The sequence below is a fragment of the Cavia porcellus genome, unplaced genomic scaffold, assembly GCF_034190915.1.
Source record: "Cavia porcellus strain 051 isolate PalLab524CR breed Dunkin Hartley unplaced genomic scaffold, mCavPor4.1 scaffold_20, whole genome shotgun sequence".
Taxonomy (NCBI): domain Eukaryota; kingdom Metazoa; phylum Chordata; class Mammalia; order Rodentia; family Caviidae; genus Cavia; species Cavia porcellus.
In genome coordinates, this window is record NW_026947503.1 from 66,523,328 (window position 1) to 66,811,685 (window position 288,358).

Below are 288,358 nucleotides of genomic sequence, written 5' to 3' on the forward strand. Positions count from 1 at the left end.
CTCTGCACCACACTGATTCAGTTCAGCTTGTATTACAAGTTGAGCACTAATTATCAATCCACTACATACCTGTATCACATTTTACTATATCTGTTTATCAGTCTTTGGAAATTTGGATTATTCCTACTTTTTTTTGGTATTATGAATAATAAACATTCATATACTGTTGGAGACCATTGAGGCTGAGTGCATGTGCAGGGCTGCGGTGTGGTCCAAGCATGGCTGAACTGAAAATGAGGAGGCACCTCAGGGGGCAAGACAGGCCACAGCTGAGGCCACCTGGGGACTTTCTGGATAGCTCTCCTTAATTAGCATTGTCTGTTGCTCTGAGAGGTCCTTGAACCCCTCCCAAAATCCTGTTCAGGTTTCCTCCACTGTCCACTCAACTCCTTGCCTGTACTGATTAAATATGGGCTGCCTAACATTGGTTGGTTGGCCGACCAGCAGAGTTTTGAGCTCTGCTGAGGATTCTAGTCCTCCTGTAGCCCTAAAGATCATGCTGCTTGTCTCATTCCTTTGAGCCTCCATGGTGCACTCATTTGGGGGATTGGGGATCTAGGCACAGACCGCAATACACAAGTGTTGGTGTGGACATACTCTTTCAGTTCTCTAGTGGATATACCTAGGAGTGATTTTCATACTGGTTTCTGCAGTAGTATACCATTTATAGTCCCATCAGCAATGTATGAGAGTCCTGGTTTCTCCACATTTTGCTCCATAAGATGTGTGTTTTCCAAATTCTAACATGTCATATTGCAATTGACATAACTATATATGTGAAAAATACAGAACCTAAAAATAAAGTATTGAAGCTAAGAAATATGTTTAGCAAATTTACTGGACCTGAGGTCTATACTGTACCTATAATATAAATAGCTAATAATTACAAACAGAATTTTAAAATGTGAACTTATAATAGCACTGCAAATCTGTGTAGAGTTTAATGAAAGATACACAGGTTATAACATAAAGCTACAAGAGATGATCAGGAGAAATTAACTTATCTAATTCTTAAATAAAATGTAAGTCTTCATCAAGGATGGAGACTAGAAAATTCAATTGTATAAGTATGGCAATTGTCCTCTAAACTGATTTATAGGTTAGATTCATTTCACTCCTGGTCAAAATCTGAGCAAATTTTCATTCTTTTTAACACTGACCATTTCAGCTACCAAGCACCTCCCCCCCCCTGCTCCCAATCTACAGGTCTCTAAGTTTATTACAATGGCTTCCTTTCTGGTGAAATTCAAAATTTTTATAATCACTCAGTGGTGCTATTTGTCCTGATTCCCAATGTAGAACTGGCTAAAACCCCCAAAAGTACTCACACCACAGCCCAAACATTAGACTGGCTTAAAATTTCCTTTGCTAGGTTAACTAGTGCTCTTCCCTTAATTTCAGTCTCCCACAAAGTGTCAGGACAAGAGCAAAATGTAAATAAACTTTCTGCCAGAGCATAACACACATGACCTGGAATCCAACTGCCAGTGGAGTTCTTGTTTCCAATTGAAACTTCCTTTCTTTTCTGTGTGATTTTTAATCAGCATTTTGGTCTGAGCTCAGACCAGAATCTCCCACCAAGCTAGGGCTACTTCTCCAGCCAGCATCTCCAACCCTTTCCAAACTTCTCCTGAAAGCCAGTCCCAAAGGCTTCTAAACTACATTGTCACCTACAGTCCCAGACAAATGCCACTTACTTATCCAGCACTGAAAGTCCATCTTTGTTGCATGTCATCCCTAGAATACAATACCCAGTGCGCACAACTTAAGGGAAAAGTGGTATGTTTTGACTCATGCCTTTAGCTTCCTCCCTCGACTCTTGAAACCACAACAATGAAAATGTTTCTTGAGTTAAGCACGGAATGAATATCTTCCATGTCCAGCTGACTCCATCTTCAGAAGTAAAACTGCAATTTATTTAAAAAATACGTATCTTTGTAGAGTGTCAGGGAGAAATATGTAAAAGCCAAATCCTGAAAGTTTAGAAATCTTATCATTTTAGCACATTCTTTTGTAAATGCTGATCAACCTAACTGACTGGAGAATAGTTACAGTGAAGCCAGAACAAGATTTGGTCCTTTTACGAGGTCCGCACCATGTGTGGCTACAGATTCCTATTTTCCCCAGTCAGCTGACAGTCTCTAAAGGTGATGGTGATGCAGGCCTACTGAGACTGTTTGGGGAAAGGATCAAAGTTTCTCCTGGCAGCAGACTATAATACTACTTTATTCTCCTAAGGTGGGCCTTACTACTTTATTATATAAATTCATTGAGACTTAGTAATTTTAAAATAGCCAATGTAGTGCATCATTATAGATATTGCAGTAAGAAGCCCTCTGATTTGATTCTGTGTAAGCACTAGGTAGAACCTGCTGTAGCATGCCCAAAGTCTGTCTCATAACATATTTCCTGGTTTCCTCACTTTTCAAACCAAAGGAATCCCTGACAAAGCTAAATGAGAAATTATTACTGGTAAGAGTTCTTGAGAAATCACAGTGGTATAGTAAAGAGAAAACATGTTTAACTTGAATATAATCAAGTTGTAAAATCTAATTTCCAGCTTACTAAAAATGCAAGGGACAGAAGGAGCAAGCAAGTTAAAGGATTTGGGGAAAATACAATTCTAGAAACTAATATTAACGCCAATACTGTAAGTAGGGGAGAAGAATATCGTTCTAGATTAAAAAAGAAAGTTTAGTAACTTTCAAATTGCCCAAGTGTAAGGCACAGTGTTTGGTACAGTGTAGATGGTATGTGTGTTGAAGTGGGGGACCCTTAAGAGGCAGAGCTTAGTGCTAGGAAGGAAGAAAGGAAGGAAGGAAGGAAGAAAGGGAGGGAGGGAGGGGAGGAAGTCAGATCTGGGGGGGAATGGCTGGGAGGGGATATTGAAGCTCCACCCCTTCCTTTCTCTTTCCCTTCCTGTCGACTGTAAGAAGAGCTGCTTGGCAGGACCATAGATGCCACCATATTGTTCTGCCTCAAAACCAGTGGAGCCGGCTGGCCTGGTGACACATGCCTGTGATCCCAGCACTCTGGGAGGCTGAGACAGGAGGACTGTTCTGAGTCTGAGGCCAGCCTGGGCTACATAGTTGAAGGCCAGCCTGAATGACATAATGAGACCCTACCTCTAAAAACAGAACAAAACCAAAACCAGTGGAGGCAACCGACTGTGGGCAAAAACCTCGGAGCCATGAACTCAAATCAACCTTTCCTCTTTTAAATTGATTATCTCAAGCATTTGTTGCAGTTATGGAAAGCTGGCTAGCATGAGCCTTCATTAGGTTTTTGGTTTCAATAAGCAGCTGTCAAAGATGATTTGGGCACAACTGGGGCAGTGTTCGTGTCAGGTGAGAATTGGTGGAGAAGGGAATCGCTGCTAGTTAGGTTTGGTGTAGCTGTGTATGGCAACATCCATATTTTTCCAAGATACATTCTGAGTAAGGGAAACGACATGCTTATAACAGAAGACATTTCAGAAAACAAGAAAACTGTGAAGCAAATATGATGAATATTAACTGTTAAACGCAAGGAACCAGAAGGTTGCTTTATATTTTCTCTACTTACCAGATGTTTCAAGTTTTTCAATAGAAAAGTTTAGAAACAAGATATAAGTTTCTGTTTAAGCAATCTCCTAGCTTTCTAGGTTGTGCACTTTATGAATTGGAACTTCAGTTGTCTAATCTGAGACTCTGATTCTTTGTAAATTGGCAACACTAAGCTCAAAGCTGTCAGAAGATTGAATACTACATCTGTAGAAGGGCTCACCAATGAGCAGAGTTCATCTTTGCCTCCATTGTGTTTATGTACAATACTCTTTAAAATCTTTTATTGATACATACTTCAATATGACCAACCTTAAAAACATCACACTGAGCCCAGGAAGCCAGAGGATAAAGACTATAAATCATTTGATCCTATTTATAGAAATAGTCCCCAAGTAGTAAATCTCCAGAAACAGAAAGCAGAGTAGTGTTTGCCTGGGACAAGAATACAGGTTGAGTGCCCCTGACATGAGGGCTGGTTAAAAATCCCGAAATAAACTACTGAACTCAGAGAAGGGCTGGGAGCTTAGCTCAGTGGTAAAGTGTTCCTGTAGTGTGCACCAAGGCCTGGATTTGATCCCCAGAACAGCAGTGGGAGAGAGGGGAGAAGCTCTAGAGTGCAAAGGGGTATGTTATCTCTCAAAGCAGTGTGGGTGCATGTATTAGGCTTCTCTGAGAGAAACAGAGTGTGAGGGTGATGGGGGATGGGTGGATGGGCAGAGAGATTTACTTTAAGGAGTTGGCTCACACAGTTGTGGACACTGGTTACTCCAAAAATCTAGCAGGATGTGTTGGCATGTGCCTGTAATCCCATTCCTCAGGAGGCTGAGGCAGGAGGATGACTGTGAGTTTGAGGCCAGCCTAGGCCACGTTGTGAGTTCAGGGCCAGCCTGGACTACATAGTGAAACTTTGGCTGAAAGAGAGAGAAAGAGAGAGAGAGAGAGAGAGAGAGAGAGAGAGAGAGAGAGAGAGAGAGAGAGAGAGATGGGGGATATATGCAAGTAGCCCAGGAGGCTGAAAACCAGGGGAAAAATGTGTTGTTCAAATCCAAAGAGTCTGGGGCTGGGGAGGGAGTCTTTTTCCATTAAGGTTTCCTACTGATTGGATGAGCCCCACTCACTCTATAGAGGATGATTTGCTTTACTCAAGGTTTAACAAGTCAGTCCCATCTACAGATACCTTCACATAAACATCTAACATAATGGTTACTCAACTGTCTGAGTGCACTGCCTGGAGACACTAGCATAGAATTAACCATCACGGCGCTTGAGAGCCTTGATTAATGGAGCAGCTCGTGTCTGAGAGCTTAGGGGTCTGTGCAGTTTCACACAGATGGCTGCTGTCGATTCTGGTCAGAATCATCTGATATCATAGCTTTCAACTCATGAGTGCTATTTAGGGGTTTAAAAAATTCACTTTAAAACCAGAAGGTTTTAAGAGATGCGGGAAGGAAGTTGGGAGAAGGGGAAAGCAAAAGAAAGTGGAGGGGTAATGAGGTAAAAATAATTAAAATATTTGTGTGCGTGTACCAAATATTTTAATGTATAAACTGAATGTCATTATTCTCTATTACTGTTATTCTCCAAAACAAACAAACAAACAAATAAATATAAATAAGCTATACAAAACTATAAACTCTTATTAGAGATAGCGGGAGGCATTATGGTAACCATTGTTGATCACCTTGTATTATGTTTTTATATTATCTATTATGTCCACCCTTTTGACTTGACCGATTCTGTTCTGTTATGTCACATTTGGTTTTACTCTCTTCCAAAAAAGCAATAAGAACCGTGGGAGCAATGAAACCCAAAATATGTAATAGTCATTGTACAAAAGAGAGGAAAAGAAAGTGCTCTAAACTATATAACTGCATGTATATTTAAGTGTATAAGATAGAAAATGATATCACAGAGTTTTATTGGATCATTGAACAGAACTGTTTACAGTATCATTGTTGGAATGTCCACTTTACAAGCTTTAATTTTGTGACTTGAACAATTATTTCTAAGATGGCAATATGTAATCCACTAACTAGTGATTTCCTACTGTTCATTTTTTTCTTCTGTAAATCTGTATAACTTGTACCCTTTCACTGTTTTTTTTTTCTTTTCTCCTTAAATAAAATTAAAAAAAAAAAACAAAAACAAAAACTATAAACTCAGTGTCAAAGTCTAGTTTTACATGGCAAGCATGTGTTTATTCCTGGCCCCTAGTCTCAGCCTAACTTGTAGTTAGGATATGGTGAAGTGTGTACAAAGCTGTACTTACATTAGATGTGTGTATGTGGACTTGCTTAACAAATGTAACTCTCTGTCCAAGAAAATTATTGTCATCTGAGTAATGTTTATGTAGTATTAGTATTTCCATTTCTGTGTAATGTTAAGTACGCTAAATAAAATTTCAGCGTGTGTTTGAAAAAAAAGAGATGTTTATACTCTTAGGCCAAAACTAAAGAGAGAATTTGTGCCCACATTTGTAAGCTACAGTTGATCTCCACTTACATGAAGGTAGGTTTATAATCTTTAACTTTCTTCGACTTTGTATTCTATTTCACCAGTTAATATCTATTTCCACTATAATTTTTAGATTTTTAAAATATTAAGAAACATGAGTTGGATAGATTATAATTTTTCTTTCCAAGACTCTTGAAGGCTAAAATATAATAAAACCAGTGCTTTAGATTAATTGGGCCTACTCTTAAATGTGAAACACTAATGTTTGAACTATATTGAATAACTGTTACATACCAAGTTTATTCTGGGTGCTTGAAATGTTATTCCACTAAAAAACTTTAAAAAAACCCAAAACTCCACCTCACTGGGGTGTGGTGGTACATGTCTATAGTCCCAGCTGTTTAGGAGGCTGAGGCAGGAGGAGTACAAGTTGGATCTCTGTCCTGTGGTTTAGTGAGATTCTGCCTCGAAAATGAAAACCCAGAAGAAGGGTTGGGGATGTAGCTTGGTATGAAGGTCTTGTGTTCAGTCCCCGGTACCCTCCTCCAAATCCATGTTAATTTTATTGGTGTCTTGCCTATAACTTCCTATGTAAAATTTACCCTCCAGCAGAATCGGCACGCTCCTTATTTTCCAGGATGATACAATGAATGTAAGAACCATGAGAACAAGGACTTTTTTGTTCTCTACTGCTGTAGCCAAGGTAACCAGCGCAGTGCCTGGCAGAAGCTGGGAACCAAGGAGATATTCATGAATGAACGAATTCACGGGATGGAACTGAAAAGATACAGAGTCTGCAGTTAGATGCATGTGATCAGGATACCACACGTAGATTTCCGCGATAAATCTGGCAGTGGTCCACATGCACAGAGGAGATTCCAAGTCAGTGTGATCACAAACTCCACTTCTTGTCTGGACACTTAGGTATCAGATTTATTGAAGTAAAAATCATCCAAGCATATTCCGTGTGGACTTTTCATATGAATAGAAAGATGCACATACCAAATGTTGTAGTAACTTAAGTTTCTAGAGGAGGGAATTCTCAGTGGAACCAGCCTACATCTTATTAGCGGCAACTATTTACCTTCAGTATGGGACTGCCTTCCCTCAAATACTTCCATGACTGTCAGGGGACCAGAGGCCTCAAATACCTCCCCTTGGCCTTTCTAGCCTTCTTAATCAAAATGCAAATACCTCACAAAGGATATGGTTTCACTAGCATTTCAGTGTTTGGGCAGGATCGACCCAGCCTTCCCATTGTCCAGTAGCTACGTAGTGTCCTGTTTGTCTCCACCTCCACTGACCATGTTTCTAGTTTGAGTCACCCAGCAATCATCCATGGCAGCTCTGCCCTTATGACTGTAGCAGACTCCCATCTGGTGAAAGCCATGGGGTCTTGGTGGAGAGTTTTACTTCTTTCCTTTCCTTCTATGGTGAGTTAGACTTGAGTACCTCACTGTTCTGCCTCTGTGAAACCACAGAGCATCGCCAGAGGCCCGACGGAGAGGAGTCAGGGCTGAGGAATGCTTCCAGCCACTTGCTCTCTGAGGTTGCTGGGAGACTCTCGCCATATGTTTACACAGGGGCAGAAGATGGGGGATGAGCTGGGGCACCCCAGGGATTTGGCGATCGTTTGCACAGACCTCTTACATTTTCCTTCATCAGCTTTTCCAAAGTCACAGCCAGACATTTAACAGAAAACACGACCAAGAAACACAAAAATAGCTGCACAGCTGGGTTTTGATAGAATGTTATCATGAGAGCAAACATTTCGCTGGGAAATGTAATTTTAAAAACAACACAAAAATCAATAGGAATGCTTTAATGTTCTCCGTTTGTATATCAAATTTTATTATGACTATGCCAACCTTAGAAGATTCAATGTTCAGATGATAATTTAGGTGATATACAAAAACTTGCATTTTTGACTAGCAAAACTATCTATCTGTTTCCTCAGACAAAACATGAATACACGTATTTCTAGCAGCACAACTCATAATAGCTAAACCTTGGAAGTAGCCGTATGTTCATCCACAGAAGAATGGATAAAGGAAATGTGGTATTGAAACACAGTGGAGTGCTACTCTGCCATAAAGAAGAATAAACTTGTCTTTTGCAGGCAAATAAATCAGACACATAAGCTTAAATATTGTATGGTTTCTCTCATGTGAGCAATTCAAAGTGAAAATAAAGAGCAAAATAAAAGATAGAGAATAGGGAACAAGAGGATCTTCAGCAAATGGGAAGAGGATCAAGAGATGGAAGGAGGGATGAGAGAAGGAGGGGAAAGGGAAGGTAAAAATAATTAAGAAGTGTTCTGTATGTGTGCCAACTCCCAACAATTTCTGGTAACATGTACCTATGTAAATACGTGCACTGCATACACGGACCAATAAAAATAAACAATTTTAAAAGTCTATAACAGCATACTAGATTTAAAAATCACTCAAGATGGAAATGCTTTAACAGTGATAGAGTTATGTTCCCTGCCAAAGGGCTTCTATCCTGGAAATGTATATATTTTTAAACAGAGACATCAGAAATTGGGAGTTGTCGATGTCGCTCCCGGCTGGCAGGAAGGACACACGACAAAGTCTGGCAGTGGACAACCTTTTCTTTTATTTTCTCTCCGTACAGCCTGCCCTGGGATCGCTCCCAGCCGAAGCCTCCTCTGGTCCGCTCCCCGCGGCTCCTTCCGTGCTTCGCTCCGAAGCCTCTACCGGTCCGCTCTCCGCGGCTCCTTCCGGGCTTCTACTTCCCCCCAGGGGTGGCACCAGTATATATACGGATACAGTGTCCAATCATGTTAAAGTAAGCAAGGCAAGCTGATTGGCTAACATATTATTGAGCGGGTTGTTTACGCGGTAAGCAGGAAACTAACGTGCTCGATGGGAGGGGTAATCTAACTCAGGCTTTACTCTTTACCACAGGCCGCATGATCGCTATATGCGGCGGCTCGGCAATGTGGTGGCTCCCAACATCTCCCCCTTTTTTATTTTAAATAAGTCTACGCATCGCAGCCCGTCCTGAATTGAGTGTAGAGGCCTATGCCCTGATAGGAGGCCCACCAAGGGCTCTCGGCGTCGGCCCGGGTCGGCCGTCCCCGAGTCTGCCGAGGCCCCGAGGCCCTCGTCCTTTTTCCAGGGCCAGGAAGGAACCGGACGGAACCTGGATGCACACAGGCATACACTCATGTCGCTCCGCATGATCCCCCCGGGGCGACATTTGGTTTGGGCGAAACCTAGTAATTCAGCGGCTTTCGTGCGGTATGGGGTAGGGCCTGTCTTAGGTTGAGTCATGCTGGGGAGGCATGCTCTTACCCGTCATTGACTCATCTACCCTGCTATATCATAATTTTTTAGAGGAGGAGTGTGGGAAGCTCACCGTCCCTAGACTCGGTCGTAGGCTGCTATATCATAATTTTTTAGAGGAGGAGTGTGGGAAGCTCACCGTCCCTAGACTCGGTCGTAGGCTAGGCGAGCGAGCCATGCATATGCCTGAGGATCTTCTTGTCCATTTCGGGCTACCGCTATTTCTATTCATCTTGTTGGTTGGTCTGTGATGGATCTCCGGTAGGGCAGGTCTGATCTTCAGTCGAGGGCTTTGTCGCCCGTGTCAGTCTCTCCGGTACCCACAGTGGTTCTCGTCCCGGTTCCTGTGGGAAGACACAAACCGCACCTCGGTTCCAGCTGACCACTGGATCCGGGCCCATCCATTGTCCTGTCAGGACATCTTTCCACTTCACCCACCCTTTATGGTTGGGGGAAGGGTTGCAGTGCTCCACAGCTGGGGAGCAATTATCATTATTTAAATTTAAAAAATTGTGTGTGAATAGTGCCATGGATAATCGTGCCTTTGGGGCCAGGCCTTGGCCTACTCCCCCTTTTTGTTTAGCTAGAATTGCTTTGAGACTTCTATGGGCTCTTTCGATGATTCCTTGACCTTGGGGATTGTATGGGATACCATGTTTTAATTGAACCTCCATCATTTTGCAGAACTCATTGAAGGCTTTGCCTATATAGGCTGGTCCATTATCAGTCTTTAATATTTTTGGTTTGCCCCATGCGGCCCAAGCCGCCAGGCAATGATTGATCACATTAGACACTTTTTCACCTGTTTCTGCTGTTGCAAATATGACGTGAGAACAGGTGTCTGTGGAAACATGAACATATTTAAGAGTCCCAAACTCCTGTATATGTGTGATGTCCATCTGCCAAACATCACCAGGGATCAAACCTCGAGGGTTTACTCCCATCGGTATGGCAGGTTTGTATGTGGCACAGGAGCCACATAGTCGCACGATATCTTGTGCATCTGCTCTGGAAACATGGAAATGGTTTGCTAGTGTCCTGGCATTGACATGAAACTTATCATGGAAGGCACGGGCTCGCTCGATTGGTGTTAGTAAGGTAAAAATCCATAACGGGCGAGTGGCAGTGTCAGCAGCCGCATTCCCCTGTGCCATAGGCCCTGGCAGGGATGTATGTGCTCTTATGTGGGTGGTGAAGACCTTATGGTGTCTGTTCTGGAGCAATGTCTGGATAGACAGGAACAGCCCAGCCACTGTGGAAGTGGATCTAATTAAACCGGCAGTCTCAAGCACTTGCATAGCATTGACCACATACCTAGAATCAGAGACAATGTTAATGGCTCCTGAGAACCGTTCAAGAATCATTTTAACGATCTGCAGTTCCACCACCTGAGGCTGATCTGGTTCAAATTGTATGGTAACCGGGGGCTTGCCTAGGATCACATAGGCGCCTATCCCCGTCTTGGAGCCATCTGTATATATTGTAGTTGCTGGGACTAATGGCTCAGAGGCAGTAACCTTTGGAAAAATTACAGAGTGCTGAGTAACAAATGACAAGATAGGGTCTTTAGGGTATTGATTGTTTATATCCCCATGGAAAACACATCTCAAAATGGCCCAAGTATCTATGCAGGCAGCCAGGGTCTTGATCTGGCTGGCGGTATAGGGTACTCGGATGGCTTGTGGTCCTGAGCCAAAATGTTGGACAGCTCTATCATGCGCTTTAAGGGCCAATGAAGCGACTGCCTCCGGGTAATGCTCTATGACTTTTGCAGGTGAGACCTTAGGGTGTATCCACAGTAGTGGTCCTTTCTGCCAAATCACCGCTGTGGGCTGTAGACTAGTCTGTAGCAAACAGACATCAAAGGGTCGCCCTGGTTCAATTCTGTGTAAGGTAGCCCCACCTAAGGCTTTTTCCACTCTCTGTAAGGCAGCTCTTGCCTCAGGAGTGAGCCTCCTGTGGGAGGCTATATCTGGGTCTCCCTTCAGAAGGTCGAACAGGGGTTTGAGATCTGAATTTGGTATATGTAAATATGGCCTAATCCAATTAATGTCTCCCAATAGCTTTTGCATGTCATTTAGGGTCCTAACGCCATCCGTCCTAATGGTGACCTTTTGCGGAGAGACTAGCATAGGGGAGATTCTCGCGCCTAAGTAGGTCACCATTTCTCCTCCCTGAATCTTGTCGGGGGCAACATGCAGATTGGCTTGTCTCAGGGCCTCGACCAACTGGCCGAGCATATTATTTAGCATGTCTGGGTCCCTGCCGCTGAGCAAAAGGTCGTCCATGTAATGCACACATCTTATCTTGGGAAAGGATTTCCGTAGGGGGGCCAGTAGGGAATCAAGGTAAATCTGACACATAGTGGGACTGTTGGCCATACCTTGGGGCAGCGTTATCCACTCGTATCTGAGATCAGGGCTTTCTTGGTTAATGGTGGGTAAAGTAAAGGCGAACCTATGGGTGTCCTCTGCATGCAGGGGGATTGAGAATAAACAGTCTCTAAGATCTATAACATAAATCGGCCAAGACTGAGGGATGGCTGAGAGAGCTGGCAGCCCCCTCTGGACCGCCCCCAGGGACTGCATCTGCGCGTTGACCGCCCTTAGATCATGGAGCAGCCTCCACTTGCCAGACTTTTTCTTAATTATAAAAATGGGGGTGTTCCATGGGGAGGTCGACGGCTTAATGTGTCCTAATCTAAGTTGTGCACTGACTATTTCTGACAAGGCTAATAGCTTCTCCTTAGGCAGGGGCCACTGAGGTACCCAAACCGGATCATTTGATTTCCAGGTGATTTTGATCGAAGTGGGTAGGAGAGCTTCTTCAGCGGCCCCTAAGAAAAACCCAGCCCTTGCCTACCTTTTTTGTTCTCTACTGGTATTGGGGATGTCCGACCCTGTAGGGCATTGCCCAAGCCTTTGCCGGGGGTATATCCCTGGTTCCTGAGTATATCCTTAGCCTGGGGGGAGCAGTTTGACGTAAGCGTGACATCCATCTGAGTGAGGATGTCCCTTCCCCATAGAGACACTGGTAACTGCAACACAAATGGTTGGAAATGGCCCTGATGACCCTCCTCATCGCACCAGAGCAGGGTTGAAGCACTAACCTGAGGAGCTGACACCATCCCCAGGCCCTGCAGCGTGTTATCTGCAGTGTTGGTGGGCCAATTGGAAGGCCAATCCTTTTTGGAGATAATGGAACGGTCAGCTCCTGTATCTAGGAGCCCTGTTATATTCTTGCCATTGACCTTAAGTGAGAGCATGGGCCTTTTATCAAGTGTCATATGGAGTCCCTCGAAGACTTCCCCTGAGGAACCGAAACCTTGACTTTCTCTAATTTTCTGCTTTGAGGGAAATCTCTTGTGGAGACTGGGGAGCAGCAAGAGCTGCGCTATCTTGTCTCCTTTATTGATTACCATAGTACCCACAAGAGATTGAACCATAATTTTAATATGTCCTGTGTAGTCTGAGTCTATGACCCCCGGGACTACTGTGAGACCCCGAAGGGCCGTGGAGGATCTCCCGATCACCAGACCCACGGAATTTTCGGGTAACGGTCCCTTAAAGGTGGTTTCAACCACTTGAACACCCATGTCAGGCACTAATATAAGTCTGGAGGCGACACTGAGGTCCACACCTGCTGACCCAGGGGTGGCCCTTGTTGAAGGCTGCCATCCTGAGCTGTCCTGTCTCTGGGGCGGGGGCCCGCCTGTGAGGAGGGCCCCCTCTGGCCGTTTTTTGGCTCTCTAGCATCTCGTCCACAAATACGGTTGCCCTGAGCATCAAAGACCGACCTACACTCCTCAGCTTTGTGTGATCCCTTCTTGCATCGCCCACAAACATATGGTTCTTCATTCCTAGGACGGGGCCTAGCATCTGCATTGTTTGGGCAGTGACGTTTAATGTGTCCTGGCTCCCCGCAGGCAAAACACCCTCTGGCCTTACATTCCCCTCCTGACCCGCGAGGTCCCCTCTGCTGTACAGCCGCGGCCAGGAGAGCAGCCACTCCCGAGTTGGAGAGCGGCCCCCCTATCTCTCTGCATATCCTAATCCAGGTGTTGAGGTCCTTGTTCTTATGAGGGGCTATCGCTGCCTTGCACTCCTTTGTACATTGCTCGAAAATCAGCTGCCTTACCAGCGGTCGAGCCACTCCCGGATCAGAAAATATTTTATCGGCAGCATCTTGCATTCGGGCCACAAAGTCAACAAATGGCTCTGTGGTACCCTGAATTATTTTTGAAAGACACAAGGAGGCTGTTCCGGCACCACTTACCTGCTTCCAGGCGCGGAGCCCTATGGCATTGATTTGTTCATAGACAGCGCCGGGGAACTGAGTCTGATCATCAGCGTGCCGACCTTCTCCCATAAGCATTTCCTTGTTCCACCCCCGGTTTCCCCGACTGGCGTTTCTCTCAGCCTGCTCTGCAGAGAACTCTGCGTACCAGGCTCGCCAATCCAGGTAACTACCCGAGGGCAGACACGCCTTTGCCAGCTGAATCCAGTCCGCGGGGGTGAGGGGCCCAGAAGACAGGTTCTCCAGCATGGCAATGGTGTAAGGCGCAGTCGGCCCAAAGGTTGTAACTGCATTTTTAAGTTCTCTAATCTGCTTTATCTCAAAAGGCTCCCATGCATTACGTCCCTGGCCCATAGCTACTTGTACAGGAAATATCCCGTAGGGGCCACTATCTATCCCAGGTGGTGGATGTACCTCATGAGACAAACGTCCCCCCTGCCAAAGCCGCCTGTAAAAATACCGACCCGCCGGCGGCGGAGCATAAGACGGCGGCTGTGATTGGGCGGAAAATGGGGGCCCGTGCATCACTTCCTGTTCTGGCGAAAGGGGAGGGAGCTCCCACGCGGCCGCCTCGTGGTGAGGGATCGCTTCCGGGAACAGCCCCCAAGGTGGGGCGGAAGGCTTCGCCTCCCTCTCGCACCAGGGGGCGCTCAGGAGCTCTCTACTCCTCCGCAGACCAAGTTGAGCGGAGCGCAATTCGCGGCGCAACGCTGGGAAAGAACCCTGCGACTCCTTATCGAGCGGCCTATCCTCTTGGCATCTAGGCTCCTTGGTCTCATCGTTGTCTAAGCCTTCCTCGTTCTCGGAGTCAGACGACTCCGAGGCCTGAGCCCCGTCTTCCTCCTTTATATCTTTGTCTCCTTTGACGGACCCCTCCCGGGAGCTCCCTGACTGGGCCTGTTCGAATGCCCTACGCACTTTAATGAGCTCTTGAAAACCTTCCCTGCAACCACCCTCGCTCTTCAAGCATGCATATATCATTTCCCACAGTGGCCGAGCGAAGACCGAAGCCCCGCCCTCCCTTTCCGCTAGAGAAAGATCCCTGCCCAACTTCTCCCACGAGGGCAGGTTTAAGTGCCCTGTGGGCAAGAACCAGGGAGCGAAACTATCAATCTCCTCAAAAAAGCTCTCCAGCGTTTTGCGTCCCACCTTGAGGTCTCTGGACTTTAAGAGCTTCCGGAGGACCTGTACCAAGGGCTGGGTGTCGTTACTCGGTACGTTACCCATATTTAATATGTTACTCACCGCGTGAGGCCCAAAAATCCGCCACTTACGCGTGAGCCTGAGGGGAGTCTAAAAACCCTGTAGGTGCGCGCCACCCAGGGCCCAGGTTTATCCCCTACTCACCTGTCTCGCAGTGCTGTATCAAGGAACGTTGTCCACTACCACGTCTCGGGGGTGATCAGTTGTTCCCCGTACGGGCCACCAAATGTCGATGTCGCTCCCGGCCGGCAGGAAGGACACACGACAAAGTCTGGCAGTGGACAACCTTTTCTTTTATTTTCTCTCCGTACAGCCTGCCCTGGGATCGCTCCCAGCCGAAGCCTCCTCTGGTCCGCTCCCCGCGGCTCCTTCCGTGCTTCGCTCCGAAGCCTCTACCGGTCCGCTCTCCGCGGCTCCTTCCGGGCTTTGCTCCGAAGCCTCTACCGGTCCGCTCTCCGCGGCTCCTTCCGGGCTTCTACTTCCCCCCAGGGGTGGCACCAGTATATATACGGATACAGTGTCCAATCATGTTAAAGTAAGCAAGGCAAGCTGATTGGCTAACATATTATTGAGCGGGTTGTTTACGCGGTAAGCAGGAAACTAACGTGCTCGATGGGAGGGGTAATCTAACTCAGGCTTTACTCTTTACCACAGGCCGCATGATCGCTATATGCGGCGGCTCGGCAATGTGGTGGCTCCCAACAGGGAGTAGTTTCTTTTCTTTGCTACATTAGAAGAGATCCAGTGTCACCCTCTGGGGCGCTGCCTGCCACACCTCCCAGAACAATAGCAAGGATTCACTGGAACAAAGCACTCCAGTTCCTGACACAGTGTAGCCTCTCTTCCAACACTGCTTTCCCTTGCTTATCCTAAGGGACTTAAAATTGCACATGGGAAACCTGAGAAGTAAATTTCACCCAGAAAATTGAACAGTCACATAGATGGAAAATTTCATGAATCAGGCCAAATTCTACTCTTACCAGTTAAATAGCTTTCCCACGTTTATATTTAAATCAAGTCAAATCTATTTGAAAAGTTCTCTATAAAAAGACTTTTTCCTTCCTCTTTTAACAAGGTTCAACTGTGTTGAACTCAGCATGCAGTGCAGAGGTCGTATATATCTTCCTGCCCTTTTGATAAGATTAAAAAACCCATTCTATGCTCTACATTCAAGGTGCATCTATAGAGCAAACATACTTACTAGTTACTATGGTGAACACTATTTGCTAGGCAGAAATACAGCTATTTCCTCCTCTACAAAGACATTTGGTTGTTTTTGAAAAATTAGGCAGTTTAGAAATCTAGTAAATCACTTCTGGAATTCTGTCTAGAGCCAACACGTCTTTGAAAGTCTTGAACAACTGCAGAGAAGAATCACGAACTTCCTTGTCATCTTTCTACTCTGCCAAGGCCACAGGTGTGTGCAGTCCCGTCCCTCTCACTTCCTGTTCTGCTAGATTTTCCCTGGGGCTCTGTCCTGGTGGATGTGTCCTTCACAACTCGTCTGTGTTTCCTAACAATTCATTTCCCTAAACAATGGTCTGAAACCATGTTGGTCAGCAGGCTTTCCCCTCCTGTTCTAGAGAGGCCCAGCTATCAGCAGCCTCTCTTTCACAAGTGACCATTGTTTCCCAGGGACCAGCCCCTAACCTGTGCTTCCAGAATTCTACAACTGGACCTGCCAGCAGTTATCTAGGTAATTTCAAGATTCCCATCTTTTGGAATACTTAAAAATGGAAGTTTCTGAGGAAAGATTTTCTCCAATAACAGATGAAGAAGTTAGGCAAGCTACTGTGGTCTCTATTTCTGCAAAATAAAACGCAGGTACTTTGGAAGATAATAGACTGGCACCAACACACGTAACTTGAGACAATACAGACAAATAATTTATATCCTGAGTAGAAAGTGTTGACTCTTGTCTCCTGAATCTGTATGGTACTGTTTGACCTTCATGATGATTTCTCTGGATTTTCCCCTTTGTGTTAAAATTTGTTTCTTTGACCAACTGCATTTACAGATACAGCTTGGTCTTTTTAAAACTCTGATTGATAATGGTTCTGTGCACAGCTGTGTGAGTCTGGCTGCTCCAGTAACTGAAGTCTGTCTGTGGAGGTGTTACTTGTGCCAGATGGGAGAGCATGCCACACTCAGCGAGTGTGTGCTGGGACACTCCTGAGCATTAGGAGCAGTGCTGCAGGTCATCATGAGTCACAGTCCCGGGCAGTCACAAAGTCCAGAGCAAATGGGCATAAGCAACACTGTTGCTTCCCCAAGTCTTAACAGAAAAGTAGAGATTGCAATGGCTCAGAATTGTTAGCAAGCAGTAGCTGGGCTGGAAAAGCTGTGGAGCCCTGAAACTAAAGGGACGGCCATGGCACCATGTCCAGCCTCTTCTCGGCTCCCACGAGTGGCAACCTGTACCAACGTGCAGAAGTGGTCCTGGGCTGGTCATTGTAGGCCAATGCCCCAAACCAAAGGTCCTCCCAGGCTGAAGACTCAGAACCTCCCACCCCAAACCTGGACACTGTGTACCAATGTGGAATTGGGATGCAGAGGGAGAGGATAATCACCTGCTAATACCTATTGGTCTCCTCCTCCAAGCCTCTATGGGCTAGCAACACTCCTGGACAGCAGCACCTCCTCTGTGGGAAGAAGGCGAGGGGAATGGCAGGCTGAGAGGTCTGCTCCCAGAGTCAGCAAGAGTTAGAATCGACTTCCCACCCAAAGCCGCCCCGTCTTGGAGCCCTCCCTGGCTCAGCCACCAAGAGCTTAATGGGGACCTGGAAAGTGGAAACCCACATCAGTCAGACCTTAAGGAGAGCTCCAGCTGCCACCCAGCCATTCTTCCTTTGTCCCCATTGCCTTGGTCCCCGCCCCACACCTGACTCCTCCCGCACCTGCTCAGGAGACTCAGGTGACAGCGAGGCGGCACTGCCCACTCATGAGCTTGTGGGCGACAGCTGAGTGCTCCTAACTCCCAGGACATTGTGTGAGCCTGAGGGTTATCTACCTAGCTCTTATCTCATTATTTAAAATATTCGGAATTTCTTTTTAATCAATGTTACTATGTTTCAGACCAGTCTGCAGGGCATGGAGCCAGAGGGCCCTTCCCCTGGCCTGAGCCTGGCCCCGCACTGCTCTTGTCCTTGCTGAGATCCCAACGATGACCCCGGGCCTACATTTGCAAGGACAGAACTCCCTGCGCCAGCACCCAAGATTGTTAAGGAGGCACAAAACAGAAAGGAGCTTGGAATTCTCGGAGCGTCTGGCCTCTCTGAGCTGGTACCAAGTGGCGGGTAGGGTGTCACCTTGACTGGACTGGGGGACACCTAAGAGACCACCCAGTGTGGGCAACACCGCCCATGGGTAGGGTGAATGGCACAGGAGGATGTTCAAGGGGGATCTCTCTCCCGGTCTCTCTGCAGCAGGGAGTGTCCTCTCCCGTCCCTGCTCTCATGAGCAGAGGAAGAAAATGAGAATTTCAAAATTGTAGTTGAAAGGAAAAATGCAGCCCCAGGACCAAAAGTTACCCAAGCCTCTTTCCTTTCCAAGGAACTCACTCAAGAAAAAATTCCTAAGAGTCTCAGAGATGCAGTGGCCTGTGACATGGTCTCTGGCCTGTGCCTCCCAATGTCACCAGCCTCTGCTAGAAGACACCACAGTCATAGTCAGGAAGCCGCGGCATTAGCAAGTGGTAGGTGTCAGCCTCAAACTGGATCACCGTCTGAATCAGATGCAGCCCCAGGAGAGCAGACAAGAGGAAACACCCTAGCCTGGTACACACACGGGGCTCCGGACTCAAGGTCGCACACCCTGCCTTTGAGTGTCTACCGTGCTTTGCAATTCCACCTAATAAATCCCTTTGTGCCTCTTGTCAACACATCCTAAAAATTATTTTTCTAGGATGGGGGTTAGTGAGCCTGCGGCTGAATCCCACAGGTCTAGTGGGTTTCAGAATCGCCCCCGTCCCAGTGCAGTGATCTGCAGACCCAGGCTCTTCAGCCTCTGGATTCTGGGATTTCTGCCTGCTGCCCTGGGGACTTCACGCTTCAGCCTCATGCCCTCCCTGGGTCTGAGGCTTCAGCTGAAGGGGCTGAGTCCCACCCACCCCATCCTACCCCACATGGCTGGGGTGCAGATACCTGTTAGAATCATGCAGCGCCGTGACTGCCTGAGCCATCTAATAAACTCCATTCTTGTGTGGAGATCGTCTGCTCCCGGGAGTCCGGACTAACATGCCGCTGGAGACTCCCAGTCTAAGACACTCTGCTGGAGACCAACATAAATGTTGCACTTTTCTGATCTTTGATGTTAGATTCTATTTGCTGTTTTCACTTTTGATTTCATTTTGGTAATTAAAGGGGTTAGTGTTTTTGTCTGCAGAGCTGGGGATTAAACCCAGGGCCTCACACAGGCTCACGAAGTGTCCCCTCTCCCCCCAGCCCCGGGGCCACCCTTCTCCTTCCTAGCACTTTGAGGCCTTTCAGAGTGGGCATGGTCTGGTCCGCAGTGCTGACCCTGGAAGGAAAGTGGGAAGATCACAGTGACACTGCCTGCACTCTGTCTCTGGAGCTCCTGTGCAGAGCGGTTCTGATATCTACCCAATGGACACTGTAGAGACCACAGTGCCCTATAAAGAAGCCAAACTTTCTGGGGAGAAATGGAGAGCAAAACAGGTGCTATGGTGGAGACTGTGTAATGTAATTTACTGCTGGAGGGAGAGGTGTGCCAGGGGCTTTCATGATTGAGAGGGCCCTTCCTGGACTTCATTCAATCCCAGGCAGTACTTATGGGCCCCTGTACTAAGTGTGAGGGAGACTTCAGGCAGAGAGAGAAAGGGGACTTCACCTTGAGCTCAAAAATGGAGAAGAGCCAAGTTACCTACACAGATAACTCACTCAGGACAGAAGGCAGGAAATGTCCTAAAGAAAGTGTATGCTGGGGCTTCAGGACCCAGAAGCACAACTCAAGCTGGCTGTTGCACTCCTGTGACACTCTGGGAGGCTGGAACAGGGATCACTAACTCAAGCTCAGCCCTGGCAATTTAGTGAGACCCTGCCTCAAAATAGAAGAGTTCAATCCACAATACTGGGGTGGGGGGAGGGAGAAAGAAAAAGGAAAAAAATACCCTCAACTCGAAGCCAATCCAGGAAGCCTTCAGAAGGCAGACCACCAGCCTGACCTTCAGGACTAGGCTGGCTCTGTGCATGTGACCTTGATTAGCCCATGCCCATCAATGGGGCCTGGAAAATCTCGTAGCTGACCCTTGGTGTTTGGAAAATATTTGACATGGAAACTCTGTTTTACCTGGCCCTCACTCTTGCTGTCTGCCCATGCCAGCTCATTTTACCCACATAGCATCCATGAATCCATTCACTAAGCTACCTGAAAACCTACAGGGCTGCAGGTGTATGCTGACCTTGGGCAGCTCCCAGCCTTCTCCCTTGGCTGCAGCCCCAGGGCTCAGCCAGCACTGAGGGCAGAGGAGGCTGCAGCGAGGGGCGAGATTTGCAAGGTGCTTGAGTGGCACAGCTCCGGGGGCTCCATATAAGAAAGAAGATATGCACCTATTATAAAAGTATAACTCCTGTGTAAACATGTGGGCAGGGCCCTGCAGCAGGGCTGGGCAAGGGTCCCAGAAAGCTAGAGTCCCTGAGGTTTGAGCTTCATTAACTTTCTGGAAAACTCACTCTGAGATTTAAAATGCTGGGAGTCCCGGGATGATCTCTTAATTCCCTGTTCCTCTCTAAGACATGTGACTCCTGTTGGGCCTTGATTCTGGGAGGAGCAGGGTTCATGCTCCAGCTCTTTCCTCTCCCTGGGTAGGAGGCAGGAGAGCAGCAAGATGGGGCAGGTATGAGCTCTGGGCATCAGTGACAGTGCAGGAGCAGGAGCCAGACAGGCCAGGGCTGCATCCCAGAATTTCCTGCTTTCTGAAGCCGGAGGGTTCTCACTTTACGTGGATCACAATGCCAGCCTCAGAGGGCAGTTTCAACAAAATGTTGTTTCTAAAACACAGAACACAGATTTTTCCAGCTTAACTAGTTACACTGTTTCTGAAAACAGGTAAATCAAACTGCTGGAGAGAAAGGCTGGGGGCCTGGAGCAGCTGAGCATGGGTATTTTATTAAACACTGGTAGGGTAAAGCCAGGGGTGGTGGACCATACCTAGATTCCTAGCTACAGTACTCCGGGGGGCTGAGGCAAAAGGATCACAAGTTTAAGACTAGCCTGGAAAATTTAGCAAGACCCTAATTCAAAACAAAATAAAAATTTTGAAGGCCTGGGAAATGGCCCATTGGTAGATCTCTTGCCTGGTATGTACAAGGCCCTGGGCTTCATCCCCACTACTACCCCCATCCCAAATCCTAACTTTTGGAAACAAGTACTGAAATATTTATAGATATGGTGATGTGGGCAGGATTGGTTTCCCTTTGGGGCAGTTGTTGAGGGTACAAGTAAACTGGGCCTTCTGTCTTCTGGGTGTTCAGGAGCTTCGCCTTGTCTGTGGTTTTGTCTTGTGCAGTTTCAGTTTCTCATAGTCAACCTTGACCTGAAATATTAGATGGAAAGTTCCAGAAATGAATACTTCCTAGGCTTTAAAGAGTGCACTGTTTGAGTAACAGGATGAAAGCTTTCTGCTGTCTTGAGTTTCACCAGGGACGAGTCATCCCCTGTTCAGTGGATCCAGGTGTTATATGTCACCATCCCAATAGTCATTCGGTTATCAATCAACTGTGGCAACATGGCAGTACTTGTGTTGAAATGACCCTTATTTCACTTAATAACAGCCCCCAAAATCCAAGAGTAGTGATGATGGCAATTCTAGTAGGCCAAGGAAAAGCCATTAAATGCTTCTGTTAAGTGAGAAGTTAAAAATTCTCTAATTAATAAGAAAAAAATCATATGCTAAGCTCGCTAAGATGTGTACTAAGAACAAATCCTTTACCCATGAAGAAGAGATTCATACTACTTTCTGTTGTTGCACTTCAGGCTCAGAACACCATGGCCACGGTGTCCACTGTGCTTCCATGAGCCAGGAAAGGCAGATGAGTGATCAGGTCAGTGCCATCTGTGGCCTCAGGCACCTGGGGGCTTGGAACTGACGATCCAGTAGAATAGGGTTGTTCGTAGTACCATGCTTTCACAGGCCCGGGTCCGTCCAGCCACCCACAGGGATCCACAGAGCTCAGGGAAGCCCTGTGATTACGTGGCAAACAGTAAGTTTGGTCTTTTCCATTAAACAGGAGCGACTCCATCTTAGACTCTTGCCCATCCTGACAGCCTTCCCTGAATGCACAGTTACAGAAAATGCCCACTTGGTTACTGATAGAATTTTTGGTGTGGAAGGGAACCATCTGATAGGATTTTGGCACAGCTGGAAAGATAAGAAATATGAAATAAAAGCGACCTTTATTTTAAGAATGTGGGGAGAGACTCCCTGACCCTCCAGGGTCTGGCATTCTCTCCGCCAGACACATGGTGTGGGGGCATACATGTAGTTTAGGTTTGGGGTGGTGCCTAAAGGGCATTAGTGATGCACAGGTAACCCATTGGTATTCATTTTGCGCCACAGGTAAATTGCCTAGGGGCGGGAAGATGACCTCAAGACAGAGCCCCTTGGTTCCACCTCCAAGGCTTTACTGGCTACAGTGTCCCATCTGGGGCAAAAACCTTTCAATTCCAATCCTGGAAGCACAGCTACAAACCAAAGAGAGTTTATCGCGAGCCAGGGGTTTTCTGTTCTCCACATCCACCCTCCTCTCCCCATCCCTCAGCAGTGCCTCAGATTCCCCTCGAACCTTCTGAGTTAGCTAATCGGGATAGATTGTGAAAGAGGTCAGCTGCTCCTCCTGCGTTAGGGATACAAGGGGCCACCCTCCTTTGTCCTATATGCCCACTGCCTCAGGCTTGTGCCCTTTTGCAAATGTAGAAAGCCTTGTTGAGATTTCTCGGTGTTAGTATGCTTCACTATCTGCAGCAACACATTGAGTCTGGGGGCTCATTGCCAACAATTAGAAGGCTTAAGTCCAAAGATGTCTCCTGGAGCAGATCCAGGAACAGGGAGGACCCTTGGGCAAACATCCTGGCAGGGCTGGATCTAGTAAAGACTTAAAGTTGTTGCTGTTAGTTCAGATTTTTAAAAATTTTCTTAAAGATGATTGCTCAGGCTTTCAATTTCTGGGCCAAAGAGGCCCTCTTGCCTCAGCTTCTGGAGTGACTGAGACCACAGGTGCCCTATGGTGCCCAGGGAAGGTCAGTTTTTGTTGTTGTTGTTGTTGTTGTTTTTTGTCTTTTTGAGACAGGTTCTTACTATGCAGTTTAGGCTGGCCATGAGCTCGCTTTTAGCCCAGGCTGTTCTCAAACTTGCAGTGATTCTCCTACCTCCCAAGTGCTGAGATTACAAGCATGCACCACCAAGCTCAGACAGGGTTAGAGTTTTTAAAGTAAAGTACAATTTTGTCTGGCAGTTCATAACCCTCAAAAACTGTAACTCAGATTGCTGGTCCATAGGTTCTACCAGCCTCTGTCCAGCGATTGAGCTGGTGGCCCCCAGTGAGAAGGTGTGGGACGACTCATTGTTTAACAATGGCATTTGGAGATTAACTTGAATCTTAGCCAAAGGGGAAGGCTTGGCACATTTTGTGACAATTGCATTTTGTCTCAGGCTCCTGACTTCAGACACCTGAGTGAGCCAAGTATTTTGTGGAGGAAGACATTTCCTGGGTAGAGAAAGGCTGTCCCGATGACTTGCCCGTAATTCAGAAGGGTGATGCCTCCTTGAGCAGTGGTTCATTTCCTATATTAAATGTTACTGAAATGAATTCTGACAAGCAGATGTCAGATGCAGAAATTATGCAGGCTGCTTCATTCAGCTTCACTTCTTTGGACCTTGATATTCTAATTCACTGCCATCTAAAATGAGCTTTCACAAGAGGTACTGAGTTATTCCTGTGACTTTTCCTCCTATTTCCTTTGTTTCCTCCCCTCCGTTATAGTATTCCTGAAATAGTACTGGAACACTATTTTAAAAACACAGCCATCTGATCAACAGCAAGAAAATTCAGGATTTTAAATAAAGTGAACTTGAGGGCCCTTATAAACCTTACCATAGAGACCAGAGAGTGATAGTTACCATGGAGATGATTATAAATCTACTGTGCCTGGAGTTATCACTATGTATTCTGATTTTAGCATGAATCCTGTACTGCACATCAAGCCTCTTAGCTTCCCCACTGAAGGGGAGGGATTGGGTGAAACTAATACGAATTACACTTCAGGGCACAGGGTCTCCAAATCCTTGGAGGAAGGAGAAATCCACAGATCTCAGGTGGCCTCTGCAGTATTGGGTTGGGCCTGGGGCGGAGACAAGTATCTATTCATTAAACAAGCTCTGGGGGCTCTGAGACCCTGCCCAGGTGAGACTCTCTGCCCCGGTACTGGAAGCAGGTTCTAGGAGGGGGTCCAGAGGAGTGATAGCCTTTCTGTTTCTGTGAAGTCACATTCTTTGTTATTCTTTCAGGGATTTCCTTCGACTTTAAAAATTAATATGCAATTAATTGAGATTCATGGAATCTAGTACTTTTTAAACATCTCAATTCATTTGTATTGCTTTAGGAATTCGAAAGTGTTGTCGCAATATACTTGGTTTCTTTTTAAGTACCCTAAATTTAATCTCCCTCAAGTTCTTAAATACTTAATAATACTTGCAAATTAAAAGTATTTATTTTTGGTATTTATTTTACTTATTCCTTTTTTGTGTTTTTGAGACAGGATCTCACTATGCAGTTCAGGCTGGCTTTGGGCTCCGTTTGTAGCCAAGGCAGGTCTCGAATTTGCAACAATCCTCCTGCCTTGGCCTCCCAAGTGCTGGGATTACTGCACCACCTGCACCACCACACCCAGGTTTATTTTTGGTATTACAACAATATAAAAACTCAGTGAAATCTTCATGAAACGATCTCAAATCAAAACAAGCCACATATTTTAAATACAAAGTACTGTACTAATTTCTCTGATTCTAATAACACAAATATCGAAAACTTTGCACGTATATAAAATTCAAATCCACATTCCATGACACAGAAATAGACTTAGTAAGCTCTACAAGTTTGACTTTTTAAAACATTTCTGTTCTTAGTTCTGAATCTTCCCAGGAAGCAAACCTCCTTCTTGCTTAGAAGCTTTGAGAGCTGCCCCAGGGAACAGGGCATGCTGAGCACTGTGCTTCATGCCACTGAAGGCGGCCTCATAGCGATGCAGAACCCAGATCTGAATCCACCGTCTTACTGTGGCCCAACCTCTGAGCCAGAGGATGTGATGTGGAGCAGCAGACATCAAGAATCGCATGAGTTTTATCTTTTATTTTGAAATACACAAGTGATGCTGGTGCCCCTTAATGTGGTTTTCTCCCTGAGCCATGCTTGGGGCCATCTCCCTGGCAGCCCTGTGCCAGGTGCTGTGGCTATGGCCCCCTCAGGACTCCCCCAGCCCACCCTAGGGTTTCATGTCTCGGAAGGCACAGGATGGATTCAGAGGCTTCAGGTTCCGGGCAGAAAACACAACCATGCCATGTCTTGGTCTGTGTGTGATTTCTGTGGCACAGTGCCAAGGGCTGGGGAGGTCACGGAGCTGGGCTTGTGGTTCTGCAGCTCAGGAGGCTGGGGAGCGTAGCGCCAGCACACACAATACATAGCCTGAAATTGTAATTGATGCTTGGTGAAACTGTACACGTGTGTCCACTTGCTTGATGGCATTGAAGTTTCCTTGCGGCCTTCACTGCTCCTGTGGACAAGTAACCTTATTGGCCTTCTGAGTCAGTGTTCTCTGTTCTCGCCCCAGGTACCGAGTGGACCCCTTTGTGCTGGCTCCCTTCCCACTACAGTTCAGTGAGAGGTGTCTGGTTTTGCATATGCTGATCTGTTTTCTAGGAGGGATTGTTTTCTGTTCTAGACTAAATGAAGCTACCAGGGACATTGCTGTTTGTCTTCAGTAGACATCAGCCCTCGATTCTTAGGGAGACAAGGCTGCGGATGGGGTGCATGGAGGGTTGGCCTTGCAGATGACTAGCAGCCCCCAGTTGCTGTGCGTCTTTCCCCGATTCCGGGTTTGCAGCTTCTCTCTTGTGGGCATCATGTAGGGTGTTTTATTTTATGCATTTACAAATGTGTTTCTGAGCAGGAATCTGAGGAGTTCACGCCTCAGAGGGTGTTAAGGTGCCTGCGTGGGGTTGGAGTCCTTGTGGCCAGGCCAAAGTTTGCTTTTCCAACTCCAGAGAAGGACAAAGAGCAGAAGTCCGGACAGGCAGTTTCCTGTTAAGCAAGGGGAGGCAAGTTGCTCACTGCTTAGTCACTTAGCAGCTGAGTCACTCGGCCACACCTGTCCTTGAGGGGGTCCAGGAAACGTGGTCTCTGTCAGGCAAGCTCTGCGCTCAGGTTAAACTCTGTGCTCAGGGAAGAAGAGCTGTCCCTATGTTGGTGACAGAGAGCCTGCCAGGAGGAAGGCTGAGCCAGCCTGTCCTGTCCTGTCCTGCCTTTAGGTCTCTGGCCTGGGGTGGCTCGGGGAAAATCAGGTGCTGGGTTCTGGGCAGGTGTTGAGCCATCCCTTACTCAAACTCGCTAGGTGATGAATCCTGAGGCTTCCACCCACGATGTGCAGGGCAGATGCCTGGCCTGAGGGCCAGTGTGTCATTTTATTTGGGTCCTTCGGAAGTACACTGAGGTGTTGGTGCAGGGTCACACCTCTGCCAGGTTCTGGGGGGCACTTCATGCTTTAACTTGACTGCCACAGATGTGCTGACCCTTCTCTAGGAAGCCACCAATTCTGCTCCACACTCAGATGGCTGTGACAGAAGGGTGCAAAGAATGAGCGGAAGAGGGGATGACTGCCAACCAGGAATAACAAAGTTGGCATCACAGATGTGTGTGAGGGTCACTCAGGAATCAGGCAGCGGCAGTGTGGCCTGGCTCCTGCCAACGCTGGGCTGAAAGGGGCCCAATCATACAAGCTGGTGTGAGCGCAACTGACATCCCCTATGGCAGTGAAGTTGTATTTAAGTTGGAGTGCAGTGTGGGGCTCCCAGGCAGACTAAAGAGGGCAATAATAAAGAGATGAACGTCTAACTTAAAGAATATATACCGGGTGTCAGCGTCAATTTTCTGTTGCTAACAACACATTACTGCAGACTGGATGGTTGTAAGAAAAGGGGGTTGGCGTTGGCTGAGAGTTCTGGGCCGAGGTCGAGGGCTAGCATCTGCCAAAGGCCTTCTTCCTGGCAGTCTCGAGGTGGAGCAGAGCGTCACAAGGTGAAAGACTGGGAGTGTTTGAGAGACACAGGCTACCTGACTGGCAGCACACCTGTGCTTGAGCATCTGTGACTCTGTGGATCAAATGAGTGGATTAATTTATGGGAGAGGGCAGAGCTCCCACTGCCTCTTAAAGTTTCTACCTGCTCCTCCAATAGCTCCTAATGGAGCCAGACACAGTGGCACACACCTGTAATTCCAGTACTCTTGGGGAGGCTGAGGCAGGAGGATCGGGCAAATTTTTTTTTTTTTTTTGTCTTTTTCTTTTTTATCGGTACCGGGAATCGAACTCATAACTGCCTGCTTGCAAGGCAGGCGCTTATGCCACTGAGCTAAATCCCCAGCCCAGATCGGGCAAGTTTGAGCTTAGTCTGGGTGATTCAGAAATTTAATGAGACCCTGTCACAAAATAAAATATAAAAAGGGCCAGGGATGTAGCTCAGTGTGAAGATCCTGAGTTCAATTGCCTATATTTAAAAAAAAAATCTTCTAGTAGGATGAGATTTCACTGTGAGTACAACTATATTCAAACCATGGTACATGGAGTGACCAGCGGTGGCAGGAGACCGAAGTGCCCCTGGGGAGTGGGGAGACCGTCAGATCCTTCCTCCCCGGTAGTCTTGGACAGTGATGCCGTGACAGAGACAGGCAGGGCTGGGGGCTTTTGACGACCCCTCAGGGAGGCAGCTGGGAAAGCACCAAGGGCATCAGAGAAGGTTTGGGGCCTGATGACTGAGCAAATGTGAAGCGTCAAGATTTGAGGGAGAAAAGAAACTTTCCTGGAACTTTTCTTCCTGGAAAACGCGGACAAATGGCATTGGACAAGAAAGAGGTGGGACTCCTGGAAAGGAAGGGAGCTTTCTGAGGACCTGTGACTGCTTCCCATCCCTGCCAGCCTACCACATGGGTGTCAGCAACTGGACATGGGGAGTGGGAGAGAGGTGTTGGGGTGCACTGGGATATCACTGCTGCCATACACTGGGGAGAGACCCCCAGAGGGACCAGGCCCAAAAGTGTCCCCTCAGTGGAGAAGCCATGAAGATGTGGCCCTCACCCTGCCCCACAGAGCCCACCTGGGAGCCCTGCGGTGGCTCCTGGAGGCTCAGGCTTCCTGCAAACCTGGCTCTGCACCCGCCCATACACACACAAAAGGGGTGCTCTTGACATGAGAAAACCCTGACTTTAGTACTTTCCTCCTCTCCTTTACAATGCAGTATTTGTTTGAACATAGAGCTGTCATCGTAGGTGTTTTCTGGGCCACCTTTGTGGAAGTCTCCATTGACTATAAAGCTCTACCTGGAATTCAGGGCACAGGTACCAGCTCACTAAAGGTGTGGATGATTTTTTAGGGAGGTAGTGAGGTTCAGCTCTGGGGACCAGCTCCTGTTCTGAGCATGGTAACATGCTGGGCACCAGGAGGGGGCCAGTGAGGTTTTCGGACCTCTGCCTTGGCTGGGCAAGGACTCTAGAAAAGCCTAGATGTGGGACAATTGTTGATGGCATCGGAAATCACTGCTCACAGCAGCAGCATCGGGTGAGAACGTAACCTCCATTAAAACCCAACGAAAGGGATGCTTCAACTGAAAGGTGGGAGCAAGGCATAGGACACTAATAGCATTTCCCGTTCGCTTCAGTACCCTCACTAAAATTATCGTGAGACTTACAAGTTAAATCAACAAATGAAGAGACAAGAAAATGTGGTATTTATATACAGTGGCAGACAAAGAAGGGTGTCATAAAGAAGAATAAAGTGTCCCCTTTAGGAGAATGGAGGCACCCAGACCATAAGGTTAACTGAAATAAATCAGACACACAAGCTTAAATATTGCATGGGTTCTCTTCTATGAAAAACCCAAAATATAAACAAAATGAAGAGTAAAGTGAAAGCTAATAGGAAACAGAAATAGATCTTTCACAAATGGGAAGGGAATCAATAGATGGAGGCAGAAGGTAGAGAGGAGAAGAAAAGGGAATGAAAAAAGAATTAACACGTGTTATGTACGTATACCAAATCCACATGATGAATGCGATTATATACTGCAAACATAATAATAAAAATAAAGATTTAAAAATAAGGGTTAAGAATAAAATGGCAACCTTAGAAAAACTAAAAGAAAATGTAACTGAATATTAATCAGACCTTTGGTGTGTTTGTGTAGGAATGGGCCTTTAAGTTTAGACGAACTTATAAAGAAAAAAATGTGTTTTTATATTTTGAATGTCAACATTTGCAACAAAAAAAATAATAAAAAGGAAAAAATACTGTGAAACAGTATCACAGATCAATGAGAAACGAGTGAGTGATGCTGGTCTTGGGTCAGGTTCCATGGGGATAGGCTCAGGCGAGGGTTTGCCTGCAGGAAGGTTACAGGGAAGATTCTAGAAGCAGCAGTGGGGAGTCCTGAGGGCCCAGGACCTGAGGGGGAGCTGAATCACTTCAGACTCAGGCACTTGGCCTGGTCTCCTCTGGAGACATTCAGGGGCCTTCAGGGAGCCTGGCTCTGGGCAGGACTGCTTCCTTCAGACTGTAAGAGCAGACGGCCTGCCAAATGTCCACCTTAGCTTGGGCTGTGAGTGCCTGCTTCTTCAAGAGGCTCTGGAGGCTCCTGTCACACCCACTGTAGTTACCTAAAGGGGACACAAAGTCAGTGGAAGAAACTACTGTGAAGGAGGAAAGGTTGATTTTGCTGCAGGATTTTAGAGGCTTCTGTAGTGTCAGTTTGCTCCATTGACCTGGGCCTGTGCTGAGGTAAAACAACATGGCGGGGAGTGTGTGGTGGAGTCAAGCTGCTTGCCTCATGGTGGACAGGAAGTGAAAGGAGAGACAGGAAGTGGCTGGGATCTCACATTCCCTGCGGCCCTTGGAGCGTTAGACTGATTTTGTCATCAAGGGGCATTAACATGGGTCTGAGGAAGTTTATTCTTTAGAATACTTCAATTGATGAATTTTTAATTTTAATTTTATGAGTTTTATGATATCAAACAATAAGTACTTACTAGGAAAATATCACAAAAATAAAATATTGAGCTTTTGATATTTATTGAGTATACAAAGAAACACCAAAATTTTCAACATTGACAGTTTTTTAGTGTACAGTCTAAAAAAGAACATTCATAAATTCCCCATTTGAATTACAATGAAAATGTCAATAACGCTCTACAAAAAGAAACCTTTACTTCAATGAGCACACTGAAAGCAGTCTGCATGCATGACACCAGCACATCCCACACACACGCTCACTTACACTGACAGCACACGTGTCCTGCTTTTCTGGCCTTTCTGTACGACATACCTGACACCTCTGTGGTCTTGCTGTTTTGTAGGAAGTTCTTACTATGTTACACAGTGTGCAGTTAACGAACATAAAATATCAATAAAACCAGGTATTAAATTATTAATATGTCAGGGGCTGGGGATTTAGCTCAGTGGCATAAGTATCTGCCTTGCAAGCACATGGTCATGAGTTCGATCCCCAGTACCAAAAAAAAATTATTAATATGTCTTGTGCATTTAGAAAAGACATCAACATTTTCATATCAGCTGTTTACTTGCTTACAAAACCTAAAGGATAACACCAGAAATAAATTTCTATGTAAACTTCAATAAAAATACCAGTAGAGGGGCTGGGGAATTTAGCTTAGTGGCATAAGTGCCTGCTTTGCAAGCAGGCAGTCGTGAGTTCGATCCCTGGTACCGATAAAAATGAAAAAGACAAAAAAAAAAAAAAAAAAATACCAGTAGAACTCTACCACAAAAATGAGGTTGGCTTCAACTCTCACACCCAAGGAAGTCTTGACACATGACAACTGCGTGTTCCATATACAAGTATCACGCTGACAGCATGTAAGTCTTGTTCTCCTGGCCTTTCCTGTAGGACACAGTTGGCATCTTTTTTGTTCTCCTGTTGTCATAGCAGGTCTTTGCAGTGATTGGTTAACACTTGGTGTTTCAACATGACTCATCAATATCTCAACATTTGGTTTTGTTGTAGAAAGTTTGCATCTCATGCTTCTGTTTTTTTGTTTTTTTGTTTTTTTTATCAAGGTTTCCCTGTCAGTATTTCCATTGTGATGAAAATGTTGACATCAGAAGTCCCAGTTTGCTTTTCTTTGCCATATATGAGGCCGATGTTACATCTGTCTTAAATTCAAACATTGAAATATGTAATTCTCTGTTCTGAAATTGCAGCATTTCATTTGCAATTTCTGCTTTGTTCCTGCATACAGTTCCTGTGCCAGTCAACTTGTGCTCTGCTGGCAAACGTAACAGCCACTGGAACCCAGTAAACCAACCGTCGAATGTCGCATTCCAGTTTGGAGAGTGGAACAGCAAGTCTGTTCACAGCACGACTCAGTTTATTTCTGTACAAATAAGGACCTGAGGGCTGAGTTCCAGGACAAATGTCTAAACTGAAAGAATAGTAAGTCTCTGTGTGTACAAGGGCATGAATTTTTATGCCGTATTTTGATTCATCACTTTCCTGTAAGTCTTTTGCATTCCTGTGATCACCAGGAGAAATTCCTGCTAAGTACAGCAGACTCTGAATGCTTTCAGTTCAGCTAGTGAGTTCCTTTCTGAATATGGCTCTTGGTGCATACAAAACATTTTCTGTGCATTTTAGCCTTCATGTATCTCACCTCTTGCATTTTGTCTGTTACACTTTCCAATACTGAATGGCAGTGCTGGCACTCTGTCCAATGCCTTTCCCCCCTGCCAAGACCTTCATTATACTTTTGGACCTACATATAACATTGGATTGTTCCACTGGGCTGCATGGCTGTTTTGCAACATTTCGACTAGTCAAGTATGCTGGTTTCTGTTGTTTTCTTCATCACCTGAATCCAGAAGGTCTGCATTCCATGTGTCTGTATCAGTTAATTCATACTGCATTTCACTATCACAGAAATGTTGGCTGACGTGGCCAGTGTCAAAGTTATTGTCGTCGTCATCATCATCATCATCATCATCATCATCATCATCCCCCCACTCCTCTGTCATGAAAGCTTGTATTTTATTGTAATGGATCACCTTCATCATCCATGCATGAGAAATCCGATGATCACTTTTGACCTCCTCTGAAACTTGAAAATCTAGTTTTTCATGTGCCATTGCACTGAGTTGGACTATTCCAACCAGAAAAATGAAAACTTTTTTAAAAAAACAAAGCTTGGAAGGATGTGGGTCTATTGGACCCCTGTGATGCTGGAGTAAACGTACACAAAAGGTGTTCCAAAGAGCATAAGCCTTGGTCCAAATCCTGTTTTGTCCCTTTTGCACATAGGCACAGTCCTTGCTGTTTGTCATGCCAATGTATAAACACATAGATTGCTTCCTGTATCCCTCAGGGAAGGGTATTAAGATGCACAGGTGGCCACTATAACACTAAAGTAGAAATTTACAGTAAACAATAAAGGACCAGGCCTCTGAACCCAGGCTTATGCCTTGAGGGTTAAGGCCACACTTGTATGAGCACAAAACCTCTGGTAGGCCCCACCTCTTTAAAAATTTTTTATTTATTTATTGAGGTACTAGAAATTGAACCTGGAGCCTTTACACAGAAATATATCCCCAATTCTTTCTTTTATTTTTTAATTTTGAGACAAGGTCTCAATAACTTGCTAAGTGGCCTGAGCTGGGCTAGAACTTGTAATCCTCTTGCCTTAGCCTCCCAGGGTACTAGGATTACAGGTATGCACTACCATGCCCAGCTAGGGACCCTCTTTAAAGATCCCACCACCTTCCAGTAACACTGGTGTCCAACCCCTTCGCACAGGACCCTCTGGGGTACATTTAAGATTCAAGCCACACCTGTACTATAGCATTTGTCCTCCAGGGCCTGACTGGTTTTCCTAGTGCAATATCCTAGTGTAAGTGCATCCCGGGAGAGCACATACTGGGTGTCCTACTTCCTGAACCTGGGCCACACCCAGTGCCTCTGGACTATGCTGCTCATCCATTCATCCAGCGCTGGACACTGCACTCCTACATCTTTTGGCTGCTGTGAAAAAAATTAAAAAGTGCTTTTGTGTATAAAGTTATTGTCAGCATGAACCAATGACAGCCCTTTTCTCTTTAATGAGATGTCATCCTAATCTGTCCTCTTTTCCTTGCTGGTGACTATCCAGTCTCCAGGGTTCAGGATGTAACACAGGCTTGCAGAGGGTAGAGAGGGTGCTCCATGCCAGCCTCTGGTCCTGGCCCTGGAGAGAAAGGGGGTGCCACCATGGACCTTCCCACATGGCTGCTGCACTTAAGGAGGTTGTATCCTCTTGGAGCAGGGTGCACAGGAGTTTAGTTCAGCTTTCCAGATGGGAAAGCAGTACAAACATAAAATATGCAAGACCCTTTCTCAAGGCCAGTCCCTGGGCCAGAGATGTTAGCCGGTGTAGTGGTACACGCCCATAATCCCAGCACTCACTCAGTTGGAGGCCAGCCTGACCCAAACAGTGAGTTCCAGGCCAGCTGGAACAGGGAGATATTGTCTCAATAAACAAATGAACAAAAATAAGCTACAAATTTTACTTAAACTGGGGAATTAGTTTTTGTTTCATTTATAACTTTCCTGTGTGTCTGTGTGTGTCCCTGCCCCGGGAATTTAACCCAGAGCCTTGCACATCCTAAGCATACACTCTACCATGGAACTGTACCCCCAGCCCTTTTGTAATTTTATTAGTCCATATTTGCAGTCCCTAGTGATTACATTCATCCAAGGGAGTGGTTGTATGTGTATATCACATCTTAATCCTCTGCATCTGCTCCTCACCTGCCCCGTCTCTTGGTCCCCTTCCTTTTTGCAAAAGTTTTGTCTCCCTATACTTGAAATGGCAAGACCGGCGCACAGTGAAAATGAACCTCACCCCAGAGAGGTCTGGCCTTGGCCCTACCTGGCAGGGAGGTGGTCTCTGGAACTAAGGAACAACGTGTGAGATGTCTTTGTTTGCCTGGAGGCAAGTAGTGTCCCATGGTGGTGACTTGGGCTTGGGGAGCCTGGAGTCTGTTCTGCTTCTGGAAGTGGCTGAGCTAAAGACCAGCCCTGTGGGCCACATGTGACTCTCAACGAGGACATGAGTGCCACGGGCCTGGCGAGCCCCTCGTGCCAACAGTGAGGCCGTCTTGGGACGGTGCTGTCTCTAACTGCCCGGTGGCTAAACTCTTGTCCAGATCTGGAAGTCGCACTGCTGAGTCAGGAAGTGAGGTTATCTGAGGAGAAGGTACACGATCAACTGCCCCTGCCTGACCTCCCGCTTTCTGGGCCATCTCCAGCTTTGATTGTCCAGCTATTCACATCTTTCCAGCACAGGATATATTTTCTTAATGCCCCCAATTGAAGTCTGCTGTTTGCATAAAAGGAGAACTGGAGGGAAAGATGGTGGGCTATTGATTCTCCTGGAGAAGTTTGTGGTGCTGGTTTTCCTGATATGAACTCAACTGTTCTCACTGTCAGAGGACTTCAGGTCCTTGCTGTGGCAGAGGATGGCTGCAGTTCTTTTTCAGGAAGCTCTGGTCCTTACCTTGAGCACTGCTTCCTGGCTCCAGTATAGATCTCTCAGCCTGCTGGGACAGATCCTTCACTGACCTTTGGGCCTTCCTAGTGCAGATCCTAGATACAGACTTGCATGAGACATTGCTGTGGGCTCCAGGAGTGTGGCTCTAGGAGGATGTGCAAGGCTCTGGGTTAAATTCCCGGGGCAGGGACACACACAGACACACACTCCTGGAGCCCACAGCAATGTCTCATGCAAGTCTGGGCTCACAGAAGACTTTGCTGCGGGATCCAGGCCCCCTCCACTGGATTCTTTGGGTCTCTAGTAAGTGGACAGATCTCCGGGATCATTCTGCACTTAACTTTTTGGATAAATACTATAAAATAATCTTATACATTACGTATCCTGTACTAAATCTATTCCCTTGCAAACCCTGATTGCAGCAATGAGAAATATCTGTTTTCTATGTAAAGACTTTTTTTCATTCATTCACTGAATAATTTTTAACATTTCCTTTGTTCTGAGATAGTTACTAGCCAAAAGAAAAAGTAAGATTTCTTTTTTCTAGGAAAATGAGACATCCTTCCTGCACATAACTACCTTCAGAGCCTGCAGATTGCTTTGCTGGAATATGGCAGAGCTGAGTGGGCAGCTGTGGGTTCTCCTGGCTGAGGGGCTGAGTCGTCCTGTGTTCTGATCTCCCTGCCCTGCTGGAACCCAGGTGTCTCTGAGCTGCAGTTAATAATTTATAGCACTGTCATTGCACTCTCAGAAGGCTCTAAATCCATGCCTTGTGAAGGAGAAGACCTACAGGTCAATCCAGGGCTCTCAACCTACCAGGGAGAGGTATTTAAATATCAAATAGAAACACCCCAGCCAGCCAGCACTTTCTCACCTCTATGGGAGCAGTGTGAGCTTTGAGGGCTTCCTCAAGCAATTTAACTATTTCTCTTCTGTGCTGTAAACAGATGTGGACCAGAAATAACACTTGCTACACCAGCAGTTTAGGATGCTCCTTTCAGCTCTGAGTTTCTGTCACACAGATGCTGCCTTTCCATGCCTCAACATCCGCCTCACGAACCCTCTAGGGTTCTAGCTCAGAGTCACTGTTGTGTCATGTGAGTGGGGGCAAGACATCAGGGGCTGAGCTAGTCCCTTGCCCAAGAAACACGGCAAAAGGGAAAACCATGTTCCCCTTCTGGAATGTCTCATCTATAAATTCTGGGCAATCTTGGTTTGGCAGGTACTGTTCTGGGGAGGATAACGGGAATTTGTAATGTGCTCAGTAAATAACATTCAGAAGTATAAGTTCAAATTTTTTAACTTTTAACCTGAGAACCACAATAGTCATATGTCCCTGGGTTCCTAGAATTAGATGGCAGAGGCTAGAATGGTCTGGGACCACAGAATTTTAGGGACTTTTAAGTTATCTCAGGAAGCTCATGGGCTGAGAGCTGTTCGGAGGGAGCCCTGGCTGCAATCAGAGCTGTATTTCATATGAAACCCTTGGCTTTTCTTTAGATACCTGGTTCACTAACAGAACATTGAAGGTAACAGATTTCACTCAATTACACAACAGGGAATGAAAGGTTAGTTTTCTGTGCCAAACAGTATCATCTTGGGGGTGAAGAGAAGTGTGAGCAAGATGCTAGGGCAGTCAGAATCACCCTTCCCTGGGTGATTCTCTCCTCCATCACTGAGCCACATCAGTGATTTCTCCAACATTCAGTGCTGCAAACTTACTTTAAATACAGCATTAGGGGCTGAGGATTTAGCTTAGCGGCATAAACACCTGTCTTGCAAGCAGGTGGTCGTGAGTTCGATCCCTGGTACCAATTTAAAAAAAAAAAACAAAATAAATACAGCTTTAAACAGGTGAGACCTGGTTTGTTTACAGCCTATTCCTTGTTTCCTGCCCTACATTCAAACATCTTCAGTCTCTAGTTAATAAAGTGTTTATCCCAGGGTCTCTGCCAGGCGATCTTTCAACCTTGTTTGACCTTGAGCATGGAAAGTCCTCATTTGGACCAAGCATTGGTAGATTTTTGGACCCCAGGAGTTTTCTTCCTGAAAAATAGTAGATGAGACCAAGATCTACCACAATTATATGGGGAAAAAAGGAAGGTCACCTAACAGTAATAAGTGATAAAAGTGCGCACAAGACCCACTGAAACACAATAACAAGTGGGGTTCTGACCCAGGGGAACTTGTAATAGCTTTCAACTACATTGCCTGGTCTTTACACGGGTGCCCAGCATAGCCCAGTCTGATGCCATTCAGATTTCCTCTTTTTTCACATGGATGAGATCTCAGTAGAATTTTCAACTGGTGGATGGTATGAAAAGACAATGCATGTGCACCTCTCCCCCCAGGTTATGTTGGGTGGAAATCCAATCTTGGCTGCTTGTCTTTGGGGTGGGGTGGGGAGCAGGCTGTGGATTTGGCAAACACACCGCACTGCTGATCCATTCACCTGCTGATGGACATTTGGGTTGGTCCAGTTTGGGGCAATCGCAAATTGAGTGCTAGGAGCATGTTTTCATTGCTTCTGGTGAATACTTAAGAGAGGAATGTCCATGTTTGGTTTGGCTTGTGTGTTGGTTACATTTTCTCATTGCTAGGATAGATACCTGACACCCAAATTTAAAGGGGGAGAGGTGTATTTAGCTCATAGTTTGTGGAGGTGTCAGTCCATGCTTGGCTGGCTCCAAGGCAGAGTGGCACATGGCAGAGGGATAACAGTTCAAGGCATCAGAAAATAGCAAAAGCAACAAGAGCAAAAATGGAGGAGCAAGAAAAGGCTCTTTCTGCCCCTTATATTGTATGTAAGCTACCCACCCTAGGGCAGGTTAGCACTCACACCCATAATCCCAGCATTGGACCATGAATCAATCACAGACTCTAGATTCAGCTGCCTCCAAAAAAATGCCTGCCACCATGACTGCATGAGACTTTGGGGGGACATCCAGACACAAACCATAGCAGCTTGAGTTTTGGAGCTGGCAATTGAACCTACAGCCTCACATCCGGAGTATACGCTATACACCCTAAATTCTTTTTTTTTTTTTATTTTAAAGAAGAAAAAATAAAGGAAAAAAACCACAAAGCAGTAAAAGGGTACAAATAATACACAATTTCAAGAAAAAAATACAGTAAGATATAACTAGTTAATAGGTTACATATTGTCATCTTAGAAACAGTTGTCCAAATTATAAAATTAAAGCATATAAAGTGTACATTCATACAATGAGATTGCAGACAGTGCCATTCAATGGTCCAACAAAAGTTCAGTAATATGGATTTCCATCCTACACACTCAAACATACATGCAGTTATATCCCTTAGACCACCTTCCTTTCCTCTCTTTTTAATAACAATTACACTTTTGGGGTTTTTTTGTTACTCCCACAGTTCTTATTACTTTTTTGAAGAGAATAAAACCTAACGTGACTAAACAAAACAGAGTCGGTTAGAACAGAAGGATGGGGATAGTACATGGTGCAAAAATAGAATATCAGGTGATCAAAAATGGGTACATCACCCTAAATTCTTAAAGAAGCTGGAAAACTCTTTTCCAGAGGCGTTGTTATGTTTCACATTCCCACCAATCCTAGTTGAGAGTTCTATACCCTGTATGTCACCACTAGTACTTTGACAGATCAGTATTAATTTAAACCACTTTAATGGGTAGCTAATAGTATCTTAGTGGAGTTTTAACTTGCATTTCTTGTAGTGATGCTGAATGTCCTCTCACGTGTTTACTTGCAAGTCGTATCTGTTAATGAATATTTGCTCAGATCTTCATCCCTATTTCAAAATTCTTTTCTCATTGACTTTTGAGAAGTCTTTGTTGTTTCTCAGACATGATTTGCAAATATTTCCCCTCTAGTTTGTAGCTTATTTTTTCATTCCATTAACAGTATTTTTGCACAATAAGAGCTTTGAATTAAATCTTAGTTACCGGTTTTTTCTTTAATAGGTCATGATTTTGGTGTATTTAGAAAACCTTTGATTAACTCAAGGAAGCATAGATTGTCCTATTTATTCTAGAAGTTAGTAATTTTAGGTATTGCATGTGGGTCTCAAATCCATTTTGAGTAAACTTTTATATATGAGCTGTGAGACAGTTTTTATTTTGTATGGAAATGTAGTTGTTTCAATATTATTTGTTGAAAAGACTATTTCTCCTTGGAATTGCCTGGGTATCTTTGAAATCGTCTGTTGTTGTATATGTGTCGATCTACTTCAGGACTCCATTTTGAGTACTTTGTCCAGGATTAGGCTAGAATCATGCACTTTGATTGGTGGAGCTATACAGATTAGGTAATAGTAGTCTTGATAGTTTTCCTTTTCAAAGTACTTTTGGCTACATAGATTTTGGCATTCCTGTGGGTCTTTTAGAAACTTATTGTCAATTTACACACACAAGAACCTTTCTGGATTTTTGGTTAGGGTTTTGTTGAACCTACAAATCAATTTTGGGAAGATAATATCTTAATAATATTGAGCCTTTGAGCTATCTATAATACATATCTCTCCATTCATTTACGTCTCAATTAATTTCTTTCAGTAATGTTTTGAATTTTTAGTATACAGGCCATATGCTTCATTTGTCAAATTCATCTTTCTTTAAAATTTTATTTAAAGACAAAACAAAACAAAACAAAAAAATGGTTAGAAATACTACATACTTTCAAAGGAAAAAAGAAATAGTAATAAATCACTAGTTGATTTTTACATATTGTCCTTTTACAAATAATTGTTCAAGATACAAAAGTGGAACATATAAATGAGAATTCAAACAAGGAGACTAAGGGCTGGGGATTTAACTCGGTAGTTTAAGAGCTTACCTGGTAAATGCAAAGTCCTGAGTTCAATCCCCAGTACAAAACAAAACAAAAAAACAACAAAACAAAACAAACAGGGAGATTGTAAATAGTTCTGTTCAACTATCTAATAAAAACTTAGTAACATGGTTATCAATCCTAAACATACACGCATTTATCCATATCTTCATTTATGTTGAGATTAAACAAACCAAGGCAGACTAAAATCACTCTGAACAAAGAATAATAATATTGCTGGATTTGACATCATGACACTCCGGAATCAGCATCGGATACTATAGTGTCTTTTTTTCCTTCAAAGTATTTGTTCATTTCATCACGTGTCATAAGATCAGTTCTCGTAAACTGTTTATAGGTTTTATGCAAGCATGAGTGGTAACATGTATTTCTATCCTTTCTATATTAGAGGGAGAAACAGAACAAAGCAGGACAGAATAAAACATATTCCTATAGACACATAAAACTAAAAAGATATATAAAACTGCTGTACAAGGAGTTCTACCATACTTACTGTGTTGTCTCTTGTTATCATCAACAGAATTGGCTATATCATCAGATAAAGTATAATTTAATATATCAGCACATAATAGTATTAATAGAAATGCAACTTTGTAGGTAGTGTAGACCTACAAAAATAGGTAGTATCAAACCAGAATGGGTATTGTAGTGAATCACTGTCATTTTCAGTATAATTGTCTATACTCTCTGACTTGATACTATCAACCTTAACAGTTTTGAATAAAATCTGTCGATAACAAATAGCAATCAAATAAATCAGATTTAATTAAGATCAGTCATGATATAACAGTATAAAGTTATACAGGGATCCAGATTAAGTTAATAGGGATCCAGATTAAGTTAATAAGGATCCAGATTAAGTTAATAGGAAGTTAAAGATGATTACTGTGCTATATCCTGATATTTTTGGGATAGCTGTCTGTATCCTCAGATCTAGTGCTTGTGTACAAACTGGCACGGAATAAGTTCTATCTAAGCAGAGTGGTGTGAGTAATATGGGTTTTAATACAGAACTCCAGCCACCTACAACCAAAACAGAACTACACCTAATAATAATCAACATCCCAGAAATCCAATATAAGAACAGAATATTAAGAGCTGTCAGAAATAAGAAACAGATCACTTACAAGGGAAAGCTCATCAGAATTACGGCAGACCTATTACATCTTCTGTCTTTTTTAAGACACTCCCCCAGGGTGTACTGTGCATTTTTGGGTGTCCCCAACACCCTTGGTTTTATATTGGGGGGGCAACCTGGTATTTACCTGTTTCCGAACTTTCTCACTCCCGGGCTTGATTTCTAGTTGTATTTCTTTACCTATTAAAGCCTGTCTTTCCAACATATCCATAAATACTGGTCCAGTTGCCCCTATTATTCTCTGGTTCACATAGAGTTCTGTTTTCTCATATTTGATTTTCGGTCCATATACCCTTTTTCAGGTTAATTATATTTCCTATAAAGAGCATCTCGGTGGACCCTACCTCTTGATCCACTCTGCCTGCGAGCGATCCTCTCTTTTTTTCCCTTAATTTAGTGTATCAAGGACATCTATATTAGAAATTATATCCAACCTTCTCTGCCTCATTTCTGTTGTGCTCTTTTTCCATCATTAGTTGTCTGTCTTCTTCATTTTGCTTTTTGCTCCATTCATTAGGGCCTCTCTGCCACTGTTCCTGAAATCCTGGTACTTTTCTCTCTCTTTAGAATTTACTGTAGTATTCTCTGTAGAGTTGGATTGGTGGTTGCGAATTCCCCCAGTTCCTCTTTATCTTGGAAGCATCTTGTTTCTCCATTAATTTCTAGGGACAATTTTTCAGGGTACATTAATCTGGACTGGAGGTTATTTTCTTTCGGGGCTTGGAATACTTTGCTCCATGCTCTTCTCAATTTGATGGTTTGTGCCAAGAGGTCTGCGGTAATTCTGATGAGCTTTCCCTTGTAAGTGATCTGTTTCTTATTTCTGACAGCTCTTAATATTCTGTTCTTATATTGGATTTCTGGGATGTTGATTATTATTAGGTGTAGTTCTGTTTTGGTTGTAGGTGGCTGGAGTTCTGTAAGCCTCATACATCTGAATATCTTTTCCTTTTCCTATGTTTGGGAAATTTTCCTTAATTATTTCTGTGAATAGTGTTTGTAGTTCCTTTGTTTGTGCTCCTGCTTCTTCATTCACATTCTTTATTCTTAAGTTATAGATCCTCTTGTCATCTTCTAGCCTTTGTATTGTTACTGCTTGTTTCCTTGTTATTTTAAAGAAATTTTCCTTTCATGATCCCACATTGCAAACCTGTCCTCCAGTTCAGATAATCTATCTTAGTTTCTTTCAAGCAGTTTTGCCAGCTTTCAATGGAGTTTTTAATTTCTTGGTAATCTCTTTGAACCTGCTTCATGTATTCTATGTTTTCTCTATTTTCTTCATCAAACAATTCTCCCTTTTTTTGTGCTCCTCCATTCTTCCGTTTTTTCTTAAGAGGTACTTGCCATTTCTTTCATTATTCTATTTATATCTTGCTTTACTTGGTTAAATATTTCACTTTTGAACTCGTCTATGAGGTCCCGAAGATATCTCCTTATGTGCACTGGTGCTGTGTCTGATATTGCATGTTTGCCATCCTCAATCTCCTTTGCATTTACCTTTCCTGGATCAATGTTCTCAGGGTTGGGGGTTGGGGGCCTTTCTTGTTGCTTCCTCTTCTTATATTTTTTGTTCCTTCCATACAGGTGTATATAGGAGGCCCCAGTTTCTTCTTTGTTGGTTACAGTTAGTCTGAAGCACATTGTCTAGGTGCTCCCGCCACTGCAATGGACTACAGAGGTGTGACTGGGGCAGCCTATGCTGGTCCCTCCCCTCCAGGTCAGTAAACCTGCTGAGGGCTTCACTGCATTAGGGTGCACTGCCAGGCGTAGTGACTTGGTTTGGGCTAGCCTATTGGGTCTCAGTCCAGGGCATGACCCAGGTCAAGCGTTCCCCACCAATCCCGCTTGAGAAGGGAACAGCTGACTGAAGTCACCCCAGCTCCTTGTTCTCGTCAGTCTGCATGATCCCAGAATGTCATCTGTTGGAGCCCCTTTTTCTACGGAAGGGTTTTATTCCTATCACTCACTGCAGGTTGATGCTGGTTCCCCACCAGCTCAGCTCTCTGTTTGGTTCCCTGACTCGGTTCTTAGTGCAAGTGCATCTTCCATGAGTTGAAGTGGCAGCGGGCTTTTGAGTAGCTCAGTAAGTCTTGGCTGCATGAGTTCAAGTGAGATTTTGGAGGTTTCAGTCCATACTCAGTTGGTTCCCAGGCAAGATGGCATGGTCGGGCCACAGTTCATGGTGGGTACAAACAGCAAGGTAACGTCAAATTCATCTTTAGAAATTTAACAACTTTTAATATATATGGTATTTAAAAATTTCAGTTTCTGATTGCTTGCTGCTGATATGCAGAACAATGACTGATTTTTAAATACTGAGCTTAAGGAAAGTAAAAGGATTGAGATGTAATGTATCTATGTACCAATGCTCCAAGATGAATGTATTCATTGGAAACATGTACTAATACAAAAATTTAAAAAATAAATACTGATCCCACATTTTGCAACTTCATGAATCCTACTCAACTCCAGTAGATCCCTTCTGATTTTCTACATAGATAATCAAATTGTCAGACAAGAGGTTTTTTTGTTTCTTTCCCATTTGGATGTCTTTTTGTTTATGTGTGCTTTTGTTTTATATTTTTCCATTTTGCTATCTAAATCTCAGTACTGCTGCTGAATAGAAGTGATAAAAGTGTAAACTCATGCATTGTTCACAATTGTAATGGGGAAGAATTTAGTTCACCATAAAGTCTGACAGTGACTGTGGGTTTTTGTGAGTACCTTGTTTTAGGTGAGGACACTTGCTCCTGTTCCTGGTTTGCTAAGTTTTTATTGTTATTGATTGAAGGTAGGATGCAATGAGTGAAATAGGTCAAGTCCATTGATTGTGTTTCCTGGTCTTTCCTTTCTGATTTTCTATTTATTTGTCCTGCCAGTGATGGAGAGAGGAGTGCTGCAAGCTCTCATTGCAATTATGACATGTCTGTTCATGTATTTGGGGCCTTTGTTATTTTGCATCTGCACATTTAGTATTATTCTGTCCCTTTTACAAATTGACTCCTTTATCATTACAAAATGACCGTCTCTGTTCCTCATAATATTATTTTCTTTAAAGCTGTTTGCTACTAATATAGCCACGCTTTCTTTGACTATGATGGAGCCTTTCCTTATTAGTCTAATTTTAGTTTTTGTGGTTTCATATTTAAATTGTGTTCTTCTTCTTTCCTCCCTCCTTTTTAACTTCCTCCCTGCTTCTCCTCCTTCCTTTCTGTGGACTAGGGGTTAAACCAAGGGCCTTTGCATTGAGCTGCCTCCCCAGCCTTTTATTTTTATTTTTTATTTTGAGACAAGGTCTCACTGAGTCATTAAGTTCCCAAGGCTGGGCTTGAACACACTGTGATCCTCCTGTCTCAGTCTCCCAAAGTTGGGGCGCGTCAATGTACCTGGCTTAAAGTGTATTTCATATAGGCAGCGTATAAATCCAATATGAAAACCTTTGCCTTTGAATTAAGGTAGTTAGTGCGTTTAATGTGGTATGATTATTGAAATGTTTTTGTTGACTCTATCATCTTAATATTTGTTCTCTATTTGACTCATTTTTGTGTTTCAGTTTTTTGTTCCCTGCCTTCCTTGGGATTATTTTCCAGGATTCATTCTCTCTCTTTCTTTGGATTATAAGCTGTAAGTCCTCTCTGTGCTGGTTAAGTGGCTGGTTAGGGCCTACCGCACTGTCAAGTGTCACTTCCTGCCTTTAGTGACATGCCACCTGACGTGCACCTTTGTAGTCCTCACCTTTGTCCCTTCCTTCCAGCCTTTGTGCAGTGTTGTCACACATTTTAAACATGTTATGGTCCCTGCAGTGTGTTATGTTTTTTTATATAAATGATCAATTATACTTAAAACACACTTAAAACGTAAGAAAAACATTATATACCTAACTCATGAAATAAGTTATTGTTGATGTTATTCATTCCATTTTGTAGATCTGAATTCCTACCTGATAACAGTCATTTTTTAATCTTAAAAAACTATTTATTATGGAAAACTTCAGAATATGCTAAAGTAGGGAGAGTGGTAGAGTGAATTCCTGTGTATCCATTACTCAGCTTCAGTGACTAGAAATAATCACATTTTATAGATTAAAATAAATAGGTTAAACCATGAAAATAAGAAACATGTGCCCAATATATACTGCAAACCTGTAGAAAAAAGATCTTGGACCCAGGGCTCAGGAATCTGTATTTTAGAAAATTCCTTTTCCAACACCTGGAAGTGTTGCTTTTAGCATTTTTGTGTAGTGTGTTAGAGATACTCTCTCACCAACTTATGTGTAGCTGAAAACTTTGTTTTGCCTTCATTTAAGAAAGATGCTCCCCCTGGTTATGCAAGCCTGTAGCTTATCTTTTTTCTTCCTCACGTTAAGCGTGGACCAGGCTATGACCTCGGTGCTGGTCCCTGCTGTTTTGGGTGAGATGTAAGAGGTTTCCTGGAATGTTTTTTTGCTGTTTGCCCTTTTACAGGCACTTCTCCTGTCATTTTGTCACTTTCACAGTCACAGTGTGTCACCAGGGATTGTGTCCACTCAGCATTTCTGGCCACCATTATAGGTCAGCCCTCTGGGATCATGGTTTCATTCTTTTGTTCTTTTGGGTTTCATGTTTTTCTTCAAGCTCAGTAACTTTTTCTCATCTGTCCGGTGAATTTTCCACATCACACAAAGCAATTTTGTCTGGAGAAGCTTCATTTTTGAAAAAATACATACGTCATAAAGTTGAAACAAACTCTTTAATGTCTTTGTCTTCCCATTCTAACTTCTATATCACTTTTAATTAATTTTCCTCTTCAGAAGTGCTCGTAACTTCCTGTTTTTTTGCATAACTGGCAATTTTTGATTGGATGTCAGACTTTACAGGTTTTGGGTGTTGGCATTTTTTATTTCTTATAAATGTTCTTGAGCTTTGTTTTGGAAACATAGTTAAGTTTCTTGAAGCACTGGGTCCCTTTGGATCTTGCTTTTTTGGATGAACTCAGCAGGGCACTGAGCATTTGATGTAGCTCTCCTCCTTGCTGTGTACCTAGTCAATTCCAATCTACCAGCTCCAGTGCAACCCATGGCAAGGGTAAAGACACCAAGACATTCCAAGTTACGAATGTGTGGACATAGGCCCTGACCCAAGGCCTCCCCCAGAATTTATTATCTCATAAAGAAGGGAGTGGTTCAAAGATGAGTGACAGAGAGGATGACAGGAGCTATGTGAGTAACTTGAGCTGGTCAGGTGGGGAGAAAAGCATCTTTGCAATATGCATGAAGGAGGATACTAGAAGGCCTGGTCTGCATAACTCAATTAGGATAGCATGTGACTGAATTTAGGAGGCTGTTGCTTCAGTTTTTGATATGTAAACTTTTGTGCCCTGAAGTCATAGCCTCTTTTTATGATACTTGTACTCAGTTGACATTCCTGTAGCCCATTGGCTCTGCTGTCTTGCTGCGCTCAATCTTTTACAGAAAGCATGATGGGAGGAAACAGGAAACTGTCAGGTTGGCCTCAAGGATTACATATTAGTACCTTGATAGCTTTATTTGCATTGCTTATAGCCAATCAAAGGGAGAAGAAAATATCATAGCCAGCTCTGTACATATCAATGCATGGAGACAAGACTCAATTTAATTAATGCTGAAACGATTGTTCTGCATTCAAGGGGAGCCGCCCTTGTCTCTTACTTGTGGGTTGTGAAAATGTTCTGTAGCTTTCAGGATAAGTTAAACCTCTACCTAATCGTGGAGTTCCTGCCTGGAGGGTACATGATGACCTTGTTAATGAAAAAAGACATTCTGATGGAAGAAGAGTGTCAGTTTTGAATAGCAGAGATGGGGTTAGGCATAGACTCTCTTCACCAGCTCAGATTCATCCACAGAGACATCAAACCTTCTGCTGGGCAGCAGGGGCCATGTGAAACTTTCTGATTTTAGTTTTTGCATAGCATTGAAGAAAGCACACACAGCTTCCCCAGTGATTTCACTTTCCAGAACATGAATTCCAAAAGGAAAGCAGAAACCTGGAAAAGAAACAGCTAGCCCTCTGCACAGGAGGCGCTGCTGACTACACAGCTCCTGAGGTGTTCACACAGATCGGGTACAGCAAGACCTGTAACTGGGGCTCGCTTGGGGTGATCATACATGAGATGCTCATCAGATATCTCCCCGAGCGTTCTGAGCCCCCTTAAGAGATGTGTAAGAAGGTGATGAACTGGAAAGAAACTTTGATTTTCCTCCAGAAGTTTCCAACTCCAAGGAAGCTGAAGATCTCATTCTGAGATTCTGCTGTGAATGGGAACATGGAATTGGAGGCCCTGGAGTTGAAGAAGTCAACAATAATTCTTTTTTGAAGGCGTTGACTGGGAATGTACCAAAGAGGCAGACCTGCTATAATAATTATTGAAATAAAAAGCATTGATGACACTTCAAACTTCAATGAGTTCCCAGAATGTGATATTCTTAAGCCAACAGTGGCCACAAATTACTACCCTGAGACCGACCATAATAGCGAAGACTGGGTCTTCATCCATCACATGTACAAGTACTTTGAGGACCTGATTGCAAGGCGGGGGGCAATACCTTCCTACATGAAAGCAGCAAATAGGATCCTTGACAAGGATTCCTAATGGAGTGAGGTCTTTGTATTATATGATTTTCCTCTATACTCTTTCCAAAGAGCCTCCGGGAAATTCCTGGAAGCCATGGCAGCTGCCTGAGGTGTGGTAGCAAGTGAATTTTCTTCCATCATGCACCTGAAAATTGCTAGAACAGTGACAACCATTTCGACCACATTGGCTATAATCAGTTGTCTTGCACCATGAGCCAAATGAGCCAATTTGATAGGTATTTTAAAAAGAATTTGAGTTTTCCTAAATTCATCTGCATGAAGGGGAGAAGCGGCCATCCTACAAACTTACTGAGCTTGCAGGGGGTACTTGCCAAGTGTCAACCAGTCCTGCGACGTAGTCATGTGCTGTCTGCCAAGCCCACTGAGTCTTTCTTTCTTCTGTATAGCTGAAGATTCCACCATACTAAGGAAATAGAGCAATTATGAGCATCTCAGCAATCAGCATCCTGGCTGACGGAGTTCTCAGCCAGCCCCCAGGGTGAGGATGTAGTTCTCTCCATACCTCAGCTCAAGTGGTGGCTTTTCACAGCCTCCATTCACGGTGCACTTTATTTATGGTACTGAGATATGGACCCTCGGTCCACTGCTTAGCTCATCCTTGCCACGCTGCTGTTGTGAGTGTTGTCAGGGGACACCAGTTCTTACAGGTCTGGAAAGCCACTGGGCATTGCCAAGGAGTCTGGATTGCATTCGAACCTCACTTTCTCTCAGAAGGTTCCTGAGTCTGCTGTCATGGATCTGCAATACCTGCCAGTGCTGCCCGCAGAACTCAGCTGATTCCTGGGAACGCAGCAAGGGGAGCCCAGCCAGGAGCAGGGGGCCTGGCCACCTCTTGGCTAAGGTGCTGCCTCTCCAGGACCCCTGGGCCCTCCTGAGAATGGTGAGGGAAGAGGGGTAGCGGAGCACACATAGTTGTTGTACCCTAAGAAAATAGCTTTGTTATATGTGTATTATAGCAAACCTGTATAGGGGCTTACTAAATGTGTTTGTTTTATCCTTTTTCCCTAACTGATATGTTAAGGGACCTAATTGATCTGTTGAGCAACACTCTCCTCTGTAAAGAATTGCAAGAATCTCACCTAATTGATATGTTAACCATTGTTGCTCTCTACAAACTACAGAAGCTGTGCTAAAACAAGCTAACAAGGGTTGTTAATCACTGCTAAGAGCCTCTATTCTCTGCTAAAGAGCTAAGGAAAACTAGAATGGCAATTAACTTACATTTGTTTAAAGTAACCTGCTTGTGTGCAGAGAGATTTGCGTGTGAGTTTAACCCTTTACCCTGACCTTGACACATTACCGCCGTTTTCTGTTCTGTATGGCGCCTTATTGCCTCCCTCTCCCCTCACCTATCTATCTAGGCCATAAAGAATTTGGGTTTCTGGTGACCTCCCCCTGACCCGGTGATGATCTGTTGTAAAATGAGCCTGCCCCAATTTTAAGAACTGCTTAGCTTAAACAAATTACCGGGTAATACTATGGCCCAAACCCCAATCGGTGCTTTCCTTTTGTTCTGTATGTATCAAATGAGTTAGATATCAGGTCTTCATAAAACTTAAGTTCCAGCGTCTCATAACTTGTGACCCCTTCGCACTCACTAGCGAAGACAAGCTGTCCTGAGATAATTAACTGTCCACTTTCTTCTCCAAATATTGCTGCAGACGTGCCACTCTGAGATAATGTCAGTCTGCAGGATGGAAATAATTTTTAAAAAACACCAGAAACTCCCTAGATTGTCAGAGCTAAGTGGACAGCAATACAGTTTCCAGACTCGGGTCAACAAGTTTGATGGCTCTACAGGTTTCTTTGTTTCTCTCCCCCCGCCCTTTCCTCCAGCCCCTTTTTAAAGTCCTCCCTTCAGCTCCTAGGGGACAGTCTCCAAATTGGCTCCCGGAGACTGGTCGCCAGGCCTGGAAATAAAGCCTTTGCCACTAAATTTTCGGTCTCTTGCCTCCTTGGATTTTATACCGGGGCTCAAGTTATAACAATAGTCAGCGGACAGGTCCCTAAAAAGTCACTCCTGGATCCCTGGTCAGCCATGTTTTTATCTCCCCTCTTGGTATTTGTCCTCTCCCAACTCTGAGTAGCCATTTTGCCTTGGAGTCATGATTATGAATTTTTCCTTTGCAGACGCCTTCCTGGGGCCTAAAACATTGCCTGCAGCTTGTGCTAACCAGGCCTTTCCACCATCTAAATGGTAGCACAAGTGTGCTCTCTGTCACAGCCGCCACCACATTTAGGGGACTTTCGCTGTGTCAGAAAAATGGAGAGGTTCCATATTAATGCAGTATCAGTTCTTGGCTTTAAGCTTTGAAAGCTCCGAAGGCATCGTTTGCACCAGTGTGGGGACTGTGGCAGAGTATCATGCTCAGGCCACACTGGGAGGCCACTTCCTGCTAGTCTTGAGGTTGTGAGGTCAGCTTTGAAGGGAAAGTGAGCCCCAGCTTAGCCATTCAGAAAAATAGCTATCAGTGACAGTACTAAGTGAAACTGCTTAGGGGTTTAGGGTCTTAGACAAAAAAAAAAAAAAAAAAAAAGAATATTAGGCGAGTCTCAACTGGATAAATGCAATGTTTTTGCCCCTTAATCTTTCATTCATAGCTGATTAGTGAAAAGAAAATAAATGATATTTTTGTGTAAAAAAAAAAAAGGAAGAAAGTCTATTAGATCTACAGGTTAGGATAGGTAGTGAAATGTTTTTGTATATAAATAAAAGAACAGCACCTGGTATTTCAAGACACCAAAAACAAAATCACCACCAAATGTGAGTCACTACTCTGTGTAAATCCCAAACTCTCCCAGTAGGCTGCACTCTCTGAAAAGATCTCCATCAAAGAGAGTAGAGAGAAAGCTTCACTGCTGAGAACCACCGACCACAAGAACTGCGTAACACCCTCAGACTTCCTCTTGTAGCATCCTCTCTTTCTGTCTCTCTGTCTCTCTCTCTCAATCTCCATCTCTCATTTTCTCTCGAAGCTGCAATAACTGGAACTAGCTTTAGAGAGTAACAGAGTTAAAGTGTTTATGCTAGTAGTAGAGAACTCAATTTTAATTCAGGTTTAATTCACCGTTTAAGTCAAATACTAACATGAAAGGGTAACATACTTGAAAAATTTCAAAATGTCTCTGTTTCAAAACCCAAGCACAGTCCCTGAGCACTTGCCATCCCAGTTCTGCTTTCGCCAGGGTCTGGAAGACACTGAAATCAGGCCTTGCCCCGTGCAGATGGGATTGGCACGTGTCCATCAGGGAGGAGGAAGCTCGGAGCCACACCGCGAGGTCTGGGCCCTCTGCCCGCTGGTCCTTGGTCTCTCCTCAGGAGCTGTGGGTGACAGATTAACTTTGCTCACCACAGGGACTTTGTGTTCTTCCAGGCCATACGGCTGTTCTGGAGTAAGTCTCACAAATGCACTGTGCTTGGGGAAATCAAATGCAGGACCCAGTGGAATGCTTGGTCCCAGTGGAATGCTGCTGAGGCTTTGCTGAGATGTGTCCAAAAGGTCAAAGGTAGCCAGAGATGCTCCCTGGGATAAACAGTTTAGTTCTCACTTATCTGTGCTTTATCCCTCCCATTTCCCACTTAACACATTTTGTAAAGGAAAGACTCTAATAAAAAGCCAGAGAAAATGGTAACAGAGGCTTCAGCCCTAGAGACTGTAGCCTCCCCGCTCCCCGATTCCATAACTTTGTCTCTTTCTTGTTTTCTTTCATCCACTGCACCTCATTTTTGAGACCTGTGTCCTTACAGAAACCAACAGGCTGCAGCAAGGCCAGTGCACATGCCGGCCCCTTCCTGCCCGGCTCTGCCTGTGCTCCCAGCTCTTCGCTGGTCTCTATTGGGTTTTCTTTAGCTCCTACATCTGCCCAGAAAGAGGAGTCTGTCAGCTCTTCTCGGGGTCTCAGCTGTGGTGGGCCTGGCCAGCACCAGCTCTGCTGTGGGGCGAAATGTTTTCCCATCTCTCTTCAAGGACCCCTGTCCCTTGTGTGAAGTTCTTGGTGATTTTAGCTCAAGGAGCCACCTCTAGAAGACACTCAGTGCAGACCATGTGCAGAGCCAGAAGGCCTGGCCTCTCTGCTCTGTGGGCCCAGAGCTGCAAAGGGCAGGTTTCTGGGCTGGCCAGGCCCTGCCCTGCCACTGGAGGGCCGGCAGGGGCCAGAGAGGGCCAGAGAGGGCCACTGCAGACAGACAGGAGAAGAGAAGCTGACAGAAAGGCCAGAGCCCTCCCTGCTCTGAGGGTGACCGTGCCCTACATCCAGATGTGCTGAGTGCTGGGCAGCTGCTCAGTGAACCCCTCCCCTCCCTGCTGCTGTCTCCCACAGCACAGAAGTGACTCCCAGGCCCGCCTCGGTTCCGTGTGCAAATGGACTGGGACTTGGGCTCCATGCGAGTGGCTCGCAGAATGTTACTGATGTTGGAATGTCATTTGAAATGCTCTAAGAGCTGTATTTGAAAAAGTGACAAGGAACTGCTGGAACTCGCTTTAATCATGTATTTTTAAACACCAGCTATCCAAGATCTTGTCTTTTCAATGTGGCTTTGGCCATAGTTTAGGTCTTTAGGATCCCCAGAGTCTCATGTGTGAATTCTAGTCCCCAGAATGGCACATGCTGTCAGGAGAGGGTGAAACCTCCATGGGTAGCTGGGAGTGGGGAGCCTTTGGGTCATTCAGTGTGTACCCTGGGGAATCTGACCTGTCCCTTCCTGCTCATGCTTTCTGGCCCTGAGGTGTGCAGTTCACTTCAATGTGGACTGTCCCTGCCCCAAGCCTGAATTAGAGGCTGAAAGTGATGGGTTAGCTAACCATTGACTGGACCTCCAGAACTGTGAGTTAATAAACCTTTTCTCTCATAAAGTCATTGCCTCAGGTATTTCATTATAGTATCCAGACATGGACTATATGGAGTCAATTTAAAAATTGAAGAAATATTTTGCCGGCCTTTTATTTCCAGTGCTGGAGACCATAGCAGAGCCTCACCTAAGCTAGGCAAGTGCCCTACCACCAAGCCGTACCCTAAGCACCCACAGTTTTTTTCATTTTAAGTCTTGAATCTCTTGGGTATGTTTACTTCCAACTTGGATTGGCCACACACTGCAAGTGCTTCACAGTCCCCTGTGGCCGCTGGCTGCAGACCACAAGGCTCAGTGGTGGGTCTGACTAACATAAAGGGAAATGGCCACACCCAACTAGATATACTGCTTTAGGGTACATGAGGCTCCACGTGATTGTCATGGTTGATACCACAAGGAGGGCACCACCAACCCCCTCCACAGTGGGCCCTTGCACAGGAAGGAGCACAGCCCAAACTAGGGGCTAACCGGGGTTGACACCACTACCCTACAGGTCCCAACAATGTCGACTGTGTCTGCAGACCACCAGGACTGTGCTGCAGCTGGCACACAGAGCCAGGGACACTGTCCACATCCATGGATGCTGCTGCCTCTTGAGAGCAAGGAGCGTCGATGGTCATCAGGTCACAGAGCTGAGTCCAGAGGAAAGGAGCCCAGGCGGGGTGAGCTGATTCTGAACCTGGATCTAGGCATTTGGGAGAAGCTTCCCTGCAGAGGCCATCTGAGCTGAGATCTGAGACGTACAAGTGCTTAAGGACAAAATGGAGAAGAGGAGCACAGGTGGCAGAAAACTGGGCATCGCGAGGATGCAGTGGCTTCCAATGCTCCTAGCAGGGCAAGAGGGAGACAAGAGGGGAGAAGGGACGAAAGGAGGGAGGAAGGCAGAGGGTGTCTGATCATGTTGCCGGTTTCACCTTTGTCCCCTCTCTCTTCGGGAAACCAGGCAGAAGGCCACAGGAGTTGTGTCCACCAGAGGCTTTGGTGGCCCACGTCACCATGGTACCTATAGAGGTGGAGAGACAGGTAACCTGGAGAACTCAGGAAGGTAGAAGACAGAACTTCATCATGGGGCAGCATGAGGTGGTTTCACTCCTCACACTGAAACACACATGAAGGCCTGACCGAGGATGGGGGGCCCAGATGGGGCAATATCAGGGAGGGTGTCAGTCAGTTTTTGTAACTAAAACAGAATACCTGAGGTTGGGTACTTGATAGAGAAAAGAGGTTTCTTTAGCTCTGATTTGAGGGCTGACAGCTCACACAGCACCCTGGGTCTGGCTAGGCCCCTATGACTGTGCCACATCATGGCAAACAGCATTATGGGAGAACTGTGAGTGACGGGAGCTTCCACGGGGATGAAGGGAATCCATGTGGGAAGGCCAGGCTCCATCTCTTATTACAGCCACCTCAGTTCCTCCGAGGGCAGCACTCCAGCTGACCTGATGACCTCCCTCGGGCCTCTCCTCCTAAACTTCCCACCAGCTCCCATGTCACCACGCTGGGGACCAAACATCCAACACACGAACCATGTCTGCACCCCAGGAAGTGGGTACATAGAGGGTGGAGCTCCCCTCTGGACACCGATCCTCTGGCCCCCCAGGGACCTGGCCATGCTCTTGCTTGCTGCCCTGTCTCTTTCTGCTCTCAACAATAGCTGCTGACCTCTCTTGTAGAACTGTCACCTTCAAAAGGGGCGCCTTTCCTGATCCCTGGGACAGTAACAGCACTCACGACACCATGACCTCAGCTGTCTGCCTGACGGAGCAGTGACCAGTAGAGGTTTCCCATTTATTTGATTCCTATTGGATTAACGATTGACTCTGTAACTAGACTAGAAGAGTAGGACCAGCTCTTTTTTCCCCTTTCTTTTCTTTTTTCCCGAACAGACTTTTTAAAGAAATTTTAAATTAGCAGAAAAATTGAGCAGAAAGTGCAGGACATCCCATATTATTCCCCCTGTTACATCCCCACCACACTGGTCCACTTGTTTTGTTTTGTTTTCGAGGCAAACTTTCACTATGCAATTCAGGCTGGCCTTGAACTCATGGCAATCCTCCTGCCTCAGCCTCCTGAGAGCTGGGATTATAGGCAGGTGCTACCCCACCTGGTGACTAGCATACTTAGTAGAACTGCCCACAAACACAGACACTGATATGTCACTGTCTCCCAAAGCCCACACCTTCCACTGGGGTCTACTTGGCATTGGGCATGCTGTGGATTCAGACACATATGGTGCTGCATATCTCCTGTCACAGCACCACACAGAGCAGTGGCACTGCCCTAAATGTCCCCACGCTCTTCCTGCCCACCCTTCTCTCCCCTGACACTGGCAACCGCTGTGCTCCCAAATGTTTCCAGTTTCCTTTTCCCAGAATGTCATGTAGTGTGAATCTTACATTTGTTTTGTTTTGTTGAGACCACATCTCTGTATAACTCAGGCTGACCCCAAACTCACGGTGATTCTCTTGCCTCATCCCCACATGTGAATCATATATTTCATAGCTTTTCCCCATTGGTAAGGTACCCATAAATCTCCCCAGGCTTGAAATAGGTCTTTGCCCATCTTTAAACTGTATCTTTCACTTTCTCACTGCTGAGGAGGGCAGGTCCTTTGTGGATTCCATTCTATTCACCCCAAGTATCCAGTCTCAGAGTAGACTTAGTAGGAGCTTAGCTGTTGCTTACTAAGGAGCTTAGCAGGTGCTTACTAAGTGAATGACCAAGAAGGAGAAAGTGGCAGCTCTGGGTGGAGGCCAGTGCTCTAAACAGAAAGCACAGGCGTGACCAAGATACTAAGGATTCCACTCACTTTGAAAGAAGCTATCCAAATGGCCACTGAGCATAAGATCCTAAGTCTAAGTCACCAGAAAAATGCAGATGAGAGCCACAGCGAGACTCGACTGCCCATCCCCAGGACAGTGAAGGACTGAAGAGGACACTCCAAGAGCTGCCCAGAAGGTGGGGTGACTGGAATGCCGCACCCGCCGAGGGGTGTGGAAATCTATGCCGATGATTTGGAAAATAGTTTCTTGGCATCAACTAAGACCAAGACCATTCATATCTCATGAGGTAACAATCCTGTCTGCACATATAGAGCTCTGTGATTCTATTTATACCAAAACTCACACTGATCTGTTGCTCAGAAAGCTGCCCTTGGCGTGGGGCCAGGCTTTGGAGACTGGTATTTCCTGCTCTGGGCGCTGGTTTCATGGCAGACTTCAATTTGTGAGGACTCATCGGGCCATTCATTTTACAGTCTGAGTGTGTCTGTGTGCTTATATCTTGCCCACAAACTTATTTGGAAGAAGAAAAGGTAAGTATGTTTGGAGTTTCCCAAAATGAAACAGACAGACAAGCTGTCTTTCTCCCCTCTGGCGTCCAAGAGCGCAAGCCTCCCATCAGTGTAAGAGCAAACAACGAGGAGCCAGACAGTTTTGTTCCCAAATGTAAATATTGGAGAGGCCTCTTTATAAAGTCTTGTTGCATATTTTAAGACCTGCTGCTTTGACTGGGAACCTAGCACTGTCACAAACAAGAAACTTAAGGGGCTGAGGATATAGCTTAGTGATAGAGGACTCACCTGGGTCCAACTCCAGGCACTGCAAAAAACAAAAAACAAAATAAAACAAAAAAACCCAAAAAAGAAACTTAATCGATGGGCACAGAATGATTTGAATCATTTGGGGAAGGATTTAAGATCTCTGAGAAATCAGGACAGAAAATGCTTGAGCAAGCCGGCTGTGGTGGCACACAGCTATAATCTCAGAACTCTGAGAGGCCAAAGCAGGAAAATCACAAATTTGAGATCCACTCGTGCAACTTAGCAAGACTTTGCCTCAAAATAAAAATAAAATAGACCAGGATCTAAGTGCAAGGGTAAAAGCAGGGGGTGGGGAATCCTGACATTCCAAGTGCACTACCAACAGTATGCAGGACACCTAATTATGTGACACAAACAGCGTGGTGATTTGCCTGGCTGTGTACACTGGTTTTGCAAACCTGTTGGTGCGTATGGACCACTGTCACCTGAGCGTTAGGGGACAGCTCAGAGTCCTGTGAGGCCACTGCCGTGGAGCTGGGCTGAGAGGCTGCGAGGTCTACAGAAGCAGCTGGTTTCTCATAAGCTCCCTTTCCTCTCCTTGCATGGGGGCCACTGAGTGATCCCGGAATGATGGATGACGGGACAGGTCAAATAGACCAACGTCACACTGAGACAAGGGAATGTAGCAGACCGAGAGATGTCAGAACTCCAGTCCAGAGAGAAGGCTGCTGCTGTACCTGCTCTTCAGTGTGGCCCTGGGGGGTCACGGAGGATGCCCTCTGAGCCTGGGACCCTGCTGTGGGGCGAGGGGTGAGCCTTTGCCAAGCCGGCAGGAGGGAGACACAGGCCAGGACGGACCTGGGTGCTCCTTTCATCTTCCCGGAGAAGTGAGGGCAAAGTACACTGAAATCTGAACCGGAACAGAGCTCCTCAGGCAGGTTCTGAGGGGATTCCTGTCACTGAGGCTCACCGTATACTTTGATCACACTGCCTGGACACATTGGAGAACAGCCAGTCAGGCCACAAAGGTGCGCTCGCCCCTTTGGACAAAAAATAACCTTTTCTGCCGGGAGTTATTGGCTATCGGCTCAGTGATCCTGAGCACGGCATGCACTATAACCTCTGTCATCACACCGCATGGCTGCTCTTTGGCCACCTCATCCATGCCTCATGGTGAGTACCGCTGGTGAGGTCACCACTCCTGGTGCCCACTGCTTCCCCACAGGGACTGGCAGGACCAGGGCTCCTGATGGGTGGTGTCCAGCCTCAGTTACAAGCACCCTGGGGACAAAGACGGTGGAGGCCGCTCAGGGTCTTCCCCCATGGACTGTCCCCAGGGCTGTCTCTGTACACTGTCGCCCTACCCTTGCATTCCAACTTTGTTCCTTGCCCCGGCACTTCAGAACCTCAATGTCCTCTTAATTGATACAAGGTGACAGCAGCCCTTTCAACATGTGATTGTGCCCCCAGCGGATCCCTGTGTGGGCATGGCACTGTCTGAGCGCCTCTGGCCGTAGGCCCAGGGCTGCACTGATTCTGCATCCTGCTGCTAATCACTGGGTACCACAGATGGGCACACAGGGAAGCAGTGGCAGCTGTTCTGGTTCTGTTCCAGTCCCAGGTGGAGAGGGAGGGCTTTGCTGGTGGCCGCTTTGAGGGCAGAAGTCTGAGCAGGCGCAAGGCATCACTGGGTGTGGGACGGGGAGCATGCGTGGTTCTGTGCCCTTCCTCCACTGATTCTTCTTTTCTCTGTGTTTGGTAGCGGGGATGGAACCTAGGGTCTTTACACTCAGTTGTAACCCCAGCTCATTTTTAATTTTTATTTGTTTGGTGGGGAGGGAATAGAGGAAATCAAACTCAGGCCTCACCATTGCCAGGAGGGCGCTGCCCTGCTTGAGCTATGTCCCTGGCCCCTTGATTTTTATTTTGAGACAGGGTCTTGCTGAGTTTTTTCCCATGCTGGACTCACACTTGCAATTCTCCTGCTTCATCCTCTCCGAGTGCTAGGAATATAGGTATGTGTCACCACCCTCCCCTGGTTAGGTCTTTCCTTTCTAAGCATCAGGGCTTGTCCTGTTTTAAGCTCATCTCCTCCCCAACACACCTGGATTAACCTTTTGGGGTGAGGGTACAGAACCCAGACCTCCCGCATGCCGGGTGACAGCTGTGCCCCGAAGGGCTATTCCCAGCTGTTTCCTCCTCTGAATGCTCCCTGTGGGGAGAAAATGTCCACACATGGAAACGCAGTCACAGACCTCAACAGACCAGAGCACCTGCTAGGCCACAGGCAGCAGGATGACCTCCAGGGTCCCCAGGAGGGTGTGCTCATTCCTGGTGGCCACAGGGGCAGAGTGAGAGTGACTGCTATGTCCTCAGATGCAGCAGTGTCCCTGAGTATGGCTCAGACTCTGCCTCAATTCCAGCCCTGGAGATGCTGTGGTGGCCCTTAGGACATCACACAGGTCTGGCCATGGCCAGATCGGAAAAGGCTGGGCGTCAGTGTGGGGATCACACTCAAAGCTGCCTCTCTTTGGTGACTGAGTGTCTCCAAGACCAGGGTCTTTCTGGGTGCAGGCATGGCAGGGAGGAAGAGGGACAGCAGGCTCCGCCCACTCATCCTGTCCTGGCTTCCTGCTTGTCCCTGGTGGCCTCCTGGGATCGGGGAGTGCTGGGGATGGGGACTGGCTCCGAGCACCAGGGCTCAGTCTCCCCAGGGCTCCAGGCCGCCCCGTGGCTCTGCTTCACTGTGGCAGTGACATCACAGCCCCACTTTCCCTGAGTCCTTGCAGCTCAGAAGGAGGTTTCTGCTGGGCTCTCGTCCCTCTTTCTCAGCCCACTGTCTGGTTTCCTGGGGCTTTGGCTCCAATACCTGGAGAAAGAGGGCTCAGAAGCTGGGTCCCCTGGCCGTCCTAGAGTTGACCCCAGATGCCTCTGGAGCAGCAGGAAGAAAGAAAGAGAAAAAAAGAAAGAGAGAGGAAGAAAGGAAAAAGAAAGAGAATTATTCAGACTTCCCTATTCATAGGAGACAGAATATCCAGCTCCACTCAAATAGGAAGGACACAGACTCAGAATAACATAACTGGGTACAGTTGGCCCCAAGGAAAACTTGTTCCAGTAGTTTGTTGTTGTTACAGCACTGGGTTTGGGCCCAGTCTCCTTGGAGCTATATCCCTAGCCCTTTTAAAAATTTATTTTCCACTCTGAAATGGTCCCGCTGAGTTGCTTAGTCTCCTAGGCTGGGCCTGGCACCACTCCCTTTGCTACCCCTCACTTTGCTGTGGTAGTAGGCAGCGTGGCATGGGCACCCAGAAGCCCTGAAGGTGGGAGGAAGGCTGGAGCCACCACGGGGGCACCCCGCTAGCCTCGTCCTCAGGATTATGGGACATAAGTGACACAGCTAGGGGCTGACCTTGGACCAGGACAGCCATTCGTGGGGAGGAGTCCTCTCCCCTAGCCCTGCTAACTTCTGGGGGAAAGTCAAAGGAGAGGTGGAAGCGTGTTCAAGGAAGCGACCTATAAGGCAGGCTGGCTGGTGAATGCACTGTGGGAGGCTGAGCCAGAGGATGCAGGTTGGAGCCCAGTTTGGGCAACTTAGGGGCTCAGGAAGACCTCATCTCAAAAAAAAAAAAGAAAGGAAATTGAAAAAGGCTGTGGATGTAGCTCTGTGTGAATGCCCAAGCTCAATTCCCAGTAATAATAAATTTTTAAAAAATAAATAAAAGGAAGAAGGAAAGTAACACTCAAAGTAGACTCTGGGGTGTGCTGCGACCCAAACCAGCAGGCATCACGTTCTGGTGTAAGCAGACCCATGCGCTCCTCCTCACATCCCCTGTGGCTGCTTCAGTAGTGAGGGAGCAGCTTGCAGAACTGAGCCCTGAGAAGTTTCTCAGAGGACACTGAGTCTAGCCTGGGCTTGTGCTTCAAGAGCCACTGATTCTGACATCTGGTGACTTGGGCTTCAGCAAGGTGCAGAGCTGAGAAGGCAGCGCAGGTTGTGTGAGACAGAGGAGTGGGCAAACTGGGCAGGCGGGTAAGGCTGTGAGTGCCCATCAGCTTTGCATTCCTGGGACAAAATGCCTGCCAGCCAGAGTTTAGAGGAGGAGATGTTCTTTTGGATCACGGTTTCTAAGGTGTCAGTCCACTGGGAGCTGCTTCGAGGCTGGGACGCACAGCAAAAGGGCACAGCAGAGAAGCCAGGAGGAGGAGGGAAAGAGGCTGGGGACAAGAACACACCCCTGCAGGTCACTTCCTCTGACCACGCTCCACCTCCAACAGCACAAATGAGCCTCACCCCCCACCTGCTGTGACCCTTCCAAAGGCCCCATCTCAACATGAGAGCCTGTGGCGGGTGGTTTTGGGGCCAGCCACACGGAAGAGTTTGGACTTCACCTGGACGGTCCATGGAGAACAGTGAAATTTAAAGCTGTAACAATTGGAAAATAGTAAAGCACTGATAGATATGCTACCCCAGGAGGGACCCTGAAATCATTACCCTGAGAGAATGAAGCCAGACACAAAGGACACATGTTATGTGATTCCAGTTTTGTGAAACAGCTCGCTGTAAAAATCCCAGGGAGACAGAAAACAGACTTGTGGCTGCCAGGGGGTGGGGGACGGGAACAGGGATGGGGTCAACTCCAGAGGGACGTAAAGTTTCTTTTTGGAGTGGTGAGCATATTCTAGAACTAGACTGCAGTGATAATTGTACAACTCTAAGTCTACTAGATGTCATTAATGGTTTGTGTATTTTACTATAATAAAAGGTATAGTTTGTGTGTGTGTGTGTGTGTGTGTGTGTGTGTGTGTTTCTTTGAGAGGATCTTACTATGCAGGTCAGGCTGGCCTTAAATGCATAGCAGTCCTCCTGCCTCAGTCTCCTGAGTGCTGGGATTATAGGTGTGCACTACCACGCCTGGCAATAAAAAATATATTCATGACAAAGTTTGGTTATACCACAAGACATACTCAAGATGCAATATTGAGAGATAAAGATACAAAACTGTATATGGAGAATGGCTATGGTCATGTTAAGATTCGACTTAATGTACAGACAGAAGACTAGCCAGGGGGTGCTTGACTTACTGATGTGCACCATCACACCTACCTCAGCTCTGCTATTTTATTTTCCATTCTGCTCAACATTTTCACTTTCACATTCCTGCCACCACCTCAAACTAAAACCTAAAATTAAGCACTGGCTGGGAGGAGAACCAGTGGACAGCCACACCCCAACTCCCAGCCTGCCTACGTGGGCTGGGAGAGAAGAACAACCTCCTTCCCCGAAGCAATTGGCCGATTTGGAGGAACACAGACAGAGATGATGGCGACTGAAGTAAAGAAACAACCCAAAGCTTGTACTGTTTGATGGACTTTGCAGTCCTATAGCTGGTGATCTGAGCAACTAGTCAAGGATAACACTGTGCAATAGAGTAATTATGGCAGACTCCCCAGTGTCTTCCTTTTGAAATCCCATATTGGAATCTCACTATTTTGTTTTGTTTTATTTCCTTTAAAATTAAAAAATAAAACAAAAGCTGAAGTTAACGACATGGGGTGGTAACTCATGATGCTTCTGGAAATGTCTGGGCTCGAGCCCTAGCTGTGGCTGGGCAGACTTTTGCAAGGGCTCTGCCTCAGTTTTAAGAACAATGGCACCTTCTCCGATGCAGGAGGATGCTGACATCATTGATATGTTAGTGAGGGGCACTTGATTTGACAGCAATTAAGGCCCAGTAAGTGTTGGCTCTTATTGTCATTTGTGTCATTGTCCCATCCAGACCTTCATATTTAAAAGACAGTGAATCCCCAAGCACCCCAACTTGAACCTCCCAGGTCCAGTTCCCTTTCCTTAGGTATCGAAGAGCAGGGAGCTTTCAGATTTTTTTGGTACCAGGGATCGAACTCATGACCTCATATTTGCCAGGCAGGCGCTTGTGCCACTGAGCTAAACCCCCAGTCCAGCTTTCAGATTCTTTACCCCTCATGCCTGACAGATCATAGAATTAAGCTAACATGAGAGTTCAAATTTGCTCGTAAAGGATAGAAAACCAAAATAAATGCATCAGAGGAAGAAAATGTCAAGATGCCTTCGTGACAAATGATATCAATATACAGAAAGAAATAATGACCACCAAAGCTGGCACCAGTCCACATCTGACCAGCCTGACCAAACTTCCCACTCACTTACAACCAGGAGCTTTAGGTTTTACTGTGTTAGTTGGATGAACAGAAAATTATTTCTTGATGTTTTATTTAAATATTTTCTCCATTTTCATTTTTATCAGTACACGTTTGCAGTACACAACTGTTATCTTCATTATGGGAAGTTGGTACATGGACATGGCACATCCTGATTCATTTTCTGTGTCCTTCACTTTCACTTTAGATACTGCATATCTTCTTCACACGCATGTCTGTAGGGAGCCCCTTCTGGTCCTTGTCTCAGTCCAGGCAACTTATATTTGTAGTTCCATGGAAAAGTTATTGGAATTCCAATAAGTTGATTCCAATTTACCACTTCTAGTGTAACCCATGGTGAGAATAAAGACACTAAGACATATTTGTAATTATGGGGAACCAAGGAGTCCTACATCTGGCTAGGATGAAGGTTCATTGGATCAAATACCCGAGCCAGGGCCCAACTCAGATTTTATTAATTCGTAAAGAAGAGAGTGGTTTGAGGATGGTGGCTGAGAGAATGGTGGGAAATACATGAGCACTGTGAGCTGGGTTAGTTAGGAGGCCTGAAAGCAGCTCTGTAATAAACAGAGGAAAGGGTATACAGAAAGACTGCTGCGTAATACAATTGAGTAGCATCTAATGTTTTGTGGCTGGTGTTTCAGCTCTGATGTGAAAATTTTTCTGCCCTAGGCACCTATAGCTTCTTTTCTTGAGGCTCAACCTCAGTTGACAGTTCTTCATCCTGCCCAGCTCAACCAGGTTTTTTTGGGAGCCATGGAGTGGGGAAATAGCGACTATGGCTCAGCTTCAAAGATTACACATCAGCACCTCCACCATCCCTAACTACATTGCTTAAAGCCAATTGAAGGAATAAAGAAATGGCCCATCCAGCTCTGTACATATTACTACATGGAGATAGACTAGGTTTACCCAAAGTGGAGATAACTGCTCCTTACTCAAGGAGAGTCATCAGTGGCTCTCCACATGCGTCCTGTCTGTTTTCCCTAGTGGATTGTAATACTTTTATACAAATAAATTACATTAGTTCTTATATATATAAAGTTATATAAAGATCATTAACTTACATTTATGCCAAATATTCTCCCAGACTGCAGTTTTAAACATCGTTTTTGATATTTCCTCCATAAAGTAGGCATTAACTTGTGTGCTGTCAACTCTAGCTTTTCTTTTAGTGATTTCCAGATGAAACCCCACAGTTTCCTCCCTCTGTTTAGGACAAATACATCCCCAGGATATCCACAGCAACCCTTGGGTAGCTTGGCATTCTACTTTTGAGCACCTGCTGGCAATCAAGCCAAGGTAATTCTGTAACTTTGGCCTGAAGCTGTTTCCATACATACTTTAAATTTGGCCTAACGGTATCTCCATACACAGTAAACTGCAACCTAATTTGATGTGTAAACCAACCATAATTACTGCTGTGACTTGACTAGTATATCAGTTTTATCCAATGATAAGTGGCCAACTATTCAAGCCAGTAAGACAGACAGGAGCTCCGACCAATCAGACTGTCTGTTCCTCACTTCCTTTTCTGTGGGGAACTTCCTTTTCTCTGGCTACAAATGCAGTCTTGCATATTGTGGTCAAGGGGAGCATTCTGAACCCTGTTTGACCCAGCTTACTCTGCAGATTCTAGAATTGTGCAGAAAGCCATTTAAGACCAAAGACTTTTTGTAATTTCCTTTTTAAAAACTATTCCATAGCTTGAAATTCAGATTGCTGCAAATTCACGTATGGGTAAAATGCATAGTTGTTTGAAAGAAGGTCAGCTTTCCAGAAATGTTTCCCCAAGGGAGGATTTTGCTTTAAAGTCTCTGAAAGCCCCTGTACCAGAGCTGCTGGTGGTTGGTTCTGAGAAAAGTTTGGTAGAAGAATGTGACCCCAGAGACCCAGGCGAAGGGTGCTGTTGTACTCTAAGAAAATAGCTTCGTTATATGTGTATTATAACAAAACCTGTAACATGGGCTTACTGTATGTGTTTTCCTTCTTATGTCTTTGGATGACCTAATTGATGTGTTAATCAATGCTCTTCTCTGTAAAGAATTGTAAAACCTTACCTAATTGATATGTTAACCATTGTTGCCCTCTACAAACAACAAAAGTAGTGCTAAAACAAGCTAACAAGGGTTGTTAATCACTGTTAGGTGCCTCTATTCTCCGCTAAAGAGCTAAAGAAAACTAGGATGGCCCTCTAATTTACACTTGTTTGAAGTAACTTTGCTTGTGTGCAGGGAGATTTGCTTATTAGCATAACCCTTTACCTGATCTTGATCCCCCTCCCCAGAAAGAAAGAAAAACATAACCACCGTTTTCTGTTCTGTATCGCGCCTTATTGCCTTCCCTCTCCCCTTACCTATCTATCTAGGTTAGGCCATAAAGATTTTGGGTTTCTGGTGACCTCTTCCCGACCTGGTGGTGGTCTGTCATAAAATGTGCCTTAGCTTCAAAGAAATTACAGGAAAATGTTGTGGTTTAACCCTAATGCACCAAAAGGGTTAAGTTCCAAATCCTTGTGAAGCCTTAAGTTTCAGCTTCTTGTAACTTTCGATCCCTTCCCACCTGTTAGTGTTAACGAGCTGTCCTGAGATAATTAGCTTTCTACTTTCTTCTCCAAATGTTATTGCAGATAATTCTTATCTGCAGGATGGGAGTAACTCAAAAGGTGCCAAAGGCTCCTGAAATTGTCAGAACTAAGTGGACTGCTATACAGTTTCCAGATTCGGGTCAACAAGTTTGATGGCTCTGCAGGTTTGTCTCCCCCCCCCTTTCCTCCAGCCTCTTTTTAAAGTCCTCCCTTCAGTCTCTGGCATGCAGTCTCCAAATTGGCTCCTGGAGACTCGTCACCAGGCGTGGTCTAATAAAGCCTTTGCTACCTAAATTTAGGTCTCTTGCTTCCTTGGATTTTATACCAGGGTCCAAGTTATTACAGGTGCAAAGAGGAAGACAAGATTGGCAGTGCCCAGGCATCTCATGAGCAGGAAAAGTAAGCCATCTTGTTTTGGCTTCTATTTTCCTTCATTAATTTTTAAAGACCTGGTATGTCTTTCAGCAAGACAGTTGTTATTTAGCTCAAGTCTGAATCTATGTCGTCAGCCTTCCATGCAAACTGGGTGTCAGATAACAACCATGGGAGCTTGAGTGCTGAGAGCTATGAAGAAATACTGACACTCGTTTCTCAATTTAGTATTTTTTTCTACATTCAGAGCTGGATGTGAGGGAGTTTGGAACTTAACACTTTCTTTTTAAAGGGCAGTTAACAACTCCCAAGTTAGGGAAAGTGTGACAACCTCTCGGGTTGAGGGGTTTTCAGTGCTAAAACTTGAACAGTTTCTGCAGACTGGGATGGCTGGTCATCTTGATTTGCTTGTGACCTCACACACACACATCTCGTGTAACCCCTCCCCTCCAAATAATGCACTTGTTTATGTCCTCTTCTTATAGAGGAATAAACTATAGGTTGAAGAGATTCAGAAACTTATTTAAATTACACACAGGCAGGAAAGGAGCCTCGAATTGATTCTGTCTGATCTCACAGTGCCCTTTCTGCCCTACCACATTGGAGGTTTATTAGTCCTGTTCATTCACTGACTCTTTGAACCACTCACTCACCAAATGTTTTAGAGTGCATGATGTATGCTGTGTGAGGACTGGATTTCAAATCTACTGGGGACCTGGCCAAGATGCCTGTATGAGGAGTATGGCAAAGGATAAAATAAACAGAGCCAGATTTAGTAATGCATGATGGGGGGCTGGGAGGTCAATGCCTGAGGACAGGAAAAGATCCAGATACTCCAAACTAGCTACTCTTTATTGGGGGTGTACAGTGCAATGGATGTATACAACGACAGGTGGGATAGCAGAAGATTTCATGTCGGTAGAAGATTCTGAGGTCGATGACAACAGATAATCCTGGGATGACTCAAGAGGGTGGAGATGATTTTATGCTAAGAAGGATCTTCTCTGGAGTGTTCTTTTAATCTTAGTAGTTTTGTTTAGTCTTGGTGGGAGATGGTGGCCCCTCCCAAGAGTTAATGGGAAGTCCCCAAAGGGTGACACCATAATCCCAAACTTCCATTCATCCTTTAAGGAAGGATGCAAAATTAGCCATTGTGAATTTGTGGTCCCCAGTACAAATTATTTCTCAGATACTCTGCCACACTGGCAAATGCACAGTCAGGGAACAGCAGTGGGAATAGCACTTTCACAATACCACTGCAACAGACTTGTGGGGGCCATGGTTTGGGATTGGATTCTTGCACCAGGCCAATAGACCAGACCAGACCAGAACAGAATGACTCGTGTCTGAGGCCAGTAATCAAGGTGAACTTTAAAATGATCAAATGTTCCAAAAAATAAGAGATTCACAAGAGCCAGCTGGATGAGGCTGTTTATCTGACCTGCTAGGCAAGCTTTTAACCCTGCATGGGAGTGAATTTAAATGACTTAAATTGTACTTTTTTCTGTTCCTGCCTCTTCAGCTCTTTCCTGCCTCTCAAGCTCCACTTCCACTCAACCCATCAGAGCACCTCTGCTGAGCCTTGCCCCAGGATGGGGCATCATTCCCCTGTGCGTGCAGAAGGAGTCACAGCTTTACATTTGTGGGAGTTTTGGTTTTTTCACAACAGAAACTAAATTTTTAAGCTCTGTAAGGTAATTGGAGTCTGAAGGCAACACAATCAAACTTTAAATATGATAAGATTATATCCAAAAGATGAGAAGTATAAAACAAAAGAGGCCTTTATTCTGAGAACACGGAGAGAGAAAACAAAAACTCCCAACCGCTGGAGTCTGGCTTTCTCTCTGGCATATGCGTGGCATGAGGGGGTATATAAGTAGCCTCGGTTTGGGGTGGAACCTAAGGGGGCATTAGGGATACACAGGTAGCCCATTGGTCTTTGTTTGGCGCCAGAGGTAAATTCCTAGGGGTGGGGAAGATGGAGTTACAGGTAAATTCCTAGGGGTGGGAGAGATAGGAGCTCCTCGGGTCTGCCTCTAAGGCTTCACCTACTACAGTGTCCTGTCTGGGCCAAAACTCTTTCAAAATACTTAGTACTTGCTATGGATTAAAAACTGGTAGTCAACTTAATGCCAGAAGAATTAAATCAGCATGGTGCTGAGCGTAGATGTTCCACCTGAGGAAAGTTGCCAGCATAAATAGAGATGTGGAGAAGGAGAGAGGAGGTGTTGTGGGTTCTCCTATGTGTTGCTGTTTGAGCCACTGGTTCTTCTGGAGGAGCTCATCATGACTAGCTTCCCCAGTGTGAGTTTGACCATTGTCATCAGAGGAGCTCGGGACCTTGTTTGTGAGAGTGGCTGTGGTTCAGCTCTGGTCCTTACATCGAGCATTGCTTCCTGGCTCCAGAGGGGAAGACGTGGGCCGTTAATCTCCAGGAGAAACTCATCATGCTGGATTTCAGGTATGTATGGCAACTGTGCTTATTGTTGGAGGAGCTAGGGACCTTCGCGTCACTGAGGATGGCTGTGGTACTTCTCAGGGCAGCCCTGGTTCTTTATCATGAGCATGACTTCTCGGCTCCAGCATAGGACCCTCAACCTACCAGCACAGCTCCTTCACCCTGCTAGCACAGACTTTCTGGCTTCCACCGCTGGCCTTCGGGCCTTCCCAAGGGGATCCGTAAAACAGGTCTGAGTCCTTCTTGTTGGCTCTAGACCTCCAGTTGGATACATGGAAGGCACTGTCACAGGCTCTAGTTTTTCATCTGGATTCATGCAGGACATTGCTGTGGGATCCGGGCCCTTGGCTGAATACTCCGGGTCTTTAATGTTGTGGACAGTTTTCCTGCACTTTCTTGTGTTATACTCTGGGTGACCATCATAAAAAATATTATAAATTCTGTGTCCTGATTCTGATTGTTCTCTGCACAACACTGACTATAACAGTACTTCAGTACTCCATGGCACAGTACAGTACTTTTTTGTTTTTTTTTTTTTGTTATGTTTTTTTGAGCCAGGGTCTCACCATGTAGTCCGAGTTAGTTTTGAACTCACTACACAGTCTCACATACACTTTCACACATACAGCTTTTATACACATAGGCACATACTCATAGAGCTCTCACACACTTATGCACACTCACGCCTTCACTTTTACACAAGCCCACACTAGCACACATTCTTACATATAAATTATTTCATTTCATAATGCACATTTAACAGACATCCAGGCCTCACAATTCAGATGTGCAACTCTTATTCACACACATGCACACATACGTGCTGTCACACTCACGGTCTTTCACTGCCCCAACGCACTCTCACTGTCTTGGTTATTGGGATCCCCTTGCTCTTGGGGTGGCTGGCTTTTGGATTGAAGTGAAGGTTTTATGCTCATTTTCATGGTGATATAAGCCTCAGATGTTCCACTGCGTTTCATGGTTATCCTTCCTCACCAGCCCCACCAGCCAGTGGCACTCGATGTCCCAATCACACATAGTGGGTGTCTGCTACTTGCTGGACCAGGGAGAGACAATGACAAACAGAGATTCTCAAAGATACAAGAAGCATTGGCTGTGAAAAAGTGATATCAGGTTTTTTGTTTGATACCAAAGAATGCACTGGTCCCAGGGACCGAGTCTTGGCTCGGGGAGGAGGAGCAAATCCCCATGGCTCACTCCAGACTTCCCCAGTGCTCTGCACAGAGGGCATCTTTCACTTAGTACCTACAAAACAGATGGCACTGTGTACCATTAAATACGCTTTTGTCATTGGTAGGGTCCAAAAAAAGAATTTCTTGAATCAAAAAAACCAGGATCAGTTTTTGTTTTTTCTTTTGTACCTGGGATCGAACTCGTGAACTTGTGCTTGCCAAGAAGGTGCTTATGCTGCTGTGCTAAACCCCCGACCCCAGGATCAGTTTTATGACTGTTATCTTTGTCACTTTTTAGAAAACAGGATCATTGGCTGGTCCGAAGGTAGTGAGGTATCTCAATTGATTGTTCACAGTCAGTACAGATTGAACTCCTTGTTCTACTCTTTCCCCCTTCTCACTACTGCACTTGACTAGTCAAAAAACAAAAAAAGAACAGGATCATTTTCCCAGTAGGTTTCACGACATACTTGTTTGTGACTTGCTCTTTTCTCTTGGAAGAAATCCCCACACTAAACCTCGAGAACCGGTCTCTCCAAGGTCAGGAAGTGCTCCAGACTGCACAGCACCATGATGTGGCTGTCCCGGGTGCCAAGCGACACTGTTATCCACTGTGAAGATCATCTGCGGTCCTGTACCTGAGCTCTACAACACTAGCAATAGAAGGTGGTGGAGGATCCTGCTTGGAAAATGTCCAAGGAGGCTGCATGCAGACAAGAAGATTCATCTCTAGTCACTAAAAGCACCTTATCTAGTCATATGCCTTGATAGTTTGATAGTTCAGAGAGGGTTCTTGGCTAACTTTCACAGAGACAGACGGCTGCACTGTCTGTTCAGCCTCTGACTTGCTGTGAAGGGGGTTCAATTGCTTATTTATGTGGAGATCCGATGAAATGAGCCATAAGTGTGGTGCACAGCAGCACAGGCACAGACTCCCCGAGAGAGGAGGGAGTTGAGTGTGGCCTTCTAGGACCCAGGGCATCTCCAGAGGGGCGGTGCAGAGGTCGAGCCGGGGAGGGTGTGGCAGGGGTGCCTAGGAGTTGGGGTGCATCTTGTCCCTGATATGAGCCCTGGGAGATGTTGACACAACAGAAAAGGGGAAATCTGAATAAGTGCCACAGCCTTTCATCTTGCAAAGTCCTCAACACGACTTGCACATTTTTTGACATCTTGTTAAGTTACGTACCATTGAATTTGTGACCTAGATTAGGTTACATCAGCACTTCTTCCTAATCGCAGAACATTCCATAGGAGCCAGATATGTTTCCAGTGTGTCCCCAAAGCCTGCTCTTTTAGGCCACTTGACCCTTAGTTGGTGATTAGGAACTCTAAGAGATGTGGCTTCATGGGAGGTCCTCAAGTTGGAAGAGAGCTGACTTCCAAGGGACTAAGTTAGTGCTGGGACCATGAGCTCTCTTGGGAGCAGAAGTGGGTGGTTACGGGCGGAAGCCCTCCCCTGCCCCACTTCCTGTACCCCACCCCACTTCCTTTATCCCTGCACCACTTCCTGTACCCCCACCCCACTTCCTGTGTAGCAATCTCGTCCTCCCATGTTCACCATGAGGTCCTCCCCAGAGCTGATGATAGCATATGACATGAAGTTGGGACTTTCATCAGCCTCTTACACTCTGCCATCACACCTGACTAATACCATGGCTCTGAGCACAGCAGGGACAGTGTCACAGGAGGTCTTTTAGAGTTGAGAGCCCCACCCCCACCCCTAGGCCTTGTCACTGTTGAAGTAGGTCACGTAACCTTCACCTTCTCATCTGGGATAGAGCTTTATGTGAGGCCTTGGGTTGGTGGAGAGGACTTGGTTTTCATGAGGCCACCCTGAAGTCTCACGGGTAGCCTGGATGAGGAGAGGGCATGGGACCACCAGCATGGCTTGATCGTAATGAGACACGAATGAGGTGACTTAATGGGGCTGGGAGTGGGGGGAGGGGCAGTTAGGCTGGTGTGATTGGCAGGGAGGAGTGACAGGCGTCAGTACAGAGACTGAAGTCATACTGTTTGGCAGAGTAACTCCCAGGTGCTGGCAAGGCCTGGAAGGCGGGGGCTGAGGTGTCTGCAACTGTGTAGCAGTGTGCTTTGCTCCTGGGATCTGTGCGCAGCTGGCACACAGAGTCCTCTGTGCCCGAGTCCAGGACGGGCACTGATAAGCTGGGCCTGTAACGTGTCTGTGGCTACTTTTTGAACAACTTAGTGCAGATGGCAACCCTTCACAAGACTGCACCTGGCCCCAGGAGGGCTGCTGCTGCTCCAGAACTGCATCTGCCATCTGCCTGTCTCCAGTGTGGGGGTATGCACGCCCCACTCCTCCTGGCTGGAGGTGGACCCAGGACTTTTGCCCACTAGGCCAGGGCTCTAGAGAGCCTGAGCTACACCTCAACTCCTGGAGCTTGTTTGTTTCCACTCCAAGGCTGAGGTCCTCTCTGGAGGATCGTGATGTGTGCTCCTTTATTTCCCAGGAGCCAAGCCAGTAGTTGGGGCAGCTGGTCCAGGAGAGGGGAGAGACCACCTGGGTGGGGAGTCAAGAGAGAAACTGGGTTTGGGATGGGGAATGGAGTTGGTTAAAACTGTTTAAAACAGTTTGAGAAAAAACAAAACAAAACTAAACAAAATTATTTGAGGCTGGGGATATAGCTCGGTGGCATAAGTGCCTTCTTTGCAAGTGTGCGGTCGGCCGTGAGTTCGATCCCTGGTACTGATAAAAACGAAAAAGACAAAAAGAAAAAAAAACCCTAACCAAACAACAACAAAATTGAACCTGAAATGCCAATGAATTATTCAGATTTTGTGCAAAGGCTGACATTTCTGTAGCAGTGACCACTACCGTGACCTGGGGGAGGAGATGCTCCAGGCATACATGGAGAAGACAAAAGGGCAGGCTTCTGCCTTGGATGCCACAGGACCACAGTTCCCAAGGCCGCGTACTGTTGGGTTGGTGAAGCTCTCCTTCCACCCAGAGGTATAAGGGCCTCCTGTGGATCCGCAGGGCTGCAGAATTCTCGGGACTTTTCTGCCCTCAGCACTGGGACTTCCTCTCCAGGAGATGTTCCCCTGTGTAGACCCAAGGGGGAACTCTGGAGGGGGAAGTAGACCTCTGCTGTGAAACCAGCTGAGAGGGGAGGCCCAGGACAGGGAGAGACCCAGGCCTTGGAGCTCTCTGGATTTTGTGCCCATGGATGGGGCACAGAGGACCCTTGCCAGCCAGGTAGCGGGATCCAGGTCCTTACTCCGTGTGGGACATCCCCAGCTCCAGATCCTTGCATTACAGATAGTTAAGTTAGGTAGAAATGTCCCCTGCAGTCAGACAGGTCTAGACCCTCGAGGGACCGTGCAGAGGATGAGAATACAGCACAAGGGACATAGCACAACATCTGTCAAAGGCCAAGCCTCCAGATAGAGATGGGAGGACCAGGCCAGGCTAATGGCCTCCCGGAGGGCTAAGCAGTAACTCGAATTCTGTTATAATTGGTATCATCTGGTCTAGTGAAGTCCAGATAGACATCAGTCACCCAGGTGGGTGACCAGAAGCTTGGACCCATTTCTTCCCCAGAATGCCTCTCCATCACCCTTGCCAAGTGACCTGTTTCCTTACTGGATCAATATTAGCTAAGCACCATACTTGTAATCTTACTGGTTGGTTATACTTTGACCCAGGCTGTACTCAGCTTGTGATTTTGCTCTATAAAATATTCTTAGAGAAGTGGCCTCAGTGGCAACCCACTTGGGTCCCCTCCCGTCTCTCAGTGAATTTTTCCTGCGCTTACCCTCCTTTGCTCCTTGGAATTCATTCTTCAGGTTTGGGGGACACAGCTTCGTGTAGCTGGCACCCAGCGGGTTGGGAGTTATATCTTCCCCTATTTATCACTTCCAGCCTAGTCCGCTACCCCTGGGCGCTCAAGTCCCAGGCCGCGGCCCACAAGGCGCCGGGTGGAGCCCACGCCACGTGACCGCGCGGGCCCAGAAATAGCTCGGTTCCGCCCGCGGCGACTGCGGCCAGACAAGGAGGGCGCCGGGGTGCTGCGGAGCCCCGGGCCAGCGCAGGATGGCGATACGCGAGCTCAAAGTGTGCCTGCTCGGGGTGAGTGGCCCCGCGCGCTCTTGTCCGCACCCCGGTCCCGGCGGCCCCCAAGCCCAGGCGTCGCCCTAGCCGTGTGCACCCCCAGGCCCTGCGGCCCCCGGTTCGTGCGCCCCAGAGTCCTGTGCACCGGGTCCGCGCGCCCCCTGGCCCTCCGCGCCCGGCGCCCTCGGGCGGTCCGAGCTCGCCGGACCGTCTCCCCTGGGACCCCGCGGGGAGGGGCAACAGGTCCGGGCCGCGCCAGCTCCGGCCCCTGGGCTTTCTCCTCCGCCGCTGATGATTTCCTTCCGGCGGAATGTGCCGGCTGCTCGGCCGGCGCCAGCTTGCTTTCGTCCTCCGGTTCTCCGGACAATTGGTTTTATTCACTTAAGGAAAATAACGCGAGCGGGGCGGGGAGGCTGCAGTGCGCGGCGGGCAGGACGAGCGCGAAGCTGCGCTGGGGACCCCACCTCACCCAGCCTGCCAGCAGGGTCATCCCAGCGACTCTCCGTGCGCGGCCAGACCTGGCCCTCACCCGGGCCCTGGGACTTCTGGAACTTTGGTCTCTTTGATTGGGAAGGAGGGTCAGATTCCAGAACCACGGCTTCCAGGAGAGCGGGCCGGCGCGGAGGCCTGGCGAGCTGCCCTGTAGCTGGCGATATGACTCTTCAAAAGCCCGTTTCCTAAACAAAGCAGCAGCAGAGCGTCCACGAAAAGGGCCTGTCCAGGGCAGCATGTGGAGAAGATGCCTAGAGGCCAGGACTGGCTCCCAACAGGCAAAACGTGTCCACTTCGCCTCCCACTCTGCCGGTTCCTTCTGCAGAAAGGTGTTCTTGCAGCTGTCCCCTGCTAGGTCCCAGGCCAAAGCGTTTGCCTGCCCTAACTTCATGTCCCGAGTGGCCCAGGGCTCTGGGGCTCTGGCAGAGGCGTCCTTCTGCCTCCCTGTGGGCACCTCCCCTGCAGCTAGCCCAGGCCAGGGGTTTGTCCTGCTGTTGTGGGAGTGAATTTTACGTTGGCCAGGCTCTGTTGTGCTGTCCAGACCCCAACTCCAGGACTCCCCATGCTGATGGAGGAGCCATGTCGCCCTCGGAAAGGCCTTCAGAGACTCTAACGCAATGTCTTGGCCAAGGCCTTGAGGGGCAGCTTTGACACTGGCTCACCGTGGGCCTTGGGAGAGAGGATGTTGGAAATATTTTTCTTTGTTTCTGACACTTTCTCACTATGATCTGCCTACGTGGCAGAGAAACCTGCCCCAACACACAACTCTTAAAGGTTCTGCTTCAGTATTTCTGGGGACATCTTTATATCCTTCTGCAAGGACAATGGTGAGGTGGCAAGAGCACCTATGTGCGGCACACAGGTGCCCAGGCTCTCTTTCCCAAGAACAAGACGTGCAGCTTTGGGTGAGGAGCACAGTCGTCTCATCTGTAAAATGGACATAATAACCCCTTCCATGGGATGCCACAGAACTATGCCAGATGATCTCTTAAGATATGTGACAGCATTTCCTGTTCACCTATGATACTAGGGTGAGAATTAGCAAACCTGACTGATGCAGAAGCTGGAGGGAAGCTCTTTACTTCTTTTTCTCTTCCTTTCCAACCATGAGATGCGCTCTCACAGGGACTTCCTGGAGCTGGGGCCTCATCTGGGGCTCTTCCTTCTTTGTGCCACTTCAGTTGGTAGGAATTTCAGGTGCAGAGGGGGAAGGACCTGCGCCAAGGAGAGCAAGAAGAGATTTCAGGGCTTCGAGTCTTTGGAACACAGACCACACGGCACTGGTGGCCTCCCACAGGTGTACCTGGAGGCAGCTGTGCACTTTGGTTCTGCTGAGCTCAGAGGGCCTCTCATTTGCCAGGAGAGATGACCTTAGCTCTCCCATAAGGCACTGCTGTGACGTCCCCAGCTGTGTGTGACAGGCAGGGTTCTGGCTGCTCATCTGAATAGGAGGGTACCTGGGTGAGGTGACATTTGTTGGTGGCCAGTGCACTTTTAGCTGCCCTGATTGAGAGACCCGTGGGTCGGTTGAGTCCAAGTCCCAAAGTTCATTAGGAGGTGTGTGCGTGCGTGAGTGCGTGCATGCGAGTGTGTGTGTGTGTGTGTGTGTGTGTGTGTGTGTGTGTGTGTGTGTGTCTTTGGGTGCCTGTTGCTCAGAGTCCGTGTTTTGGCCATGCTGCACCTCCCGTGGTGTCAGCAGGATCCAGGCCCTGGCAGGCATGCCCCAAAATGCCCAGAAGATGGCAGAGAATGGGGACCTCATGAATGAGGTCTGGCTGTCCACTGGCAAGCCGGGAGCCAGTGTTTTTGTGCCTGGTCACTTGCTCAGTGGTTGCTTGGAGCATAGGGCTGGCTACATCTTGTGGGGATGCAGGTACAGCTGCCTTAGGCATGGACAGTGAGCTTTCATCCAGGCCCCTCCTAGGAAGAGGCTGTGCCCCCTGATTGACATCCTTGCAGGGACAGTGGTAGGCTCAGGTCTTTCCTACTGCACTGTGCCTTGCAGGGTCCTGTGACTCCTCTGTCCTCTTGGCCTGTCTAGCCTCCCTTCTTCCTGCATTGACAGTGGCCCTGGAAAGTTCTCTTCCAACCTCCAAAGCTCTGGGAAAACCAAGGACTCAAGGGCATCAAGCTTTCTTCTGTTACCTGCTGTAAGTTCTTGGCTTGTGTTTTTTCATGTGTGGACTTTCTCATGTGACGAAGTCTACTGGAGACTGTCCCATGGGTTTTCTTGAGTGCCCTGTTCTAGCATAAACTGGGCTGATTGTAACTTACCTTCCTGGGGTGGGCATGTTTGCCCAGGGAAGAAATCTGGGTGGGGGTTGGTAGGCATCCAAGGCTCGATGGGTCTCCTTACCAGTAAAGTGCCAGTCATCCAGCTCTGGAATTTGAACTCATATTATGAAACATGTAACTTAAAAACAATGTTCATAAAAACAGCAAAATCTGTTTAAAATAAAACAAGAAAAACAATATTGACACAGCAGCTGTTTCAACCCCAAGGGTGGAAAGCTTCCCAGTATGTATTTTTAACACACATTGCCACATGGCCAAAGCATGAACGGGAAAAGAAAGAAGGAGAAGAGGGGAGGAGAGGAGGGGGGTATCTTTATGATTTCCTCAGGGTGTGTGAGGACATGCTCTTAAAAGCTCCTTCCGATGGAATCCCAAAGATTTATCTTTGTGCTTTGGTTGTCTTGACAACAATTTAGAGATCCCTCCCATTTCCTCCTTGGCTGAGTGAGTGGTGAAGGGCAGCGAGGACTTCCCTGCTTCTGCTTGGAAGCCCGCAGAACATTCATGGCCTTTGTTAGAATCTACACAGTGGCTCCTAACAAAATAATCATGCACTCTGGATTGCTGAGACATTGAGGCCTTGGTGCTTTCAGATTTGCACAGGGCCTGAGTGTCGAAGGGCTCTGTGACCCAAGGGACTGGAACCCAAGGGTGGAACAGCTTTCTACTCACCAGAAAGCTAAGCAGCAAGAGCTGTGCCACCCCACTGCCCAGAGAGGTAGAGAGTGCTCTGTGTGTGAGAGCACCCGGTTAGAACTTGTGCATTTGTTGGAGCTGTTGCAGTGCCAAAAACATAATAGAGTGGCTTGGGCCTTGTGAGCTTATTAGGCTGTTTTCTGGTGCTGTAACAAAATAGCTGAGGCTGGATACCTTAGGAGGTAAAGATGTTGTTTGGGTCAAGATCATGGGGGCTGGAGGGTCCAGAGAACAGGCCTCCAGTGCCTACTTGGCATCCCAACCTGAAAGGGAACTGTCCTCAGGCCACGAGGCAAGCGCAGAGGAGACCTCTGTGAGCGACAGCCTGCTCTTGTAGACAAACTTCCTCCAAACCTCCACTCTGAGAGCTAAGTTTCCAGCATTTGGACCCTTCGGGGCAAACTGCACCCAGCTCACTGCATCATATGTGCTATCTGAGCCAAGAGCCTGGTGAGGGGTCCAGTGGCTGCCTTCCTGGCCATGCCTTGTTCCCGTCCTGATTTGAACTTTGTGGAGAGCATCTCCCGACTGCAGTGCGTTGGGCAGCTTCAGTGTTGTAGGAGAAGAGTGGACGTGATGAGGGTCATCCTTGCTAGTCTCTTTTCCTCTTTGACTTGCATTGGCCATGGCTGGCCCCTCCTCAGCCGTAGAGCTTGGCTGTCTCTGTGTCTAACAGAATTGTTGTGCATCATTTTTAAGCTGCTTGTGGTCTCTGCCCTCATCCTGAGTCTCAGTTTGACTGCTGCAGCAGGAATTCCAGCACAGATGTTGGCTTCGTACGGTTCTGGAGGTCAGGGAGTCCAAGACCCAGGTATTGACATATCTGGTGCAGTGAGGGTGCCCACTGGCTTGAACCAGGAGTGCAGAGCCACAGCCCTGTCTTTCTAATTTTTTCTTTTGCATCTGGGTCTTGCTAAGTTGCCCAAGCTGGCTTTCAACTTGTGGCCCTCCTGCCTTAGCCTGCCAGGTAGATAGGATTATAATCATGTCCTACTGTGCCTGGCTCTTTCTCTTCTTATAAGGCCACTATTTCCATTCATTAGGACTCAACCTTTGTGACCTAATCATATCCCAAAGGCGCCATCCTCTAGTATTTCTTACGCTGGATTAGGCTTCAATACATGAACTGGAGGGACCCAAATATTCACTCATATCACCTCGGCTTCAGCTCTCAGGCATGGGCCCTCACCTTTGCCCCGCCCCAATTTTGCCCTTCAGGAAGGGTGTTGTGTACCTTAGGTCTGGTCCAAGACCACAGTCATTGGAAGAGTAAATTTTACCTTCTAAGGTGCTAGGAGGTACAAAGACTGAGCTCCCTTATTGGAAAATGACTTCAGAATGGAAGGGTCCCACAGGTTAGATGAATTTGGTGCTTGCATGCTTTGTGCACATGACGCTCCATTGTTTCGGCTTCAGGGTATATGTCTGTTTGAAAATGGACTAGGAACACATTTCTCTGGCATTCACTGCCGATTCAGTGCCTCTGTTATGTTCAGAGCCATGGGTGACCCCAGGTGACAGGATGCTGTGGTTCTACCTGGGCAGGCACAGGGATGGCTAGGGGTGAGCTGTGTGGGCATGGCTCCTGTTCTTCCTCAGTGCTGTTCATGGTGTGGGTTGCACAGCAGTGATAGTTGTACTGGTTGCTGTCTGTTGCTGGGACAGAAAGCCTGGTGTTGCAGCTTCGAGGTGGAGATAGATATGTATGTGTGTGTCTCTTTTGTTCTGAGCCATTTATATGAAAGTAGGCTGCAGACACACTTCGCCCCTGGATACCCCAGAATGTGTCTTTCTGCTCCTCCATGACCACAGGTCCATGCTCTTAGCCCAGTGTGAACACAGCGCTGGTGGCTGTGAGATATAGCCTGTATCCTGATGCTTCCAGCTGTCTGCGAATGACTTGTACAACTGTTTAAAAACATCCAGGACCAGGGCAGAGACCATGTCCTGCATTTGGTTGTCAGGCCTCTGGCCACGTGTCACCTAAAACCCTTCCTGTCCTTCAGGCCACAGGGCACTTGAGTTCCTGAGCAGCACAGGCTATGTGTAGGACCCAACGTTCACATCTGCCCCTGGCATCCTGTGGTGCCTTTCTGGTTAAGCACTAGGGTGAAAATACAATGCAGCTGGGGCTGAAAGACTTGATGGTTTTATACGATCCTGTGTGATATCAAAAATGTCTCACTCACCTCTGTGGCATTTGTTTAGAAAATCTTATTTCTTAGCTTCAGTATGGACTAAGCAGTGGCCGTCTGAACAAAGCAGAAAGGGCCATGCTCTCGGGAGCCTGTGCTTTAGCAGAAGTGTGGACAGTGGAAGTTATGGATTGGACATCCCTGACTTGACAGGCTTGGGGCCAGCAGTCTTTCCAATGTCATGGTTTTTCAAATTTTGGAGTACTTGAATCATTGTTTCTGATGGAGCATTAATTGAAAAATCTAAATCCTAAGTACTCAAAAGTCTGAAACTTTTTGAGTGTCACGATAATGCTCAGTAAACTGTGGATCTTGGATGCCCAAACTCTGCAAGAGGGGTTCTCCGTGTGTGCAGCCGGCTCAGAGCCCCGGGAAAGGCAGCAGGGTGAGCTGTCTGGTGCCTGTAAGAGAACGGGGTGGAGCAGAAGCGGCCGCCTCTCCCCCAGGGCTGACTTTGCTTCTGAAGCTCTGGCCTTGAGGCTGCTGCCAAGACACCAAGAGGAACAAGTATGGGGACTAGGGAGGGCCTTCCCGTTGCCCGACTCTTGTTAGCTGGAACATGGAGAAGAGACAAACGGTTCATTGTGAGTGGCCGGGAAGTCCCCGAGTCTGCCTTCCTCTCTGGAGGGGCGAATGTGACAGCTCTTTGCTCTGCCCTAACTCAGCAGAAGGCCTCTGCTGTCTCAGTCCCCCGAGGTGCCATTGAGAGTTGAGTTGTCAAAGACCAGAAAGCGCCTGCAGCCTGGCAGACAAGGGAGCCATCTCCCTGCTGTTTTCTCTTTTTTAAACAAGATCCCACAGAGCGCTGGAGCTTTGCATCAACACATTTGTTTTTCTGGGAGAAAAAGATGCTGAATCTTGGTATCTCTTGCCTCCAATCTCCAGGAATCCCCGGCCTTTGATGGGAGAAGGACTTGACCCTGGAAACAGAAGGAGAGGCAGGGGTAGGAAGAACAGGGGGCAAGAGAAGGGAAAGGGGACAGGGGGAAAGAGAAAGGGACTCACACACATGCCCTCAGGCTCGTGTGCAAGTGTGTACAGAGCATTGCGTAAGCCTCGCTCTCCTCCAGAAAGGGGAAGGAACCAAGGTTTCTGGTTTCTTGTGTGAACAGATTGCTGGCCCAGGCATTTATACAATGGCAAGGTGAGCTGGAAACTTTCCAAAGGAACATCTCAAAAAGACTTGGGCGGTACAAACTTACTAAACCTGTCTTCTGTTTTAGGAGCTACAATATTTTCTGAACTTTTTTATAATAAACTTCTGAAGAGATCATTTTTTCATTGTAAAATATCTTCATGCATGTTTGCTGGTAGAACAAAATGACCTTTTGTACACCATGAGCACCTGGCTCTCATGGACAGAGGTGGGAAGCCTGCGATCCGTCAGGGTCCAGGGAGAGCCCCTGTGGGCTGTGCACCTGTCTGTACCCTCATGAGGCGGGGAGATGGGGAGCTCTCTGGGCCTCTTTGATAAGGGTAAAGACCCCACTGCAGCCTCCACTGTCCCAACTCAGTCCCCCCAATCTAGCCTCCTAACACCTTCACCTTGAGGTAAGCATTTCAATGTAAGAATTTGGAGGGGACCTGTAGATCCTAACAGAATGGAGGCAACCCTTGTTCACTTAATGAAATTTTGCGTTTCATTATGAGTTAGGGGAATGACTGACGAGTGAGTGCTGACTTGGGTTACTGCAGAGGAGAGGGATACGGAATGATGTCTTTGCTTCATTTATGGGTGGTTGTACATTTGCCATAACTCCAGCACCCACTTCATTTTCCTGTTTACTTATTTGTTTATATAGTCATTTATTTAGTAGCAGTGCAAATTGTACCCAGGTCCTTCGCACTGAGCTACAACCCCAGTCTTTTAAAAGTTTTAAATTTTGAGACAGGGTCTCTCTAACTCCGAAGGTTTCCTAGGCTGGCCTTGAATTTATGATCCTTCTGCCTCAGTCTTCCAGGGTCCTTTAACTTGTTTTCTTACTCTGTCCATGTCTCATGACGGGTCACCAGGGCATCTTCTTTGGAAGAGGTGTCGGGAGCCCAGCCCTTGTAGGAAGAATGTCCAGGCCTGCTTTTCATGGCTTACCTGTTCAGTGCCAACCCAGGGTGCTCAGCAGGACCTGGCCAGGCTCAGCTTTGCAGAGGATGTAGCCGTTCCCTGGGCCGAGGGCCTGGTTCTGGCCAGAGGGATCTGCCTCAAGTTCTGGGCTTGCACTGTGCTCCCAATACCACAGTGGTGCCAGGTGAACAGGCTCCCCTCAGCAAGCCAGCAGGGGCACCACAGGCCTCTGCCACTGTGGATTCTGACCCCAAATGCCAGTGTCAGACCCCACACAGTGAGGCTGAGTCCCACCCTGACTCCTAAGTGGCAGGTTGTTTGCCTGTGCTTCTGCCTAATCAGCTATGAATCAGTGTTCCTGTGTCACCTTCCTTGGCTTCAATGACTTCGGAGTGGCTCTGAGAACTCAGGGATGCAAATCTGCTGGTTTAGTCTAAAGGCTATTTTTCAGGCATCATGGCCCATACCTGTTACCCCAGCACTTCAGAGGCCAGCCTGGCCATACACTGACTTAAAGGCCAGCCTGAACTGTACAATAGGACCCTGTCTCAGAAAAAGAGCAAAGCTGCCAGGGAGGCAGCGGAAGCAGAGACCCTTAAGGCCTGATTGTCATGCCTTCAGCTCCATTTTACGTTCTGGAAGTCTAATCCCGCCTTGGATTTTCAGGTGCAGCCCCTCCAGCTGCTTCTAGGAAGGCCAGCTTCCTGCTAGTGCATAAGCGTCCCAAAAGACACTGCCCCTGGGAGGATCCTCTGGGTTTTGGGAGTTGAATGCAGAGCCCATCTGTATTTCACAAGGTTGCAGAAGCCATCCAGGGTTTGTTAGTGCTGGGTGGTGCAGTGCTGTGACTCTGACCAGAGATCTTTGTTTATCTGGATATATTTGGGGTCTGCCCAGAGGGAAGGGACTGGCCACGAGGGCTCTGGTCCAGGATGCAGTGCTCTGCAGGCCAGGCAAGCACTGGAGGTTAGTAGACTGCACTGCTCAGCCAGGTGCCCGGGTGCTGCAGGGTGGGCACTGGTAGAGTGGGTGGCTGGGGAGGCCGTGGACCTGTGGCAGCCAAGGTGAGAAGAGGTGTAGACTGGGTGCGCGCAGGGAGACAGCACCTGGGGTGCACCGGCATCTCTGCGTGCTGGAGGCTCAAGTGAGACCAGGCCCCCAAGGCTGTCTGTGTGCAGTGGGTGCCATTCCAGCTGCCAATAATGCATCCTTCCTTTTTGGTGTCTCCTGCCACAGGGCCCAAGAAGCCTGGCAGCTGGGGACTGGAATAACAGGTGATACCCTTGGAAAGCAGGTGCAGGTCAGGTGGTCAGAGGTCACTGACATTTGTGTTTCTGCTATCTTGGGGGGTATGATAGCCCCTTACCAACAGCATTTGGACTCCAGTGAGGTGGAGCAGGGACCTGGGTAGTACATGTAAACACAGTGAGGAGGGAATAGAAGGAGGTGGTGGTGGCAGGTTTGCAGCCTGCTGTGGTGTCCTGAGGCTGCACAGGGCTTGGGGATTTCCCTGGAGCTCAGGGGGTGCTGCTGGAGTTTCTGTGCATAGCAGGACATGGTCTGACCCACTGTCCACAGGACCATCCAGGTAGCCACGGGATCGGTGGCTGGGAAGCACAAAGGTGGTGGTGGTGAGGGGTGAGCACCATCTCTCACTGTGCCCTGAAGGCAGCGCTGGTGCCAGCTGAGTGGCAGTGGGGGCCTTAAAGCACCTCATGGCTCAGGGAGCCCAGGGGGGCTGGACGTTGGCCAGTGTCACTCGTTTTGGGAAACCAGTGTTCATTTGCATGCTTTCAGCTTTGAAGCTTCATCCGTATTTCATCAGTGCACTCTTCTGTGTTCTGTGGCTTAGAGCGGCATTTAAGAGCACTCTTGGCATTTGTGCACACTTGCACGATAAAATAGTTAATGTTACTCTGGGGTCCCTGTGACTATTTCCCCCTTAGGTCAAGTCTGCAAAGGGCTGGAAAAGCCCCACTCTGATACTGGAGGTAATGAAAGAACATGTCTTTCCCGAGCGAAGTGTCCATGCCTGGGCAGGACCAGGGACAGGCCATCTGTGCTCTGGGGCAAGTGGGAAACAGTGGAGGTTATAGCAATTAGGCTTTCTTCTGAATTCATGGATCCTGCCATTTAAGATATTCCTGAAGAACTCATTTTGTAAGGAACCGTTAATAAACATGGCAAATCAGTATTTTAAAAGAAGACCTGTATGCCAGATGACGAGTTGTGTTATTGCTGTATCGTATCTCACAGGCTGTTATTACTAGCAAGGTCATTTTTTGTGTGTGTGCTTGGTACTGAAAATCGAACCCAGGAGTGCTCTATCACTAAGCTATCTCCCCAGTCTGTCTTATTATTTATTTTGAGACAAGGTCTTGTTTTGTTGCCCAGGCTGGACTCAAACTTGCTATCCTCCTGCCCCAGCCTCCCAGTTAGCTGGAATTATAGGCAGGTGCCACCACATCCAACTTAGTAGACAGTTCTTTAACAGGTGTTGCAGTCACTTTCCTCATCTCTAGGACAAATACTTGATATGGGCAACTTACAGGAGCAGAGCTTTACTTTTGGCTCATGGTTTGGAAGTTTCAGTCCATGGCTGGCTGGCTGGAATGTAGAAGCCACGTAGTGGAGGACAGCTGCTCACTTTATGGGAGAAAGGAATTGAAATAGCTTCTTGGTATCTTTTCTGTGATGTACTTTGCAGTGAGGTCTGCTGAGCAGTGGGCTGAGCAGTGACTTTTGATTTCCTCTTGAATTTGCAGGGCTTTACTTTTCTCATTCATTTGACCAAGTTTATAACAAACGCTGAACATTTCCAGTCTGAAGTATACATATATACAGCGAAGTGCACATGTCACACTTCATGTACAGTGGACCTGAAGGAGAGGAACAGACCTCTGCAAACACTGGGATCAAGAAGTAGGGTATCACTGGCACTATAAGCCGCCTGTGCCCCATTCAGATGTTGCCTGAGAATGAAAGAGTAACCTATACCAGGCCATGGATCTGTGCTTGTGTTGAGTTGTCTCTTGTACTATAGAAAAATGACATTGTTTACTGGTTCCTGGGACAGAGACTTCTCATCTACAGGCGGGAAATGATGTGGATATCACCTTGCACTGCTGTTCTATATCCTCTGGCGGTGTCATTCTCTGTGTTTGCTGGGGTGTGATGCCCAGGGCTTTGCTCATGCTAGGTAGCTGCTTTATCCTATCCGCTGAGCTGCACTCCCAACCCCTGTAAAATTTTTTAGAATCTGAAAATGATTTTATAAATTCATGTAAACTGCACAGAATAGTGGATTACATTTTGGTGTACTGTAACTTGCATATAATATACATTGATTTTTTTTTTTTTTTGGAGGTGCTGGCTTGGCTTCCCAGAGTCCTAAGTTCTAACATGGCGTGGATCTCAGGAGACACTGCTAATTCTCCCCCTGGAAGGGCTGCAGTCTGCCACCCTGCCTCCGCTTACAGGGAGGTGAGGTGCTGGCTTGGCTTCCCAGAGTCCTAAGTTCCAGCATGGCGTGGATCTCAGGAGACACTGCTAATTCTCCCCCTGGAAGAGCTGCAGTGGGCCACACTACTGACGCTTACCAGGGAGGCGGGGGGGGGGGTGCTGGCTTGGCTTCCCAGAGTCCTAAGCTCCAACATGGTGTGGATCTCAGGAGACACTGCTAGTTCTCCCCCACTGTAAAATTTTTGAGACGGGGGTCTTTGCTAAGTTGCCCAGGCTGGCCTTGAACAAAGGGTCTTCCTTCCTCAGCCTCTTGAATAGCTGAGATTACAGGCATGCACCACTATGCCTGACTAGCAAGCCTTTAAAAATCAATTAAGCATATTTTTAAAGTTTTCAGGGGTATTTGAAAACTGTTCTCTTAAATACTAAAAAATATTTTTGTTCCCAAATTTAACAAAGAAAATCTATGCTAAGATTATTCTCCCTCCTAGCTTTATTAAGGTCTCATTAACAAATAAAAAGTACATATGTACGAGGTACAACATGATGTCTTGAGATATGTATGCACATATATATGTATGTATATGTATTATTACTATCTTCAAGCTGATTAAAATACAGTGACTCACACAAGTAGCTTATTTTTGGAGAGAAAAATCAAAATGTATGCTCTTAGCAAATAGATCAGTCTTTCTTTTTATTAGTATTTTTTTTTTTTTGTCTTTTTCGTTTTTTTTTTATCGGTACCAGGGACCGAACTCACGACCGCTTGCTTGCAAGGCAGGTGCTTATGCCACTGAGCTAAATCCCCAGCTAGATCAGTCTTTCTTAAAGTTGTTTTTAATGACAAGAATTAATGTATACCTGTAATGAATGAAAAAGGTACAGAAAGATACAAAACAAAAAGTAAAAAAGTCTGTCTTCCCCATTAGACACCTGTTTCTTCTCCAGTTTTCTAGCCATGGTCTGTGCTATTGCAGGATTGTTTTCCAGTCTTTCTCCACTAAAGGTAAATACTGTCATTCCCTTGCCCATGGCATAGATCTAGCTCATTTATTGTCACAGACGTAGTGTTTTATTTCAGGAACACATCGTGAGTTAAGTACTTCATGCTGTAATGGAAAATATTTAGATAATTTTCATTCTCTGACTATTACAAAGCGTTTTACAGTGCAAACCCTCATGCCTGAACTTAAAGGCACGTATGTGAAGACTGTGGGGGCGATATCATAGTCTAACACTGTAAAAATGTGTATTCTATTTTGCTATGGTACTTTCACATTTTTTTTCTGCCTCATTTACATTTTAAAAATTATTTGACTGTATAAATCTTGGGGTAAAGAACCTCACACAGGAATTCCATCTTTTCCCTGTAGCTAAACACCTCGTCAGTTGCTTTAATCCTACTCTTGATTAATTCATTGTCATCTGCCAATCTAATGTGCTCGCCTCACCATATGTAAATCCCTATGTGTATGTGGGATACTTTTGGGCTCGGTATCTATCCATTGAAAATCATTTATCTTTGAATTCTAAAAAGGTGCAGAGTCAGGGAGCCTGGGTGACATGTCCCGCAGGAGTTCTCCGGCACGGAAGGAAGAATGCAGCTTTGGTGGCAAAGCTCAAGAAGGACGCCTGTCCACACCGTTGGCATGTGGCAGGTTCCTCGTGGCTCGTCCTCGGCTTTGGGAGGAAAGCCCCCCTTGGTAGACACACCCTCTGCATCATCCACACAGGCTGCTGAGGCTCAGCTTGGTCTGCATCCGCTTGGGTGTAGCCAGTGTGAGAGATTCCAGGCTTAGAATACAGCTTCTGCTGTTGTTTGGAAATATGCTTTGCTTCCCTCCAGCCAGCACAAGACTTAATTACCATATGCATTTAATACTTTGGTAGTTTTGAAATGCGGCCTTTCATGGCATGCTTCAAGCTTCACCCTACTTGTGATGACAAGGTCACAGCATTACTTGTAAGCCGAAAAGCTGGAGTTCCTACTGCACCCTGATTTCCTGATGGCCTGCGCTGTCATTGCGTGGAGTGGTTGACACCAAAGAGTGTGGAGCTGGGCCACAGGTGTCAGCGTTGCCCGGTGGGTGAGGTATGCTGTGTTCAGGCGGAGAGGAAGGAGGAGGAGGCTTGGCTTGGGAGAGTTTCCACCCGAACCTCCCAGATGTGAGGTCGGAGTTTGGGGACAGTGGATCCTCAGTCTCCTCTTTGCCCGGCTCTGTCTTCTCAGCCCGGGAAGGTTGCACAGGTTGAAAAGCTGCCTTCGGAGTCCCAGCTCTTTGCCCCTTGGCTTTGCCAGGTCTTCCCTGATGCCTTCTTTCCCTATCTTTGGGAGGATTTCGGGGGACATGAAATAATTTATCACCCCCACCCAGTTACTTTAGAACTCAGCTCCTGCAGGGTAATATGCAGCTCTCTCTGCTTTATCCATACCCAGTGTTTGCCAGTAACCAGGGTGACTGCTGGGCCAGCCTGTTGGGACCCTGCCCACAGAGGCTCTCTAGAGGCTGTTCTGACGTGGCGATATAGAGGGAGACCTTACCAGGAGTTTGTTTCTAATCAGTCACCGTAAGCTCCGCCCTCAAACATGAGTTGAAATCAAAGATGTTTGCCATGTGCCATGTGTAAAGGGAGGCTCACCACTTTAATCTCTTCCCCTCTTCTCTGCAGACGTTCTTGTCTTACAATGGGCACCTCCTCATAAACCCATCGGGGGCTGAAAATATCCTTAAATTTCAATGCGTTAAACACACCTAGCCTGCACACCTGGCTCGGCAGCGTGGCCCACAGTGATGGTGGCTGGCATCGGCGGCTGCTCTGCCTGCCCCTAGGGCTGGAACCAGGTGGCATATTGCCAGACAGGGAAAGACCCAGAGTCAAAACTCGGTTTCTACTGCACACATCGCTTTCCTGCATCATCAAGTGGAAGAATGGGGAGCAGAAGTGCCGGAGATCAGGTCAGGGGACATATATGTACAGTGCAAGGGGCAGACAAGGCCAGGGTGTGTGGTGGGTAGCGATGCCCATCCCGTCTTCCTCAACCTATTGGAGTTGCCTCCAGCTCTCCGAGTGCAGCCCCTGTCCTGGAGATGGGGAGCGCGTACCTGGAGGTTGGCCTCCTGGCAGTGTCCATGCGGCTGCTTGGTCACCAGAGAACCCTCCCAGATGTCAGTGGCAGAAGGTCAGTTTTGTAGTGGGGCTGCACCTGGTGCACAGCCGGTGGGAAGGACAGCGACAATGAGTCACCAGGCCCTCTTGGTCGCCATCGATGACACCCCATGGGCAGGGCCAGGGCCCGCGGGGTAGGGAAATGCTGACACCAAGGCTCAGGGCCTCACCTTCACCGCTCTGCACCCTCTGCTATGTGCAGACCACAGACACTTTCTTGTCCTTCTGCACTCAGCTGTCATGTTGCAGAGCATCAGGCAAACTTGAATGTCCCAGCAAAGGAGTAGCATGGGTAATGGCCCCAAGGCTGCAGCTGCTCTGGACTGTCCAGTTCTGCTCAGAGATCAGCTCTACTGTTGTGCGTTGGCATGGCCCGTGGGACACTGCAGGGTGGCTGACGGAGGATGCTGCACAAGCCTGTAATGCCAGCACTCTGGGAGGCGGGGGCAGGAGGACTGCCAGTTACAGCCCAACCTGGGCAACTGAGAAATGTAGCAAGACCCTCTCTTAAAATAAAATATAAAAACAGCTGGAGATGTGTAGCTCAGTGCAAGGGCCCTGGATTCCATACCAGATAGCAGAGTCGGTACCACCCCAGCTGTGGGGTGGGTGTGTTTGGGTGAGGGATGGAGAAGCCAGCAGCCAGAGGGCTGAGGGATAGTTTCCACTGACCCTAGCACCTGGGCATTTTCCATGCTGTAAACCTTAGTTTCTTCCACTTCAGTGTGAGCAAGATCACTTCCGTTAGCTATTGTTAGCCAGGAAGTTGCCAAGTCAGTGGGAAGTGTGAGTCTGCAAGTCTGGGTTAGACAGAGTTTCCCGTGAAGCCGGCCTCTGTGTAAGATGGTCTGAGACCCTGAGTCCCTCTTCTTCCCAAACAGTGAGCAGTGCCAGACTCTCTCTTGTTTATTTATTTTGCAGTCTGGCAGCAGTGGAATCACCCTAGATGTCGTGTGTGTCATATATGAATTTCGGGAACACACTCAGATGTGTGAAAGGGGCCCAGCTTGCTTACCACTGGCAGATCAGGGTCACTGTTTTCAGGATGGGGGCACTTTATGTCCCCAGAGGAGACCTTTCCTCAATAGGCCAACTCCCCCTCCTTCATTCTGATGAGTGGAATTCTGATTCTCTGCCTCGAGTTCCAACCCAAGCCTGAGTCCCAGCCCATTTTCCTGGAGCTGTGGGTGGACGTGGCCAGGACCTGTGGGACAGGCAGCTCTCACTCTGTGGCTTAGAGCTCTGTCACCTCCCTATCCTGTTGTCGTCTTCATACTGGCTTCCTGTGTACACAGGGGGGCCCATTTCACATCTTTGGGCCCCCGGGGCCCCTGATGTTTGAGGCAGTAACTGTTGGAAAGGTAAGACTAGAAAGTATTAGAGGCCTGCTTTTTCTGAAAGAGGGCAAGTTGGTAAGTTGAAGTTACTATTTTTTAAGACTATAAACCAGAAAGTAAAATTCTATTTCTTCTCTGTCTGTTGACAAAGCAAGATGACTTTTCCTGGCTTGGGCCCAGCTCCACCTCACTAAGGGGAGAGTGGTACTCGTGGAGAGAGGGTGTCCCTGGGGGTGGGAGAGCTTGTCATTTCCAGGGAGTCAGGGAGTGGAGGCCAAGCCAGCCTGGGCTCTGGGCCTCGAGCCAGGTGTAGGTGGCGAAGCATTCGGGGCACCTGTGACCTGTGCCCAGCATTGTCCCGCCACATGCACTGAGGCACCCCACATCATCATCCTTCCCAGCAGAAACGGGAGCCTGGAGATGTGAGACGCACCCAGAGTCCTCGAGGGCCAGCATCAGGACCGGCTCCTGTGCGCTCCACGGCATGGTTTGATTTGAGTTGCGGTTCCACCTCGAGGCCGCTGCTTCCTGAGCAGGGCAGTGAGCTCTGCATAACCAGGACATCATGGTTGGAACCTGGGGCAGCTGTGTAACTCGGCACGAGCCAGGGATGAGGATGGCCAGGATGCTGTCAGTATCTGGGCCTCGTGTTGTACCCAGAGTCACCTGGGTGGTGGGGCCGCGGTGGCGTCTGAGTGTTGGGTGGCTATGGCAGTGATGTCTGGTGTCTCCCGGCCTGACCCATAGGTGGCCCCATCTGCTGTGGCTGGAGAAGCTGTGCTGTATCCTTCCCACTCAAGCCTCTGAGGAAGGAGCTCATGCTGAGGGAAGGAAGAAGGTCTTTCTTGGAACGTTTGGAATTTCATGACTTGTTAGAGTGTATCAGTAGAGTAGCCCCAAACAGCCACATGTTGAAGTCTGTGTTTGAAATCGGACAGCTGGGTCAGGAAGGCCACGCCACCAGGGAGGGCCTGGGGTGACTTTCCCTTCCACTCGGGTTGCCCAGTGTACACTGAAGTGGTCATTTAGGGTCATGGTTCTGCATATGGAAATGGCATGGGAATCGATTGGGAAATATTTGCACATGCAGGTGGAGTACGACCTTTTCCCCTTTGGTCTTGCCGTACATTCCTGTGTGTGGACAGTGCAGTCACATGCACCACGCTAGCTCCTTGCTCTTTGGATGGAGAGAGTCCGCTGCAGCTGAAACATCAGTGCTGCTGCCACCTGAAGTCTTCACAAGTCACACAGTGCCAGGCTTCAGGACTAGTTCCTGCCCAGGTCCAGTGCCGAGAAGGCTATTGGGGTGCGAGGTGTCTGAGGGAAAGACCCTTGCTTGTCTGGAGCGACTGGGTTGGGTTCGATACCAGATCAGAACTTCGCAAGCCAGCAGGGGTCATGGCACATGCTGGTAACCCTAGGGCTTGAGAGGCCGAGGTAGGAGTATCACTGTGAGTTCAAGGCCCGCCTTGTCTTAAAAAAAACAGCAAAACAAAACAGAACAAAAACACGAATTGTGCAAACCAATATTGACATTACTGTGTGTTGGATGTTTATTTCTAATTTTGGGAAACTCCATGTAATATTCATTTCAAAGGGAGGAGACTTGACTAGAAGCTAAAAGGCCAAGCCCCTCTTTTGGGCACTTGACCCGTCAGAAGACCTGGATGTGCCGCAGTGCAGAGTCTGGGGATGGCGAAGGGGGATGTGTTTGCGTGGCACAGGCAGTGATGTGGCGTGCAGGCCGTGGATTACTGCCCAGCAGCTTTGCTTGGCGGCCTGGTCGAGTGCTGTGATTTCAGCTGTGGTCACAGCTGTGGTCACCATGAGCCTCCTGACCAACCCACCTCCCCCGTTTGCTGCAGACTCTGTGCAGGTGAGTACCACTGCACCCACTCACGCGTGCATTACCAGTGCACGGGGCCAGACGCCTGTCTGCTCTCGGTCCTCAGCCCCTCACATCCTCTCGTGTCTGCTGTGTTCAGGTAGTTTTGTTCTCTCCACATCTTTTCTCTAAAAAGGACAACCTTATCTTTTCTTATTTCTTTCCGTGTGTGTGTGTGTGTGTGTGTGTGTGTGTGTGTGTGTCTATTCTGGTTATTGAACCCAGGGCCTTCATATCGGGTTACATCCTCAGCCCTTTTCTGTTTTTTATTTGGAGACAAGAGTCTTGCTAAGCCGTGAAGTTGTGCCAGAGTGCTGGATTACAGGCTGCACATCACATCTGGATTCCCATCTTAAGGTATGGAGATTCCCATCTCCATAATGACCTCTCTGCCCATGCTTGGCTTTGTCTTGATTCCTCTTGCTTTCTGCCTGGCTTTCACGGTGCTGGACTCCAAGGCCTGGAACCTTCCCTGATGGCTGGAGGGGCTGTCCCCTGGTCTGTCCCTTTGGTTCTTCTATTGAACTAAATTTCCCAATGTCGGTGAATTTGTTTGAGTTCTTTTATGCACCCTGTGATGACTCAGCATGTTAAAACAGTGACATTCATCCTTGGGATTTTTGCTAAACTTTTGCTGGTTGTGCTCACATATCATACATCAGAGCAGCTCACTGAATGTTTATTAATAATAAGGCTGGATTGCTATTAGAGCAAGAGAAGTCTGATGAAAGCCTTGTTTCCTGTCTCTAAAAAGCCTGCAGGCACGGGTGGTAACAGGTGTGCTTGGGTTGTATTAGAATGCATGGCTTTCCTTTAAAAGTTCAGCACTGTTTTATGGTAAATTTTTAAGTCTTTCCCTTAACCCTTGATGTCTGTGCTTTGAGATATTATTGGGTACCAACGGAAGGGGCTCTGAATCAGCGTTCTCTATTTTAGCTATTTTAAAAACAGCTATTGGCATTTGTTACATATTTGTACCTATAAATGTTTTACATACCAGTTCTACAACTGGATCTGTGATTTATGTGCCCAGCAGAGAATTGTTTGATTAATTTTTTTTTTTTGAGATAGGGTCTTACCATGTGGTCTAGGCTGGCCTTGAACTTGTGACCATCTTCCTGCCTCAGCCTCCCAATGTTCTGGGAGTGTAGGTGTGCACTACCATGCCCAGGTTGGTTAATTAGTCTTGAATAGTGTGCACAGGTGACTCTCTGCTTGGTGGCTTCCATAGATGAAAGGTTCTGCTGTTGTGACAGGGTTGAGTCTGTGACGATGCCAATCGAATGCCACACAGAGGGCAGTTCCAGTGTCAGTTCTGTTCAGTGGCTCTCTTTGTCAGCGTAGCTGATGGTCCCGACAGTTTTGGTGCATGGCCAGCTCCAGCACAACTTGATATCAATCTGTGAGCATGTTCACTTGGGTTGTAGTAGAGGCTGCGTGACGTGACGGCAGAGCAGTTCATCTGTAACTCAACATAGACGGTGTGAAACTATTTTCTCTTTGGAAACAATTTTTTTTGCATTAACTGCTGGGTTCTGGGTGCATAAATAGAGTTGATGCCTATATGTCATTGCTAATGAGCAGATGACCGTGGTGCTTCTGCAGAGATGTCATGGCAAAGTGCAAGTTGCTTGTGCTTATTATTCCGGTCATGGCTTAACACTGGGTGTTACAGTAAATCAGTCTTGGATTAGTACTAGGTTGCTAGGAAGGTGGAAGATTGCAGGTGAGAACAAATTGTCCCCTACCTTTTATGCAAGCTCCAGTGATGGTGGTTGGCTGTGTGTGGAGGGGCCGAACCATCCCACCACAGGTAGAAGTCAAGTAGAGCCTCTAAATAGGTCATGGGGTTCTGACAGACACCCTACTCCTTCTGCTTCCTTTAAAAGCTCTTGCCACTGAATGTCATGAAAAGTGTTCTGTCCGCCCAGCAAAGCAAGATTACCAACAGCGTGGTCCTGGCTGCTGGCCATCCTCCCAGTGTTGTGAGGATGCTTGTTGCCACAGCAACCCCAGGGCCTTTCTTGGTGAACTAGGTGCAGCTGCTCATGAAGTGTGAGTACCTCCCGGGAAGACAGAGGGCACAGCTCAAGTCCCAGGAGTCCAGTGGAGACCCGGGGTGGCACACGACCTGTGTGGGAGGGTGGAGTGATGCTGGAAAGTGGTTTTTGTTCTTCGTCTATTTCCTGACCTGGCATCTCCAGAAGGACAAGTGTGTAGTCTGTGTTAATGAGGTAGTCTCTAGATAGGTCTGGGATGGGGGTTGGTCACAGGAAGTACCAAGACAAGGTTGAGGGTGGGAACTCTGCGGCCTCATCCCCTCCCAGTGCCGAAAGGTGGAGCTGATCACCAATGGTAATTGATCCTGTCCCAATAATGGAGATTCCATAAGAACCTGAAGAGCTGAGTTTCAGACCCTACAGAACATGGGCTCCTAGAAAGGGTTAGGGGTGCTCCGCCTTTCCACGGCCCCCATCTCTCCATCTGTATTGTTCATGATGCCCTGTGTCACAGTGGGCATCTTCCTGCCACTGTGACCTACCCCAGCAAGCGCACCACACCTTTGGGAGGCCTCACGGATTCACACCAGTGGTCAGGCAAGTACTTGGCAGCCTGCCACTTCCATGGCGTCTGAGTGGGGAGACTGGCTATACCTCTGAGTAGACTGAGGCAGAGGGAACCTTTCATCTATGGAAGCCACCAAGCAGAGAGTCACCTGTGCACACTATTCAAGACTAATTAACCAACCTGGGCATGGTAGTGCACACCTACACTCCCAGCACATTGGGAGGCTGAGTGAGGCGACAGGACCCCAGGCTGGCATCTGCCCATATTGCTGAGTGCTTCGGGAGGACCCTCTGCACCATCGGCCACAGAGCGCTCAGAGTTAGGAGAGTGCTGAGGAGGATGAGGAAAAAGACCCCTGCCTTCCCTCTGGAGGTGGCATTTTTCCAAATACAGACATGGGGAAGGATGTCAGTGTGAGGAAATGGTTTGTCTGTCCAGGACAGTGACAGGTTTTGCTGCTTTGGGAATTTGTGAGATCTGAAGCCCAGGGCCCAGGATGAGTTTTCTCCTCCTGAAGAAGTATGTACTAAGCAAATAACAGGCTACACAGGCTGTAAGATTCCTCTTAACCTGAGGAGAGGAAAACACAGGTTTTTAAGTTTGTCAGATGTACTATTTTTAAAAATGTTTTTAAAGATGAGGTATTGCTCTGTGGGCTGAGACTTGTGATCCTCTTGCCTCAGCTTCCAGGTGACTGGGACCATAGGCAGGTGCTGTGCTCCAGTTACACTGTGTTGATTACAATACAGGCAAAGCTGCTGACCTGAGAGAGCCCGAATGCTTTCCGCAGCATGGCGATTGTGTCTCCTTCATCAGCCCCGGCTGTGGATGGGCTGGCTTGGTGGTGGTAGGGCAGCCTGTGGCCATGATCCCTTATGTAGGCTCCCAGCGGGGCACCCAGCCACCACATGGAAGATGGGCGATGCATGTCAGCCCGTGACCCTGGGACTTCCAAGACTCAGAACTCCTGGCCTGGTGGCTGAGGACCCCGCTTGGTTTCTCTCCTGCTTCGCGTGGTAAGAGGGCCACTGCCAGGCGGGCAGTGTATTTCCTGGGCTCACACAGGCTCTAAGTGAATTCTTACCTTAGACCTTGGACTCTAAGGGAGGGAGCTGGGGCAGCAGGAGGTTGCTGTGATTCCATCCAGACCCCCGTGTTTTTGGCCCTGTGGACCCCTGAGATTTTGTCACTCTCCCCAAGCTGTGGGACAGTCACAGAGCACGGGCAATGTGGGAGTGTGCGGGGGACCTGTGTGTGCAGTGAGTTCTCGTCTCCTCAGATGCCGGGGTCATCTGCTTCCTGGGACTCCTGGGATGGAGCTGTCCTGCACTTGTGTTGTTATCCAGGATGACATCACTTGACAGCTAAAGATAGTTTCGCTTCTCCAAATGCAAATGTAAAGATCCTGTTTGTGGGGTAATGTGGAGCCCAGGAGAGACTCAAACACCACCACCCTGTGTCTTTGGGCTGCATTTTACTGTGGCTGGATTAAAGGGTAAATGAGACTGCAGTGTCCTTGGGAAATGACACTGTAGCCGCTGCACAGTGTGTGGCCAGGGGCTCTGGTGCTGGGTCCTCCTTGCCCTTAGTAGGTGCCCCAGGCTCTGAAGTCGGCAGTTTCCTGGCCGGGCGTGTGGGCTTGGTAGCTCTGGGTAGCCCTGGGTGCGGCAGACTCGACTCAGGCACAGCACTGTGGGACTGAGGCAGGACCCTGCAGGGACCAGGGGACGACTGAGGGGAAGAGTGGACTTGTTAAAGGGACAGAAGGGGTGCTGGGAGGAGGTGTCTACCTTGGCTTCCCAAGTTGACAAGACAGGGACATTCAGCGTGTTTCCTTGATAGATTTTTCTTCTATATGAAATATATTTTTATTCATAAGCCCTCAGTAAAAAGCAATGCAGACAACCTGTGGGCCTGAACAGTCAGCTCTTAGGCTTTAGTTCTTCTCTTTTCTTTCTTCTTTTTTTGTAGTTCTGAGGATGGAACCCAAGGCATTTGCACTGAGCTACACCTCCAGATCCATTTTTAATTTTAATTTTAATTTTTATCCTGAGACAAGGCCTCACTAAGTTGCCGATGATGGCCTTCAGCTTACCAGCCTCCTGCCGCAGTCTTTGGAGTGGCTGGGATTATATGCATGGGCCACCGTGCCTGGCTTACCTAGACCTATTTCTGCTTGAAATGATTTTGCTTGAAATAATTTATCTTCCTGGAATTTGTGATTTTTATTTCTTCCATTCTGTGTGGTGACTTTCTTTATAGCAGGCATTAGCAGCACAGTTAACAGATGTACAAAGAACTACAGGGTACTTGGAAGCTATAAAACAGTGCTTGTTACATATAGCATCATAATTATATCTGTTTTGATCACTTGGATATAAAATATTGCCTTACACACAATAGTAATACCTGAATGTTTATATAGTGCCTGTCTGAAGAGCGTTTTATTATTACTATTTTATTAGTCTAGTGTTTGCAGTTCGTAATGATTGCGTTCTTGGTGGGAGTTGGTGCCTGCATTCAACACATCTCAGTTCTCTCTTTATCCCTTTCCCTCTTCACTCCTCCTCCTTCATCTCTTGCTCTCCTTCCCTTTTGCTAAAGATCCAGCTCCCTGTTGCCTAATACCTGCCTCTTATTTTGCTCTTTACACTGTTTAGGATTCGGATTGGGACCTTAATGGGAGGTGAGATAAGCTCAGATGTCTGTTGCACGACTTCTTTCCTGTCCTTCTCTCCTATCTGACAGTGTTCCAAGCATCTTCTGCTCTCTCTGCTTCTTAGGAGGCGGGCACAGGAGGGCTGATCTGTGAGGATGGGACTGCAGGATCTTCTCCCAGTTCAGGAGGCTGCAGAGAGGCGAGAGCTGTTGCCAGGATTTGCCAGTCACCCCGGTGAAATGCCAGTCACCCCGAAAAATGACCCTGTGTCTTTGGGGAGGAAAACACAGTGGTGACACTAGGCCAAGGCGTCTGGCTCCAGCTTGGATCCATTTCCCATCTTGCAATCAGAAAGTTCGAGAAAACTAGCACCCACACAACATTGTTATCACAGATAGACAGCAAATTGGGTTGAAAATGGTTAAAATGACCTCCTTCCAACGCTGGGAAAAGCCAATTTCATGGATGTAAATTCACTCTTATACTTGCTTCCTAAACTCCATATAAATTTATGCTTCTTAGTTCTTTTAACAGGGAAAGCCTTGCTGATATCCTCACTAATAACAAGGCCAGTAAAGTCTTCAGGATGTGTTCATGTTACATCTGTTAAGTCAAGTTTATGTCTGAGAACCATTTTTTATTGTTACACTTTATGATCCCTGGAGGAATGATACAGATTTTGCGGCCTAGTTGGCCAGCTGCAGGAGTGGATGCCGCAGTACTAAGTGGAAGTTAATGCAAAACGTGGAAGAATTAGTTAATCCTGAACTTTTTCCTCTTAATGCAAAAATGGTGCAGATTCATAAACAACCAGGAGTCACAGGCGGGATTCCGGAGGGAATGAGAAGAACCTGAGGATGCAGCAGAAGCAGGGCAGGAGGAAGGCGGAGGGCTGTAAGTCACTACACTATCCAAGAAGAGAGGCTTCTAGTCAGTCACCTAGTGTTACACCATAAGGAATCAGGAAAAGGAAGAATGAAGTAAACCCGCAGCTCCCAGAAGCTCGGAAGTAATGGAGTGGAGATAAATAAAATAGAGACCAGATCAGTAGTGGGAATCGGGGAAATAAAATTGGTTCTTTGAATATTAGTAAAGATAAACTTTTAGCTAGATTACTAAGGAAAAAGGAGAATGGATGCATATCATTAAAATAAAATAAATGAAAATGAGGGCATCACTGCTGACCTTAGAGAAATGAGACGGTTGCTCAGTGAGCTCAGTAAGAAATGATGTCCATGGATTAGATGACCTGGGGAAACAGAGGCCTGAAAGTCACCAACCACCAGTCTGTCTCAGCAAGAAGTACAAAATCTGAACGGCTTATAACAAGGCAAAAGATTAAATCAGTAATACAAAATCTCAGAATGTATGTGATCAGAATATGTTACATGTGTGGAGAACCCCTCTAAAAAAGGGAAGTTGGGGTGGAGCAGGGCAGGAAGGATGATGGGAGTAACAGTGGTTGAAGTGTGTTATGTGCACATGCAAAGCAGCTGACATGAACACATAGCTAGGTCTATAACCAGTGTGCACTTAAAAAAAAAAGACATGGAACAAAAGAAACTCCCAAAAGAGACTCTCAGGACCACAGGCTTTACTAGTAAATTTAAAGAAGAATAAAATAAAATTTTCTCAAGCTTTTCAAAACATAGAAGAGACGGAAACACACACTGTCATTTATGAGGTTGGGTGTTACCCTCATACTGAAACCAGAGACAAGGATATTACAAGGAAAGAAAATTACAGACTAGAATCCATTATGCTAAGAATGTAGAAATCTTTAGCAAAATAACAGCAAGCTGAACCAGACAGCATATTAAAAGGAACACACACTATGACTAAGGGAGATTTTTCTTAGGAATGCAAGATGGTTAAACAAAAGAAAATCTACCCATGTAAAACACTCCATGAATTGAGTGGGAACCCAAACCACCAACCCCACGATCACTTTAAGAGATGCAGAAAAGGGAGCTGACGCATCCTGACGCCCTTTCATGATAAAAACACTCGGGAAACTAGATAGAGAAGAGAACTGCTTCCAATGAGAAAGGGTGTTTATAAAAAGTTCACTGCCAACCTCATCCTCGATAGTGGAAGCCTGAAAGATTTCCTGTGAGATGAAGAAAACGATAGCCACTCCACATCATCCACAAAGGCCTGGCTGGGGAAATCAGGCATCAAAAAGAAGTGAAAAGCACTGAATTAGAGAGGAACTACATCTGTGGGTGGATGATATGATCTTAGGTGTAGGAAGCCTGTACAATCTGAAAAGCTGCAGGCACTAATCTGCTGAATTCATCACAGTCTCAGCGTGAAGGAACACGCTCGGCCGGTTGTTTCTTAACACTAGCACTGAGCAATCTGAAATCACCAAAAGGATTGTGTTAGAGTGGCATCCGAATGAATGGTGCACCTAAGAATGAGTTTAACCAAAGAAGTGTGGGATGTGGACACAGAGACAGGAGAAACATTCCAGAGAGAATACAGAGCACACCCAAGAAAATGGGAAACATCCCTGCTTGTAGAGTGAAAGTCATATTATTAATTTAATAAGCCAAGGTGGCAATATTAATGTGATCAACAGTTTCAGTACAAGTACTATCCAAATTCCAAAGGCTCTTTTTACAGAGATAGAATACGTAGAATTTCAAGAGGTCCTGAATAATCAAAATAATCTTGAAAAAGAAGAACTAAGTTGGAGGACTCATGTTTCCCGATTCATACTTAACCACAAAGCTGTAAGAATCAAAAGAGTACTATGCTGACATAAAGATAAAACATATGGAGCAGAGCACTGTAAGAGTTCATAAATAATCCCATACGTACATGCATACATACATGAGGCTGGCTGATATTTTTATAAAAGTGCTGTCATCATTCAACTGGGGAAAAATAGTGTTGTAAGGGAATGATGCTAGCACAAATGGATGTCCACATATTTAGGTTGAATTCCTTAGATTTCTATGTGCTAAATCTATAAAACTTGTAAAGGAAACACACAGAGTGAAATTGTCATGACTTTGAATTTGGCCAGTTTTTTTAGCTATAACAGCCAAAGCATGAAAAATGAGAAAAGCACCTAAACTGTACATCATCAAAATTAAAGTCTATGCCTCAAAGAACAGTATTAAGGAAGTGAAAAAATAACTTTAAGAACAGGAGGTAGTGTTTTCAAATCAAGTGTCTGATAAAGGGGTTGATTGGATGTGTAAAATACACTTACAATTCAACACAAAAAGACAAGCTACTCAAAGAGGAGCAAAAAATTTGAACAGAGCTTTCTCCACATACAGCGAAGGTCAGGAATCACATGAAAAGATAAGTCAAGCTCATTAATCCTTAGGGAATTAAAACCACAGTGAATATAGCGGGGCATGGTAGCGCACTCCTGTAATCCCAGCACTTGGGAGGCTGAGGATCTTTGCAGATTCAAGACCAGCCTGAGCTACAAGTGAGCCCAAATCCAGCCTGAATCGCGTAGCGAGACTCTGTCTCAAAAAGGCAAAAACCAAAAACCAAAAAACCCAAACAAAACACAGTGAAATTTCATTTCCCGTGTATTGGGATGGATGTAATTTCTAAAAAAGAAAATAGAGACAGGGGATTTAGCTCAGTGGTGTGAGCACCTGCCTGGCAAGCGCAAGGTTGTGAGTTCCATCCTGGGTACCAACCTCCCCCCAAAACAAAATACAAACAAAAACCACACACACACACACACACACACGTAAGAAGGAAAATAATAAATGGTGAGGATATGGAGAAACCAGCTGCCTGTGGAGGTGTGCAGTGGGGCATCCTTTGTGGAAAAGAGTGGTTTCATGGTTCCTCAAAAAGTTAAACATAGAATTGCATGATCCAGCAATACTATGTCTGGGTGTACACATATTGGGGTCTGTACCTAACCCCCAACCTCCTGAATGGATGCCTCATGAAGGCTCAAGGAATAAGACAAGTGGCATGGTTTTCAGGGCTGCAGGAGGAGTGAGAGCCTCAGCAGGGCTCCTAACTCTGCTAGCTGGCTGGCTGGCTGACACTAGGCAGCCCGTATTTAATCAGAACAAGCAACTGACTGGACAGTGGAGGAAACCTGAGCAGGATCTTGGGAAGGGTTCAAGGACCCTCAGAGCAACAGACGATGTTCGCATCCAGAAAGTCCCCAGGTGGCCTCAGCTGTGGCCTGTCTTGCCCCCTGAGGGGTCTCCTCATTCTCAGTTCAGTCATGCCCGGGCCACACCAAGGCCCTGCGTGTGTATTCAGCTTCAGCGCTCTCCAACATACACACCAATGACCGAAAACAGGAAAGCAAGCCAAGACCTAATGTGTGAGTAGCAGCCCTGGCATAAGAGCCGGAAGGGTGGAGGTAACCCCAAAGCCCATGCACAGCGGCGGGGGGACAAGTTGTGGCACACACATGCAATGAAATGCCACTCAGGCATGAAAGGAAAGAAATTCCAACACGATGTGGGTGAAGGCTTGAGAACATTGAGCAGGGTGAAAAACTGGACACTAAAGGTTACATTCTGTGTGGTTCCATGTGTAAAGTCTTTAAAATGGGTAAACCCATGGGGCAGAAATCTGACCTAGGTGCTGGGGATGGGTGGGTGCTTACTAAGCAGAGACTTTTGGAGTGAGGCAGGTGTCTGGGACTGAGATAGAGGTGCTGGCTGCACAACACAGAAATGTACGAAATGCACCAAGGTGCTGACTTCACAACGGTGAGTTCCGTGAGTTGTACCTCTCTGCAGAAATACTTGATATAGTGTACCTGTGACTAATTAGTGCTTAGGGGACCCTGGGAGGGCTCAGGTCATCAGTATGAGCTGTTTCCTACTGAGAGCATGCACGGGTAACCCCAGAGTCAGTGGTGTCTGCACAGGAGACACCCAGGTAAGGTCCGGGATGGTGACATCCCCGGTGAGCTTCCTGTACTGCCCCTCTTGAGTGTCACTAGGAATCTGTGACCTAGGTGATGGTCAAAGCAAGGGGAGAAACCGTTAGGATCCAAAGGCCTCAAGGAGAGCACAAGCTTGTAACCTAGTGCCTCCGACTGGCTCAGAGGTGTTGCATTTGCTAACTATCTGAGGAACACACAGCACAGGAGTGCAGCGTTCAAATGACATAGAGGTGTGGGTGAAGTGTGAGGCTGACCTTGGTGAACGGCCTTCTTTTTCTTTTTCTTTAAGAAACTGTTTCCTGCCTGTGCTTGAGAGTACACGAATAGTTGTTTTTGAAATGAAGATGTCACTGCAGATTTGCTTGTGGCCTACTGTGCTGGCTGAGTCTCGGGGTGCTGTCCATTCCCTGGGCACGCAGGGTGCTCCTCACTCCTCTGTGGCCGCTCGGTTGCCGTGATGCTGAGTAGCAGCTGCCGAGTTTTCTCATGTGCTGGCGCTGTGCTGTAGGCACAGCTTACTTAATTTTCACAGTGATTCTCTGCGACTTGGGATGTGACTTCTGCCTCCTTTTTGCAGAGCTACCGGAGCAGAGATTTGTGTTCTGCGCCTTCGACCCCACTGCCAGGCTGTGACTCCAGACTTCTGCTGCCTGGGAAGGGATGCTTGGGAGAGCTGGGCGGCTCGCTCCCCATTCCCATCCCTCCTCTCTTTCAGGCTCCGCGCTGTTCCGACTGTCAGTGTGTTCTATGATGTGTCTTGATGGTCTCCTGGAGTTTCTGCCCTGAAATTGAAAGAGAGCAGGGATAACTAAGGAGGGTAAAGCAGCCAGGAGTAAGGTTTGCAAAAGCCTTTCCCAAGAACGGCTGCAAATCTGTGTCTCCACCCCGGAGCACACTGCCTTCTGTCCTTGGAGCACACACAGAGCAAGGCTCTTACTCTGATCTGTGCTGTTCCCCCGGGTGCCCTGCTGTACAGCCAGGCAAGAGGCCATGGAGGGCTGGGGACCCTGGCTGGGGCCCTTTTCCTTCACCCTGCTTACTGCGTTGTCTCATTGTCTGAGCTCTAAAGGACAGAGTGACCATCATTGCTGACAGGTTTTGCGGGACCAGGTGAGGGACCTGTGGGATTTTGTTGAGGTGTGAGCCTTGCAGCATGGGCCCCTGAAGCTATAAGCAGGGAGAGAGGCCGAGGGTGCAGACAGCCTCCCATGCAACTGAGCAGCACAGACACGGCTTGCAGGCCTGGGTCTGGAACCAAGAGGAAGCTGAGGTTCCAGAGCCCTTTTCTGAGTTTCAGCAGAATGACAGAGGGCTGCTGTCTGTGTCCTGGTGACTCTAGCATGAATGACTGGGCCCACGTCTTGCCACTGAGATCCTAGCAAGAGTGTGCTTTGGGTAAAAATTGTGGCGTGGCCCACTAGATGTGCATTCTCAGAGTGCCAACCCGTGTTGAGATTCCTGTGCAGCTTTGGGGGCATTTTGGGTGAAACACCAGATTCATGGCAGGAAAGCTAAGCTCCAGGTTGGCTGCTCCCTAGCTCCTAGGGTCACATGAGGGCAGAACAGAGATTTGCAGAAGTTTCCTGGTTTCTGCCATCATCCAAACCACTAAGTGGAGAAACATTTCTTTCGGTTCATCTGACTGCATTATCATCTGTGGGTTCTGGCCAGGTCGCCTCGGTCTAACTTTGGTCTTCCTGCCCGTGTGGAAGAGAATCATGAGGGAGGGGACCGCAAGTTGTTGCCGCCCGCGTCAGAACAGGACGAAGGGTCCACCGGAAACAGCAGCAATGATGGTTCCCTCCTGGAAGGGGCCATCATCTCTACCAGCACGTTTACTTTTCTCGTTCTTGTTTTTGTCAGTGGTATTTTTGTGAAGTAGGACTTGGAAAGGCACCCTGCCTGGCAGCTGAGACAGTGTGCAGCTTTCCAAGCTCTGTAAACTGAATTGTGTGCATGTGAGGGGCGAGCCTGAGCTGTGGCCTGTCAGAGGGGCTCGGTGTCAGGGAGCCCCTGCCATCAGCCCATCGCCACCTTTCCTGGGTGTTGCAAGGTCCTCCCTACTTCTCCGCCAGAGGTGTCATTTTGCAGGTCTGCGACGGCAGAGCAGCTCACTGTTGTGACGGCGTGGACATAAATAACACTCGAGCTGTTCATGCAAGAAGTGGAGTTTGACGGTGCGATGACAAAAGGGAGGAGCCCAGTGCGGGGGGGGGGGGCGGGGGCGGGCGCGAGGAACACTTCCTCAGGGGTGGGGGCGGAGTCAGGCATTGGAGAGGGCGCTGGACTGCAGGTCCAGGGAGCCTGCGGCGGGGTGCAGCCAGGGCCCAGCGAGAGGGGCAGCACAGGCTCCTGGTCTTCACTGCTTGGCCACATTCCCTGACCCCTCTCTCCTCCCAGCTCACAGGAACTCACTCTGCACCCGCTGTCTGGCTGCGGGGGTGAGGATGAGCGCTTTACATGCACATCTTGGGGGACACTGCCCATGCTCAGGGGTGAGGGAGCTCACCCCTGTTGCTGTGCCTGTTCCTTGCTTGCTCTTCTGTGGCTCCTTCAGGGGCTCCTCTGACACAGAGCTCTGAGACCTGGCTGTGTGAATGGCAGTTAGGGTGTGCAGCTGTGTATTAGTCAGCTGCACCTTGCTGTGGTGAGATACTTGGAGTGGGATGCTAACCAAGAAAAGAGGTTTTGGTTTTGATTTTTACTGTTCTGGAGATTGAAGCCTGGGCCTTTGCACTGAGCCACATCCCCACCCCTTTTACTTATTGTCTTATTTTGAGAGTCGTGCTAAATTGTCCAGGCTTGAATATGAGGTCCTCCTGCGTCAGCCTCCCAGAGTGCTGGGGTTACAAGTGTGTGCTACCACACCTGGCTGAAAGTTTTAAGTTTTAGAGATTCAAGCCCAAGATTAGACAATTTGTGAGACGGGACCAAGGATCAGGGAGTCCACGTGGGGTGAGCAGTCATCGAGCCAGGACACAGTGGAGGATGGCCTAGCACTCCACAGCCCCTTCTAGGAGAGGAGAGGCCTCTGGTGACCTGCTGTCAGGGTCAGGCCTCACCTGAGGTCCAGACCCCTCTTGGCTCTTCCTTGGGCCTACGCCTTTACATGGCACCTTTGGGGGACACTACCCATGCTCAGCCTTGTCACCCCCTTTCTGCTATCGGGGTCACCATGGGGAGAAGACCCTGACTGTCAGTGTTTCCCGCATCTCTGCTCCTCTGCGTGCTGTGATGCTGTAATACCGGAGCAGGGCAGCACACATCCCTCATTTAAACTCGAGCATTCCCACCTGCAAGGATGCACAGAGGCCGGTACAGCTGGGCGTGCTGGGCTGGCAGTTTGCAGCCAATTCCTTGGTGGCAGCATGTCGAACCCCACTAGGGACTCCCCAGAGCACCCCGGCATGCGCAGTGATTCACGGGATGGTTAGAGCCTAATAAGCACATTTTGCGTGTTCCCCCTCCTCACCTCCAAACGCACTTCTTTTTTGTCTTTTTTAAGACGAGGTCTCGCTGTGCAGTTCAGGCTGGCCTTGAGCTCACTGTGTAGCCCAGGCCAGTCTTTTTTTTTTTTTTTTTTTTTGTCTTTTTCGTTTTTATCGGTACCAGGGATTCAACTCACGACTGCCTGCTTGCAAGGCAGGCGCTTATGCCGCTGAGCTAAATCCCCAGCCAGGCCAGTCTTGAACTCACAACGATCCTCCCATCTCAGCCTCCCGAGTGCTGGGATTACAGGCGTGAGCCACCATTTCCGGCTCAAACACACTTCTTAAAGGAGATGTGTGTTTGCCAATCTCGGTGTCCACTGTGGCAGTTCAGGTATTTGCTGATGCTGTGAAAAAGATTTGGTCGCGCTGAGGGATGGCGTCAGCTTGTTTGTTCTCATTTGCAGAAAATTGAGTGTCAGAATGAATCACAGTTGCTTGTTTGTGAGGAGTTGTTCTTTGCTTTGGAGGCTTTGGCCTGCCTTTGCTTGCCGAGCTCCTAGAGCCTTTGCTGATCTCTGCAGGAAGCTGTGGGTTGAAAGTTTTCCAGCCCCAGGAGCCCAGCTTCCCTTCCTGTCGGACTCCCTGCCTTTCTTCTAAGCCCCTGTCTGCTGTGTGGTCCTCTCTGGTGCATCAGACCTTGACATGTTCCCTCCATAAGTATAGGGTGAGTCCCAGAATGTGACGGGTGAGAAACCATCATTGCCTGGCCAGAGCAGTGGGGGTGTAGGGAGGGCAGAGCACGCGCACTCTGACTCCCGCTACTGTGGTCCCCGGACATTAACGGCTGCACTGTTCTCTGCACCGCCCTCCTGGGGCTGAATCTCACTGGATGCAACCACTCTCGCAGCAGCTACTGCTCTAAGGGAGCACAACAAGGAATGGACTCTCCAGGCTGTGCAGGTCCTGTGGTCACAGATCTGCCATCACTGACCGGGTGTTCACTGAGCAGGGTCGATGACCTCCATTTTGTCTGCTCTGTGTAACCAAATACGGAGTGTAAACCAAACCTTGTCACCAAGCTGTGACCCTGTGGCAGACGCTGGTGCTTTCATCCAGGGAGCAGCATTTGTTATAGTGCTGGGTGCCTGGTAGTGCTTAATATATTATCTCAGCAGCAAAGCACCTGCTTGGCAAGCATGAGGTCCTGAGTTTGATTCCCGGTATCCCTGCCCCCCAAAAAAGCACAGCAGATGTGTGATCAGCCCCACGTGGTCTTTGTCTCCGAGACAAAGTTTCTATCTAATCCTTTTAGGGTGCTGCCACTGGGTGGGGTTCATGGATGGGTTCCTTGGCCCTCGGGGTGGTCTAAACTCCCCAGCAGGGTGATGGGGAGCAGCCGTGGCCTTGGTGGCCTCTGTTCTTCTGATCACTGGGGAGGATCCTGCATGGCTCCTGCCTGGTTCTGCTCTCTGGGTGTTCCTTCTGCTCTCTCTCCCCTTTTGTTTCCGGGTCATCTCTCCTTAGTGGGTGGATGCTTCCCAGGCAGGGAAGCAGAGCTACCATGAGCATCAAGGGAACAGACACTGATTGCAGAGTGTGTGAGGGAAGAGAAGGTGGGCAGAGGTCACTTAAGGTGGGAGAAACAGATGCAACCAGAGAAGCATGGTGGCCAGCTGTCCTCAGCAGAGGGGCTGCCGTGAACACTGTAGTGGAATCTGTGGGTGGCCACTGCTAGAACCTATTGTCTCATGTGCCAGAGGCCTTCAGGGCACATAGCAGCGTTGCCTCTGAGGGTTCTCTATTAGGCACCCTGAGCCCAGCCAGAGCCCATGGAGAAGGGGCTTCTCAGAGGTGGGGGATAACCTCAGACCAGGACTGGGCTTACCATGTCAGAGTAGCAGGGTTTGTGTGGGCTGGTGCTGGGCTCTGTAATGAGAGCTTGGTTTACACTCTGCATTCAGTTACGTAGCGCAGACAACAGAAGAGGTCACTGCTGCCCTCAGCATTTCTGCAGGCCTCATGCTATAGATAAGCACGCAGCATGACTCAGCCGCAAGCTGACTGCCTGTGTTTACAGATGGTTACAAGTGTATGTGTATGTGAATGTGTGCAAGTGAATATGGGTACATGAGTGTATGTGTATATGCATGTGTGCTTCAGGTCCCTTGGTGAGTGTGCAGGAACCCCAAAAATGGGAGGTGGCCCCCAGGTGAGGGTGCATGGCAGGAGGCCTCTGTCAGGTCGGTAGTTCCCGGGGAGCAGGTCAGCAGGGGGTGGAGGAGCAGGCGGATGCTCTGGAGTGGCAGCAGCAGCCCGGGCTTCATGTGTCCTGGTGCCACTGGACCACGGCCCTCCCCCCAGGTCCTGCCCATTCCCCGAGCTCTTCCTGCCCTGTCTGGCTGACGCATCCTTGTGATGTCAAATGACTGCCCGGCTCTGAAACCTTGGCTGTAGTCAGATGTCTCTGTGTGTTCCTGTCTCTGCACTTGTTAAAGGGACACTTTCCAGTGTCCATGGCGCAGGAGTGCTGGAGGCTGAAGGCAGAACACTTTCAGGACTGCCCAGCCATGGCCCACAGTGATGCGTGCTCACTCACATGAGGCTCTAAGCTGTGCCTGTGCGGTCCTTCGTCCACTGTGCTGCCAGAGCCTGGGGGTGAGAGTGCAGTGTGTTGGCGCCAAGGGCTGTGTGACCTAGGGGCTCCACTGTGGGGCCAGTGGGGCAGGGCACAGACAGAATGGAGAATCTTGGCATCCGGCAGTGTGGAGTGACGTCAGGCTAAGGTGAAAAGACCACAGTGGGCAAACCTCCCAGCACTTTGTAGGGCTGTGCTGTCCGTCCCTCAAAGCAATGCAGAAACGTCCCCGACGAGATCTGAAAAGCTGCTCTGAGAGCTCCCGTCCTGTGTTTACTGATCTTGACAGCGGGGCTACCTTCCCTAGGTACTGAACCACTGCTGGGGGGTTACTCCACAGTGACTCTTTATTCACGCCAACTTCATTTGTAACTTTGGGTTTCCTTGAGGGCTTCAGGTATCCTAAATAGATTTCGTCAGGCCGAGCAATGCAGTGGCTTTCCTTTCTCACAGCCCGGTGTCAGCGCAGAGCCTCGTAAGTCCTGCCCACACTGTTCTCGTCGTCTGCTGTGGGCCATGCGCCCACACCACTCCCTGCCCTGAACCTGGGAGCGCTCCCCTGAGAGGTGGGGCTGGCCCTGCTGCCTCAATACATCACAGGGACTCAGGGTGCAGCACACCTGCGCCAAGTCAGTGCTGAATAAGTGCCACTCGTCACATCTGTGTTGGCTGTCCCCTGCTGGGTCACGTGTTTCCTCCAAACCCTGCGTTTTAAACGACACGCGTGTACTGCCTCCAGGTTCTTGTGGGTGGAGAGTCAGGCCCTGGCCAGCCATTCCTCCTGCTCTGGGTCTCCTCCAAGCTTGCAGTCAGGTGTCAGGTGGGAAGACAGTCACTTCACAGTGTACACAGGATCTGCTTTCACACGGAGCAGTCTGCTTTCTGGCCACCAGTGGTAAGATGCGCTTCCTGGGAGCTTGTCATGGTCATGCACCCCAATTGGGTGCCCCAGCTTCTCATCTTCGTGCCCTCAGCAGTATGCCCATTACATTAGGGCATTACATGTTTTTAGGACCAACCACCAGGTCCTCGCTCCACAGGGGGCTCAATTTCCTGAGGCCAGGATCACTGGGAGCTGTTTTAAAAGTTGCCTACTGCAGTTACGATCAGTATTTATTCCGGTTTTTTGTTTTGTTTTGGTTTTTGTTCGTTTGCTAGCTCTGCGCTTCAGAACAGTAAATATTATTTTGTACAATGTTGTAGTATATACAACAGTGAAAATCCAGAATTTGAAGTGTGAGGCCTTCATTCCCTGCAGCCAGGGCCCTGTGTCTTCCCAGGGTGCTGTCTTACTCAATTGAATGCTTGTGATGAAGGAAAGGCTCACAAAGGAACAGTTGGTTCCTTCTGCAGGAAGTGTGATTAAAGTGAAATTGATGTTAATCTTTTTTTTTTAACAGTTAAGGTCACACTTTCAAGACTTCTTAGATAAACTGAAATCTTTTGGTAGCCACAGAGTTTGCACATTGAGACAGACTGCTCTCTGGGGAGGCCAAGAGGCAATAAGGACTGCTGGAAGAAACGCAGGAGAGGCAGCTCTAGACCTTGCTCATTCCCTGTGTAAAACCGATGTTCTTCTTTCCCTTTAACTCATCTGAGAAGGAGGGAGGAGAGATGTGAAGGGAGTCTGTCCCCAGAGCTGGGGGAGGAGACAGATGTGCTTCCGGGGCTTGCATCTTCTGCCTCCTCTGGTTTCTTCAGCTCAGTAGAAGATTCTCAACCATTGGTAGGGTGTAGACACTGTCCCGCTGTTGCAGTCTGAGCATGTAGGGACTCAAGGATTTGCCAACTCCAGAATGAAGAGAGGCAAAGAGACAGAGTGGCAGGAAGGGACGGCACTTTTGAAAGCTGACAATATCCTCTTCCTGGGAGCAGGTTCTTTAGGATGGGTGATGCATTCTTTTCAAACACTCATCCAAGAGCCTGAGAAGTCTGAGATGAGGTACTCTCTTTGACACATGTCCTTGGACAAGTGGCTCCATTTCTTAGTCAGGCGTGATCAGAGGCATGCAGGAGGAGAAAAGCAGTTTCATGGAGCACCTTTCCACACACGGCAGATATAGAGCCACGCACTGGCTCGCAAGGATCACTGGGCACAGGATTCACAGCATGCATATGCAGTGTGTTCAGGGGAACAGAGTATGATGTAACGATTTGACAAGGGATTTAGAACTACCATGTGAAAAGATACACCTGAAAAAATACCATAATTGATATTAGGAAATTAATACATAGTTTTATCATCCTATTAGACACATCTGTAGGAAGAACTAGAAGATAGGTGTAAAGAAAACTTCTGAACATAAATTCAGAAAGATGAAAAAAGATGAGTACAATATAAGATATATGTAATAAAGTGAAAAACTTTAATATAGGCATCATGGTGTCTTCGTTTTTTGTTGTTGGAACAAAATTCCTGACTTCTGAAGTTAAAAGAAGAAAGGTTTATTTTAGATCACAGTTTGTAGAAATTTCAGTCTGGCTGACCCCAAGGCGGCAGGGCACGGAAGAGGAGAAATAGTCTGTGGAAGGTAAACAGCAAGCAGCAAGCAGCAGTGGCAGTAAGCCTTCCTTTCCCTTTTATTCTGTCCCGGTTACAAGCATTGTGGGTGGTGCCCCTGACACCTAGGTTGCGCCTTCCCATTACTCACATCCAGAATGATGCTAAACCAATCAGTGGACTAATTTAATTACCACACCCTTTATCCCTGTTCACGAACCCTTAATCCCAGCATCCCATACCCTGGATCGGCTGGGGATTTAGCTCAGCGGCATAAGCGCCTGCCTTGCAAGCAGGCAGCCGTGAGTTCGATCCCCGGTACTGAAAAAAAGGAAAAAGACCCCCCCCCAAAAAAAACCAAAAAAACAAAAAAAAAAACACCCATACCCTGGATCCAGCCATCTCAGGAAAACCCCACCTATGAGTGCTTGAGGCTTTGGGGGGACCTCCAGGTAGAAGTCATAATGTGCGGAGTCTCAGCAGAGATTTAGTGGAGCAAAAACAATACTTGGGGGCTGAGGCTGCAACTCACTGCAGTTGTCCTGACCTGGCCTCCTGAGTGCACCACCATACCCACACCCACTTCATAAATGAATTAAGACGTTTGGTGCCGTATACCTTTGACACATTTCAAAATAATCATAAATGGAAGAGTGGGAGTGTTGTTTGAAGGGAGTGTGCTGAAGCTCTTTACTCACATGGGTTTTTCCTGAGATAGTTTTGTGATCTCATTTCTGAAACCCAGTAGAATGCTTGCAGCAGAGAGGTGGCCTGGCACCTCTACACCAGAACAGAGTGCTGGTGTGGGGAAGGTGGGGTCTGATCTCCACTCCTCTCTATGGTGCCAGGCAGGGGCGCCCATGCAGACTTAGCATGGTGAGCAGGGCCACCTGGCCCTCCTTCCTGAGGGGCTGCCGTGAGGACCATATGAGAGGATGAGTGTGAGCTTTATGCAGAGGTCCCGTGACCCGTCTGAGCTGCTCTTGCCCCTTCTTGTGCCCTGCTGCTGCTTATTTCTTATCTTCCCAAGTGGATTCTTCTGTTTTGCTTGTCAGTTTCTGCTCCTCCAACATGGAAACTTATTTCCTGCATGTGGGCTTCAGATCTTTCCGAGTGGGGAACTGTGGACATTTCCAAGCCAGGCTTATCCCTCTCCAGGGGCATTTCTGTAAATACTTACACTCGTTTATGCGACTTGTATGTTTAAAACTAGATGTGTAAGCAGTACTTCCCTGAACCGCCACCCAGTGGGCAGGGAAAGCAGTCTCCTGAATCTGACTCAAGGGCAGGACCCACCTTTTTGAACAGGAGAAAATTAGATTCCATTTGTACTATATTTTAGCTCCCCTTTGTGAATGGATTCTTTTTTCTTGGACAGAGTAAAGTCACACTATGTAGTTCAAGCTGGCCTTGAACTCACTGTATAGCTCAGGCTGGCCAAGTTATGGTGATCCTCCTGTCTCAGCCATCTGAGTGTCTAGATTACAGCCATGCACCACAATTCCCAGCATGTAAATAGAATTGTAAAACTTTTGCTATAACATATATGTTTGACACATGTCAAAAACACCCCTGAATGGAAGAGTGGGGGTATTGTTTCTGGGAATGTGTAGAAGCTCCTTCCTTATATCATGTTTTCCTCAGATAATTTTGTGGTCTGGTTTCTGAAATGGGGTAAAGTGCCTGTAGTTGAATTTTCTTGTTCAAGTCCTTTTTCTCAGAACCAAGTATGGAGGACGAGGTTTCCTGCTGTTGTTGAGGCCACCAAAGGAGGGCGTGCAGTGTGTGCAGTGATGAAACAGGCCTGTCGCAGACTGGTGCACGGTCATGCTTTCTGCTTTCGTGGCACAGTGATTACTATGGTTTATAAGGATTGAACCCTTAGTAAGAAGTACTTCTTCCCTGGTAAGAAGTGCTGGGGATGCGTTGGAGCCGGTCCACACCTCCATGATGCTGTTGGGATGGAGGTGGAGATGCAGGAGCAGTTGCTGAATTGGAGCTCTCCACAGGGCCAGTGGTGGTGTGGGGTGAGGGTCAGGGCGTGAGCCTGGGTGCGCTTAGAGAGCACAGTATGTCCACACTGGGCCTGTGGCTCTTGGAGGTACGCTTGGCTTTTGCTGCCTGCTGGGTCACAAACCCAGAGCAGAGGCGAGGGCCGTATCCTCTCCCCGCCTAGCCATGGGTGTGTGGAAAGTGTGCAGTGCTCAGGGCTTGCTCTGCGTCTGGCAGAGCATGGTGGGAGCCTGTGGTCCCCTGTTCTAGTGGGAAGGGCAGTGGGGCTGTCTGGAGCTGCGGCCTGGATTCTGGGGACCCAGCAGCAGCTGAGCTACAGGGACTCACCAGATGGCTCTCGCTCTGTTGTCCCCCATATGGGACTGAGCGGGTTTCTGGGGTGCTCTTGGCTTCTTCCCCCACCTTTGGGGCTGGAAAAGCCCAAACCCGTGACTGTCCTTGTTCTCTCTGTTTCTGTGCTCACCAAGTCCAGCTGCTCTGTACCTCCTTCTACCGTAACTTACCACTAACTTGCCTTCCGTCAGTGTTTAGGACGCAAAGACTTTATGCAGGTAAGCTTTCAATTAGATGCTTAGTAACTAAGTGGTGATGGAATAGAACAGATAATACAACAATCTGTGCGGAGAGGGGTGCTGGAATTAAATGGTAGGCAGAAGGTCTCCAGTTTAGGATGGCTTGATTTTGGATTTTACCATGATATATAAGGTGTAACCACACAACTAAACTGTTTTCAATTTCAGTGTAATACTCATGGAATTACATGAGATATTCAATACTTTATTATAGGATAGGCTTTGTGTGAGGTGATTTTTGTTCAGTTGTAATTCGGTGGAATTGACCTTGACATTTAAGGTAAGGTAAAGTAAGCTAGGCTACACTATCAGGTAAGTTAGGTATTAAACCAATACTATTCATTAACGAGTCAGGTGTTCATGCATGTTTTTCCTTATGATATTTTCAACTTAGCATGGATCTATCAGGACACAACTCCATTGTTAGTAAAGAAGCATCTGTTATGGACGTACCATATTCTACCTCTTTAACACCAAGTGGTATGGATAAAATCAAGGTCTAAAAGATCATTATATGTGTAATCATTTAATTTATAGTTCTTTTACTTAGATCATTCTCGTTTTTAGAAATCATACTGCAGTGAATATTTTCTGCTCAGTTTTTCTTCTTTACTTTCACGATGTGGAGCGCTGACCCCAGGGCTGTGGTACTCCTGTCGTTTGTAATGTACTTCTTTCTGTCTGAGGCACACTGATGTGTGAAGACACCCGCAGGAGACATCCTTGTTAGTCCCCAGAGCTTGGCACTCCCTGCAGAGCTTCCTGCAGGGCCAGAGGACCAGCAGAGTTTGGAGGGGAGATGGTGGTGGAGCTGTGAGACCAGAGTGACCGGGGAGGTGCTACCTTGATCTCCACGGGGATTCTCTGCAGAGCTGACTAGAGATCTCCAGGCCTTTCTCCGGTCCAGGGAGGTGTTGTGTGTGGAGTTCACTAGCGGCATCCACCATCCACTGTCCACTGTGGGGGTAGGACTAGGAAGCAGCAACACCTTTGCCTGTGAGTTGTGGTTCTTTACCTTAGGATAGCAGACTAAAAGGGCGTTGCCACCGTTCTGGGACAGAGGGTGGACTTGGGCTTGGCTTTCACCAGCAGGTGGTGACTTGGATTTTATAAGATTGCAGCCCAAAGTTTGTGGTCTTGATTTCACAGTTGCAGGTTTACATGTGGTTAACTAGTAGGTTAATTGGGACAGCAGAGATCGTCGTAATAGTCTGTGGCTGCTTCCCAAGAACTATATGAGGGGCAGGAGAGCAGCTCAGTGGGACTCAGTAAGTAGGTGGTTTGCTTGGCCCTGATACCTGTCTGATGCCAACTGCACAAAAGAGAAGATTGGTGACCCCTTGGGAGAGTTCCACGGAGATCAATCCTGGGCCATGGACTCAGAACTGGTCCTGTTTTCTGCTCCTCAGAGACAGCAGGGTCCCCCCCCCCCCGCCCATTCACTGCTGTCCATGTCACCGAAGCTCTGTCTTCCAAACACGAGGCTGTGAGGGATTGGAGCTGCACGAGGTGAAACTAGAAAGCACTCACAAAAGGTCTGTGAGCTCTGGGAATTGGCAACTTTTTAGAGAAATTAGTGCTTGATTGATCCGACTTGCTAGGAGCCCTGAGAGAACTGGACGGGGATTCAGAATGTTTGGTCTTGACTCTGCAGCCAGCTGTGTGACCTTCAGGAAGTCTTCCTGTTGCAAAACCAGAGGACTGAACAAGAGGGGTTGTGACAGTCTTGGGATCTTGGAAATGGAAGACATGCCCAGGATCGTACCTCAGTCGGAGGAGGGCCACTGAAAATAAAGTGGCTCCAAGCTGTGGGCTGCAGGGCTCCCCAGCCACTTCCCGGTCCCCGGGCTCTGCCTTCACCCTCGGCCCTGCTGTGTTTTCTGCTCCCCTCTGTGTTTTCACGTGTGGCCCTCGTGACTCACTGGGCCTCTCCTTTGGGGTGTGTGTGTGTCTCCACTGTCTCCTTGGGTCCCAGTCCCAACAGGCTGAGGCAGAAAAGGAAATCACAGTGCCCAGGGCACAGCTCTGCCAGCTACTGTGGGCAGGTCCTCCCCTTGCGGCCAGCTGAGGAACAGCAGTGCAGAGCCCGCTGGCTGGTCACAGGCAGGGTTTCCTTTGGGGTGGGGGTGTCAGGGATTGAACTCAGGACCTTGCACTTGCCAGGAAAGCGCTTGTGCCACTGAGCTATATCCCTGGCCCCAAGAATGTTTCCTTTTTTGAGACAAACCCAAAATTCGACTATCTGTTAAGCATATGAAAGAGAAGTGCTGAGAATAAACTTGTTCAAAAGAAAAAAAGAGGAGAGACAGAGGGACAGAGAGACAGAGAAACAGTGCTGACCATCCAGTGTCTCAGCTCAGCTCTAAGCCAGCTGGCTGCACTGACTCCTGGGAAAGCAGAGCCCTTTGAAGGTGAGGGGTGGAGTTTCAGGTTCCAGGTCGGTCTTGCCTTTAGCCTGGCTCCACTGCCTGCTTTGGGGGCTTGGGTACAAGAGCCCAGCCCTTGCTTGGGTGGAGTAAATGGATTGACACCAAAACAGCAGCCCGGATGGGCAGGTGAGGTGGCCTGGGGCCTAGGGGTGATTCAGGAGCAAAGAATGAATAAGTAAGGACCCCGAGCTTGGGGAGAGGCCCCTGACACATGGCAGTGCGTGAAGCGGCTCGCCTTCAGGAGGCTGGAAGAGACGTCTGGCTCATCTTGGGGTGCGGGGCTGCCTTCTTTTCCCATTTCTGGAAGTGTGAGCTCTCTCCTGCATGTTACCTGTGGCTGAGCGGAAGGTGCTGGGCCTCTTCAGGGCCAATGTGGGGACCCGGCTTGGGCCACAGGAAGGAGCTGTGGGCACTGGGACCCTTCTGCTGCCCACTGTAGAGGAGCTGCCTGGGCCTTGGCCTTGGGGAGCAGGACCCAAGGAGTGTCACCAGTTGAGGCCCCATGCCCTGGATGCGTGGGAACTGTCCCCAAGCATAGGATCTAGAAGGAACCTGAATACTTTAGACTGTATGGGATTTCTAATTTTATTTCATGTATTTTCACCATTTTCTCCTTGGTCTTTTAGCGGGTTTGTAATTCAGGAGAACCACAGCACCTCTTCCCTTTCCTTGTTGACTATGTCTTGCGTTTGTTGCTGATCCATCTCAAAATGTCTCTGAGATTTCTCGAGACACAACTCTACCGGCAATATGCGCGTCTGTGCTGAGAAACCAGGACCCTTGCCTCTCTCCTGCTGCCTCTCCAAAGAGCAGTGCTTACCTACAGGGGGCAGTGGCTTTGCTGGACTTTGTGCTGCTCTCTGGGCAATTTTCTAATTTCTCTTTTGCCCAATTTTAATTTCTACCATTGCTATTTTGATTTCTAAATGATTGCTCTTATTTTCTGATATCTTTTAAGAGAGGCCTCTGTTCTTCTTCTGTCGGGGCTCAAGGTCTGATTTTCATAGCTGAGTATTTGAAAGGTTAAAATGCAAATTGAAAGTTCCCTTTGCACTGAGGCTTGTGGGTGGGCACATATGTGGTCTTTAGTGGGGAACCCTAATATTAGACTTGGGGGATTTTTTTTTCTCTTACCCAAGCTTATCTGGGCCTGTAAGGCTCAGGGGTCAGCACCTGGCCTTCCCCTAGCATGTGAGATGTTTCTAAGCCCGGCTTTCCTGGATGGTGGTCTTTCCATTTCTTTCTGGGGCTCCAGGATAAGTCTGTATGCAGCCTGCAGCCGTCCTCATTGGCTGGAATTCGCAGGCACCGTTAACCTGCTGTCCACCTGTCCCCCCTTGCCAGCCCTTGGGATCACCACTCTTTCTCAGGTCCTGCATCCTCCTGGATGTGTAGATGCCTCCTCCTGAGGGCAGTTTCTTCTGTCTCTTTGACCTTGTGAGTTGATGTCTTTTGCTTCCTCAGCCACTTTGCAAGTGTGTAGGAAGGGAAGGGAAGTAAACACAGGTATTCTGTTACCAGCATGCAACTGGACCACTGTCCCAAACAGCTTTAGAAAATTGTTGAACTGAAAAAGATTTGAGACAAGACCTTTAGAAGGATTAAGCACAACTGGAGTTTATTATCCAACCACCAAATTCCAAAGAGAAAACGTTAGAAATATAGAGATAAAAATTCTCTATGTCTCACAGGGTGCTTGCTACCTACAGAAACAGATTGTGTTTTTCTGGTTTTTTTTTTTTTTTTTTTTTTTTGAGGGCTAATAAGATTTTAAGTAAAACCAACTGTATTTTTAGTGAAGCTATGTGTTGTCATATGTAGTCTCTGAACCTGCCTCTGCCCATTTCCAGATTTCTGGATATGCGTGTGCCGTGAGCGCGCTCACTCTGGGTTATTTATCATAGGTGAGTGGGACATGTTTGTGAAACTTGTCTTTGCAATGCCTCTTCATGTCCTATAACAGCAATATGAGTACAGTGTAGAAAAGACCAGTGAGAGCTCTCGCTGCGCCCTCCTCCACCCCAGGCCCATCTGCTGGAAGCGGCCAGTCCTGTCCTCCAGCTATGCGGTCACGTTGGGTCAGAGTTGTCCCTGATAGTCATGGCCACGTCCTCTTTCTCTCCTAGGACACCGGGGTTGGAAAGTCGAGCATTGTGTGTCGCTTTGTCCAGGACCATTTTGACCACAACATCAGCCCGACCATTGGGTAAGTTGCTGTGTGTTCTTTCTTTCTGGGGCCCTTCGGGCGATCACTGCCTCTGGCCGAGCCTTTCGCAGGCCACTGCTGCCCTCCTCATCTGCGAAGCAGTCCTGACTGAATAGCAGGCCAGAAATTCAGCAGTCTCTGAGCCATAGGTCCAGAGAGTGTCTGTGGAGAGGAACCCTGTGCCTGGGTGCCTTTAAAACAGCAGGAGAGGAGCCCCTGTGGGAGCTCTGTCCCTCTCTTCCTGGGCCACCTGCTGCAAATAGATGCTCAGAATGGCCCTGGAAAGAGCCCTGACTCTGCTTGCAAGACATGCACCTGGGAGGCACCCCAGGGCAACTGTCCCTGGATGTGACCACTCGAGGATTAGGGACAGTGCTTACGGGGCAGTTCCTCACGCTACCCTGGATGTTCTTTTCATTTTCTTTAACTATTTGTTTTGTATTTTTTGATGATAAAAGTAAAGCCACTAACACATTGTGAAACATGGTTCTGGATGATGGGGGGACAGACTTTTGTCTTCTACTTTCTAAACTTATTTTAAAACATTTAAGGTGACAAATATGTACACTTTTGTAATGCTTTTTCTTTCAAATAAAAAGGCAGTGCATGGTGAGACCACAGACTGTGCTGGGTTACCCAAGTGTCCACCATGGGGCCATCTTGGTCACAGTGTGTCAGTCAAAGTGGGCCACAGGTCAGGCCAGGGTCAAGGACAGAGAAATAAACTCTGCTCTTGAAGGAAGGAGCAGCACATGAACAAGGACTCTGGAGTCAGTGTTGGTGGCCATTGTGGACAGCACAACAGGTGACCATGCTTTGTCTAATAAATGCATTTGGGTGATTTGAGGTTTATAAAAAGTTATTGCTGACATGGTGTGCATGGCTGTAATGCCAGTGTATCTCGAGAAGGTGAGGCAGGGAGGTTCTTAAATTTAAGCACAGACCTGATAATTTAGTGATATAGTGGGACCTTGTCTCAAAAACATTTAAGTATTTGCATCTCTCAAGTGATCAGTGATGTTGAACATTTTTTCATATATTTATTTGTTGTTTGTATTTGAGAAATGTGTATTCATCTCAGATGCCTACTTTTGGATTGTGTCTTTAAATTTGCGAGGTATGATTTTTAAAAAAATTTTTATATGTTCTAGATATTAGTCCTTTTTTTAAAAAAAAAAAGAGGGAAGGGGCTGGGGATTTAGCTCAGTGGCATAAGCACCTGCCTTGCAAGCAGGCGGTCGTGAGTTCGATCCCCGGTACCAGAAAAAAGAAAGAAAAAAAAAAAAAGTTCAAAAAAAAAAAAAAAAGAGGGAAAACAATAAAAATCAATCAAAACAAACCAGTGTAAAATATACAGGACTTCAAAACATTATGAAATCAACAATAGTTACCATAATGCCTTTTGATGTCTTCAAAATAGCTGCAGATAACTTCAGACACAGTAAAAGTCAAACAGAACAGAATAGAATAGAAACAATAAAAATAAAAAATGAATGCAATAAAGGACTTCAAAACAATAGTAAATCCAAAATGGCTTCCATAATATATCGTGCTGTCTTTGAAACAGCTGCTCATGCCATCGGATTTGACAAAATCAAACAAAACAAAAGAGAATAAAACCCAACCCAACAAAATAATGGAAAAGATATAGGACTTCCAAAACAGGACCATAGGGAATCAACAATGGCTGCAGCCCTCAGAAGGAGATGCCCCCTAGATACCCCACTACGTATCCCTATCCTCTGAACCCATGATCAGACCACTGGCCCTGGACTTGCAATGTTAGTGAAACACCAGAGCACCACGGCATCCGATTGCATTTCACCCCATAGCTATCACCACAGCCTGTGTTTCTCCGGATAAGCTGGTCACTAAGCCGGTCACTTACAGCGGGGGTGGGGGCGGGGGAATGGTGCTTCTTGTATTGCCAGCCGGCACAGTGGAAGGGGCTGAGGTCTGGCTTTTTCCAGTCCGGTGGCAGCCCACACATGGCGCTGATTCCTAGACTGGGCTTGCTTGCTGGTCTGCCTTTGTTCTCTTTTCCCCCAGTCTGTGAATGGCACTGAGAGAGAGGCTTGGATCTGGCTGTTCCTGGTCTGGTGGTGGCCTGCACATGGTGCTGGATCCCACACTGGGCTGCTTGCTGGTGTTGATATAAGTCTTTTTAAAGTCTGAGGGACAACTAACTAAACTTTTTCCCACTCTGTGGGTTGTCATTTCACTCTGTTGGTGATTTTTTTTGACATGCAAAAGCTTTTTAGTAGGATGAGATTCCAGTTATTGGTTTCTTATAGTATTTCTCATTCAGGCATGGTTTTGTTCCTGAAAACTTTGCCTACACCTATGTCTTCAAGAGTTCTGTGGATTCCAGCATATTTAGTGTTCTTGTTACAATATTTAGATCTTTGATCCATTTCTATTTCAGTTTACTACATGGTGAAAGATATGGGTCCAATTTTAATCTTTGATTGTGTGGAGATCCAGTTTTTCCAGCACCATTTATTAAAGAAGTTATTTTATTTTAGTGAATGTGTTTGGCACCTTTGTCAAAGATATGGTAGCTGAGTGTGTATGGAGTTGTTTCTGCATCTTCTATTTCTTGTTTTTTTTTTATCCTCAAAGGTCTGTGTTTTTGTTTTTGCTAGTACCATGCTATTTTTATCACAGTCACTTTGTAATATAATTTCAAGTTAGGGATTGTGATACCCCCCTCCCTTGCCTTGATTACTGAGAACTGTTTTTGCTACTCTAGGTCTCTATTTTAGGTATGTTTTCTCTAGTTCTGTTAGGCATGCTAATGGTACTTTGGTTGAGATTGCATTAAACCTGCATAACGATTTTGGGAGTATGGCCATTTTTGCTGTGCTGGCTTTTCCTATCCATAAGCAAGTGATAGTGTTCCATTTTCTGATATCCTCTTTTGTTTTTCAGTGTATTGTAATTTTAGTGTATAGAAATTTCACATCCTTTGTCAGATTGATTCCTATCTCACTTTTTGGATGCTATTGTGAAAGATGAGTTTATCCTAATTTGTCTGTCAGTGAGTTTGTGTTTGTTTACAGGAATGATGTTGATACTCCAGAAAGTGGCTGTCATCAAGAAATCAACCAATAACAAATGCTGGAGAGGCTGTGGGTAAAAAGTAACCTTTCTCCAGTGTTGGTGGCAGTGTAGATGATGCACCCACAGTGGAAAACAGTGGAGATTCCTCAAAAAACCAGGATTGGCCAGGTGTGGTGATGCATGCCTGTAATGCCAGCACTTAGGCTGAGGCAGGAGGATCACTGTGAGTTCGAGGCCTGCGTGGGTTACATAGTGAGTTCATGGCCAACCTAAACTACATAGTTAAAACTTGTCGCAAAAAGACAATAATAAATAAATAAACTAGAATTAGAGTCCTATTTGACCAGCTCTTCCCTTTTGGGTATTTCTCAGAAGAATTAAAAATGTCATACTACAGTGATAGATGCACACCCATGTTTATAGCAGCACAGTTTGTAACAGCTAAATCTTAGAAACAACCCAGATGCCCATCAGTTGAAGAATGGACTCATTTTGCTCAGTTTTTCTGTAAAGCTAAAACTTAGCTAACAAAGCATCAATTAAAAATTATACTGTTAGCTGTAGTGTTAGTTTTTAATGTAATACTCACTATAAAAACCTTTTAAACATATGGAAATACAGAAAATAAAGTTAAGAGTAAAGCCACAGGACCTTGCTGGCTTCCCTTGCCATATCCTTCAGTTGACAGAACTAATAGATGAGCCCAAGAGGCGGCTTCATGCAGTCAGTGTTCTCTGTGTAGCTAGGTCTTCTGATAATGATTTCCGGAGATGAAGGTTTTTAGCACCGTTACCCACACACGGCAGCCCGGTGCCTGCCCAGTGGGTGCTCCCCACTCTCTTTCCTGGCTTGATTTCCTTGACAGAGCCAAGAGTAAAGGCTCAGTGCTCTGACTGCAAAGCCCACTCTGGGCTGGGGCTCAGAGGCAGAGCCCATACTGTACCAGCAAGGGCCAGGGGGTCATGTCACTCTGAAACCTTAAGCATCCAGACTTTCTAGAAATAAGAATATGTATATTAATCTTGTCATGTACTTTATACATTTGGACAGTTTCTGATGTTACGTAATCTTCAAAACCATGATAAAAATCATACATTTTTCTGACTGTGAAGTATTATATACATATGATAAACACTTGGAAATGAAGAAAATCGTGAGTAAAGATATAAAAATTATTGATAATCTGCCTTCCAGAGGTAATCACGTAAAACATTTGTTATACTTTCTTCCATCTTTTTCCATTGTATGTTTTATAAAATGTATTATATAGTTTATATTTTTAAATTTTTTTATTTTAAAGAAATCAAACCAAACCAAACAGAATAAAGCTGATCAGAACAAAACAATGACATCAGTACAGGACTTCAAAGCAAGATAGTAGGAAATCAACAATGGCTACCATAATACATCCTATTATCTTCAAAATATCTGCCCATTCCATCAGACACAGTTAAAACAAACAGAACAGGCTGGGGATTTAGCTCAGCGGCATAAGCGCCTGCCTTGCAAGCAGGCAGTCGTGAGTTTGATCCCCAGTACCGATAAAAAGGAAAAAGACAAAAAAAAAAAAAAAAAAAGGCAAACAGAACAAGACAGAATAAAGCCAAACCTAACAAAACAATGAAAGTAATACAGGAATTCAAAACAAGATAATAGAAAATTAACAGTGGTTACTACCTTCTCTTTTTAGATGTTTCTTCCTCTATCACTTTCGTAATATCTATTGTACATTTTTGATCCCACTAACTTTTTCAGTTTTTTATGCTAGGAGATAATCCAGTGTTCACTCATGTGAGTCTGAACCATTTCACCCATGAGCACGATCTTGAGTTGCATCCTTTTACCTACAAGAGCTTTGAGATTATCCTTCTTTCTAGCTGAGTAGCTTTCCATTATATGAGAATGCTGTATCTTTATTATCCATTCTGTGATAGATGAGCAAGCTACTCCTGCTTTTTTTGGTTTCCTGTCACATTGTTTTCTTTTCTTTGACTTTCAGTCTATGAATTTCTTTTGAATTAAATGTGTTACTTGTATATAGCATACTAATGGATCTTGTTTCTTGATCCAGTCTCCTTTTATTGGTGAATTGAGGCATCTGCATTAATGGTTACAGCTGGCGTACATTGGTCCATCTTGCCACGCTCTCCTCCTGCTGCTGGCCCTCCACTTTTCCCCTTCACTCAGTTACCTGTCCTGTTTGGTGATCCTCCTCTGCTGTTCCTGGGACCACGGTCATCTTTATCTTTCTCTAGAATTTCCTTCAGCACTCTTCGTACAGTTGGTTTGGTGGTAATGAATTCTTCAGTTATTCCGTATCATGGAAGTATCTTATTTTTCTATCAATTTTGAAAGAGTTTTACAGGGTACATCAATTTGGGTTGGAAGTTGTTTCCTTTCAGGATTTGAAACACTTTGTGCCAAACTCTTCTTGACTTGATTTGTGTTGAGAAGTCTGCCTTGATTCTGATGGGTTTTCCTTTGTAGGTGATCTGTTTCTTTTCTCTAAAAGCCCTTAATATTCTGTTCTTGTGCTGAATTTCTGGGATCTTGATTATTATATGTCTGGGTATAGATTTATTTTGTTTATGGCTCGTTGCAGTTCTATTTGCCTTGTATATCTGTATGTCAGGTCCTTTTCCCATGTTTGGGAAGTTTTCTGCTGTTACTTCTGTAATTTTTTCTGTCGTTTGTGTTGGTGCCCACTTTTTCACTGACATCTACTACTCTTAAATTACTTTTCTTTGTGTTGTCCTGTAGCTGTTGAATTGTTATTTCCTGGTTCCTTGTTATTTTTTAAGAGCTCTCTTCTTTCATGATCACTAGCTGTAATCCTGTCTTCAAGATCTAAAAGTTTATCTTCATTTCTTTCAAGTGGTTCTGCCAGCTTTTGATGGAATTTTTAATTTCCTGGATATCCCTTTGGATCTATTTCATGCATTGTAATTCCTTTCTATGTTATTCATTCAAGATTTCCATCATTTTCCTATGCTCCTTTATTTTTATCTATGTCTTCTTTAGATATACTCAGCAATTCTTTTGTTGTTACGATTTCTTCTTTCACCTGAGTTATCATTTCTTTTTTTTAAATTTTATTTAAGGAGAAAAAGAAAAAAAAAGCACAAAAAGGGTACAAGTTATACAGAATTTCAGAAAAAAATAAACAGTGGGAAATCACTAGTTAATGGATTACATATTATCATCTTAGAAATATTTTTTCAAGTTACAAAATTAAAGCATATAAAGTGGACATTCAAACAGTGAGACTGCAAACAGTTCTTTTTTTTTTTTTAAGATTCTTTTTTTTTTTTTTTTTTTTTTTTTTGTCTTTTTTCCGGTACCAGGGATCAAACTCACGACCGCCTGTTTGCAAGGCAGGTGCTCATGCCACTGAGCTAAATCCCCAGCCCCTAAACAGTTCTGTTCAATGATCCAACAAAACTCAGTAATATTGTTGTCTATCTTATATGCTTAAATATACATGCAGTTATATCGTTTAGAGCACTTTCTTTTCCTCTCTTTTGTACAATGACTATTACACATTTTGGGTTTTATTACTCCCACAATTCTTATTACTTTTTTGGAAGAGAGTAAAACCAAATGTGACATAACAGAACAGAGTCAGTCAAATCAAAAAGGTGGACATAATAGATAAGGTAGAAACATAATACAAGGTGATCAACAATGGTTACCATAATGCCTCCCGCTATCTCAAAAAGAATTGCCTATATCATCAGTTATAATAAAATTGAACAAAACAGTAAAGAACGAAACCAACAAAACCAAAACATTGGAGACATTACAGGTCTTCAAAAGTAGATAATAGTCAACCAGAGTGGGCGTCATAATGAATCCCACTATCTTCACAGCTGTTGCCTAAACTTTCGAACCTTTTACTATCAAGCAAAACAGAATAAAGGAACATCAGTCAAAACAAGATGGTGAGAGCAATACAGGGCTTCAAATCAAGTTAATAGAAAATCAAAGTGGGTTACTATAATATACCCTATTTTTTATTTATTTTTCCCTTAATTAAAAGGATAAAAATAAAAAAGTAAATAATAAAATGGAGATTGAGATAAAAGAGGGCATAACAACAAAACAGCACAGATCAAAACATAACCATTTAAGCAAAATAGTGTTTCACCACAAGATAATCCTGACATAAAAGTAGTTACCATATTGTCTCTTTCCTTGAAATCTTTGAGTATAACTTCGTATACTGTAGCATCAAATATATTAAAACAATGTAAAACCATTCAAGAGAATGAGAGTGTTACAGGGTATTTAGAATCAACTAACAGAAAATGAACAATCGTTTCTGTATAATCTCTTTGTCTATAAAAGTTTTTGTTTATACTATCACATATAATAAAATCCAGTAAGATACAACATGTTAAGACCTATGGAGACAGAAGAACAAAAGCTTGATGGGACTTCAAAACAAGATGATATTAAATCAGCATTACCTATTATGACGTCGTTTTCTCCAAAATAGCTGTTCCTATCATCCAATCTTCTCTGCCTCATTTCTGTTGAGATCTCTTTCTGTCATTAGTTGTCAGTTTGTCTTCTTCATTTTGTTTTCTGCTCCATTCATTGTGGCCTCTCTGCCACTATTTCTGGATTCTTGGTATTTTTCTTTTTTAGAATATTGTGTAGTATTCTCTGTAGAGTTGAATTACTGGTTACAAATTCCCCTAGTTCCTCTTTATCCTGGAAGCACCTTGTTTTTCCATCAATTTCCAGGGATAGTTGTGCAGGATATATCAGTCTTGGCTGGAGGTTATTATCTTTCAAAGCTTCAATTATTTCCCCCCTCGCTCTTTGTGATTTGATGGTTTGTGCTGAGAAGTCTGCTGTAATTCTGATGGGTGTTCCCTTGTAAGTGATCTGTTTCTTGTCTCTGATGGCTTTTAGTATTCTGTTCTTATATTGGATTTCTGGAATTTTGATTATTATATGCTTGGGTGTAGCTCTGTTTGGGTTGTAGGTGGCTGGGGTCCTGTATGCTTCATACATCTGAGTATCTTTACCTTTTGCTAAATTAGGAAAATTCTCCTGGATTATTTCTGCAAGTAGCTTTTGTAGTTCATTTGTTTGTGTCCCTACCTCTTCTTTTATGTTCTTAATTCTTAAGTTATAGATCCTCTTATCATCTTCTAGCCTTTGTATTATTGCTTTTTGCTTCTTTGTTATTTTTAAGAGGTTTTTCATTTCATGCTCCCATATTACAAATCTGCCCTCCAGTTCAGCTAATCTATCCTTAGTTTCTTTCAAGCTGTTTTTCCAGTTTTCCAGAGTTTTTAGTTTCCTGGTAATCTCTTTGAACCTGCTTCACATATTCTATGTTTTCTCTATTTTCTCCATCAAACAATTCTCCCCTTTTTTTCTGTTCTTCCATTCCACCATCTGTTTTTTCTTGGGTGGCGCTTAGCATTTCTTTAACTATTCTGCTTATGTCTTGCTTCAGGTCATTAATACCTTCATTCCTGAACTTTTCTATGAGGCTCTGGAGATAGCGCTTTATGTCTATTGGCGCCGTGTCTGCTATTGCATGTTTCTCAGGTTTGGGGGCCGAGGAGCCTTTCTTATTGTTCCCTCTTTCCATATTCTTTGTTCCTTATATACAAGTGTATATAGGAGACCCAGCTTCCTTCCCTGTTGGCCACAGTCTGTTTGAATTGTGCCGGCTACGTATTCCTGCCCACTGTAGTGCACCAGTGAGATATGGACCGGGCAGCCTATGCGGGGCCCGCCCCTCCAGGTCAACCTACTGAAGGCTTCACTGCTAGGGTGCACCTCCAGGCACCCTAGGGTGCACCTCCAGGCACTGGGATCTGGGTTGTGCTAGCCTACTGGGTCTCAGCCAGCAGCGTCACGTAGGCTAGGCACTGCTCACCGATCCCGCTTGAGAGGGGGATATGTCACTGAAGTCACTACAGCGCCCTTTTCCGGCAAGTCTGCCCAGTCCCAGAATGTCCTCTGTTGGAGCCTCGTAGACCGTGGAAGAGTCCCCATTTCCCTCACTCACCGCAGGTTGATGCACAGCTCCCCACCTGTCCCGCTCTCAACTCTGTTCACCGATTCCCATTCTCAGAGCTTTCACACGCCTCTCTCCCTGCCGAGCCGATTCAGACGCAGCAGCAGCAGCAGGAAACCCAAATCACGGCCTCCAATGGCATGGGCTCCAGCTTCCACGCTGAGGCTTTATCTGTTCCTGTTATAGCACCAGGATTGCATTCCCAATTGGTTTCTCTCAGCCCAGTTGTTTTCTGGGTCAGCAGGGTATATCTCCTCTTGCTTAGGATTCCTCACTCTGCACCATTCCTGGATTCTAGGCTGGGTCTCTCAGAGAGCCTCCGTAGCTGCTGCTATCTGTCCGCCATGTTCTCCCGGAAGCCGAGTTATCATTTCTGATCTAATTACCTTTACAGTCTCATACAGTTGTTTCTTTACGTCAGTTGTTATCCTCTCAGAGATTTCAGGAGTGTGACTTCCATTTTCTTTTTCTTTTTTTTTTTTTTTTGTTAGGTGGAATCTTTTATTGACATTTAATTATTTGTCTTCTGGTTTGTTGAAGCAGTAAGTCAGGCAGCATTTGCCACAATAATGTCTATCAAAGTGGCTCACCATAAAAACTCCAGCACCACATTCATCTGAGGGGCACTCTTGACGAAGACAACCAATTTTGCCATTTTCATCCACCATATAGTATTTTAGAACTGCCAACTTGAAGCTTCTTTCTCTTATGCTTACTCTTTTTGGGAGTGGTGTAAGACTTCTTTCTTTTCTTAGCACCACCATGGAATCTCAGCACAAGATGAAGAGTGGTCTCCTTTTGAATGTTGTAATCAGACAAAGTGCATCCATCTTCCAGTTACCAGCAAAGATCAGCCTTTGTTGATCAGGAGGAATTCCTTCCTTATCCTGGATCTTGGCCTTTACATTTTCTACAGTGTCTGAAGGTTCAGCCTTGAGGGTGATGGTCTTTCCTGTAAGGGTTTTATGAAAATCTGCATCCTGGCAGCAGTTCCACCAGTGATGGCAGATCCAAAAAAGCATGACTTCCATTTTCTTCCATGACTGTAGCTCTCAGACTTGTTCCTTGTGGGCTGGAGATCTGAGATTGCCTTTTACTGCTTCGTCTTGGCATTTTCCTGAGTTGACAAGCTGGTTGTGGGGTCCCAGGTGCTTCCCACATTGGCTGGCCCTCCACAGTGTAGGTTTCTCTGAACCCAGATTCCCAGGGAGGTAGTAGGACATGGGATGGGCTTCTCCAGACCCATGTGGATACATTGAGGTTTCCCAGTGGCCATGGGTGCATGGTGGCAGGGCTGCTTTTTCTCTTGGCCTACATGGCTACACTGGGAATCCCTTGATGGTGGCAGGCACATGGGACCATCTTTATCTATTTCTCCAAGCCTGTGCTGGCTGCCTGCAGAAAGCAAGCATCTTGGATGATGGCCTGCGGGCCACAGGGCATATCTAGCTCTTTCTCCCAGCCTGTGCTGATTGCCTGAGGGAAGCAGGTGTCCTGTTGTGGTGGGCATGCAGGAATGGGTCTGGCTGTTTCCTCCTGCCCATGCTTGTGATTTTTTTTAAACTCAGCATTATATTGTGAATTTTATGCCATTAAGTGGTCACTAAACCAATGATATTTAATGAATGTAATTGCCACTTTAGGCATTTAACTTGTTATTAGTGTTATTTTACCTCTCTGAATACTTGCACAGATTCAAGTTTATTTCCTGTGTGTCCTCTGTGTGTGTGTGTGTGTGTGTGTGTGTGTGTGTGTGTGTGGTACACATTACTCCTGATACCTGTTCCTTCACAGCTCCCTGTGATAAAGGGGGAATTTCACTGGCATCTGTTCCTTGTTTGGCTCTATAATAAACCCTTTATATGACAGAGTAGGAATTGGCCTCCTGTCACAGATGAGGAGGTTTTACTCCAAATTCCTGACTGTGCTGTCAGAATATGACTGGGATCAAGTCTGTGGTTTTTACAAGTTTTCTTCCCTTATCTGCATGGTGAATATTTTGTGTTTTCTACCCTGAGCTCTAAAAATCTATGTTTCTAATGTTTTAAAAGCCTAGCTTTACTTTCTAAGCCTGAGGAGAACTTTGGAAGGCCAATATTAGTGAGATGTCTCTCCCAGTAGCTGGAGTATATTGAAGAGTGAATAAAAATCTGGCTGACATCAAAGCAAAAACAAGCACAGAAGGTGATATAATTATCTACACAAAATTTTCCAGTGGTTTTATGGGGAAAAAGCCTATAAGCAAAGCCAGAGGGCAAATGTTTAACTGGAAAATATTATTTAAAATATATTATTACTGAAGGTTACTGTAAATTTTTTGAAAAATTAGTAAGAAAGATGTGAATATCTAAATTGAAAAGTGGACAAAGGCCATGAGCAGGAGATTTACAGAAGGAAAATATAGGTTAACAAGAGAACTAAAAGTGATGTCCAGACTTCTGGTGAGCACTGTCAAAGACAGGAATGAAATGTGTAATCTATTAATTGGTGATTTCTTACTGTTTTTTTTTTTTTTTGTAGTTCTGTATTACTTGTACCCTTACACCGCTTTGTTTTGTTTTGTTTTTTTCTCTTTTTCCTTTTAAATAAAAATTTTTAAAAAAGACAGAATGAAATGTCATTTTCTCCCGCTCACAGTGGGAAAGTCCTGAAGGTAAAGGTCTGAAGGATCTGAAGGATCTTATGCATGGTCATGGGAGGGCACACTGGTCTGACCTCTGGCATCTACACTGAAAATGGAGAGCCTGTTCACGTTGAAGAATCAGGAGTAGGCACATAGCTGTGCCAGGACATGGATGTGAGTGTAAACATACTGCCATATGCACACAGACGCATTGCCTGGGCGCGAAAACTTGGTAACCAAAGTGTCTGTCAGTGGCCTGTTGACTAAATAAATCCTCAACGTGATGTATAATAGTCCATTATTTTAGATAATGACATTCATCTGTACTCTTGAAGACATGAAAAGATGTTCAAGTGGAGGAAAACCATGATTTATGTAGACTATGATCCCTCTTCAGGGTAGAAGTTGTGTAAAAATAATAAGAAAGATTTATAACAGCTTATAGCAGTGACAATGAATGATGAAGGGATGGTGGATTTTTATTTCTGTTTTCATTTTTTACATTTATTTTTTGTGACATCTATATTCACGTTCTACTGGGAACATGTAAAGATCCATTTTGGAATATCTTTGCCCTTTCCAGTAGCCTGGAAGGTCTACCTTAAGCACCTTTAAAAAGCAGAAGAAAGAGATATGAGTTTCACCCTACCGGATGTGATCCCCGGTATACATAGAAAAGCACCAGGACCAGGCACTGAGGGCAGGTGCGGGTTGATGGCCAGAGTGCTGCGTGGCAGCGCGCAGTGTGTGTGTGAGTGCTGACTCAAGTTGCAGGGAGGGAGCTTTCATTCCGGGACTCAGTAGCCAGCCCCGTGCTCTTAGAGAGTGAGCAAGTTCTGCTGTGATGAGGCTCCGATGCTGGGGTGGAGGGAGTGAGAGTGGGGCCTCAGAGCCCGGCTCCAGATACATGGAGGATGCGTATCGTGATGGAAGGTGAATCTGATTCGCTGATGGCCCCTCACATGTGGGCCACATTTAACATTCTCCAGCCGTCCTTTTTTAAAATTTTCTGTAGTGCTGGGGTCAAACCCAGGGCCTGGTGCATGCTGCTTGTCAAGCCCTCCATGCGGGGCCACACTCCCAGCCCCTCCCCAGTGGTCCTTAAAATAAATAGCTTTAAAGCTGCCTCCCCAAGTCCAGGCTACAGTCACAGCTCACGTGTTGCATTTGGTTGTTTTATCTCTTTCCTTCCAAATTCTAGAGCAACCTCCTTGACCTTTGTTTTGTCTGCTATTCATGATGTTAGCTGATCTGAAATGTTCAGGCCCACTTTCTTGAAGAATGTTCATCTTCTACAGTAGCCTGGTTGCTTCCTCATGGTCAAATTCCAATCAAACATTTTTGGTTGGAATGCCCCATAAGTTGTTTTTTAAAAATTTTTTATCACTATAGGGGGCGTCTCATGGCCTGTTGCCCCACTACTAGGCAGACTAGCTATTTTTTGATGAGGAAATTTTAACTCATAGAAGAAAAGTCAAGGCTACTGACCATTTCTCATATTGGATTTTTACCCCTTTCATGAGTTCAAAGAAAATGCTTCCTATGCCAAAAAGGAAACAGCAAGTACTTCACGATTTACTGAAACTTTAAAATCTATCCTTTTTTTAAATAGAGAAAACATCACTTTTTGTTTATGATTCTTTGTCCCTACTTTTAGGCAGGCAGGTTGGTCATTAGACATGGTTGTCTATTAGTTGCTGCTCAGGTGGGCTCATATTGACAGAGTCCAGTGTGTAAGGCGACTTTCTTTTCATGCCATTACAAGCAAGGCACAGACATGATCTGCCGCAGCACCAGCTGCCTGGTTTGTAGTAGCTAAGGTTGTATTTCTCCTGCAGATCAGGAAATGTGGTCTTAAGACAGTTGGTGCTGTTTCTGGAATGTCTTTTCAGTGTATTCTTTTTGATTTTTTGGTTTTGTTTTATTTTCAAGCCTCCTACCAGGAAATAAAAAAATCTACAATTTTCCCTCTCCTCGAGAGCCGTCCCTGCTGCTGGTGGCTTTGGGCTGGGGACAGCCCTCCCGGAGTTCCCTTGCTCTGCTGTGGCCAAGAGTGAACTCATGCTCTCTTGAAAACACCAGTAACCTGGAGGTGTGAACTGTCTTTGCAGGGCCTCTTTCATGACCAAAACCGTGCCTTGTGGAAATGAGCTTCACAAGTTCCTCATCTGGGACACGGCTGGGCAGGAGCGGGTGAGTACTGCGTGCTGGCTTCGGCTGCTGCAGGCTCCTTGGTGCTGGGCAAGACCTTGGTGGCAGAGAGGACTGAAACCTAGTCTAAAGTGGTCTAAGCAGCATGTCTAAGAAGCATGTCTGCTTCTGCTCTGTGGAGATCTAAGGGAGGCCTATGGCGAGACAGGGCTGAGCTCCAGGCCCCACCCACCCTGCAGCAGTGCCCATCCGCCTTGGCTTCCTAGCCATTGAGTTAGGGTTGGTGGCAGCTTCATTGGCTTTGCCTCCCTCCCTCCTTTTCCGAGCACAGCAAGGTTGGCCCCATAAACCTTGCAGACCTCATCCTACCACCTTAGCATCCCTCAGAGGAGAGGAGAGCATAACACCTGTCTGCAGCCTGAGTTCTGACCCACTGGGTTTGGGTCCCTCACTTACCCTGTCTTCAACGCAGTGCAGCCTTCCAGGACCTAGTGCCCCAAATGGCAGAGCTGGTGACTCACTTGCCATCGGGGAGGCTAACACCAGCTCCACCTGAACCCTGCTGGCCAGAAGCCAAGCCAGCTTCGTTCCCTAAGGGAAACTTGGCTTCTCTTACCGGAAAGTGGGGGGTTGGATGCTGGGTCACCAGAAACAGCAGATGAGTTTCCTCTTATACTAGTTCTGTTTATTTATTGAAAATACTGATAGAGAAGACTGTGTATTGAGCAGCTCATGCCTTCAGATTTCCAAAAGGGAATCAATCCTGAGAGAGGAGGACATTTTCGTGCTAAGCCCAGTGCACACTGTCAAGAGCCTAGAGGGCTGGTGGGTAAAGGAGGGAAGTCACCCAGCACCATGTCTGCACCAGAGCTTTCAGCCCAAGGGCTCTCAGCAGAGCTGATGGTTGTGGAGAACAGGTGGCACTTTCTCCTGTTGGAGTCCACGTGCCTCCCTCTCTGCCTGCCCTAGGCACAGTGGCTCCTCTCACCTCCCACCTCCTCACTGCCGCTCGCTCGGCATGTGCAGTACCCACTCCTCACTGAGTCATCCTGTCTATTGTCCAAAAGGAAGAATCTGGGGTTCAGGATCATCTAGAATATTCACTGCCTACTCTTTATAGAACAAAAGTTAATTTATACGGCTTTCATTTTTTACAATATCCATTGGTAAAAGTAAAGTTCCGGGATTTGTGGGTCAAGGCATTTAGAAGAATTTTTTTAAATGGGCTGAATCTTGTGGCCTGCAAATACTCGCCTCCTAGAGGCCCCCTCCCCCGGCTGCTAAACCAGAGCGCAGGCTGCACGCGGGGCAGCTGCCTGGCCTGTCACTGCTGGCAGCTCGGGGTCCTCTCTTCTCAAGCCCGAGTACCCCTTGTGTTTGGTCTGTTACTCTTATGTTTTGAGTTTGTTAAGTAAAGTTAAGTAGAGTTTATCTTGATCCTCCTTTTATCTTTGGCAGTGAAATAGCTGCTTTTGCAGCTGTTTTTTCTCATGCAGGACAATCAGTTTTGCAGACAGTGGCCCAGCATTGAGGCATTGATGGCATTGCTACTCCTGCTGGTGCCTGACGCTCCTGGCACTTGCTGGGTCCTGGGCACGGCTCTGGGTGCCTTACTGTACTCAGGCATTCGGCCCCCTCAGAACAGCTGGGGGAGCAGGTGTTTACCCCACTTACAGGCGAGGCTACCTATTCTCACAGATCACAAATTGCATAGCTTACACAGCATAAGGCTGAAGTTGGAATCCAGCTGTCCAAGACCTGAGCTTTAGAGTTTTGTTTTGATAGAAAACTCATACAACAGCCATATGGTTGACAGTAAAAATTAAGCAAACCCTCACCATCCAGATATTTCTATGATTGACATTAGATCATTTCTCAGCTGTCTTTTTGTATTGGTAATTTTTATCAGTGGGATTAGGGTTCCTTATAACATGTTGTTTTTGTTTGATAGTATAATGTCTCTGGGGATGTTTGTATAATCAAAGCAGAGAATTAGACATTTACTTACCTTTTCTAACATAATATTCAAACACTTCGCTGCTTTGGGTGACATTTGGTACTCCCACAAACTCATTACTGTAATTTGACACATTTACCATCTCAATGTAAAACAGCAGTGGGAAACATCAGTTGACCATACTGCTAATTATAATTGCTTTCCTACAATTTGAGGATTGGAGGTTGCAGATATTTGTGACGGCATTAAGATACTGTAACTTTTTTTGTGCGGTACTGGGAGTAGAATCCAGGGCTGTGCACCTCCTCGGTGAGCACTCTGCTATTGGGCTCCTCCCGTAGGCCCTAGTTTGCTCAGTTTTGAAAAGATCCGTGTTTCATGTACAAGGCGTGGTGGCCCTATGGTAGTGGTGCTCTTCCTTTATCCTTCTGGGAAGGGGGATTTAATGTTGCATAATAATCTCAGGTGCATGTTCTAGAGTCTGGATTTGTGGAAAGTGTGTGAGCCGTATCCACGGGCCTTTGGCTTGTCAGATCCTGCTGGCCTCTAAAGCCCCATTTGGTTATCCTCGGCTGGCCCTGCTCATGGGCTTTAACGGAGTCTCATCTCTCCAGTGATGGCAATATTTCATTTGTTTTGGCAGCTTGTTGTCGGCTTTAATGGTGCTTATAATGACGCTGCCTAATGTTTGAGTTAAAAATAAGCTCCCTGCTGCTGCTGGTGCCTACTGCTGTTAGTTCTGTCTCATTAGATATCGCAGCCAAGTGGACTGTCTCAGCCCTGCCTGTCTCCATGGAATCTGCTACTGCTCTCCTCAGTTCTGTAATTTTAAACGGTGTCTTTGGTTTACGCAGTGATAGTATAAAGACACAGGTTTCTGTGCCCTCGGAGAGGACCGACACTTGGCACCTCCCATGCCCAGTGCGATGGCAGGAACCTGTGTTTTGTATTCAAGGTCGCAGCTCTTGGAGAGCTGCTTCCCTCCAGCGCTGCAGGTGTGAAAGAGTCCTTCTCTTTCTCCGTGTGTCAGAGGCACTCAGTCTTGACGCATGAGCTCCCTAACTTACTCTTTCAGTGTCTCAATGGTAACCCAGAGAATGTCTTTACAAAATAGTGTTTTTAAAAATTAACCGTCTTGTCTTCGATTAACCTTGGATCCTGCAGCCTGACATTTCTCAGACCTGTGAGTTCAGTGTGTAGCTGCTTGGCCAGGTAGGAGGATGCCCAGGAATCGCACTCACAGGGGTCTCAGCGCAGAGGAGGGGCTTATCTGCCCAGCTCCGCCCTTCAATCGCCATTGGCCAGGACCTGTGATGGGCAGTGGAGACTTCTGCTCTCAGGCTCAAGCCTGGGGTCCCCAGCTGGCTCCCTTTGGACTTCCTTCTTTGTTTTGTCGTTTAGTCTGGGGTGGTGTAACATCTTCATTGCTAGCAGAAGTGTCTCATCACACATGAAATGTAAGCAATAACCTCCTGGGTCCCCATATCTAGCAATAATGGTGGCCGTCGAGCAAAATGATAATAATGCTGGTTTGAAGATTTGTGTAGCAAACTATATAACTTATTATTGCTATCCTTTTTGGTATTTAGCAAATTAGTAAGGCATTGAATTTAAGAAAGAAATACCAAAAACAAACTGAATAACACTATATTGGCTGAGTAAGCAGCTTTTATCCAAAATGTCATGAGCTATTGTAGAATCCTAAGTAGAGTCATAAGGCAAGAAATGCAGTCTTCGTTTTCTAGATGTGTGCTTTCAAACCATCCTGATTCCACTTTAAAACACAATCCCAATCCATATAACTCCATTATGTCAGGATCCTGGAAAAATTTCACACTTCATTCTTTTGTTCTGATTCACGAAGGCAATATTGTTCCAAGACTCTAACGGAAAGCTTTTCATATTGAAGTACATTATTGTACTGCTTTGTATCATTTGGCTAAACTCAGTTGCATAGTTTTTTGTCTTTCTCAGTCGACTACCTGAGTCTTGATGTTTGTATTACGACCTTTTCATTTCAAGTGAACCATAGTTAGGTGCCACACAGACTGTTAGCTCTGTTGTTGGAATAAAAACTCTCAGCTACTCCACCAGCACATCTGAAGCTGGTAAGACTGACTTCTGAAATCAAACTTTATTTATGCTCTTTGAAAGAGTAAAATCAGAAAGCACACATGTGGCGTAATAAGTGTTCTCTCTTCCCCAGTGTTGAGCAAGAATATTGTGGGGTAGTGGTAAAAGGAACAGAACGAAGAGTTATGTATTGAGTTATGTAATTTTTCACCAGCATTCTTTTTGGTATTTAAAAAAACCTGATAAAACTTTGAAAATGAAAAAAAAATCCTAAGAAAAGTTGAGTAACCCTGTATGGGCATGAGTAAGCTGATTTAATCCAGAGCTTTGTAGAATTTTAAGTATAACTTTAAACAAGACTGGAAAAGGCAGAATAACATTATTGTCCTGAAATCAGCACATGTGACTGCATGTATGCCAGAGTGTACAAATTTTTAAAATATTTCCACTTTAAAATGATCACACTTGCAGGGCTGGGGGTCTAGCTCCGGGGGCAGTGCTACCCAAGCACACACCAGGCCCTGATTTCGATACCCAGCACTGAAAACAAAATCATGCTTACAGAAAAGTTACAAAATAGGGGACTGCTAGCTGTGTGGTGCTGTTTCAGGCTGAAGGTGTGGGGTCTGCTGGGATGGAGAGGCCACTGGCCACCTGGGTAAACAATTACAGGCCACTCCAGCAGCTCAGGGCCAGGGATGGCCCAGCTGAGAGTGGGCAGATCACTTCCATGGCTCCGCTGACGTGGCATGAGGCTGAGCTGAGTCGAGAGGTAAACACTTGGGTGGCCTGTGCAAGAGGAGCTGAGAAGCCATGGTGGCAGGAGTAGGGTGGTGGAGGAGGAGGTGTCTGCTCACTGCAGAGGACAGCCTTGTCCAGCCTAAAGCTGTCTTTGCACTTCTCCTTCCTAGCTCCTTTCACTATGCTGGACTTTTCTGCCATCCAGGAAGTTCCATCCAACACAAATTTTGTGTTACGAGTGGACAGATAATGTTTGACAAACTGTGGCTTTTTTCTTTTTTGGTACCAGGAATTGAACTCAGGACCTTTCGCTACCGGACAGGTCCTGTCACTGAGCTGTATATCCCGGCCCTCTCTGAGGTTTTCAAATGTAGTACTCACCCCTTCCCCTCTCAGGGTCCCTGCCCCAGTTGGGGAGTGTGCAGAATGAGAGCCCCATGACCATGTGCTGTGGCCCGGAGCTCTGTTTTCCTGGGTGTGGGACCTTCCCTGTCCCTTCTAGACTCATGCAAAGCTCCTGGCATTTCTTGTGCTCTTTCTCTGGTTTGCTGAGGCAGCAGCTGAGCCAGGCATAATCCATCCTGTGGTTTCAATAGTTAGAAATAGTGTCCCCCAAAATGTTTTTGTCTGGTTGTTTCTGTGCAGAGCATCAGCATGTGCAGTATCGCCAGCCTCTTTTCGTTTTAATAAATATATTTATCTAGATCTAAGTTGCATACCAGACATTTGTCCCACTTTGCGTGCACAGGGGTTCTATAGTATTCAGAATTGTGCAACCCTCACTACAGTCCACTTTAGAACATTCTGATCACTCCAGAAAGAGATCATGAACACGTTTGCAGTGACCCCCAATTTCCCTGCAGGTCCCCTACCCCTGGCCTACTTTCTGTCCCTGGGTTTCCCCAATGTAGCCCGTTCACGTCAGGGGATTACACAGTCTGTGATTTTCTTGTAAAACACTTCTTTCACTCTGCATACTGTTACCAGGTTCATATCCGATGCAGTGTGGATAGTATTTCCTTTTTGTGACTGAATAATACTCCATCGTATGAATACACTGGTTTTTTTTCTTTGTTCATTCATTAGTTGGTAGGCAGTTCGGTTCTTTCCACTTTTTGACTGTTACAGATCGTGGTTCCCTGTGTAAGTTTTGGTGTGGATGTCCTGTTTAATGCCTTGGGTATCTATCGAGGAGAATTGGTAGGCCATGTGGCAACTCTTCTGTTATTTAGAGGAACTGAAAACTGTTTTCTAAAGAGGCTGTACCATTTCATATTTCCTCTACTACTGCATGAAGTTAAGGTCATGAAGATTTACTTAAATGTTTTCTTCTCAGAGTTTTTAATAACTATCGCTCTTACTTTTAGTTCCGTAATGCATCTGAAGCTAACTTTTTGTGTATTTTGTATGGAAGGAATGCAGTTTTATTTTTTGCATGTGGCTCTTTTAGGTGTCCCCACAAGATTTCCTGAAAAAGACTATGCTTGCCAGGGATACTAGCACATAGCTGCAATCCCAGCTACTCAGGAGTCCGGGGCAGGGGGATGGAAAGTTCCAGGCCAGCCTGGGCAACAAGAAGGTCCTGTCATCAAATGAAGAATAGATGGTAGAGGTGCTGGCATGTAGCTCAGTAATAAAGCATCACTGTGGTCAATTCCCTGTTTTTTGCTCAATTAATTGTTTCGACACTTTTGTTGAAGATCAGTTAACCATACAGGAAGATGGTTCATTTGTGACCCTCAGTTCTACCCTGGGATTTAGATTCTTAGAAACATAATGCCAGTACTGCAATGTCTTGTACTGTAGCTATGTAAGTTTTAAAACTAGAAAGTGTGGAGTTTTTCAACTCTGTTTTTCAAGATTCTTTTGATTGTATTGGATCCCTTGCATATCCACATGGATTTTAGGGTCAGCCTATAAATTTTTATAACAACAATTCTGCTGGAATTTTGATAAGGATTATGTGATATTTGTAGCTTAGGTGGGGATTATCTACTCCCTAAATTAGAAGTGGTGACTTAAATCATAAGTGATAAGCTAGTTGCAAGCTGTCTCTCATCTATTTGGGAAGTACTTATAGATCGCAATGCTGACCTCAGAGAAAAAAAATCTGAATAAAAAATGATATCTAGGGGCTGGGGATTTAGCTCAGTGGCATAAGCACCTGCCTTGCAAGCAGGCGGTCATGAGTTCGATCCCCGGTACCGATAAAAAGAAAAAAGAAAAAAAAAGTGTAAAAAAAAAATGATATCTAGGGCTGGGGATTTAACTGGGCTGGGGATTTAGCTCAGCGGCATAAGCTCCTGCCTTGCAAGTGCGTGGTTGCGAGTTCGATCCCCGGTACTGATAAAAAAAAAAAAAAAAAAAAAAAAAAAACAAAGCACAGAAAATGTTATCTATGTGTCTAGCTGTAGTAAATTAGAACCATGAGCAGAGTTATGCTTGGGAAGTTGTCACTTAAAATTTATCAAGCCACTAGTGAAATTTATAATCTTTAACTAAATTATATTCTTTGAAAGAAAGAATCTTCCAAACAGTGTTATTTGCAGCTGATTTAATTTTGCAGCAATATTCTCCAACATAGGACTCAACTTATCGCACAGCACTAAGAGGACATGGTCAGATTCTGCAGTCCCCTGGCTCCAAAAGATTACTTCTCTGGTTAGTGTGCATAGTCTTTGCAACTGTGCGATAGCCCAGGAATTCCAGAAAATGATGTACTGAGTACTTGTATTGCACCATCTTTATTTACTGTGATGCTGGAGGTGCAGCCCGGGACCTTGCACGTAGGAGGGAGGAGCTCTGCCCCTGAGCTGCCTCCCTGCATATGTCCCCAGCCCACTGTTAAAGAGCTGTCCTTGGCACCCAGGAGAGACGTAGTGCGATGCTCACTTCCTCCAGGAGCGGATGGTCTGATGCGTGCTGGCAGGGCGCTGGGCACCCTGTGCTGTGAAGCCAGGCTGCTTGTTTATCTATTTCCTGCTAAATTTCCTATAAAGGTTTGCTGCTCAGTGAACCTGGGCTCCAGGTGCTAGGATGCACCATCCAGAGTGGGGTCTCAGTGCGTACCCCAAGGAGGCCCAGGGCATGGCAGAGGACTGTGTCTGGCCAAGGTCAAGGTCAAGCTTTCCATACACCAGAGAAACCGCTTTTGCTCTCTTTCCTTTTGTTGTCAGGGTCCCAGAACCTGTGGGTGAGAAAGTGGTTCACGGCCCATAGGCTGCCGCATAAATCAAGAGAAGACTGTGGCCTTGGGCGTTCCGAGGAGCCAGGCTCTTACCAGCCTCTCCACTGCCTGTCCTCTGGGCCCTGCACTCCCCAGTCCTGCTCCAGTCTCCAGTGACACGGCCCACACCAATCCCCGGGAACTGTTTTCCTAGGGATTCTCCCTGGCCTGAGAGGGTGGCCTGCAGCTGCAGTGAATGTGCAGCCTTCGTCCTTCCAGCGTTCTCAAAAGCTGGTGCCATCTGTGTGCACTGGATCTTCCCTCCAGCTGCACCCCTTGGGGAAGAGTTATGGTGATATTTGGGGTGGCTGCTCATTACCAGAACAGAAGCTGTGAGCCCAGTTCTGGGGGCTCAAGGTGCCCCTGGATGGAGCACATGGTATCATGACACTGTGAAGGCAGGTGGTCTGCACAAAGCCACTGACCTGCTGGAGAGGAGAGGCCAGGGGCTCCTGGGTCCTCAGGGAAGCATGGCCAGGAGGCAGGGACCAGGCAACAGGTAGGAACCAGATCTCAGCCCCACAGTCAGCTTCCTCCTGTGCTACCATGCATGTGGGCCACGCTGGGCGTTGACCTTCTGGGGCTCCTGCCTGCCTGCCTCCCTTGGCTCTGCAGTGGTATCCCCACCCCCTTCCCCAGGCTGCCCCTGCCGCTGGGCAGTACCGCACTTTACCTGCCCACACTCTCCTCCACTTCCTCCTGCTCTGTTCTCGTTTTATTCAGGTATTCTCTAAATCATGTGGAGGAGGAGAGGCCAGCACTGGCAGAATGTCATCCTTCCTGTCCTCTTCACTGTCACTGTTTTCTGTAGCTCCTGTAACTGCTGAAAACTCACAGCCACCAACAGTACAGATTTCCTGTCTCAGGGCTCGGAGTCTCCAAAGGCCAGCAGGGTGTCACCATGCTACATGCAAAGTGGGCAGGGCTCCCATGGCCCTTGGAGGGCAGAGCCCCCTTTTTGCTGTCTGTGGAGACCCTGTGCCCTCCAGATCCCGCAGAGCAGTCCTTTGGGGATCCTCTCTGTACCTCTGCTGACCTTGTTCACCTCCCCATCCCAGGGTGTTAACAACCTCATCTCTTCCCTGAATTGGGCCATAGGTGCCATTTCAGGCACTGGGGCAGGAATTTCTTGGGGGCCATCATTCTGCTGGCCACACTCCAGTTCCCCCCTGAATACAGTGGTGATGGTCTCCCACCAGTGTCCAGCAGGTCTGGAAGGGGAATGAGTTTTTACATCAGCACAAGTCTTAGTGATACTGATTTCAGTGATGCTTCATTTCAGAAGAATCTCCAGGGGTGACAGCCACTGAGTATTTTGGAGGCCGGGCTTCGACCCACAACCACTTGAGAAGCCAGGCACAGCCATGTACTTGTCCCGTGGAGGTCACCTCAGGGCAAGGCGATGAGGGACACTGGCTGTGGCCTTGGGCATCACAGTATGGAGCTTGCATTGTACTTTTAGTAAGTGAGAAAGGTTTCATGCATGAGTAAAAGCATGCCCCCATGTCAGTGAAAATATGAGGACATCAGGGTTTGCTTTAGGGCCTCAGCAGTGAGGGCCCAAAAGCTGGTGATGGGAAATGGATGCTCATTACACCCTGCCCTCTCCACAATGAACAATTTAAATAAATATACTCTGTGCTCTCTTTAAATCAATGCCATAATCCAGCAGTTAGAAGCAGGCTTCAAGTAGCGGCTGTGAGGTTAGCACCCAGGCTCTGGCGCCAACTGTGCTAAGGGGACACCACCAATGTGCAGTCTAGGCAGGGTGACGTCCAGCTGGGTGCTGGAGGAGGGCAGAGGTGTGTCCGAAGGACCTGGGGATGATCAGAACCAAGGTTTGCAAGGGCCTCTGTGACGGGGTGAGATCTGGCATAGTCCAGCTCTGGGCGCTGGCCCGCCCTGCAGGGGGCGCTGCTCTGGTCTAGGGTCCTGGTGCGCAGGGAACTGGCCCTTGCTTCCTTGGGTCATGGGTCTCTGCGGCACCAATGAGACCTTGGTACAGACATCATGGGGCAGATGGAGAGAATCACCAGGCTCCCAGTGCAAGGTGGGCAGCGCCTCGGAGGCGCTGCATGCAGTTGGGGTGCATTTTCTGCCCCCCAGAGTTCCTCTTGGGGCCTGGGGCCCCTGGGGTGATCATGAATCTGATCACCACTTTACTTCACAGTTCCTTGTCTTCCTGTCCTTTGTAGTGTGATAGCTTGGACCCCAGAATAAAACCCAAGGAAGCCAGAAATTAAAATTTGGGGAGCAAAGGCTTTATTTTAGGCCAGGCCTGGGACGCAATCTCTGGGAGCCAATTTGGAGACTGCACGCCTTACAGCTAAAAGGGTTGGGTTTTAAAGCCGAAAACCACAAGAATGTTGCGAACTTTGACCCAGTTTGGTAACTTCCTTTGTAGTTAAACGTTTCTTAAGGACAGCACATTGTATTGCAGATAGGCTGAAGGTGGGTGGGTGGGGGGATTACAAGAAACTGAAATTTAAAGCTTACTTAACCTAAAAAGAATGGGGAGGGGGATTTACAAGGAGCTGAAATTTAAGTCTTTACTGGAGATGGAATTTTAATCTCTATTGAAACGGCGCATACAGAACAGACAAAAAGCGTATTGGTTAGAACTAGGTTACAACAGCAGTGATTCCCCGCACAAATATAAGCTCTTCATTTAAACCGGGCTGGTACTGAGCAGGGGACTTTGATGAGTGATGCCTTCCCTGAGCCCCATGGGCTGTGGCAGCTGGGGAGGCTCCGTGCTTGTTCTGGGGTTGGACAATCACCTGGAGAGATATGCACAATCGTGACTTTAAAATGTTGTGAGCTGGGTGTGGTGGTGCGTGCCTGTAATCCCAGCTCTGAGGCTGAGGCAGAAGGATCCTTGTGAGTTCTAGACCAGCCTGGGCTACAAGGTGAGCTCAAGGCCAGCCTGAGCTGCATAGAGAGATGCTGTCTCAAAAAAAAAAAAAAGATGTGCCCAGGGCCTGAGACCTAAGAAATGATTATAAATGTATTATGGCCTAGAGTTTTGTTTCTTTTTTTTTTTAACTGCAAAAGAAAAAAATCTTTATTGCAATAAGTTAGTACACGATGGAGTCTTGCTTCTTAAGAGACTTTTTTTTTATTGGTACCAGGGATCAAACTCACGACTGCGCAGTTGCTTATGCTGCTGAGCTAAATCCCCAGCCCAAGTTTTGTTTCTTAACTTGGCACGGCATGCTGTTTTTCTGGCCCCTCCTTTGCCCCTTAGGCCTGCTCACATCTAACTACCTGCCTCACTGGTGTGGCCCACACTCTGGCATCTCCCCTATGGCAGGAGCCGTGCTCCCTTCAGGAGGTTCCCTTTTGTCTGACCTGAGGCTCCCTTGCCCTTTATGGTTTCATGAGTGGAATAAAGCTTTTCTACTGTGTTTCAGATGCTTGGCATCCTTCCCTTTCCCCATTCTTCGGCTGTCTTTAAAGTAGGTTCTCTGCCCTGCCACTGCCATCTTTGTGGAAAGACATTGGGCTTCGCACTGTATCTTAGCACCCGGCGGAATAGGGTCCAAGGTCTTTGGTTCGCCCCCAGCTTCTTCCTGCTGCATTCCCTTCTGCCCGTGGGTCCTCGGATGTTCTTTGGCCTCTGTGACACTGTAGAAAGACAAAGAAAAGGGAAGAAAACAAGATATCTTCTGTCGTTGTAAAAAGTCATGCATCAAGCTAAAATGTTTTTAATAACTCAAAACTTGCAAGGCAGGTGCTGGTCTCCTTCTGATGCAGTTGTTTGCAAGCAGTGGCTGCCGATGTTTAGATGTTTGGTGCAGACCTCCCAGCCCTTCTACCTGAGTCCCCGCCACCAGGCTTTGGCAGTCCGCGCAGGCATGCGAAGCAGGCCTGGCTCTGCAGCGAAGAGAGAGGGTCTGTGTGAAGTGGGAAGTGTTCCTCTCCACGGCACAGAAAGTGCTTTTCCATTCAGCTTTTGCCAGCCGAGAATGTCGGGAATGTCAGGAATTTCCTTCTACACTTCCTTCTCCATTTGAGTCCTTTTTGGCTTCTGTCCTTGACTCTCCTCTCCTCCTCTGGCTGCCTTCCCTGGGAGGGTGAGAATTTCTGCCTGCCTGAGGCAGAGCGGCTGACCCTACAGAGCAGTCTGGCTCCTGGCTGTGTCCTCTGCAGACCTTGCTTTGGAGCCATCCCGCAGAGCCCCCTGCAGTGTGCTTCCTTGGAAACCTTACTATTTTCTGCGCAGCACATTCCTGGATGGCAGAGCTTTGCTGCTGTGGATAGAGGGGAATGAAGCTCCCAACCTACTGGAAGTCTGGTACAAGTTTGTGTTCTCTAAAATTGAAGAGGAGGTTAAGAGCAGAATATAATTATTGAGAGAAAGAAAGCTTTAGTCTGAGAGAGAGACAGAAGGGGTCCTAAGTGGGTTGCCAAAGATTCTGTCTTTTCTAGGGACTTTTACAGAGCAAAACCACGAAATAAGATTGGTCCAAGATGAGGAAAACATGGGAACTCTCAAGGCAGGCAGGTGTGAGGTGGGGCAGAACTAGAGTCAACCAATAAGATTAATTGCTCAAGTAAGAGTGACCAAATCAGGGATGAATAGGGAAGCGAGTCACATAGCAAGCAGGCATGGTTACAGAGCAGTGACTCTTCCTGTAGGGGCTGGGACAGTGATGCCTGGCTTCCTCAAGGTGACTGATACCTATCTAGAAAGCAGTCCCTGATGTTTATGCTTAGGGTGTGGTTGCATCTGTTTTGCCTTTTGTCTTGAGGCCTGGCTCTCAGGAGAGGTGTCTGGCCCCCTCCAAGGCTGCAAGGTATCTGGCCTTCTGCACTGGCTCCCGCCTGGGCCCAGCCTGTCTGACTGCCTGTAATATTTCTATGTAGCTCAGCTGCCTGTAACACTGTGACATTTACAGCACCACCAATCTGTTTCAGGAATTCTGCTTTAAGCAGATCTGCTGGTCTGAAGGATTAGACTTTCAGTGAATCACACTTTCACTGTGCTGCTGCTGCTGTGTGATAGGATTATTTCCAAAAGATGAAAAATATTTCCAAAAGATGAGAAGTATAAAACAAAAAGCGGCCTTTATTCTGAGAACACGGAGAGAGATGACCGGCACCCCCCACCACTGGCATCCGGCGATCTCTCCGGTGGACACGTGGCATGGGGGGTATGTAAGTAGCCTCGGTTTGGGGTGGAACCAAGGGGGCATCAGGGATGCATGGGTAGCCCATTGGTCCTACGTTTTTGGCGCCATAGGTAAACTTCCAGGGGCGGGAAGATGGTGTCACAGGTAAATTCCTAGGGGTGGGGGATATAGGGGCTTCCTGGTTCCGGTTGAGGTTTTCCTGGCTACAGTGTCCTGTCTGGGCCAAAACCCTTTCACTGTGTGTGTGCACACATGCGTGTGCACAGATTAGGGTAAGAAGGAAAAAGGAAGGTGTGTAAAACAGTTGAAACTCGCCTGCCATCCCTTGGCAGTGTATGTTGTCACACTCATGACAAGCTGGGGACCCCTCAGCCACCATCTCTGACCCATCCTCAACAGTTTTACCAACTGTGGAGAGCCAGGATAGACCCTGGCCTGGCTCTTGGGCTCTGGGCCCAATTCTGCTTCTGTCAAGCCCCAAGGAGAATTCTGAACACAGTAGCTTCTCGGATGTTAACAAATACTATTTGAAAAAAGATTTTAAAATAGATGAAAATTCTGAGTTGATCCAAAATAAATAGATTGCTTTACTATAGAAAATTTCAGAGCTTTTATTAATAATACCTTATAAACCTCTAGTAGGGCATTAATATAGTGAAAGGGTTTTGTCCCAGGCAGGACACTGTAGCCAGGAAAGCCACAGCCGGAAGCAGGAAGCCCCTATCTCCCCTACCCCTAGGAAGTTACCTGTGACGCCATCTTCCCGCCCCTGGAAATTTACATATGGTGCCAAACCTAGGACCAATGGGCTACCTGTGCATCCCTAATGCCCGCCTTAGGTTCCACCCCAAACCGAGGCTACTTACATACCCCCCATGCCACGTGTCTGCCGGAGAGATCACCGGACGCCAGCGGTGGGGGGTGCCGGTCATCTCTCTCCGTGTTCTCAGAATAAAGGCCGCTTTTTATTTTATATTTCTCATCTTTTGTTAATATTTTTCATCTTTTGGAAATAACCCTAGCATATATGTCATATTTTTCAAATTTGTTTTGCTAGGAAACATCTTTTTTTTTCCAAAAAGCACTTTGAAGGCTTAGTGTTCTGCAGGAATCTGTGAGAAAATACCAGCGTGTGCCAGTTTGCCTCATGTGCCATTTCATATTTTCCACAAATGTTCAGTGGCTGCCCCGTATTCCACAATATGATTAAACCAAAATTTGTGCTTTCTGTCCCTGACAGACATTGAGATTGTTTCGATTTTTCAGTGTAACCAACAATTCCATAGTGAATTCTGGTGACTCTGACCATCTCTGGCCATTCCCTGAAGGGTGAAATTGTTGCTTGCAGTGTGTGAACACATCCAGGCTCTGGAACTGCCTTGTCTGGTGGCTTCCACACAGATCCTTCTCATCTGTCTCCGGGGCTTGCCCAGGGTGGAGGCTGGGGTCGGGGTAGGTTCTGCTGTCCTGCAGACTTGAAGGCCCCCTGAGGATCCCTGAGGATGACTGTATTGGGAGGTGGCAGAGCCTTTAGGAAGTTGGACCAAGGGGGACCTGCAAGGGTGTGGCCTGGAAGGGTGCTAAGGGACCCAGCTCCTCCCTTTTCCTTTCTTTTGTGCCCTGGCCTGTGGTGAGGTGAACAGTTTTGCTCTATTGCATGTTTCCACCATGATGTGCTGAGCATCAAGCCCAACTGACTGTCCCTTGAACCTTCAGGAAGGAGGCTTGCCTGGCCAGGAGAAGCCTGACTTGTTAGAAGCTGATGGTCTCAGGTGTTTTATTATAGTTGCATGAAGTGGATTAACACAGCTTCCATCTATGAAGGGCTAAGAAATTCAATAGGCTTAAAGTGCTTGGCAAGCCATTTCCTTCCTGCCTACATGTAGACATCAGCAATTAAAAAACAGTCACACGCACAATGGATATAACCAACTTCTCTTTTCCCAATTTCCTGTGCTGCCTCTAAACCATCCAGCGACACCTAAGGTTACCTGACTGCTGGAGTTTGGAATCCAGATACTTCATCAGGGAGCTAGAGAAGACAGGATTTTAAATTGACACCTGTCATGCTCAATTCCAAATAACTTTTCAAGGTCAGATTTAAAATAAAGCGTTGTCAACCTCTGGTGATGGAGAGCTTTGTTTCTAGACAAATCTCTTTTCTGTAAGCATCACATCCATCTTGACTGTGACCCCATGGAAATGGAATCCTGTCCTTTTGAACATAGAGGTTGATACTGGTGCATTTATTTCATCTTTATACAGGGAAATTGCAAGGCACAAACATTGCAAGCTCTAAGTGATTTGTCTTTTTGTCCTCCACAAATATTACCCTTTGGTTAATGCATTATTGGGTTTTAGAAATGAGATGTGAACTTTTAACTCATTAAAAGCCCCAAGACTCCAGCAATAAAGTCCTCTAAGTGGCTTCACCAACAGATTTATTTCAGAGTGATTCCGTTCGGAGGAAGGAAGGAAGGAAGGGGGCTTGCATCATACACCAAGAGTTCTTCAATAATTCACAAGACCTGCATCTGCTGATGGCTTCAGAGGTGGCTCCTGTTAGAGTGCAAAGGGACCCTGTCTCAGACCGTGGGCACGGTTTGCTTCTCTTGCTTGACTTCTGAGAAATGAAGTTTGCGCTAACTCTCCTTCTTAGGTGCAGACTATTTTGAAAATTAAAAATGGGCGTTTTATGTAACTGGGCTGAAAGGATACTTTGTTTGCATTCCCTGTCAGTTAGCAAAGTAGGACTGCTGCAAAGGTGCATTGCTATTTCCCTCTTGGGCGGGAACCCCAGCTGTTTTGTGTGAAGAGTGGAATACTAAAGAGCGTGCTAAACTCAGCAGGCTGATGACAGTTAAATTGGACGGCCACCTTGATTGACTTGGGATCCACACAGGGTCTTAGTAAAACGTACTTCTGGGTATGTCTGGGTGCATCGTGGAGGTGTAGCCAAGGGATCTATGTTTGGTCCCTGGCCCCTTCCTCTCTGGTATATTCCCCTGCTCTGCTTCCTGGATGCCACAGACTAAGTGGCTTTGCTCCATCTTGCCCTCCCACCATGATGTTCCTGCCGTGGAGCCAGGTGATCATGGATTGCATCCCTTGAAACCATGAGTCAAATTAAACCTCTCCTTAAGTTGCAGATGTCAGGGATTATAGCTTAGCAAGAGCAGTGATGAGTAAGACACATGGATTTGTGGAAGCACGTGGTGTTGGGCAGTCAGAGAATGGGGGAGGCACACAGGGCCGGGGCTGGCCGTTCCTCCACTGAGCTCTGGAGCCGTGAGTGTCGTGTACCTCCAGCCCCTACTCAGCTGAGGTGTGAACTCCCAGGCTCGTCCTGGGCTTTGCCCTGCCCTTTCCATTTTCTGAAGACCATAGTCCACGCTCCAGGGTACTTTCTTTTCTGGACAGAGACCACGTGGAGTGGCTGGGTGAGGTGGACTGCCTCCATTCTGCCCCTCTGTGAGTGCTGCCAGCACTGCCGTGTACTGAAGGGAAGCCAGGGGAGCCCAGATATGGGCGTTCCCCTTGGAAAGACCTTGTTCCATGAGGGGTGTCACATGGGGAGGGAACAAGTCATGGTTTTGGTTTTTGGCCAGAAAGCTGCAGGATCCATCCATCCTTTCTTCCCTGCTGCCCCACGCAACCCAGGAAATATGGTTGCTTTATTTTAACTTAAAAGTGTTTTTACTTAAAATACTGTAGAGATTCACACTATAGAGTCTTATAAGAAAAAATGTAAAAAAAAAAATACTAGAAATCCCATGAACATTTTGAGAAACATCATGTTTCTGGTGTGTAGAGAGAGACAAGCTCTCACATGCACTTCACCCTAAATCATATTATATGCGCTGCTTTGAGGCTATTCATTGCAGAGTCTATCAGAGGTGACTTTCCCTTATAAATAAGAAACTGTGCCATCATTTTAACAGCTGGAAAATAGTCCACATACGTCTTTGCTAGCTCCAGCAGCTGTAACAAAATATTATGGACTGAGCGGCTTAAAAACAACAGACATTATTTCTCAAAGGATTGAGAATTCAAGGTCAAAGCCCAAGGTCAAAGTGTGAGCAGAGTGGATGGCTGGTCAGGGCCTCTGCCTGGTTGGTAGCCGGCTCTGCCAAGGAGAGAGAGACAGATGGAAGGGAACACAAGTATCAGACTTTTCTCTTGGGTGTGCTACCAGGGACTCAGCCAAGCTTGACTCCTTCCAAAGGCGCCACCTCCAAGTGCCATCACATAGGAAGTAGGGCTCAATACAAGAACTTTGGAGGATGTGAACATTCAGTCCTGAACAGCTAATAAATTAATAAGCATCTCATAATTATCTTTATTTGCATTCTTTTATGCTAATTGAACATGTTTTAAAATACGTATTGGCAATTGATGTCTTCTCCTCTGGGATTTTTCTATATATGTGTATGTATCTATGTTCATCTCTCTATTGACCATTTTTCCCCCCACTGGCTTGCAAAACCCCTCCAAGAAATTTTTGAATTAAACAAAAGGCAAATCAAGACTGGGCCCTTCTCCAGAATGTGTATAGCAGGTGTTCTTGAGCATAATTATTTGGTTGTGCTTGGAGGGCGCCAGTATGTTTTGTTAGCATCTTGGATGGAGCACGCCTGACGTCTCACCACTGGTGACCTTCGGTGCCTGAGAAAGCCCCGCACTGGGTCCCCGGGCCTGGCCAGCATCCAGACCCCAGCGTGGCACACAAATACCGTGATCTTTGTCAGTGTTCCAGTTCCCTGCCTTGGAGCATAATCTTTTTCTTTTCTTTTTGTCTTTTTCCTTTTTATCGGTACTGGGGATCAAACTCACGACTGCCTACTTCCAAGGCAGGCGCTTATGCCGCTGAGCTAAACCTCCAGCTCCTACGCACAATCTTTTTCTTACAGCTGTATAATTCTAAGGAGATTGCACCAGGGCAGTCAATAGTTACATAAATGATGAGCAAGAGAGAACAGAAAATTCATACGATGACAACCTTTAACATGAAATTTGATTTCTGGCTTATCTCAATAGATTTCATGGTCTATAAACCATGTGTGTGGGTACACAATCGTGTGTGGGCTTGTATGTGTGTGCACTCATGTGGGAGAGAGGAGTTTGTTATTTAAAACAAGACCTGACTGGGGTGCATACCTGTGATCCCAGCACTCAGGAGGCTGAGGCAGGAGGACTGTTATAAGTTCAAGAGCAGCCTGGGCTACAAAGTGAGCTCAAGGCCAACCTGAACTGCATAGCAAGACTCTGGCTTAAAAAGACAAAAATAAAATAAAATAAGCCCTGTCAAGATCCTGAGAGGAGTTCATGGATCTTATTGGGATGTTGCAGATCCTGTTGCTTAAATGCATCTTGTTCACACTTCCCTGGATCTGTTGTTGTTTTTAAACAGTTTCACTCGCTGGCTCCCATGTACTATCGAGGATCTGCTGCGGCCGTCATAGTCTACGACATCACCAAACAGGTAAGCTGTCCCTTGCGGGGCGCAGATGCCATGCGTGGTGACTCCTTTTGATACTTCCTAGGAGACCAAGCAGAGATGACACTGCTTGAGTCTTGCCAGAAGTCTGGGTGAACCGGCCAGGTGGGGTTGGGGGTAGCAAACAGCAGAATTAAACAGTGCACATTCACTTTAAAAGCTGTCCATGTGCAGGGCTAGGGCGTGCCTGCCAGTGCTGTGTTTCTAAGTTCTGCTTGAGTTTTTCTCTGCTTAGTTTTATTTATTTATTTATTTATGTCTTTTTCTTTTTTTATCGGTACCGGGGATCGAACTCACGACTGCCTGCTTGCAAGGCAGGCACTTACGCCGCTGAGCTAAATCCCCAGCCCCTCTCTGCTTAGTTTTTAAATTATAATTATTAACACATAATGATGATGTAAGATAATGGGGTTCATGGTGCTCTTCCAATCCATGCATCCGCCATCCGTCCTTCCACTCTCTGCACCCCTTCTTCTGCCTCCCCCGGAGCCCTGCCCAGTTCCCGGAAGTCCCTCTCACTCTCTTCTTGCCTGCCGTCTCTTCGCCCTCCCCATCTCTCATGACCACTGTTTCATTCCTTCCTTCTACATGTTTTCTAGTTACACTCACTTTCTGGTGTCACAGTTACCCTGTTAAAACACCTTAGATATTTGTGTGTGTGGGTGAATGTGCCATGTCTTTCCACGGTCTCACTTACCTGGGGTCAGTGGTCAGCTGCAAATGTTAAATAGAAAATTCCAAAAGTAAATAATTCCTGAGTTTTAATGAACTTCTATTACACTGTGCTGTTCTGCAGTAATTGTTCTGCTTTCTTGTCATTGTTTACCTCTGACTGTACCTAATTTGTAAGCAGGGCAGGGCTTGGGACACTGCGTAGTTTCAGGTGGCCACTGTATTTCAGTTTATCATGGTAAAGTTAAGAATATTCATCAGTAAGTAACTGTAGCTGTTTATGGCATGTTTGCCATCTCCTGTACAGTAAATTGAATTATTTACTGTTCTCTCTGGAGTGCTAACGAGGGCTTGTGACCTTCAGCATCATGACCTGACATGCGACCTTTTCCATGTTCCTGACACTTCATGTGGAGGTTGCTTTCATGCTGGCCTGTCCCCAGGAGGGTCCTTGTGAGGAAAAAGTCAAAAGGAAAATAGGACTCACCACAGATGTTTCTTACCTGAAGGAACGTGGACGTTCATGTCTGTTAGTCTTGTTATCCTTATTCATGTGGAGTCAAGACCATAGTTGTGAATTATTGTTACTTATAAACCAGAATCACCAATGATCTTCCTAACTTCACCAAGTTTCAGTTTTGGGAAAAGGAACTTTTTACAGCCCATTGAGACATGGCTTACGTAATGTGAAGTGTAGGAGTCTCCTGGAATTATTTTTGTCCATTAAGTTATGTTAGGTTCATATTTCTATTTGGTTGGAATAGCATATTGGCCATCTTTTCAATGATTCCCACTTACACTTTCCATTTAGGATTCATTTCATACCTTGAAGAAATGGGTCAAAGAACTGAAAGAACATGGCCCAGAGAATATCGTAATGGCCATTGCTGGGAACAAGTGTGATCTCTCCGATATTAGGTAAGGGGCATGTAACTTAGTGTCTGTGTATGTGTGTGACATCATCTCTGAGCATCTGTGGTAACAGGCACTGTATTTTGCCTTCGCTGTTGTTTGTGCATTCAGTGTAAGGCTTTAATTGCCTGCCAGCCACTGTGGTAGCCAGCGTGGTTCTTTCCATCACAGTGAACATAGTGGAACCAGCACAGATATGTTGGGCCACACAGTGATGAATATTACATTCAAATCTCCTGTACACAGCATAGATACATCCCTGACTGCAGATATCCTTGGATTATATTGTTTTGTTATTTTTATTGCTGTTTTCCATTATTATCATTACTATTGGTACAATTTTTATAATGTTTTCATATAGTAAACTATCGTAGAATTCTTACCATTTTCCACAGCATCCCTGTTTGTGTTAGGTCTAGATTTTATCCTAAGGACATAGTTTATTCTATAGAATGTCACTCTGTTGTTCTAGGCCTAAATATGACATGTTTTAGAGGAGTACTTTTAGGTGACTGTCACTGGCTATGGATTGTGAGCTTCTGTACCTGGTGTCTTAGTCTGTTTTCTGTTGCTGTATCAGAATATCTGATTCTAAGTGTTGTATAAAGACATGAAGTCTATTTAGCTCACACTTCTGGAGATTTAAAAATGTGACACTGGTGTCCCAGCTTCATCATAGTGTGGTAGAGAATCAGAAAGGGAGCCAGCTGTGCACTGAAGGAATCTCTTGGTGAGACACGAAGCTAAAGAGATCAGGGGTCAGTTTCTCTCTGTTTATAACAACCCACTCCGGCAGGAATGAACTAGGGTCTGTGGAGCACCACACAGATCCCTGTATTCAGGGCAGCACACTGTGACCTGCTCACAATCCATCAGGCCCCACTCTAAAGATCCCACACCTCAGCATCACCCACTGGAGCCCAAGCTTCGAGGACATGAAACTTTAGGAGAACACCTCAAATGGCACCCAAATCACAGTGCTCACACAGAGGCTGGTGAGGGACCCAGTCCACACCAGAGATCTGATGATAACTTTATCTAGTCAGGTAGGCGAGCTATTTCTCTAAATAAATGTTATTTTTAAAAACTGCATGATGGGGGCCGGAGATTTAGCTCAGCGGCATAAGCGCCTGCCTTGTAAGCAGACAGTCGTGAGTTCGATCCCCGGTACTGATAAAAAGGAAAAAGACAAAAAAAAAAAAAAAAACAAAAAAAACCCCTGCATGATAGTCTTCCTTATCTGGGGGGAGTGCCTGAACCACAGATAGTACCAAGCCTCCTACATACGGTACTTTCTTCCTTCACACACGGACCTACAATAAGGTTTAATGTTTGCCTTAGGCATAGTAAAGGATTGATGATAGGAACTGAAAATAAAATGGGATTATCGTAACAATCTACTGTAATAAAAGTCATCTAAAACTTATGAATCGTTTAGCTGTAGAAGTTTCCATTTCATATATTCAGACCCAGATGACCACAGTAACTGACACCATGGAAAGTGAAACCACCAGGGCCGGGCTCTGCGGTCAGGGGTTTGTGTCGTCCTGAGCTGATTTAATTCTCAGGAATTCTAGCTGTCAATTTTCAGGAAGATAACTGACTACATCTTGCTTCTAATTCTGCCCATACAAGTTAAAGAAGCGATGCAGGTGGATCTTGTGAAAGTTTTTACCATGGCATTTAATAAACTGCTCTGTTTCTTTGGGATTTCACAAGCTTTAGACTGCTTTGCACCAAACTGGTTTGCAGTAACAGCTGTCAACTCTGCTGAAGCGCTTGTTTTTCTGGGGGTCGGACAACTCTTTACAATCCCACACTTGGTTCAGGTATCTGCTGTCTTTACTGTAACCCAAGGCAGCTTGCCTGGCTGGTGGTGTTTGATCCTAACACATTTCAGTGTTTTAAACATGTAATATATTTGATTGAGATCATTTACAAATCTTAAAAACTTTTTGAAGTGTATAGTTCAATAAAGTTTAGTGTAGTTAGCAGTACAATCATTACCACATCTGATGTTAGGGTATTTCTGTTGCCCTGCAAAAAACACCCTGCCTCTATATTGTCACTCTAATCTCCACCTTCCTGCAGCCCTTGCGAACCACTGGTCTGTTTTTTTGTCTCCATAAATTTGATCTGCACAATTTGTGCAATTGAGATCCATACAGTATCATCCGATGTTCATGCATGTTGTAGCGTGTATCTCTTTCATTTTTATATTCCCATAGGAAGCCATTGTGTGGGCATCCACATTGTTTTTATTCATTCAATAGTTGATACATGAGTCCTTTGTTCTTTTTGGCCATTTTGAAACATGCAGATTTGAATAAACGACAAACTTTGTGTGAATAAGCTTATCTTTCTCCCATGTACTTACCCAGGAGCAGAATTTCTGAGTCATATATAACTCTATGGTTAGCACTTAAGGAATTGTTTTCCAAGTGACCACCCCCTTTTATACCCTCCTGGCAGTGTGTGAGGTCATAATTTACCTTCTTCAACAGTTTTTATTATCTATCTCTTTGCTTTAGCCATCTCCATTGTGTGCGTGTGTGTGCAGGTGTGTTGCAGTGCACATTGAACCCAGGGCCTTGCACGTGCTAGGCAAGTGTTGTACCACTGAGTTGTGCCCCTAGTCATCTCATTATTTTTTGATTTGTATTTTCCTAATGAATTTAATGAAGTCAAGTAATTTGCACATCTTCTTTGGAGAAAGACCTCTCCAAATCCTTTGCCAGTTTTTTTTTTTTTTTTTTTTTTTTGTCTTTTTCCTTTTTATCGGTACCGGGGATCGAACTGCCTGCTTACAAGGCAGGTGCTTATGCCGCTGAGCTAAATCCCCAGCCCCCCTTTGCCAGTTTTTAACTGGATTATTTGTCTTTTTACTGCCTTGCTGTAGGAGTTGTCTGTGTATTCTGAATACAAGTACCTTCGCAATACCTGATTTCAATATTCTGCCAAAAAAAGTAATAAGAACTGTGAGAGTAATAAAACCCAAAATGTGTAATTGTTATTGTAAAAAAGAGAGGAAAAGAAAGTGCTCTAAAGGATACTACTGCAAGTGTGTTTAGGTGTGTAAGATAGATGACCATATTACTAAGTTTTTGTTGGATCATTGAACACAACTGTTTGCAGTCTCACTGTTTGAATGTCCACTTTGTATGCTTTAATTTGTAACTTGAGCAACTATTTCTAAGATGACAATATGTAATCTATTAACTAATGATTTCTTACTGTTTTTTTTTTAATTCTGTATTACTTGTACCCTTTTACTGTTTGGGTTTTTTTTCTCTCTCTTTCTTTAAATTAAAAAAAAAAAAAAAGAAAATATTCTGCCCTCTCTGTGGGCGGTCTCTTTATAGTGTTTACTGTGCTCCAGAGGTGCAGACATTTAATTCCTAATTTGTCTTTTTTCCCCTTTTATCTTTTGTGCCCAATGATTGGCAAAATAAAACCACAAAGATCTGCACTTAACATTTTCTAAGTTTCAGTGTGTGTGTGTGTGTGTGTGTGTGTGTTTAGAGTCATCCTGCATCTTGTGTTAATTTTGTGTACAATGTGTGATAGAGCTCCACCTTTTTCTGCTGGCTATGTAATTATTATAGCATGATTTGTTGACAAGATGATTTTTTTTCTCTTGATTTTCTTGAGCACTATTGTCAAAAACTAGCTGGCCATCATTGCTGTCTTGCTTTTGTGTTCTTAATTTTAATCAGTTTTAATCAGTTGACCTGGGTATCTGTCCTTAGGCTACCATCAGAGTACTCTGACTGATGTGCTTTGGGATAGGTTTGAAGTTGGTATTGTAGGCCTTCCAAAGATGTTCTGTTTTCATGATTGATTGGTTATTTGGGGTCATTTATGTATCCATACGAATCCTAGGATCCACTTCTCAATTTTTGCAAAGAAAGAAAGAATAACTAGGCATGGTCACACATGCCTATAATCCCAGCACTTGGGAGGCTGAGACAGGAAGATTACGGTGAGTTCAAGGCCAGCTCATAATGAGCTTAAGGCCAGCCTGAACCACATAGTAAGAGATAATTTTTGGAATGAAATCTCAAAAAAAAAAAAAAAAAAAAAAAAAAAAAAAAGAAAGAAAAGAAAAGAAAGAAAGGAAAAGACAGGCATCCAAGTTGCAATTTTAAAGGGGTTGTGCTGATTTCTTAGACCAGTTTGGGGATTATTATCATTTTAAAACACTGCTATATCTTCTGGTTCATGAATTTAAAATACTCCTTTCTTTAGGTCTTCTTTAATTCCTTTTAGCAATATTTTATATTTTCAGGGCACAATCTTCTGTTGTTGTTGTTGTTGTGTTTTTCTAATGCTGGGGTTGAACCCAGGGCCTGACGTACGCAGGACAAGCCCTCTGCCCCTGAACCACACCTCCAGGCCCTAATGTACACACCTCTCATTTCTTTGTTGATATTTATTCCTACTTAATTTTATTCTTGGTGGTTCTATGAATGGGACTGTTGTCTTACTTCTACTTACATCAGGCTTGTTGCTGAAATGTAGAAATATGATGAAGTTTTGAATGTTTTTCCTAGTATCCTAAAAGAATTAGTGAACTCAGTTATTAGTTCTAGTAGTGTTTTAGTAGATTCTTTGAGGTATTCAGTATACAAGATTATGTCATCTGTGAGGAAAGAGTTTGGCTTCTTTATTCCCACTGTGGGTAGCTTTTGTTTATTTATTTTTCTTGTCCAGGTGGCCTAGCCAGAACCTCCAGTCCGTGTTGGCTAAGGTGAGGCTGTACCTTCTTTCTTCTCCTGACCTTGGCATGGGTCGTTGAGCCTGTCCCTACTCGGTGTGACGTTTGCTGTAGGTTTTATGTCTAAAACGCGCATATTTATTTGAAAACTTGTAACACGAACATTTACAGGTACACATTTTCCTCCAAGCACCACTTTAGCAGCAGCCAATGACATTTTTTGTGTTCTGTTTTTAATCATCTCAAAGTGGTTTCTAATTTATTTTCAGATCCATTATTTATTTAGTACTATATTAATTTCCATACAGTTATTATTTATGAGTTCTCTAAATTTCTGTCAGTGGTTTCTAATTTAATTTCATTCTAATTTGAGACCTTCTTTGTATGACTTTAATTATGTTAAATTTTTTGAGCTTTGTTTTATGGCTTTCTATGGTTTCTCCTGGAGAATATTCCATGTGCGTCTTTTTGGTTTGTTGATTTGTTTTGTTTTGTCTTGTTTTTTAGACAAGGTCTCACTATGCAATTCTGGCTGGCCTGAAATTCCCTAAGTAGCCCAGGTGGGCTCCAACTCATGACAGTTTTCTTCCCTAAAAAGAAACCCTTTTGGTGGGGAGTAGTGCTGGAGATTGAACCCCAGGCCTTCATAATAAGCTATATCTGTGGCCCTTTTAAAATTTTGAGACAAGATTTCCTATTGCACCCAGGCTGGCTCCCAGAGTGCTGGAATTACAGGTATGCATTACCACACCTGGTTCAAACAAACATAAACAAAACAAGCTGTTAATCTAATAATAAGTGGTTTCAACAAAGTGGTAGACGACAAGAGCAACATAAAAAATATCAGTTACATATCTATATACTAACAGTAAGTATGAAAAGCGGAAATTAAACACACAATACCCTTTTTAAGTGTTCTAGGTGTATTTAACAAAACATGTACAGGGTTTGTGTGCTGACACGCAACATGTTTATGAAAGAAATCAAGACATATTGGGTTCATAAATCGATAGTTTGAGCATGTGCTGTAGGTGCATAGATCAGTGGATTGGAACAGCGCAGCCAGAAACCACAAATGTGGTCCAGTGGTTTTTGACAGAGATTTAGAAGCAATGTGATGGAAGAAGAACGGTTTCTCAACAGGTAGTGGGAGAGCAGTTGGCCACCTACAGGCAGAGCAAAATTATCTAAGAATTAATCCAAGGAGAATCACAGATTTGAATGTAAAATATAAAATGTTTAGAATAATTCCTAAGGGAAAATCTTGAGGGTAGGAAGCCAGGTAGAGAGTTCTTGGGCTTGGCAGTAAAAATATGAGCCATATAAAGACAACTGGATCAGCTGGACTTCCTCAAAATTAAAGATATTTTTTCTGTAACTGTCTGTGTGCAGAGGAGAAAGGGCAAGCTACAGGCTGGGGGAAAATATTTGTAAATCACATGTCAACAATGGACTAGTCCATGGACTGTAAAAAAGAACTTTACGATATTAAAGAAAAATTTTTTAAAAAAGCCCAAATGTGAAAATGGCCAAAAGACAGGAACAGACAGTTTATCTAGGAGAATACGGGTGAAGGTGGTAGAAAGGACACGACACCCTGCTCGGACCTGTCCGAATGGCTAAGATAAAAAGCAGTGAGTGGGCACTGGTGCTGCCGAGACAGGGTCATTTCTACCTCGCTGGGTGGGCAGGGTTTTGCTCATGTGCATGGTAATCTGGGAAGCTGTAAGGCATTTCTTACAAAACGAAGTGTGCAGTTGCATGTGTCCTAGCAGTCACACCTGGGCGTTTACCCCAGAGAAAGGAAAACCCTTGATTAACAGCCCTCCCCGACTCAGCCCAGACATCCTTCAACAAGCAAATGGTTAAACAGATTGTGGTGCACCTGTACTGTGGACTTCTCAGCAATAAAGGAAGCAAACCACAGGTGCATGCCTTGTGGTTGCAGGGGAATCAGACTGCACGAGTGAAGCTCTTTAGTTAGCTTTTCATTGTTGTAACAAACACCTGAGAGATCAGTTTACAGAACAGGTTAGTTGGCTTGTAGTTTTGGAGGATTCAGTCCAAATCCAGTTGACCCCATTGCTTTGGACCTGTGGCAGCATATCATGATGAGAACATATGGCAGATCCTTTAACACATGGGCCTAGAAAGATGTTCCAGATCCAGTCTGTAGCAGGAGCTTCAAAGGTTCATGGTGCATGGTTCCATGTATAGAATACATTAAAATTCAGACAAGATAAACTAGTGAGCAGTTACCAGGGGCTGTTAGTGAGTGGTTACCACAGGCAATGAGGGAGGGGAAGATGTTGGTATGGTTATAAAAGGGCAACCCAGAGGTCGCTGTGATGGTGGGACACTCACTGTTGTGTCTGTGGTAGTGAACGAACAAGCCTATTCTGAGAATAAATTATTGTACAAAAGCCATGTATTATTGCCCCTCACAAAACTGAACGGATTGAATTTCATTCCTGTATTCCAGGAATGAAAACAGATTAAAAACTCAGAAAGAAAAGTCAGTATTTATCCTGAAACATAACAGTGTTGAATTCAAGTATTTTGTAGATTACCAGCATAGTAAAAAGTATTTCCACTAGGACCTTTTAAATTTGAAACTGATCACATCAAAGACTGGTGTTCACAAGGGACCACAGTATGAACCAGAATTTTATTTTCTTTCTAGGATTCCTGGAGAAAAGTTGCTTGGAATGAATTTTCTTTGAAAAAGACTGGAGAGAAGTAGGGAAAATCCCTCTTTCCCAAAGGAAACTTATCCAAAGCATTTTGCCTCTGGAGTTCTAGAAATAAAATGGAATTCTGGATAAAATTTTAATTAACTTCATGCATGTATATATACACACTCTAGTAAATTCAAGTAAATCTAGGCAAATCCAAATAAGACAGAATGTGTGGACATGAAATCCTGTTTTTGATACTAGTTTTGCAAATTGTGGCCATTTGGGAAAACTTAGCAAAATATAGAAGGAATCTCTAGCTATTATTCTTACAACTACATGTGAATCTATTATTATGTCAATAAAAAGTAAGCAAATGTTGATTTAGATAACGTACTAAAAAATGATATGTGTGTATATATCTGTATCCTGTACTACATATGTATCCTGTAGTTTACATATGGTGGAAATTGCAAAGGGGGTTATGTCTGAGTAGAGTTTTAGAAGATAGTGATCTACAAGATTAACTAACCCCAGTGCATCAGGATAACCGAGTTAACTGTAGAACCCCTGGTTAGGGGAAGAGCGTTATAGCTCAATCAGTGGCTGAGTGCTCACCTAACATGCATGAGGCCTTGGGCTTGGTCTTTAGCTCTGCAAGAACAAAAGAAAAAGAAAAGAAAGGGTGGGAGGGAGAGGTGGAAGGAAGGAAGGAAGGAAGGAAGGAAGGAAGGAAGGAAGAAAGGAAGGAAGGAAGGAAGAAAGGAAGGAAGGAAGGAAGGAAAAGTGGGGAGGAAAACCATAAAAACAACTGCCCCTTAGGGCAGGCACGGGAACCTGCTAGACTGGCTCTCCCACGCGTCTCTCTGCAGGAACGGTCTGACAGGACCTGTGAACCCAGTGGGCACTGCCTGTCACCTTTCCTCTCCCTGAGGGGAGAATCAGGCTGCCGTCAGCCAATCTGTCTGCACTGGGGACTTAGCCATGCACCACACCCAGGAGGCTGCATACAAATCTGTCAGCAGCGTCGCTGCCAACATGAATGGCATGTTCCTTAGCTTTGCTATAGGTAGTTGATCTTAATCTTCACCATCCCAGGTAAGAGCCACTGTCATGCTCACATGTGATTCCTAAGGAAACTGGGCACAGGGAAGTCAAGGCATTTGTCCCAGGTCCTAGCTGAGGAAGGGCCAACTTGAGACACCAGTAGTCTGTCCCAGAGCCTGTGACCTTGACCTCAATGCTGTCCTTTACTTCTTATGAAGTAAAGGACAAACAGGATCCATGGACTTGGAGTTTGCAATTCTCTCAAGGGTTTCTCTCTGGCTTCGTGAGGCTAAACCTACATTTCTGGGCCCACTTTGTGGCCCAGGCTGGTCTTGCAACGATCCTCCTGCCTCAGCTTCCCAAGTGCTAAGATTACAGGTGTGTAATCTCCACCACTTCTGACTCTAGAGAAAGGGTTTTAAGGAAGGCCACATCCCCCAGCAGAACCCATGTCTTCCGCTCAGTCCTTCTTGGATTCCAAGTTCTGATCTTTTCCTTGGGAACCAGCCTGCTGAGGTCTGTGGCTGAGAACCTGACACTGCGGCTTGAATGTAACACCAGGTGAACAGCGGCTGGGGATGCATGTTAGTTCCTAGGAGAGGCCCCTTGGGGAGAGGAATTCTTCCCAGGGTGCCCATGTCAAATGCTTTGACCTGAGGGCTTAGATCACAGTGGCTGGGTGTTGTTATCTAAGGAGGCATTCAACTGTGAAGGTGTTAATTATTCCTCGTCTGTAAAGAAAAGTTCATTTTAGATTTTATTCCATCTCCTGGATAGGTTGATCAGAGTGTCTATAAGGAACCTTTTAAACAGAGATTTGCTGCTTCCAATGTTGCTAGAATGGTTTCCTCATCTGAACGTCACACAGATGTGTTGAAATTTGCAGAAATTATGGCCTTAGCAGAGCATTAACACCCAGAGGAGCAGGAGACTGCTTGGGGCTGTCTTAGTTACTTTCTTGCTGCTGGGCCAGGTACCCGCCACACCCACCAGTTAAAGGAGAAGGTGATTTTGGCTCATGGTTTGTAGAGGTTTCAGTCCGTGGTTGGCTGGCTCCAAGTCAGGCTGGTGTGGCTGAGGAGAAACAGACCAGGGGACAGCAGCAGGAAGCAGTGTGGAGGAACAAGGAACAGAAGGGGGGATATGTGTATTTCCTTCTAGGCTTCACCCGTGACTACCCACCTCTCCCCACCAGAATTTACCTCCCAGCATCACACTCGGCTACACCCAGTGCCACACACCCTCAATCCAGTCACCTATGCAGAACCCCACCATGGGTACTTGAGGCTTTGTGGGTCCTTCTGAGTATGAGTGATAATAGGGCATAAGTCACCCCTGCCACACCTGCAGCCTGTCTGCCTCGCTTGGCTCTGATGGGATGCTGTGAATGGTTTCCGTTGCCTTTGGCCAGAATCTCTTAAACATATGGGAAGGTTTTGACAGAAAATAGTTTTTCCAGATGTTGAACAGCAGCTCCCGCCCACAGTTGCTCTGTTACTCACCGTCTTTGCACCGGAGGTGAGTTTGTGAACAACAATATAGGAATCTAAGCAGCAAACTGATAAATTTGGAATTTATTAACTGAGCTCAGGACTACTCTTATACAGACCCTGCTGGTTCAGGGTCCAAACAAGTGGCCCTGAACTGGAAAAGTTACAGAGCTTTTAAAATAGAGAACCACAAAAAAAATCCTGTTGGAAACAATTTAGCTTGAATCTTACATTAATTTTTGGTTGACACTTGTATCCCACTTCTTTTGTTGAGCAGGTTAATTTTTCTCCTGTGGATACAGCTCATTCTGCTTTTCTCATGGGACTTATACCCTGAGTAATTCTCCATTTTCCTGAACCAAATACAGTGCCCTAGTTAAATGCAGGGTTCAAGATGGCATCAGTTATGCCAAGCTACAATAGCAACTTGACCCTGGAAGGAGGTTGTGACTGGAGGAAGGAAAGTGCAAGTGCAGGGAGTCAGCTCCAGGAAAAGGGTGAAGAGCCAGCCGGAGGGCTACCTCCACCTCCAGGCGGCTGTGGTCACTCCCCTGGCGTGTCCTCATGCAGCACGGGAGGCCTAAGGGTTGTCTTTACCATGAGGTTAACTTGTTAGCGTGGCTTCCTTAGCTTCACTTTACCCGTTTCAGTGCTCAGCATGTCACAGACACTCAGCATTTGTCAATGAAAAGACCAAACGTCAGAGGGGAAAAGTGAGGCTATAAGCCTGTGAAGTCAGGGACGGGGGCCCTGGTCTGGGCTGGAGGAGCTGCCTGTGTCCCAAACCTTGTTCCCCCCAGGCTTCTTTCCGTTCCTCCGCCACCAGGGGGGGTGCCCTGCAGTCCACTGCAGGGGGAATGCAGACCCCCTGGGATTGAGAGCTTAGCACCCCAATGTTGCCCACTTTGCAGACTCGAACCACAAATCCAAGTGTCCCCAAGTTCCCTGCACATTGCCCAGTAGACTGCAAAGGTCAGACCACTGTCACAGCCAGGTGGTGCTGGGTGCAGAGCCCGCTCCTCCCATGTTGACTCCAGCTCAGGCTGCTCTGTGGGACTCTCACCTGAGCTCTGGGCCATGACCCAGCCCAGGCACGGTGACCTCGCTCCAAGACAACCTCCCGCTCCCTCGGCCACAAGGCATTGCTCTCCTGTGCCCTGCCACGCTCCAGGTCACTGTGGGTCTTGTCTGTGTTGCCGACTGCAGGCTGCCCAAGGTGGGGACCGGTGTGTTCCCTGGTAAGGGGGAGAGGAACTGCCCTGTTCAGGCTGCTTGGTAAACACTGCCTGAAACTTCCAGAGGAGAACTGTCTATCTTGGGTCTACTGCCACAACTTCACAATGAAAAGAGTAACACATTCTATTTATTTATTTTTATTTTTTGTCTTTTGAGACAGGGTTTCACTATGCAATTCAGGCTGGCCTTAAACTCACTTGTGGCCTTGAACTCACTTTGTAGTCTCAAACTTGCAACGACACTCCTGCCTCAGCTTTCCAAGTGGTAGGATTGCAGGTGTGTGCACCACACCCAGCAGAGTGACGCATGGTAGACTGCTCACAGAAGTACGGTTCATGTTGTCAGCCCTTAGTGGGACTGGCCTTTGACCGGAGAAGGTCCAGGTGTGCACCGTAGCCACACTCATTTCCATTTCCAGGTTACCAGGTCGTATCCTGTATTTTCTCTGGGTCGTGAAAGACAGTAAGTAGCTGTCCATCAGTGTAGGGCTCTGCTTCAGGACCCTATGCAGAGACTGAAATCCGTGTGAGCTCAAGCCCCTTGTGTGAAAGACTGTGGTGTTTGCACCCCACCTTCTGTAAGCATCTTCTCTAGATGGCTTACAACACTATGCCTGCATCAGTGCTGTGTTAATAGTTGTTACACGGTGTCAAGGGGGAAAGTCTACGTGCTCGGTACGGGTGTGGTTTTTCAGTTATTCTCCTGCTGTGCGCGGAATGTCTCAGGAAGCCTGTGCACGTTCACGCATGAATGGTGTTATTTTATTGTGATGCTGAGTCCTGGGATGGAAACAGGTTAAAACCAAGCTGTCTTAGTCTGCTCTGTGCTGCAGTAACAGCACCACAGACTGCTGAATGTAACCAGAGGTGCCTCCGCAGTTCTGGAGCCTGCAGGTTCACTGTCGGCTTCAGCAGGTGGTCCATTCTGATTCCAAGTTGGTGGAGGGACAGCGCTGCTCTCCATGGGATGGGCAGAGAGGCAGAGGGAGCCTGGCCTCCCTTCCACACAGGCATTAATTCTACCCTCAGGGGTGCGGCTTTCCACATCTATCTCTGAAAACCATCACAATGGATTGAATGCTGTGAGTTTCGAAGCTAGAGACACCCTGGCTCCGAGGCTGGAGTGTAGACTGCTGTGTGGACTCTTTTTTCCTCCTGGCCAGGGCCTGGCCCTGCCTGAGCTCTACCCTGTGTCCACAAGGCTTGCCCTCAGGGCCACAGAGGCCAGGCCCACCGACTCCCTGAGCTGGGGTTCTGACACTCACCCTGCAGCTCAGTTGTTATCTATAGGAAAATAAAGGAGCTGTTTGCACACATGCTGTGTGTTGGGTCTCTTGCGTTTGATGCATCTCACAAGCGGGCATTTATTTCTCTCTGCGTCTGACCTCTGCAGGGAGGTTCCCCTGAAGGACGCCAAGGACTATGCCGAATCCATAGGCGCCATCGTGGTGGAGACAAGTGCCAAGAACGCCATTAACATCGAGGAGCTCTTTCAAGGGATCAGTGAGTACTGACACTGGGCTTGAGCCTCGCCTGCGCTCTGATTCTTCAGGGAGTCACAGGGTGAAACAGGAGAGCTCTGAGGTGGAACGTTCCCTCTGTGAGAGTCCTCTGACGCCTTGCTTAAAAATCCTACGGCTCTGCCCTTGGCGCCTTCTGGCTTTGTGCCTCTCAGGTCTGAGTTTCCATCTTCGTGAGCTTTCACCTGTCACTTCTGTGTTTTATGAATTAAAATGAAACAATCCTGTTGCAAAATAGTAGTTTAAAATGATGCCTTTAGTTTATAGCATTTCTGGCTAGCTGACTGAGGGAAGGAGAGATAAAGTGGATGCTTTTAAGGTGCCACAGTTCAGGCTCTCACTAGACTGAATAGCTGGTTGTCTAGGAAATGTCTTTGCCTGATAATCACTCACCAAAAGTAACTCTCTATCCCCTGTTGCCCGAGGTTGGGAATGGGGTGGAAGGCCCAGCCGTGAAGGTTTCCTCCTTTCCATGAGCCAATCCATGGACAAGGGACAGCTCTTTGCACAGCTCAGGGTCACGTTATGCTTCTCTCCCTATGAGTAACCTGAGCAGAGAGCTGTTCCCCCATGGATGTCCTCCCCGACACACCCGTGTGCAGTTGTGAGCATCCAGAATCTCCAGATCTACCTTCACGAGCTCCCTGGGGTGTGACTTTCTCCCAGAGAGGTCCTTGCTGATGATCTGGAGGGCACCGGAGCTCTGAGTCTTGTCCTTGGCAAGTGGGATCCGAGTGTGTGCAGGAGGTCAGGATTGTGGCTGTTGGGTGGAATCCTGGGGACCCGACACAGGAAACATGGAACCCCTGAACAATTAGCAGCTGTCCTCAGACAACTTGGTGCTGGACAGTTCCAGAGAGGACCCTGGCGCTTGCTGTGCTCCACCTAGGGTCATCATGGGCTGAGCTCCCCAGGCAGAGCAGACTTCCTCACCTGGAACAGAATTCATTTCTGTTCCAGTTTTGGGTCCATTCGCTTAGACTCTGAGAACCCACAGAGGGGAATCTTCTGCATGTTCATGTTGACGGGGGATTCACTGAGGGGGAATTCTGACCTGTCTTACTTCCACTGTGCATAAATGTGCCAAAGAAATGTGTGAAACCGTGCTGCTGAGCCTCCCCTAAACCCTGCCCGGAACTCCCCGGGGGTCCTCACCGCCTCCCCACCCCTCTGCCATTCCGGATGGATGTTTTCCTGCTGTCATTTCCTGCCATTGGCAGTGCATCCTCTAGCCCACTGCTTGACGTGTTGGCTTCCAGTTTCTCAGGCTGCAGTGCCCTGTCACTGTCCCAAGCCCTCTGGGGGCAGGGAGATGAGGGGCTCTCTGTCCTGTGTCTCTGGAGGACATCACAAGGTGCCTAGGAGCACACTGCAGGAGCCTGTGTCTCCCCAGAGCGCAGTGATTGTTTTCTGGCAGCGCTGGGCTCTTCTGATCTGTTTCACGGCTAAGCGTTCTGTTTTTGGAGGGCATTTTAATGAACAGCCTGTGTGTGTCAGGCAAACACTTCTTGTTTCACAGCTTCTGTTATTCTGCAGAGCCAAGGAAGCTCAGAGCTTCACATGTCCTAAATTCACCTTGAGATATCACGCGAGCTCAGAGACTTTCTGAGACTGTTGGAAGTCATTATTAACATTTTTAAAAAGGGACATAGAGAGATCAACAGGCTCAAACTTGTTAATATCTTGAAATATTTCTTTGCACAGTTCAGCTGGTGTAAATCCTTCCTGTGTAGGATGTCTTTCTGGCCATGGCAATGGGGATTTGCAGTAATTAACTGCTCCGACCCTGATGGTCTGCTTCATTTAGGAAAAATCCAAGTGTTTGGTTTAAAGTATAGAATAATCGTGGTTGCAAAGTAATTAATTCCTATTAAGTCGTGGAATATCTGTATCACCTCATCTTCCATGGCAAATTCTCAGTTTTTTCTGTTATTAGACTGTACTTACAATTGCTTTAACAAAGAGAGCTTGTAGAGTCAGAGCCATGGCAAAATGTAGGTCTCCGTCTCACCGTGGCTGTCTCTCGGGGTATCCAGTCCTCTGTACACTCATCTAAGACTCTGAGTAGCCATCTATGTGTATGTATTCATCTGTCTGTGTCTGTCTGTGTATCCATCTATCTTTCTGGGTATCAAGCTCTTCCTCTGTCTCTAGCTAAACCCATCCGTCTCTCTATACGCCCATCTGTCTGTATCCAGCTATCTCTCTGGGTACCCACCCACCTCTGGTTGTGTCTATCTATGTGTCCATCTCTCTGTGTGTCCATCTGTCTCTCCCTGGCTACCCATCCGTCTCCTGGGTCCTCCCATCTCCACCTCTCCCCAGTCCTCACCTACCTGTCCATACTTGTGAGTGCTGGTGCCATCTCTTTGCCTCTACACCTTGGGGGATTGGCAGCCTACTTCCAGGTGAATTCAAACACGGTTCCCAATGCTCCTGAGTATACCGCAACAGACTGTTCATTTGTTCTCTCGTGCCTGTTCCTACTTGGATTACATGCGCTCCTCCCTGTCTTAAAATAGATCTGGATGTTGCTGACACTTGCAGTCCCCAGAGCAGTGTTCCATACAGGGCCTTGTCCAGGAGGAAGGACGCAGTGAGACACGCAGAGCAAGTAGTAAGCTGCCAGCCCTTTGGAAAGGGGTTCCTAGATTAATTCACAGTGATTTGGGTGAAGACACAAATGCTTCTTGTTATATTCCCGAGCGCCCTACCTAGAAATGAGGCGACTGTGCTTTCTGCACAGAGCTGGTACTGCTGCACTTTCTTTTTCCTTCTTTCATGTATTTATTTATTTCCATTTTCTGACTGGACAGCGTTGTTATATCTTTGGGGGGCAGTGTTAGGACTGAAGCAGCGCCTTTGCACTGAGTCACATCCCCAAATACCCCCCCACCGCGCGCGCGTGCCCTCTCCACACAGTTTTTCAAGGCAAGGTCTTGCTGAATTTCCCAGGCTGGACTTGCAACAGTCCTGCCTCGCCTTCTGGAGTGGTGCTAGGGTATTGTGTGTCACCATACCTGACTAATAAGTTTCTTTTTTTTCTAGTAAGTTTCTTTTGAAACAAAGACTTCTCTCAGGGGAGGACAGCACCAGGGGAGGGGATCAACACCAGGAGGAGATAAGCACTAGGAGTGGGGTCAGCACTAGGAGGGTGAAAAGTAGGAGTGGGGTCAGCACCAGGGGGGTCAGGACCAGGTGTTTCAGGTCACAGATGCTCTTCTAGGAAAGTGACTTCTGGTGATCAGGTGTCTGTCTTTGGGGGTCTCCCTAAAGCTGAGACTGAGAGCTGGTGAGGGGCCAAGCCCCTCCTTTGACTGGGTTCTGCACCTTTGTCCTGTTTCAGGGTAGCAGTGCAGGGGCTGGGGATCAAGTGACATGTAAGGCTCTCTGTGCAGACGTAAGGTTGAGTGACACCCGCCGGTTGGACAAAGCTGGCTCCTGTTGCTCTATGTATCGCACGAATACCTTCCAGACACACGTGGAGTAGGGCAGCAGTGGGGGGCGGAGCCAAATAAGTACGCAGTCACCCGTTGTCACAGGTGATGCTAGGCAGACCCAGACTGGGAAAGATGCTGACAAGTGGCTCTTTGGGTTGCAGGTGGCTTCCCAAGGAAATTCTTAAGCTGGAGTTAAAAAGCGCAAGAAGGCTAGTTTGGCAAAGAGCTCAAGAAGAGCTTCCAGGTAGAGTGAACCCCAGGAGTGAAGTCCTTGAGGCTGGAAATGGTGGGGGGAGGGGAAGGGGATGGAGAAAAGGAGACTGGAAGCCCAGCCAGGCCCTTGCAGAGCTGCACATGGGAAGAAGGGGTGATATTTTGCTCAGTAGCGAGCAGAAGGATTTACATTCCCCCACAGGATCTCCTAGGAGGGGCAGGCAGCAGCAGGCTCTGTGGGTTGTATGTGGCTGGGGCAGGGTAGGTTTCAGAAATCTTTGCAAGAAACTGGAATGTTCCCAAGCACAGGGAGCAGCTTAGGGTGGGAGTTCCGTGGCCTCCTAAGGAGGGTAGTACCCAGACTCGGCCTGGGGCTGTTTCCTGTGAGGAGGACTGGCCTAGTGACAAGTTTTGGTTTGTTACATCTGTCTAACTTGGGTTTGTTTTGTTTTGTTTTGAAGTCTTCCTGAGGAAAAGAGAGATAGATAGAGCAGCAGGCCCAGCAGGACAAGCCTGGACTGGGAAGGACCCACCATGCCCTGGGCCTCTGCACTGACTGCAGAGAGGAGGAGGGCAAGGCCCTCTCTTACAGAGAGAGAGCCTGGAGGCACTGGAGGGCATTAAATTTGGTTTTTGGTTTGTTTCTTGCTGGTTTGAGAATGGGGAGGGGATGTTGTTTGCAAAGAGTTAATATAATTAGAGTCCCAAGCGTATTAACTTGGAAAAATTTGGGTGGGTTGTTCTTACAAAAAATAAACCAGGACTCAGGGGCCATGCATTATCTTCTTATGTAGTGATTTGTTGGCTATTTTAAGCCCACTGGAGTTTTATAATGCCCTAGGCAGTTACTTAGGTTTGGGGCATATTAAGGAAACTAAGAAGCCAGACAAACCCTTGGCAAATTTTTCCAAAGGTCCAGCTGTCAAATGAGGATCAGTTCAGCAGGTGAGGGACAGGGAGAGAAAAGAGACCATTCACTTCCTTGCCACCCAAGAGCATCTGTGAGATGAGTCATGGCAGGAAATGAGCAGGATGCCAGAGCTCCAAGCAGGCCTGGCCTTTTTATCGAAGCAATTCTGTTTTGTCTTATTTGGTTTGGTTTGGTTTTTGGTTTTTGAGACAGGGCTGGCCTTGAACGCATAACTGTCCTCCTGCCTCAGCCTCTGGCCTGCTGGGATTTCATGCGCCATCATGCCTGGCGTATCTCAGCAGTTCTTAAAAGACAATGGTCCAGTTGTCTGTCCTTTTATATCCAGGGACACGAGTTCCAGGGCAACAAAATCAGAGGTCCTCAAGGTCCTTACATAGAATGGTGCCCTGGCCCAGAGGACCCACGCACATCTCTTAGCCTTTAGGGACCATCTCTTGATTATCTCTCATGACATCAAGGCAAACAGGGTCTGAGTGGTCGATGTCATGCCTGGCTCAGGGATAATGACAGGAAGTCAGGACAGGCCACGTGCAGATGCCCTGTCAGGACCCTACTGCATCCCTGGTCTGTGGTTAGCTCATGAGTGGCCGTTTCTCCTGGGAAGCAGGCCCTGCTGTCATGACTGCTCTCGCGGGTTAACCGAGGCTCGGCAGGCTTGTCCCTTGCTTGGGTTGCATGTGGGGTAAGGGAGAGGTGGCCCAGGAAGGTGGCACCAGGCTTTGACACCCATCCTCTCCCCCTCACCCCTGCTTTCTGTCCCTGTCATGAGTCACTGTGCTCAGCCCTCAGGGAAGCCTTCACACAGTGGAAATCAAGAGGTGACTGCACCTCCCAGAAGTTGGGAGAGGGCTTTTGAGAAATCAGGGTATACCAATGTAAACAAATGATAAGATGGGCTGATGTAAGTCTCTGCTTAGTGACCTAAAAAAGACAATCATTTACATGTGAAGCGAAAGTTACAGTTGTTTACATAATATCCTGATTTCATATACTGTAAGCCATGTAATGTAGACAGTCATTAACGTATTCCTCAAAGACGCTGTCCTACACATTAAGATGTTAATAGTGGCCATTTCAGAATATTGAGGTTCCAAGGAACTCTGTTTTTCATTCTTTTCTTTTTTTGGTTTTTGTTACCAAAGATCGAACTTATGACCTCACGCTTGCCAGGCAGGCACTTATGCCGCTGAGCTAAATCCCCAGCCCTCCAGGGAACTCTGAACAAAGAACCTTATTTTGGAAAATGTCAAGTGGAGTGTATTGTACACAGTGCATGGTACTTCAAGACCAAGCTAACTTCTTCTCTACCCCAAAGTTTTCCAGCCTGCATTATTTTGATGGCATTCACACATCACTTCATTTCACCTGTAATGCTCTTGATCTGTAACTTGTTTTCCATAGTGACAATTGTATTGTCACATCAATGATGCTATTATGTATGAATTATTTAATATTTCCAAATATCCAGTCAGTGACCAAATGTCCAAACAGCTTATCATTGTCATAAATGGTTTGGTTGAATTTTGAAGTTTGTTTGAATTGCAGTGCAGATAAGTTGCAGATACTGTGATTAGTCACGTGTCTCTTTATACTGTTTTGGTTGTTGTGTCACAGGCGGGGTGTTCCTGTGTAGTTCAGGCCAGCCTTGCACTTGCTGTGACCCTCCTGCCTCAGTCTCCCGAGTGCCAGTTCTGGAACTCTGAAGTTAACAGGTCACACTCCCTTTTCAGCCAGCCTATCACGCTCTAATCTCCTGTCTTATCTCCCTGGTCTGGCTGTCTCATTTCCAGTGCCCGTCGCATGCCCCTGGGGCCGTGTGCAGTTTCTCTCTGTCTCTACTTTCCGCCTGCCCCAGCCCCTAGGGTCCGCTATGGCATGGCGTCTCTTTCTCATCTCCAGATGGGTTTCCTGCCGGAGCAGTCCTCCAGGAACTCCACTTGGTCGTCATGGCGGCCAGAGGGCTGCTGCGGGGCGTGCCCCTGTGACCAGTGTTCCCACCTGCCTACTTCTCTCAGACAGTCAGCTCTCTCCTGTGCTCCTTCTGGGTGAGGAGAAGCAGCTGCTCCAGTCCGCTGCACCCGACCCCTGAGTCTCCGCCTCGGAACTCTGTCCATCAGAAATAAGAGGCCAAGAAAAGGAAGGAAGGGGGAAAAGCAGGAAGGGCAGGTCCCCCACATCCCTGTGTATTCGTGCTCAAACGTCTTACATATATTTTCTTCTGTATTTTGAGGTATTTTTAATAGGAAAAAATATGAAAAGACGTGAGACATGGAAGTATGCCATGTGTAGGAAGCTGAAAGGCCAGAGCTGTTTAGAATTCATGTGGGACCAGCACAAGGTGGATCTGGTGTGGGATATTGATTTTGCGATTGTCACAAAAGCTAAAATTTCAGCTCTTTCTGCTGATCAGCAAACAGGCCTCGTCTTTTAGGCCAGCAAGGGCAACAGCTCTTGCCAATCAGAGCTGTAACTGCGTCCACCAGTCTTTTAGCTGCAAAAGCTGGAGCTTCAGCTGTAGCCGGAGTCCACTGGGAAGCCATCTAATGTAGTAGTAATTGACATAAGGACCCAGCATCACACTAGGATCCTCTAAAAATGCGCGGCTTTCTCTCAGGGAGGAGGTAGCACCCCACTGGCTGAAGATGTCACTTGAATAAACTTTCAAAGAGGTCTGGCAGTCGTTGGGAGTCTTCTTCCCTCCCTGTCACTTGAGGCTGACAAAAAGGAAGAGGTGTTTCTTTTGCGTCCTTTAAATTGTGACTGATAAAACCCAGCAGGTCCAGAAGATGGGAGGCATCTAACTGCACATTTTGTTCCTGAATGAACACAGAACTGTTTCCAGAATGGCGCGCAAAGTTGGATGGAGCCACCTTGGCTGTTAGCAGGCGGCAGATGTGACAGCTGCAGAAACTGCTGCACAGCTCTCGCCTGCTCCATGAGTAATCAGATGACAATCTTAAATGTCAGTGGCCTTAGCCATCATGCTTGGGCTTTGATGCACATCCATTCCATCCAGGCTACGCAGTGCATGAGTGCCTCTGAGCTCAGCTCTTGGCGTGTCCTGCACAGAGACACCTCTGCCTGCCCCTTTCAGGATCTTTTGGATCATGAGATGGTCCTTAAGTGACATCTTTTTGTGTTAGAAGACTCTGATTTTGGAACCAATTTCCTCTCCATTTCCATGTCCTGGTTACTTAGTAGACGAATGTACTGCCTACCCAGTCCTTCAAGTGCCTGTTTTAGAGCTCATGTTTCATGCCATCTCCAGGGTGACTGAAAAATTGAAGACAGTGCCAATATGACCACGTGGAGAACACAGCTTTGCGATCCATCAGAATGTCAAGATGTGGGTCGTAATCAGGGCCCGTGTGTCCCTGTTATTATTGGCAGGACTGTTGGCAGATAACCCACATTCTCCTAGCCATGGTAGAATGATGATAATAAGGGGCATTACGCCAGCTTCACCAGGTTGGGGGTGGGGGCAGCCTCTGGGAAGATCTTTGAAGACTGTGAGGTTGTGTAAGGTTGTTATTGCCAGATTGCAGTGCAAAGCAGAAAAAAGCAGCTCATTGAGAAGAAATATACCCACCTGAAGGGCACAAGTCGGTGGTCTTTGATTTATTCACAGTTATGTGCAACCAGCAGCACAGCCCAGTGGGAAGCATCTTCATGGTCTCAAAAAGCAGCCCACACCTCTGAGCTACTGCTTCCCCTCCCCTCCTCTCACATTCCCAAGTTTACTTTGTGTTTATTTTTAAATTAAGTTAAGTAGAAATAAGATCATTTGAGAATGGCGCTAAAATCCTATTTCCTGCACGGCGTACCTTCGTAGGGCTTTCTAGTCAGTGCGTCCTGTGCGTTGGCAGGAGGGGTGGTGAGCTGAGGGATAAGGATGGCCCGACCACGGAGAGCACGGAGCCCAGGCTGCTTCTGTTCGGGAAGCAGAGTAAACAGATGAGCCCTCGCGGTTGCTGCTGAAGTCAGGTCGTAAAGGCCGGGTGGGTGGTGGGAAGCTGGCAGGAAAGGGGAGATGTGAGGGGCAGAGAGGGAGGGCATCGCTGTGGTCCAGAAATAGCCGGTATTCCCCTAGGTTTCTAGATGTGAATTTGACTTTGTATGGCAGAGCTGGGAGAGGAGGAGGGAGGAAGGAGGGAACACCTCTGTCTTCTGCAGTATTGTAATCCCAAATAGTGACTGTGGTAATCCAAGTACTGTAATCCCTTTTCTAGTCTTCTTCACAATCCAAAACCCATTGTAATGTAATTGGAATTCCAGTGAGTTAATTCCAATCTACCACCTCACATGCAACCCACAGGGAGAGTAAAGACACCAAGACATTTTCAAAGTTATGGGCAGCCAAGGTGTCCTAAGTCCCATCCAGGAGAGAATGTGTGGGCAAAAGCCCTGACCCAAGGCCTCTCCCAGCATTTATTATCCTGTGAAGAAGAGAGTGGCAAAGGGTGAGTGACAGTGAGGATGGTAACCTGAGCTGGCTAGCCAGGTAGGGAAAAAAGCATCTGTGCAGAATGCAGGAAGAATGTCATGGAGAAGGATCGATCTGTGTAATTCAATTAAGGTGGCATTTGAATGGTTTAGGTTCAGTTTCTGATATGTAAACTTTTGTGCCCTGGGGAGCTGTGGCCTCTTGCTTTGAGGCTTATACCCAGCTGATATTCCCAGAGCTGAGTGGCTCTGCCATCCCACTATGCTCATCTTTTTTACAGGGAGAACTATTCGAGGAAACAGGAGACTGTCTGATGGCTTTAGAGATTGCATACCAGTACCCAGGCTGGCCTTATTTGCAATGCTTAGAGCTAATTGAAGAAAGAAGGAAATATCACAGCCAGCTCTGTGCATGTCAGTGCATGGAAATTAGTCTCCCCAATATACTCAAAGTCATGACAGTTGTTCTGCGTGGTGGAGTCACACACATTGCCTCCTATACGTAGAACCCACAATCGAGTGGCTGGGTGTGGTGTTGATGAGAAGAAGGACCCAACCTCACCTCTTTCTGTTGCAGGTCGCCAGATCCCGCCCTTGGACCCCCATGAGAAGGGCAACAACGGAGTGATCTGCATGCACGGCGGGAAGCCACCCTCACAGGCCCATCGGTGCTGCTGACCGGACCGGGCGCTCAGGGCGCTGCTGCCACAGGAACCACGCCTGCGCTCTGGAAGGGAGGTGCAGGCCTTGCTCCTGAGGCTGCAGGGAGCCAGCAGGACATGTCCCTGAAAGGGAGTGAGAAAGCTGGGGAAGCCTCACAGCTACAGCGGCCCTTTGGTGCACCAGACGCCAGCACAGTTGTGCTTGCTGGGTAACAGGTGCAGTTGCGTTTTCTGCTAGAAGCATTAGAACACTGTTGGATTTGTCCACGAGTCTTAAGTACTGTCCTCCGAGTCCTGGGTCACCTGGCCAGCTTCCAGGAACTTCTCTGTCGTGCCTACCTTACCTGACTGGCCTTCACCAAAAGGTGAATTTAATATAGAAGATTAGATTTCTGCTGGCTTGGGATAAGCCTTTATTTATTACTGTTCTGAGGGAAGCCAGAGAAGCATAACTGGGCCACCATTCAAGCTAAGGTTTGAGCTGCTACAGAAGAGGAGAAAAAATGTCTGAAAATGTGGCAGCCACCTCCCTTTCAACTCAATTGGTGATCACTTTTTTAAGTTTTGGTCAGATATAAACAAACGGATTTAATCATACCACAATTGTACATACAACTCTGGGATCCAGAGACCCAGTTTGAAAGTGCTGGCTAAATCTTTACTATGTAGGCAGGGCTAGCTGGAGCATACAAACGTTCAGAGGGTCACCATGCACACATCACCTGGCTGGTAATAGACTCCTGCTCTTTTAGGGGTGCTCAATATTATTTCCTAAGAACATGCCATGGTGTCATTTCTCGGGGAAAAATTAGCCAGAGAATGCTTTGAGTTTAAACTTGAGTAATTATAATAACCAGCCATAGGTTATAGCAAAGCCAGCCAGAGAAAGAGTTACCACTTTAAAACTCTAAGGCCCCCAAGAACTATGAAATTGGGGAAAGTATTTGCAGTGTAGTTGGGCTTGGAGACAGGCCAAGCAGAGGGCCACCAGTGTGACCTTCCAAGAAAGTGAGGGTGGATGCCGAGGCAGACTTTCCTGTTCAGATTTCCTACTGCTCAGCTAAAGATGTCTGAATACCCAGGAGAGAAAGGGAAGAAGGAGAGAAAGAACACTTATTTCCACCAAAAATGCAAATCCTATCCCCACTCTGGCTTTCATAAGAGCTTGGGATTAAGCAGGGTCTAGGCTTTGGTTGGGCCAGCGCATGGCTGCAGCATGGGTCCTGGCACAGTGTGCCCACAAATGCCAGCTGATACCTTCTTCACTGTGAGCATTCCAGGGCCAGTGAACCTAGGTGGACAGCCCCGCCACGTGAAGGCCAGGAAGGAGGTGGTTCAGGGCCTTGAGCTAGCTCTCTGTGATTTGGCATGAGCTGGTATTGCAGGAGCTGGTTCCACCAAGGTCTCACTGGCAAGACAGGGGTATGGCATCTGCAGGAAGGAAGGGGTGCCTGGAGGGCCTGGGACCAGGTTTTCACTTCCTCTACATTGATGATAATCAGTAAAATGGACCAGGTTCCCATCACACATTTATGTTTTTCAACTCTAGGATGAGTTGTCAATTTGAGTTTCTTATGGCTTTGCCCAACTTTGCAGAGGTGATTGACAGGCTTAGAATATGAAGGCTAGAAAGAGTTTGGTTTCAAGGGTGTCTCTTGGCTCCCGCAGACAGATACCCCAAAACCAGCTGCTGAGTGGCATTTCGATGTCTCGGCCTTCACAGGGCTTATCGCAGTTCTTTTCTACTCTGCCAGCATTCTTGCCTGGCGTGCTTCTTTGTCAGGCCCAGAAATGGTGACACCTCCTGCTAAGGGGAGAAAATTGAACACTGAAGTAACCTCCTTCCTGGTGACACACAGGCCCGAGTCAGCCTTTCCTTGCGCATCTTTCTGTGAGCACCCGGGTTTCTCTCAGCCAAGAGCTCACATTTCTGAGCCGAGACAGGTCACACCCCAGCAGAGAGAGTGGCAGCTTTGACTGTGCTAGCGTGGTTGTACTTTTCATACAATATCCAGTCTTAACAACATGTAGGGATCCACCCACCAATGAGCCCCTGGTGGTGTCTCAGAAGCACACGGGGGAGAGGGGAGGCAAGCCCCCGTCTTAACATTCTGTGTTGCCTTAGCTACTGAAGCCAATCAGAAGACCAAATATGTGTATCATCACCACTCAGAGCAACTGGCAAGGAGAGCGGGTGGGACTCGGGCCCAGGAGTCTTCACATAGACCAAAATCTCCTCCAAAGACAAAAGCCTGGGCCTTGTCCATGTTGAGGCTGCCTACCCTTTCTTCTTTTGGGTTGGAAGTACTTTTGGCTGTTCTAAGCATTGGTCCACAACCACGTAACAGTATATAGTGCCTGGAAATCACCGTTGCTCCAAAATGCTGAGTATTTTCATGTAATATAGCATCCCTGGTATCGTTTCCCAATACTCACACTTCTCCATCACATGGAGATGCGTGTATACATGTGTAAATATGACTCTCTGCTGGTTATGCTGAGATACAATCCATTTCAAACTGGCCATGTTCTGTAGGAAAAGCATGGGTTCTCAGAGGGACTGCTTCCCAGTGGAATGCCCTAGACCTGGGAATGGGCTGTGCAAACCTTTTAAATATGTACAGTATTGACTTGCCATTCATGACTTGAAATGGCACATTAGGGTGCTGACTATGACGTTGCCTTGCAGACTAACAGGTTGAAGACCTAGAGCTAAGTTCTATCCTATAATATGGGCTGTGCCCCAGTGCAAACTAGTGCCTTTAGTGAGGGAGGCTTGGGTGACAAGATACATAGCCTCTACAGCTGAGGACTGTGGCATGAGGTGGTTGGGAGAACACCTGCGTGCCGGCTCCCCCCTCATGGGCTCTGACACACTTGGCAAGGTGTGTGATGACAAGGGCTCGGGGCTGCACGCGGACCTCGCGGGGGGCTGGATCACCCTTCACTGTCATCCATGACCCAATGGCAGTGCTCTCTCTGTGTGCAAGCTGCCACCTTTCCTGGTACTCTGTAAAGGGTTTCTGTCTGGGCTGGCCCCAGTTCTCATATTTGGAAGATGCCTCTGCAGACACCCAGGACCTTTGTACCTTGTATTCTATTCTGTAGTAGAGCACTTCCTTCAGCAATGACCATTTGTATCGATTGTTTTTGTTTTAACACACACTGCTTCATATTAATAAATGTTTTAATTTTACCAAGTTTGTCTTTTTCTTATTATAATGTTTGGTAGAACAATTTTTTAGAACTTGCAGTCAATTTGAAATAGAGGGTAAATCTCTAGAGAAACATAAATACCTGTGCAAAGGAAGATGTGTGACATGTTCTCTGATACACTGTTTGCAATTGCAAAATGTTGCCCCCTAAGGAAATAAGTAAAATGTGGCAGGCACAGTTACACAGTGAGAGCTGTGGGGTAATAAAATGAATGCACCATTTGAAATGCAGCGTTGTGTACCTCAGAAACAAAGAAGAAACACAAGACTGCCATCCCTCTCCCTAAGGGAACGGTGCTCGTGGTGACTTCTGTAGCCATTAGGCAGCTTTCTTGCTTCTGTTACAAAACACCCCATGCCTGCTGCTTAAAGGAGGAGAGGTTTAATTTGGCTTATGGTTTCCGAAGGTTCCTTCAGTGGTTTTCCATCTGCAAGACAGAAACATCATAGTGAAAGGGTATGGCAAGGGGCTGGGGATTTAGCTCAGCGGCATAAGCGCCTGCCTTGCAAGCAGGCAGTCATGAGTTCGATCCCTGGTACTGATAAAAAGGAAAAAGACAAAAAAGAAAAAAAAAGAAAGGGTATGGCAGAGCGAAGATGCTTAGTTCATGGTGGCAAGAAAGCCACGAGAGGAAGAGCATCACAGAGGGGGGGACCAGACACGGACCTCAGAGTCACACTTCCATGACCCACCAGAAATGTGCTTTACTATTCCTCTAAGTGGCTGGATCTCAGAAAACAGGAGCAACCAGGCACCCGTGTGAGTCAGTTTAGGTGACTGGGAAGCAGCTGGAAAGGCTCTCATTTAGGCTCAGTGTCCAGGGTGACTGCCAGACCCTGCCAAAGAGAGACAAAGGGCTCTGCTCCCACCCCGCCCTTCTGGGTCCCTGCAGGAAGGGAAAGAGCTTGAGGGAGTGATGCAGGTGCATCTGTGGGAAGATCCAGGCTGCACGCACCTCCCACGGTGAGGGAGGTGGTGTGGCGGTGTCCACAGAGAGCTGGACTGGCAAGAACAGGGTTCAGATGATTTCATTTATGATGCAGGTTTCATACAAGTTTCAGTTTATAATTACAGAAGAATATATATTCACAATAGAAATATGAGAAGACAGATAAGCAAATTTAAAAAGGAAAGAAAAACGACTCATGGTTCCCATCTTTCAGGGTCGTTGCTGTTAATGCAACGAATATTCTGTGTGGTTTTCTATTCACACGTGAATTTTATTCAAAGGACGTAATTTTCAAGAAGAGCTATCTTTTGTTAGTCCTGTCTGTTTAAGAATGTTTCTTGGGGTTCTCTGGAGAGGCTCACTGCACTGTACCTGTGCCCCAATGGGGAGGAGTCTAGGGTGGGTCTTCACCCTTTAACCCTTCTATTTCCCCTCCTTCACACCGCAAGCCTTCCTGGCTAGCACTTGGGCAGAGAACTCAGTATTTATCTTACGTGGACTTTGATCCCTGAATTCTGGCTAAGTCCTTAGACTTTGCCTCCTGGCTTCAAAAGTAGTGAATAATGTTATATTATATATGGCCTCGTGATTATAGTGACCAGTTAGGGTTAGACAAAGGCTGTCCCCTGAAGGTCTCGTGTGGTCACAGGGCTTCGGAAAGGCTGAATCGTGGGAGTGATGCAGCGGCTTGCTGTGGAGCTGGGTCTGGTGTACAGGTGGGTCCAGGGGCTGTGGCTAGGGGTGACTCTCTCTCCTGGCCCTTGGGTTCTCTCTCTGCTTCCTGACAGCCATGATGTGAGCATCTTTCCTTTGCACAGGCCCTGCCACTGCGCCATTTCTGTGTTTAAGCCTGTAGGACATGGACTGAAACTTTTGAAACAGGAGTGAAGGTAAATCTCGCCTTCTTTAAGTGGCAGGTGTTGGGCATTGTGTCTCAGCAGTGAAAGCACGACCATGGCAGTCTTCTCCCTTTCATTCCTGCAGTCACAAGTAACCGCTAAAACTCAACAGGGCAAAACCAAGAAGCCAGCTCGGCACGGGGCAGCATCCCCACTGCACTTAGCCGTGCGTTCCTTCTTAGGGCCAAATCTGAGTTATCTGTAGGCATAGTGATGCCAAGCATTTGCTCATAAGTTTTTCACATCAAATCTTTTGCCATAATTTTTTTGGCGCAGGGGTGGGGTATGGAAATCAAACTCAGGACCTCAAGTTTGCCAGGCAGGCACTGACCCAAATCCCCAGCCCTGGCCATAATTGTTTTCACTACTTCTCTTGTCACTACTTGGTAGTGGAATTGTCGTAGTTACTTTTCTCATTGCTGAGACAAAATAACTAACACCAAAAGTTAAAGGAGGAAAGGCTTATTTAGCTCACAGTTTATAGTGGTTTCAGTCTGTAATTGGCTGGCTATGAGGTGCAGTGGCTTTGCCAAGGAGATCAGTTCGTGGTGGGCAGAAGATAGCAAAAGCAGCAAGGGGAGAGGGAGAGAGAGGCAGAAAGAGAGACATAGAAAGACAGACAGACCCTTGTGTCCTTTTTGTTGTATTCAGGTACCTGCCCTACAGTGGGTATAGCACTCACACCCTTAATCCCAGCACTGTGCCATGACCTGAGTGTCACAAACTCTAAAAGCCTGCTTGCATGATGACGTGAGGCTTTGTGGGGACATTAAAACACAAGCCATAACGGAGATGTAAAAAAAATAAAAATAAAAAAAGATACAAGTTCAACTTCTGAAATTCCATTATCATCATCAGTGTTCCCAAATATTAGTCACCAATAGAATAACTAAACTACTATATCGCCATAAACATGTTAAGAATATATTTTGAGACGGTCGGAGTCTGAAAATGGCGGCGAGCTAGGGGATCGAGCGAAGAATCTCTCCAGAGAATTCAAACTCAAAGCTAAAAAAAAAGACAGCATGGAGAGGACCAGACAAATCGATAGCGATTCTTATTAACCAAGACAGTACAGCTGGAGGATTTAAAGTCGTGCTGAGACCGGAGGCTGCAAATCCCGCGCCCTTAAATCAACGAACAGACTCGTGGACCCAGCACGAAAAGCTGAGTTGCTTTTGGGGACTGCGGAAACTGAGACCCAGATCGAGACTCCAGGTGGCAGCCAGTTCTGCACCGCTGCACCAGAGCAGATGTACAGAGCTCTGGCGTTTCGAATCTAAACGGTGCACAGAAATCTGACCGGTCAGCGCTGAGTCGCGAGGTGGGGAAAAGTGGACGGCTTGGTGTGCGGTGGTCCCGGAGTGGGGACTTGCACCGGACTCTGGTGAGTACAGAAAACCCCGCGGCTGCTGGGTTTGACCAGAGAACAGCTGGCCCGCCACCACGGGGAAATCAATAACACAGAATCTGGTGCAGACATATTAGCCTGGTGGCAGAAACCGCAGCTTGGTAACATCACCAGGTCCCCCTGTAGGGAGGGCTGGTGGAAGACATCTTGAGTCCTGGCAGAGTCTGATTGCTTGCTGGCTTCAGCTCCGCACGGAGAACTTAGTGGGAGCCATCTTGGTTTTGGGCAGATCTGCTTTTCTAGAGCTCCTATCACAGAGAGGTTTGGAAGAGAACGGCTGGGACCTGGGCAGAATCCTGTGCCATTACCCAGCTGCTTCTGATTCAGGGAGAACTGGCAGGAGCTACTGGGGCTAGACCAGGCCTTTGCTTGGGGCCCAATGGGCGGATGCAGAATGGTCACAACTCAGTGACAACCAGAAAGTACAGCCTAATTTATGAGCTAACTGACACAGAGGCTAGAGACTAGACTGTACCACCCCTGCATCCCAACCTACCCCAGATAACAGCAAATTGGGGAGGACAGCAAAAACTCAAGCCAGCACGCTTCTGAAAGGCCCTAAGCAATTCAGAGAGGGCCAGAGAACTCCAGGACAGTCTGAAAGAAACCAGAAACATGACAAGAGATAAAAATAAAAAAAAATCTCCAGCTGTTCAACAGGAGAAATTAAACCCAAGAGAGCTAAACACTGAAGAGAACAAACACAGTAACCATCCATTGCTCGACACAGCATCAGCCGAAATTAAAAAGTATTTACATGATCTCATAGAGGAATTTAAAGATGTACTCCTGATCCAAGTGAGGCAAGATATAAAGAGATTAATTAAAGAAATGACAAGCCCCGCCCAAGAGAACACAGATGGAAGAACTGAGGAAATCAGAAAAGAAAGAGAAGCATCTGAAGAAGAATTTAAGCATAACTTAGAATACATGAAACAGATCCAAAGAGAATATCAGGAAACTAAAAACTCCATTGAATATTGGCAAAATGCCTTGACAGAAACTAAAGACAACCTTCTGAAACTTGAAGAGAGATTTAGGGCTTATGAACGTGAAAGAAAAAGCCTCTTAAAAATAACAAGGAACCAGAAAGAAGCAATTCTAAAACTGGAAGATGATAAAAAGATGCATAACCTAAGAATAAAGAATGTGAGTGAGGAAGCAGGAACATCCAAAAATGAAATACAAAAAATATTCACAGAGATATTAAAGCAAAATTTCCCACGTATAGCAAAAAGAAATGATATCCAGATAAAAGAAGCATACAGAACGCCAGCTACCTGCAACCAAAACAGATCTACGCCTAGGCATATAATAATCGAGATCCCAGAAATCCACCAAAAAAACAGAATATTAAAAGCAGCCAGAGAAAAGATGCAGGTTACCTATAACGGGAAATCTATCAAAATAACAGCAGACTTATCAACACAAACTCTCAAGTCAAGAAGGGAGTGGGGAGAAATATTCCAAGTCCTGAAGGAAAAAAATATGCAACCTAAGTTCATATATCCGTCAAAACTCTCTCTAAAAATTAATGAAGAAATAAGATACTTTCAAGACAAGGAGGAACTGTGGGAGTACGTGGCCACCAATCCAACCCTACAGAGAGCGCTGAAGGACATTACAGAGAAAGAGAGGAAGAGATATCAGGATTACAGCTACAGTGGCAGAGAGGCCTCAATGTATGGGGCAGACCATGGAATGAGGGAATAAGGTGGACAAATTATAGCAGAAAAGTGGAGTAGCAGACATGAGGCAGAGACGGTAAGCTAGTCTTTGGTAGAGACAGCTCTGAAACTATATTTAAAAAAAAAAAGCAGAGGTCATTGCTAATGGTGTATAACAATTTAAAAGACACAGTAGTCCTAGTGACATATTTAGATTGAATTAAATTTGTTCTGGTCTGTCCACTCATATCAGATTTGAGGACACAGACCTCTAGAACCAAAAATAGCAGGTTATACCACGGCAACTATCCTTACTTTCCTATTGACTTAGGCTGAAATTCTGTATTACTTACATTGTCTTACTATGACTGATCTTAATTGTATCTGAATCATAAGACTATTGGTTGGCCTTGACTGATCCTATTTGAAATCGGTATGCATGTTAGAATCAACCCTAAAAGTAGAGGAAACTACTCTGAGCATGACAGGATGTAAAGGATATCCATACTGGTATGAATCAGTAACAGCTCTCAAATACTACAATGCAGTCAAAGATAAGTTTTTATAAAAATAGGTGATAGTATATTTAACTATAATAAGCCAGTGTTGTCGACAAATCTATTGAAAATAACAAGAGAAAACATAGTAGCTACGGAAGATCATTTATATTATAGTTTTATAAGTCTTATCCATTGCATGTTTATCTAGGAAATTGTTTCGCTGTCTTGTTATGACTTGGTTTTCCCTATAATACAGAGAGGATAGGAACAAATACTCTGAGGAAGAGACCTGAAAAACCCGAGGCTTATTTTGTAGCATTATAATATAAATTCTAGCAATCTATTGCTTGCTGATTAAAATGACTCTGGACTGGTTTCTTCAGCTCAACTTCAGCATATGCAGAGATGGGGACGGCTATCACAAAGAGAATGAGAGATGCAATGGTAGTTGGAAATGTCTTCCCTAATCTGGAACTTGAGGACCTAAAAAGACTCCATCATCCTGTAATGATTTGATTTGTTCTATAATATGCAATAAGTATAGAAAGTGGGTGAAGTTAGGGACAACTATTTGTAAGAAGCTAGAGACAGTTAGATAAGGTAGATCTCCAGTGGACTTGCTTTGAAATCTGTATTTCTTTAAATTGTTTTTTATTTTTTTTTAAATGTTCTGTTCTGTTTTGATATGGTTAACCTTATCCTCTTAGAGATGTAAAACAAATAGGTGGGACTGATAATCATATTACGGAGCTTTTGTTTGGCCACAAAGCAGAATGGTTTGTAGGGTCACTTTTTTGAATGTCATTCTAAATACTTTAATTCTATAACCTGAACAGCCATTTCGAAGAAGACAATTTGTAACTCATCAACTGGCAATTTCTTACCTTTTGTTTGTCTGTAATTTAGTATTATTTCTACCCTTTTTTTTTAATCTCCGTGTATTTTTTTTCGTTTCCTTTTCTTTAAATAAAAAAAAAAAGAATATATTTTGAATATTTTCCATGTGTAAACATGCTCACCAGTGGCAGGGGTCAGCAGATTTTCCTGCAAAGGGCCAGACAGTAACTATGGTAGACTCCAGTAGACTCCATTAGTCCACTCAGATTGGTCAGGGCTGTTCACATCGGCTGTTGCAGTACAGAGCAGCATTACAGATTGATGTGAATCTCCCCCCAGATCCATATCCTGCTGTCTTAACTTCCCATACTTCAGAAGGTGAACCTTTCATGGGAATATGGTTGTTGCAGACATAGTTAAGCTTCTCCGTGGGTTGGCTGGGTCCCTAACCTAATAGGACCATTGTCTTTGGAAAGAGGGGTAATTGACACGGGAACAGATCCACGGAGAAAATGGCCTTCTATGAACTGAAGGAGACTAGGACAGACCCCTCCCTCATGGCCCTCAGCATACCTTGAGCTTGGATTTCCAGCCCCCAGAGCTGAGATGAACACAGTGACTTCTGTTGTGTACCCTGTTGTGGTGGACTATTACAGATCCCCTAGCAAACTAATTTGTCAGCCACCCACACTGCATTCACAAATGGGCCATCTGGGTTTGGTGGTGGATGCCTGTAATCGCAAGAGGCTCGCTTTGAGATTGAATCCAGCCTGGGATGCATAGTGAGCGCAAGGCCAACCTGAACTATGTAGTGTCTGAAAAAAAACTAAATAAAAACAAAAATCAAATGAACTCATTAAGGTCTGAGTGAGAGATTATTCTCAAGCCAAGTGCTGGCTGATGGGCCATGGTTTACCAGCCTCTGACCCTGTGGAATCGTTTTTAGGGACTCCTCAGTGATCCTTGGAATCGATGAACTGCAAGTTATTTAAACAGTTTTCTACAAAAATTAGAGAAGATTTTATTCAAAACTGCTATGATTGATAGTATCAAGTCTGAGCGTATAGGCAACTATACTGAAGATGACAAACTCTATGATATACATTCTGGTTTGATAACTGCCGGTTTTTGAAGTTCTATACTATACACAAAGTTGTATTTTCATTAATACTGTTTTGTACTGATCTATTCAATTATACTGTGTCTGATGATATATCCAATTCTATTGGAGATAACATGAGACAACACAGGAACCATGGTAGAACTCTTTGTACAAAGGTCTTCTGTGTTTTTTTCATTTCATGTGTTTATAGGAATATGGTTTGTTTTGTCTTGCTTTGTTTTGTTTCTCCCTCTACTATAGAAAGGATAGAAATACATGTTAAGACTCATGCATGTGTAGAACCTATAAACAGTTTATGAGAACTGATCTTATGACACATGATGAAATAAACAGATACTTTGAAGAAAAAGAGACACTAAAATACCCAGTGCTGGTACTGGAGTGTCATAATGTGAAACCCAGCAATAGTATTATTCTTTGTTCACAGTGATATTAACCTGCTTGGGTTTATTCAATCTCAACATAATTGAAGATATGGGTAACTGCATTTATGTTCAAGTGTATAGGATTGATAACCATATTACTAAGTTTTTGTTGGACAGTTGAACAGAACTGGTTGCAGTCTCACTGTTTGAATCCCCACTTTATATGCTCCACTTTAGTATCTTGAATAACTACTTGTAAGAAGACAATCTGTAATCATCAACTAGTGATTTCTGTTTTTTTTCTTTGAAATCTGCCATGATTCTGATGGGCCTTCCTTTATAGGTGATCTGTTTCTTGCCTCTAACAGCTTTTAATATTCTGTTCTTATATTGCATTTCTAGGATCTTGATTATTATATGCCTGGGTGTGGCTCTGTTTTGGTTGTAGGTGGCTGCAGTTCTATATGCCTCATATATTTCTTTTCCTATGTTTGGAAAGTTTTCCTTAATTATTTCTGTGGACAACCTTTGTAGTTCCTTTGTTTGTACCCTTGCTTCTTCATTTACATTCTTTATTCTCAAGTTATAGATCCTCCTGTTGTCTTCTAGCCTTTGTATTGTTACTGCTTGTTTCCTTGTTATTTTTAAAAAGTTTTCCCTTTCATAATCCCACATTGCAAAATTGTCTTCGTTTGGACAACCTATCCTTAGTTTCTTTCAAGCTGATTTGCCATCTTTCCATAGTGTTTTTAATTTCCTGATAATCTCTTTGAATCTGCTTCATGTATTCTATATTTTTTATATTCTTCATCAAATGGTTCTCTCCTTTGAGTTCCTCCCTTTTTCCATCTGTGTCTGCTTGAGGGGTGCTTAGTATTTCTTTTATTAATTTTGTTATATCTTGCTAAATATTTCACTTTTGAACTCAACTATGAGGTCCCGAATATATCTCTTTATGTCCACTGGCCCTGTGTCTGATATTGCATGTTTGCTGTTCTCATTCTCTTTTTTATTTACCTGTTCTGGATCAGTGTTCTCAGGGTTAGGACCTGGGGACTTTTTGTTGCTGCTTCCTCTTCCCATCTTTTTTGTTTCTTCTAGGAGGCCCTAGTTTCTTTCTTTGTCGGTTACAATTCTTCTGAAGCACACTGGCTAGATGACCCTTCCCACTGTCATGTGCTAGTGAGTTGCAGACAGGGACAGCGTATGCTGGCCCCTCCCCTTCGGATCGGTCAAGCTGCTGTGGCCTATACTGTATTACTATGTGCCGCCTCTCCTCTGGGTCAGTCAAGCTGCTGTAGCCTGCACTGTATTACTTTGCACTGCCTCTCCTCCGGGTCAGTCAAACTTCTGAGGCTTCACTGGGTTAGTGTGGTTAGTGTATGTCACCACTGTAGGAACTTGATTTAGGATCACCTATTGGTCTCAGCCAGGTCATGTGACCCAGGCTGAGCTCATTCCACCAATCCCATTCAGGAAGGGAACAACTGACTGAAGTCACTGCTGCCCCTTGTACTTGCCAGTCCTACCCAGTCCCAGAATGTCATCTTCCAGAGCCCTCCTTCCTATGGAATGGCTCCACTCCCATCACTCACCACAGGTCAATGGAGGCACCCTGCCAACTCAGCTCTCTGTTCAGCTTGCCAACCCCCATACTCAATGTAACTGTGTCTCCAGTGAGTTGAGGTGGCAGGACCTCGGATGGTCGGCAAGTTGCCTGCTGTAGCAGGAACACTGAACCTTTAGTTGTTCCAATAATAGCACTGGAACTGTATGTTTGGTTGGTTCTTCTCACCTTAATTTCTTCTTGGGATGAGAGAATTCATCTCCCTCTGTTTGGGGCTCCCCACTCTGTATTATGTTGAATTTTAAGCTGACTATCTCAGGGAGCCTCTGTAGCCAGTTGTTATCTCCAGAATAAATTTCTAAACTCAAATTCCTAGAACTATTGGTAGACATTTTAAAGACATTGGGTAGATGTTGCCAAAATGCTTTAGAACAGGTTATGATTCATAACTACCAGGAAGACATTAAAATTCAACTTGATAAACAAAGAAAGTAATGCTGTTAGTGCTTTAATTTGCATTTCTTTATGTTATGGTTTGTTTCTAGATGTCCCTCAAAATCCTCATGTGCTCATAGGTGGAGCTTTTTGGGGGTGGCTGGATCTAAAGTCCGTGTGGATTAAAGGTGTGTGGTATTGGATTAGTCCCTAGTTGGATTAGCATAGTTCTGAGTGTGGCTGAATGGATTTATTAAAGAGGGAACCCTCACCCTGGGTATGGTGGCAACAACCAGTAGGCCTGTAGCCTGGATGGAATATAAAAGGCCAGAAGGAAGGCAGGCTCGCAGTTTTCTGCCTGCTCTTCCATGGACTGTTTCTCCTCTGCCATCTCTCTATCGCATCATCCTGCCTTGGATCCAGCTGGAATAATATCTGTACAAATAGTGAGCTAAAATAAACTTTTCCTCCTTTAACTTGTAGTTGTTGAGTATTTTGTCCCAGAAATGGGAGAGTAATTAGACAGATTTTGGTACCGTGAAGTGGGGTCATTGCTGTGACTATCTGGCCACAAGGTTTAGTCAAAGTACAGGCAGAGCCCATGACAATGTCTCACGCAAGTCTGTGTCAAGGATCTGTACTGGGAAGGCCCAATGGTCAATGGTAGAAACTAGAATGGCTGAACCAGAAGGATAAAGGATCTGTGCCCACAGCAGAGGGATCTACACTGGAGCCAGGAAGTGATGCTCAAGGTAAAGAGCAGAGCTCCCCCAAACAGAACCATAGCCGTCCTCAGCAACAGTGAGGAGATGAACTTCTTCAATGATAATGAGAACAGCTGCATGCATATCAGGAAAACCAGCACGACAAGCTTCTCCAGGAGAACCATCATCTTGAAAGGGTTTTATGAGTACAAAGCTGGCTCTGGCTCTTCCACCTGTCCTGGCTTCCAGGGCCCCCACATGTCCCCCCTTCCAGGGCCTCTCCCTCTTGATGTGCTCCACTCTTGTGCATCCATCCACCATGAACCCTTGCCAGAGCATAAAGGATACTGGTGCCATGCCCTTGGAGCTCCAGAACTGCGAGCTAAATCAATCTCCTCTTTATAAAGGACTTAGCCTCAGATATTTTTCTACAGTAGCAGAAAATGGACAGAAACAATGAATGAGTCATAAAGAGTAAGCTGAGGCTAGAGAATCCTGGAGGAAGATTCCAGAAGAGTAGTTTCATGTTATCTATGCTGGACAGGTCATTCAACAGAGTACAGCCCATGGCAGGGGAACAGAGTGTGGGCCTTGGGACAGCCCCCACCCTGGGTTTATGACTTGGAGTGAGCTACATGATTTGTAAGGTGCTGATCATAATGGTCTTTACCTCAGTGACTTGGTATGCTGTAGGAGATAATGACCAGGATTGTGTATTTACAGCCTTAGGCACAGTGTGGCCAACAGCATGAGGCCACCACAAAGCTCTCTGATATTCCTATTGGTAGTACTAAGACAGGAAACCAACTGTAAAGTGCTACCTGAATGTAATTTTGGTGTTAGCTTGCACAGGTCAGAAAACGTTAGAAGGTACAGTCTTCACCCAGAGGCTTCTAAGAAAGAACAGGAGTGGATGTAGAAAAGGAACCAGAAATGGAAAATGCTCAAGCTGGAGCCTCAGAAAAACCAGACACAATACTGGACCCTCAAGAAGAAACACATGAAGGTGACCCCAATGGTAAGGAGGCAGGGAGGAAGGTACCTTATGGGCCCACTCTCCTGGGAAGTAGGTGGCAGTATTATGTGTATAAATAATGCATCTGATCATACCCTGCTTAGCCTTCTGTTGGACGAAGTTATTTAAATTAACACATTGTTCATCAGACTTCATTTGTGATCTCTAAGAATGACATCACTCTGTCCTGGAGTAGATACGTTTTGTTTCTTTTGCATTTTTATTTTATTTATTTACTTTTTTGTTCAGAAAGCCCATTACAGGTGCCATCCAGGAATGTGCCTCTTCTAGTCCCAGAGTTCTTGGTTACAGCTCAGGCCATGGAGGAGATGGCCTTTGTCCCTGTGGTGAGCAACACACTCCACATGTCCACAGAAGAGTCTGGGTTCCTACAGAAGAACAGTGATATCCTCAGGATCCCAGAAAACAGTATGCATCACATAAAAGGCAACATCTCTGGATCCTCAGCTGAAACCACACAGCCCACACATAACAACACCCCTGAGGCCTTGGCAAAAACCACCCAGCCCAAACAGGGGAGTATCCGCAAGTTCTCAGAGAAAATCATCCAGTTCAAAGAAGACAACATCCCAACAACCTCAGAGGTAACAACTCAGCCTGAAGAGAGTGACATCCCCAAGTCCTCAGAGAAACCCTACCAGTTCAGCCCAGGGAATATCCGCAAGGCCCCAGAGAAACACTACCAGTTCAGCCCAGGGAGCATCCCCAAGGCCTCAGAGAAACACTACCAGTTCAGCCCAGGGAGCAGCCACAAGGTCTCAGAGAAACCCTACCAGTCCAGTCCAGGGAACATACCCAAGGCCTCAGAGAAACACTACCAGTTCAACCCAGGGAACATCCCCAAGTCCTCAGAGAAGCACTACCAGTTCAGCCCAGGGAACATCCCCAACGCCTCAGAGAAACACTACCAGTTCAGCCCAGGGAGCAGCCACAAGTCCTCAGAGAAACACTACCAGTTCAGCCCAGGGAGCAGCCACAAGTCCTCAGAGAAACACTACCAGTTCAGCCCAGGGAGCAGCCACAAGTCCTCAGAGAAACACTACCAGTTCAGCCCAGGTAACATCCCCAAGGCCTCAGAGAAACACTACCAATTCAGCCCAGGGAGCAGCCACAAGTCCTCAGAAAAACACTACCAGCTCAACCCAGGGAACATCCTCAAGGCCTCAGAGAAACCAAACCAGCTCAACCCAGAGAACATCCCCAAGTCTTCAGAGAAACCCTATCAGTTCAGCCCAGAGAGCAGCCGCAAGTCTTCAGAGAAACACTACCAGTTCAGCCCAGCGAGCAGCCACAAGTCCTCAGAGAAACACTACCAGCTCACCCCAGAGAACATCCTCAAGGTCTCAGCAAACATCATCCAATCAAAGCACATTAATATCCCCAAGTCCTTGGCAAGAATTACCCAACCCAAACAAGAGAACATTCCCAAGTCTTTAGCAAGTACAGTTCAATCTAGAGAGGGTGACATTTCTAAGTCTTCAGAGGAAACCACCCAGCCCAGGGAGTACGCCATCCCCAAGTCCTCAGAGGAAACCACCCAGCCCAGGGAGGACGCCATCCCCAAGTCCTCAGAGGAAACCACCCAGCCCAGGGAGGATGCCATCCCCAAGTCCTTAGAGGAAACCACCCAGCCCAGGGAGGGCGACATCCCCAAGTCCTCAGAGGAAACCACCCAGCCCAGGGAGGGCGACATCCCCAAGTCCTCAGAGGAAACTACGGAACCCAAGGAAGATGCCAAAAAAGAATTGGTGGAGCTCCCTGAGGAGGATGTGGTAAAGGTGATCACAGGCAAGGAGGACTTCAACGAGGCGCTCAAAGAAGCTGGGGAGAGGCTGGTGGTTGTGGACTTCTCAGCCACGTGGTGTGGGCCCTGCAGAGCCATCCGGCCGCTTTTCCACTTCCTGTCTCTGAAGCACAAGGATGTCACGTTCCTGGAGGTGGATGCTGATGACTGTGAGGAGCTGGTAATAGAATGTGAGATCGTTTGTCTCCCAACCTTTCACTTTTATAAAAAAGAAGAAAAGGTGGGTGAACTTTGTGGTGCCCAACATGAAAAACTCAAAGCAATAATTACAGAATTAAAGTAACCATATATTCTGAGAACATCGCAAATGGTAGGTTATAGCTTGTTTTTTTTTCTTCTTAATTTGCAAAAAAGAACAAGTTTAACAAATTTATGTATATAGGACACAGCTTTTTAAGCTGTGAGCATGAAGCGTGGGCTTTCAGAGCACAAGGCATGAGAGCATGTTGTGACCATGGGCCTGTGGATGGGAGAGGAGAGTTTGGAGACTCCTTGAGTGGAGATTGAAGTCCTCTTCTCTTGCTTATTTTTTCAGTCACCTTTGGAAGTTCTGCTCACTAGATGTTTGGGGCAACAATGGATTTTAGAAAAGTCTTTTGTAGCCATGTATCACTACCAACGAGTGGCGAGCTCTTTGCCATGTGTGTGTATTGACAGGGCTGGGGAACCTCTGAGTAGATTCTTCAGGACATCAGTGGGAGAAGTTGCCCTGTAGCTCACCTCTTCCTCGTGCAGGGAGTGCTGCAGGTGCCCACAGGCCAAGGCGCTGCTCCCAGCCTGCTGAACTACACTTGCAGAGTGTGAGGCAGAGCTCGGCCCTTCAGTGTTCTCAGAGGCTTAAGCCCTGTGATCCTTCATGCCTTGTGACATCAGCACCATGCTGGCAAAGTTCCTGTTTCATTGGTGTGGCAACTGGATTCCTAATTCCTATGCCCAGGGCTCCCTGGGCCCAGAGGACCCGGTGTGGCCCACAGGTGATGGGTTGGTCCAAGGGGTTGTTACTGCTGAGGTCTGGACCTTAAGAACTTGTGGGAAACCAGATGAGTTTGGCTAAGGGCACACATTGGCGACCCCAGGATCTCCGAGGGGCTACCTTGTGTCCTCCGCCTTTCTTATAATTAGGTGCACGCTGTGTTGGTGCTCTCTGCCCTCGTAATGCATTTTAGGTGGCCAGTGCTGTATTGCTAATCCCAGGCCTTGTGTGCACAGCAGGGCTCTAGGATCCATTCATTGCATGGGGCTGAATGCTTATAGCCCCTGAGTGATTATTCCCATTCCCATTGCCCACCTGGGTGCCACTGTGCTGTTTTTCATTGGCTCAGAATGTTGTTTAGAAATATGAATTTGTTGGCAATATTTTAAGAACTACCTTTCCCTTTAAGTCCAAATTTCTAGCTTTTCTTGAAACATGGTAAGCTCTGGCAACCTGAGACTTGCATTACTTTAAGAGACAAATCTCCTCTTGGGGGCTGAGTGGCAGCTTCCTCTGTGGGGTGGCCTTGACCCCCAGTCCACCACAGAGCCTGGCAGGCTTCATGTGTCCGGTTGATGTCCTCAGCTGCACAGCAATCCCCAGGCTGAGTCTCAGAGTGGGGTTGCTGATGCCTGGTGAGACACAGGCTTCCTTGGCACCATCAGCAGCCGCAGGCAAATATGGCAGGTGGACCCGTGATTCACGCACTGGTCCAGAGCAGGTTTGGAATGACCTCCAGGAAAGGCAAATTAATGATGAGGCTGTTAAACGAGAGGAAATCAGAAGCATACAGTGAGTAACTTGTGGGCTCTGTGGGCCTGGTAATTGTTCTCAGTGAGAGCCAGGCTTTTATTTTGAGCTGCTTGATGGCCGGGAAAAGAAAGAGGACCTCACTAATACCCAGATATGCTTGTCCAAAATAAACAAGCTTTGTAATGTGAAAAAAGTAACCAGGGCCTTAACTTGATCTCAATAAAGTTTCTCATCTGGGACCTTAAATTCGAGACACTGAACATTAGATGTGTTCTGGATGAGACTTGCTTTCCTTTCCTTTCCTATCCTTTCCTTTCCTTCTTTTTTTTCTTCCTTCCTTCTTTTTTCTTCCTCTCTCCTCCTTTCTTTCTCCTTCCCTCTTCCTGCAGTTCTAGGTTTGAACCAAGAGCCTTCACACCAAGATGCATCCCCAGTTCTTTTCTTTTCTTTTTTTTTTAATTGTAAGATAGGGTCACTAAATTGCCTGCATTGGTATTTTTTTTAAAATTTTTATTTAAAGAAAGACTACACAAACAGAAAATGGGTAGAAATAATACATACATTCAAAGAAAAAATAAACAGTAAGAAATCACTAGTTGATGTTTACAGTTTGTCCTCTTACAAATAGTTGTTCAAGATACTAAAGTGGAGCATATAACGTGGGGATTCAAACAATGAGACTGCAAACAGTTCTGCTCAGCTATCCAACAAAAACTTAGTAACATGGTTGTCAATCCTATACATTTAAACATACATGCAGTTTTCCATATCTTCATTTATGTTGAGATTAAACAAATTAAAGCAGGCTAAAATCATTCTGAACAAAGAATAACAGTATTACTGGATTTCACATCATGACACTCTGGGATCATCTGGGTACTGTATGTCTTTTTAAAAAAAATTTATTTAAAGAAAGACTAAACAAAACAGAAAACAGGTAGAAATAATACATACTTTCAAAGAAAAAATAAACAATAAGAAATCACTAGTTGATGTTTACAGACTGTCCTCTTACAAATAGTTATTCAGGGTACTAAAGTGGAGCATATAAAGTGGGGATTCAAACAGTGAGACTGCAACCAGTTCTGTTCAACTATCCAACAAAAACTCAGAAATATGGTTATCAATCCTATACACCACATACATGAAGTTATCCATATCTTCAATTATGTTGAGACTGAACAAACTAAGCAGGCTAATATCACTCTGAACAAAGACTAATACTATTGCTGGGTGTCACATTGTGACACTCCCGTATCAGCACTGGGTATTTTAGTGTCTCTTTTTCTTCAAAGTATTTGTTCATTTCATCATGTGTCATAAGATCAGTTCTCATAAACTGTTTATAGGTTCTGCACATGCATGAGTCTTAACATGAATTTCTATCCTTTCTATATTAGAGGGAAGAAACAAAACAAAGCAAGACAAAACAAAACATAGTCCTATAAACATAAGAAATGAAAAAGACATATAAGACCATTTTACAAAGGGTTCTACCATAGTTCCTGTGTTGTCTCTTGTTATCTCCAATGGATATGGCTATATCATCAGACACAGTATAATTGAATAGATCAGTACATAACAGTATTAATGAAAACACAACTTTGTAGATAGTATAAAACTTCAAAAACAGGCAGTAATCAAACCAGAATGTGTATCATAGTGAGTCTTGTCATCTTCAGTGTAGTTGCCTATACTCTCAGACTTGATACTATCAATCATATCAGTTTTGAATAAAATCTGTGGATATCAAACAGCAATCAAACAAACCAGATTGAACTAAGATCAGTCATCATAAAATAGTGGAAGTCATACAGGGCTCCAGGAAATTAAAGATGATTACTGTGCTATATGCTGGTATTTTGGGGATAGCTGTCTGTGCCCTCAAATCTAATGTAAGTAGACAAACTGGGACAGAATAAAATCTAAGCAGAGTGGTGCAAGTAATGTGGGTTTTAAATCCTGATACACTATTAACAATATCTTCTGCCATATTTTTTAAGACTCTGTCTCCCCTTTTACTTCCCCAGGATACGCTGTACATTTTTGGGTCTCACCAAGACCCTTGGTTTTAAATCGGGTGGTGGTGGTGGGGGGGGTGCAACGTGCTGTTTACCTAAGTGGTTCTGAACCTTCTGTCTCCTGGACTTGATCTCCAATTGTATTCCTTTATCTATTAAAGCCTGTCTTTCCAACCTATACACATATACTGTTCTAATTGCCCCTATTACTCTCTGGTTCTCTGTCACATAGAGCATTGTTTTCTCATATTTGATTTTCAGTCCATGTACTCTTTTTCATGTTAATTATATTTCCTAAAAATAGCATCTTGGTGGACCCTACCTCCTGATCTATTCCACGTGTGGTTCTTTTTTTATTTTTAATTATTTATTTTTTATCAGTACCAGGGATCGAACTCATGACTGCCTGCTTGCATGGCAGGTGCTTATGCCACTGAGCTAAATCCCCAGCCCTGATTCTTTTTTCAAATTTAGTGTATCAAGGCCATCTATATTAGAGATTATAACCAACCTTCTCTGCCTCATTTCTGTTATGCTGTTTTTTTTGCCATCAATTGTCTGCTTATCTTCTTCATTCTGTTTTCTGCTCCATTCATTGAGGCCTCTCTGCCACTGTTCCTGGAATCCTGGTACTTTTCTCTTTCTCTAGAATGCCCTGCAGTATTCTCTGGAGAGTTGGATTGGTGCTTGCGAATTTCCCAAGTTCCTCTTTGTCTTGGAAGCATCTTGTTTCTCCATTAATTTCTAGAGACAGATTTTCATGGCATATCAATCTGGGATGGAGGTTATTTTCTTTTAGGGCTTGGAATATTTCACTCCATTCCAGGCTCTTCTTGACTTGATGGTTTGTGTCGAGAAGTCTGCCATGATTCTGATGGGCCTTCCTTTATAGGTGACCTGTTTCTTGTCTCTAACAGCTTTCAATATTGTGTTCTTATATTGAATTTCTGGGATCTTGATTATTATATGCCTGGGTGTGGCTCTGTTTTGGTTGTAGGTGGCTGGAGTTCTGTATGCCTCAAAAATCAGAATATCATTTTCTTTTCCTATGTTTGGGAAGTTTTACTTAATTATTTCTGAGAATAGCTTTTGTAAGTTCCTTTGTACCCCTTCTTCTTCATTTACATTCTTTATTCTTAAGTTATAGATCCTCTTGTCATCTTCTAGCCTTTGTATTGTTACTGCTTATTTCCTTGTTATTTTTTAAAATGTTTTCCCTTTCATAATCCCACATTGCAAAACTGTCCTCCAGTTTGGATCATCTATCCTTAGTTTTTTTCAAACAGTTTTGCCATCTTTCCATACAGTTTTAAATTTCCTGGTAATCTCTTTGAATCTGCTTCATGTTTTCTATATTTTTTTATATTCTTCATCAAATGGTTCTCTCCTTTGTTTGAGTTCCTCCCTTCTTCCATCTGGATCTTCTGGAAGGGTGCTTAGCATCTTTTATTAATCTTATATCTTGCTTTACTTGGCTAAATATTTCCCTTTTGAACTCATGAGGTCCTGAAGATATCTCTTTATGTCCACTGGTGACGTGTCTGATATTGCATGTTTGCTAACCTAATTCTCCTTTGTATTTACCTGTCCCAGGTCAGTGTTCTCAGGATTGGGACCTGGGGACTTTCTGTTGTTGCTTCCTCTTCCTATCTTTTTTGTTTCTTCCAGGAGGCCTCAGTTTCTTTCTTTGTTGGTTACAATTCTTCTGAAGCACACTGGCTAGGTGACCCTTCCCACTGCAGTGTGCTAGTGAGTTGTAAACAGGGTCAGCATATGATGGCTCCTCCCCTCCAAATCAGTCAACCTGCTGAGGCCTTCATTGTATTAGTGTGCACCACCGCCATAGAGAATTGATTTTAGATAACCTATTGGCTCTCAGCCAGGTCACGTGACCCAGGCCGAGCTCACTCCACCAATCCTGTTTGGGAAGGGAAAAATTGACTGAAATCACTGCTGCCCCTTGTTCCTGTCAGTCCTGCCTGGTCACAGAATGTCATAAGTTGGAGGCCCCTTATCTGTGGAATGGCTTTATTCCCGTCACTCACCACAGGTCAATGCAGGTTCCCCACTAACTCAGCTCTCTGTTCGACTCAACAATCCATGACCTCCATGTGACTGCGTTTCCAGTGAGTCGAAGCGGTGGAATTTCAGACAGCTTGGTAAGTCGCCTCTGCTTGGGTTCGGGCACTGCAGTAGGAGCACTGAATCTTTAGTTGTTCCAGTAATAGCACTGGAACTGTATGTTTGATTGGTTCTTCTCAACGTAGTTTCTTCTTGGTACAAGAGAATTCATCTGCCTCTGTCCAGGACTCCCCATGCTGTATTATGTTGAATTCTAAGTTGACTATCTCAGAGAACCTCTGTAGCCTGCTGTTATCTATCCGCCATCTTTGCTCCTCCCCTCACCTGCATTGGTCTTGAACTTGCAGTCTCCTCCTTCAGCTTCGCAGAATACTGGGATCATAAGTGTACACCACCATGCCTGGCCCCTAGTCAGATTTCTAAAGTAATAAATTCAGAACCCTTTTAGATGGCTCTTCCTGGTAACAATCTTTAGTAAAACCAAACCTGCAATGCCAAAGCATTTTGCAGTGGAGGGATTCTGGGTTCAAGTGTGTACCTTTTGCTTTTGCATAGAAAAAGGCTTTCTCTGAAGCTGACTGTATCCCTTCTGTTCCTCTCTGGTGGAACAGCTTCCTCTGGCTTTTCATTCCTATTTGCCCTTGAACAAGGCTGGTTTTATCTGGGACGTAACCACCAAGACGATGCAGCAGGTGCACTCTCTGCTGCTGTTGCGCGGTTCAGCGATGTGTGCCCTGCAGACTGAGAGCAATGAGCACCTCTGCCCTTGATCTCAGCTGAGCAGCAGTTTGGTCAGCAGCATGCTCAGTAGAGACACCGAGTGTAGTGCCACTGAGCGCACTTATTTTGCAGCATTAGGAGAAAACAAACCAAGCACCTTATTTACCTCGTGTATTCACAATGGAGAAATAAGGATCTGTAAAGACAAGGACAATTCCAGATGATTCCATTGGCCATGAGTCATGAGATTCTAACTAGAGCCTGGGTCAGTGGAAAATCTTGTTGGGATGAACAAGAAAGTGCAGTGGCCATTGTTGGCGAATACCCTCAGAGCAGTAACACTCATGCGATTCAGTGACAAGCTACTGGGATCAGTACAGGAAAAGGTGTCAGCCACAGTGCTGATAAAATCAGATGTCCAGCAATAGTCCTTTGAGAAGTTAAATGGAACTTAACTTGAATCCAGATAGTCAGGCCATGTTCGCCAGTGGAGAAAAGGACTGAAAGACGCTTATTAGTCTACAGTGGGATTCCAACAGTGGGCAACTGGGAGAACCTGACAAAATACTCTGAAATTCCCTGAGCGTAATTTTCCAGAACATATAGGAAAACGAGAAGGAATGAGGAGACATTTGCCCCATCTGCTACGTTAATATGTAATTGAGACAGCAATGGTAAGACAGTGTATTAGTAATGGAAAAAAAGAGCAAGAAAACATAGTAACCGAGAACCAGACCCCGGTATCTAATAATATGTGAAAAAGGAAACATTTCAATTTGAAGGAAGATTAGTGGGGTTTTTCCCACAAAATTATATGGTGAAATTGTGATATTTGAGAGGGAAAAAAATTCATATTCTACTCCTCTGCCAGAACCAAAATAAACATAAGTTGGGTTAAAGATGAAATCATTAAAAAACAGGAACAAAGGCAGCTAAACTCTTATCTGATTCTCAAGTGAAAAATTATTTTCTAAACATAACTGTAATTAAATAAATACATTTGAACTTAAACTTTTCCATGAAAATATATAAATAAAAGATGGACATAATATTTATCAAATGCACAATTCAGGATTTAATAGATTTACTACAAAAATATTCTTACAAATGTGGTGGCATATGCCTGAAATTCTATCACTTTGGGAGGCTGAGGCAGGAGGGCAAGCTCAAGCCCCAGCTGAGCAACTTGGAAAGACTCTCCCTCAAATAAAAAATTAAAAGAGGAGTAGCATTGCAGCTCAATGTAAAGGTTCTGGGTTTCAATCCCTGGTCCCACAAAACAAAATCAAAAACAAGAACCATCTTTTTATGAAATAGTAAGAAAAATGTAATACTCCCATAGGAACATAGACAAAAAATACAGTCAGTTCCTATTAAAGTAAAGGCAAATTGGTGATAAACACTGACAGTTTTGGAAGAAACAGGGAAATGTAAATGAAAGTCAACAAGATTTCAATAGTGGAGCATCCGTAAGAGGTAGGGAGATGGCAGTTCCTGCATCGCTGGTGAGAGGTGAGATTGCCACACCCACTGTGGAAAAGGGCCGCATAACGGGTGCACGTAGCCCAGCACATTTCAACATGTATCTGTCTTCTCAGTTGCATAACAAATACCACAGTATGCACATTTAGTTCTCACCTTCAAGGGCCTAGAAGTCCATGGCAAGGTGGCTGTGGACTTGGTTTCTGGTGAGGCGTTGGTCCTTGGCTGCTGGGTGCCTGCCTTTCTGCTGCATTGTCCCCACATGGTCACCCTCTTGTGCCTGTTCATCCCTGGGGTCTCTGTGCTTGGACTTCTTCCTCTTACAAGGACACTGGCCAGACAGCTGGAGAAGAACCAACTCTAACAGTGTTCTTCAGCTTCATCGCCTAAAGGCCCTGCTCAAATAAAACCCGAGGTGCTGGGGATAAGGATTTGGGGCAGGCGCAATTCAGCACGTTTCTGCTTAAAATGAGCCTCAGAGGCCAGAGCGGGGGAGTCCATTAGGGGTGCGTGACCTCAAAAACCATCGCTAAGTAACATGCAGGGGTCCCAGCTGCCTGTGCTCATGCTGCATTTCAGAGTAGGTGGGGGACACTGTAGGAGACTGCTGCTCTCTTCCATAGGTTCAGCCCCACAGATGAGAACAGGGCACCCCTGAAAGCCAGGAACACATGGCTCCAGAGTGGTCTGTGGTCTCCCTGCGCAGACCACGGTGTCCAGGGTAGCAAGGACCCTGGGACATCTCGCCAAGTGAACTCCCTGACCTGGGAGGAAGATGGTGCTCATGACTCAGTGGCCCCAGGCCACGCAGGGTCGCTTTGCTTTGTATTCCTCGGCAAGGTAATCACGCGGTCTGCTGACTTCTGTCTGAGGAGACGGTGGGGACATCCTGCATGGGGCCCAGGATTGTATAAATCAGGGTCTTCAGGCTCATAAACACAGAAATCACAAATACCCGTTAAAACTTCAGGTTTTAGGCCTCTGGACTGGAAAATCTGGCTCAGTAGTTGTGGGCTGAGACCAAAAAATCTTCTCATGGTCAGGGGAAAGTCACGCTATCAGGTGAGCCTGCCCAGGGCCTCTTTCCTTTGCACCCTGCTGCTCCTTCTGGTCCTCCTACAGGTCTCTGGAACTCTCAGCCCTCACCCACAATGACTGTTTTAACCTAGCAGGAGGAAGTTTGGTCGTTGAAGAGGGTACTGGGACCTTGGCTTCTCTTCACTTCCTGGCCACCATAGAGTGTACAGGTATCTCTACCATGTGCTCCGCCATGATGGAAGGTGCCACCACAGGCCCAAAAGCAATGGACCAGGAGACCATGAGCCCAAACTCCCAAAAACATGATGCAAAACAAACCCTTTCTCTTTATAAGTTGATTGTCTAAGGTATTTTGTCACAGTGATGGAAAGCCAACTGGCAACACATAGTGTTGGTCACTTCAGCAGCATTTCCTTTAGTCTCAGTTACTAAGTTTGGAATATATGGTCAGAAGGGGTTGTTACCCAGCCTAGGGAAGCCTCACACTGAAGTCTGGGGCTCATCCAGGCCAGCCTTCTTGGGGATCTCTCCATGAGTATGAATTGCAGATATGCCCCTGTATTTTTCTGTAACTCATGACCTAATGGCTGGATGGTGCACATATGCACACGCACCATAGAATCACTTCTTAGTGATGAGGTGCCCTACTCCTGTGGGGCTCGCTCCTGCACATCTTTGCAACTGCCCCCAGAATCTGCCATATTCTTTTCTTGCAGTTAGGGCTTCGCATTGTTATCGGTAATGAGCAAGCACTTGGTGCCTGACACGCACAGAAGCCATAACTGGCAGCAGTTTCTGCTCGAGCATAGGCTAATGGAGGGGGCCAGGAGGCATGCACACACCTTTCTCCCTGGTCTGCCAGTGAGAAAGGATCTTCAGGGCTTCAGCTCTGAAAAAGGCTTGAGTCTTTGCTGGTTGCATTTTTTAAAAAATTTTATTTAAGGAGAAAAGAAAATAAAACAGTGAAAGGGTACAAGTTATACAGATTTACAGAAGAAAAAAATGAACAGTAGGAAATCACTAGTTAATGGATTACATACTGCCATCTTAGAAATAATTGTTCAAGTCACAAGACCAAAGCTTGTAGAGTGGACATTCCAACAATGATACTGCAAACAGTTCTGTTCAATGATCCAATAAAACTCTGTGATATCATTTTCTATCTTATACCCTTAAATATACATGCAGTTATATAGTTTAGAGCACTTTCTTTTCCTCTCTTTTGTACAATGACTGTTACACATTTTGGGTTTCATTGCTTCCACGGTTCTTATTGCTTTTTGGAAGAGAGTAAAACCAAATGTGACATAACAGAACAGAATCGGTCAAGTCAAAAGGGTGGACATAATAGATAATATAATAACATAATACAAGGTGATCAACAATGGTTACCGTAATGCCTCCCGCTATCTCTAATAGAATTGCCTATATCATTAGTTATAATACAATTGAACAAAACAGTAAAGAACAAAACCGACAAGACCAAACCATTGGAGACATTGTAGGTCTTCAAAAGTAGATAAAAGTCAATGAGAATGGGCGTTATAATGAATCTCATTATCTTCTCAGCTGATGCCTAAACTTTCGAACCTGATACTATCCAGCAAAACAGAATAGGGGAACATCAGTCAAAAACAAGATGGTGAGAGTAATACAGGGCTTCAAATCGAGATAATAGAAAGTCAAAGTGGGTTACTATATTATATCCTGCCGTTTAATTAAAGGGAAAAAAAATTGCTGGTTGCATTTTGTCTTGCAAGGCTTTTACAGTTTCAGTCTTAGGTTGCAGTGTCATGGTCAGCACCCCTGATCCTGAATGCACATAGCCCTATGGCTTTGCACTCCAGTCTACGGTTTTATTGTTCTGGAGACTTAGTTCTGTGCATCTCAGGCTGTCCTTGGTTAGACTTTAAGGTGGGTCCCAGGACTCAGTGTCTATAAGCTGTGATTTGGAATGAGGAAGCTATTTGTTATATGCTTGGCAGCCAGAGAAAGAGCTGAGCTCCGTTCTGATTTGGGTTGGTCAGCGAGCTTTAGTGTGGGCTAGCTGGGTCTGCAAGGTTGCAACAAACAGAGCTGGGACCCAGTGGTTCGCTGGAGGTTTCACTCCTTTTTTTTTTATTTTTAAAGAGGGTAAAATTAAACATAACAAAACAGATCATAACAGTGTAAGAGACACAGATTTCAAAGCAAGACAACTGGAAATCTTCACTGTCTATCATATTGTCTCTTGTTTTCTTCCAAATAGTTGTCCCTATCTTCACATACAATAAATTCATATAAAACAAAGTAGTATAAAACTGATCATAACAGGATGATGAAGATATTTTAGGTCTTCAAGACCAGGCAATAGGAAAGTCAACAATGGCTGTCATAGTGTGTCTCATTCTCTTCAAAATAGTTGTCCATACCTTCACGTATGTTGAAATTAAACAAAACAAAACAGGCTAAAATCACTCTGAACAAAGAATAATAGGATTGCTGGATTTCACATCATGACCCTATGGAGTCAGCACTGGGTACTGTAGTGTCTCTTTTTCTTCAAAGTAGCTGTTCATTTCATCGTGCATTATATTATTGATTTTCATAAACTTTTTAGAAGTTCTACTCATGCATGAGTCTCTACATGTATACCTATCCTTTCTGTATAAGAGGGAAAAACAAAACAAACCAGGACAAAACAAAACAAATTCCTAGAAAAACATGAAACAAAAAAGACATATAAACAACAATAGCAAAGAGCCCAGCACACTGACAATATAGACCTTCAAAACAAGGTGGTATGAGCGTAACTAGGTTTGTTATTTTACATAATGATCTTCAAGAGTTCCTCAGATCACCATATAGTAATATGCACAATTGTTCCAATCCTATGAATGTTAACTGTTTTGTTCTAGGAACTTATACAGATTGTAGCACAATCATCTTAGCTATCCTATGTGTTTGTTCAGTTTTAGACATTTTTTCTTATCCCTTCCTTTTTCTTTTTCCTCATTTTCCCGGAGATATTATTTTCCTCCTTTAAGCAGATTCTTATTCTTTCACAATAATTATTGAGTTTTTTGTATCTTATGTACTCTTGCCATTTCTTATACTATGGAGACAATATAGTATTTACATGAGTTTCATTTATTTCACTTATGAATATGGTCTCGAGTTGCATCCATTTACTTGTAAATATCTCAACACCTTTTACGATAGCATCCAACAAAATAAAATACCTAGGAATTAATCTAACAAAAGAAGCAAAAGATCTATTCAGGGAAAATTATATCACCCTGAAAAAGAAATTGAAGAGGACCTCAGAAAATGGAAAAACATCCTTTGTTCATGGATAGGAAGAACAAACATTGGGAAAATGGCCATTCTCCCAAAATTGTTATACAGATTTAATGCAATTCCAATCAAAATGCCACTAGCATACCTCAGCGATCTAGAGAAATCACCCCTAAAATTCATCTGGAACCAGAAGAGACCTAGAATAGCAAAGACAATGCTAAGCAACAAAGGCCAGGCTGGAGGCATCACAGTCCCTGACTTGAAATTATACTACATGCTACTGTAATAAAATCAGCATGGTATTGGAATAAGATCAATGGAACAGATTAGAAGATAGAACCACAACTACAAACACACTTAGCCACTTTATCTTTGATGAAAAAGCCAAACACATTCACTGGAAGAAAGATAGTCTTTTTAATAAATGGTGCTGGTTTCACTCTTTTGATGACAAGCTTCTTGGGACTGGCTCTCAGGAGTGAGAGAAGGAGGAGAGAAGAAAAAGGCGGGGGAAGCCAAATTGTGAGCGACTTATTTACAGCAGCCAGCCCTTTTCATCCAGTGGCTTTTTACCCTGGTGGCTGTGGTAGCTGCAGGGCAAGGGCTTATTTCACTGTGGGGAGCATCCTCACCCCTTCCCCTTCTCTCAGCTCATCCCTGCTGAGCCACCAAGAATCCAGATAGGCGCAGGCTGAGTTTGCTCCTCTGGGTTCCAGCAAGTGGACCTCTAGGAGGTTGGCCAGAAAGCCCTCCCTTGTGCTCCCTGGTGATGTTTATAGGAAAGGGTGGCAACAGGGAAAGGAGTGGCCTGCTCTCCAAAATCCACCAGGAAATGAAAGAAAAGGTCCATGAAGATGCTGAACACAGGATGCCTGTTTTTATATACACTGAACAAAAGATGTGTTAACTGTATGAGTTATCATTGGCTATTTCTGTGCACAGACATTTTTTCTTTTGCTCAGTTTTGATATTTTTCTGCTTATTTATGAAAAGAAGACAATGATCAAGTGCATTGGAAACTCCAACTGTTTAGATCCCACTGAGGGTACAAACAGCTGGAAGGGTCCACACAGGAAGAACAGAGTTAGGGGAGAGAGGCCCAAGCCCAAGGGTGCTCCAGCACAGGCTCCAGTGCTGACCTTAACCAGAGGTTCTGGGTCTAGTCGTGCATCTTGACTTTGGTGCACAAATGGACTAAGAATACAGACCATGCCAGCAGATGTTCTTCTGGTTGGATATGAGCTACCTAAGAGATCGTGGGTTGCCAGGCACAGAACCCAACCCAAACCTACTCCCCTAATGTTGGAGGGTGTGCTGAACCCAGAAACTGGACATTCTAAAGGGACAAACTGATTCACATGCATGCAGGGATTTAAACATCCTCGGGACACAGAGGTTCCCACCCCTCAGCTCCGCTGCTTATCTGGATTCTATCATCAGTTGCTTCCGAGGCTGGTGATCGTAGATGAAATGACCTGAACAGGGGTCCCAGGAGAGACTGGGACTGACTGGGTCAGGTGCCCCACTGGGAACCACCATGCTCTGGGAGGGGTTGAAGGACTGGTTGGTCAGAGTTGGTCATTTGCGCATGCTCAGAGCAAAGTCGGAGCCCAAAGCACCAGCACTGGTCTGGGTTCCTGTGGAAAGCAGGGGGCAGGAAAAGCTGCTTCAGGCACAAGCAGATCGATAACAGGAGAGATCTCGGAGCAACGCAGTGTCAGGCTATGAGGCCGCCTAAGAATAGGGTAGGGTGTGGCACCCCTTAGCACTCCCCATGGAGATCAAGCCTGTCAGGAATCTGTGCATACATCAAGTTCCTTGTAAACACACTCACTTCACTTTGACCCAGTCTGATTTTCTGGAGTCTGCAAGTGCACTACCTGAGAAGGAAATGATTCTGCGGTCCTTATCGATGGACAGATCACCTCATGATAACAATTGACCTTTATTAAAATTAGCTAATCCCAGGAGGCTGAGGCATAAGAATCCCAAGTTTGAGGCCTGCCCGGATGACTTGGCTACTTAGTGAGACTCTATCTCAAAATAAAACTAAAAGCCACCAGGATGTGGCTCAGTGCAAAGGTCCTGAGTTCAAACCCCAGTACTAAAAAAATGTTGTCATATGAGACATAAGTCAGCAAAGGTTATGAAGTGTTATATTAACCAGCATCGCTATCTTGGAATACCCGACCTGACATGAAGTGCTTTATAAACAAAGAGGTTTATTTAGCACTGGGTTTTCAAGGCTGAAAGTCCAACAGCAGGGCACGATATTTGTTCAGCCTCTGGTGCTTTCCAGCATGGTGAGTGGGAAGCAGCAGAAGATGGAAAGGACTGAGCAGCAAGTCTGGCCTCGCCTGTGACAGCTCCCACAGAGCTGACTCCCTCCACCAAGCAGGGCTGACCCTCCCAGCCCAGCTGAGCTCGGCCTGAGCGCCCTCCCCCAGGCCCATGGCCCGAGGCTCCTCCATGTCCACACCGGCTGCACTGGAGCCTAGGCTGCCAGATTGGGAGGCTTTGGGACTCGTCATGCTCTCTCCAGGCCACAGCGGGTCCCTGCAGGGAGGGGACGCTGAGAAGGACACGCGGGAGATGACAGGAGAAGACAGCACTGGGCTTTGCTCCCCTAGAGGAGGTTTCCAGAACTTGCCATTCTCCACACATGAACAGTCCCGCAGGTTTTCCTGAAACAACCACTGCAGGGTTAGCACCTCTGTCCCTCTGAGGCGATCACAAATAAATTATATTCAGCAGATACTGGCAAGTTACACTGCTGCTTTGAATTCTGTGGTTTATGGCAGGTTTTTTTTTAAGTTTCTTAGGTTTTGTAAGGGAATTGCCAATAGTGTATCCTAGCAAAAGTTAACCAAGAGTCAAAGTAAACCAAAAGGTATGAGGAGAAGTTAGGACACAAATTTGGAAATAATGGGATGCTAGCCGGGAGAGTTTGCCACGGTGCAAACAGGCACCTGGTGTTAGGGAGAATCAAGGTGATCAGCTTTCAGAATGAAAAAGATGATGTATTTGAAAATCAAAATGTTGATCACAGCAAATGGTAAAAACCAAGATGCTATAGTGGTAATGACAAGCAGGGGTTGAAATGGAGAAAGGTGAATTAAAAGAAAACGTAACCCTTCCATGTTAGAAGCCCATGGGCTGGGGCACATGGGAAGAGCAGGTTTGCAAGCCTCTCATTCCCCTGAAGCCCTAGGCACTGGCTCTCTGAAGGGGCTGGGCAGGTCTTCAGAAAGGTGCAAAAGTGCTGCCTCTTTCCCTGCAGCGGAAGCCACAAAACCTTGGTGTGTGCACAAGGCAGAGCTAATGGGAGCCTAATGCCTGGATCAATGCCTCTCACTGACCTTAGGAAGGAGAGGAGGAAGCCACCAGTGAGCTAATGGTTCTGCCTTTAGAAATCTCAGGTGAGGTCTACAGCCATGTCACTCTGAACGCGCCAGTTCTCCTCTGATCTCGGAAGCTGAGCAGGGTTGCGCCTGGTTAGTACCTGGCAGGAGAAATGGCAGGCGAGGCCGGCTGGCTAGGGGGAGGCTCCAGGAGCCTCCTGACTCAGCCTCCTAACAGTCGTGTGCTGTCTCCCGCTCAGAACCCAGAGCCCGAAGCAACGGGGATTTAAGCTTCTTTCTAGTGTAGCAGTTCACCTTGATGGGTTTTGATGATCTCCTCCTATGTTCCTTTGCCTGATTAATTTGATCTTTTCCTGTAAACTTGAAATTACTCTAAGATAAAGGTTCTTTTCTTCCTCTCTTTTCATCTCCTTTCCTTTCTTAAAATGTTAACTTTAATTACAAATTAAAGAAGAACCTGAGATTAAGAAATTTAGGCAGGACCTTATCAGTGTTTAATTGGTTCCCAATCAAATTCAATGTGTGATTCAGGCACTTAAAAGCAAAGAGCTTTTATACATAACCAGTGTCTGCGTAAACTTTTGTTGAACTGGTGAAAACAAAAGTGCTTACTTCCAAATCATCTTTGTCTTAACATCTGAGATTTTTTTTTACCAAAGCATTTACAAATCCAAGTTACAATCACGTTTCATTTTGAATTGTGTTTTCATGTACTCTATGTACATCAGATAGAAAATTGGTACAAGAATGCTGGTAGTTGTGTAGGTGGGGTCCTAGTTACCACCACTCGCCCTCCCTCGGGTCCACCTGGTCCTTAGTCTTTCCTTGTGTGCCTAGAAAGCAGACCGGTGTTGATGCGGCTCAGGTGCTGTCCACAGCTATCACTGGTGAAGGCAGAAAGAGATGAAAATGTCAAGAAATCTGATGCTGAAAGGGCCAGTCACAACCTACAGCCAGTTGCTTTGAATGCACAGCTCTTAGGCTGTGCTCAGGAAAACTCATTGAAGTTGCGTTTGAAACTAAAACCTCTTTTTTTTTTTTTTGAGCCAAGATCTCATTGTGTAGTTCACGCTGGCAATCCTCCTCCACCCTGAGATTATAGGCATATGCCACCACATGTGGCCAAAACCTCTATTTTGAATTAAGTTTAATGGTCTCTCTCAAGCTTTATTGACTTGCATGCACATGAGATACTGAGAGCCCTGTCTGCCCCCTGGATAGAGGGTAGCTGCCCTCAGCAGGAAACTTGTTGCCACCTCCCTCTCTGGGGTTGGCAGGGGTTGAGCTGGCCAACAGGGAATGAGTTGTGAAAGGAGCTCTATCTGGTTCAGAGGCAGAGGGGCCAGCAAGTTGAAAGTGAAACACTGGGGAGACCCATAAGAGCAGGAAGGGGCTGCTGGGGTGTTGAGATTGGAGGGCGTTAAAGTCAGAATCAGGCTGGTGGCTGTGGAGATGGGACGGTCAACATGAGCTGGGACAGCAGTCTGCGGGAGGTGCAGAGTTGGGATGCCCGACTCCCAGGGCTCTGGTGTCCAGATCTTCCCCTCCACCATCTCAGCATCTGAGGCCCCCTTGGCAGCATGCTGGTATGATGTTATGACGTGTGTGTTGGTTTCACCTATAGTGCTGGGTCAGATTTCTCTCTCTAGGGCAAGCATGGAAGCCAAGAGTAGGACCAGAGCTCTGAAAGAATAATTTTTTGTTGTTTTAAACCATACCTGGCTTGTGGCAATTTGTTACACCACCTTTAAGAAACATACCCTGATGAATAAAGTATTTTTGGTTTAAAGTACATGAACACAACATTGCAGTACCCAACAAAAGATGTGCACATGGAAAAGCATTGCTGATGAGTTCCCTTTGTGCCCAGTTGTGAGAATTCTGTCCAATTTGGAGAAGACAGTCACACACATATTGTATTTTCATTCATCATAGAATCGGGGCATATGGAAGTGTTGGTTATTTATTTTTTTCATTCTGTATACACCATTGCATCAAAATCACAGTTGTCATGCACTTTTCTGTATTTCTCTTCACCTTTTTCTTTTTTGTGATACTGGGGATTGAACCGGAGGCCTTCTCATGGAACTGTAGCCGCAGCCCTTCTTCTGTTCTGTGTTTTGAGACAGGAGCTCCCTACATTGCCCAGGCTGGGCTTGAACTTCTGATCCTCCTGGCTCAGCCTTCCAGAGGGCTGGGGTTGCAGGGATGTGTCACTCACTGCCTTGCTCTATATTTCTCCTTCTTTAGTACCTACCCTGATGTTCTAAAGAGAGTGGCTAGCCAGTGTCATGTGACAAGGAGGAAAGCTGGCCCGTGCATACAGATGAACTAAGTCACTGGAAAGGAAACACAAGAGTAAGGAAAAAAGGGGTTTGCCGGGGAAGCACCCGAGAAGTGGGAGAGGAGGCCAAGAAGGGAGGGCGTGCAGGCATGGAGGAGATGAAGGCGTTGCTCCAATAAAGTCAGATCCCGGACCCAGGCCAATTTTCACATTCAGAACTCACTGACCAACGTGATGCCAGGTCCTCAGGAGGAAGGACGTGGCAGCTGTGGCAAGTGAGGACAGAGGTGATTGCTTCCCCCGGGACAACCCCCAAGTGCCCCTTTGGGTCACTACACACAGGGAAAAAGGAATGGTAGGGCTTTTTAAGGAGTATTGGACACAGGAACTCACACCTGTAGATCTGAAGTGTCATTGGTGTGGCCCCCCAGCCCTGCCTTGGGTTCCAGGCAAGTTTCTATGTTCTGTGTGCTTGCAGTGGCCCCCATGGCCACATACATGTCCTCCTAGCAGTTATGCTCTTGGATACTGAATGGCACCTCCTTGGTGTATGGAGTAAGTAAGTGCCACCGTCGTAGGAGCCTCGAAACTGCCCCTACTCTGGGCAGACACAATAAATCCCAGCTGTGATGCACCCTGAGACGTGGGCCTGTAGGAAAACCCAAGAAGACACAGGCTCATGGTCCATACATCATGGCTATTCAGCTAAGCAGCCTGGTGTCTCTGCATGCTGGATGGTTGAGTTGCAAGCTCAGCCAAACTGTTGCCCCTGCAATGTTAATTCACAAACACAGACCAGTACAGCTTCAGGTACACAGCATGCGACAGTGCCTTGAAAAATGTGCTCTTTCAATAGATCAGAGAGAAACACTTCGTTTTCATGTGGAATGGACACTATTCACTCCATTTTGCGCTAAGACTTTATGACCTTTTCCATCCTTGGGCACAATACAGCAGGAGGAAACCTTTCTGTGGGATGCCAGCAACTGTGACTTGTTACGTGGGTGACTGTGTGCTGTAGGCTTGGAAGCATGGCGAGATCCTGGCACCTCGGTAACATGCTGGGGTCCACTGCTAAGAGCCATGCTGAGACACCTCCAAGCTGGAAGGTAAATTCTTGCTCTTTTGTTCCCTGCCATGAAGGAGCCGGTGTGCTGGTATCATCCTGCCCCAGGAGGATTCCTACAGTGGAATGTGGTTCGCAGAGACAGGCAATCAAGCTGCAGGAAAGGGAGAGGAAGGGAGGTAGCAGTGGGTCTGAGCCTGGTCCAAAGCCACTGCCGGAAAGCACAGGTTCACCCCACAGTATGAAAACAGCACAACAATGTTAGGAGTTTGGAGGACGGACTGCGCACTTGAGGACTAAAGACATGCTGGTTTTGAAGGATGGTCTTGGAAAAATGTACCTTCTGGGGAAGAAAAAACAAAGTGAAAACAAAGAGAAATTGTTCAATACCTAAATCTGTGTGTGCACTGACCTTTAGACCTGGAGATTCCACCTCTAGGGATCCAGCTGGCAGACCCCTCCAGCAAGATACAGAGGTACCTGAGGAATGGGCACCCAGCCGGCCTCACAGCGGGGCAGCTGTGGGCAGTTTGCATGGAGCCCTCCATGTGCCCATGGATGTGCGCTTAGTGCAGGGCTCTGAGGCGTCTGCTGTGGGTGTCCTGTGGGTTGAGCACTCTGCTTGTGGCCGTTCACTGCAAAATGTGGGAAAGAATTGCAACTGTCCATTCATGGCCAAGTACTGAAATTGGCTCACATCCACAGTGTGGAGTGCTACGTGGGTGTAAAGAAGAGCAGGGAAGTGCTTAATACATGACATGGGATGATTTCCAGGATAAATTGTGGTGGGCAAGGTATAAAAATTATGTCATGTTCTAACCGTAAAGAAAAACATAAGGATTATGTAAGAAAACCTACCTGTACCTGTTCATCTGTGACAAAGCAATATGTGAAGGGTAAACTAGAAAACAGTGAGACTGGTTATCTACAGATGTTTGGTAGGAACAGAGAGGAATGAATGCTGTTGCTGAAAACACCACAGTGAAAACGAGAATGGACACCTTGCCAAGGATGATAATGCTTAGAACTGTACTGGTTCAGACTCTCAGAACCATGCTTTAGAACCCTTAGATAAAACAATGGAGCGAGAACAAAATCAAACACAACGAAGGGTCAAATGAGTTAAACTGTATCCCAGATGACAACCGTAACCACACTGCAGTGGGTGGGAAAGAAAAGCCCTGACCAGGGGGACTCTGGAAAACAGCACTTTGCTCACACAGTTGACTACACAAAGTAAGGACACAAAGAAGTGGGCACAAACCCTGTGCCCTAGCAGTGCATTTGGTTTTCACAGTGGTATGGGTTAGCACTCTGGCACTTCCTTCTATGCATATTCTGATTGAGCACATAAGTAAGTTTACTGAGGGTAACAAGAGTCCAGTCTCTTATTGTTGGAGAAAGAAATTAGAAGAAGGATGGGGCAGGAAGGAGGCTGAATGAACTCTGAGGTTGGATTCCAATGGAAGGTCTTAGTATGAACTCATGGTTTTCAACATATACACAGATGGCCACAAGTGCATAAATGTGCCACAGTCCATGTACAGTGGATTAACTAATGGTCAAGTGTCCACCCAGTGATCTGAGTGAGTGTGGGTCTGGCTGTGGCAGGCCCATCTGAAGACCATTGCCAACAGCATGAAAAGAGAACTGGAAGGGAAGGTGATACTGTTGGTGCTCCTGGAGAAGCTTATCATGCTGGTTTTCCTGATGTGAATTCAGCTGTGGAGGAGCTCAGGTGCTTGCTGTCACTGAGGATAGCTGAGGTTCTCTTCAAGGGAGTTCTGGTTCTTGCCTTGAGTGTCACTTCCTGACTCCAGTGCAGATCCCTCAGCCTGCTGGCACAGATACTTCGACTCAGTGGCACAGACTTTCTAGCTTCCACCACTGGCCCTTGGGCCTGTCCAGTATAGGTCCTTGATACAGACATGCATGAGAGATGGGCATTAGTACTTCAGCTGGACTCATGCAGGACACTGCTATGGGATCCAGGTTCTCAGCTAGATTTTTGGGTTTCTAGTGCATGGACAGATCTCTTGTGTTCTTCTGCATTTGACTTTTTGGGTAAACATTATAATCTTATAAGTTATGTATTAAATCTATTCTCTTGTAGACTCTGACTACAACATGTATTTCTGGGCTTTATCTATTGGAAGGGCAGACACTCCAATTGTAACGAGTACCCTGAGTGGCTGGATCTGGGTTTCTAAATACCAGCTTCCAATAAGAGGGGCCAGGAATCTCAGGGTGCCTACAGGTTTCATAGTGCCCAACTGTAGAAAGCTGGGCGACATCGTGACTATGGTGGAGTGGAGCCCAGGACAAGGCGCATCCACGAGCGCCAGTGTACATGCCAATAGTGCAGTGGGGGTAGGGGGTACAGATTCCAATTAACAATTCAGAGGGAAGAGGGGAACAGGAAATCACTCCTAGGGACACACCCCAGGAATAAGCAGAATCTCTGGTACGTGCTACAATCAGACAGTGAACATTTGATCAGAAACAGGGTATCGGCATAGTCACTTGCATAGGCGTTTAGTACCAAGGGAAAGAGAGTGATTCTACACAGTGGAGGAATGTGGCAGATAGCACTTTATCACAGGATCAAAGTTATTATCGGTCACAAGTTAGTGTATGGGCCATCTGAGTAAGTAGGACCCCCACATCATTTTTGTGTCATTCTTGCCAAAGATATATGACCTCAGTCTAATCAGAAGGCAGCAGATAGACGCCAAATATGGAACATCATACAAAATGACTGCTATGTTTAAAAGGTCACAAAAGATGAAAAAAACTAAGGAGAAATCAAAGGTTGGAGGAGCCTCAGGAAATATGAGAGCTAAAAGCAATGCAGATGCCTGACCTGAATCATGGACACTTGCAAGAATATTAGCAGAGAAGCTGGAAAAGTCCTGACAGGGTGTGTAGATGGACCACTGCTGCTTCCTTGTTTGTCTTGACCATTCTGTGGTTGTGCAAGGTTAATCTAGGAAAAACTGGAGGCGGGCTCAAGGGAACTCTGAATTCTTTTCTTTGTGCAAGTTTTCTGTAAGTCCCAAGCTATTTCAAAATAAAGTTATGAAATAACAAACATGTGTTGAGTACCTTTGGTATCACAGGGCCTGCTCTTGATGCTAGAGACACAGCAGTAAATAGCACAGAGTCCCTGGTCATGTGAAGTAGACATCGCTGGTCTCATGACAGTCATTGACCACTTGTAATAAAAATGGTGAGGTCATTATCCTTTGCAGACTGAATCATTCTGACTCAAAATTTACATACTTTATGGGCTCTTGACTTCCATCTCAATGATTTCACAAAAGGGAATGTATAAGCAGGGAGAAGATACTGTTGATTACACAGCCAGGTAGTATGGAATTTATATGCCCATTTTCAACACTGCATGATTCCTGTCTTCTTGGTGGACATAATCTAATTTTAGCTTTCTGTAGCTCTTCTGAAACTAAACTATGCTGACAAAGTTGATGTACAGTAAACCACACATTATCTGAGTGTACTTCATATGTACCGATAGAAACTTACAGAATGATTCATAAAATTTAAACCTGTGATTTATATCTGAATGGTGATTTCCTCCCCAGCACTTAGTTTTATAATTCTTCAAAATCCACGATTTTGTTGCTCTTTGACCAGTAGATTGAAAAGTAGGAATGATTGTATTGGCTGCTGCACATGCGTAATTGGTTTGTACAAGCTGTGTCTGGTCACCATGCCCTGGGGCCTGCATGTGCACGGGCCTAGCAGCTCTGGCTGGCTGAAACATTAGCACAGTATTGGCTCTTCTCCTTGACCAAAGGTCAGGCAGCTAACAGCACAGTGGAGAAGTCATGGGGGGGTGAAACCCAATGCTATAACCCCAGAGTTACTGCCCTGCTGCTTATCTGAACTTTTCTTTTTTGCAGCATGATCTCAGCCTTGGCAAATCAATTATTTAAAGGGAAAGGAAAGGAGACAGAATATGAAAACAGTAGAGATGCTTGAGTTTTCTAAGAATTTGAGCATTTTAACTACCTATGTAAAGAACATTTTGTGAACCAATGCAGCTCATAAATCTCTGTTTTAACCTCTAAAGAAGGCCTCAGTCTGCGGAAGCAGACTGATGAATGTCTTTATTCCTGTAACATGCCACGTAAGTACATTGAAGTAAAATTAAGCCTGTGTAGTTCTCTTCAACTTCTCTTGAACATATCACAAATTGATATGGCCAAGGCTATATTGTACAGCTGCTATTTTTATTTTCTTGTACCGGATATCGGACTCATGACCTTGCACTTGCCAGGCAAGTGCTTTTGCTGCTGAGCTAAATCCCTGGTTAGCTAAGGCTATACTGTACCAAGTACTAAGGACATCATATGAAGTACATCATACTAAGTACTAAGAATATGAGTTAACCATATTCTACTAAGAACATTAACAATGTTGAACATTTCCTCCATTAGGTCATGATGTGGATGTCCATATTCCATGACACAAGCTCTTCAGATGAATGAACCACTGGACTTGGCCACGCTTCCAGATGAATGAGCTCTTGATCCCATGCCCTAAACCCTCATCTATCTATCTATCTTTCTTTTCTTTCTTTCTTTCTTCTTTCTTTCTTTCTTTCTTTCTTTCTTTCTTTCTTTCTTTCTTTCTTTCTTTCTCTTTCTTTGCTTCTTCCTGTTGCTATTTTTGGTTTTTTTGAGATGGGATCTCACTACATAGTTCAGTCAAGCTGGACTTGAACTTGCTGAGATTCTCCTGCCATAGCCTCTCGGGTGCTGGGCTTATAGGTGTGTCACCATGCCCAGTCTACATCCTCCTCTAGATGCTCCAGTTACGGTGACAATCTCAGTATTTCCACATTCAAACTGAACTTCTCAGTTAGCTGGCTGGCAATGACCAGGCCTTTCTAGGATGGGTCTCTTTCTGGCTAAAAAGTCACACCATCTTCATTTGGCTTCTAGGCCTAAACCACTGGTTTAGGACCATGAGCACTTATTCATTTGCATAGTAAAAAAGTGATCCTCAAACATTAGTTTTGAATTGGACAAGATGGTAGAGTGGTAAGCTACAGAGAGAGAGACTCTTGGAGAGTCACCATCTAGACTAAAATTTAGCAGCATGAGGAAGACAGGAAAGAGGGAAGTGGGATCCCTGGACCTAGGAAAAATCTTAAGCATGAACTTAAGCCCAAGGAGAGAGTGAAGAGAGAAACTTCAATGAGGAAGAAGGTAGCCAGTGGCACCTTTTCCCTGAGATGTGATTCACTGTAGGAAAAGAGTAGTTCAAACCTGCAGACACACAATGATGCTGGCAACTCCGTAGACCCCACAGAGAGATGCAGCAGCAGAAGGGAGCAAGTAGATGTGATGGACTGCACTGGCTAGCAGTGAGTGCTGAGGACTTAGTCCTCCCATGAGAGACAGCAATTGGCCTGGAGCCATCTTGGAGATGGGCTGGCTGAGCTCAGAACTCAGAGGGGCTGCAGCCCATTTAGCGGCTTCCAGCTGGGCTCAGGCCAACGCATCTGGTCTTGGTCAGAAAATCCAGACTCGCTGAGATTATTCACTGCCCCACCAAAAAACTACTACTGGCTTGCTGGGATAGATTGGTATGGATTGAGACTCTGTCTCCACATATTATCTACAAGTGACAGCAGAGACAACTCTGGAAGTGGACTTTTTTTTCTTTTTTATTCTCTCTCATTTTTTGTTGTTGTTGTGGTGGTTTTGTTTTTGTTTTTTATTTTATTTTTTTCACCATTGTTTGGTCTTGTTTTTATATGAGTGGTTGTGATTTTGTTTTTTTTTTTTTATCTCTTTGTCTTTTTATCTCTTCCCTTTCTCTTTCCCTCCAGACTTCTGCACCAGCTTCCCAAAGTTATCATGATCCTCCTTTGTCCTCAAAGCTTACAGCTAATCTCTTTCTTTTCTTCCACTTCTTTATTTTCTCCTTAACCCATTTTAAATTTTAACCCTAGAGGGCAAAATTGACATTTTAAGGACTTATATACTGTAATAATTTTCTGGTTTGTTTTAGTTTTTAAAGTAAATCCACAAATCTAGTTAATATGATTAAAAGAGCTAAATTAATGGTTTGCTCACTTTGTCATTTTCTGGACTGTGTTTGATGTTATTGGTACTATTATGACAAAAAGTGACATAATTGACTATACAGCTGTTCTTCCTGGTATTGCATGACTGAATTGGCTAAGCATCACAAAAAATACTGTGGCAAAGTGCGAAAGGGACTGGGCCAAACCAGTAGCAACTTCTCATCTCCAAAAAATTGAAGAGGTAAGATATTCCAACAGACTCAAAATCCAAAAACCAACTATACCTGAGAGATACCTCAGAGAAGTAGTCATTACCTAAGTGTCCTAAATACTAGCAATAAAGCAACACATTATAGATAATTTACAAGCATCACCCCAGGAATTAAACTAAAAAAAGAAAAGAAAAGAGTAGAGAAGATGCTTAAACAAGATGCAATTCCTGACATTCAGTTCACCAAAGGGGAACCCAGGGGGCAATGAGGTGGGACAATCTGAAAGCACCCCACCAGGTCTCTCCGAAGTGATAACAACAAAGCAATTGAATGAGGCTCTAGGCAAAATGAAATCAGAAACAATCTTTCAGATAACTAGAGAGATGGTGTCCAAAATAAAGTCTATGTTCATGATGCTAGAGTAGATTCAGACAAAAAACAGATTAATTTAAGAAAATTATGAAGCTCAGTTTAGGAAAGAAATGAAATCCATAAAGCAGTTTCAAGAAGATATCCAGGAGAATAAAAATTCCCTTGAAAGGATTTGCAGCAGATTAAGCCAATGTGAGGACAGGATCTCAGATATTGAAGACAGGCTTGCAGTTAGAAATCATGAAAGATTTCTCAAAAATAGCAAGAGACCATGAGAAATCAATCCAACAGCTGCTAATGAAACAAAGGAACAACGAGATTGATTTGAGTCAGTGAAAAAGTAGGAGATGCCACAAATGATATAAAAAGTCTGTTCACAAACATGATGGCAGAAAACTTCCCTGGTATAGAAAAAGAATTTGCCGTCCAGATCAGTGAGGCACATAGAACTCCAGTTAGCAATGATCAAAAAAACCTACAGCCAGGAACACCAAAGTCAAGATTCCAGAAATTCAGCACAAGAATAGAATCTTAAAATCTGTTAGGGAAAGAAACAGATCACAGCTGACTTCTCAACAAACTCTTGTCAAGGAGAGCCTGAAGTGAAGTATTTCAAGTTCTAAAGGAAAACAGCCTTCTACCCAGATTTATGTACCCCACAAGGTTATCTTTCACAACTGATGGAGAAATAAGATACGTCCATGAAAAAGAACATCTGAGGAAATATATAACCACCAAACCACCAAAAACAATTTTTTTGGTCTTTTTCCTTTTTTTATTGGTACCAGGGATTGAACTCAGGACTGCCTGCTTGCAAGGCAGGCACTTATGCCCCTAAGCTAAATCCCCAGCCCCCCAAAAACAATTTAAAGTGCACTTCAAACTTCTACAAAAAGAAGAGCAGGCTAAACCAAAAGCTTGTACAAGGGAAGAAATTATAGATCAGAGCAGAAACTGCTGCATTGTAGACTAAAAAAAATACAAAGAATCAATGAATTGAAGAGTTGGTTTCCCGAAAGATTAAATAAAATCTGTAAACACTTAGCTAACCTTAAAAGAAAGAAAGAAAGAAGACTCAAATCTATGCAGTTAGGAATGAAAAGGGTGAAATCACAATGGACCCTGCAGAAATCCAGAAGGTCATCTATAACTACTTGAAAACTTGTATTCTAATGAAACAAAATGCAGATGAAATGGACAGATTCATAGACACATATGAATTACCAAAGCTGATTCAAAAAGCTACAAAAATGCCACAAAACCCAATATCAATAAATGAAATAAAAAATGTGATTAAAAAGCTATCAACAAAAGCCCAGGCCCTGACAGATTCATTGCTGAATTTTACAAGAAATTTAGAGAAGACTTAATACCACTACTTCTCAAACTCTATAATGAAATTGAAAGGGAAGCAGTACTCCCAAATTCATTCCTGAAAGCAGGCAATACTCTGATACAAAAACTGGACAAGGACCCAGCAAAGAGAATTACAGACCAGTTTCCCTAATGAACATAAATGCAAAAATCCTCAATAAGATACTGGTGAACAGATTGCAGAACATCATCAAGTAGGTTATACACCATGACCAAGTGGGATTCATCCCAGGGAAGCACGAATGGTTCAACATATGTAAATCAATAAATGTAACACACAACATTAATGGAGCCAAGACAAAAATCATATGATCATCTCAATAGATGCAGAAAAGCTTTTGACAAAGTCCAGCACTCATTCATGATAAAAGCCCGATGGAAAGTTGGAATAGATGTCTATCTCCATCTGATAAGAGCCATCTAGGACAACAACCAAAATCATACATACTGTACAAAAACTGAAAGCTTTCTCTCTAAAATCAGGAGCAAGACAAGGATATCTACCATCTCCACTTACTCAAGGATATTCTGGAGACTTTAACTATAGCAATGAGACAAGAGAAAGAAATAAAAGGAATAAGGATAGGAATATATGAAGTTAAATAATCATTATATGCAGATAACACGATACGCCACATAGAAAACCCCAAAAACTCCACCAACTGGCTAGGGATTTAGCTCAGTGGCATAAATGCCTGCCTGACAAGCTCAAGGTTGTGAGTTCGATCTCCGGTACCACAGAAAAACAAAAACAAAAACAAAACAAAACTCCACCAAAACACTTCTAGATTTAATAAGCAAATTCGCTAGCATAGCTGGAAATAAAGTCAACACTCAAAAATCAATATCCTTCCTATAAATGAATAAATTACAAACTCACTGAGAGAGAAATTAGAGGATCAACACCTTTCACAACAGCATCCAAAATGAAATACCTAAGACTCAATCTAATGAAGGAAGTAAAAGACTTGTACATTGAAAACTGTAGTACTGTGAAAAAGGAGATTGAAGAGGATATCAGAAAATGAAAACACATTCCTTGCTTTTGGGTAGGAAGAACCAATGTAGTGAAAATGGTCATATTTCCAAAATTGCTGTACAGATTTAATGCAATTCTGATCAAAATTTCAATAGCATATCTCACAGAATTAGAGAAAACAATCCTAAAATTGATCTGGAATCAGAAGAGACCTAAAATAGCAAAAGCAATTGTGGGAAACAAAGTCAAGATGGGGGCATCATAGTCCCTGCCTTGAAATTATACTATGAAGCTACTGCAATAAAACAGTGTGGTACAGGCAAAAACAAAACAAAACAAAATAAAGAAGAACAAAACAGACCTAAAGATCAATGGAGCAGATTAGAAGATGCAGAAACAACTTCAGACATACTAAGCACCTTAGCTTTGACAAAGGGGCCAAATACATTCCTTGGAAGAAAGCCTCTTTAATAAGTGGTGAGGGAAAAACTGGCTCTGCACATGTTAAACATTAAAATTGGACTCATATCTTTCACTATGCACTAAATTCTAAATGGATCAAAGATATAAATATTAAAACAGAAACATTACATCTTTTGGAAGACAGAATAGGTAAAACTCTTAAAGGCATTGGTGCAGGCAAAGTCTTGGTGAATTAAATGCTGCTTGCACAGGAACTATCACAAAGAATCAAAAACTAGGATCTCTTCTCATTAAAAAGCTGTTGCACAGCAAGAGAAGCCACCAACAGAGTAAAGAGAAAACCCTGTGTGGGAAAAATGTTTGCTAGCTCTTCCTCAGACAAAGGATTATTACAGAGAACATGCAACAAGCTAAAAAACTCAGGTCTTTCAAATTTAAGTACCCAATCTAAAAATGGATATCTGAGATAAATATACCCTTCTCAGGTGAAGAAATACAAACAACAAATAAATACATGAAAAAATGTTCAACATCACTGATCATTCAAGTGGTACAAGTTAAAACAAGACAGAGAACACCTCATCCTGCAAAGAATGACTGTTATCAAGAAATCAACCAATAACAAATGCTGCAGGGACTGTAGGGGAAAAAGGAACCCCTCTCGACTGTTGGTGGGAGTGTAGATTGGTGCAACCACTCTGAAAATCAGTGTGGAAATTTCTCAAAAAACTAGTGTTGGAGGTCCCATTTGACAGCTATTTCCTTTCTTGGTATCTTCCCATAAAAATTAAAAATAGCATAATACAATGATATATATGCACCCATGTTTGTAGCAGGACAATTTGTAATAGCTAGATTTTGGAAACAACCTAAATGTCCATCAACTGAAGAATGGATAAAAAAGATGTGGCGTTTTTAAACAATGGAGTACTACTCAGCCACAAAGAAGGATTAATTAGAGACTTTGATAGGTAAATGGATGCAATTAGAGACCATACTCAGAAGTGAAATAAATACAATTCGCATACATGTTAAGATAGTTATATTTTTAATTTCTCTTTGTTTATTGGAAAGAAACAGATGTGCTAATATTGTTTGGATAGTTAAATGCAGATATCTAATTTGAAGATAACAATACACAATGTATTAACCATTATTAGCCTCTAATTATTTGCTTTGAAATTTTTTTCTCTTTAAAATAAAAAAAGTTTGGTTTTGTTTCAAGGGAAACAGAAATCAACATACATGTATATCCATGAATAAGCAGTTACAAATTAAATAGCACTAATATTTATTGATTGTTTATAAGAGCCAAGTATTGCATTAAGATATTTAGAAGAATTACCTCATTGATTTTCATGATAACTTGGTGAAGCAAGATTTTCATGACCCCCATTTTAATGATAAGAGTTGATCTCAGGTCTGAGTTGGCGCTGGCCTTTTTACCCCCATGCTATTGCTTAAAACCACGAAGATAAATGAGACAGGAAGACCTTTCCAAGAGAGCAGGAGACAGCAAGAGCATTGTTTTAGAATTAAATGATTAACTGTATGTGTTGCACAAAACAAATTTTTTTATTTTAATAAAATACACATAGCGTCAAGTTTATCCTCTTAATCATTATGAAGTGTAAATTAAATAGTATTATGTATATTCACATTATTATATAACCAGTCTCTAAAATTCTTTTCTGCCTAAGAAATTAAAACACTGTACTCACTAAACCAAGATCTGCCCCCCCCCAAATCCTCCTTCTCTGTAGCACGTGGCAACCACCATTCTCTGATCTCTTGACCACCTCACATGTGTGGAATCCCATTTGTCTTCTTTTTTTTTTTTTAATATAAGGAGAAAAGAAAAAAAAGTGAAAGGGTACAAGTTATACAGATTTACAGAAGAAAAAAATGAACAGTAGGAAATCACTAGTTAATGGATTACATACTGCCATCTTAGAAATAATTGTTCAAGTCACAAAATTAAAGCTTGTAGAGTGGACATTCCAACAATGATACTGCAAACAGTTCTGTTCATTGATCCAATAAAACTCTGTGATATCATTTTCTATCTTATACACTTAAATATACATGCAGTTATATAGTTTAAAGCACTTTCTTTTCCTCTCTTTTGTACAATGACTATTACACATTTTGGGTTTCATTGCTCCCACGGTTCTTATTGCTTTTTTGGAAGAGAGTAAAACCAAATGTGACATAACAGAACAGAATCGGTCAAGTCAAAAGGGTGGACATAATAGATAATATAAAAACATAATACAAGGTGATCAACAATGGTTACCATAATGCCTCCCGCTATCTCTAATAGCCATTTGTCTTCTTAGGACTGCCTTACTTCACTTAACACAATGTCCTTTGGCTTCATTTATGCTATAGCACATGTTAGGAATTTCCTTCCTGTTTAAGGCAGAATAATTATGCGGTATATATTTTCTGTTCATTTGAGGATAAGCGCTTGGGTTGTTTCCAGGTTTTGGATATTGTGAATAATTCTGCTATAAACACCAAATGATTTTATTTTTAACAGCAACAAAATTCTACAGGAGATTAAATGCTCTAGTAGAAACCATTAGGAGTGTGTGTATGTGTGTGTGTATGCCGAGGCACAAAAGTGTCAGGATCCTGAAGTGGTGAGGTATTTGGGAGGATTTTCCAACTCCTGTAGAGATAATCACTTCTGCTTCTGTTTTTCCCTAATTCTTTCCAATACTGGCTTTTACAGTTGTTCACATAGTGGATTATGTTTATTCAAGTTCAGTTCACTAAATTATTCAGGACTTAAATTAGGTCTTGTTATTCTTTGTGTCTCTCCAGCTTGGAGCACAGAGGTTGGCCCTACCAGGTCATGGCCATGCTTTGAATAAGTAGTACAGGGCCTGGGGTGTGGCTTGTATGATTCCCAGCAGTACAAAAAGAAAATCATTCAATCATCAATAGGACAAAAAAGTCTCACTACTTTCAAGAAACTCTAGAAAATTACCTTCTATTTAAGAAAAATTAAGGAGACAAAATTTGGTTGTGGATTAAATGACTCACAAATTACATTTCTAACAAATTATAAAACTATCAAATTATTTTGGTCACCACTTGGCCATAGATTTAAGTATCAAACAGATTTCACAGGAGTAGTCAAATTTTATTAAATATTTTATGCAAACCATTTATTAAAACTCACTCGTTGCCAACCACTGTGCTAAGCACTTTATGTACATCATATTATTTAGTGCTTATAAGCAATACTAAATATGGGTTGTATCGTTGCTGTCTTAAAGATGAGGCCGCAGAGTTTAACTACACAACACCCAAGGCAGAGGATGGTGGGGCCTGAACTCTAGTCTGTCTGCTCCCTAGCCCTGCATCTACTTTGGATGCTGTCCCAGTGTACAACACAGTGTGCACCTGTGTGTTCAGGTGCTTGAGCAGCAGGTGAGGCATCAGACAAGGACTCAGCACTCATGTCATCTCCTGTATTAGTGGGAGAAAACACAGCATCCATGGCAGAGTCTCCGCTGTTTCACAGGTGCTTTGATCTTTACAATCTATAGAATCACAGAGTAAATAATAGGTTGATGGACTCAGTGAATAAGAATGGATTTGATGGAAATAGAGTTCATGCAATCATAGTGGAAAGAACTATTAGCTCAAGCAATCCAAAGATTTCTGTCATCACAGCTGGGGGCGGCGTGACATCTAGCTGCTGGTGGGGATGGAGGTGATGGGATACCCTTCTGGTCCTGAGGGAAGTGAAGACTGGTTCGACCCTCTGGATTCACAAACTGCAGTCTGTACTGAAATAAGAAATATCCTTCATGCAGTGGCCTTACCACTGAGGGGAATCTTCCTGCGAAACCAAAAGTGGTTAAGACATGCATCAAAGATCTTTATTTCAGCACCTTTATTGTCATAAAAACCTGCTTCAGTTTACCTGCCCCTCAATAAGGTAACAACTGGCTCCATAGAAAGGTGGTCTACTTTACAGATTCAACTACTAAAAGGCCACGTGAGATTTTTGCCAATGAATCTGGTCAGACAGCTCTAACATACTATTAGCTGGATAAAGCAATTGTGGAACAATATGTTAGAATTCTTGTGAATGACAGTATCAAAAACAAGGTATGTTTTTATAGGTGTTTATGAAGGTGGGGATGGCTCATAACTTGGCAGCTAACATTGAGAATGGGGAAGTAAGAGGAATTTCTCTTTCATGTTTTTGGATTGTATCATTGGTTACCATAAGCGTATACTTCTTCTATAGTGGAAAAGATTAATAGAGAAAACTATGGTGTTCAAGTTACTTTTCAAAATAAAGATTATTAATCTTATAGTTTTAATACTTTTCCTGGCCATACAAAGAAAAGTTCTTGGGTTAAGTTTTTCCTCAACACTTTTCTCCAGCCTTGATTTCATCTGTCTTCTCTTAGAATCTGTCTTTCTCCCAGAAGCCTAATAACCATGTGTCATGGTTTATGTGGGTGGCCCCCAGGCCTCATGCATTTGCATTATGCATCTGTGATTGGTTCATTGTCTAGCGCTTGGATTGGGTGTGAGTGCTACACTGGCCTAGGGGTGGAGCCAGGATGTGATATAATGGCAGGAAAAAGGTGTGTGGAGCTCTTTTGCCTGTTTCCTCCTTGCTGTTTGCAGCCGCCATGAACGGCGACCCAGCCATGCCATCCTGCCTTGGAGCCAACTGAGTATGGACTGAAACCTCCAAAAACTGTAAGAAATAAACCTTTCCTTTCCCAACTTGGGCTTTAGGTACTTTGTCTCAGCAAGGAGTGAAAAGTAACTAGGACACCATGCCACCATATGCACATCAGCATATCCAAAGTTATGGTACTTAGCATTGCCTCCCTTTAACTCATTTTGACCTTAAGTGGTTCATTGTTTTGATTTATTTTAGAAATAGCTCCCATGTGCAGTACTCTGTTTCATCTCCCACCCCACTCATCATTCAGCAGTTGAATGCTTTCCAGCCCAGTCTTAAGGTCATCAGATTTGCCATTGGTGACCTTTCTGACCCATCTTGGGCTTTCTTGATGGCTGCTTTCTGTGCCTACTGCTTAGGTATTATAAGCAAGAAGTGGCATAATGATGGGATTTAGGGGCTCATGAATTATTGCAAGGGCTTGAGGAACAGGATCTAGACTGGGCTCCCCAGGAATGGTTCTCAGGACAAAAGTAAAGAGCTCCACGAGGATAGGTTCTATGTTAGTCTGTCCTGGAGCTGGTACCTTTCAGACAAAGCCCTCACCTGTGACCCATGGGTCAGGAAGCCGGGTCACCACTTCTCCTATCACAGCTTCTCTTGCTCCTGCAACAATCAAGTGTTTCTCATATCTGGGAAGCTGGTAAATGGGCACTGGAACACTGCTGAGAAAACCTCAAGTCTCTGTGATCGAGCTCCAGCAGGCAAATAGCTGGAATGAACAGAAAGAGGCCTCCAGCCCACTCCAATTCCGAGCAGCACAAGTGTGCATCTCTTTGGTTGAGCATAAGGATTCTCGCTGCAAAGGTGTTGCTTCCTCATGCAGGAAGACATTGCTAAAGTAAGAGAGGATGCAGCAACCGCATAGCCATGGTTTTTGCTACAGCCTCCTGATTTCCTCCCTCATATCTTCCTGGCCATGCATCTCTCACCTAGGTTAACTCATTCTACTTCATGAGATCTTTTAAGAGCTGTAGTTTTCTGAGAATAAGCAAAGGGTTCTCTTTTCTCTGTATTAGCTGACTCTATATATGCCCATGACTTCAACTGCCATGCATGCTCAGGACTCTCTGAGCTCCAATCTGAACATCCTGTCAGTACCTCTCCTGGAAAGCCTCAAAGACATCTCACAACTGGCCTGCACACCAGCATCAGAATGTGGCCCTCCCTCTGTGTTCTTCCTCTCCATGGACAGTACTATCATCCATCTACCTGCACAAGCCAGACAGAATCATCTCTCACTATATCACCTGCCCGTACCATCTGGGATCTAATCAGTAACTGATTTCTTATTGACTCCACCATTGCAGTATTTCTCAAATCCATCTATATTTTTCCTCCATTTTCACTGCATCTACCTTAGCTCAAACTATCATCTTTGGCAACATCGTCCCTTTCAACAGCATCCTGTTAGGAGTCATAGCAGTAATGTTAACAGCTCTCCCCATCTTTCTTCTATTCTCTTGAATCCGATCAATCTGCACACTGCAGACAACAGGCTTTTAAAAGATTGCTCTTAGTTCTCCATTGTTTAAACCCTTTGATGCTCTTCCTGTTTTCTTATGACCCAAATCCTTAATAAGGCTTAAAACAATCTGTATAATCTAGCCTATTAGTCTCGGCTCCTGCTACTTACTCCTTGCTTTGTTTACTGTTGTACACTGATTGGCCTTCCTTCAGTGATTTAGCATGAGCCATGTTTACTCCCAAGTCAGGCTTTACACATGTTATTTGTTCCCTTTATCTGGGGTATCCATATTTCTTGTCCCATTTGAAAGGAAACTGTCTCCAAACCCTGGGCTCAGTTCCAACTGGTTAGTCTCACATTACCCTGGACTATTTGTTCCTGGCATTTACGACAATTGGAATGCAATTGTGTAGTTATTGCACACTTGTCTCTGGATTGAAGATAAGAGTAGAAGCCAGGTCTCACACTAGTTAACCAGAACCTGCCACAGAACCATACATACAGCAATAATTTAATAATGAACACTAATAAAAACACAGTGATGGTTCCAGGCACTATGCCAAACTCTTCATTTTTAGTAATTTGTTTAATCCTTGTAACGATCTCATTTATGGGACAAAATGCCTGACAGACTGATTTGAGAGTAAATGGTTTATTTGGCTCATGGTTTCAGAAGTTTTAGTCCATGGTCAACTGGCTCCAAAGCCAAAAGACCATGGTAGAAAGGCGTGGTGCAGCAAAACTGCTCATGTCATGGCAGCTGGCGAGAGTGCACAGGGACGAGCACCAGAGAGAGGGACTCTCTCCAAAGGTACACCTGCTGTGAGGACCTGCACCTGAACACTCTGCCTCCTAAAGTACAGTCGGTGGTGAACGTCGCTGGATGAATCCACTGATGATCCAGTCACCTCTCCAGGACTCTATCTAGCTAAACTGACAAAATTAAAAGACACACAAACCTAGGATATAGGCATTCTTATTTGTATTCTTATCTTATAGATAGAAAACAAGGTAGAGAGGTGAAGTTGCTAAAATATACAGTGGGTATCAAGACTAGAACTCAGAAGTTCAGATCCAAAGTCTGTGTGTACTTTGTGTCTGTTTAACTGTTCACTGAGTTGCATTACTCAGAGCACTGCTCATCAACACATTCATAATTATAGAACACTTTTATAGCAAAGTTTAACTTGTTTAACTATGAAGCAGGTAGGCACATTTTTATACCATTTGAGAGCCACAAGAAATAATCCTTCCAAAGGCAAATACTATTAGTGCCCCAAACAAGTTGAAATGATATTCAAGGGCTTCATACCTCACATATCCATGAAATTTACTGGAGAAATATGCTTAAGACCATATATATATATATATATATATATATATATATACCAATACTTCAAGAGATCTTTCTGTGTTGCATTAATCAGTTCAAAAAGAAGCAAATAGAATGAATTTTAGCCTCCTTGTTTCAGTATTCCTAATTGCAAACAATAGATGTCAGTTACATTTCAAATCGTTTCCCTGACGCTGGGTGTGGTGCCAAATGCTTGTAATCACAGCACTAGGGAGACTGAGGCAGGAGATCACTGGGAGTTTGAGTCCAGTCTGGTCTACAAAGTGAGTTCAAGGCCATCCTGAACTACAAAGTGAGACTCAAGGAAAAAAACTGTTACCTTCACCACTGTGACTTTTTTATTACGGTTTTGGGAAGAAGGCTTTTCGCAAAAACGTAAGTCAGGCACCCTCCCCATTCCCAGTGTGGCTCTATTATTGCCATGAAATGCTCTCACATGTTTTATTTCTCACATTTAACAACAAAAGCAACACTTGCCAACTTTGGCAAAGATGTTCTGAGTAGCATATGATGATACTTGTATTTTTACTGCTAAAAAAGGTACTAATAAATATCAAAGCACTAACCATTAGTGCACTATTTGATGAGGGTTAGATGATTCAGGAGGACTCTGAGTCATTATTAATGTAATACCCTAAAATAGTAATAGGGGGATTAATTCCAAAATGTTTCATGTATTCTTAGGGTATCAGCTATTTAAATTCTTGTAGATCTTAAGAGGATGCTTACATGATTTTTTTTTATAGAAATACTGAGGAAAAACAGTTGATTCCAATGGTAAATGGCTTAAAGGGGCAGAGATTTCTTCATGATACAGGCTGCAAACTGGAATTCACCCAATCCAGGCTTCCCATTTAACCTACCACAAATGGGCAACCATTCAAGGGACTGAGGACTTCCTCTGTGTGCTATCCCAGCAGACTGCATCTGAGGGTCCTCAAATACTTTTTAATAAGGCATATGTCTATTCAGCAGTGCACAGCGAGTTTAATCAAGGTGAGCTTGTCCATGAAAAAGAGCCTTTAGGCAGGCAAAAACTTGTGGAGTTTGTGAGGACTTCTTGGGTTGTCAATTCACAACTAAATGTATGTAGGACACCATCCTGTGGATTGTAACCACAGCCTTTAATAAACAAAACATTAACTCCCCTTTAATAAGCATACAGTTTTTTTTTTACTTTCCTTTAATGAGTGTGACATTTTAAAATAAATCTTGTGAATAAAACAAATTCAAAGTAAATTTAGAATATGTGTTTCAAAAGATGTAGACACACCCATCTTTCCAGTCTCTTCCTGGCTAAGGACACAATCCCGCGTGACACACTTGTGGGGATGCTCTGGAGAGCTTTGGAAAGCTCTGGGAGGTCTCTGCTCTCAGGGTTGCATAGGTAAGCTTGGAAGCTACCTCTCAATAAAACTCTTGCTTGTGTCTCATGCATTTTCTAGGCAAAGCAGGCAGCTTCTTCATGACAGCACTATCAGTATGTCCTGTTTCCTGATGTTGCTCAGGAATTTATCCAGGCAGGACCGTAAGATACAGTAAAGGTTTATTAACAGCCCACGTGTTTCATTTTATCTTCTTCGGGGCTGAATAAGCAGGGCAGCCGGTGGAAGACCTGCCAGCAACTCGGCTAATTCTTCTCTTTGGTTCAGTTACTACAGGCTTTCAACAATGAGGCAGATGGAATTCTTTCCTGAAGTGCGAACTAACAACTGTTCCTATTCGGGTCTAACTTGAATCAAAGGGAAGCACTGACTAGACCCGAATTCCACACTAGACGTGCGGTCACTCCTGGCTGAGGTGTGCCCAGTCAGATTCCCTTATGACACGTCTACACCTGCACTCCTCAACAGAAATGTGTGTCATCGTTTGACCCTGCATCAGTGGGCGGACTCCGGACGCGGCAGAAGACTGCACTGCCGCGGACATGGAGGGAGGCGGATTATACGATAGGCAAGCGTGACTCAGTTCCCCTTCATAGGCCTCTAGCCAGGAATCGGGGCAGATGGCGCTCAGCTTTTCGCTTCACAAGGCAGGAAGGGGGCCTTGCGAGCACTACAGCGGGGCCAAAAGCCGCGTGCGACTGCCAGTGTCCCAGCCTCCTTCCCGCCCGCCGCGCCCGAACCACAGCTCCCGGCAGGCACCGCGCGGCCGCCTGTTGAAGCCCGCCCTCGCGCAGGGCCTGCTGGGAGTGGGGCGCGGCGCCCCAGGACTGATCCCGGGCTCAGCATTCACATTGGCAGATGCGAGGCATCACTGTCGCAGGATCTTGGCTCCGTCCACGGAGTTCATCGTGACGGAGGCCGCACTTTGTCCTGCGCCGCGCTCTGAGTCTGCTTCACCCGGCCCCGACACGCCCTTTTCCTTGACAGCTGCGCCGCGGCGCCGAGCGGGGGCACGCAGGCGCAGCAGCTCGTGTAGCGGAGGCCGGCCGGGGGGCGGGGCGGACGTGAGCGGCTGGCGACGTCGGGGGCGCGCGCGTAGCCACGCAGAGACCATCACGTGGGGCGCTGAGGATCGCAGTGCGCGTGGCCGCGGTGGCTGTGTGAGGTTGAGTCAGTTGTGAGAGTCGGAGCTGCTGACCTCGCGGCGGCCCCGCGAACCCGCGACCAAGAGACAGGCGTCGAGGCCCGAGGCCGGAGCCTGGCCCCGCGCTAGAGCTCGGCCGAGCCGGGCCGCGCCTCCGCCCAGCCCGCAGACCGCCGCCGCGGGCGCGCCCCCGCTCTGCGCTGTCTCCGATGGCGTCCGCCTCCGGGGCCATGGCGAAACACGAGCAAATCTTGGTCCTCGACCCGCCCACAGACCTCAAATTCAAAGGTAGGCAAGATGCGGCTGCTTCCCTCGTGCCGCGCCCCGGCCTCCGCTGTCCCCTCCCAGCCCGGAGCGCGCCGCCGTCGCGCGGCCGCCGCCATCTTGGGCCCGAGGCCCGCGGAGCCGCCCGGCCGCGCGTCCTTGGCGGGGCCGCGCGCGGACCCCGGGGTGGCGGGGGCGGGGTCTCTGCGGGCACGGCCTGGAGCCCCACTGCCCCTGCGCCGGTCCCGGCCGTCCTGCACCCCGAGGGCGCCGGGTGATGTCCGGGCCCCAGGTGCTGGGTCCGAGGACTCGAGCCTTGCCTGAGATCGGCCACCAATGACTTGCGATCCGGTCGGGTGCAGGTTCGCCGGCTTCCCGATTTGTGGGACACTTCGGAGAAGAGTTCAACTGAGCGCCTTCTTATCTTTTTTAAAGCATTATTGGTAGCACGACTCTCCGAACGGAAAGCAAGTTTTTGCATATCTTTAGTTAAGCTTAAAGTGAATCTCCTCGTGAAAGTCAGCATGCAGTCGTTTAATTTGAGAAGCTATGATGACAGCAATTTTTTGTGAGGTGCAAGACAATTCGGGTTTTAAAAGAGTAAAGTATCCATTATTATTGTGTAAAATTGGGTCCAGAAGAAAAACTAGATTGTTTTCTGTAGAAAAAATTTAGATAGTTTTAGGAATATAAAAAAAAATGATGCTTGTGGTCTTGGGCTGGCGTTTTAGTGTGTAAGTTCTGCTGAATGAACACCTAAGTGTACTGTTTGTGAAAGACAAAGCTTTAAGGCAACTTCAGGAAATACGTTGAAGAGCACTGAGTGCATTTTGTGGCAGCAAATTTGTGTGTTGCAGGATTTAGTTTTAGCTGGGGGAGGGGCAAACCTTTGAAGAGTCATGGTGGTTTTTTTTTTTTTTTTTTTTTTTTTTTTTTTTGTCATTTTGAGCTACGTTTCGCTGTGCGGTTCAGGCCGGCCTTGAACTCACTTTGTAACCCATCTATTGACCTGCTCAGCTTCCCAAGTACTGGGATTACAGGTGAGGGCCACTCTGCCTGGCCTTGAAATTACTGCTGCCAAAGTAGACATCTTCAATTGAAAAAGTTTAGCATAAAAGCTTTAAGGTGTGTATTTTCCCAGGAGTAGTTTCTTTTTACTTTTCGATAGGGTGAGTTTACAGAGCATTTTTTCACTACTGCATAAACGTGTGAATTGCCTTGGGAGTTAGAGATCTTTAAAAGCTGTGTGGATTTCTCTGCCTCCCCCATCCTGGGGATTCAACCCAGGACCTTCACGCTGAGCGGAATGTTTTTTTTTTTTTTTTTTTTTTTTTTTTTTTTGAGACAGATTTGCATTCACTTGCTGAGATTGTCAGTCTGGGCTCACACTTGTGGTCCTTCTACCTCTGCCTCTCAGAGGGCCAGGATTGGCACATGCTAAAACTAGTTTTAGACCAGGAAAATGTCCACAGAGATTGAAGGTTTTTCCCTGGATAAATAGTGATGTTGCCTTAGGAAGAAATTAATAATAGTAGACAAACAGGTTTTAAAAAGCCAACCTTGCACAGTAACTTAGGAGAGAAGTTAAAGAACAACCAAGAATGCCACAAAGTGACTTGTTCATATATTTCACTCAAGGTATTGACGAATTATGAGTCGTTCTTATTTTGTCAGTGAAAGTCGTGAACTACAGACTAGTGAGGAAGACAGGCATGGAAACAGGCTAGACCTGTGAGATTCACCTGTCCCTTTTGGAAGGCTTCAAGAAGGGGCTGCTATGGAGGCTGAGGCATGAGGATCCTTGTGAGTTCAAGACCAGCCTGGGCTACAAAGTGAGCTCAAGGCCCACCTGAACTGCATAGTGAAACCCTGTTTCAAAAAGACCCCAGAAAGGATGCACGGGTGTGTGTGTATGTGTATGTATGTGTTTCTGTTCAATGCTGAAGAGGGCTGGGCAGAGGGTGTGCTTGAGTAGGCACTAAGAGAGTGCTTGGTGTGTGCTTCTATGTCTGTAGTTGTATACTTGTGTGTAAAGGTGAGGGAGCTCTGGGGAGTGAAGGCTGTGACTGGAATGGGAGATGACCTTTGGTGGTTGATTCCTTCTTCCTCAGTGTTCAGCTCTTAGTGGAATGTAAATAGTTTGCTTAGTGGAAATTTCTTGCCTTTAGATGAACAACTCATCCCCCGGGCAAGGAGATATTTAAAATCCAGTCTACCTGTGCTTAGTTTGATTACGGTGCTTAAAATCATTTAACTGGCTTGTCTTCAGTCACCTATAACTTAGTTTAAGTGAAGATCTGTTATAAGGTAGCTTTGAAAATTCATTGTCATGTCTTTGGGTGTGTTTTAATTCTACATTTGACTAAGCTGATTCTTTAGGAGCGACTCATTTGCGCATTCTGAGATTGGATGGTTTTCCTTTTACATACATAAGCTCATCTGAGACGAATCTCAGTACTTTGTACAGTTTTGGAGAAGTGGGTAAAGAGTTTGGTCCGTTTTCTGCATGTGCCAGTATTTTATTTAAAAAATGTACTGTTTCAAAGTCAATATACAAAATGCTTTAATGATGACAATGAATTCTGAAGTAGATCTTTTGCTTGTTAGTATAGAAAAAGAGATACTTCTTTTTCTTTAAATTCTATTTAAATCCTGGCAGTAATTTGACTTATGATTTGATTTTGACATTAGAAATTTGGTATTTTATGTGAAGTAAGTTTTTGCTTTAAAACATTACAAAATTTCTTCTTCTGTGCTATGCAACATTTTTCATTAGCAGGTTTGGAGAAAATTTTAAAGAAAGTTTAGAAAATACTAAAATAAATTTGCAATATATTCTTTCTCTTAATGATGGAGAGAAAAAAAACAGTACCAGAAGCCTTGTGCTCAAGGTCGCCCCTGACAGTGCAGAGTTCAGAGAGCAGTTGGGGAGGGTGATGCAGTGGGAACTAGCCAGTGTGGCCGGAGAGGCGACACAGTGAAGTGGGGGGTATGCCTGCTTGTCTGGGTGACAACGTTTTTGGGTGGATCTGGAGAAATGCCTACTGTTGATGCTGGCCTCCCCAGATCTCTGTGGTGACCTTGCCCCATTTCCTTAAAACATAAATGCCAATTACTATACTACTTCATGCCTAAAAGGTGCCTCATGTATGGTCCACAGGATGAAAGTCTGACCTGCTTTTTTTAGCACGGCATATAGGTCTTTGCCTGGCGAGTACCTCCTCTGAACACCTGCTGTCCTCATAGCAAAGGCTCTGGGTACCTTTGTTTTGGGTAGTTAATGTAAACTCATATGTAAGCTTCTTCCTTTTAACGTATAAGTACACTAAAGTCTTGTGTTTTAAAAATCAACAAATACTTCCTTGACTGTCACCTTCTGGTCTGTGTCCCTCCTGGTCTCTCATTTATTTTGCAGTTGGGCTTCTTGAGAAAACAGTCCATGTTTGCCACCCTCAGTTCTCCTCTTCTGTGCACTCCTCCGCCCTTGCAGTCAGCTTGCTGATTCATGGCTTATTGACACCTGCATTAATCATTTCCAGTCATCTCACCTGACCCCTCTGACAGTTAACATTGCCAACAGAACAGTTCTTTTTAGAAATTCCGGTTTTTGTGTGTGTGCCACCATTATCTGTAATTTTCTTGTTTGCTACTCATTTTGGTCTTGTTTGTTGTTTTTCTTAAATGCAAGTGTTTCTGAGCCTCTGATTAGGTTTCATTTTTATCTGACTCTGAATTCTCCTTGTTGAGAAAGTTTTTCTCTTCTTTAATCTTTGCATGTATTGGCACACTTGTATTTTAATTCAGAATTTATATACCCCTAACAACTTACTATTTGGATTTGTTCTTTAGACATCTCAAAATCAACATATCCTTCGCTTTTTAAAAACTACTCAAGCCTACTTTTCCTGTGTTTTTTATTTTTACTTTTTAGAGGCATCGTGTTCATTCATATCAGAAACACTCTGCACAAGTAATAATTAAACTGTTTCTCTTTCTCAGATAATCCTTTTCTTATCCCCTGTAATACAGCTCTTCAAAATTCATTTTAAGAGTTTGTTCAGACCTCAATCAGATTATCTAATATAATAGCATTAGATTTGCACATATGTTAGTCGGGTGTGATGAATGAATGTTGGAACTACAGTTGTGAATGAGACACTGCCCTTGTGTTCATGGGACAGTTCTATTGGGAGAGACAGACACTATGGAGATGGAGGAAACAGCCATAAGGATGTCTGACAGTGCCATGAGAATCTAAAATAGGGGACTTTGATCTGGTCAGAGAATACTATCACAATTGAAGTAAGATTCCAAGAATAAGAAGTTCCCTCGAGGACAAGGAAAAGAAAATGCATGTAGAACGGTCCTGTGGTAGGAGGGAAAATGAGACATTTACTAGGCTGAAGAAGGTCAGTGTGACAGTAATGGAAATAACCAAGGTGGATCTGGTTCTTGTTTGTAGGGCAGGTTAGCAGTTTCATTTTTATCCCAAGCCAGGAGGTAGTTTGAAGCATTGTGCAGGAGAGGGGCAGTAAAGGTGTAGGGAACCTAGTAACATCTATTTGCATTTGAAAGTACTCCTTCCAGTGGCTGTGTAGATTAAGAAGAGACAGAGATCAATTAGGTAGCCATAACAGTCCTGGCAAGAGGAGACCTCTTGCACTGCATTGTGTTAAAGAAATGGTGAAAAGTTTGGAGAGCAAACCAGTGAGACTCTTGGGTATCTATCTGAACAGGGATAGTTGGTTTCCTCTACGGCTTTGCGATTTCTGCTTGTGTAAAGTAGATGACGGTGGGTGCCGCTCGCCCGCCTAGGAGCCTCCGGGTGTCTGCATGAGGATCATTTGCCTTCCATATGGGGCGATGTGGGAGGGTAGGCGGAAGCTCTGATCTGAGTAGGTATGGAAGATGTGTTGGGGTCCTTATACTCAAAGGGATCTGGATTTGGGATAATTTCAGTATCTTACATCTTTTCTTTCCTGGTCAGTAGATAAACGTTTCTCCTTTTCTCTTGTGTGAACCTTCTTCAACCTGACTTCCATAGTGCTGCTGGAACTACTTTTTGCAGATTCAAATTTTGGTGGTGATGTTCTCTAGTTTAAAGACACTGAAGTATTTTCCCATTGTGTACTTGGAAGAGTTCAAACTGCTTCTCTAACTGTAGTGCTGTTTCTTTGCTATCTGTGAAACCATTTCCCAAATCTTCCCAAGCTGTTGTAAGACTTTGTAGGTACTCTGCTTGAAATCTTGCCCCTCTTTCAGGTAGACTCCAGTTCAGGAGTCACTTCTCTTAGGACGTCTTTCATACTCTTTCAGAGCAGATTGCTTTCTCCCTTTTGCATGGCATTATGAAACCTTGTGCTCAGGGCTGGGGATTTAGGTCAGCGGCTTGCCTGCCTGGCAAGCACAAGGTCATGAGTTCGATCCCCAGTGGGGGGGCGGGGAGAGCTTGTACTTACTTGGATTTTTTCCTCCCAGACTGTAGTGTGAACTACTTGATGATATAACTGTTTCTTTTACTATTTGTATACTTAGTAATCCAAGATTTGAATCATGGAATGATTGCCCAATAAATGTTGATTAGACTAGTAAGACTGATTATTTCACTGTAATTCCCACTTTTGTCTTGAATATCTTCAGAATTGGATTTTTCATTTACCTGTTGCATATAGTTGTATATAGTAGGTGGTTCCAGAAAATGACTAAAGGGGCATTTGTTGACTGCTTTTTTTTTTTTTTTTGTAAAGTGAAAGGAAGGAAATTTTGGGGGTGTTCTGGCTTTAAAGGTTTCTGATTGTATGATGGGAGCATACAAACAGAAAATGGAGTTTGTGATGTAGAAAGATACACAGTTGCTCATTCCTCCTTCTGTGGCTTTGTGTGTGGTTTTATTTACCCATGGTCAACTGTGGTCCTAGAATATTAAATGGAAAATTTCAGAAATTAAACAAGTTTAAATTTTGTGTCATTCTGAGTAGCCTGTTGAAATACTGTCCTGTTCCACTCCGTCCTTCCTGGGCCCTAGGTACTTTGGTCACCATCTCCACCTTGGCTGTGCTGCTCATGTTAGTCACTTGGTAGCTGGCTCCCTATCAGATCGTGGGTGTCCCACTGGTTGGACTGAAGTAACTCTTGTTTTACTTACTGGCCCCAGTAAGTAAGAGTAGTGGTGCTGGCAGCTCAGATATGCCTGGATGTGCCCAAGAGTGGCCGTCAAGGACTTCCTTTTAGTGCAAAGGTGAATGTTGTTCACTTAGTAAGACAAAGCCAAACGCTGAGATTGCTGGGATCTACCCTAAGAAAAAAATCTGAACTTGTGAAGAGAGAGAAATTCAGGTTGGTTTTGGTGTTGCCCCTCAGGCTGTAAATGTTAAGGCCAGTGTGTGATCAATGCTTGATTGAGCTGGAAAAGATGTGAGGTTACAGAGTTTGATACAGTGCACAGTCTCAGGTTTCCCTGGGGGGGTCATGGAACAGACCTGCTGTGGGGAAGGAGGGACTGCTGCCTAAAAATTAGGAAAACTGGATTAAATTCTTGAAAATTTGATGTTTTTCGATAGGATTGGTAATGTTGGTGTGCTGTACAAGTCTTCTCTCCCCTTTTTAAAACATTGCACTGCATATGGTTAAGGTGTGCAGCATGATGTTGTGAAGCATACATGACTGTGGTGTACCCTGTGATGTTGTGTACCTGTGGTGAAGGTGCTACAGTGTACATATAGACACTTCAGTAACATTGCCTCTCATCTTTCCTCCTCTGGCAGGAAGATCCCTTGAAGTCTGCTCATTTAGCAGGAATCTCAAGTACAATGAAATTTTATTATCTGTAGAGCATGTTGTACATCAGTTCTCAGTCTGTATCTGCTACTTTGTATCTTCCAACCTACATTTCTCCCATCACCCCTTCCTTTTAAATTTCCGTTTTTTGGTTTGATTGGCTTTATTTATTTTTTACAGTTTCACTGCATAGTTCAGGTTGGTCTTGAACTCACTTTGTGGCCTAGGCTGGCCTCAAATTTGCAGTAATTCTCCTGCCTCAGCCTCTTTGAGTGCTGAGGTTACAGGCTTGTACTACCTGCAGGGTCTTTGAGACTTTGAACTGTGCAGAGGTGGTCTCTGAAGAGAGCCTATTACAGGCACCCTTTTTCTTTTTCCAAGGCACTTGTTGGTCTTTTTCTTGTCTTTTTATCTTAAATTTGACTGAAATTAAAGGGCCCTTTTTTTTTTATTTAAGGAGAAAAAGAAAAACAGAAAAAGGGTACAAGTTACACAGAATTTCAGAAAAAATAAACAATAGGAAATCACTAGTTAATAGATTACATATTGTTATCTTAGAAATAGTTGTTCGAGTTACAAAATTAAAGCATATAAACTATCCTTTCAAACAATGTGACTGGAAACAGTTTCATTCAATGATCCAACAAAACTCAGTAATACGGTTATCTATCTTATACACTTAAATATATATGCAGCTATATTCTTTAGAGCACTTTCGTTTCTTTTGTACAATGACAGTTACACATTTTGGGTTTTATTACTCCCACAGTTCTTATTACTTTTTTTTGAAGACTGTAAAACCAGATGTGACATAACAGAACAGAGTCATTCAAATCAAAAGGATGGACATAATAGATAATGTAAAAACAAAATACGAGGTGACCAACAATGGTTACCATACTGCCTCTTGCTATCTTAAAAAGAATTGCCTATATCATCAGTTATAATAAAATTGAACAAAACAGTAAAGAATAAAACCAAAACATTGGAGACATTACAGGACTTTAAAAGAAGATAATAGTCAACCGGAATGGGTGTCATAATGGGTGTCTTTACAGTTGTTGCCTATACTTTCGAACTTGGTACTATCAAGCAAAGCAGAATAGAGAAAAATCAGTCAAAGCAAGATGGTGAGGGCTATACAGGGTTTCAAATCAAGTTAATAGGAAATCAAAGTGGGTTACTATAATGTATCCTGCTTTTTTTATTTTTCCCTTAATTAAAAAGATAAAAAAGTAAATAATTTTTAAAAAAGGAGACTGACATAAAAGAGGGCATAACAACAAAACAGCGCAGGTCAAAGCATAGCCATTTAAGCAAAATAGTGTTTCACCACAAGATATCCTGACATAAAAATAGTTACCATAGTGTCTCTTTCCTTAAAATCTTTGAGTATAACTTCGTATACTGTAGCACCAAACGTATCAAGACAATGTAAAACCATTCAAGGGAATGACAGTATTACAGGGTATTTAGAACCAACTATCAGAAAATGAACAATGGTTTCTATATAATCTCCTTGTCTATAAAAGTTTTTGCTTATATTATCACATAAAATAAAATACAATAAGATACAACCTGTTAAGACCGATGGAGACAGAAGAATAAAAGCTTGATGGGACTTCAAAGCAAGATGATACTAAATCAGCACTAGCTATTATAATGTCTTGTTTTCTCCAAAATAGCTGTTCCTACCATCCAATCTTCTCTGCCTCATTTCTGTTGAGCTCTTTTTCTGTCGATTGTTGTCAGTTTGTCTTCTTCATTTCGCTTTCTGCTCCATTCATTGTGCCTCTCTGCCACTGTTTCTGAAGTCTTGGTATTTTCCTTTTTTAGAATATCCTGCAGTATTCTCTGTAGAGTTGAATTGGTGCTTGCAATTCCCCTAGTTTCTCTTTATCCTGGAAGCACCTTGTTTTTCCATCAATTTCTAGGGACAGTTGTGCAGGATATATCAATCCTGGCTGGAGGTTGTTACCTTTTAAAGCTTGAATTATTTCCCCCCCATGCTCTTCGTGATTTGATGGTTTGTGCTGAGAAGTCTGCTGTAATTCTGATGGGTGTCCCCTTGTAAGTTTCTTGTCTCTGATGGCTTTTAATATTCTGTTCTTATATTGGATTTCTGGAATTTTGATTATTATATGCCCGAGTGTAGCTCTGTTTGGGTTGTAGTTGGCTGGGGTCCTGTATGCCTCATACATCTGAGTATCTTTACCTTTTGCTAAATTAGGGAAATTCTCTTGGATTATTTCTGTGAATAGCTTTTGTAGTCCATTTGTTTGTGTCCCTACTTCTTCTTTTATGTTCTTAATTCTTGTTATAGATCCTCTTATCATCTTCTAGCCTTTGTATTATTGCTGTTTGTTTTCTTGTTATTTTTAAGAAGTTTTTCATTTCATGCTCCCATATTACAAATCTGCCCTCCAATTCAGATAATCTATCCTTAGTTTCTTTCAAGCTGTTATGCCAGCTTTCGATAGAGTTTTTAGTTTCTTGGTAATCTCTTTGAACCTGCTTCACGTATTCTATGTTTTCTCTATTTTCTCCATCAAACAATTCTCCCCTTTTTTTCTGTTCCTCCATTCCACCATCTGTTTTTTCTTGGGCAGTGCTTAGCATTTCTCTAACTATTCTACTTATATCTTGCTTTATTTCGTTAAATACTTCATTTTTAAACACGTCTATGAGGTTCTGGAGATCTGTTGGTGCCGTGTCTGATATTGCATGTTTTCTGTCTTCCTTTGCGTTTCCTTTTCCTGGATCAGTGTTCTCAGGATTGGGGACTGAGGACCCTTTCTTGTTGCTTCCTCTTCCCGTACTTTTTGTTCCTTCCATACAAGCGAATGTACGAGGCCCAATTTTTTTCTCTTTTTCGGTTACAGTTTGTTTGAATTGTGCTGGCTAGGTGTTCCTGCCCACTGCAGTATACTATAGAGACACAGACCTGGGCAGCCCCTGCTGGGCCCGCCCCTCCAGGTCAACCTGCCGAAGGCTTTACCACTAGGGTGCACCTTCAGGCGCTGGGACCTGGTTTAGGCTAGCCTAGTGGGTCTTAGTCAGCGGCGTCACGCGGGCCAGGCACTCCCCACCAATCCTGCTTGAGAGGGGAATATGCGACTAATATCACTGCAGCGCCCTGTTCTGGCAAGTCTGCCCGATCCCAGTATGTCCTTTGCTGGAGCCTCCTACTCTATGAAAGGGTCCCCCTTCCGCTCACTGACCCCACGTCGATGTAGGGCTTCCTGCTAGTCCTGCTCTCAACTGTTTGCAGATTCCTGCTCTCAGAGCTTTCGCGAGTAGCTCTCTCCCTGCCCTGCAGATTTGGACGCAGCAGGCAGCAGGAAATTCTAATCGTGGCTTCCAGTGGCGCGGGTTCTAGCTTCCACGCTGAGTTTTTATCTGTTCCTGTTATAGCACCAGGATTGGATTTCCAGTTGGTTTGTCTTAGCTTAGTTCATTCCTGGGGCGGCAGGGTGTATCTCCCCTTGCTTAGGATTCCTCCATTCCTGGATTTTAAGCGTGGTATCTCAGAGAGCCACCGTAGCTGCTGCTATGTATCCGCCATGTTCCTCCGGAACTCCCCTTGTTTTTTGTTTTTTTTTTAAGCACAAAAAAAATTAGAAGAAAATTAAAGGAAAAAAAAGACTGTTTACTACTGGTTTATTATAACTGAAATGTGACTTACATTATTCAATTAAGATTTTTTAACTTCCAGATATTCATAAAAACCTATTTATTTCCATCTACCTTAACATAACTTAAAGTTAATGCTTTACCATGCTTATTTATGTTTTTGTTTGCCCCTGTATGTTTAGCAGTGCTGAGGATTGTACCCAAAGCCTTCCCACTGAACTCCAACTCCAGTCCCTGCTCCTTGCGGGGTGGGAGGTGGGCAGGGTTTCTTGCTCAGGCTGGGCTCAGCTTACAGCACTCCCGCCCTTGAATAATCCAACATTTTGTTTTATGCCTTGATACTTGAATTTGCATTTTTAGGGACAAAGAAGAAACTAACTTTCTTTCTGCATAGTTATGATACTGTTATTACTTAAAACCAACAATAAATCTTTAGTGTAGCATCTAATAGTGTTTTGAAATTCTTCCAATTGACTTTTTAAAAATTACTTTTTCATTTTTGCATTGCATTTGGTTATCTAAGTCTTAATCATAGTGTCTCATTTTTTTTATGCCATTCATTTGTTAAAAGGCCATGCCAGGTGACCAGTAAAATGTCCTGTATTCTGGACGTGTGTGTATTTCCAGTAAGTTTTGAATTAGGTTTAAGGGTCGATTAGATTCCGGTTTCAATGTTTTGTGGTAAAAGTACTTCATAGATGGTATTGTGTTACATCTGTTAAAGTCTGGTTGATCTACTTTTAGTGAAAAGCTGATCTTTGGTGACAGTCTTATCCCTCAGTTGAAAAGTTACATAGTATGAGGAGTTTATGGTATTATATGGAGAGAGAAATTAGAAAGTAAAGAATATTAGCATTCTTCTACTTCAGGATGTATTGTTCTCATAATTTTGTTTTTCTATGTTTTTTCGTTTTTTTTTTCTGTTTTTTGAGAGAGTCTGGCAGTGTAGCTCAGGCTTGAACTCATTGTGTACTTACTCTAGGCTGGCTTCAAACTCTTGGTGATCCTCTTGCTACAGATGGGATTATAGGCCACAATGCCTGACTGTATTAAGATTTCTACAATGAATGTGTGCTGCTTATAGTAAGATAAAAAACATAAGACAATTTAGTTATTTAACTTTTTTTTGGAAGATGAAGGTTAAATTTGGGGTGTGTGTGTATCTCAATAACTTAAGCATTTTCACATAGTCTTTTTTGGCTAGGTATATAAAGATAAATAGAAAACAAATTAATCTTGATCGTCATCTGTAAAAGTTGTCAGAAACGAAAGGAATTGACTTTTGTCAAGTCTTTCACCAACCACAGAATAATAAATCAAGCTAGAATATTATGAAGGAGGGGAATCTCATGCTAGTAACATGGCATGACATCGGTAATTACCGTGCAGGATTACTAGAACCATAACCTGTGCAAAGGCTGCTGCAGCGTTAGACAGAGAGCACTTCTGAAGGACATCTGCCCACTAACTGCCCGTCCCAACTTTAGACTCATGTCATTTCTGTTACTGATTCTTGTAGTTGAGGGTTATTGTTTCAAAATATGTCATCCTTAATTTGCCATTAAAACTTCCCTTTCCTCAGCCTTAAATACATACATTGTTTACTATGGCAGTAATGTTCCCATTCCATTGAGTGATGTGTCCAAATAAATTTATTAATCTTTGGAGAATCTCTGTTGTTAGATTGACATGTCCAGTCACAATTCACAAATCAAGGTCTAGCTGAAAGTAAATCTAATTTCTAACTACCTTGTAACAGCTAAGTCATCTATCTCTTGCTGTTGCCATCAGCTGGTAGTCCTTTGTGAGAATTTTAGTTAAAATGAAGTGTCACAGAATTATAAAGTGGAACATGTTTTCAGAGTCTAATCTTGTTTTGCAGGAATAATTTTTTATTATTAATAAAAATCACAGCGAGTTCATTATAAACAGTCTCTATATCCCCAGATTCCATGTTGGCGGATGGTCGGGATGCAACCAACTGCTTGAGAAGTTTTAAAATTATGCCCATATTGAATACATACTTTTTTTTCTTGTTATTATTCCTTAATAGAGTGTAACAATTTGCATAGCATTTACATTGTATTTGGTATTGTAAGCTAGACAAAATTTAATGAGTAGGGCAGGATGTGCCGAGGTTACGTGCACACCTTTGGGGCATTTTACACAAGGGACATGAGTGCCTGGTGAGGTCCTTCACAAGGAGACTGAGGCAGGACCGCATAAGCAGTCTCAGTGGCAGAGAAGTAGAGCTGGCCTTGCGGCAGGACCAACACGGATAGTAACTGACCAGTTAAAATGTTGATGCCTCGCCTTTAAACACAGTGGACTGTAAGCATCCAGTGGACATTATTTTCAGTGACTTATGCATCACCTGCTTAGTTGCTTTTCTCTGGTCTTTGCGATGTTGTTTATAACTACAGTTATTATAAATGTTTGATACTGTTTTCAAAATTCTGGTTTATAGGAACAAGATTAGTTATATACATTTTAGCTGTGAAGGCCATGATTACCCTGAGCATTACTTGGGCAGTACACTTATTTTCATACTCACTGTCCCAAGTGGCGCTGGGGCAGGTGTCATTTCAACCAGTTAATTTTTGTATTGAATAAATTTGACAAAATTGGTTTTTTATTGCCTGTTATTGTCTTACAGAAATTAACAAAAACATGCAATTTTTGATCAGCCTGCATTTAAATAATTGAACTGCTAAATGGTTAAGAGAATCAGTTTATAATAGACTGACAAATTTCTTATGTACCAATGATTTGATGGCTCTTTATTTTGTATCTATGTTTTGCATAGGAATATAGAGTGAGTTTAAATTACAGTGTTTTCTGTTTAGTTTGTTTTCTCTGTGAGAAACTTTTTTTAAAAATAAAACTATAGGGGAAAAAGATCTGTTGATCTTGTTTTTACTACTGAAACCCTCAATAAAATAGAATCCTTCCAGAGTTTGTTTTTCTGAATCTTCTCAGTTTTTCCCCTAGGGCCTTACACAAGTAAAACGTTTTATGGTAAATTAAGCTTTTTAGTGGATAGGCTTAAAAAGTTCCTTCTGACTATAAAATGTTTCCAAAGAAGAAAATTGAAAAGTATAGATGGTATAAAGTAAACAAATATTACTCACAGTACCACGTAGACTTACCGTTAACGTTTTCCTGTATTTCTTTTTATGTTTGCTGTGCAAGATAAAAGTGTGTGTGTGTGTATGTATATATATATAAAATCTGTATTTTTAGTTGATTATTGTGATCATTTTCTCTTATTTGCCTCTAGCAGTAGCTTTAGTTTTATAGATAGTATGAAAATGTTTAGTTCAAATGCTCTCAAAATGTCCATTTTCTTGTATTTCTGTACATGCTATCTAGATCATAAAAATTAAACTTTAAATATGGGCCACCTGTTTCTATTTTAATAGTGGTAATTAGGTAATGCACACATTTCATACTCTCGTGAACACATCCATGTTTCCCATATAATTGTGTATGTGTATATAATTTTATTTAGAAGGCTACAGAATGAAAGAGCTTATCAGCTGATGTTAAAATGTTGCAAATAATTCTCGCCTTTGATGTAAAGTTTATCTTCCCTTGTTTTCAAGATTATGTCACTAAGATTGTTTAGATTGGAGTGAGTCGTCTGTGCATCCAAATGCCTCGAAAATCCTGGATGTTTAAGATAATTTCAGACAGAATGTCAGTAAGGCTATGGTGAGAGTTGAGTTCCCTTCTCCCATCTTTACCACTGGATTGAAGAGACACTTTAAGGTAGTAAATAAAAGTGTCACATAATTTTAGAGTTGGGAGAAGCCTTGGAGATCAGTCTATTTTAAAATGAAAGGGATGAAACTGGGCTGGAGAGGGTGAGTTGCCCAAGGTCAGTTACATAGTTTGTGGTTTAGAGTTGAAGCCTCATGGTCACTACACTACATTTTGTACTTCTAAAGTCAGTGAATTAATAACAGAACCTCGTCTCTCTTTACCCTCAAAAGGTTTTTCAAAGTGATTATTCAGAGTGAAGTGATTGTTTAAGTATTTTCTTTTAATGTGCAGGTGATGGGCCCTACTACATAGTACTACATAAATAGTACAAAAGAAATAAAAGACACGGTCTCTGCATTGCCTGTTTAATTTCTATGACTTTCTATAGGTCCATAGAGTAGGAAAATTTACTATTTTTAAATCACTATACCTTACCATATTAAGTGGATTTTATAATTTTTCTGTGATATATTCAGCTACTGTTTATTAAAAATATAATACAATATTAATAACAGGAATAAACAATTTAAGTAAAGTTTTTAAGTATTAGAGGCTTAGTGAAATCTTGCTTTTGTGTTAATATCATGATCTACAATTTAGTAATTATGTTAAAGAAATTTTATAATTACTTTAGTATTTCATTAACTAGGTCTTTTTGAATAGAAATAGAACTCATATGACTTTCCAAAAAGTGGCAGTCTGTTTATTTGCCCAGCAATATTTGTACAATAATATTTATCAATAATCTGTGCCAAGCATTGTGTAACAGAACTGGGGCACAATAGCTAACAAGACAAAGACTCAGTGTTCACAGGGTGTGTTACATTGAGTCTTTGATTTCAGTATGGTATAGAAAAAGTGAATCAGGTGACTCCCTTTTTCAGATTTGTGATGAAAATGTTTTAAAGGTTCCTTGAGTGTAAAATGTTAAATTCTTGTTTGGTACTTATTTCAGGAAATGTGTAGCATTGATTTAGTGACTAAGATAAATACACAATCTATTTAAAGATCTTTTCTTTTTTTTTTGGTCTTTTTTTGAAACAGGGTTTTGCTGTGTAGTTCAGGCTGGCCTTGAGCTCGCTTTGTAGCCCAAGCTGGTCTTGAACTCCCAACAATCCTCCTGCTCAGCCTCCTGAGTGTTGGGATTACAGGCATGAGCCACCACGCCCGGCTAAAAATCTTTTCAAATATTGCTAATATGACTTCACTTTCATGCTTTAATGCTTCACAGATCTAGGTGCTGTAGTTATGAATTAGAAAATAAATATAGCTAGCTACTCTCTACAGAATTTATGAGAATTCAGGCCCTGGAGTCAGATGTGGTTGATTTCCCACTTCTATTGCTTTGTAGTTGTATTAGCTTGAACTAGTATTCAGCTTCTGTGAGCTGAATCATTGGTGAGATAGGAATAATGAGTAATAAAAGTACTTCATGGACTTGTTACAAGGGTTAAAACAACTTAATGCAAAGTTACTGATGCCTGATAAGTGCCCAATAAATACAAGTTATTGCGAAGACTTACTACTACTATTGGCATTGCTACTGCTTCTCTGGAAATTCTTAGTACATGTTCTATATATTCTATAGTATATGTTCCGTATGCATGATTATTTTAAGTTAAAGATAACTTGACACATGTTCAGCAATATAGCCCTTATGAATGTAACTGAATCACTGATACTTGCTTAATTTGCCAAAGCCTATGAAAACGTACTGAAGTATTCTTCACCTGAATTGGTACAGCTGCATTATTTATGTATTGGAGCAGAGCAGCCAGATTTTGTCATTAGGACTTTTATCTTTTCTCTTTTAATAAGGATAGGATGAATGTGTAGAATCTCAGGTTCCATGTTTTTTCAAAAAGTTATAATCCAAACTTTTTATTTATGCTTGTATATGTTAAGTTTTTTTTGGTTGTGAAAATTTAGGTCCTGCAGTAAGATTTTGGCTTAGTGGCATTGACAGTTGTAGAATAGTCAAGAAAATTTAGTGATAGAAAATATACCTGCTTAAAAAAGGACAGCCTATAAAATTAAAAATTAAGAGTTTTTTAATTATAGGGAGGTTTTTTTTGGTAAAAGTGCAAGTCAGTGAAAGTGTGCAGTTATGATTACATTGTGAAAAAGACATTTCACCTTCAACATAGGTATGTATCAAACAGTACATATCATTGATTGCAGACTAGTGTACTTTTACTGTCAGGTGATTTTAAAATCCACTGTTTCACAATAGTCGTTTCATAGATAAGAAACTAAACATTCCTTTTGGGCAAATGATAGGCTTTGCCTCATTTGTAAGAATATTTGTTTCCTGTATAACTTGCTTCAGAAGTTCACTTTCTCATTAAAATTACTTTAAAAGCAATGGAGTTTCAGTTTTTTTAAGATTTCACTAAGAATCATCTTTTCTAAGTCTTTGTTGTTTTGCATACAGAAAATATGTACCAATTATTATCATCAAAAAACAAAGTACCAGTACTATCACTACTTAGGGTAGAAATAGACCTGACCAGCATTCTAGAAAGCCCTTCACGTGCCTTGCCCTATTTACTGTCTTCTCATTGTATGGCATAGTTCACCATAATCTGATTTATAAAGTAACTACTCAGTCGTTTTCCCTAGTGGTTTAACCATTTCAGCATTGTAAAAGTTACAATTCCATTTAGTAAATTAGGAGACTGTTCATATAATGTAATGGTCCTTAACTCTGTTTGACCCTATATTTCATTTTTATAGTTTGTATTTTGTAATGGCCAATTACCATTTCAAGATGAAACTTTTACATAAAAATTATCCACAATTAAAATTTTATTATAATGCAATACAGAGAAAGGTAGGCATTTCAATGTGTAAATGTTTGGGCATGACTATAGTTGCAGGCATAATGAAATAGAGCATACTTCCTTGTAAAGAACAACTTCAGATTTAAGAGGCATAAGACAAGTATTACTAACAGTGATGACAGTTTTTAACATCGATATAAAGACAAAATAAGAATATTTGTGCGTAATGGTAGAATTACATATGTAAATGTGTCAACCATGACTGGTTGACACAAATACAGATACATTGGTGACTAAGGTATCGGTGAATGTCATGGCTGTTGGTAGAAGAAAATTCTGCATTGCTGAACTGAGTTTTTTTTAAAGTTTTGAAGAAAGAAAATTTTGTTTTACAGAATAGATACATTGCTGGAAAAGTTTTTTTTTTTTAACCAGTAGGAAGTTTTAGAGGTGTATTTGGTCAGCGTTGTATCACAGTAACATATCTGACATTAAAAAACAGCGTAGAGGGGGCTGTTTTGGCTGACAGTTTTAGAAGTTTCAGTCCAGTTTCTGAGCCTGAGGTGAGGCAGCACATTGTGGTTGCAATACGTGGTGGATGGAGCAAAAGCTACAGTCAAATCCAGGAAGCAGAAAAGAGCCTGAGGGCTTGGGATCACCTACCTCCCTTTCAGGGCAGCCTTAGGATTTAAGGACTCCCACCGGGCCACTTCCCAGTAATGGCAGTTTGGGGACCAAGTCCTTATAAATATTTGGGCCTTTGAGATATTCAAGATCCAAATTATAGGAAGAGATGCATTTGAAAATTCACTGGATGGAGGCATAATATTAGATGGGAATGTGCAAGGTATTGTAGAATGTCTGTTCTCAGTTGGATCTTTGTGTCTCATCCCCACCCTGACACTATCAAGGTGCCAAACAAAGCTACCTTGTGAGTGGCACTGTCATGTAAAGGATTAGGTTTATGGTGTTTCCCTGTGTTACATAACTTCTCTTTTCTGAGGATCTGGGAGTTACCTATCTTAAACACTTTGTTCAGGAGAGGACTTGATCAAACCAAGTGCCTTTTAATTTACTTTGTGAATTTTCTCCTGTTGCATAATGCAAATTTTGTTTCTGTCTCCTGCACTCTTTCCTAATGCCTCCTTTGGTGTCTTCTGGGTTTTGTCTTAAGCAGTTTTCTCCTGTTCAACAAAGTAGAAACAGTCTGTGTAATAGGTATCTCTTTTATGTTTTAGCCTTTCAGCTCTTTAGTCTTTTGTAGCTCAGGGAATCAAACGCAGGGCCTTGGCATGTTAGGTGGCAGGAGTGCTACCATTGAGGTACACCCTCACCCCTGCCCATGAAATCATTTTAAATTGCTTTTGGAATAGTTAATAGTGGGAATTTTGCTTCCCATCTTGACATATTTTTATCTCCTGCCTCCAAAATAAAAAATAAATTCACATTAAGTTAAATTAACTTGCATACACCTGTCTTACGCTTTTCTTCAACCAAGAGCAAAATGACTGTAATCTTTTCATCTCTTTTAAAAAATGAGGGTTTGCTGGTTTTAATGCAGACAGAGCTGCATCAGCTTTTTGGGTTGCTAATAATTTTATGTTTGAGTGCGGAACCAAAATTTAAATGCATAAACACTTTTATCTACAGTGTATAACCAGTACCTACCAAATATTATGAATGAATGAATGAGTAGGTCTCTTAAACCTGTTTGAGAAATAGGTGCACTGCTGCTCTAGGGTGTAGTATTTTCTGGTAGAGAGATTTTTGGCATTGGTTTGAAGACTGTAGGAGAATCTGGCATTTTTAGTACTGTGGTAAGAACATACTGTAAGAGTAACAATTGTAGACTGACTTCATAGATTAAAATTGCTAAAACACTTTTCTAAAAAGTGGAAATAATCTGTGTTTACTGTAGAGATTTTGTGAATTATGGTCAAGAATGAAAATGAAGAGTGAGCATATCTTATTTATAAGTCACCACCTGGAGAAAGAAGTAGTATCACTGTTGGCTGTTTGGTAATATTTATATATGGGAATATATGTGTACATTGCCATACATTAATAAAATTGTGACCATATTTATATAATTTTGAATTGTGTTTTTGTTGTTGTGACTTAGTTAATTTTTTTCTCTTTTGTTTTTAAAACTCACAGGCCCCTTCACAGATGTAGTCACTACAAATCTTAAATTGCGAAATCCGTCAGATAGAAAAGTATGTTTCAAAGTAAAGACTACAGCACCTCGCCGGTACTGTGTGAGGCCCAACAGTGGGATTATTGACCCTGGGTCAACGGTGACTGTTTCAGGTAACAAATCATGTCCTGAACTTACACAGTTTTGAAAATTTTGACATTTTATGATTATATTTAATTTGGTTTATCCTTATTTGGCTCATCTAAGGGAGGAGGGATACTTTTTGTTCTGGTTTAACCTTTAAAGATTTTCTTATGCTACCTTACCATGTGCACACTGTTTAGAGAAAATTTTTCACCCTCATCTTGTGTATTGGAGGAGCGTATGGTTAATTTCTAAGTAATTGTTAACTTAAAACTTTTATCTAGTTCTTCTTCCAGTTCTTTATATTCTCTGCCTTTATGATTTTTAGGAGTAGATCCATTGTGTATTACATACAACTTGAGAAGTTTTTCTGGGTTCTGATTCTTTTGCTTACAAAAGTATAATGCTTCTTTTTTGGTGTTTAAAGCGAATGAATCCATGTGCCTGTCACTGTAAATGCCCAGTGTCTTGTATTTGAAAACTTTTTAAAAAATTGCACTAGAGGGGCTGGGGATTTAGCTCAGCCGCGTAGAGGTGCCTGCCTTACAAGTGCACAGTCCTGAGTTCGATCCCCGGTACCAAAAAAAAACCAAAAAACCACAACAAAAAAAACTATGGAAAAAATTGTACGTGAACTGAGGATCGCTGCATTAAACTACTTAGCCAACATTTTTTATTTTATTTTATTTATTTATGTCTTTTTGAGACAAGGTTTCACTATGAGTCCAGGCTGGCTCCTTACTTTATATGCAGGCTGGCTTCAGACTTGGAGTGAACCTTCTGCTTCAGCCTCTTGAGAGCTGGCATTTTGGGGTACACTATATGCTTGGCTGTTTATATCTATTTTAAGACAAACTGTTGCTTATTTGTTAAACTGCCCAGGTTGGGCTCAAATTTGAGATTCCCGTGTGTCAGCATCTCGGTGCTGGCATTACAGGCATGGGTCGCCATGGCCAGGGAAAAATTCACCTTTATTATTCTCTTATGTGTTTATTTATATTATAGTTGAAAGGTTTACTTATACTATAGTTGAAAGATACGTTGTTTCCTGCCATATATGGGTCACTTACTTTTGCTATAAAATCTATGCTAGTGTCATAGCATACTCTGGAAACTTGTTTCCATCTTTGACAGTCCCTCCTGCTTCCTGTGAGCACGCTCCTCAGCAGTTTTCTGACACAGCTGAGAAGTAGAAAGCCAGTATTAGAACTTGAGTGGCTTCTAGGAGAACCTCTGTCTCCATGGCAGTGCTTCTCAGCTCCCATTGTGTTGTAGTGACATGAGGAACGGAACATCCATGGCTTTATCCTCTCCAGGGTGCTCTTGTACCGAGCTCTACACCAGTGCTGTTAAACATTTTTATCTGGCTAAGTTGCCCAGGCTGGCCTTAAGCTTGTCCTCCTACCTTAACCTCCAGAGTAACTGGGATTATGGGTATGCACTACTGTGTCTGATTTTGTCATTTTTTTATCCACAAATTTTGTTTCATTGTGATAAGTCTATAGCAATTGTTCAGTAAAGGGTGTTAATGAAATTGTATTATGCTTTATGTGTATCCCTAGGTCTTTATCCTGTGTATTTTCTGCTTTTATGTATTTGGCCCTTTGAAAAAGTTTTTTTTTTTTTTAAAACAATGAAGGAGTTAACCGCTTCCAGTCCAATTATTTAATTATAGGATGACCAAAAGATTACATCTTTATTAATTTTTATAAATTATTACAAAATATTAAAAAAACCAATTTTACCAAATTTATTCAATACAAGAATCAACTGGTTGAAGTAACACCTGCCCAAGCAACCAATGGTATAATCACTATATAAACAAACGCACTGCCTGAGTGCTGCCTGGGGTTAACTGTTAAGAGATTAATAGACTTCTCAGACACACCTTATAGATAAGATTTACTTAATTGAATTTGTTGTTTTGAAAGTGTTGACTGTTCAGAAATAAATGTTAGAAGAGAAGTAATTTCTATACCATATGATTATATTTAATAATTGTTTGTGTATTCCTTGGATTTATGTACATAAATTTAGCATGACTTGTTACCTTTTGGAACCCTAACAAACCCCTTTAGAGGATATTGGAACCCTTAACTGCGTAGAAAAAAATTATTTGGGTTCTGAATTCTACGTATTGAGAAGTCATGATTTTCTTTTGTGGTTTTTTTTTTTCTTAAAAAAATTTAAGCAAATAAACTTCTTGTTTATTTAAAGTATGTTTTAGGAAAGGTAATTTTAAAAAATACATGACAGTGGGTTTTTAAGTCACTAACTATTCCTCCTCTGAGTGCCTCAGTTATCTTAGAATTGTCACTAAATACTAAAGAAGCATAAATTCATTTTATAAATTGTTTTAATAAACAGTTTATTGAATTTAACATGTGCTTACGAGTCAGTGTTGGCAGAGGTGTGAAAATGTTCACACCCCAAATTCAGAGGAGGCAGCTGTAAATTCCTATTTATTAAGTACCTATTTATTTATCTATGGATTGTTAAAAGACTTAGCAAATCCAAAAGGTGCACAATTTAGAAGTAATTGGAAGTCATAAAGTCAATCGTAGAACATTAGTGGAAATAAGGCAGTATGTGGTAGCTTGAACTCACCTTGGTTTTTTAAAGCGTGGCTAATGGGTAATGGGAATGATGAACATGCCGACCGCAGTGTAATGTGTACTTCCTTCCTATTTAGTAATGCTGCAGCCCTTTGACTATGATCCAAATGAAAAGAGCAAACACAAGTTTATGGTACAGACAATTTTTGCTCCACCAAACACTTCAGATATGGAAGCAGTGGTAAGTAAAGACATTAAACAGATTTTATTTTGGGGAATGTAGTTTGAACTGTAGATTTTGTGTAACCCTTAAAAAAAAAAAACTCAGTTTTTAAAATGTAAGGCAAAAATGTGGGCTATCAGTGTGATTTTGTTAGATGTTGACAGAAGGTATACGGTCAACTAAAGTTTCTGTGGTGTTAGTGAATGAGTTGGAAAAATGGCCACCATAGAAGATCACAGTGTGCCCTGACCTGGCCACATACCTTCCCACCTTATCATGGGCCATACCCACACTTATGTTCCCTTCAGGTGAAATGTCCTGTGTCTCATATTTGGTTTTGTTTGCTTTTAGTGGAAAGAGGCAAAACCTGATGAATTAATGGATTCTAAATTGAGATGTGTATTTGAAATGCCAAATGAAAATGATAAATTGGTAAGTAGAAATTGGAAGTTGTTGAACATTGGATTCTATTTTTGGCCTTAGGCTGTGTAGGATATGGCTAGTCTACTTAATGAGACTTAAAAGTTTGAAAAGCTCAGGGTGTGTTTTTCATTTTATACTGTTTCATTTGTCTAAGAAGAAAAATATAATTCATTTCCTAGCTGCAGGATGAGGACGAATTTTTTTAAAAAATCACTTGAAGCTTTTTTAAAGGGAGGTTAAAAAAACCCAACTAAACATAACAGCTAAATAAAATGAGAACACAAACAAACTGCTTTTTGGCAACTATATTGACAGTCTGAGAATAAAAGATTTAGTTTAGACAAATGAGCAGCTCGTTCCAGATTTGGCCTTTCTCACGTTCTTTACTCAGTAATCAGAATTTATGTGCTTGTTTTAATAAATAATTTATCATTGCTTATTGATTAGTAGGAGGCAAGTACAGTTTGAGGGACTGAGAACGGCTAGATACGTTTAGCTGGAATAACAACAACAGTAAAAACCAAACCAGCAGTCTAAATATATAGGATGGGCTGTAGTAACTTTGTCCTTTTTTTTGGTACTGGGATTTGAACTCATGACCTGACACTTGGCTGGCAGGTGCTGTGCCATTGAGCTTTTGTCTCCTTGGATTGCAAATTTGAATTTTTTTCCTGTGGTTTGTAGGAAGGAGCAGAAAGTTAAGTTTTGTGTGTGTACGTGTGAGTTGATTTATATAGTAATTTAGATAAATATCATTGGTACAATTTGATGTCAGTGACATGACTTTTGCTTTGATCTGGGGATCACTTGTTCTGTTGACAAGTAAATTTCAATACCATGTTCCATTATCATGTTACATTTTCAGGAAAGCCGAAATGAAAAATCTCCAGAGTAATAAGGTAATTAAGTGTTAGCCAAATTAATGAATTTTAAAAATGCCCTTTTAAGGAGTGTGTTACTTGCTAAAATTTAAAAACATGACACATTTAGTACTTCCCACTTAGGGGCCTGGGCTGTAGCTCAGTGGCACAAGTGCTTGCCTGGCAAGCATGAGGTTGTGAATTCAATCCCCAGTACTAAAAATAGATAGCTAAACAGATAAAAAATCTTCCCATTTGAAGTTTACTTTCATTTCATCTTGGCTACCAGGAAAGCAATAGCTTTTCTTAATTGAACAAAAGCAACAATAACAAATTGTCTGGATTGTCTTGTGTTAAAATAAGTTATTATTACATTTGGATTTTTTTTGCTAGTCTCATTTTTTTTAAATAACAAAGTTAATAAACTGCCTTATATCTAGGCTTCCACTATGCCGTAGTTATAAAGCAGTTTAAAACTAGGTGTGGTGTCACATGCTTGTAAACCCAGTACTGGGGAGCTGAGGCAGAAAGATTGCTGCAAATTCAAGGTCAGCCTGAATTACAGAGTGATCCCCTCTTTCAAGAAAAAAAGTGTTTGAGATTATAGCTGGGCTGCAGTGTTTGATGGTGGGAAGAGCAGTTCTGCCTGTTTTGGAACACACCCAGAAGTCGAGGGCAATGGTATAGCCTGCCTTTGAGCCAGGTGCTCCAGGCAGGAAGGAGAGGGCTGGGTACTGTGGGTGTTCAGGTGCGCTTGGAGTCTGCTTGAGTGCTGCAGTGCAGAGTTGGGTTTCCAGAGTCCCTGTGCCATAAGCACAAGCCCAGGGCTATTCAGTAATTTCCAAGCGCTCCAGAGGACATCTGCATTTGAATGTATTTTCACTAACTGATCTGCTTATATTTGTGGTAGAAATTGTAATTAAATTGTACAAAGTTTCTGTTAAAGATCATGATTAAAAAATTATTTTGAAAAACTGGGCATTAGAACACCTAGAAGGCAGGAACAGTAACTATAAGAAACCCCTGTTCATAGTTATTATTTCATTAAACCCTAATACTTTGTCTCACTATTTTAAGGTAGGTCATGTAAATTCATCTGTAACTGTTTCTATGTATCTTTCAAAGGGCCTTAAAAATAAAAATTTTAATATTAATACTATTAGTTGTGCCTTTCAAATTTTTACATGTTTGTATCAAACTGTCCAGGCAGCTTTCAAATTTGGCTCAGAAATGAATTAATTTCATTAAATTTTGATGTATTATTGTAGTTTGTTTTGAGATTGAAATAAAATCCAAATGATATGATACATTTCTTGAATTCTCCTTCCTTCTGTTTTGTTTTGACCTGCTTTATTTGGAGACAGGATCTTACTGTGATTCTCAGGCTGGTCCTGAGCTCCTGGTGTCAAGGGACCCTTGCCTTTCAGCCTTCCAAGTAGTTGGCCTGGAGGTGTACATCATCCTAGTGCCCAGCTTGTTTCTTAAATCTCTTAATCTAGAACTGATTGCACCCTGTGATGTCATTTTTTTTCTTTCTCCTTGGTCTTTCCTATAATTGGAAGTTGGATCTAGAGGCTTGATTAGATTGTTTATCCTGAGGGTAGAGGTTGGGCAAAGCTGCTTTGTGGGTGTTACTTAAGATGGCATGTGTGTCTGGGTTTATTTATTGTTTTTTGAAATGAGTGGCCAAGATGTGCAGGTGTCTAGATGACTTGGATCTTGTGTGCAGCGGTCACTTCTCCCCAGGGCAGTTTTGGCTTTCACAATTGAGGGGTGGGGAAGAATGTTGCAACCACCTGTGAGAGAGGCTATGATGCTGCTCAACTTCCTCTGTGCACAGGACAGCCATTGTAACAAGAGTCTAGCTCAAAATATTAAGAAGGTTGAGGTAGAGAAAATGTGACCTACGTCTCTAAGCTGATTTAAAGTTCTGTGCGGTGTTCACATACTCTTTAGGAAGCACGAGTGAAGAGCTGGCTGGCATTGATTATTTAATGGTAGTTTATATAGACAAGGTAAATGCCCGAGCCTTTTTAGTTACAGATTATTAAGAAAATGGGTTGATTCACAAACATCCTGTGGTGACAGCCATCTGACCACTCTTCCCTCTCCCTCCCATCTCTACTTTTGGGTATTGTTAAAGCTCACGGGTTTAAATGAACATCTGAGTTTCAGCTCCTTGCTTTATTATCATTGGTGCTTATATTGGCTGTGGGAGATTCTTGAAGTTGAATCTTGAGTCCTTTTGTTCTTGGTAGGCTTTATTTTTCAGGACCTAAGTCTATTTGATTTTGGTTTTGGTTTTGGTTTTTTGAGGCTGGGTGTCTTGGGATAGTGTAGGTTGTCCTTGAATGCACTAGTTATCCTTTGCTGTCTTCAGTAGCGCAGCTATCTCCTGCCTCAACCTCCTGAGAGTTGAGATTATAGGCATGTGTCACCGTGCTCTGGAATCAACCATTTCTTTAAGAAGCTTTTGGCCATTTCAGTGAGAGATGTTTACCTTAAAAACACAGGATACTGGGTTAAAGATTGACTTAATTTTTGCCAGGAGTTTTGTCAAACCTTGTCTAAGAATAGAGTGGAAACTCATTTGTTATTTGAAGGAACTTCTTTTAAAAGACAGCATTTTAATGATAAAATCATGGCAACTGCACATAGAGTTATACAGATCCTTTTAGTCTTACAAATATTGCATTTATGGATAGGAAATGCTTTGGAAGATCTTTGAGTAACTCAGAACATGCAGAATTAAACAGTGATTCTGGGAATTAGGTTTCTTTCAAGAATCCAGCTCAGTAGTAGACACACCATGGCTTGCCATTGGGATTTTTGATTGATACTTCAGTGTTTGAGGTTCACATTTCAAGTTTTGATTATATGAGGCTTTTAAGATTTCCTTTCAAATTTATATAATTCAAATAGACCAAAATTGTACCTGTAGTGTACAGGTTGGAGATAAACTTAATGTAGTAAGAGGAGTTAAAACATAGCTGTAAGCTGGGCATGGTGATGCCACATAGTGAGACCCTGTCAAAAAAAACCAAACCAAAAAATAAAAATTCCTCAGCCAACCAAACAATTGTATTTTTTAAGGCAGTATTTCCCAAAGTATACTGTATTAAGTTGGAAGAGTTAGGAAAAACACTGCAAATAATAATTCTGGAAAGAAGCACTGTGTGTGTTTGCAAGTTAAAAGGCTGTGACTTCTGCAGTTAAAGAATTACGTTTAAACTAGCATTTTCAAGTTAATGTGATGTATTTCTCCTTGAGTACCTAGTATGCAGAAAGTTCTAGTACTTTAAAAATACTATTCTGCTTGGAGGATCACTGTGAGCCTGAAGCCAGTCTGGGCTGCACAGTAAATTTAAGGCCAGCCTGAATTATATAGTGAGATCCTGTCTCAGCAAAAGCCAGCAAAACAAAACAGAGCTATTCTGCTTAAATTCTTCCTGTGGAGCTGTAAATTTGTAAGTTCTGTAAGGAATGTTAATGATGGGGAGATGTGTTTTAGTTTGGTGCAGCTCAGCACAGACTAGGGGAATCTCAGAGCATCAAAGTGGAAGTCTTTGTGTTAGTATAGAGTTTGTAAGGATGTTTTTGTTTATTTATAACAACTAAGGATGAAACTTTTTGTAACTATGAGGTGTGATTGAAATAGGTGGCAAATATATAAGTTAAAAAATTTATTACAGGAAAAGACATTGCCATTTGTCAACCTCAGAAAACTCCCTTTGCCTTGAGCACATTGATCCCATCCTTACCACTTTCTCAGGTAGTCTGAAAGTCCTCTTTTGTGAGTGTTTATAAGATGTGGTCAAACACAGTGAATACTGCCACGGAATGCCATCCACCAGAAAGCCAGACTCATAAAAACTTCACAGTGTGCCATCATCTACCTTATTCACTGCATCTGGCACTGTATGAACTTCCTGCTCTTTTCCAATATCAAAATGACCTTGAAAGGTAAAAGTTCTAAATTAGGACAGTGAAGTAGCCACAGCAGCATAACTAAGAACATTCAGGAAAGAGTACTTCTAGAATTGTCTCAGAAAGTGGCAAGAATGATGGGATGGGTATGTTGGTTTCAACTGTGCTAGGATTTAACCCAGGGCCTTTTCGATATTAGGCAAGTGCTCTACCCCAGAGCCACACCCTCAGGCTTGGTTTACTTCTTAGTATGTTGTAATAAGTTTGTCGTTAAAATTCAGTATGTGGATGACAGCTTATGGCTTGACATACAGCTCTCTGGATGGCACATGGACAGTACATGGTATTCAGCCATGTTTAGTGTTTGCAGCAGTGGAAAAGCCATGTTCAGTTAGTAGATCCCATACACATTTACTTTATTACTATAACTTTGGTTCCTTTATATTGCGAAACATTTGCCACAGTGAATTAATTAACATATCTATCACCTTACATAGTTACTAGTGGTTCTGGTAGTATTTAAAGAGATGGTCAGCAGAATTTGATTTTAGCTAGGTGTGGTAGTGCAAATCTGTAATGCCAGCACTGAGAGATTGGGGCAGGAGGATAGCTGCTAGTTAAGAGGCCAGCCTGGGCTGCATAGTGAGTCCAGGTCAGCCTGACTACATAATGAGACCTTGTCTTAAAGAAAAAGAAAAAAAGAATTTGCTCTTTATAGTTAACTTAGAAAAATTTGTGATAAAGCAGGTAGATTTCACAGTAGATATTTTCTTCCCAAACATGGTATAGATGCTGAGCGTTTATTGGGTCTTAGGTGAACCATTTTGCCCCCCACCCTCACCTTTCTGCCTCTGCTTCACCCCAGCACTGAGTGTGCAGCATTTAAGTGCTCTAGCTAAGTGCATCACACTAGTTTGAGGATCTATATTTTTAGGTATGCTGTTAGTTCTTGGGCATTTATATGTTCTGAAAACAGTGTGAAAAGGAAGTTACTCTATTGGTTTCTTTAGAAATTATAGCACCTTGTCACTGAATATATAAATAAGAAAATGATAAAGTTTTGTGGTCATCTTGTATGATAATAAAAGGAGGCAGCTTTTGAAGTGTAATGGTTGAGTGCATGTTTTTAGTTTTATATCTTGAAAATTTTTTTAAGTTGATGCTAATTTATTTGATTCACCCATCATTTTATTGTTTCCTTTTGGAAAATAGCTTTCTGATTTGGGTCATAGATGGGTGACCAAGGAAACCTAGGGACCCATTAGAATAAAGGGGAATATTACTTTTTTCCTGGACAACAGGAATAAATAATTACTGCCCTCCTGTACACTGAAGACGTGGTTGTCTTTGCCCTGGGGAACAGCAGGTGAGTATATGTCCCTGTTGTCTACAGTGCAGCTATCTTGAAGGATCGGACTGGAGAGCCACTCAGGGTGTTGGCTGGGTGATTGACAGTGGGTGGCAAGTGATGCTAACGTGTTGGTATTGTACAAAGTGGTTTTCTCAGATTTATTGGCTCTGTCTAGTTACTGTCAGTTCTGTACTACCTAATATTGTTTGAGGAGTGTTAGTGGTTATTATTTTCAGGATTGAATGATTGAAAAATTTTTGAGACTACCTCTGCTTGACATTTTCTGGAGTACTTGAATGTATTGCAAGTATATTTAAGTTTCTTCCACCTAACCTCAGATGATAAATACATTTTCTAGAAAAAAATACTAATTGTTTTTAAGGAAAGCTGCAGGGACTAGAAAGGACAGGGATTTCAGTGATCTTGGATCTAAAAAATATTTTATGCTTAAAAATATGCATTATTTTCTGTTGACAAAGAATAGATAATGTGAGTATTTTAAAGTCTCTTTTCATATGCTAATTTTTGTCTGTACTATAGGAATTTGAAAAGATAGAGAATTGTGGAGCTAATGGTATGCTAGTTTGGAAGGTTATGTGAGTCTCTAAGTTCATCTGTTGGCTTGATTTTGTGTGTGTGTGCTTATGCGTATATGTATGTGTATAGTTTTTAAGTACAAGAGGTTTACAGATTATTATATTTTGAATTTTAAAGGGAAAAAGTTCAAGTTGAATGTTATCAAAAGTGAACAAATATATACATTTAATAAATGGACATACTGCAAATAGACTGTAGCTAATTTCATTTGGGAAATGTAGAAAAGCTAGTTTAGAAACTCCTGTATTTGCTTTAATAAGGTTATTATTCATTAATACTGTTTCTTATGTGTAACACGTTCTTATAGAGTAAAATGTCACTATTGCAGAGCCTAATAATGTCTGTGTTAGTCATTTCCAGTATCATGCAGGAGAAATCAGTTCTGAATCTGAGTATGTGTTTCCCATCAATGCATCTCAGGGTATAACTCCACCAGGGACAGCTCCGCTCGTCACCTCAGTGAGCAGCATCAGCAGCACAGCAGCAGCACCCGCCACTTATCCCAGGACGAGTGATCCCAGGAGAATCAGTGTGTTGACACAGGAAAAGCAGAAGGTTTGTCACAGGGAACTTACAGACTTAGAGGTCTCTTATGGCCACTGATAAGTTCCTGTAGGGACCTAGCAGAAGGTGGTATTGTGATCCATTAGGTAGATTTTTCAAGTATATTTAAACTTACAGTAGAAATTCAAAGCATTTAAATATCATACTCACAGATGATTATATTCTTAAAAAAATTAACACTTAGGAAGACAATAGTAGTGAGCAAGACAGAAGTAAGTGAAGGTTACCAAGTAAATGAAATGAGATTTGGGAGCATATGCTGTTAGAGCTGGCCGACCCTGCTCTTCAGTCAAGTGTTGGTAGTTATAGGGGGAAAAATGAAATTATACTTTATGCTTTATTATCAAATACACGTATGGTAACCTCCTTGTAATAGGCTTTGTTGACTGTATACAGAGCCCCATCTAAAGCTCTTAAAAAAGATCATAATATAATTTGTTAATTTTGTGTGTGTGTTTGCATGTGTGTGTGTATGTGTTCTTAATATTTACTCAAGTAATATGTTCACCAATAAAGTAACAGTGATTGTGGGTGGAAGTTATTGGGATGGGTATACTATTTTTTGTTTAATTTAGATTATGAAAATATTTGCATACCAATGAGGCTTTAAAAATATAATTCTTTAAATGGCTTTTAAAAAATTTTTATGCTGCCGGGCATGGTGGCTCACACCTGCAATCCCGGCACTCTCGGGAGGCTGAGGTGGGAGGATCATTGGAAGTTCGAAACCAGCCTGGGCTGCAAAGTGAACTCAAGGCCAGCCTGAACTGCATAGCGAGACCCCGTCTCAAAAAAAACAAAAAAAAAAATTTATGCTTTGGAGGTATTTATTTCTTGGAATCATGATGGTCTTAGAGAAATAGTAAAGTGGATGCTTAGATTAGAAAAGTTTTTCAGGTAACTTTGTTATGTCTTTTAGTTCACAGGGTAAAACTTTAGTTCTGACAGTTGATACTGTAGGTCTTGCCTTTGGCCTCATCTCTTTGTGTACACTGACATCCCTTTCTCACAGGAGTTACTAGGGTGTAGCTCCCTGTTTATGGTTCTGCATTCAGCCTAGAGTGTCCTTGCACACCTGCTCTGCCAAGTTTTCCACCTGGTTTCCTCTTTTTTCTGATTACCTCTAGTAGAGTTACCTGCAGCATTGAGGTTGACACTCTAGTGGTTGTTGAAAATGTATCAAAAAGTACAGCACACAGGTCATGAAATAGTGAAATGCTATATGTACATCAGGATGTGTTGTCTTACCTTAATTGACACACACACACACCTTCACCTTTCAGCTTATTTTAAGTTGCAGTGTTAAATAGAATGTGAAGGTGAGATTTCACCACTTAGCAGTTTATTATGAGGTATATTGAGTCCTTTCTGGTTTACTAGTTCCATGGTTCTCCAAAGAGACAGTCTCCTTCTCCATGGTCTGAAGCCACTCCCAAGGAATAGGCTCTTTGCTTGCAGCCAGACCTCCCTCACAGAACTTCGCACAGAACTTCTAGGGGAAGTGAGCGCCTAGTCACAACTGCTAGTGCTGCCCGTCTTATCCCCTAGCTAACTGAGGTTCCATATGTTATACATTAAGCGTCCATAAAGAAGTAAGATTTCTTTGTGTCTGCTGTAGTTGTTAACTGGTTTGTAGGATCTTAAATGACACGTGTTCTGTGTAACTTTCAACAACACGCAACATATCTGACTCACTTTGGAAGTGTATTTAACCTTTACTATATATCCTTTTAATTTTTTTTTTTTTTTTTTTTTTTTTTTTTTTTTTTTTTTTTTTGTCTTTTTCCTTTTTATCGGTACCGGGGATTGAACTCATGACTGCCTGCTTGCAAGGCAGGTGCTTATGCCGCTGAGCTAAATACCCAGCCCCCCTATCCTTTTAACATTTATGCTCCACAAATTGAGATATCTTCTCTTGGTTATAAAACCAGTACAACCTCATTAAGGAAAACTTCAGTATTAAAAATCATTTTCACCACCAGAAGAAGATACTGTTTCCTTATTTAAAATTTCAAAGAATGGGAAGCTGCCATCAAACGTGTAACAAAAGTTAATAGTTTTAAGTAATAAACTAATGACAGTTATATTCTTTAATATAATTAAATGCATGTACATGAATAATACAAGGGAATATTATATATGTGCTGGTTTTATAAAATGTGCATATGGAAAAATTGGAAGGTAATATAAATAATAGTTTTGTTGTGTTATTGAGGTAACAGACAGTACTTTCCTCTTATAATTTGAAATTTGTGAAAATTTCAAAGCCTTGAGAATCGAGTTTGAAGAGCTTGATGGTTCATTTTAATATTTTATTTTTGTTATTTGCCATATGTGTGTCTTAATTAGTTAGCTTTCTGTCATGAGTATGATTTTTTTTCCCCCCAATTCTTGACCAAAACCTGAAGTTAGTTACCACCTTACTGAACAATGCTTTCTTCACCTTGTTGTCAGATACTGGATTTGTGCAGGATGATATTGAGCACACCTGAAAAATCATTTTGAAGTTGTAATTACTGTTAATTGAGTAGGGAAGAATGTTGGCAGACAGCAAAATGTATGTGTACCAGGTTTTTATTAATAGAGGTAGTTGGTTCCTGGGACAGGAGGGTGAAGAACAAGGAAGCTAAGAAGAGAAGAACTCAGAAGAAATCAAAGTAGGCTTTTAAACCCCTCTGGCCTGTAATGCCTGAAGAAAAATAGAGAAGTCTACACATAGATCCAGTGTATGATATACATGAAAACTTCATTGTAACATTAAGGTTTATAAGTATTTAGGCATACTGATCATACCACGTAGCCCTAAGAAACGCAGGTTCTGTCCCTTGAACTTTTCTTGCATATAAATATATACTGTAGAGCGCATGCTTTTATAAATGCCTTTGCTAGCAGCTTATATCTCAGTGAAGTAGGATTTATCTAAAACCTTCCCCTTTTGTTGGTTGGGTGCTGAAACGCTAACCCAGGGTCTTGTCTATCTAGGCAAATGCTTCATCTCTGAGCAACATCCCCCGCCTTCTAGATCGTTTAACCAATTAAACATTTGACTACATAAGCAAAAATACTTGTGCAGTGATGCTTTCATGGTGGGTGGTGGCATAAATGCTGTTGGGAGGAAGGATGTTGAGACAGTTGGGACCACAGGTTTTGAAATAATGCCGATACTGCTGTAGGTCCTTCACATGGGTAATGATGCTGGTGAGAATGAAAAATTTTCACTCTGCCGTAGTTTAAAGGTATCATAAGTACTACTTTAGTAGAAATCCATAATAGTATTGCTAAGGATTTGAAGGAATCCTCTGTTTCATGATCAGTCTTTCTGACTTCCCCACCCTCCTCTTTTGTTGGAGCGGTATGTTTGTGTTATTATCTCCCTTTAAATAGTTGTGTATGCTTCAGTTACTTTCCCCAAAAAATATAAGTTAGGTTTTTCTTTTGAATGTTTCTTCTTAGTTCCTAATTTCATCTGGAATAATTAGGATAACATTCCCCTGCCTCTCTTCCCAACCTCATTTGAATTGCAGAATCAGCACTGAAAATGACCTTCATGTTTGGATTTTGGTTGGCATCAGTCATCCAGCGTACTTTAACTGAATAACTACTATTGGCCAAAGTGCTGAGTTAGGGGTAAATACAAGGAGAAACAGTTCTTGCTCTCTCAGCCTTTGAAGTATTGTAGGACATTATGATATATGATAAATGCTCTGGTAAGGTAAGTGCTAAGATTAGGGGAGTAGAGGAGGTAGTGGGCTGCTTATTTTGATTTGTCTAACGCCTGAGATTTATGACTTAATTCTTTTAAAATCGTTTGCAGATGACCATAATTTTTGGTATTTTTTAAAAAAAAAATCAATAAAACAGAAAAGTTTTCAGGTTTTTTTTTTTTAAAGAAGGAATTAGAATTCGCATTTTTATTTAAAATTTGTAAGATTTAGCTAGTCTAAAAGTTCCCAATGTCTTTGTAATGCAGAATGATATGGAACCTAGCAAAGCTGTTCCACTGAATGCATCTAAACAAGATGGACCCATGCCAAAACCGCACAGTGTTTCACTCAATGATACCGAGACGCGGAAGCTCATGGAAGAGTGCAAAAGACTTCAGGGAGAAATGATGAAGCTGTCAGAAGAAAATCGACACCTGAAAGTAAGTTCTGCTGGTGAAAACTAGGGCAGCTGAAATGTTGAAATGAAGGTGTAAGAAATGTGTTACTGGGCCCCTGCGTGAACATTTTTAGTGTTTCTCCACGGTCAGCTCTTTTCTTTTATCCCACTTTGATTATGCCTGGCCTCTGCCCCGTCTCCCATCCTCTTTAACAGGCCTACTGTGGCTTCTAGTTGCCTATGGATTCCTTTCCTTAGCAGACACCTAAAAGAATTTGTGGTATGGCTGTGGCATTGCTAACTTCCTCTCTCATTTCTACTGTCCTTTTCATTCTATGTCCCAGTCATAGTAAGTTGCCTACGCCTCTGCTGTCTTTACCCTTTAGTGCATTAGTCTGTGGAGGTATTGAGCACTTAAAAGAAAAGTGGTTACTCTAAATTGAGATGTGCTGTTGAGTGTAAAATACACAGCAGTGTTGGACTCTTAGTATGCAAAAAGGTAAACATCTTTTTTATATTGTTTTATAGTTAATCTTATTTTGGGTCTGTTGGGTTAAAAGCACCTTAAAATCAATTTTCCAATTTATTTTGGTTTTTTTAGTGTACTATTAAAAATTTAAAATCACACACATAGTTTGCATTCGCTGTCCGTGTTATGCTTGCGCTGTAGTGCATTGGGTTCAGCGTAGAGCACTCTGGAAGAACGTCTCCTTTGTCATTGCTCTTGCTTCAGCATGAGCTCTCCTGGCTGCACTATAAAGCCTTGGAATCTTCCTTTTATGTGCCACACACAGGCATACACTTCTCACTACCCGACTTCTGTCTTTTTTTTTTTTTTCTTTTTTCAGTGTAGTCTTCTTTCCCTTCAAAAATGAAAGAAAATGGTCTCAGACTATTGTTCCTTTGTGTTTACATTGTGTCTGCTGCCTCTTACTGCTCTTCCCTGTTAGAGGGCTTTCTCCCTTGAGTGCACAGTCCTTGGGTAGGAGCTGCATGTGCTGTCTTTGCAGTCACAGGACACGTGTGGGACAGTATTCACGTATTTGAGTGTACAGATGGATGGACTGTCAAGGGGGACTGACTTAGATATGTGTGAGGTTTGTGAATAATTTACCAATAATAATTAGTTACCTGGTTTAGTACCTGAGTACTTTCACATTACATTTTAGGCTTTCAAACTCTTCACTTAATCTAGACTGTGCATCTGAATCACCCAGTGAACTTTAAAAACGTAGATGAGTAGGTTCTCCCCAGACCCAGAGATTCAGAGTCATCAGAGATATTTTTAAAGTTCTAAAGGTGTTTGTAAGGTATAGCTGGAGCTGAGAATCATTGCTGTCTTAATCTTAGTGATTAGATAAGATCCAAAAAAACCACCTCAGTTCCAAAAAATCCAGCAGCACGAATAAAACAAATCATTCACATCCTCCTTGAAATAATTCCTCATAAGCTCCTTGTAGATTCAAAATATTGCTGAATTGAACATACGGTGGTGCCTCAGTTCATGAACTCAGTTCTCTTGATGATCCTATTTGCAGACTGAATTGGATGAGAACCGAATCAAATAGCCCCATAAGGTCAACACTAAACCTAACTATTGAATTTGATTCAGTTCTCATCCAATTTGGTTTGTGTTTGGAGTCACGGAAAGAATCAAGTTTGTGGACCGAGGCACCACTGTATCCTCAGGACACCTAAGCCACCAAACATCCTTAGCAGCACAGCACACTAAAGTAGTGTCCCCTTATTTTGGAGTGGCTGGCTGGGAGCCATTCAGTGTTTGTGGAGAGGATTAGGCTGTATCTGCTGGCCTGGAGAAAGGTCACAATTCAAATCCTTATGAAATTGGGAACTGTCTGTATATGTAAACATAGTAGAGGAATTATGTGAAAGAAGACAGACAGCTTGCACTGAGGAAGTAAAGGATCCTGCTGTAGTCAGGATGGTGACAGGGATAAAGCTAGCTGCATAGCAGACAGGTACCAGTGTTTTCCCAGGCTTCATTTCCTGTGTCATAACCTGCTTGAGTGACTGCTGCTTTCCTGTGGGAAACCATGCCTCCTGACTCCTGATAATCTAGCATTTCAGAAACTTGCTGTGTGAGACCATTCAGTAGGGAGGAAGTGACCCATTCTTGCCTGGAGGCTGTGAGTCACTTTGATGAGAGAAGCAGGCCATTTTTATTCCAGGTGAGAGCATTAGATAGGGATTCCGGTGTGTGGCAATCCACATCTGTCTTAATTTGAGGCTTTTAGAAGAACTAGGATTCTGTGGGTTTTGTAGTCCAAACCAGGCATAAATCCTTGCATACATCCTTACCTGCTTTGTTTTGAGTTTGTCAAAACTGCATTAGCTAGAGTTTACCCAGAAATCCTGTCCCCCAAATCCCGTAGTATTTCTTCCATGGAGTATGCCCCCTGCCTTGTGCTGGGCAGGCTCCTGAGTTGTAGGGTCAGCAAACCTGTCAGACTAGGGGTTTATTCCTGGTTCTCTTTGCCTGATTGAGCTAGCGTGGGTGTAAACAATTTAAAATACCACAGGCCATCTCACAAATGAGAACTCGCAGAATTAGTATTTTAGGAATATGTCTCTTAGTTCCAGTTTCAAAATCAGTGTTAATTGAGGTAAAATTTTATAACTTATGAAGACATTCATGGCAAGTATACGTATAGTTTAGTAATTGTGAGTAAACTGATGGGATCAGGCAGTCATCACTATAGTCTGGTTTAGAACGTCTAGGCCTCCACAGAGCTCCCCAGTTAGTCCTTGCTCCTGTCCTTCTGCTTTCCTCTCTGTAGTCTTCTAGCTGTGGTGTCATGTGTATGCGTATCTGTGTTTGAAACCTCTCTTTGTGCATTTTCCCCCTAGGAGGAAGGCTTAAGGCTCAGGAAGGTAGCACATTCGGAGAAGTCTGGCTCGGCCTCGGCTGCATCCTTCAGAGACAACGTCACCAGTCCTCTCCCTTCACTCCTTGTTGTGATAGCAGCCATCTTCATCGGGTTCTTTCTAGGGAAGTTCATCTTGTAGAGTGAAGCATGCAGAGTGCTGTTTCTTTCTTTCTTTTTTTTTTCTCTTGACCAGAAAAAGATTTGTTTACCTACCATTTCACTGGTAGTATGGCCCACAGTGACCATTTTTTTGTGTGTACAGCGTCAGTACAGGCTTTGCCTCTAATGATCTCTTATGGTTAGAAAACACAGTAAAGACTGTTGGCTGCTGGACAGGTTCTCTATCACCAGGTCATCACTAGCAGGTGTCAGTGGCACACACAGTCTCATGAAATTCATAATAAAGAGTTGTTTTCTTTGTGGTTTTAATAGGAGTTCAAGAATTGTTCAGAGTCTTGTAAATGTTATTTTAATAATCCCTTTAAATTTTATCTGTTGCTGTTACCTCTTGAAATATGACTTATTTAGATTGCTAATATCACTCATTCAGGAAATGCCAAGAGGTGTTCTGTGGGGAAATGGTGCCTCTTACCATGTACATTTTCTCCTTTACCTTTGCTAATATCATGGCGGAATTTTTCTTACCCTTGTGAGGCAACTGTTCACTGAGTTTTTCATCCTTACAATCCTGTCCCATGGTATTTAACATAAAAAATAAAACTGTTAACAGATTCTTGCTCGATAGCTTGATTGTGTCTGTGGTGTCATTAGAGGGGGTGTCAGTCCACGGTATGACAATTGAAATTTATAATGTATAATTATCTCTAGCATTAAAATCCTTCCTGATAGATAATACAGTATTTGTAATTGAAAATCCATGTTCTGTTAAGGAAAATCATTGATAAAATTTGAAGTACTTTCAGAAAATCATAAGTGGCTTGTTTGCAAGAAATATGAGCAAATACCACGAAAATAAAATTGCTACAATTTTAGGGAGTTGCTTCGTATCACAAGACCATATGATATACCCCTTCTTTATCAGTTTCTTTTAGTGTCTTCACTGAAGAACTAATTATGATTTTCAAGTATGTACCCAGCCTAACAATTTTTACTAGTTTATATATATTTTGTAATGGTAATTAAAAAGTAGGTGTTTTATTTCTGTCCAACTTGACACTCAGATTTTCATTGTGAAAATTCAGCATTACTGAGCAAGCCTTGGGAATTTTCTTTGTGAAAAGTGACCTTTTCATTGCCAGTCTGTTAAGCGTATGAAACACATTTTCAGTGTAAATATCCCTTGCAGAGGCTAATGACTTTCCTGTACTTAGCTTCTATTTTTAGTATTCACACTAATGGAAAGATTTGGAGCCAGCGAATGTAACTGGGTACATTCTAGTACAACTGAGTTTTTATTCCTGGAAATTGGTGTTGGTTTTGTGAAGGGTGTCCTCTGCCTAAGAAGGAAGTTGTGATTTGAGACTCGATGTGATGCAGTGAAGTATGGGGGACTCAGGTCTGTAAACAGACCTTATAAAAAAGTGAAATGTTCTAAAATGTTTTGGTGATTTTCATTTCAGATGTGTTTTGAGTTTGTATCGGATCACATGTCCTGTGTTCTTGTGTTCTATGGTATCTTTTATAAAGCGTCTTGCTTGTGAGCAAGAGTTTCCAAAAGCAAACATGTGTAATTGCCTGGTCATTACTAGCATGCTGCTGCTGGTAGTATTTCCATTGCTGTTTGGTTTTCTGTGATTGTAAACCTCCTTTTTCTGATAACTGGAAAAGCATGTTAAGGAAAAGAAAAAAAAAAGGACTTGTATCCTGGTGCAGTCCGAGTCAGTAATTCCTCGGCCTAAAGCTGTTACATAACTGACATGATTGATGATGTAACACTTGATACTGCATAAATACCTTAAATTTTTTTTCCAGTTTTCAAAAATTTAATACAATCTAGTTTTGTGGGGATGCTCCTTAGAATTTATTATTTTTCAGCCCCTTTGCTTTATAAAAGTAGGGGAATCTGAGGCCTTCCAAGGATTTGAGAGAACTTTTCCCTTGCCCCACAAGTAGGTGGACGCAGAGCTGGCACTGGCAGTGTGATCTCCTGGCTATAGCCCTACCTTTATTGCAGCCTTGTAGGAAAGGAATTGTCCTAATTTAAAAGACAGCTGAAATAATGGCTATGAGATGCTAATAAGTGGTTGTGTGATTTTTCCGTCTTAAGACTGTATTTACTGGCATCTCATGTATGTACCTCTGTGTTTAGGATAGCACTGCCTTCTGTATTGGTAATATTACAATGTATTTTTACGTAGACATTTTGCAGAATGCATTATACAATGGTTGGTTTTGAGAAAGACTAGTCTGCGATAGCATCTTCAAAAGTGTGTGAGGTGTTTTTTTTGGAGACAGGGTCTCACTATGCAGTTCAGCTGGCCTTGAGCTCACTTTGTAACCCAGGCTGGTCTTGAATTTGCAACCACTCTCCTGTCTTACCCTCCTGAGTGCTGCTGGGATTACAGATATGAGCCACCCCACCCAGCTGCAAATGTGTATGTATCAGTGGGTGCTCTGATTGGTCAGTACTCTTTTAAATTGTTCTATGAAATATTATCAGATTGTTTTACTGCCAGTAGTTACGCATTCAGAAGAGTCCAATAAGAGTACTTATTGACTGATGATATGTAGATTGTTCATCCTCAGATGTTTAGAAATGTTTGCTTTGTTGATATGCTTACTGGCTGTGTAAGCTTGGGGGAGTTACACTGTTGCTGGCACTGATACTACAGTCACGTAACTAAGGCCTTAAGTTCATATGGGATGCTAAATGCACTACTTTCTTTCATTCTTTCTAGAACCAATGTACCTTAACTTTGTCCATTCATGTATTTATAAGAAGCAAATCAAGAACTGTGTTCTGAGTATGTGGTGTATTAAAGGAAAGAAGAGAAATGACAGTTGGAGAAGAATCTCCAATTCAGAAATTCTGGTCAAAGAAATATTCTTAATTTTTCTTCAAAGTATCTTAGCTGAGAAGTTCTGAAATTGGTATTATAGTATATGATACGGGAATACTTTGGGCTGTAACTGCTGAAAATGATACTACTTTGGAAAAAAATTGTAACACTTGTTAATAAAAACAGATCTTATATAGTATGTCTCCAAGTTGTGATCTGCCACTTTAGAACACTTAAATAATAGTTTCCCTAAAGCTTTGCACATTCCTATTCAAAGACTTCAGTGTGTGCATACATTTTTAAAGTTGAGCTTTAGGAGAGTTGAGGGAAAGAGCAATGCATAATAGTATGGAAAAACAAAATCAGAAGATAAATAAATGATCTTTATTTTCTAGCTTTTAAGGGAAATTAAACTGTGTGAATAAACTTTAAAAGTGTGGTGAAGTATCATTTTCCTTTCCATAAAATAAAATAAAAACAAATTTTATTTCAATGTAATAATCAGTGGCTGGTATCTTTCCGTTCTGTTAAATGTCAATAACTAGTCATTGAATGGACTTGAGTTCTGATGGAGATAGTCTAATGTCTTACTGGCCTGGAGGTTAAATGTGTTCTCAGGAAAGGGCAGCTGGCAGCCTATGGGTGGGGGAATTTCATCTTTAAGTCTGTGCAGGAGCAGTGATCTCAGGATGCCTTGGCAGCTCAGGTTGCTGCAGAGAAGGATGAACAAAAACCTCCTCCCTCCTACATTTCTGAGTACAGAAATAATGGCATTGTAAGCAGTGCAGAAAGTAAATAATAGGGCCGAAGTATGCTTCGTTGCTATGAACATTTTTTTCCCTGTGATGTTGATGCTCTTTAAGTGAAATTATAAGTTAATATAACTTTGTATTGTCTTTTTCACTTTAATCATTTTTCTGGTTCATTGAGGGCAAAAATATTTGGGTTTTACAGTCACTTTCTTAGGGTGATATGTATTTCATAATGGTACACCTGGTTGGCCTGGCCTCTAGATAATCCCCTCTTCAATGACATGTATGCCTCTGTTAGCACATTGCTTTTGTTTAGAAAATTTGTTCTCCACTTGTTTGTTCTTGTGTGCAACACCCATGTAAGAGTCTATATCCTCCAATATAGTGAAACTTAATAATTTATTTTTCTTTTTAAAACCCTGCGGAGTCATCTTTAGGTATTATAAAGTTACATTTTAATATGCAAGTGTCAGCTGTCACTGAAAAAAAGTCTGAGAAATTTTATGAGCTTTAGTTTTAGTGTACTATGCACCTAAGAAATCTATTTTGGCTGTCATTTCTCAACAATTAAGGTACTTTTCGGTTATAATACAATTTTTAATCTGTGTTCCAGCTATTTTTATATCAGTTAATCAGCACAGATTTAGGAGGTGGAATTGGCAGCGGCAGTGGTGGTGGGTATCTGGGGGCCTTTGCACTGAGCTTACATCCACAGTCTTTCTTAAATTTTGAAGCTGTGTTTTGATATGTCACTAAATTGCTCGGGCTGAGCTTATACTTGTGACCCTTCTGTCTCAGCCGCCTGAAGTATTGGGGTGGATTTTTGTTCTTGGTGGTATTGGGATTAGACCCAGAAGTGGGGCTCCACACCTGAGGTACATCCCTACCCCTTTTTATTTCTTGAGACAGGGTTGAAGTTACCCAGACTTACTGTCCTGCCTCGGCCTACTGAGTAGCTGAGATTACAGGTAGGCACCACCACACTTGGCTATTTATGGGAGGCAGGAGATGGACTGTAGATTAATGCTTCCTTTCCCATTTGCTTTGATTTTTTTTTTTTCCCTGGGAAACATCTTTATTTTACTTGCTTTAGGTCTTATCTTTCAGGGAGCAAAATACAACAAAGTAACTGAAGCCTCCAGACCTCTGTCTGACATCTGCCACCACCCCAGATGTGTATGGCCCGTACTTGCTGTATGGGCCACATGTTGGTAACTAACCAGCATGCAGCGCGTCTTTCGAGCTTTGAGAGGCTGCAGATGCCCCTCACTCAGAATGTTACCCTCACCGAGACATCTAAGGCTGCGAGGTGCCTCGCGCTGCGTGAAAAAGAGCACCATTTTCTACCTTGCGCCCAATTGGACTCCCTGTTGCCGTCACCAAGAGTCCCAGTGATAGGGATGGTGCTGGGCCCAACAAAGGTACTGCCACAGCCGCCAAAGCCTGTTGGTCCAAACACAGCCATCAATGCCAGGTGTTGGCAGAGGACCTGGTGGGGATGCCATCTTCTGAGGTGCATGGTGCAGACGGAGTGCGTACCACCCTGCCCAGCTAAGTTCTCCTATCCCTGCATCCAGTGTGGTGGCTGGCTGGCTGGAGCTTGGCTGTGCAGGCCATGCAGAAGGTCGCTGGCCAATGGACCATCCTGAAAGCTGCCTGGTGAAGTGTGGTCACACATCCTGCATACACACGCGACACGGGAAGTTGGGCCTAGGGTGGAGGTGAGTGCACACTGCAAAGCGAGCTCCTCAGTGTCTGTACATCCTGCCAACGCCCCGGTCAGTGCGGCGGAGGTGGCTTTTTTGTGTATTTGCAAAGTGGAGAAACAGCATGAAGATCTGGAATTCCCACAGGAGGAAATTTGCTTTTGGAGCATAGCACTTGCACTACCGCCTGGCAACACCTCTGGAGCTGAGGAGTAAGCAGTTTGACCTGCTGTCCCCTGCACTTCCGGCTTGGCTTGTTGCCTGTGTGAGTCCTGTGCCCATTGGGTTTCGTGCTTGGCAAATGCTGAGTATTTCTCTGCCAGCTGTGGGGAGCACAGGTGGGGCCACGGGAGGAAGGGTAGGATTCTGTTGGACCAGAACACTGAGATGTAGGGGACCCTGCTGTCAGGAGGCAGAAGTAGGTGCTTGCGCCTAAATGATAAGTCATTGGAGCTAGAGTGCCCCAGACAAGAACCAGGCATGAAGTTGGAAAATAAAAGCGACTTACAGAGTGCCTGTTATGTGTCTGTTACTTTACATACCATATACAGTCTATTTTCAGAATAACATTTGGGAACACCGACCACACCACTAGTACTGGGGGTTGAGCTCCGGGCCTCTACACTGCAGTCTGCCCCCAGCCTTTTTTCTCATTGTCTTTTTTAAATTCCAAGATTAGCACTCAGCTGCCCAGGCTCTAACTTGTTGTACCTCCTGCCTCAGCTTTCCAGCAGGCTGGGATTACAGGGAGTGCACCATCTACCAACTCCTTTATAACTTAGTAGACCAGGTGAAAATTTGGGGAGAATGGCTTGTCCAAGCCGACTGTGCAGGCTTCGTGCCGGCCCTTGACAGACGCTGCCTCTGGAAAAAGGGTGGGGAGGAGCAGTGTGGGGAAACTTGGTTTTGGTGTGATGAGTTTGGTGTCAGCCTTGCTGTGGTCTTGGGCATCCAGTCCTGGGAGTGTAGTTAGAGATGGGCTCTCTGGCTTTGAAAGCCCAAGAGGAACATTGCATTTAAAGCCTACCATGTGGTGCACAGTGGAGGTGGCTAGAAGTTGGAGTGCAGTTGTGCAGTGTGGGTTGTGTTATCCATGTTACCAGCTACAAGATGGTAGTTTGTAGTGTTGCACCCTACACATGAGTGTTACCTTGGGAAGAAGCTTCTCCAAGTGGCCGGAACCTGGAGCTAGGTTACAGCCCAGGCTCTGTCACTGTAGCTATCATGACCCTGGCCAGCTCACCTGTGGGCCCTCATTTCCTCCTTGATAATGTGTAGGGTAACTGTGTAGTTACTGAAGGGACCAGGGAGGTGCATCTCTGAGCCAGGGGCCTTGCTCAGTTTGCATCCTCGGACCCCCAACCCCGAGGGTACAGCTTAAAGAGCAGACATTCGCTGAAATCATGCTCAATAGATAGTAACAGAATATATGTAAGAGAAACTGGCAGATGTCTGAGTATTTGGGTTAGAAATTAAGAGGCAAACAATGGGTATTTGGCCTGTCTCCAATTTTGAAGTCCTTAAACAGCATTATCTGACTGCAGCAGCCTCAAGTTCTGCACCTGCAGAGAGGCAGACAAAAAGCTGGGTTTTGGAGGATCAGCACACTTGCATTCAGATCTCTACTGCTCCTCACCCACGGATGCCCATGAGCAAATGGTGGAACCTCTTCACAACACAGCTGTCAGTCAGTGCCTTCCGCATTTGACTCTTCTAACCTTGCAAGATGTTGAAAGTCTGGAAGAGTCTTTAAAAATCATAGTCTTACTCTGTCCTTTGATCAGGTAAGACAGGGCACCCCATAATTAAGGCATTTTAATAGCAGCCTAATGATGAAAAATGACCTTGAGATGAAGAATGAGAAAACACTTCAGAGGTGGAGGCATTCTTGCAAGTAACTTAGAAAATCCACTGAGATCATACTTGCAGATTACAGTAGTATTTCCCCATCCACAGTTTCACTTTCCTGTCTCCATTGCAATCAGCTGAGGTTGAAATATATTGAAATTATAGTTTAAGCAGATGTGGAGTTACTCCACCACTTTAATTGCACTCGATTAGAGTTTGAAAATATTGAGAGTCCAAAAGTAATCAGTTCTGTAAGTTTGAAAGTGCTGCTTTGAGGAGCATGGTGAGGTCTTATGCCATCCTGTTCTGTCCCATCAGCAGTGTGAATTACCCTCTGCCTGCTAGAGTCACTAGTAGTGTCTCATTTATCAGCTGCCACTGCATTGCAGGACATGCGTGTAGGGACCCTTATTTTACTTAATGGTCCCAGACTAAGCGTAGTAATTTAGCAGAGTTAACCCAAGTGTGAGGTAGGTACTGCCTTCGAACACATTGCTCAGCTTGTCGGCCAGTGTCGGTGTTCCAAGCACATTTAACACAGGTGAGGCTAAGAGTGATGCTTTGTGGGTTGGGTCTGAAATCTCAGTATTTTAGTTTATAACTTAATCAGGACATGACTCATAAGTGGCATCAGCTTTAGAGAGTTCAGTATTGCTTGCGGTTTCACACATCTAGGGGTCCTGGGACAGATCCCCATGAATCAGGAAAGACTTACTATAGGGGAGTCTGGAAATTATAGGAGAGTATATTATGGGGAAATTTCTAGTGTCTAGTATCTTGCCAGAGATTTTTTATATATGTCATTTAGTATAAATATGAATAGTATGAAAATTAACATGGTTATTTTATAAATCATTAAAATTAATGTCAAGAAAATTCATTTTCCCCAAGTTGTAAAAAAAAGGCACAAAAATAGTGTAGAAGATAATGGTACACTGATTGTTAAATTTGAGCATTTTTGTCATTTGTACTGCCTTCCACACATGCATACACTTGAGGTATATTTGTGTAAGTCATGTACACATGCATGTATGCACATTCACACAGGTACATAGATACCTGCTCATAGACCTCTGTTTTCTCAAACCCATCTAAAAATAGTGTGTATCAGATTATGTGTACATATTATCCCTGACTTCTTGCATATTTATTTCCCAAGAATAAGGCTATTTCCTTGTATAATCACAGTATAGTTATCAGCTTTAGTAAACAAGATTTTCAAAGTCGACCCCGCCTTCCATGGCCCTGGGCTAGATTGAGTCCTGGCATCTGCTGCACCTTCCCCATCAGGTCCAGCTCGGTTCATGTGTTGCTTTAGTCAGCGTGTCTCGTCTCTGCATCTGCAGTAGTTCCCAGCCTCCGAGTCTCCTCTATCACATGGGTGTTTCTGAAGAGTACAGTCATCTACTGTCAACTTCTAAGCGAACAGTTTCTCTGCTGGGCTTTCATTATGTTGGTTCTTGTTCCATGCCCCTTAGCTCTGGGGAGGAAGCTGAGACCAAGCAAACTGCCAAGGCACAAGTGCTGGCTTTGTCAGGATTTGGCCCTCAGGCAGGTTCAGTATCAGTGTCCCAGTTTCCTTCCCTTGAGGGAGCGTTTAAAAAGTCCTGATGAGTGCCTTGGGAGGCCGATGATGGCATGCCGTCAGTCTCCATCTTGTCTGTCCTGCAGTGTCATCATTGCCATGCTTGTGGAAAATGTAAGAAAATAAGATCTCAGAGCACTGAAGTGCATAAGCTCACACAGGTGTTCTCTGGAGACAAACACTGTGTTTTCCTTATGATGCCTTTGTATTTTGCCAGCTCTGTTGTGAGCACACCTGATTTCTGATTGAATACCACCACGGAGTGGATTCTTCTGTTGCAAGGTGAGGCATTTGGGCTGAGGTGACTCGGGGTCCTCCCACCTCACTCCCTTGAGCAGTGTGTGCTGCTGGCAGGGCCCTTATCTCTGAGAGGTAGAGCAGGACTGGCCGCCCTCCTGAAACCCAATGATCTCGCATCACCACACAGAACAGGTCGGAGCATTTGTAGAAAATGTTTGAAGCTCTTAAGTCTAAATATTCCCAGATCTCCCAGACTATTCTCAGGCATCCTGGTACACTGAGAAGCCATCTTTCTGTAAGATGCTGTCACAAGTGTGACTGGAGGAGCAGCACGTCCCTTCTCCCCTTTTGGATCAGACTTCCTTCCTGTGCTCTGGACAGATGCAAGAGCAGCCTGTCCAACTCTGTTCTCCACTGCCCTCGTTTACTCAGAGTAGAGCCAGATTTGTGACAGTGCCAGGCAGTTTACTTAGGGAGAGGTACAGAGTTTATCCTTTGCTTTGCTAGGCGACCCCAGCCACCTAGAAGGGGAGAAGTGTGTAGCAGTAGACCAGTTGCCCACAGGTGCCAGTCTAGGGGATGCTACCTGCTCAGGACTCCTTACCAGGTTCAAGCACACCTTTGTACTGCACCCGGACTTTATTCCCTCTGCCTATGGGATTTCTTTTTGGGCAACTATTGAGAATGTCACAGATGACCCCAAGTCATCAGAAACAGCACTAATTTATTACCCTAAAACCTGTCTCTGGCTGAACATGTGCAGGGCTGTGCGCTCCTAGAGACTCCTATGGAAAATGACATGCTTGCTTCCCAGCTGCCACGTTTCCTAGCCTGGTGTCCTTCCTGCCACATGAATGCCACAGTCTCCTCCTTCCTCTGACCGTGACCCCTGGGGGATGCTGGGCCCTGAGAACCACACACCCTCACAGGATCACATCTACATGGTACAGGGGGAGGTCCGGAGTTCCAGGGAGTGGTGTGGGTTTGGCGCCTACCCTTCCTTTGATCACAGCAGCCCTTGCATGCCCACCCTGAATTCCTCACATTGGACTTCACATTGCATCAGAGCTAGCATCTGTTTGGCTCAGGGCCTAGAAGTAACCCAGGCAGAGCCAGTGAAACATGTCAAGCCTTACCCTAGCTGGACTGGTTCAGTGTCATTCCTGTTAGTCCAGCTTGTATTCTGTTCAGAGTTCACACCCTCTTGAAGGTTCAGGACAGCAAAATTGTGCCAGTGTTGCATTTATCAGTGTTGCTCTGTGCCGATGCCTACTCTGACGGTGTCTTGCCCTCTGTTGAGTTCCCCACTGAAAGGCCACTGGTTTCTAAATCGGGTACTCCTGCTTTCCCACTGAGAATGTGCAGATCTTTCCATGTCCTAGATAGGCAAGGGCCTGCTCTTACTCCTGTCCTCATGAACCCACCATGTGGTAGATAGCGCTGAAGAGGTTGGGGTTGCAGTCCCTGCAGGAGGACACTTCAGCTATCCCACCCCTCCATCCAAAGGCTTACTTTTCTGCTCCCCCAAAATCTTGCTATCCCTCCAAATCCATTGCACAACTGAGTAGACAGAGTGGCCTTCTGTGCCTGAGGGAGGAATTCAGCCTACTGCAGGTTAAAGACATTTGAAAAAAGATTGCATCTACACTAAATCTGTGCAGATGTTTCTCTTGTTATTGCCCAGGCAATGCAGAGTAACAGTGGTCTATGTAGCATCTGCATTGCATTTGCATTATTAGTCATTTAGAGATGACTTAAAGCACATGGGAGCATTGTGCATGCATGTGCCAGCATTGCACTGTTATGTGAAGGGGCCAGAACATCTGAAGATCTTGAAATTGGGGGACTTGAAAGCACTCTGGATGCCGAGGGATGAGTGTGTGCCCCAAACTGAACTGTGGTCTTCCCTCGGTCCCTTCAGTCTGCTCTTAGGACAGGAAACAGAGGAGAAGGAATTGCAGAGCCTTCCTTATTTTCTTAGGAGTCTGTGGGGGACTTTTAACACCTGCCCTGCACACCTCGGCAGGCCTGGTTTCCCTGAAGGCCGAGCCAGGGACATGGGTGTGTGTCCTGCTTACCTGGGGACATCCAGGATGACTGAGCTGCTGGCCAGCAGAAGTCACCTGCTCCAGCCTTGTGTTCTAGGAGAGGAACCCTCTTGTACTTGATTCCATCATCCGATTGGATGCTGTCTGTAGCCTTAATTTGGAATATTGGATGAAAATTATACAACACTAATGGTGATGGAGAAATTTTATTAATTTAAAAATAGGAATCACCTTGTTCCCATTTTTTTCAGGATCATCAAGCTTCAGTCTTCCTGAGGAAGGCCTGGATGGCTGACTCCCTGTAGAATGACCCTCATGGCAGGACTCGGGACTTTCACGAAACCTGCATCTTCCAGTTCCACCACTGCATGGAGTGTGTGGCTTGACACTTCTCTTTGTCCATGAAATGTAGGCAGTTGAGCTAAATCATTTTTATGGAATTCTTTTTCATATCAACCCTAATATGTTAACTGTTGTGAAATGAGATGTGACTGAAAAATAAGGTGAATGTTTTAAAACATTGTTACACTAAAAGACATTGCCATTAATTCCCCTCAAAGTCTGCCCCTTCCCTTCAAACACACAGCCCCTTGTCCTTGCCACTTTGTGAAACAGCTGTGGAAGCTGTTTCTTGAGTGTCTTTACTTGCACTGTCCTGGCTGCCTCAGTATCCTGAATTGATTCAAAATGTTTCCCTTGCACGTTCCTTTTGTTTTGGGGAAGAGCCAGAAGTTGCATAGTGCCAGATCTGGTGCATAAAGTGGGTGAGGACACACTGTGACATTTTTAGGAGCCCTCTTTCTGTTGGATGGCACTTGGCAGCAGTAATCACTGTGTTTCTGATCACAACTTGTAAAGACTCTCAGGAAAGAGGATTTCTGGAACTGCTTCAGAGAGGGGCAAGGCTGATGGGATACAGGTGTTCAGAACAAGTGAAAGGACTCCCAGGGAGACATGTGTTTTCTACTGTAATGATTTAAAAATTTGATCATTAACTGTTCACTCCTTGATTTGATAATTTAATCACTCCCTGATTGTTTGAAATGGAATCATGAGCACATGTTTGATTGTACTATTACCTGTGCTTAGAGATTCTTTTGTTAGGCTTTCTAAAGCCAGGTACATTTTGGGGTGGTTCACACTCCCAGGGGATGTCTGAACCGATGGATTGTTTAAACTCTGTATCATGGTTTCTCTGTACATATACATACTTGGCATTTAACTCATAAATAAGGCACTGTATGAGGGTATTGTAATTCAAATATTGAATATTGTAATTTAAATATTTTAATCCCTTTTCTAGTCTTTCTCACAATCTGGAAAGTTATATTTCGAAACATTATTGGAGTCCTGGCAAGTTAATTCCAATCTACCATCTGCAATGCAACTCATAGTGATAGAACTGTGGGGGACTGGCAGCGGCTGGAAAGATAAGAAGTGTGAAATATAAATGACCTTTATTTTGAGAATGTGGGGAGAGACACCCCCAACCCCCTGGGGTGCGGCATCTCCCTCTGGGGTCAGTGATCTCTCCGTGGAACACGTGGAGTGGAGGCATATATGTAGCTTAGGTTGGGGTGGAGCCTGAGGGGGCATTAGGGATGCACAGGTAGCCCATTGGTACTCTTTTGGCGCCAGAGGTAAATTCCTAGGGGTGGGGAAGATGGAGCTCCTTGGTTCCGGCTAGTATCCTGTCTGGGCCAAAACTCTTTCATATCCCGTCTTATGATTATTATTATGAAAAGGGGCAAAGATTTCTTTCTTTAACTGCTTCCTGCTGGAAGGGGGTGCTGGGGTCTAGGGGAGTCGACGGGATGATGGTTGATGCCCAGGTAGAAGCTGGTGCCAGGTGTTTTAGCCAGGACAACTTCACTGGTGAATGCACGTATGTTAGACTGGAAAAACAAAGAGACAAGATGTTATGAGGAGGCATGGCACTGTCATATTTAAGGACCCAGGTGAGGTAAGGTAGAATTCTGAAAAATAAGTGTGAGGTTAGGAGGAGTGATGTTACAAGAGGTGATTACTTCCTCATCTGAAAGGGTAAAAGTTAAGAGGGTAGTGGTAAAACTTGTCTCTGGTCCAGGAGTTGAACTGGAAAAAATAGGGGGAGCTGGGAAGGTGGTGGCTGTACCAGTACAGGGAAGGTAAGGGCCTAGGCTTTCAGGGATATCACGTTTAACCAAACAGCTGAGGGTAAAAAGAACTAAGACAGTTGTCACGTAGAACATTATGAAGATGAGCTTACGCATGATGTGGGAGTCTTTAGGAATGACTGTCAAGAGTCCTGCTGTAAAAATGATCATTAATAGAATGTAAGAGATTAGGAACCAAAGTGGATAACAAAACATGACTTAGCCTGTGAACTGTGGCTGCGAGGCCTTCATGAAACAGAGACGGGTGGGTGACAGAAGATGAGATGACCACTCAGAATGATCAGATTTAGGGCTGGGAGGGCACCGCTTAGCCTGAGTGATGTGAAACTAGGATGGCAGTCTAGCAACTTTGATCACTGTTGAGGTTGTCAAGAATATCAGGTATTGGTTGCTTTAACCTGGTTGTAGTCCTTGGAATGATTTACTGTAACAGAACTTTAGCAAGTATATCAGCAGTCTCCCTGGTTGTGTGAAAGGCTTTGATGTATCCTGAAAAAGTATAAACAACGTGAGAAGACAAAATGTATCTGTCAGTCTTGACCAGAGTTGTCTGAGAAATTGGTGAATAAGAAAGGAAGGAAGTGGTCTTATATCACTGAGAAGAGTTTTAGTAGCAATAACAGGTGTAAGCTATTGAGACCTCAGTGTGTCTAAGTCAGTCTGTATAAACACAAAGGAATAAAAAGCATTTTTAAGATTTAGGACTATAGAGTGAATGGTGAAGGGAAGATCTGGCACCACTGGGTGGACTGGGACCTGCATGAAATAGGCCCTGTTTGTAAATGGCATAGGTTGACCTTTAATACCCCTAGAGGCTGAGGATTTAATATAGCAGTCTGAAAACTCAGGAAGAACTCTGTACATATGGCCTCTATGTCCACAAGTATAGAGAATGTCTTACCTGAGACTTTTAATGGGACTTGGACTCGAGACGGACACCCATAAAGGGGGCTGTTGTTGGACCTGAGCCCCGTCAGTCTTCGGCAGCAAGTTTAATCAGATCTGTCAGCGATGAATCTGGCAGTGTTGGCATTTCCTGTGAGGGCTAGAAGTTAGGATGGCTTACCCACTCTCTGGTGGCTAGGACAGTCCAGTAGCCCTGGGGTAAGGTCCCAAAGGAATGCCAGGATGGGGCATTCTCTTGCCCAATGTCTTCTGCTGCATTTGAGGCATGGTCCATGGGGGGGGGGCAGGCAGCTCCACCTGGTGTCGGTTTACCTGTCTCAGAACTCCAAGTGTCACAAGTGTTATTGTTATCTCTGTTGTTGAAAACATGAAAAGCCATATTAAGGTCTCTATGAGGTTTGAAGGTCAAGTTTTGCCTTTTTGTTTGGGATCTAGACTACAGTAGAAGGTATCTGTAGAATTAAGTAAGTATGTAGGAGTTAAATATAATCAACAGGGTATTTATAACTTTAGTAATGGCTTTTCATAAGGAGGACAGGTCCAGAGACTTTTAGAAATTGACATGTTATTTATGTCATATATATAAGTATCTCTTTATGTTATTAAAATGTCTAATGCCATCTGATTTTTGGAGGATGGCCTGTTTAATTAATTTTTACCATTTTATTTAGGAGAGAAATCAACTATGGTGTTATTTAATATCAGTTGAATATAGTTAATTATGGCTCGGTGGAGCGCTGAGGCTGGGAAAGGTTTAAGTTTGGCTTCTGCCACAGTGTTGGTTTTGCTGTTTTGTATATATCATATAACCCTTGTTTTGGAAGACAGCCAGTGGTTTCCAGCAAAAGGAATTTATAATTTTTTTTTAAGATTGGTGACAATAGCATAATATAGGCAGTAAGTTCAACACAGAACACCACTGGTGGCTCACAGCAAAAGGAATCCGCAAATACCTCCCAATTTTAGTTGTTAAACAGGAGATCGGTGACAACACAGTACAAGATAGGCAATAAGCCCAACACAGAACACCACTGGTGGCTTATAGCAAAAGGAATTCATAAATATCTCTTAATTTTAGTTGTTAAACAGGAGATTACTGAAGGCTTTGATTGATAAACAAGGCTGGTAAAATTACCAGGTGGCCACTTCCCATTTATCAGCCAAAGTCTTGTCTATTGCTGGCTTATTTAACCTTGATTAAATTGTTTGAGAATGTAAAAAATAGCATCTCTGAGCCAAGTGGCCGAGCTGCTGTATATCTGTGCCTGTGTTTAAAGCAGTACTTTGTTTGGGAGAAGCCTGCCTGGGAAACACGCCTGCCTGGGCAGCACCTATGGCAGGACGGAAGTCTGAGGCTGGGTGGGGCACGCCCAGGGTGGGGGCATTTGTTATGGCTGGAACACAAAAAAAGGCAGCAGAAACAATCTGAATTTTATATCTGAAAACACAAATACAGCATCAGTTCAGCAATATAATGAGTTATCTGTTGCACCTGTCTGCGCCAGCAGACAGAGCCGCACTTGAGCTTGGGGGCGGGGACTGATCTGGCACACGTGGGGGCAGTGCACGCAGAGTGAAGGAGGGGCGAGCGCCGGGACATAGCGCGCGGGCGGGCTGGGACTGCCCCCGGAAACGTGCAAGGCGGAGGTGGTGGCGCATGGGGGGTGGAGCTGGGAGGCAGAGTTGGGACACTGCTTAAAGCTGGGGCTGCTCCCTGAGGTGCGGCCAGTAGCCCACCAAGGTGGAGCTGAACTGCCACGTGGAGCCGGGCACCCGGATTAGGGTGCGGCATTAGAGCCGAACCCGCGTGGACCTGGAGTGCCGCATGAGAGCTGGGATACTGCGTGGAGTTGAGGGGTGGTGTGAAAGCCTAAAGCAGTAGTATCTCCCAGCACGGTTTGGGCTGGAGCACGCTTGAGAGATTAAAGCAGCCTGCATGTATCTCTCAACACTGTTTGGGCTGAAGAGCTTGAGAGCTTAAAGTAGCTGTGCATAACTCTCAACACTGTTTGGGTACACCTCCCCCATCTCGGTGGAGGGGCGAGGAAACAAAGGGACACTGAGAAAGCTCCAAAAGGCTGCAAAGAAAGACGCTATTATCTCTTTAAGTGTGGGGAGGGGGAGGGATCCTGGAAGAGCTGGAAAGGACACACATTCCCAAAACAAAGGCTTACAGATAGCTTTGTAAACTTGTCAGTGTGATAAGCCATGGATAGGTATGGTTTTTTTTGGGGGGGGGGACAGGAAGTGGTTCCCAAGATAAAATCTGGTGTGGGGTCTGGTCCACAGAGTTATAGCCAGATGAGGCAACAGACCATGGTCTACTAAGTTTAAAGGCGTCACTTTTTACTCTAGACTGATCAGTGTTATATGGTTCTAAAGCTCGTAATAATTGGCCATCACCGATATCCGAGTGGATTTCTCATGGGTTTAGTAACAACTCTGCTCGTGAGAACTTAAAAAGCTCTGAAGGACGTGAGAATCTTTCAGTGTGGACATAGGCTGGCCCAGGAAGACCCTGCCTTGGGCTATCTAAGGACGTGAGAGTGTCACGCGAACCCACGGAAAGGGGCAGAAAACCCGCCTAGGGCCTGGCCCAGTGGTAGTCTCCGGGGAGTTGCTCACCTGTGGTAAACTGGGTCAGTGTTGTGAGTCAGCAGCGACAAGTTTACAGCTCCCGAGTAGAGGTGAGGAATTAATGCAGGATGCAGTCTGGTCCTGGTCCTGAACGGCAGGGGACTCAAACTGAGAAAGCCCCAGAAGTCTCTTGTCTGCCGTTCCCAGTCAGGGAACCATATGATAGAACTGTGGGGGACTGGCAGCAGCTGTAAAGATAAGAAGTATAAAATATAAATGACCTTTATTTTGAGAATGCGGGGAGAGACACTCCCAATCCCTTGGGGTGTGGCATCTCCCCCCGGGGTTGGGGTCGGCAATCTCTTTGTGGAACAAGTGGAGTGGAGGCATATATGTAGCTTAGTTTGGGGTGGAGCCTGAGGGGGTATTAGGGAGGCACAGGTAGCCCATTGGTATTCTTTTGACACCAGAGGTAAATTCCTAGGGGTGGGGGAGATGGAGTCACAGGTAAATTTCTAGGGGTGGGTAAGATGGAGCTCCTTGGTTCCAGCTACAGTGTCTTATCTGGGCCAAAACTCTTTCAATGGAGAGAGTAAGACACCAAGACATACTCAAAGTTAAGGGCAGGCAGGGGGTTCAAAGTCCCATCCAGATGAAGATGTGTGGACAAAGGCCCTGACCCAAGGCCTCTCCTGGAACTTATTCTCTCTTGAAGAAGGGAGTGGCTGAGATGAGTGACAGGGATAGGCAGGAATTACATGAGTAAGGTGAACTGATGTAGCTGGGTAGAGAGCAGGCACCTCTGCAGCATGCAGGGAGAGAGATACGCAGAGGACCAGTCTGCGTAACTAGACTGGACAGCACATGAATGACATTAGGAGGCTGCTGCTTCAGTTTCTAGCATGTAAACTTTCCTACCCTGGGAAGCCAGCGCCTCTTACTTTGAGGCTCATACTCAGCTGACATTCCGGAGCTTTCTGGCTCTGCCATCCCACTGCATTCAACTGATGAACAGGGAACACAAAGTGAGGAAACAGGAAATTGTCCTTGGCCTTAAAGATTTCTTCTCAGTACTTTAGCCAGTCTTATTTGCATTGCCTAGAGCCAGTTGAAGGGAGAAGGAAATAGCACACCAGCTCTGTCCAGATCAGTGCATGGAGCCAGGGCCTGGTTTAAGCAATGCAGAGGTTAGGGTTTTGCATTCAAGGAGAGCTGACCATTTGGTCTGCTACAGGAGGGCAACAGCATCTAATAAAGCAGAGCAATTCTGTAAGCATTCCCTAACAAAAGCTCTGAGTGTGGGCTCCCTCACCTCCTGCTTTTCGCTGAGAGGAAGCAGTTTGCGACCTCTCTTTTCCATAGCTCACTGCCAGCAGAACGCTTGCCTGCGAGGCCACTGTGAAGTAGGCCACAGGAGCAACTAATTGCTGTGAAACGTGGTCGTGCCACCAGGTGGCAGTGTGGCCTTGTATCTGGAGGCTTTGGGACCAGTTTATCCCATCCCTGATATGTAAATTCCTCTATAAACCTACATCTCAGACAAAATCAAACTACTGTGCTTTTAAATGCAAACTGTAGTAATTACAGTGTGAAGGAAGCTTTCATCTGACTTCTAAGGATAAAACGTTCTCTTTCTCCCTTAAAAGTGATCAGATAGTGGGCATAAAGTTTGTTTTTCCAGTGTGAAATTGGGCTAATTACAGTGGTAATGTGGGTAAGCCATTGTGATGAAAGGATAGGACAGAATAATACCTTCATCTCCTACTGACTTTCATCTAGGTAATGTATTTTGTTCATGTGTTAATTTTTCATAATGCCTCATAATTACTCAGCGCATTATGTGCTTATCTTCATCGGTTCTTCTGCAAATGTGGAAGACTGGAAATGTCAGGGCCTGTGCTCCCCTCAAGCATCTGCCCAGCAGGTCCTCCCTCTCCTTGGTGTCACCCTCCAATTGGCAAAGCTTTCATGAGGGCTTAACTATAACAGCAGGGTCAGAGGCAGAACCTCATCAAGTTTTTTGTTGCTAAAAACAATTTATGTAATTGTCCGTTTTGGGCTTGTAATGAGCACAGCCTCGTTAACGTTATTGCATTGGCTGGGAACTGCGTGGAACCTACCTCAGGCAGGCGCCAGGGAGGCATGCCGCTCAGCGTGGGACGTGCATTCACACACCACCACATGCCACATCTGTGTTGTCTGCCCACGGCAAGGCCTGGGCCGCGGAAGGGTGGGGCCCTGCTGCCTGACATCCAGACGCTGTCCTCTCTGGGGAGCACCGTTCTGGAGCCCAGCAGGGCCAGCAGAAGGCGCCTGGTCCCCACGCAGGGACCTCCTGGACTGAGCTGAGGGGGTCACCCCAAAGCCCTCACAGCTGCGTTGGGGGGGCACTGCGGGGAGTTGGTGGCAGTCAGAGCAGCTGATAAATGGAAGGAGAGCACAGCCCGCAGGAACTTGGAGCGAAGATAGCGCCTACCCTATGGCGGAGGCCTGGGTTCTAAGGATGGGACCCCTGCAGCCCAGCAAGAGCCCATCGCAGTCCAGAGCTCACAGCCAGCCGGGATCAAGAGGATGAGAGCGACGTTCTCTCTCTCAGCCAATCCCTTCAAGCAAGGCAGTGTTATTTTAATAATTGTTTCATGTCCTCCATAGTCGCCTGCTGTGTCTCAACGAGGGACTGTGTCAGGTCCCCTGTGGGCAGTGGGCTCCCGGTGACTCCTGGGGATGGGGTGGGTTGGGGACCTGGGACTGGAGGGGAGGTGTGAGCGTGGTCACAGGGTTTGCCAAGGATAGGCATCAGTGGGCGGGGTGGGGCCAGGCCAGGCAAGTGCTCTACACCGCCCCCAAACCTGTGCCTGGGGTCTCCCTAGCTCTGAAGACTCCTCTCCTCTGGGCTCCCCCCTTGCCCCCAGTGTCCAGCTTGGGGGTCCCGCACCCCTCACTCCCCAGCCGTCTGCTGGGTGCTGCTCCTTAGGCCGACCCTTGGCTCTTATCTTCCTGGTGGAGTCCTGGTGCGGGTGGCCTTGACTTAAGGTCTCCACCTGTACTTTTCAGCTGCTAGAAGATGCAGTTCCTGTGCAATCCCATCTGCGTCTGTAGCTCATCTTGTGCGAGGCGAGTACCTTCCCTCTGTGGCCCACAGCCCTAATCTGGAGAGCACAGGGCTGCCAGCGGTAAAGAAGACACACGGCTTTGGAGCCTCGTCTCTGTCCTCAGGGTCCACATTCCTTACACGCAACAAGCTTGAGCAGGCTGTGGGGTGCGGAGGGTGGCAGATCCCCTGGGAAGGCACCAGGGGGTGGAGAGGTGTGGTGTCATCCATCCCATTTCCATGGCCTGCTGGGGAGAAGGGACTTCCTCACACTGTCCAGCTGCATCTCGTTCCCCTGGGAGTTGTCTGCATTATCGGGAACTGGAGGGTTATCTGGGCATGCCACTGAGCGTGCCAGCTCCCCATGGGCTTTGCGCAGGCAGAGAAGGGCTAGTTAGGGTCCATTAGCATCCCTCATTTATTCTGGTGATGGGTAAATACATTTCCCAGAACTCCTCAATGGAAAAGAACAAAGCCTCAGAATACTTTCAATTAAAAAAAGATTTTGACTGTTTGGGGAATCATTTTATAGATATTCCTCGAAATGACATTTCCTAATGATGCTCTTTGACTTGTAAGAGCATTTTTAATTGACCATAGAGAATGAAACAGTCTTTGTGGTGTTCAAACCATGTTCCACAAATTTATCATGGAGACATCCATAGAAAAGCAAGCAAACAAACCAAAAAGCACCACACACACTTCAGAATAAAATGTGGTTTTAAGAAACCTTTCCCACTCAGACTGAAGGCGTTTTGGAAGTCCAAGTAGGCACGGCAGGGAAGTTTTGCACACAGCATAACGAGTTCAACGTGTGAGTGGTTGCAGGGCGCTGCAGCTGTGTTCTGCCTCTGTTCTGAGGACAACTGCTTTCCTTGGGGTAGCATTGAGCCCCACTGGAAAAAACTACATTTGGTGGTCTCCTCTGCTCGTGTGACATAGCCTTGAATAATCAGAAATTGCTGTGTCCTGGCTCTTGAAGATCCCAGGGTGAGGATGGTGAGAGGATGGGGAAAAAGGACGAGAATCAGAATACAGAAAACGGGGGCCAGATGGAGCCCCCTCTCCTGATGGGAGAAAGGGAGGAAGGAAGAAGAGGGCGGAGGGGTGCCCTGGTTCTTGAGGCTGGCGTTGTTCTGGCCCTGCACTCCTGACTGATCTCCAGCTTCAGTGCTTCCTGTAAGGAATGGCTGCTAGGAACATCTGAAGATTTTGCCCTTTTCTCCGTGTGTGTCTTCCCTCTTTTCCAGCATGCATTTGATTGGCTGCAACTTAAGCAGCCTCTGTGGCCAGAGCAGAGGCTGAGAGTTATCAAACACTCAGCCCCAGCATATTTGAACTGTCAAACAAATGCCCACTAGTATGGGGGAAAGCAAGAAAACCCTACTTTATTTAAACAAATTGTCAAATTTCCCATAGTGCCAATTTATGTGGCATCTCATGGATGTAGATACAAATTATGCTTTTCTCTTATTAACACTTCCGCTATCACATGGCCATCTTTGCAGGAAGGTCACTCTTCACAGCCTCTTCCCTGTTCCTTTCCACCCCTCCCAGCTGACCAGAGTTCTCCATCCCGCTCCAAAGTCAGGTGGAGAGAACCAGAAACGCTGATTGCAGGAAGAGGCAAACGCTCACCACATGGTGTTTCTGGAAACTATTCCAGGGCACGCTGAGGCTTTGTGATCTGACTTTGCTATAGCTTTTTCTTTCTTTCTTTTTAAAATTTATCTAAAGATGTCACAAATGCAGCTTCACTTTTGAAGGATATCTTTCCTGGTATATAGTTCTAGATTTTCAGCTGTTTCCCTTCAGGCCTTTGAAAATGTCATTCTACAGCTTTGGCTTCCACTGTTCCTGAAAGTGGTCAACTGTCAGTTTACTTACTGCTCCTTTAAATGGGCTTGCCTATTTTCCTCGTGCTGCTAAAAGATATTCTCTTTGCTTGTCAGTAATTTTAATATGATGCAATGAGATATGGGGTTTTGTTTATGCAGTTTAGGCCTTGAAAGTCTTCTGGATTTTGTGATGTGTTATTTTTCATCAGTTTTAGAAAAATTTTATCACTTTCTCTTGTGATATAGCTTCTACCCAATTTCTTTCTTTTCACTTAATGCGTGCCCAGTTACTTACATGTTAGGTCTCATTTTCTCTCCTATGTATCTTACCCTTTCTTTGTATTTTATTTCCTTTGTTTTTCTGTGCTTTATTCCTGGGCATTTTCTTCTGATCTGCTTTCTACTTTAGTGTTTCTGTCTTCAGCTGCATCTCATCCATAGCTTATATTATGAGATTTTATTTTTGATTACTACATTTTTTATTTCTAGAACTTTAAAAAGTATTTCCTGGTTCTTGACAATATTTTCAGTCTTTATCTTTTAGCATTTTGTCCTTATTAAGCATAGCTACTGAAACACAGTGCTTTAAACTCAAAGTGTCTGTTTCCATTTTGTTTGTTTCCTTTTTTCCTAGATATTTTAATACAGACATTGTGTATGAAATATGGCCGAGTAATTTGAGACCTACCATGATTTTATCTTCATACAAGAAGGATGTGAGGCAGTAAAATCTTAGCGTATTCTAGATGACCAGAATCTCTAGGATTTAAAAAACAACAACAACAACTAGTGTTATTTAAGATCCAAAGATTCTGACTTAGTCTGGAGTTGAGGCCTGAGTCTCACAGATAACTACAAGAAGTCCCAGTAGTCATGAATTCCTACCACTGTCCAAATTCTAGGAAAATAAAAGAAAAATATACCCTAGTTCCTGAGGCAACTGCCTCTCCTGGCTCTGCCTTCTTGGATCTCTCCCAAGAGATCCACTCAAGGGGGATCCAGAAACTGAGACATCACAGCACAAAGCAGAGACCGCACACCCTGAGCCCAGGCCAGTCCCACATTCTGGTAACAGAAGTACACACAGGGATGATTTCCTTAAGAAAGTTTAGGGACATTTATTCCGTTACATTGCCTATGGAGAAAACCCATTGGAGCACAGCATAACTACTGAAATTTTAACAACTAAATAAAAAATTTTAATAGGAGTGGAAAAAAATTGGTGAGATGTGCTAAAGTCTAGCAGGTGGTTAACACTTCCCAGGACCTGTCTTCTGCTCCTTCCTGGCGTCCAGCCTCCACGGGTCCTGGGGTGGAATCCTGTGTGGTCCTGGGGCAGGGGCTGGGCATGCAGTGCGCACACTGTGCTGTGCCGAGGTGGAGGAGTGGTGGGACCTTGTATTCCCATCTTCCATGGTGACATGTCCACTGTAGTGGGAGAGCCATAGCCTGGACAGCCTCCTTCGTGTCCCATCATGGGCACTGTTGGCCTGGAGGATTCTCTCGCACCACAGCTGGCCCTGTGAGAAAGAAAAAGTGAGTATGACTAGCCACTGGGATTGGGGAGTTGTTGGCCCCCCACGGCTGCCTCCCTGGACCAGAGTTTGTTAGGAAATGCTTTCTAGAAAGGACTGGAGAATTAACACTCTACAGCTCACCTGGTCTCTGCCACAGTGACTCAGCATTTCCACAGCAGCAAGCAGTGGCCGTGGCTGTAAGTGCATGAGTTCACCTGTGTGCCAATAAAAGTTTATTAATAGAAGTGTAGCTGGCAGGTTTATTTATGAGTCATAGTTTGCTCTTGATTAGTACTTTTAATTACTCATAATTTATTACAAAAACGTTCTGTGAAAATCCCAAAGCCATTCTAGTTAAAAACAGGAATAAGTAGGGTTGCCTACTATTACTACTTTTGAACACCATTTTAGAGGGTCTAGTTAATCCAAGCAGTTGAGGTAATTGGTATAAATACAGGAAATTAGAATTTTTTTCCTGGAAACAATCGTATATCCAGAAAATCCAAGAAATAGTAGTAAAAATGGATAGAATTTATAGGACAATTTGTTAAGATGAATGAATTGGATGTATACTGTACAAAAATCAACAGCTATGTGTATGTGTGAGTTTCTCATGTGTGTCAAATAGC

At 44.7% G+C, this 288,358-nt stretch overlaps 3 protein-coding genes and 2 pseudogenes across 6 annotated transcripts; 4 read left to right on the forward strand and 1 right to left on the reverse strand.

Annotated features, from left to right (window-relative positions):
- The first annotated feature begins 46,192 nt into the window (after positions 1 to 46,192).
- LOC100735995 (serine/threonine-protein kinase 38-like) lies at positions 46,193 to 47,208 on the forward strand (annotated as a pseudogene).
- Positions 47,209 to 72,344: 25,136 nt separating this feature from the next.
- Positions 72,345 to 175,644, forward strand: Rab31 (RAB31, member RAS oncogene family). 3 transcript variants are annotated; one of them, XM_003464432.5, is made up of 7 exons: positions 72,345 to 72,498; positions 115,903 to 115,982; positions 129,823 to 129,904; positions 148,405 to 148,476; positions 149,975 to 150,081; positions 162,633 to 162,742; positions 172,364 to 175,644. In XM_003464432.5, exons 1-7 carry the CDS (start codon positions 72,463 to 72,465, stop codon positions 172,462 to 172,464), a joined length of 588 nt encoding a protein of 195 aa, XP_003464480.2. In that variant the 5' UTR covers positions 72,345 to 72,462; the 3' UTR covers positions 172,465 to 175,644. The 3 variants fall into 3 exon arrangements, with proteins under 3 accessions (XP_003464480.2, XP_063088052.1, XP_063088051.1); XM_063231982.1 differs by lacking the exon at positions 72,345 to 72,498 and adding an exon at positions 83,608 to 83,703; XM_063231981.1 differs by lacking the exon at positions 72,345 to 72,498 and adding an exon at positions 89,903 to 90,066.
- LOC106026383 (ubiquitin-ribosomal protein eS31 fusion protein-like) lies at positions 125,548 to 126,110 on the reverse strand (annotated as a pseudogene).
- Positions 175,645 to 186,847: 11,203 nt separating the features above from the next.
- On the forward strand, positions 186,848 to 189,485 carry Txndc2 (thioredoxin domain containing 2). The gene is made up of 2 exons (XM_013146649.2): positions 186,848 to 187,139; positions 187,386 to 189,485. The coding sequence occupies exons 1-2, from the start codon at positions 187,055 to 187,057 to the stop codon at positions 189,242 to 189,244; spliced, it is 1,944 nt and encodes a 647-aa protein (XP_013002103.1). The 5' UTR covers positions 186,848 to 187,054; the 3' UTR covers positions 189,245 to 189,485.
- Positions 189,486 to 227,260: 37,775 nt separating this feature from the next.
- On the forward strand, positions 227,261 to 265,249 carry Vapa (VAMP associated protein A). Of its 2 annotated transcripts, XM_063231983.1 has the most exons (7): positions 227,261 to 227,801; positions 246,893 to 247,045; positions 249,709 to 249,812; positions 250,146 to 250,226; positions 257,373 to 257,507; positions 261,487 to 261,660; positions 264,486 to 265,249. In XM_063231983.1, the coding sequence occupies exons 1-7, from the start codon at positions 227,723 to 227,725 to the stop codon at positions 264,642 to 264,644; spliced, it is 885 nt and encodes a 294-aa protein (XP_063088053.1). In that variant the 5' UTR covers positions 227,261 to 227,722; the 3' UTR covers positions 264,645 to 265,249. The 2 variants fall into 2 exon arrangements, with proteins under 2 accessions (XP_063088053.1, XP_063088054.1); XM_063231984.1 differs by lacking the exon at positions 257,373 to 257,507 and having other exon boundaries at positions 227,470 to 227,801.
- The last annotated feature ends 23,109 nt before the right edge of the window (positions 265,250 to 288,358 follow it).

What these genes read in the sequence shown, in the direction of transcription:
- Rab31 (XM_063231982.1), top strand. Translation starts at nt 83,623, where the DNA reads ATGGCGTGGATCTCAGGAGACACTGCTAATTCTCCCCCTGGAAGGGCT. An exon ending in TCTACGACATCACCAAACAG is followed by an intron (nt 148,477 to 149,974) that starts GTAAGCTGTCCC and finishes CTTTCCATTTAG; the next exon opens with GATTCATTTCATACCTTGAA. An exon ending in GGAGCTCTTTCAAGGGATCA is followed by an intron (nt 162,743 to 172,363) that starts GTGAGTACTGAC and finishes TTTCTGTTGCAG; the next exon opens with GTCGCCAGATCCCGCCCTTG.
- Txndc2 (XM_013146649.2), top strand. Translation starts at nt 187,055, where the DNA reads ATGGAAAATGCTCAAGCTGGAGCCTCAGAAAAACCAGACACAATACTG. An exon ending in ACATGAAGGTGACCCCAATG is followed by an intron (nt 187,140 to 187,385) that starts GTAAGGAGGCAG and finishes TTTTTTGTTCAG; the next exon opens with AAAGCCCATTACAGGTGCCA.
- Vapa (XM_063231983.1), top strand. Translation starts at nt 227,723, where the DNA reads ATGGCGTCCGCCTCCGGGGCCATGGCGAAACACGAGCAAATCTTGGTC. An exon ending in GTCAACGGTGACTGTTTCAG is followed by an intron (nt 247,046 to 249,708) that starts GTAACAAATCAT and finishes CTTCCTATTTAG; the next exon opens with TAATGCTGCAGCCCTTTGAC. An exon ending in CTTCAGATATGGAAGCAGTG is followed by an intron (nt 249,813 to 250,145) that starts GTAAGTAAAGAC and finishes GTTTGCTTTTAG; the next exon opens with TGGAAAGAGGCAAAACCTGA.